General features: G+C 51.1%; 3 protein-coding genes across 38 annotated transcripts; 1 reads left to right on the forward strand and 2 right to left on the reverse strand.

Moving 5' to 3' along the window:
• Positions 1 to 3,018: 3,018 nt before the first annotated feature.
• Positions 3,019 to 30,637, reverse strand: Htra3 (HtrA serine peptidase 3). Of its 3 annotated transcripts, none has more exons than XM_076938356.1 (9): positions 30,101 to 30,637; positions 22,659 to 22,758; positions 19,378 to 19,600; positions 17,163 to 17,357; positions 16,567 to 16,599; positions 15,016 to 15,154; positions 6,444 to 6,492; positions 4,991 to 5,086; positions 3,019 to 4,089 (listed from the first exon to the last, which is right to left on the reverse strand). In XM_076938356.1, the coding sequence occupies exons 1-9, from the start codon at positions 30,501 to 30,503 to the stop codon at positions 3,924 to 3,926; spliced, it is 1,404 nt and encodes a 467-aa protein (XP_076794471.1). In that variant the 5' UTR covers positions 30,504 to 30,637; the 3' UTR covers positions 3,019 to 3,923. The 3 variants fall into 3 exon arrangements, with proteins under 3 accessions (XP_076794471.1, XP_034364794.1, XP_034364795.1); XM_034508903.2 differs by having other exon boundaries at positions 15,040 to 15,154; positions 30,101 to 30,635; XM_034508904.2 differs by lacking the exons at positions 3,019 to 4,089; positions 4,991 to 5,086; positions 6,444 to 6,492 and adding an exon at positions 12,387 to 13,074 and having other exon boundaries at positions 15,040 to 15,154.
• A 17,752-nt stretch (positions 30,638 to 48,389) lies between these two features.
• Positions 48,390 to 92,122, reverse strand: Sh3tc1 (SH3 domain and tetratricopeptide repeats 1). 4 transcript variants are annotated; one of them, XM_076938354.1, is made up of 19 exons: positions 80,798 to 81,626; positions 77,054 to 77,278; positions 74,884 to 74,958; positions 72,513 to 72,640; positions 71,814 to 71,919; positions 70,491 to 70,637; positions 69,677 to 69,884; positions 68,578 to 68,654; positions 67,610 to 67,805; positions 64,379 to 64,512; positions 63,074 to 63,115; positions 59,367 to 61,046; positions 56,025 to 56,205; positions 54,511 to 54,661; positions 52,816 to 52,938; positions 52,483 to 52,633; positions 51,349 to 51,545; positions 49,098 to 49,401; positions 48,390 to 48,698 (listed from the first exon to the last, which is right to left on the reverse strand). In XM_076938354.1, the coding sequence occupies exons 2-18, from the start codon at positions 77,229 to 77,231 to the stop codon at positions 49,144 to 49,146; spliced, it is 4,032 nt and encodes a 1,343-aa protein (XP_076794469.1). In that variant the 5' UTR covers positions 77,232 to 77,278; positions 80,798 to 81,626; the 3' UTR covers positions 48,390 to 48,698; positions 49,098 to 49,143. The 4 variants fall into 4 exon arrangements, with proteins under 4 accessions (XP_076794469.1, XP_034364763.1, XP_034364762.1 ...); XM_034508872.2 differs by lacking the exons at positions 48,390 to 48,698; positions 80,798 to 81,626 and adding an exon at positions 91,993 to 92,122 and having other exon boundaries at positions 49,007 to 49,401; XM_034508871.2 differs by lacking the exon at positions 48,390 to 48,698 and having other exon boundaries at positions 49,007 to 49,401; positions 80,798 to 81,625.
• Positions 92,123 to 107,671: 15,549 nt separating this feature from the next.
• On the forward strand, positions 107,672 to 232,005 carry Ablim2 (actin binding LIM protein family member 2). 31 transcript variants are annotated; one of them, XM_076938357.1, is made up of 23 exons: positions 107,709 to 107,906; positions 148,224 to 148,367; positions 151,965 to 152,148; positions 156,987 to 157,102; positions 159,443 to 159,569; positions 162,378 to 162,471; positions 174,370 to 174,457; positions 178,372 to 178,430; positions 181,878 to 181,934; positions 183,183 to 183,260; positions 186,663 to 186,812; positions 189,461 to 189,493; positions 190,969 to 191,089; positions 192,936 to 193,034; positions 198,457 to 198,558; positions 199,170 to 199,223; positions 205,902 to 206,021; positions 206,891 to 206,988; positions 207,581 to 207,719; positions 215,809 to 215,870; positions 221,822 to 221,876; positions 223,296 to 223,356; positions 223,495 to 223,575. In XM_076938357.1, the coding sequence occupies exons 1-22, from the start codon at positions 107,870 to 107,872 to the stop codon at positions 223,322 to 223,324; spliced, it is 2,046 nt and encodes a 681-aa protein (XP_076794472.1). In that variant the 5' UTR covers positions 107,709 to 107,869; the 3' UTR covers positions 223,325 to 223,356; positions 223,495 to 223,575. The 31 variants fall into 31 exon arrangements, 29 of the variants coding, with proteins under 29 accessions (XP_076794493.1, XP_076794481.1, XP_076794472.1 ...); XM_076938361.1 differs by having other exon boundaries at positions 206,891 to 206,943; XM_076938359.1 differs by having other exon boundaries at positions 107,709 to 107,879.
• The last annotated feature ends 7,896 nt before the right edge of the window (positions 232,006 to 239,901 follow it).

A 239,901-nucleotide genomic window follows, 5' to 3' on the forward strand; every position in this document is an offset into this window, starting at 1 on the left:
CCACCAATGGCTCCTTGCATACCTTTCCTAGGAAGGGGAGTTGGGAACCATCTAAGGCAGGGTTCTTGGACAGGTCAGGCTCTGAAGGCAGGCAGCCTGTCAGGGAAAATGCCTGAGCGAACAGGCTCATGGAGTTCAAGAGGAGCATCGGGTTTGGGGAGAAACATCTGCATCCCCCACATGCCTGATAAAGGCAGAGTGTCCAACAAGAACATCCTGGGCCCCTGCAGAAATGGAGGCGGGGACTGTCTTCACAGCTGTCACTGCTGGTGTTACTGAATGTGGGGACACAGCCTGTGTCTCAAACCAGGCTTAGCCTCTCATCACCAATTCATAGAATCAGAATAAGAGTGGAAACCAGAAAAAGGGAGAGTTATTCAATGTGGCCACATTGGAAGATGGACCTGTGAGGATTGTAGTTGTCCTACTCCTAGGGGCCTGGGAGAAGGTTCCAGCCAAGGGAGTTACTGGACAAAGGCCAGGCCTGGAAAAGAGCAACAGCTGGATCCAAGAATAAGACCAAGAGCCCTGTGGCTATGTGAGAAGGATGGTGGTGGGGTGGTAGGCTTGACAGCCTATGATTAGAGAGCAGGTGTGCACTGCCCAGGTGGCAGTGATTGCGGGGGTCGGGGGGAAGGGACACAGCCCAAAGCCCCTACTCCCCTCAGTTGGGTCTTATTCCAGAAGTTTCATGTTTGGTCACCCATGTGACATGAAGAACAGAATGAGTCCTGAGGGTCAGCTGCTGGTACACAGTCTCCCTGTGCTCCTTACTGGGTAGTAATTTGTCATGTAGCCTTATGCCATGCCTAAGCTACCCAAGGGATGAGCAGGACCTGGCCATGTCATCTGGTGATCAGGCACTAGTTCATGTATGACCTGGAACAACCCTCTTCCTCTCAGGGCCTCAGTTTCTCCCACATCCAGCAGGATATTAGAGGGCAGGGTCCTGTGCTGGGTAGAGGTTATTTGTGAATGCAGTTCTGAGTTGGAGTGGACTGGCCTTGTGAACTCTCCTGTTTACAGCCCCATGAGACACCCCATGGAGGGTGGGTAGGAACTTAGCTGTTGGGGCTTCGTGGGAACCCAAAAGAGTTGCACAACGCTCTGGCAGCAGCTGGCTGACTCTGAAAAAGTTGTTTTTCATGGACTGCAGCTGGCTGTGCAGCTGAGAGTCAGCCCACTTAGCTGGGAGTGGTTAGGGACCACTCTCCCAAGCCTGGGAGAGGATGGGACTGCTATGGCTACCCACACAGTGCCCTGGTGTGTGGGGATTGGTGCCTGCCATATGGTGAACTCTGTCTGAGATCCCCTGGCCATCTCTGGAGTTGTGTGACCACGACCTATCTGAACACCGTAGCTCAGAACCTAGACAGTCTGGCCCTCTGAGCTCAGAGACTCCACCTTCAGTCTTTATGTCATATAAAGTCAACCAGAGGCCAGAGAAGAGAGTGAAGTAGGAATGGGAAGAGAGGAAACAGTTGGGAGCACGTTGAAACCCCTGTGTGCCATTTCATTCAGGAAAATAATATTGACTTCACTTTACAGCTGGGGAAACTAAAGTAGCCACACCACCCTATACTGGGTCAGGCTGGTGGGGAGGCCTAGGGGGACTTGTGGAATCCCAGTGCTAGAGTCAGTGGGATCCAGACAGGTCCGGGACAGCACAGCTGGATGAACTGGTGATTGGGATGTCTGTGAACCCCTGTATTTCAACTGCTATGGGGTGGACAGGGGCCTAGGAAGGAGGCCTTCCCAGTAGGGGTGGGGTTGAACATTGAGTCAGTCAAGCTTCTCTCTACCACGTGTAAAGCACAGACATGTGGTATGAACAGTAGAGCAAAGATTTGCATCTGAAATGGTTGTGTGATGTGCTAATGTTAGGGTCTCCACAGAAGCAAGCAGGGTCTACTGGGTTTGGACCAGCCATGTGGGAACTGAGAGGCAGGCAGGCTGGGAAGGGCAAACATTGTGTGAACTGTACCAGACTGTAAAGACAGGTCTGGTCTTTCAGAAGATGCTAGTGGAGAGCATATGGGAACAAGGAATGGACAGAGGCAGGTAGCCATTGGATGACTACGGCAGAATGTTGGTATAGCCACACTGTGGTAACCTCTGCTTGTAGCTCAAAGCTGAGAGAGTGGCAAGTGGGTTACCACACACCTTACAAATTATCTGTTGATCCTTTCTAGTCCTTTCTGTCTGGGCAATGAAGCACACACTCATCTCCCCTTCTAGCCACCAAAATTAGGACACCGATCTCCAGAGGACTCTAGTAGAAGACTCTGATGCTGCCCTGAGTGTTTGAGTCTGGGGAACAGCAGCTCTAGAGTGGGTAGCTCAAAATGCTTGCAGTTTATTCTGGAGGAGTCTGGGTCATGGAGCTGTGTAGAGCCCGCCTTTGTGCACAGATTGTGCTAGAAGGTCCCAGATCCTTCTGAACTCTATAGTATAGAGAAGCGTGGATGTGGATCATCATCTCTAAAGCCCACACACACACACACATACACACACACACACCAAGCACTTCTTAGAATTTTTTCTTGGAAAATTTGGACTGTGTCGGCGTCCAGCCACTGTGGGTGGTGAGCAGTGTTTGTGAAAAGAAAAAAAGAGACATACAGACAGAAAGATTGATGGATGGATAGACAGACAGACAGAGAGAGGTAAGCAGAGACAGAGCTCAGCCACATGGCCATATGTGCATGGAGCTGCTCAGGTACTCACTGGGGGCCACATGCCCTTTTAACTGCTTAGCAGGAATGATCTTGCTTCACCTAGCAACCAGGAATTGGGTAGTGTCAAGAGGGAGAGGTAAGACCACAAGTTGGATGTGAAGGAACTATCCCCAGCAGCCTGACATAAGGCTGCCCATAGCAGCAGGCAGCCCTGGGATCTGGTGTATTTCAAACACATGACACTGTATCAACCTGGAAAGGCCACTTACAGGCCTCAGAATGACCCCAACGATGTACTACATGTGTAAAGACCCCAGCTGGTCGGGGACCGATACCTCTCTGGTTGACAGCTATGTGCTTGTAAACTTTAATTTCATACAGTAGAGAAACATACAGTACAAGCAACGTGGGAAGGGGGGGAACTTTACAGCAAAGCCCACAAATACACTTGAAACACTAGGGAGAACAAAGATGCCCTTGGGAGCCTACTGGCTGCTGGGTGGCCGTCTTCAGAGATGGCTGCTGCACCCAGAACTGCATTCGGAGGTGAAGTGGCTCAGTCCTTGCACCTCAGGCAGGTGCCCGCTCCCTCTTTGGCCACCATGGGAGAATGAGCTGTCAGGGTTGGAAACCACGTGATCATGAAACTGCTTTCTGCCCACCTGGGCCAGCACAGGGCTCAGCTCAGCAGTGAGGGATGTTAACCTGCTCCAGGTCAGGACCCTGGCTTCTCCAGGGGTCAGCCATACGGCCTGCCCTCCAGGGATACCAGGTGGCAGGGCAAGCAGCCCCTGTCTTATCATGGGGGGTGGGGAAGTGCTGAAGCAGATGGAAACCTGGTGGGGTCAGGAAAGTACCTGTGACAAGGAGAGGTCATGGCACTAGGATATAAGGGAGAGGAGGTGGGATGGGAGCCGGGTGGGCCTTTCCAAGGGCAGAGGGGGAAATCTGGGGGAAGGGTAGACTTCCAGGGAGGTTTCTAGGAGCTTCCAGGTCCAGAGAACTCAGACGGTAACATCAGGAACATCTGGTACAAGAGACACTGTGCTTCCTCTACTGGAACTGGAATTAAGGGTCAATGCTGAGATCCAGACCCTCGGTTATGTCCAGCCTCAGACTCAGCACTGGACTCAGAGAGGAGACTGCTGGTCCTGCTGAGGACCACAGCAGCCCTTCGTCCTGATTTCGTGAAGGCCGGAACCCCACCTTCTGTAGGCTTTGGCATGACACTGGAGGAGAGTGGCCTCACATCACCACCTCAGGTGTGATGCTGAAGAGCAGGTCATCATTCCCCCGCCGCACCTCCAGCAGGAGTGAGGACTCGTTCAGGACTGCCTCCTGCAGCTCACTGGAATCCACCAGGGGACGTCCATTGACTTTGACAATGATGTCGCCATCTTGGATGCCTCCTCTGTCAAGCAGGAGAAAGATGCTCAGCACACATGTACTTTCAGGGCTCGGGCTGGGCTCACCTGGGCTCAGAAGCAGCAGTTTAACAAAATGATTCTGAGAAAGAACATCAGTGGAAAGCCAGTGGTACATGATGGCCAGTGGTTTTCAGACTACAGAGGGAGGGGCAGGCCCACCTCCCACAGCAGAGGATATGGCAATGGGGCCCCTCCAGTTTCCAGAACCTCAGTTTACGCCCAATATTGTGACCTGGATGAGGTAGGGTGCCAGGACATGGTCACATGGGACACATGGCTTCAACACATGTTGTCCCACTACTTACCATTGCTTTGTTAGGGTTTTTGGTGTTTTGAAATAGTGTCTTAATATAGCTTTGGGCTTGATCCCTATCTAGCTGAGTCTGGCCTTAAATACCCAGTCCTTCCAATTCTATCTCCAAAATGTTGAGGGTTCAGGTTTGTGCCACCACACCAGGCCTGTACCTAACATTTCTGTAGCTCTTCATGTGTTAAAAAACAAACAAAGCCTTTATCTCATTTCACCGTGACAAAGTCTCTGGAATGGAGGGCCAGCAGAACCATGATGTTCTTTTTCAGAAAAGAAAACTGAAGCCCCAGTTCTTTCTGGAGAGAAGGAGGCTTGGAGTTCTTGTCTTGGCCGAGTCAAGGGACTCTTCAGCCTCTGCTTCTCAAAGGGAAGATCCCTCTGCGCCAAGGACAGGCGTGGCCAGTGCTCTGAGGGACAGTTCATCCAGTGGTTCAGAGGAGCGGCCAGACTCCACAGCTCCTTGCCAGGAGGCTTGGGGGTCACATAAGGTCAGTGAGGAGGCCCAGTCCAGGCCCCAGCACACCCTCCCCCCATGTCTGACAGCCAGTAGCCCTGCCTCTGCCTGCAGAACATACCTCTGAGAAGGTGAGTTGGGAACGACCTCTTGAACGTATATTCCACTGCTGACCGCTGGAAAGTCTGGGTTGGCAGCCTTCAGTTCCTCCACCAGACTGGAAAAGCAATTCTGTGTCAGCCTCTCTGCCTCTAGCCCTGCTCCCTGGCATGTGGCTGCCCCTTCCCACCACCACCCAAGCAGGACAAACAACCTCTTGTGAACACTCAGAGAACCCTGAGCCCCCTGAGATGGAACTGCTCAGTGGCCACAACTGGCTACAAGTGTGGAGAGGGGGCAGATATCTAGGAGGACAGGTTACAAAGGGTGGCCAAGGGACGACAGATGGGTGGGTGGATGGACAGAAGGTACTGGGTGGAGAAATGGAGAACAGTTAAGTCATGGAATGGACTGAGAAGACTGGACAGATAGTCCGTAGATAGATGGATGGTTGGGGAAGCACACAACTTAAAGACAAGTCGGCATACTGGTTCTAACTGCAAATTGTTTACATTTTGCTCCCTAGATTGATGGCTACAGAAGCAAGAAGATGGAGTCAGGGTGTTTGCTCAGTATCTTCGAGTTATTCCCAGAGTTTCACCATGTATTAGCTTCCTTCACAGCCCTGGGCTAAACTTTCCTTCCCTTCCTCCCTCCCTCCCTCCCTCCCTCCCTCCCTCCCTCCCTCCCTCCCTCCCTCCCTTCCTCCTGTCCATGCCTTCATTATCACTTTCATCCTGTATTTCCAGGCAGCTGCTCTGTTCGGAACCTCTACCAAGGCCAGAGCCAAGAGGTGAGTGGGAGCACAGCCATCTCCCTGGAGCGCATGGTCAAGGCAGCCGGCAGGGTGGAAGGACACCTAACAACCATTCCAACACTGCAGGTCACCACTGTGCTAAAGGGTGTGCAAGTAGGGGAGGCTCTCTCACATGAATGGCCTGTGGAGATGGGGAAATAGCCACTAGGATCTCAGAACATCACCATGTTTGAGAACAAGGTCTTTGCCACTCTAGTTGGTCAGGGATTTTGAGATGAAGTCACGGACTTGGGCAGCTCTCATATCCAGTGACTGGCAGTTTGGGGCTCAGACACAGGGCGAAGGAGGCCATGTTGGGGATGGGCAGCCTGCTGAGGGGTACCCACAGCCAGGAGGAATTGGGAGACACAGGAAGAACTAAGACTGGAACCTCAGTGGTACCTGTGGGCACTTGATTGAAGTCTCTGGCCTCCAGAACTCTCAAGTAGCACATTTTGGTTGTTCTAAACCACCTAGTTTTAATGACTTATTGTGGGAAAGCCAGGAAACAATTCTAGAGGCTTCCTGGAGGAGGGGCATCTGACTAGAGTTGGAAAGAGCAAAAGGAATCCATTAGGCAGTGGTGGTGGGTCTGACCTCCCTAGCAACCTGCCAGCAGCTGGGCATAGTGGTCAGCATGTGGAAGGGGTTCATGGGAGGACAGGGGAGTGTCATTCACCTTGGCGTGATGGTCCGCATCCGGATGCCAATGAAGCGCTTCTTCCAGTCTGGAAATGGAACACAGTGGCTCAGTTAGGCTACATGGTCACTGCCTTTGAGAAGGGAACCCAGAGGAGACTCAACAGGGCCTGGAACCAGCAGCCCACTCCTGACTGCCTTGGTGGTGAAACCATGGAGACAGATTCTCAGCAAAAAGCAAGGCCTGACATGTTTCAGTTTTTCATTTCACTAAAATTCCCTGAACATGGTGGGTTTAAACCAGCAATCAGTAATACCAAGAATCTCTGAAACCCAGATGCCCAGGAAGTGCACAATAATAAATCCTCAGAGAGGAAAGCAAAACAAGAAATGATTGTTTCAACTACATAAAAGAACATATTCCTAACCAAGACTCTCAGGGCACAGAGGCGGTTCTTAGAAGCAAAGAACATAAGTAAGCACCTGTGTCAGAGAAAAAAGGACTCAGGCAGGTGAGAGGGCTCGGCAGGTGAGGAGGCTTGTGGTACAAGCCTGGCGACTTGAGCCTGATCCCCAGAACCCACATGAAGGTGGAGAGAGATGCTACTCCACAAATCCGTCCTGTAAACCTCTACACGAATGACATGGCACACATCTCCCTCCCTCAGAAATAATAAAAAAAATTTAAAGAGATTTATTTATTTTTATTTTATGCACGCAAGTTTTTTTGTCTGTATGTGCATCACATACATGCAGTGCCTGTGGAGACCAGAAGAGGGCGTCAGGAACTGACCTGAGAGCCACCAGACAGATGCTGGGAACTGAACCCAGGTTCTCTGTAATATCAGTAACTGCTCTTTACTGCTGCGCCGTCTCTCCAGACCCAATAATAATTTTATTTTTTTAATTTAAGAGGAAAGTCTCAAACCAGTGGCCTCAGATTCCTCTTAAAAACAAGAAAAAGGTGGCCACATGAAACTCAAAGGAAGCAGAGGATGAGAATGTGAGTCAATGAGCCGTAAAATAACCCAGCAAAGAAATAAGTGAATCAAAAGCTGTTCTTCTGAAATTAATGAAATAGATAAATCATTAGCCAGTGTGATTGTGAGGAAAAGACAGATAATTGTCAATGTCGATGAACTGACATTGTTAACTGACATTGGCAATGTCGAGAATTAGAGAGGAGGTGTTGCTGCAGCCCTTCAGACACCACAGGCTTCTAGGAGAGCTAGCCACTGCTTGCAACCATGCACTTAGGGTCTGGAAAGCCCCAAACACTTATGTCCAGCCCTCCATCTAGTAAAGAGGCTGATGAGTGGTTAAAAGTCTTCCCAGAAAGAGCTCAGACCCAGAAGATGTCACTGTGGAAACCAGCAGTATAAGAAAGAAATAGCACACGTTCTACAGATGCCTCCATGGGACTGACTATGACCCTGGTGTCTCCTGACCATACCCAGAAACTAAACCAACAACCTCATGTCTTGGTAGAGACAAACATTCGCAGCAAATCAAATCCAATACACAAAATGTCCAGTACATCAAAGCTGAGATATTTAGTATAGGAATGCATGGGATGGTTTAACAGTAAAAAGTCAGCCTGACCTAGTGGCATAGGTCTATCATCCCAGCTACGCCAGAGGCTGAGCCAGGAGAGTGGCCAGTTCAAGGCCTACTTGAGATACAGAGTGAGTTCAGGGCCAACCTCAGTGATGTTCTGAAACCCTGACTCAAAACAAAAAGTTAAAAGAGGGCTGGAAATATGGCTCAATGGTAGAGCCCTTGCCTAGTATGCATGTGACCTGGGCTTAGTTGCCAATACTCTAAAAAATAAAAACAAAAATGAGCTAATGTTAGTTATAGACTAAAAAGGAAGAAATCATACTATGAGCTAAACAGACAAAAATCTCACATGTGTGCCTACAAGAAGCCAGAAACGGGATAGAAGCCTTCCAACTTAAAAAAAACAAACAACAACAAAAAACCTTTGGCCATCAGTATGCCTAATGGCAAAGGACTGGATGCATCTTCCTGCAAGACAGGAAAAGGAGCCCGTTCCCAAAACCTTTATTCAACATTTTATTCAATATTGGGAATGAGGGTGAGCCATTCAGATGGAAAAGGAGAGGACTGTTTTTATTTACAAAATCATCTACATAGAAAACCCAATGAAATCTACCAACAAACTATCAGAACCCATAATTTATCAAACATTCAACGTACCAAAGTCAAGTTTGCTTGTAGATTCTAGTAGCAGGCCATCAGAAATTGGCCTGTAGACTGTATACTCAGTATAACATAAGCTGAAGAAAGCCAGATGTTGTGATCCCGGATCTGAGGATGCAACACTGTTAAAATACCAACCCCTCACTCCGAATTCTTTGACAGATACACTGCAGACTTTTGATTTTCTTCCATAGAAATGGAACAGCTGATTCTCAACTGTGTCTAGAATAAAAGAGCTCGGAGAGCAGAGCTGATGAGGGCCAGCAGAGGGGAGGGCTCGGACCACTTGACCTTCCTAGGAGACCACAGACTTCCTAAGAGATCAGAAGGCAGAAGGCCATGTAGCACTGAACGTCATAGAAGAACTGAGTTACTCAATTTTGTGGTAAAGCTGGGAAACCACTGAGGTGGAGAAAGGAGCATCTTTTGATCAAACGATGCTAGAACAATCCATTATCCAAAGCAAATGATGACGGAGTAGCTGTAATGCCCAGAGGAGCTGGGTTGGCCAAAGGCGACTCTAGATGCTACTTGAATCACAAGCATATTTAGTCTGTCATTCTGAGGCTTGTAGGAGGTCTGTGGTGTGGCTGGCGTAGTACCATAGCGAGCTAGGACTCCGGCGGCTGCTGATGCTGGGTAATGGAGTAGTGGTGGAGCCAATGCAGATCTTTCCAAGAGGCAGAGCCTAAGGACTTTCAGATGGAAGGCAGAAGGACATAGGACTTGGAGAGAATGAGGGGGTGCTCTTAATGTAGTGCTGAGCAGGTGGGGTGCAGGTGTAGTGCCCTGGTATTTGTGTGATGTCCTATAAACATTGGTACATTCAGCTCATGCAAGGAGAGGCTAGGAGGTGAGGTGGAGAATCCAGGGCATCACTGCAGATGCCACCTAAATCCAGGAACCTGGATGAGGACAGGGTGAAGCCTGAGTCCTATGCTTGGTTGTCCAGGATACCCCTCCTTTGACACCCCCACTTGGCCTGTAGCCCGAGGCCATGTTTAAAAAGCACAGCTTCCCGTAGGTGTGGGGAGCAGGGCCTCATCCCTTTCCTGTGAAGGGTGCCTTCCTGGCAAAGGGCTGGGGCTACCTTTGAGTCCAGGGACATCTTTAGATGGGGGACTACCACTGCAGGTCACTTGGCAGTACCCCAGCCCCAGCCCCAGGAGCTGGATCCTTTAGACACACTGCTGAGGTGAGGTACAGAGCAGAAGTGCAGGTCTATGGACTCTCAAGGCTAGTGCAGTTGTAACTGTCAACTCTTCCATACTGTCCTGATCTCTATGGGAAAATCACCTCTGTAAGGCACATGCAACCCAGTGGGAAAGAGACTAGCACAGGTGAGAATCGTCACTTTGCCCCCAAGTATCCCCAGTGCCTCGGTGACAGAATGACAAGACAGGGGAGGGGTGAGTACCTTAAAGGAATGAGCAGCTGGGACCTGAGAATGTTCTAGACCTAGAGGGTAGTGGCTACGGTAAGGGCCACCAAACCATGCTTGCCAGCTTCACATACACCTCCAATGTCATGGGGAAAGCCCTGGCCAGGGCTTCACACATTTGGGGATTCATTCTGATGCAGGTCAGAGGGGTGCCTGCCTCTCAGGGTAAGCAGGGAACACTAGTGCATTCCTCCCATATAGCTTTCTTAGTTTAAGCAGATCTTAATGTTTCTGGGTGGGTTTCTTCTTTAAATAGGGTAAGGCCTATTTTTGGAGCAGGCCATTTGGTCCCCTGAATGACGTGACAGGCCCTACTGCCTCACAGCTTTGAGTAGGGATGGCGTGGGAGTAGGAGGAGAGTGTGTGAGCCAAGCACACCCTCCTTTGGCAACCAGTATGGCTGTTGTGCACACTCCACAGGCCTCGGGGGAGCTCCACTCCAGCTGCAAGAACCTCTGCAGCCACAGCTGCCGCTGGAGCCAGGAGGAGGTCTGTCTCACTCTATCCAGGCCAGCTCCAGACAGTTCTGGGACACCTCACTCTAGCCTTGAGAAGCCTTGGTGACCTCCAGACAACCCTATCCATCGATGCTTCAGCCCCGGGTGCAGCAATCTTCAACAAGTTGGGGTTTGGGAGGGGCACCTCCCCAGTGATTGTGGGAGCTATCAATCACAAACTGCTTGTGATGGGTGGAAAGTGGTTGCGCTCACGAGGGGTTTTCGATTGGTAGGCAGGAAGCCGTGCTGTAATTGGTAGAAGCCTATCACGCTCTTTCTAGCTATATAAGGACACATCCCTCCAGCCCCTATAAAGGCTTTTTCCTGACTGGTCTTTTTGCCTACTTCTGATCTATATCACAAGTAGAGTGAGTTGAACTGGTTGCACAAAAAGCAGACAAAAATATAAAATAAAAATTTAAAAAAACCCACAAAGTTCCAGCCTGGTTGGCAGAAGCAAGGAGGCAGCCAAGAGTTCCAGAGAACCACTGAAAGCCATAGACCTTAATGCCCAAAGCTCAGAGCTGTAGCCCCAAGACGTATTCCAGAGTATTCCAGAGAGGCACCGAGAGATACAGACTCTGACACCAGAAGCTCTGAAGAGTTCCAGAGATCAACAGAGGATAGATTCTGAAAGAAGATGGCTGAGAAACAATACCACAGACCGAAAGACCATGAAGAGTTCAAAGAGAGAGCGGAGACTCACAGCCTGTAGATGAAGAGAGCGGTGAGGAGAGGAGCAGAGGGTCCCTCAGCGCTCTGAAGCAGTAACTCTCGGATCTTTGGAGATGTCCTTTGATTTCTCTCAGGTCAAAGCAGAGGAACCCTAGCTGTCTGATAGCTCCTCAAGTCTCTGGTTGACTCCGTAAATCCTCCACCTTTTCAGTACATCACACCTCTCCCCCTCCCATACTGCTTCTAGCCTTTTGATAAACCCCAATGCCTCAGTCTCTGAACAAAGCCTGATTCAGCCATGAGAAGGTGGCTATGCCCTGACGTCTCCTTGCCTCCTCTCAGCCACTGACCCCGCCTAGCAGCCAACATGTCCTACTTACTACTACCCCCTCCTCAGTGTCTCACAATACCTTGCCCATGTAGGTCTTCTGTTCTGAGAGCCTCCTCAGTACCACCCCTCATTGGTCTTCTGTGATGTTGGGCTATCCTGCACTGCCCACAGTTGGGATAGGTACATCCCCATTTCCTAAGCTCCTCTGTTCCCCTTCTCTCCTGTCCAGGCTCATCATTCAGATGTCACATGACCCCAAGGTTCTCTGGGTTTCCCCCCCTCACCAGAGGGAAGGCCCTGGGAACAGCTTAGGAGAGGACAGGGCAGCTCAGCCAGTCATACACTTGCACAGTCTTGGGAAGGAACTGAGGCTAGTTCAGACCTCTGGTCCAAGGCTAGTCTAATCTTCAGTAGTCAAGGTTCCTAGAGATGTCCCCTGAAGGATGCGAAGAGGCACAGCTGAACTGCTGCTCGGCTCAGGGCCCAGCTCAAGCTCCTGCTCCAGACCCTGCTTCTGCAGCAGGCCCTGTGTACTCCTTAAGCCCACCGACCTCCTCATCTGGGACTCTACCAGGCATAGGAGTTCTTCAACGGGAATCTGAGACCTGAAGAAGCAAGCAGGGGTGTGCCCTGCCCACTGCCTGCCTCTTTTGTCATCCCAAAGCTCCTGGCTCAGGGCTAAGGGGACAGCTCCCCTGACCAGTACTGCTCCAGCTACTCCAGAATCTGCACCAAGCCCTGGATGAGAAAAGAAATGCTCTCAATGCCTCCCTGGCTTAATAAAAGGGATGTGTTAAAGAACTTAGATTAACAGGGTTCAGATCATCTGATGTTTTTATTTAAAAATGGAAGCGCATAAATAAGCACAAATTTCAGAAGGACTTTAAGTCAATGGACCCCACTTAGCTAAGCCTCGTCAGACCCTCTGGTAGAAAGTAGGCACTGTCCTTGGGTGGTAGCATAGCTCTGGGTCAGGAATGAGCATTTCCGCAGAGGACACCATGACTGGGACAGTTGCTCTGCAACAGAGGAGCAGATCCTGCCCCCTGGGGAGTTCTTGTCTGAGAATAGAAGAGGCAACTACGGGACAGGAGGCCACTGGCCCATTTTCAGCACAGCAATCACCCACTGGCCAGTCTTTGTGGGTGGAGTTCTGATCCCAAACAAGCTAAACTGGAAAGTGCTGGTTACTAGACAAAGGGCCAAGGCTACCAATGGTCTAGGAACCCAGGTCTACTTCTGAGCTTCCTACTGGCCAAGAGAAAAGGCGGCTAGTTCCCACTATTCACCAGAAGGTGCCTCAGATTCCTGGGAGGGACAGGCTCTGCCTGCTTCTGTCATCTTCATATAGGGCCACTTGGAACAGAACGAGGCTTCTCAGTTGCAGTTCTTCATGGGGCCAGTCTTGGCTGTACTGGGGTCCTTGTGTGTAGCTGGCAGGGCCGCAAAGGAGGGGGCAAGCAGGAGGAAGGCCCCTGCTCTCAGTGCAGTGCTGGTGAGAGGGCTGGGAGGAGACAGGGAGGCAGTGTGAGGGTATGAGCAGCCAGGTGGGGTGAGACCTGGGCACCGACCAGGATGTGGGTGTGGAAGGCACACGGTAATTGGCAGCTCAGTGGGCTGAAAATGGGAAGGGGGGAGGGGGCCAGGAGCCTGAGACCAGAAATGGGGCTCTTTTCTGGACAGTGGCCATGATTACCAACTGAAAAGATTAGCATGCTCTCATCTGAAGAGCAGACTTGTCCTTGGCAAGCTTTCTTCCTAGGGGGATGCAGATGGCCACCCATCGTGTGGAGTAGAGGCAAGAGGGACTGGAAATCTCTCTTTAGACTGGGGTGAGGGATAGGGTATGGCAGGAGGTGACTCCCAAGGATTAGATTCTTGAACTTTGCTCCCTTGGAACAGAGGATACCTTGCTGGGCTGACTGTATGACTCATAGGCTGAGAAGGGTACTTAGGAATGGGTAGATGGATGGGTGGGACATGAATGGATGGGAGGAAGATGGATAGGTGGATGAGTAAATGGATGAATCATGGATGGGTGGATAATTGAGATAGTGGATGAATGACTGGGTGTGTGTATAAGTAGATAGATGAAAGGGTAAGAGGGATGAATGGGCAGATGAACAGATGGGTAGATGTGTGGGCAGACTGAGGCAGAAATGGAGGAGTGAGTAGGTATGTGGATAGATGGGAGGATGGATAAATGGATGTACAGATGGATAGATGAATAGGTAGATTGGTGGATTAGTGAATCAGTGAATGGGGTAGATAGATGAATTAATAGATGGATTGATAAGTAAATGAAAGAGTGGATGGTAAATAGATAGATGGATGAATGGATGGATGATAAATAAATGAATGAATAGACAAATGTATAAATGGATGGATGGATGGATGGATGGATGGATGGATGGATGGATATATGGAAAGATGAATGGACAGGCGAGTAAATAAATGAGTGGGTAGACTGGTAGCTGGATTAATGGATGGATGGATGGATGGATGGATGGATGGATGGATGGATGATGGATGGGTGGATGGATGGATGGATAGATATATGGAAAGATGAATGGACAGGCGAGTAAATAGATGAGTGGGTAGACTGGTAGCTGGATTAATGGATGGATGGATGGATGGATGGATGGATGGATGATGGATGGATGGATGGATGGATGATGGATGGATGGATGGATGGATGGATGGATATATGGAAAGATGAATGGACAGGCGAGTAAATAGATGAGTGGGTAGACTGGTAGCTGGATTAATGGATGGATGGATGGATGGATGGATGGATAGATGATGGATGGATGGATGGATGATGGATGGATGGATGGATGGATGGATGATGGATGGATGATGGATGGATGAATGGATGGATGATGGATGGATAGATGGATGGATGGATGGATGGATGGATGGATGGATGGATGGATGAATGGGTGGTTGGATAAATTGGTGAGTGAATAGATGAGTGAGAACTTGAGTGGACAAGTAGGTAAAGGGATGAATAAATGGAATGGTAATAGAATGGATGGGTGGGTTGGCATACAGAGGAATGGTTAGATTAGGAGTAAATAAACAGATGAAAGCATAGATGAAGGATTGGGTGTGGAGGTAGATGAATGGTGGATGGAGGGTGGGTGGACAGGTGGATGGAAGGAAGGAAACACAATTTTCTGCCAACTAAGAGAAGTCCCAGGAATCCAAGCTTGGATGGTGAGTCCTGAGAAAAAACTGTCTGGAGGAGCAGGGGGTGATTGTGTTTATGAGCTGAGAGGCATGGAGGAAGGCCCTAAGAGAAGCTGGGAAGAGCCCTGGGCTCTCCTGGTTTGGGGAGGGTAAAGGACCTAGTTAGGAGCAAACATGGCATCTATAGTTCCTGAAGCTGGGCCCTGGCTAACTTGGGTGGGGCTGGGCCTCATCCTGGGGGACCCTGCCTTACCTGACCCTCTGGAGAGTTCTTTACCTTTCACATGCTTGTTTTGGAACTCAGAGAGGAAGCGTGTGATGCGATCCGACGGAATGGCAAAGGAGATGCCAGCTGCAACCTTGAGCGTGTTGATGCCGATGACCTCACCATCCTGGGCAAAGAGAGCAGAGTGCGGGGTTGGTGGGGTGCAAGCAAACCATAGACTGCTGCTGAGCCAGGTGTAAGAGCACTCTTTCCAGGCAGAGCTGGCTGTCAGTGCTCCACTGAGATGCCCCAAGCAGCCCCACCTATCCTCTAAACATGGCTCTCTGGGTCACATCAGGGTCAGTGACACTACCCCACCCTGCATACCACAAAATGCTGGGGATCTCTCTGCTCTACCCCTGGAAAGGGCTTCTAGGAAAGTTACTGGGTTGCTCCCTCTGCCCTAGGAGGTGGTGTCCACTGCACCCAGGACACCATCTATCCCCATCAGAGACTGGGACCCCTTCTATCCCTTTCTTATGAAAGCAGAGACCAGTGAGCCGGGCCAGGGCAGCAGCTCATAATCTGTTTTGAGCTCAGCTCCCACCCTGCTCAGCTTCATGGAGACAATGCCATCAGATCAGGAGCTTCCCCAGTCAATGGGACCCACTCCTGGGCAGGATCCCTCCCAAAAGCCTGGCCATGAGAGGGGTGCAGGATGCTTGCCCTAGACAGCAACCCAGCCAGGGCACTACCAGCTTGTCATGGAACTTCTTTGGGGCCTAGGGCAGAAAGTTAAGAATCTAGCACAGGCCCTACCACATGAGCCCCTCCATCAGCAGCCTTGCCTGGAGAATCGTGAGTGTGGAGATAGCCACCTGCGCAAGTCACCTAAGTGCCAGCTGGACACTGCCCCGGCCCATGGGCTGTCCCATGGCTGTCTTCTCCAACCCTGGAAGTGCTCCCATGTGCTTTTTCTGTCCTTGGCATATCCCTCTCCACCTATTCCTTCATCTCCACACCCTCACTAAGTGCTCCCGGCTCCTGGTCTATCTCAGTGGTGAGGCCCGTGTCTCTTCAGAGCCCCCTTGTGCAGGCTCATCAAGTGTGGGAACTACCTACTCTATGGCTAAGTTCCCTTGGGGCAACTTAAGTTCTCTTGAGTCCTCAGAGGCTAGGATCCCAGCTGAGTCTCCTGCCCTATTCTGGAAAAATCTCAGCCAGGATGATGCTGAACCTGCCTCTGGAAGGAGTGTGGGTTACAGAGCTCATGGGCGTGGTCTCTCCTCTCACCTTAGATCATAACAGAGGACAGCAAGGCCCAGGGCAGTAACAGCCTGATCTGTGTCCCCACTGCCCCAGTGCCATGCCATGGGGGAGCACATGGCCCCAGCATGGCAACTGTTCTCAGTTGTCCTTGAGGACTCCAGGCAGTGTGGACCTAGGGCTCAGGTCTTCCTGGGCCTCCAACACAGCCACTCTACTGACCTCTGGATATGCAGTTCGAAGGGCTGCATGGGGTTTGCCCCTATCTCTAGCCTGTGCCTCTGTGTAAGCAAAGCTTACAAAACCATACACTGCACTTTAGGGAACACTTACCAGGTTCACCAGGGGTCCTCCTGAGTTCCCATACTGCAAAGGAGAAAACCACTGTTAGCTGTGCTGTGAACACCACTACGGTCCCCAAGCTCTTTCCCCATCACTGACTACAGTCAGTGACAAGATGGGTCACGGGAACTGACTTCCACCTGTCTTAGTGCTCAGCCCAAAGAGCAGCAGACAGCTATCCCCCTGACCCTCCAGGTCTCTGCACAAATCTTGTGCTTACATGTTTCCACAACTCGCCAGTTGCTAGGTACTTGCAGGACAGACAGTGTCAGAGGTTTCAATCTCTACAGATATGAAAGGCTCCAGATACTAGTTGTGGAAGGTTGTGTGAATGTCGTAGTGCCATCCAATATAACCTTAATCCTAGTAAAGTGACAAGCTATGCAGGGCAGGCAAAGACCTTCCAGGGGTTTGACTAGACCACCTCATCTCTGTAGCTGTCCAAAGCAGCTCATCTCTGGGAGGCAGTCACAGGGTGAGTACTCTACATGAGATAACAAAGGCCTTTTAGATAGCTGTGTTGTATGATGGGATGGGGCACAAGCTGGTCAGAAGTTACTGAGGTCGGCCTTGCCCATAGCACTCACATTGATGATGGCATCTGTCTGGATATAGTCCATGTCTGAGTCCCGGAGGCCCAGCTCCTTGCCATCCCGTTGGGCAGTGCTGACAATGCCCGTTGTCACCGTGTTCTGCAGGGCAAAGGGGCTGCCGATGGCCACCACAAACTCGCCAGGCCGCAGGTCTGCAGAGTGACCCAGTAGCAACACAGGGAGCTTTTTCTGGAAGGAGAAAAAGGGTGTGAGAGATGACAGAGGCTCAGACCACAGAAAGGGATCCTGGCAGGCTGGTTTCTGGAGAGGAAGGAGGTTATTCACAGCCCTGAGGCTAGGCCAGCAGCTGGCTGAGACTGGAGCTGGAGTCCACAGAACCAAGGCTCATCTTAGGACGCCAGACATGTCTGCCATGGGGAAGTACAGAGTATCCAGGCTGGTCCTGGCCTCTGGTCTCCTTGAGCCCAAGGATTTGTTTTCCGACACATAGTCTCTCTAGGTAGCACTAGCTACCTTAGAACTCACTATATAAGACCAGGCTGGCCTCAAACTCACAGAGATCTACCTGCCTCTGCCTCCTGAGTGCTGGAATTAAAGGCCTGTGCTACTGTCCAGCTAAGCCTGAAATTTAGTGGTGACAGTTTGTTCTGCAAGGTGGGAGAAAGCTTCAGCTACCACCAGGCTTGGTGTGCTGCACCCAATAGAGTCACTCCATGGACAAATATGTCACTCACTGGAGCCCTGTCAAGGACCTGGGAACCCTAGTTTGGGATCCTTGATTCCTGCTATAGATACACAGGGAACCTGAGGCCACCTCTGGCACATGAGGTACCTGAACACTGTTTCACACAGGGCTGGCAGAGCCTATCTGTCTGTGGGCTCAGCTACCTGGTCCTCTGCTCCATGGTCTTGAAGAGTAAGCATATTTGCACATCTGCTTTAGGAGCAGCAGAGCACAGGTTCTGAGCTTCAGAGGCTCCAGGAGGTAGGTGTGTGTGTGTGTGTGTGTGTGTGTGTGTGTGTGTGTGTGTGGTATTGAGGCACACACACCATTCTTGTGTTGCCAATGCTCTTCCAGTCAGGTCAGGGCAATCTTCTTGGTCTGGCTCTGACGCAATGGCTTATGCTCTTAGCACCATGGAAGCTATGGAAGAGCTGTGGCATCCTTCACTGCCCTACAGCTTCCTGTATCTGCAGGTGGTTGAGCATAGAGCCTCTCCAAGCCTGGATCCCCTGAGCACAGCAGAACTGCAGGCTGCTCACGAAGAAGTTGGGCCTCCATAGTGTGAAGAGTTCCTGTCACTTCAGCCCTTCAGTCTGTCCCCCACTCCTACCCTCAGTTTCTGTGCTATTGTGAAGAAGGGATGCACCCAGACAAGGCTCCAAACTATAGAGGGACTACATTAGGATAGCCCATTTCAGATCCTTCACCTTGGGAGTGAACTCTGCAAACACCTGTCACCAAGGACATTGAGAAGCTGCATCCAGGAGAGATATGCGCCACTCAGCCACACCATATGACTCATAGACATCTAAAGGAAACCATGAGCCAGCTGAAGGCACAGTGGCATATTTGAGGGTGAGTGTAAGGGATACAGGAAACCCCCATAACCATCCCAGAGCCATGCAATGGTACCGCTGGATGCAGTAAAAGCCAGTTTGAGGAAGGCTTGCATCTAGGCTTGGCAGCCTGACCCTGCCCACTATTAGCTGGGATCTTAGGTATGTGATCAAACGTCATTGAGCTGCAGTTTCCCCTCAGATTACAAGTGAAGAGAATTCTAATCTCCCCAAGGCCCCATTTCTCCCTGTAAGATTCTAAGCGATGAGTGGATCCGGTCCTTCTTCCCAGGGCTCTGCCATAAACAGGAAGAAGCAATGCCAACTGGATTTCTAGAAGTTGCCAGTGACCATACTGGGTCCTGTGGCCCTGACAGAGGTCTGCCTTGGTGGCCAGAGTAAGTGTGGGCTCAGAGGTGAAAGGTAGGGACTGACCTCCCTGGTCTGTCAGCCCACAGGGACAGGCATGTGGATCTGACTAGAACAGCAGAGAGGTAGGGAGGTGTGGGACGCTGTTCCTCCCTTCTGTGTCCTGCTTGCTCTTGATGTTGGCATCCTGGGCAAGGCAGTTCAGGGACTGCTTATCTGATGTGGCCAGTGGCCCTAGGCCTCAGGTCCCTGCTATCCCCCAGGAAGGCTGGGCTAAGAGGCACTGCTGGGACAGGCAGGGGTGCGTCATCTCACTCACCTTGGGGTGGATTACAATAGTGGCAATGTCCGACTTCTTGTCGATGTCCTGGATGGTGGCCTCATAAGCATCCCCGTTCTGCAGCTGCACCTTCAGCTGCTGCCGGCCTGAGGCAGTGCTGGAGCTGGAGACCACGTGGGCATTGGTGATGATCAACCCAGCTTCTGACATGATGAAGCCCGAACCACTGGACAGTGGCACATTTCGGCCAAACAGAGGGTGTCTGCAGGAGAGCACGGGACATTCATTATGGGGGAGTCAACACAATAGAGGGAGCAGAACCACGTGGGGTGAAAGAACACAGGCTTGGGGGACCACTCCCTCCTCCATCTGGGTTTGAACTGAGACAGCCACATATGGGTGTGGCCTTACCAACACTGAAGCTGGGTCCAGTTAATGGCCATAAAGATGTGACCGTCATCTCTGATCTGCAGTTTGCTGCAGTGAGACAAAGTACCACTGGTATCAGGATATAACAGCCCACAGTGGCGCCAACCTAGCTGAGCTGCCCTCAGGCAGACTCTGTAAGCTCTCTAAGACTCAGTCTTCCCATCTGGGAAATGGGCTGTCTGCTTAAGGAGCCTTTACTTTCATGATGGGATGAGGTAGAAGGTTGGTACAGCTTGCGACCTTCCTCAGGGTGACATAGAAAAGGACATAGGCCTTGAGGACACTAAGCAAGTGAAGGCGTACAAAGTATCCAGCACTCTTGAGCATGGTGTCAGTTTTTTCGAAATGTCACCTCAGCCTAGCGATACCAGAGAAAACAACAAACATCCTAAGTACTCCCTGCAGCCAGGGACAAGTACATTCAAAGTTCATGGGAGACTTGTGGGCCAGTGTCCCCCAGACAGGTGTGATCAAGTCTTGACCACAGCTCCATGGTGTGACCTCATTTGGAAGTGGGTCTCTGCGGGTGTGACAGGGCTGTGACATTCTGATAGAGTGGGGACCTATGTCCAAGCATTGGTATTTTGAGAAGATGGGAAGCTGGAAGAGGCACAAGGGGGACCCTGGGAGGTAGGTGGAAAGGACACCCTCCAATCCGAGGACACCCAGAACAACTAGAAGTTAAGAGGGAGCCCAGAATCTGGGAGTGGTGTCCTGCTGACACCGACCTTGGATGTCAAACTCCTTGGATGTTAAACTGGGACAACATGTCCCACTGTTTAAGCTTCTGGTCTGTGGGACTCTGTGACTTAGGCCTAGGTAAAGACTGCTTGCTGTACACAGTACAGGGGAGATTGAGGCCCCACCGTGTGGGACTACATACTGGGCTCAAGCAAGAGGAGGCAGGGCAGAGCAGGGTTCCACCATGGCAGGCTGCTTAGCTTCCTGCATGAGAACTGCAGTGTCTGCGGGTCCTGTCTCTCAGCCATGTCTCTCTGAGAAGTACACCCAGCTCCTCTCGAAACTGCAGCCAGGACCCGAGAAAGCCCTGCACCTACACCCCACGGGTCAAGGGTAATGGCTGGGAGGTTCTGTGCTGTGTGCCCTATCTGGGCCTTACCTACCTACCCATGAGGTTTTGGCTTCTCCAGCCAGATGTCACTGCTGCCCAGCTGCTTTAGCCTGTGATTAACCAGCTCAGGGGTTGTGCCCCAGGCCCTTTGGAGACACACAGTTCCTCCTTAGACCCTTTCTGCTGAGAGAGCCTCTTAGTGAATCCACTGGTAATTTCCTCAATGCCAGTTTCAGATTTTACCCCAGGGTGTGTGTGTGTGTGTGTGTGTGTGTGTGTGTGTGTGTGTGTGGAGGGGGTTATGTGTGTGTTTGTGTGTGTGGTATAAGCGTGGTGTGTGTGTTTGTGTGTGTGGTATAAGTGTGGTGTGTGTGTTTGTGTGTGTGGTATATGTAGTGTGTGATGTGTGTGGTGTGTGTGGTATGTCTGTGTGTTTGTGTATGTGGTGTGTGTGTGTGAGTGGTGTGAGTGTGTGGTGTATGTAGTGTGTCTGTGGTGTGTGTAGTGTGTGTGTGGTATATGGTGGGGGTTGTGTGTGTGTGGTGTGTATATAGGATGTGAGGGCAGTAGGGTTAAGTGATATGTGTGCACGTGTGTGCGTGTGTGCGTGTGTGCGTGTGTGCGTGTGTGCGTGTGTGTGTGTGTGTGTGTGTGTTCAGTTTAGGCCTCTGTTCCTAGCTCCTGCCATCTGACTTCAGAACTGCCTTCTGGGCTCATGGGAGAATCCCATGAGCAGTTTTTCAGGAAAATCCTTGGGATGCCTAGGTTTAAAAACTGTCAATCACAGCAGGGATCCGACAAGCAGAAGGGTCTCACAGTCCCATGGGTGCTGAGTCTCCAAACATCTGTCTCGTTTCTCCTAGAGCAGGAGTCTCAGGATGACTTGAGAAAACAGACTCAGAGCCTACATGCTCTAGAGCTCAGGCTAAACCCTGGGTGAGTACTGCTCACCCTCCTTCCTGCTGCATACCTCACACCATCTTGCCACTGTGAGGCTGTGGCCACTGTTGGTGTGCAGGAGGTGAGTAGTCCGACACTTTGCCGACCTTAGAGCACAGAGGGAAAGATAGTGACTGACATCAGGCAGCTCCATACCAGAGTCAGACTAATGAGCTGGTCACCAGCTTCCCAGATCTCTATCAGGTGGGCTCCTGTCTGGCTCCACCGTCCCAGCTGCCCTCTCCACTCAGCTGCAGGGCGAGAAGGGTGGAGACTGTTGTGTCTGGAGATCTGAGACTCCTGCCATAACCGGCCTCTCTCTGGGGGGTCTAAATAGAGACCTAAGGACCGGATGTGAGTGACTGGGGCCTTGGCTGCTGCAAGAAGGCAGGCCTCCTCATCCAGCACAGACATCTCTGGGACAGAATCAAGGGGTGTGGGAGGAAGGAAGGAGTCTCCACCCCTGTCTGTAAAGACAGAGCTTTCCAGAAGGCTAGACCACACATCACACAGTGGGCTTCCTCTCCCATGGACAAACCTGCTTCACTATTCACCCGCGTCCACTCAGACCTCCCTCCCCTCCACCACGAATTGGCACATCCTCCCTCATGCCTGATCTAGACACAGTTGTCCTGTTGAGCCGGCACCTCAGTGGGACTGTCCCATTTCTAACTCCTAGACTCCTAGGTACTCATTTCAGGCTAAGTTTCAGCCCCCCCCCCCCAGGAACCCCACCTTCCAACAGTTGCTACTCATCCCACCCCATCCCTTACTCTGCTCCTGGCTGCTGTAATCAGATCTAGTTTGGATGGCAGCAGGCAACAGACAGCTGGGAATGACTGGGAAACTGCAGAGCAACTCAGGGGTAGGGGGCACGCACCTCAGAAAAAGCTCTATGTGGACCACGGCTGGTGCGATCTTCTCTACCACATCGGCGATGAAGTTGAACTTGTACCGCGGACTGGTCAGCTGGTGGAGACCTGCGCTGGCAGCAAGGACCAAGGGTGTCAGTGAGACATGCTGGTTTCCAGCAGTCCCTAGGTCTAGGGTGGAAGAGGCCCTGCTGGAGACCCATGTCTGGACTCAGAGCCAATGTCAACATACTCTGTACCCCATCACCCAGAAGTGCAGGGGTACCCAGACATTGGGGATAGTCGTCCCTGCCCTGGAGAATGGTTAACTAGGTCTGAGATTTGAGCCTCTGCACAGTTTCCCCCCACTGGACTCCTCAGGGCTGGGCAGGAATCTTAGAGAAGTTTAGATCTTTGCTCTGGGAAACACAGGACTGATGCTGGGGACCAGCGCCACTAGACCCATGTAACAGCAGAATGTTGGAGAGAGGACCGACCATCAGTCTCTCTGTGCCTAAGGGGCAGTGTACTGATAGATAAGGGCACAGTGAAAGGGCCAAGGCCTCCTCTCCTGAGCCATCCCATCTGGCCTCCATGAGGCCATTCTTCATTGGCTGGGTTAAAGATTCCTGAGTGGACAGAACACCCACCGCCCTTGTCCAACTTGGCCATAGCCCAGGCCTACTTGTAAGGCAGCACACAAATGCCTCAAAACCTTCATCACTGGCTCAGATTTCTGCCACCATCAGCAACAGAGCTGTGGCTTGCCAAGACCACAGGCCTGAGGCATGTGGGTGACATGAGCCTGTACTGAGACCAGGTCTCAGCCTCTGACATCACGCTGCTTGGTGGTGCTTATGAGAGGTCCCTGGAGTCTAAAATGAGCACAGGACTGGGAGCTTCACACAACTGGGTCCAGCTGGACCTGCTGTCTTTTAGCTGTGTGACCTGTAACAAGTCAGTTACCCTCTCTGGGCCTTGACTAACAAGTGGGACTGAAAGTGACCCCCTCGTAGGACCTGGGTAAACTGGCATGAATGTGAACAGTGACATTCCCTTTCCCAGGAAAACATGCCCACAACAGCAGTCATAAGAGGGGTACAGAGCACTGGGCTCTGAACCAATCGTGGGCTAGTGCTGTCCCCACACGTAGCCTGGCAATGTCCCTGACTCCTCCCCTGTGGGAAATGGAGCTACAGTAGTAAAGGTGGGGAAACAGAGGCTTATGAAACAATCCTAGCCCAGACTCTAGTGAAGTCTACACAGGCTTACCTGCCTACAGCCTTTGTGAGCCCAGCCATGGTGTCCACTGGCAGTAAGGGACAGCAAATGACCAGCCAGGGATGGAAACGTGTGAATGAGGATGAGACAGATGGAACCTGGGATATGATGGGCCATGAAGAGGACTTCTTTGCAGGCAAAGCCATCTGCTGCCCCTGACTGCTGATCAGAGACCTAGGCCCAGTGTGTCTGTGACCCAGGAGGAGGGAACTCTGTCCTCGAAGCATGGAGAACAGGTCACCCTGTCTGCTTTACTGCTGGATCCACCTTGGGGCTCAGGACTTCCAGGTCCCAAAGAACCCTCCCCAGGCTCTGCCCACCTGGCCTGCCAGGCCCACTATGGGTAGGGGTAGAACTGAGGCAGAAGCCAAGGCCTGATAGATAAATCTGTGTCCCCAGGCTGCTTGGGCTTTGACCTGGAGACTCTAGCCAGTCAGCAGATGTTAGTAGGCCACTTGTCATTCCAGAGGGAGGGCCTGACTTTTGAGGACCTTGTCAGCCAGGACTGTGTATGGTGGGCAACTGGGGAGATGTCAAGACCTGCAGGAAGGGCCCTGCTTTCAGCTGGCTCTCCATGCTCAGGACCACAGGGAAACCAAGGAGATGGCCCCATTCCCCAGAACTGACGACTAAGACCAGAGATATGCTTGGCTCATCCAAGCCCAGCAGTGGCCAGCACAAGCAGGCAGCACCCATGAGCTCCCTGGAAAGAGGGAAGAAGATGATACAGCCACCAGCCAGAACCTGCTCAGCCTGGCCATCAGCTTGCAACCCCTGCCCCAGAGCAGAAGCCATAGCCCAGAAAACTGAGTATGACCGCCATCCTAGAACGGCAGACCTAGCTGTGCTGCAGGTCAGAGAACCCGAAGAGTGACAGGCATGGCCCTTTAATCTGGCCCCAGTCTCAGATGAGTCACCATGAGTCACATAGAGGGCCCCAAGCCCCCACCACAGGCTTCCCACATGAACTGGCCTGGCTGGGCCAGGAAACGGCTCTGTTTATTTGGGGTTTCTTAACAGCCCCACCCCCATGCCAGGCCGAGCCAAGTTCTGAAGGCTGTAGTCTCAGCACACCCAGCTGTTGGCTCGGTTTTTTTGTTGTTGTTGTTTTTCAAAAATAAACGGAATCTGAAGGCCCGGAAGTTTTGTTCAGCAGCCTGACCCAGAGCACAGCCATCAGGGCCAGGTGTCTAGGGCCTGGAGAAGAAAGGCAGGCTGTAAGAAGTAGCCCTGGGAGGGAAGATGACCTCAGGGCTCCATCTCCAACATACATGCCCTGACAGTGGATGACCTTCAAACAGGGAGGTGTGCTAGCTCTGGACGGTCACAACTGCCAGGGAAGACATGGGGAAACAAAGGCACAGAACAGGAAAATGAATGACCAAGACACACCACGGGGGCACCTACACCGTTCCTGAGGCTGTTCACTGCAAAGTTCCATCATCGTGAGTAACAGAGATCCGAATCCATATGTCCCCGAGTCCACGAGCCCAGCCAGCACACTTGACACACATAGGAGCCTGGTTCTGATCCCCATGTCTGACTCTTCAATGGTGTCCCCCAGCTTGGCCATTTCTTAACAGAAAGACCCCACAAGTCTCCTGAGTTCACTGTGCCTGGGTTTTCTTCCTGGGGGACAATCGTGGCGTCTCTCCCTGGGTCATCAGCCAGCCGCGATTATGCATGTGCAGGCTTGGTGTTGTGTGAGGCCTAATGGGGGACATCAAGTAAATCTAGACACAGCAGGTGTTTCCTGTGCACATGGGACTGGGAGATTGAAGGCAGCATTGAGCATCCCTCAGTGGCCGGTTTATACTGCCCTTCCTCAGTCACAGGTGGAAAGGCGTATCACAAGGAGAGCTGGGAATCTCTGTGACCTGAGAATAGCCGCACAGCCCAGGCGTGAGCAGGCAGTACCTCCTCCAGGAGTTGGCTCAGCCAGCAGTGCCTGGAATTTCACAGCCAGAGGCACCGGCTGGCCCCAAGCCAACCATAGGTCAAGGCTGGGATATCCTGGAAGCTAACCAACTGTTATACACCCCCAAGGAGCAGCGCCGAGCTGGGATGTGCCCAGGTTGAAGCTGTGTGCCTTGGGCAGGCCACCTGATCTCTCTAAGCCTTGTTTTCCAACCTAGACAACAGCCACTGTATCAGCTGTGGAGAGCTCAGAGAGGCCGACTCGGGGCCTGGTGCCCTATGCCTGTGGTGCTGTGCGGGGTGCCTTGCACCGGGGCTGGTGCCCTGAGCTGTGGCCATGAAGAAGAGTGATGTGTGGTATGTATGCTCCCGGCTGGGCAACTGCCCTCCTCTATCTTCCATTCCCTAGGCAGGACCTGGGTCACAGACCACAACATGGTCCCCTGGGGGGTATGACAGATGGATCTTAAGGGGACATGGGTCACTTAGGGACAGGCAAGCTTTTAAAAGAAGGAAAAACAGTGAGCTGATCGGCCACCCAGGCAGGCAAGCTGCAGCAGAGCTGAAGCTTTAGGGGCTGTGTGCTCCACCCTGCTCACTTCCAGGGCCAGCCCATCCTCGGTACCCAAGTCCTGAGGACACTCTAGAGCAGCAGTTCTCAATCTATGGGTCGTAACCTCCTTGGGGTCACATATCAGATATTCACATTAGAATCCATAACAGTAGCAAAATTATGGTTATGAAGTAGCAACAGAAATAATTTTATGGTTGGGGGTCACCACAGCATAAGGAACTGTATTAAAGGGTCACAGCATTAGGAAAGGTGAGAACCACTGCTCTAGAGAGGCCCTCAGTGAGAGGGAACAAGTGTGACTTTTGGCCCAGGCCTTGAGGAATGGAGGATTGGCACATATGACAAAGGGACTGTGGGTGCAAAGGCAAGTGACACTGGGTACAAGAATCTGGGGCCAGAGCTGGGACACAAGAGGTGAGGACTCTGTGTACAGGATCTAGATATTCAGGTCCTAGAGCCTCAGATGGAGATGTATGTGCCCCACAGGCCACGCTGATACCATGAATATACAGGCACAGCTTGCAGTGCCCAGACCTGTCATGCATATAGTTAAGGCATACATGTCTGGACATGCTTCTGCAGCCCCAGGAACAGGGTCTTGTGACTGCACTGTTTCTCATAACTTATCCACCAGTGTCCTCCAGAGTGGCCACCATCTCATGGGGCTCAAGTATTATGATATATCAGACCAGCAATAGGGAGTCAGGGGGACCAGGGCTTGGGTCAAGCTCTCCCTTTCTTTGAGAGTCCTAGAGTGGCACACTATATATAGCATCAGAACCTGCCTTTATAAGGTACCCCAACATTATTCCCTATGATGAACTCCTAAAGGCTTTAGAGGTTGTGGGAAGTCTGAGACACCTGATCCTAGGAACTCTGGTGGCCACCTCCCTCAGAGCCCCAATCTGCTGTGACATCTGCATAGGTCTGGGATCTACAGTGAAGGCCAGAAAGACTGCCTGCCTGCCTCACTGTCTCCAGAGCTTCTACAGGCCAGTGAGCACACAGACTCTTGATGGTGTAGGACATGGGTGAATACTATTCTGCCTAGGTAGCACTGTCCTCACAGAGCCCCATGGCCACCTCTGCATGCCCTGCAGGTGGATGAAGGAAGGGATGTGGCTTGGACAGAGCTTCTGAACTCACAGGTCATGGAGTGGTTCCTTGTACCAGGTTATAACACACAATCCTATCCAACATCAAATAAACATAGGAAGCCACCGGAACCCTACCAGTCCCCACACACAGCCATACCACTGATCAGTTCTGCTGTCCTAGCAGGCAGAGAGACAGATACAGGACACTTCTTCTTGCCTGGTTAAACATGCTCAACTCCAAGGCCCTAGAAGCTGCTAAGAGGAGGGAACACAAAAGCTAACCAAAGTTCTTAAATGAACAGGCTGGGAGAGGCTGTCAGGGCCTTGCACATTAAAAGCTGCCTATTAAATCTTTGTGGGAATTTCCCAGGGCTCCCAGCTCTGAGCTCCAGTAGCATGTGGGTGTCTACCGCCACAGAGGGGCTGTGGGGTGTTGATTCCAGGGAGCCAGCAGGCAGCTAGCCACCTGTAAGCAGACCCTTGAATGCAGGTCATACTAGCAAAGGGACCCTTCTCTTGAGAATGCTTTTCTAACAAGCAGGTGGGACCACACAGCTTCCATCACTCACAATGGAACCATCTAACAAGGTCCAGGAGAGGTCCAGGGACCAATGGGCCCAGACGTTTATATAACATCACCTACCGTGTGCAACCAAGTGCTGCATCCACCCCTGCCATGAGGCCCAGAGTGAACAAAAAGCAGAGAGGACAGACAGGTCAATAGGCAGGGGTACAGATCTAGCAATGAGTCACAGTGGTTAGGGAAGCCAGCTCAGGATGGTAGGACACCTGACCCATCCTTCACCCTGCTAGGTAAAGGATGAAGGGGCAGCTGTGGCCAGTTGGCAGAGCACGTGCAAAGGCACTGAGGTAGGAGGGAGGGAAACCAGTAAGGCGGCCAGCGGATGAGAGGATGAGAAGGTTGCAGAAGACGGTAGAGGAATTATGTGTGGGGAGGGGCAGAAATAGGGCCTGAGAGTCCAGGTAAGGGTAGTAGGGGGGTTATGAAGGCAGTCTTGTTGGTAACATGCAGGACAGACTGACCAAGGACACCTGGCTGCCAGGTGAAGTGATGCAGGAGGATAAGAAAGGTAGAAGCCAGCAAAAGTGAGGGTTGGCTTGGCCTCCCTCTTGCCAGCACATACATGAGTTCAGAGCATCTGGGCGTTGTGGTTTGTACTCAGGCTGGTCGGTGAGTGTGCTCACAGTGGACAGGAGGCAATGACAGGTGTGTGGTGACAGAGGCTGAGACCTCAGTGTCCTGGGGCAGTGCTGTCAGCTGAACTGGGAGGAAGAGTTAGAGACAGCTAGGCTGCTACCGTCTCTGGGCAGTATTTAACAAGGATGGGTGGGAGCACTTGGTCAAGTGTACCTCCGTCCCTCTAGTTAAACCTAAATCCCATGTCAGGACCCCTAGACGGACTTGGGGGGGGCTGTCACTGGACCCTTTCACTCCTTTTCCCAATGTGGCCACACTGCTTTAATTGGCCCTTTAAGGATGGATGGCAGACCCTGGCTTGTTAACATCTCTGATCATGGGTCCTTCCTCTTTGGCTTCAGTACCAACCACTCCTTGGCAGCTTGAGTTTGATAGCAGCCAGTGCTCTAGATCAGATCTTGGTCACTGCTCCACCCAGACCTTCCCACTCTCTCCACACTTGCCAGGGAGCCTCATTTACTGTCCCAGCTCAACACCTCTGGGGCGGGGGGAGCTCATCCCCAAGCAGCAATAGTACACCCAGCACAGGAAGTAACACTGAGGCTCAGCATCTCTTCCAGGCCTGACATCAGACCACTCATGGATGAGTACCCAGAACACAATGAAGCAATCAACCAAGGACAGTGGGTCTATGAAGCCTAAGGTCCTGCCAACATCCACAGCAGTTCTGCCATTCTTAGTGATGGATGCCTGCCTGATCCTCAGGCTGACTTCCTCCTCTCTCTCCATGGCACCTCTGTGCCCTCCACAGTCTAGAAGTCTCAAGGGTACCAGGTCTGCTTCATACAATGCACTATTTCCAGTTAAGGGACAGCCAGGCGCAGAAAGGAATTTATTTTACAAATGGCTCAATCTGTGAAGAACAAAATCCATCTCCATCCCTGCCCATCTCTGCCCAGAGCCTGATGTTAATAGTATCTGCCACATGGGAGACCAGAGAAGGGTACACCAAACACAACCAAGATAGAAGCAGAGTAGCACAGGTGCCTGGCCACCCTGAACCCTCTGACTCTCAGACATAAGGCCCAAGATGGGTACACAGAACCAGCACCCAGCACAGCCTGACAGAAGAAAACAACAGAAATTGAAGGCAGAGACCTGGAAAGGTTGCTTGCCGCTCATTCCCTTGTAAGTCACTGGAGGACTCTAAGAAACAGGAGTGTGGCTGGGTCAGAGCCTCACAGCCCACCAGACAATACCAGGCTGCCACACTAGGCTTTAATTCTAACTTGTTTGTGACTGGGGACAACGTTTACCTCTTGGGGCCTAGGTTTCTCCATCTAGAAGGCCAGAGGGTTGTCTGAACAACCAGTGGAAGTGGGCAGATTCCCCCTGGGCCTCAGTTTCCACAGAGCAAGACTTTGGATTCCTGGTGGAGCTTACCAGAGGGGCAGGCACCCTTCTGCAGCTGGCGCACCGGAGTCCCGGAGATCTGCAATGCACGACGGCTGGCAGCCTGCAGCGCGCACACGTCGGCATAAGTGTGCCCGTCTGTGCCACACACTGTGTGTGTCCAACGGCAGCGGCACACGCCGCGCACGCACTCCAGACTGTCTCCGCAAGGCGAGTCCAGGGGGCGGCCGCAGGGTTCGCCCTCGCTGGCGGCGCACACCAGGCAGCAGTTGCAGAGGTCCGGTACATAGCCCCCAGGGCAGCGAGGGCTCGGACAGCGCGACACGTCGCAGCGTGCAGGACACGGCGCCGCCGGAGGCTCCCGGGCCAGTGCCAACACAGCCAGCGTGGCCAGCGTGGCCAGCGTGGCGGGGAGCAGCGCGCACGCCTGCATCACGGAGAGCCGGCGGCGCAAGACCCGTGGGGACACCGAGGCCCGGACGGCTCAGGCGCACTCTGGCCGGGAGCGCAAAAAGGGCATGGTGTGGGGACTGATGGGGGCCCTCTCTCAGCCAAGCGTCAGCGGGCGGGCGCTTAAAGGCCAAGGAAGTCCGCCCTCGCTGGAAGGGGCGGCCCTGCCCGCCGCCAGCCCCGCCCCTGCCCCACGGGACCCCGCCCCGGCTGGTGGGGACCCACCCAGCGCCTCCTGCTCCCCGCTTGCCTGGTGTGCACTTCGGGTGACCGGTCTGCCGGCCTAGGATGAGGGACTGGGGAACCGGAGCTGCTTTGAGATACCCCAGTTCCAGCCAGGGACCTGACCACAATCCTAAAGACATGAAAAAATCCAAATTCTGTCCCCAGCCCTCCTCCACAGAGGTACCCCTACTCTACTCTCCTGAGCAGCCAGGCTCAGCAAGGCCCCAAACCCAGACCCCTCCTGCTCCCTCATCACTCAACCTGGGGACACTGGAGCAGATACTTAGAGAGCAGCTGGGTGTCCCGGCTCCTCCCATCTTCAGCTGGAGGTTGTGCCCCCAGCTAGGGAGGGGGTCCACCTGCCTTGGATCAGGGGTCTATTCTGGGTTCTCACAGATCTAGAACTCTGGTTGCAGCCTATTGTTCTCAGTTTCTTCTACAAGGACTACTAAGCACCTCCTTCCTCAAAGTGTGTAGAAGTGCGAAGATACCAGGCAGTGCAGGAGCAGAAAGCACTTGCTCAACTCTCCCCAGCACCTCACCATGCCTCCTCATGCATTCACCAGGCTACTTCAGACCCAGGCCCGGTGCAGGTGCAGGATGTCAAGTTGCCAGCAGTTGGAGCTTCAGGAGTCAGAAGCCCCAAGAGCCTCCCCAGGAAGTGATCTTAGATTGAGTGAATACATAGCTCCAGGGGCTGGAGAACCTGGTGTGCAACACTGGAGGGAAAGGAAGCAAAACAGAGCATCCTGGCAAGAAGCTGTTACCTGCTGGAGTTTCCCAACAGCACTAGGAACAGGTAGCACTGGAGGGTATGGTGTGGTATGGCGACACCTCTGCTTCCAGGGGTTGATAAAGCCACATGGCCCTTGGATGACTATTAATGGAGGGCTGGGGAGGAAGGGCTGGGGAGCAGTCTGGTTCCTGTCTGTGCAATGACCAGTGGCCAGGCAGCAGACTGAGTTGTTTGGGAAGAGAGGAAGTGGGGCTCCAGGTGTGAGCACTCATCTGGAAGCCTTGGTGTGAGTGTGTATTATGTGTGGGGGAAGGTAGTGGTAGTGTGTGTGTGGTGGTGGGGGTAGTGATGGTGTGATGGGGAGGGTGGGGGGCATTACTATCTCTTCGAAGAAGTGTAGGCCAGCTCTCCCTCCAGACTTCTCTTATGCAGATGGGGAAATGATGCAAACAGGGGGTTGCACATTATTCTACAGTGTATAAATAGTCAAGGCAAGCTGTTCCATGGATTTAATTAGGTTCCCTGTGCCCTCTTGCCCCTGGGGTGGGTATGGGGACCTCAGAGTGAGGCTGGAAAAAGACAGTGGGCTACAGGCTGCACTCACACCCATTTTGTCTGAGGTCACGAGCCCAACTTTTTACCTCTGGGTCACATCATCCTCCTTGGTCACCTGACCCGATCCTTACAGTGCTGCAAGCAATGCTTTCAGTCATCTGCACAGAAGGGAAACTGAGGCTTGGAGTTAAAGGTGAAACATGACTTTAGCCTGTCTTCTAAGAGGGAGCCCATTCCAACCCTTGTCTTTGTTCTGGAAGCTTCCAGGGAGTCTTCTGCAAAGGCAGGGCAGTGGCTCCCCCTGCTGTCTTAGTCCTTTACAGTTTCTCAGTCACAGGGACACCTTGGATCTTTCTCTGGAGTCTGAGTGACCCCAGGGCCTCTGACCTCCAAGGGCTTGGCATCTCCTATATGGTTCACTAGGGGAGGGGCAGCTCTTCCTACTCTCAGGACAGATAGCGGCACCGGGCACCTGACAGCCTTTGTGATCCAACAGTGTGAGTGGGCTCTGGACTGGCTCTTCCCTGATACCCTCTCTCCAACTGTGGTGGGTGGCTGGCTTGACCCATCCAGCCCCATCAGCCTTTGTTTTCCCCCTTCCCATGTGCTGCAGTTCTTCACCATGGACCAGCATAGAGCTGGTTGCAGCCAGGGTGGACCAGGGTCTGCCTCCCTCCTGGGCACCCCAGACTGTCCCTCCTACTTGGCCATAGCAGAACAACAGAGCCAGACTTTGGCTTCCAGAACCTTATGCCTGACCCTTGCCGCAGCCTGAAATCATGTCAGATGAGATCATAGCTAACATGGCTTTGGGGACCTCAAAGATCATCCCTGGCCACACCTGGCATGTGATAAGTTTCCTCAGCCCATGTTAGTGGGTGACTCACAGGGTGGGCCCTGCTTGAGTGATGATATAAGACATTGTCTACGGCCCCTCCTTTAGGAATTCCCTCATAGGGGTGCTGAGAAGCCGCCAGCTGTTCCTAGGAGCTCTATGAAGGATGGGTGTGATCATCTTTGACCAGTTATTGTTAATCCCAAAGATGAAAGGACATAGACCATCGACTCAAATCCATATGGCCTAATTAAGTAAAGCAAACAATTCATTAGAACAGGCATTTTAACTCGTGGACATAAGATGTCTCTCCCTAAAGGTGGGGTTCAATAGGTCAGCATTGGACATGAAGAAGCTTAGGTTTTTATAGCCCAGGGGTAGGGATTTCCAAATAAGGGATTTTCCAGGCAAAACAGGCGGGCTTACAGAAGCAGGCTGTAACAAGGTGGTCATAAGAAGAGAGTCATAATAAAGTAGTCATAACAACCTTTTTGAAACAAAGGTAGGATTGCAAGATGATCTTTACAACATTTTGAAACAAAGACATGATTGCCATTCCTGGATCAAGCACTACGGAACCATTCATAGTTAAGATTACAGGCAGGACATAGCCCAATCCTTAAGAAACAGCAGTTTAATCATAAGCAGGAAGGAGTTTAGTTTGTCTTTACTATAAGATGGCTTTCAAGTCTAAGATGGAGTCAGGCTGGTTCATCATGATAAGTCTCTATATTAACTGCTGCCCACTGCAAAAAGAAGCTTCAGCGAGAGTTGCACTAATGTGTGGTTAGAAATATAAGTATTTAGAAGGCAGTTTTATAATACACCCATTCAACAGAACAATCTAGTGTCTATGAATGCTCCAGTCATAGGCTTTTGACCAAGTTCACAGTATCAGGCATGAATTCCCTCTTGTGGAACAGGCTCCGGATCCAATTAGAAACAGCTAGTAACCCCCATTACAGCCATGCCACTATCGTGAGCACACCTTGTCTGGCAGGTCAGTATTGAAGCATGCAGGGGTGGTTTCAGGGTAAGATCATCCATGTCTCTCCCTCCACCCCTCCAGCAACCTGAACGCTATCTTGTAGCATTCCTAAAGCTAGTCATCAGGGAGGAAGTTTTCTAGTCAGTTCCAGGTTGATGTCTCCATATCCTGTACTAAAAATGTATGGTGTCTCCAGCAATAGTGTCTTATCAGTCAATTATGGTAGGAACTCAAGAACAGTCTCAACAGCCTGTGCTGTGCTGAGAGCCTCTGGGGCCTTCCTGACTGACAACTTACAGGGAGATATCCCACACCTGGGACTGAAATCTTTAGTTGACATTCTGCATCTTCTAGGAGCAGCATTGTCCACCTGCTTAGGGTACATCCATTCAAAACTTTAAAACTATATTTAAAATGAGCTTTCAAAGTAGCAGGCTTCCATAATGATTTCTCTTATCTCCTTATTTCAATTAACTCTACCCACTCACCCTCTCTCTCATTTTTCTCATCCCATCCCTCCCTACCTCGTCTCATCCCTGGTTAAACATTTAACCCTTAGTACACAAATACCTATTTGCATACACAACTCCCCTTTTAAAGTGTGACTGGTCATTTTGGGCATCTTCATAGAAATAGACAACTACCCATTACAATTAATTTTAGAATATTTTCATTATGACAGGACCCCAGACCTGCAAGCCGACACTGGCCACCTCCTTCTCCCAGCCCCTGGTCTTATCTCCGTGAATTTGCTAGCTGCTCTGAGTTTTTCCCATGAATAGGATTGTATTACCTGTGGTCTTCTGTCTGTCTCCTCTCCCGGAGCCTCATGTGTCCAGGTTCATCAGCACCGTGGGATCAGGAGTCAGTACGTCTCCATTCCTCTGCATGGCTGAATAACATTCCATTGCCTGTCTAGACCACATATGTTTGTACATTCTTCTGCCAATGGATGGCTTTTTCCCCTCACTTTTCAGTTATCATGAGAAAATGCTGCCATGGACATTCCTGTGTGAGGTCTTACATGGGCTTACATTCTTGATTCTCTTGAGAGCGTACCTAGGAATAGAATGACTAAGCCATGTAGTAATGCCGTGCTTGACCATTTAAGGAACCACCAGGCTTTTCCACATCTGTACCACTTTCCACCCAAACCATGAGGCTCCATTTACCCCAAACTCTCAACAGCTCTTGGTATTTTCCATTCAAAAAGACAACAAAACAAAACAAAACAAAAAAAACCTTTGCTTGCCATTCTAGTAGCTATGACGTGAGGTCTCCTTGTGGTTTTGATTTACGTTTTCCAGGGAGCAAACAACACCACATGTCTTCTCTATGCCTTTGGCCACTTGTGTCTCTGGAAGAGATGTCTCTTCATAGTCATTGGTAAGTGTGGTGATACAGATGTTTAATCCCAGATTTCATGAGGGCTTTGAGTTATCTGTTCGTTCTTGTTGTTTGATCAGCCATGATCATGATTCCTTTGGTTTCTTTAGGGGATTCCCTGCTTTAGCTCTTGCTTTTGGGTTCACCATTGGTTTTGAGCGAGGGCTTATGGTGTGAGGTAAGAGAACCAGCTTCATTTGATTGTATGCAGGTATCTTGTTTTCCCAGCACCTTTGGGCCAACACTATTCTTTCCCACTGGGTGGTCTTGGCACCTTCTCTGCTCCCTGCCTCCTGCTCCCTGACCCTCTACAGCAGTTCTGATAGGTTCACTTCTAGGATGCTACAGGCCTGGGCCTTCACCACCTCAGCCATGGACCTACGTTCATCCTTCCTTGGGTGGCTCAGACTTAGTGCGTAGGCTTCCAGCATGTTCTTGTAGGTTCTCTGCCTTCCCCTCCCTCCTCTCTAAAGAACTCTGAACATCTGCTCTCCCCTGCCTTCCCAAATCCCAAGCTTAACAATTGCCAGGTGCTGCCAACCTGACAGACTGCCCTTCCTCTCTGCAGTGACTCTGTGGAGACTTCTCTGCTTCTTTAGCCCTCTAAGCCTGCCCTCTCCGGGATGCTCCACTGGGGCCCCAACATTGCTTTCTTCCTGGTCTATAGGTCCCTTAGCTGAAAAACATTATTTTCAGTGTTGATCTTGTTAGTTTTCTCCTTGTTAAATTTGCTCTCTGGCAAGTTCACACATTTATATAACGCATCCTGACGACTTCCAGCCCCATCTCTGTTATCCTTCGCCCACCCCTGTCAGCCTCCCTCCTCCTGCAGGTCCCACCCCTGTCAGCCTCCCTCCTCCTGTAGGTCCCACCCCTGCCAGCCTCCCTCCTCCTGCAGGTCCCACTCCTGCCAGCCTCCCTCCTCCTGCAGGTCCCACCCCTGCCAGCCTCCCTCCTCCTGTAGGTTCCACCCCTGCCAGCCTCCCTCCTCCTGCAAGTCCCTTTCTACTTTCATGTCTTGTTTTGTGATGCACTGAGTTTAACAAGGACCATCTGTATGACCATAGGGAAGTGTCTATTGGTGACTTTATCAGTGAGTACACAACTGAACCCTAATCCCCATTCCCAGATCTGTCAGAGCCAACAACTGAGCAGGGAGGATATTAGTTTAAAATAAATCTTTTTGGGTCCCAGGATGGCCTCAAACTTGACAATCCCGTGCCTCAGCCTCTCCAATGTTGAGGTTATTGGTGTGAGCCACCATATCTGGCCATTTTTGATCAACAAATCACGGTAGCGTATAGCAATGCTTTCCTCTGTGTAAGCAGTGTGTTAACACAGTCATTGCCTTACTTCCTGTTGCATTCTCATAAGATATTTGAAACCACAGATGGTCATTTGAAATCTACATTGCTGTTGACTGCAGTTCCCTGCTGGTGAAGGCCTCAGGATCCCCTACTTCTTCCTGTCTGTCTGTGGGTCCTTAAACCAGCAATGCTTTGTCCCCTGCCTCCCAATCCCCAGACTTTGTCACCACCTGCTGTTCTCTAGTGCAGTGACATCAGCCTTCTCAGAGCCCATGAGTGACATCACACCATCCCTGCCCTCCTGTGCCCAGATTTCCCTTCAGGTATCTAGTGTTCTTCTGTGTCGGTGCCTGTGACAGGATTCCCTCCTTTGTGGCTGAATAGTATTCTTCTGGGTGCTCACACCTCATTTGCTTTACTTGCCTGTTGATGGACACTGCAGTTGTCCCCATACCTGTAAATGGGCAGTGCTTCAAGAATATGGGACTGCAGATACCTTCAGGGAGGAAACAGAAGCCCAGAGAGCTTCTTGGACAGCACTATGGACTTCCTCTCTCCATTTTGAACATGCCCACGATTCGCATACACAGACACACAGACACACACACACAGACACACACACACACACACACACACACACACACACACACACACACACACACTGTCCTGATTCCTTGCTGTGCCTTAGCCTACCTCACCTGTTCTACGAAGCTCCAGAAGCTCCAGCCTTCATCCCACTGCCTCTTCTGTGATGTGGGATCTGGTCTATGCTCTGCCATGCTCACAGCCATTCTGTATGGCTGTCCCCTCTCCAGCCCAATTCACCTTCTCTGCCATATCCAAAGGCTGCATACCTTTGCAGCCTCCCACCTTGTACTTGCCCCAGTGATACCACTGTGTTCCAGACTCTTCATTCTGGATTAATTGTAGAATTTTTCAAAAGTTGAACCAATAACCCAAAGAAAGATGTCCCTCTGCTGAGTGTTCCGGGTCAGCCCATTGTACCTTTGCTTGGTCCTTTCACAGTGCCCTGACTGCTCTTTTAAACTTCATATATTGGAAACTTCATCCCTTAAGTCAGATTGGTAGGATGAGGAGGCTGTGCCTTTGAAAGGAGATTGGGAATTGATGCCCTAGTAAGCATGAGGCCCTTGGACAGCGTTAGTGACATTCCAAGTGGAGGGGAAGAGTCCTGAGCCAGTAGTTTGCTCTGTCTAGTCATGTCGCGCCCAGTGCCACATCACAGCATAGCATAAAGGCCTCAGCAGACACCAGCAAACACCACTGGTACACCTTTGAAGCTCTAGCCTCTGGAGCTGGAAACCAACCAGCCTCATTAATGTAGCCACTGTCATGTGTTCGGCCACAGTGCCTGAATGTCTGAATGTGGGTTAAGTCATCTCCCTCCAGCCCTCCCTCACCCTTTCCCTCCCTTACACCAGTCTCATGTGTCTCAGGAGAATTGCAGACCCATCCCTCTTCTGCCCTGTTGTCTTCCAGCTCTAGTCCTAAGAGCATGGCCTCTCACACTCCCAGTGACGACGGTCAAAAGCCAACTCAGGCCTGCTTCTGTGGAGCCAGGAGCTGAAATGAAGTGAGGGGGTCAGGCAGGCTTAATCTGTACCCCAGTCTGGACTGAGCACAGCCTGCTGTCACTGAGGCCTCTGCCACAGAGCTGTGTAATGCTTGTGTCAGCAGGGGCTCCTCTCTGGGGGAGAGGAGAGTAGAAAATGGGCCCTCTTCCCTACCCTGCATTCTTCGTCCTGCAGGCCAGATACACGGAGCCTGAACGGAGAGAATTGAGGATCAAGGAAATGGAACCTCCCAGGAGTCAGACTCCTGCTTAAGAGCCAAGAGCTAGGCTGGACTGTCTCAAGTGTCTCTAGGGTTCTCTTCCCAGACCCACTGAAGGGTTTGTAGGGGAGTAAGGTGGACAGCCCCATGCTCAACATGGACCATGGTAGAATGCCTACTTCTGAAAGAGGGTGACATGGGAATGCTCTGAGGGCCTGCCATCTGGCAATGCCCTCTACCACAGTCATCCCCAGGGATGCCTTGGTGGCATCTGGAGCTTCAGACCCAGTGCCCTGTTGACCTTATGTGCCCCAGCATGATGTGGTCAAGACAAACTCCATAGACTGTGACATGGAGGGGCAACTGTTTCCACCAGCAGAGTGTGCTGGCAGCAGCAGGGCTACGAGGCTCCCGTCAGCCTCAGCCTGTAATTTTCATGTTCAGTGGGCAGGAAGCTCCAGCCACACAGCTGCTGTGGCTGCCCTGTCAGAGAGGGCCCCTTGCCTGCAGGGCTCTGGCTGGGGTCACCACAGGCCCTCATGGTAACTATGTGCAGACACAGCACAGGCAGTGGGTGACTTTACCTCAAAGGCATCTCCTTCCCACAAGTCCTGACTGAGGTCCCCATGACTGGCTCATGCTGTAGATAAGCTCTGAAGCCTTCTGGGAACCTTAGCTCGGGTTCTTCCCTCCTGAAGTGTCTGCCATGGCTCCCCAGTGCCTAGCTCTCTACTTTCTGGTTCCGTGAGGGTCCTCCAGTGATCTCTTTTGTCCTTTGCTCCTGTGTGATACCCTTCACTGTCTTTACTTGGGACTCTTCTCCACCTTCATGATTTGATCTTGGCATGGCTTACTAACTCCCAGTGACAAACATTGCCTCTGGGCCCACATGGCCCTGGGCTCCCCTGAAGAAGTCCGATCAACTGTGACCTGCACTGTTATAGCCACCACAGCCCCACTGCCAGAGAACCTTTACCAGTACTTGCCTATATTTGTAGCCCTCCCTCCAACAGCATGTCCCCACTCCTGGTGAGTCTCAGAACTCAGGACATGTTGCCCTGTGGCTTGTCTGAACCACACAGAACAGTCGAGGCTGAGCCCCTTGTGTGGCATCAGGGTGGCCGTTCCTGAGAGGGGTGAAAGGGGTGAAGGTAAGGCAGCTGGGGCGTGAGTGTAGACATGCTAGTTCTTTTCACTGTGGCATCTGTGGCGTTGTGGAGAATGTTGACCTTACTTCCTGCTGCTCTGAGTGCTGTGGAGAGTAAGTAGGGGGGTGGGGGTAGTGGGGATGGCAGAGAGCTAAGGAGCCGGGCTTCTTATATGACACAAATGTGACTCCATCAAATTGGGAGGAATCTAACACTGACTTCAGGGGCTCTTAGCCTTCAGGACAGTAGGTAGGCAGGAGCTCTTCTGGCTGGGACATGGTGAGAAGGAAGGACAGCAGGGACCTCAGGCATCAGTCTGCCTCTTTGGACTTGCTTGCCCAATAGCTGAACTGAAGTTGACTGTGGTGGGCAGAGGTCTGGGCTATGATCCAGATCAGACCTTCAGCCAACCACTGGTGATCACCTCACCAAGCCCTAGGAGGGACAGCTTGGCCTGCAGCTCCACTGTGGCTCCTGGGATCTCCCTATAGCAAGCCCTTTCCTCACAGTCAGGGGGAGGATCACAGCACATACCAGTGGTGAGGAGACACCATGACCATGGCAACCCTTATAAAGGAAAAACACTTATTGGAGATGGCTTACAGGTTCTGAGGTTTAGTTTCTATCATCAGAATAGGAAGCATGGCAGCGTGCAAACAGACATGATACCGGAGACGCAGCTGAGAGTTCTACATCTTGATCCAAAGGCAGCCAAAAGAGATTGTCACACTGGGCCTACCTTGTACATATGAGACCTCAAAAAATCTGTCTCCACAGTGACACACTTACTCCAACAAGGCCACACCCACTCTAACAAGGCCACATGTCCTAATAGTGCCACTCCCTATGGGCCACCACTCAAACACAGGAGTCTATGGGGGCCATTCCTATTCAAATGAACACAGATAGCGACATGTTTTCTGGTTTGCATTAGGAACTGTCAACTTTGTAAAGTGTTCTACAGATGAGATCACACACCCTATCAATGTCACAACCATGTCATCCCCCCAACTGTAACCATCACAGCAAGTGATGCCACCATCCAAGCCAGTGTCACATCAGCTGTGTAGTAGGGTATTAAGCCATCCTTCCAAGAGTAGAAGACAGGCTAGGCCTTCTCATCTCTGTCCCTGTCATCTCAGGCACACTGGATCCCTCAGCTGTCCCCATGTGCTCAGGAAATGCCTTTGTGATGATGTCATTCTTCCTCAGGGACAGAGCTGCTCTCCTAGGCAATATCAGCAAAATGGGGAAGGAGGTTATACACGCAGCAGGGGACTAAGGAAGGGGACAATTGATCCTGGCAGGGTCTGAGGAGAGGGGCCTATAGGAGAAGTCAAGGAAAGGGTCCTACAGGAGGATGTGTGTGAATGTGTGTGTGTGTGTGTGTGTGTGTGTGTGTGTGTAGTGACTGACAGACCTACAATGTCTTAGTCTTTTAAGAAGCTTAATTCCCTGAGAATTTTTCATCTTATCACATACTTTTTAGAGAGTTGCTTCTTTCTGATAGTAAAAAAAAGAAACAGTACAAAATTCATACTTATTTCACAGAAACTGGAAGATTCAAAGCTAGAGACACAAAGAATAATTACTACATCTAATGTCACCCAAAAGCAAGGATCAGTTTTGTTTTTCTTCTCATTTTGAATTTTGTCAAAAATCCTCACAGGAGCATCGGGGAGATGATTCATGGGTAGAGGGCTTATCGTGTAAGTGTGAACACCAGAGTGTGGAGCCCCAGCACCCCAGTAAAAAGTCAGGGAAATAAAAAAGCATGATGGGTGCCTGGAATCCCTGTGCTCCTGATGTGGAGACAAGGTTTGCCTGGATCAAGCCGGCTGGAGAGATTTGCCCAATCAGTGAGCTCTGGGCCCAAGTAAAAGGCTCTGACTCAGTAAATAAAATGGGTGGCAAAAGAAGACACTGACAATCTTCTCTCTCTCTCTCTCTCTCTCTCTCTCTCTCTCTCTCTCTCTCTCTTTCTCTCTCTCTCTCTCCCTTTCTCTTTCTCCCTCTCTTTCTCTCTCTCTGTCACACACACACACACACACATGCACACATACCTACACACATGCAAACATGCATGTGCATTCCAATCACAAACACAATCCTTCCAGAGAATGCAAAATGGCAGGGACTGGTTCACACTTCTTAAAGGCTAACTATCACCTTGTGACTGGTGTGCTGAATCCCAGACATTCTCTGCAGCAACTTGTCCACATGACAGCTGGGACAGGATGGCCCACAGTACATTCATTCATAACCACTGAAAACTTGCTAACTTTGCCAAACTGTTCCCAGCAAGCCACAGACTACGGCTGTTGTGGACAGGAAGAGGAGCATCACTGGCCCCCACAAACATGGATGCAAAGGTTCAGTGAGGGAAGTGTGTGTGACATCCTGTTGCATTGCCTGAAATGGTGGCAACAGTCCCAGGGCTGCCAGGGATGGCTGGAGGTACATGGCTGCCAGACACATCTCTCTGCTGTGGCGGCCACAGGAATCTACTGCAACATGGTAACACAGGGCCACAGACACTAGTACAAGGCCAGCACCCTGGTAGCCCTACCGTACTAGGTTATGAAGCATGTGGTCTTGAGGTATGCTGGGAGAAGGGGACTCAGGACCTCTCTAAAGTGGTTCTGATTTGAAGACGAAAGCCACCCCAGAGATGGCAAAGACAGGCAATGAAGCCTGGGTGACTGACACCTGGGAGAAAGGACACAAACGCCTGAGCTGGGAGCTGTGTGCCCCAGGGCTAAGGGGCTCAGGGAAGTGGAGCCTGAGGCAGAGGTTCAGGGCTGGAGCTAGAACCCTGGGGGAGGAACAGGGGAAGCTTGCCTGGTGTTTGTTCTGCCTGGCCTAGGGCTCTCCCAGGCTGAGCCCAGCAAGAGAACAGAAGGGAGGAAGCTCCCTGGCTAGAGCAAATGGGGAGAGGGTGTCACCAGTCCGTGAACATAAAGTCTTTATGCCCCTCACTTCTCAGTCTAGTCACTTCCTGCAGGTGCCATCTCGATGTGTCCTTGACATATTGAATGTTATCTTGAAAGGAAATTTGACATTTCATTTCTCCATTCCTGTTCGTGGTGCTGGACAGACACATGCTAAGGCCATGGCCAAGGGTACAGAACAGAAAGCCAGGGAAACTCCTGCTACTCCACCAGCATGACTCTCACCCTCCCTCATGACACCTGGTCTGCGTGTGCTCGAGCTCCAAACCCTTCCATCTGATAGCTGCTTGCTTAATCAATCCCTTCTTGAAGCCCATTCTGCAGGCACACCCTAAGACTCACGGTCAGCCAGAAGTTACTGGCTCAGTCTGGAATCCTCTGCCTGCTTGCTCCTCTGTCCATTCACTCCCGATTCCCTCAAGCACATCCTGAGTCCTGGGGGATATGGGAACAGAACCAAGGAGCTGGGGTCTCCAGGGAGGTGGGAACATCTAAATAGCCAATGCATTTGAAGTCCTCACTGAGCTGCAGCTTCTGGGGCTCACCCCATGCCCCGTGCCCTGTTGTCTGTCTGCATGGAAGGCGTTATGTCTTCTGCACTGTGTCAGCATTTAGGTCACTGTGCATGACCCCAGACAGACACTCAGGCCTAAAACTGGGTTGTGTCAATAGACTGGGAACTGTTCCCTGAACTGCTACAAAGTGACAGACAATGACCTTAGGCTGGGCCCATCTGGAGTCCCCAGAGAATGCTGTACAGTTTTGGAACACACTTCTGTTCACAGACTGGGATCTTACAAGTGAGTAACCAAAGGCTCAGAGAGGAAGGCAGCCTGCCTAGACACAGGCGGAGTATCTGGTCATTCTACAAATTGTCAAGAGTGTCGGCCTGCCAGCCAGGAGAGCTTGTGCCTGTATGAAAAGCCTATGGAGGTTGGGAATTGCCTCCCTCTTGGGTGTCAGGTAGAGAGAATGGCTGGTGTTCATGTGGCTGCCATGACTGGTTGAAAGGAATCAATCCTGGTGTCATGGTTCAATATGGGGGAACCTGACCCCTTAAATCAAGGGTACCAAACAAGAGGGGAACTTGGGACTGGAATAGGTCTACAGGGAAAAGGGTGTGAGACACAGAAAGCCTTGCTCACTGCACCTTGTTCTGCAGACAGACAGACAGACAGACAGACAGACAGACAGAAGCCAGGGCCTGTTGTTATCAGCCATTCAGACCACAGAACCGGGCCACAGCAGCCACAACAGGCAAGATGGACTTCTCACACAGTAGAATATTGTGGGTATTCACACAGAGAAAAGAAGCAGGCCTAGGTGGGTGGGGTCAGCAGAGGGCCTAGACCATCAGGGGAGGGTCAGAGAGAAATTGAGAACTGCCCCCCTACACGTGCGTGTGCACCCCCCCACACACACACACATGCACGCACGCACACACGCGCACACACACACACATGTGGTCACCCACCCTGTTCCTAGCCGCAACCTTAGATAGATGGCAGGAAGTTGACCCAAGAGCCTGAGCAGCTCAGGTCAAACACTGGTGTGACCTGCCATATAGGAAGACATGCAGCGGTAGGAGGCAGCTGCATGGAGCCTGGGAATCAGAAGTTGAGAGGTCTGTAAGGGGCAGTTGGTAACTCCCTAGGGCTCCAGCCATGACCCGCTGCTGGTAAAGAGAGGCAGACTGGTCCCCTCTGGTGTGGGACCTCTACAGTCAGTCAGAGGCTGGGCAGCCACAGCTGTGTACTGACTATTGGGATTCCTCATTCTTATGTAGCCTCAGTGTTGTCTGTAGAAGGCGCTGATGAGGTTGACTGCACAGAGCTGAAGAGATCTGTACGTCGCTGAGAAGTAGGGAGCACTTTGACTATGTGTGCCAGGCAGAGGAGGCTTTGAAGAGAGAACATTAGAGCTGGGTTTAGGAGGACGTATAGGCGTCTGCCACACAGCTTTTCTGACAGCATTTACGTCATCCTTCCCTTTCAGTCCCATCATCTGAGCCTGTGATACACTGGGAAAGGACCTGAGAGGAAACTTTTGGGTTCCCTTGTCCAATCTATTTGGATCAACATGTACTCCGGTCATGCCCTTATCCCAGTTGGACTCGTCCCATCAGCCAAGGGGCTGGTGCCTTAGTGGGTGAGCTGGGAGCTGCTGATTGCAAGGGACCCTGTTTGGCCGGGTCCTCAGAACTGCCTGGTGAAGCATTGCTCCCTGGGTCTTTCTGAAGTCACAGAGGAGGGAGCTGAGGAATCCAGGTACCACACAGTCACCAAGAGGCTGCAACTGTACTCGGGACCAGAGGAGCCTCTCCACATAAATAACAGATGATCAGCTGATGACCCAAGACCCTGTATGACTCAGTGGATCCTGACCGTGTGTGATTGTGAACACACCGCAGCTCAAGGTACAGGGGTGAAGAGAGGGAGATGTCTTGAGGCATCTGTCAAAGGGAAATCTGTTTTCAGACACTGCCTGTGCCTGAGACCTACAGGACCCTATGAACTCTGCAAAGGGAATAACCCCTCCAATCCATGCCCCATCCCCCACTGTGAGCCCACCCCTTCACAGCATCTATGAGTCAACCATCACCTTGCCAACAAGCTTCCACCACCAGAGCTCCTTGGCCTCTACCCTGCCTCACTCCCCATCCCTGCTTTAACATCCTCCTTCTACCTCTCTGCTTGGAGTCACCCAGCCAGAGAGACAGAGCAGCCCTGGAGATGCCAAGGTACCAACTACCTTGTAAATGAGATCCTCACCAAGCCTGTCTTTTGGAGCAAGGTAGACTCCCAGGTGGGTGATGGTCTGGGTTATTCAAGTGGCCCCAGCGGCCTTCCTGTATCCTTGTTGGAGTGAGGAACAGGGAGACACCCCTCCACCCCACACATTGAATGTGGTGTGACTGGAAGGATGCAGGGACTGAGATGACCTGGCCAGTAGGGGTGGCTGGACCCCTTCAAGAGCTGGTATGCAGAGCATGGTCCCCTGGCCTCACAAGTGCTGCTGCTCAGGTTGCTGTGGGGATGGCATGGGAGCTTCCGCTGGGATGCTCTGCTCTTCCCAGCCCCCTCCCTCCTGACCTCCCAGGGCCTGTTCCCCGCCATATCTGGAATGAATGTCCCACATATCCTGCCTCTGGGAGCCTCCTGACCTCCTCACAGATTGCCTCTGCAAAGATTGGGCTCCTCTGAGCCAGCCTATGATGGCCATCATAGGGGTACTGGAGACCCACCTGAGGCCTAAGTGAGAAAAGATCCAGGAGAGCGGGGTGCAGACAACCTGCTGATTGCTGCTATGGGATGTTCAGGAACAATCTAAACAAGAGGGGTGGAAGCAGGGCAAGCTTGTGAAGGAGCTATTGGCATGAGGTCATGTGGGGTAAGTAGGGGCTCACAAGCCCAGGAGCACGAGCTGCTCATGGCGCCTGTGTGGTGGCATCTCCATTAAGCATTTGCAGTAAAATACATGTGACAGGAGTCGTCATCAGGGGCTCACACCCTCCTATGGTTCCCACGATCATGTCTGAGATGGGCGTCAGTGTTCCAGAGTTGGACCAGGACCCAGGGGAGGTTGACTTGTTCAAAGCCACGTGAATTGGATGTTACTGTACCCCAAAAGACCTGCATGCTGATACCACGGTTCACAAGGCTGAGAAGTGGGGTGAGGGCACCTGCTTTGGCTTATGTGGATTTTTCTGATGCCCCTGCCATCAATGGTAGAATTCTCAGCTCAGGTGGCTTCATTGCTTTTGATGATTGAGAACCAACATGGACCTGAGTCTTCTTTGGTTCTTGCTTGATCTGTGCTCCAAAGTCCCTGATTCCTATCCCCAAGGGAAAAGGAAATCCTCAACTGCTGAGGTCAGTGCTAGACTAGCCTCTCTTGGCCCCAACACAGGCCATGCCGGGAATGGGCGTGTCCACAGTCATCTCTGAATATGACTGCTTGGTGGGGCCTTTGTGCTGGGCTATGGTCTAGAAGTGGTCATCAAGAATGAGTTCATTGCTCAATGGTCCTTTTCCAGCCCCCAGAGGCAGGCATGATGGGAAAGTGAGAGGCACTATGGCAGTTCTGGGAATGGAGAAACATGGCTGAGGAGCCAATACTCACTAACCTCCTCTTGGGGCAAGCCTATCTCTGTCCTCAGACAGAAAAAGATCCCCCTCCCACTAAATCTGCCAGGCTGATAGGTCCCCACAGAGATGTCCTCACCCTGCTGACTGGGTCACAGAGGCATCTTTGACCTCCAGGAGCCATTGCCTCAGGTCTTTAGAGATATAAGCCCAGGATTTTTGCCTCCCTAAGACACAGGCTGTCAACCCAAGTCTGACCAAAAGGACTGGCTTGGTAGAGATGTCACAGTGGGCAGGGAAGGGCTGATTGGATGCCGTTTGCAAACTAAAGCAACCTAAAGCTCTGACACGGGTCACACAGAGTGTCCCTGTGATCCTGACCCCCAAGCTTCTCAGCTCTCTCAACACTTGCATCTATCTTCCTGGGACAGAGCTGGTGCAGAGTAACTATGCTCCCAAGAGAATAGATGCAGCCATACTGGGCTGGGGCTCATGGCCTCTAAATCAGGCCATGTATGAAGGAAGGTAGTTGCGTAGATTTGGGAGACGCTGGGCCTCCATCTTAAGCTTGGCTTCTGGGCAATGGGCCTGAAGGATGCTGCAGCCTTCAACAGGCCACAGAATATTCTAGACCCATGCTAATGGGGGAGCAGTAAGGGGTGCACCAGACCCCAGCTTCTACCACTCACTTCTACCTTGGCAGAGATACTACAGGCGGCTCTGTCCCCATGTTGTATTCCTGCTGTCATTCACAAAAACTCAAGGTTGAGCTTCTTTGGTTACAGACAATGGGACAGAGGGTCTGAGAGGTTAAGACAGTGTCCTTTGATACTTAACTTATGGCTGCTGGGATGCTCTGGGCTCACAAGCATCCTAACAGGAAACAGCACTGTGGCAGGGCCAGCCCAGGGTGCACCGTAAAGCTCTCGAGCACCCTGCTACCCAAGTCTCATCTCAGCTCTATGGCAGCCACTTTGTTTCAGGGCCAACCTACCTGGGCTCAGAGAGATCTACCCATAAAGGCCTTGCAACCTGAGGTAGCAGGCAACTGAGGACACCTAGTGGCTGACAACTTGCAGACTAGCAGGCAAGTGATGACCTCATCCAAGTGTCCTTAGTTACCATGACAACTCTGGCTGAACCCAGAGTAGGTCACCACTACCTTTTATCGTCAGCACCCTTTCCCCTGTGGCCCAACCCACCCAAGAATGAGACTGTCAGCAGCTGGCAAAGGGCTTGGGTTGGGGAAGGAACTGGTTCTGGAAAGTTCTCTGCTGATTCCTGGTGGGGAGACAGGGAGAAGCATCTGCTTTGGGAGGGCTTTGAAAGGTGAACAAAGGCCGGGCGGTGGTGGCGCATGCCTTTAATCCCAGCACTTGGGAAGCAGAGACAGGCGGATTTCTGAGTTCGAGGCCAGCCTGGTCTACAGAGTGAGCTCCAGGATAGCCAGGGCTACACAGAGAAACCCTGTCTCGAAAACCCAAAAAAAAAAAAAAAAAAAAAAAAAAAAAAAAAAAAAAAAAAAAAAAAAAGAAAAGAAAAAAGAAAGGTGAACAAGACTCCTTGGTGTTCAGTAAGGTTGTGTGGAGAGGATACCCCAGTTCCTGCCTAAAGTTTTAATTTTAAAGGGGGACTTGGGGAAAGTATAGTGTTTTGGGATACATGGGGGCTGTGGGACACCATGACACTCAGTGTCATCAGAAGTCATTAAAGTGAGAAATTTCACTTATTTAAACATAACTGAAAGAGGGGCTGGAGCACTGCCAGCCACCTACAGCCCAGCCTCCCCCATGCCATGGTGTCCCTGCTTAATAAAGAAATGATCTGAATCACATTTCCTGGGCTGGAGACTTGAGAGGTCTTGGTGACTAGGTGACAGCAGAGGCCAGAGGGAGCAGGCAATCACAGGGCTGGGGAAGGTGGCCACGAGGCCACCATATGTACCAGGCCTGTGGCTCTCCTGACACCATCAGGGATGAAGAGGTTCACAAGCTGCTATCAAGGCGTAAGGTGTCATGTCCTTCCAGGCAGGCTGACAGGGAGGTCATTGTGCTTGGTTGGCTCTGGGGCTCAGCTCCTCCCTGCTGTGTGGTAATGGATAATCCGGGTCCCCATATTTCCCACTACCAATGGAGGCCATCATGTCCTGAACTTCTCTCAGGCAGGTACTGTGAGGATGAATGATATAGGCTTGTGTCATATACATGAGAGAGCAGAGAGGAGAGGTCACCTTAGGTTGTGCTGAGGGACTCCCATCCTCTTACCTTTTGATAGACACGGGGAAAGGTAAGTGATTTGCCAAGGCCACACACCATGAAAGAGAGGAGGCCTTGCTAAAGCATGTTGGATTCAGTCCTCACTACAGACAAGGTGGGCTAGGCTGCAGTGTGGGCCCAGAAAAAAGGTGGGTCAGGGGCTGGGAATGGGGAAGAGCCTGGGCTCCTGTGGAGGCAAATCACCTAGAAGATACCACACGTGCTAAAAATTATTTACTACTGTTTGGTCCTTCAGTTCACCCCAACCCTCAGCAAAATAAAATAATAAAAATAATAATAAGTTGCCCATACCCCAAGAAGAGGAAGAGTCCCCTTGTATATGTCCCTTCTCAGGTTGTCAGGATGGGTGGCCAGGGGCTAGCCAGGGTGCCCGGCTACAGAAGCGTTGGGGCATCAGGTTGGTCCTGCGGAGGTTCAGTTCTGAGGCAAAGGTCCTTGCTTTTTGGTAGAAGAAGAGGGACATCTCACGGTCCATAAGGAAGTGGTGGTAGATGGTAGCCAGGCGTGTGTAGATCTTCAGCTGAGCCTTCTTGTGGCCCAGGTCCACAGCTGCTGCCAGTGCCAGCTGGTAATACCCAGCTGCATCAAAGGGGTCCTGTGGGTAGATGTGTTTCCCTGTGTCAAGCTGACTCACTGGAGTGGGGGGGGGGGGTACCTGGAGCATTCCCCCAAGGACTACACAATCCCAGGGTTACTTTGATATATCTACCCATAATGGGCAGGGGTGGGGAGTGGAAGTGTCTTGAGTGATCCCCAAAGGCTACATGATCACAGGATCCCTCTCATGCACAACCCACCATGATGGTTGACCAACAGGGCTGCAACAGGACACTATGGGGACATCCTTACTTGCTCTGTTACAGTCAGAGCTTAGCCTTTCCTCAACATGGACAGAGCTTCCTGGTCCTTGTGTTTGGACACCTTTTGTTGGTGGTAGTGGTTGTTGTTCTTTTTGGTTTTTGGAGACGGTATTTGTGTAGCGCTGGCTATCCTGGAACTCGCTCTGTAGAGCAGGATGGCCTTGAACTCAGAGATCTGCCTACTTCTGTCTCCTAAGTGCTAGGATTAAAGGTGTGCGCCACCACCACCCAGCTGAACTCCATTTTTTAAAAATCTGTAGCTGCTAAGGGTACCAGCTTGGGTGCTGGTGAGCCAGCTCCAAGCCCATCCCAAGTGTGATCCAGAGACCCAGGTGACCTGGAACAGCATTATGCTACTCCTCAGGTCCTTCCTGTGCACACATCTGTGTCCCTTACCTGAAGCTCCCTTCTTTCTCCCAGATTCCAGATCCTAAGGCCTTGACCTGCCATGGCCTCTGCTTCTTCTCTCCTGAGCCTCTCTGCTGTCTGTATCTGACTTTGCCTCACCTCTAGTCAGTGTATGATCCCAGGAGGTGGTGGGTCCGCTGGGACTGCAGGCTCTCACTAACTCTGGGGACTTCCTGGCCCCCTGTTGTTGAGTGATTGTACAAGTGTCCCACAGCATTGGGACCTAAGATGAGGTGTGACATACCCATCCCCAGCCACTCCCAGGTCAAGGGCCTCTTTGCCTCAAACTCAGCATCCCAGTAGGATGCAAACTGCCCCTGGACACACCCCACAGCAATCTCCCACCTTAGCTTCTTCAAAGGTCTTTCCCCACAGGAGTGACCTGAGGGGCTTCCTGAGACCCCATCCAGCCTGCCTTCCCCTGTTCCACATCTGGAACAGCTCCCTCAGCTGGCAACAAAGTCCAAGATCTAACAATGTCTTTTCTGTACCAGCTCCACAGAGCCAGGACCCAAGAACAGAGTGGGTCACTTGCAGCAGATGGTGGGTACTCTTCACCCTGGGCTCAAGGCCATCCCTCCCTGGCTAACTCTGTGACATGAGGAAACATGAGAGGTAGCCGGCACCTCAGGGGGGTAGAAGTTCTGGAGGAGAGGACACTCAGCTACATGGGAGGGACGGCCAAAGTGTGTGCGGATACACCTGTGTGGCAGCTTGGATTCACACATGTGCCTGAGTGTGACCAGCAAGGATTCAGAGAGGCAGCCTGGGATCAGTGCACCCCTTCCTGAACCTCAGTTTCCTTCACTGTGAGGCAGGATGGTATTATCTCCACTCATCCCTCCTAGGTGACCAGGAAAGGCAATGCCAGAATTCCAATAAGGAATTGTGGAGAAAGGATGACATCCTGGGTAGGCTTCCTGGAAGAGGCACCATGGTATGGGCTGGATTCTGCAATGTGAGTGGTCAATGTTCCTACATGTCCTTGTCCCTTTATGTCCTTTTGGGAGAATCACCACATTCAGGAAGCTCCCTAATGACTTTTCCACTGCTGGTATTTGGTATCCTGTGCCCTCTGTTTGTTACATGAGAGGACCAAATCTGACCAGCACAAGAGGCTTGCCCTGTCTGCTAACCTCGCTGGCTTCTCATAGCCAGCCCTCATTCCGGGAGAATGTGAGGCCATTGCTGTGAGGCAATGGCTACAGTGCAGCCCCCACATTCAGGCGGAGCAATGGCTCTAGCCCAGGCTAGCCCCCACCCTTTTTGCCTACCTTCAGGTCATAGAAGATGATGTCACCCAGCACCAGGTAGACCTTCACATAGTACAGGGTCTCCTCATCGAATTCCAGGGGCGAGCTGCAGAGTGACAGAGCCTTGAGGAAGAAGTGCTCAGCAAGTTCTCCGTGGCCCAGCTGGTGGTGCAGGGTGGCTAGCCTGTGGTAAGCCACTCGCTCATTCAGGCGGTCACCTGGGGGGTGCAGGTGGAAGGGGCGTGAGGACACTTCTCAGTAGGGCAGGCAGGCCATGAGCCAATCAGGAGCAAGCATGCAAATACAGCACCAGGCCATGCAGGTGTGGACATTCACAGCCTTAGCCTAGGTAGCTCTAGCCAGTCCTGTCCTGACCTGGACATACTTTCTCATCGGTAAAGTGTGCTAACGATGATAGTTCCCCTTCCTTCTACTTCCAGATCAGGCAAAGCTGCAGGCTCATACACTCCACTTCATGTCTGCATGGAGCTGCCTGGCGATGCCTTCCTTTAGCTAGGCCCATGATCTATGCATTCCCAGGCACATGGTCCACACAGGGGCTGACTGGCTGCTGCCTTGGAGGCTCAGCACAGTCTATTACCTTAGGTAGCCTTGTGCACCAGAGCTCCAGGCTTTCCCCTGCAAACTGGCAACCTGCAGGGGTGTCAGTTCAAGGAGCTGGTACAAAGCTCTTTGAATCCAGTTTCACACCTCCTGCAGGCCTGAGGCCCCAGCCAGCCTACTCAGGGCTCTCTCCCAGGAGGAACAGAGATACTCCCAGGCAGCAGTTCAGTGTTGAATAGAAGGTAGCCTAGCACCAAGAAACAGGCTGCAGACAGTGGGTGAGGACAGAGGAGGTGGAAAAGGGAGGTGGGTGAGGACAGCATACATAAGTCCACCTGTGTGGGAAGCAGGGCAAGTGAGTCAGCATGTGGTCCAGCAAGAGAAAGCCTCCAAGCTTTGCTCTCTCTCCTCAAGTCCTTGCCTGCTCTGTGTTCAGCCGTGGCTGGGCACAGCCGTCTCAACAGAGCTGCTGTGGGCCTCAGTCGGCCTCCACAGGAGATGGGAGAAGCCAAGCAATGTCTGCTCAGCAGACCTGGGACCGGAGGCCTAGTAGGATGGGGTGCAGAGCAGGGAACAGGGCTGAGAACTCACCTAGGGCGATGCTGAGTGCTAGGGCCTCATGGGCAAACTCTAGGCCTTCCTGGGGTGCCTCCAGTGCAGACAGAAGGGCCACCAGCTTGTTGCACAGGCGCAGCTCCACCTCCTGGTTTCCTACAGTGACAGCCAGGGGCAGCGCCCGGTCCTGTCCATACACTGAGGTTAGGCTTCTGCAGTACCCACCATCCAAAATACCTCCTGAGCCCACATGTGTGCAAGGAACTGTCCTCTCCCTTTGTATGGTCTTTCCATGGGACAGAGGTTGGTTCTGTCCTGACACCCCAGGCTAGGAGCTGGGGGTCACTCCTACATATAGTGGCCACTCACCCGGTAGAAGGACACAGCTTTCTCTCGCTCCCAGGTTCCATTGAAGAAAATGTCCCCAGCTGCCTCAAACAGTTCCAGCCCCAGCTTGGGGTCTCCAGTATACAGGGCTGCATTCTGCGCTACCTGTAAGAACCAGAAGTTTGGGCTGGAGAGATGACTCAGTGGTTAAGAGCACTGACTGCTCTTCCAGAGGACCTGAGTTCAGTTCCCACCAACCACATGGTGGCTCACAACCATCTGTAATGGGATCTGATGCCCTCTTCTGGTATGTCTGAAGAGAGCAGCAATGTACTCATAAAAATATAAACAGATCTTTAAAAACAAAAGGTTTTTATATATAGAAGAAGAAGAAGAAGAAGAAGGAGGAGGAGGAGGAGGAGGAGGAGGAGGAGGAGGAGGAAGAGGAAGAGGAGGAAGAAGAAGAGGAGGAGGAGGAGAAGCAGCGGCAGCGGCAGCGGCAGCAGCTCTTTGGAGACTGTACCTCCTAGAGAGGCTGTCTCTCTGAGATGTGTGGTTTCTCACTTGGAGACACCAACCTTCCTTCTGTCCCTGTGGGTTTGTGGCTCTGAGAAGAGGAGCTTTCAGGACCAGAGAGCTAGGAAGTGTCAGTCCATCTGCATCCCCAGAGCCCATCATGTGTGGAATGCCCAGGTGAGCATGGAAGAACTCTTCTGGAAGAGCTTCTGGCCTGCCCGCTATGTTCGAATCACAGCTGGCTGCCCCTCCTGTGGTTCCCACCACATCCTATTCTGTCCTGACCCATCCATTCCTACTTCTCTCCCATCAGTACCACAAGACAGGGCCTGATGCTGTGGCTTCTCTGCTGTGTCCAGGGATCCCTGCAGTGTCCGGTACATAGCAGATGCCCAACAAACATCTCAGTGAGGAGATAATAAATATACCCAAGCTCCAGCTTCTAGGCTGGACCTTGATATCTTCCAGCAGGTGGCGCTAGCTCCCCACCCTGACTCAAAGCTGCTTGATCTCAGGCTCAGCTGGCCCTCCCTATGCTCCTTGGATCCTGGATCCTGAGTTTGCCATGCTGCTCCTGTGCTCATCTCTCCAGATCACAGCTTCTGCGATAGTATCACAGCTTCTGAGATAAACATGTTTTGTTTAATAAACATACCCTGAGCTGCTGAAGCAAACTCTGCTGTGTGCAAACTGAGTGGACACAACATTCCCACATACACTGAGTACTTGCTACGTACTGACAAGAGGTGGGTACTGTGCAGGGGGGCCCACCTTCTGCCCAGGGAGCTCAGATGGTTATCAGAGAGGCTGGGCATGGAGGGAAATGGAGTCAGAGCGGGAAGGTACTCAGCGGTACTCAGCAGTGGTGGGTGGGTAAGAAGAACAAGTGGGTGGATATATGGGTGGATGGGGGGATGCACAGGTAGGCGGGTAGACAGATGAGTGGGTGGTGAAAAGGGAGATGTGATGAATGGATGAGTGGGTAGGTGGTTGAAAGGATGGATGGGTGGATGGATGGACTGGTGGGTCGATGGGTGAGTGAGTAGGCAGGTAGATAGGTGAGAGGGCAATTGAGTGGGTGAGTGGGGTAGATGGGTGGGTGGGGATAAGTGAGTGGACAGTTAGGTGGATGAGCAGGTGGGCACAGGGCAGTGAGTGGGTAGATAGGTAGGTTGGGTGCTGAGGGAGGGAGCCAGTGCACCCTGCCAGCACTGTACGCACCTGGATGTACAAGTCCACCAGTTCATTCTGGCGTAGGATATAGTAGATCTTCCCTGCCTGAAGCCAGGCGCGCGCCTCCTTCTCCTTCTGCTGCAGGTCAATGAAAATCCCCAGGCTCCGTTTAGTGTAATCCAGAGCTGACTTGTAGGCCCTGGGGTCAGACACAGGGCATCAGAATAGGATCTGCCTACAGAATGGTCTAGAAGGACAGGACCCGAAGGGATCCTCTGTGGGCAGCATCGTGTCCTGCACCAGGCACCCCGTCACAGAACGAAAAGACAAAGGTAATTCTTCGGAGGGAAGACAGGCAGCAATGTGTAAGGAGCCCTCTATGTTTGATCAACCCCAACATGTTAAATCCAGTCAGTTATGGCTAGTTGTATGTCAACTTGACATAAGCTAGAGCCATTCGAGGAAAGGGGATCTCATTTGAGAAAATGACCCCACCAGACTGGCATGTGGGCAAGCCCAGAATATGCTTTTTTGATTTATGTGTGAGGACCAGCTTACTGTAAGCAGAGTTACTCCTAGGCTAGTGGCCCTGGGCATCATAAGAAAGCAGGTTGAGCAAGCCAGCAAGCGGCACTCCTCCATGGCCTCTGCATCAGCCCCTGCTTCCAGCTTCCTGCTGTGTTTTGAGTTCCTGCCCTTACTTTTCTCAATGATGGGCTATGATACGGAAATGGAAATAAAAATAAACCCTCCCCTCCCAAGTTATTTTCAGTCTTGATATAGAAACCATAACTAATAATACACAGTCAGTCTTCTCTGGGAGACATTGGCATAAGGCAGAATTCGTACTGCAGGCCAGGGCTTCTCAACCTTTGTATATACTGCCTGCCATGTTACAGAGGATTGTTAGCAGCAGCAGTGTCCCCGAGGCCTGGGTGGGGCTGAGCACCTTCAACAACTTCCAGGGAGATGGATAGCAGCCCAGGGACATATCCAAGAAGCCTGGCTCCAGGCTGCTGTCCCTGCTGTGAGTTCTATGCTAGGACAGGGGTCTCTTCTGCTTCCTAACAGGGGTCTTCCCTGCTCCAGTGCCCTGCCTTAGGAGAGGTGTCATGTTGAGGATTTTACCAATTGGCAGGCTACTCAGAACTTCAGTGTGGATCACACCTGCAACATGACCCTGAACCCTGGCTCCAGGGTAGTTGACTCTGCCCTCTGTGGTGAGAAGCCTAGAGAACATGTGGCCACCATTGTACATCTGATAGGTGAAGGACACCCAACAGGCCCTAGGCTGACAACTAAAGACTCAGGGCCAGTAGGGGTCAGCTCACAGCAGCAGCCATGACATGGGTGGTTTGAAATGGCTATAGTAATGACCCTTGTTTAACTGAGAAAATGAGGGCAGGAGGGCTGGTCACCCATTGGAGCCGGGGCCATGCTGAGACTCCTATGTCATGAACAATGAATAGAATGATCCCCAGTCCTAGAGAATTAGGGCTTGGCTGGTTCCTGAGGAGAGGGGTTCCCCAGGATTTCTGTGTCCCCTACGCTGCTGCCCTTACCGCTCAGTGCCCAGCGACAGGTAGAGCTGGCTGATGGCCTCCAGGAGCTGCCCCTCCAACACCTTGTCAGCAGTCTTGCGTGCCAGTGCCAGCTGGAACTCATGGTAGATGACACATCGCACTTCGTTGGGCATCACCTTGCTGTAGAAGTGGCACAGCTTTTGCACAGCCTGTAACTGACCTGGGTGAGGACAGAGGGAGGATGTGTTACCCTCCTAATTCAATCACCTTTGAGGCACCCCAGTGCCTGTGTGTGGAAGGGTTGAAGGTCTCTCTGTATGACTCCCTCTTCTTCACTTCTGAGCTGGGTCCTCAAAAAATTGGGATCCCAAGCCCAGAGCCAGGCCATATGACCTGTAGAGTAGCTCACCATGAACTTTCCATCAGCTGACATCCAGGGAAGCCTGTTGACAGTGCTGATCCATCCAGGGGAGGGTCCTGCCCAGGCTTTTGCCCTGTCTACACCTCCGGTTTCTGTCTTACCACGATTTCCCCCCATCTCTACCCTGGCCTGATGTCCAGGGAAATGGCAGCTCAATATAGTTGGCCACACAGACAGTACACAGCCAGCATCTTTCCTGGCGCCTGCCACATCGGACAACGGATTCATCCTACATCAGGCTGTGCTCCACCCATAAGCCTGTGCTACACCCAGGAGGCAAGGCTCCAAACCATGTCTCACTGGACTATCCCAAAGCCAGGGGCTGGGAGCCATGAGGCATCCCCAACTGTGAAGACAACTTGGAAATCAACACAAGGGCAGAAGGCTTAGCCACACCATAAGCCATCCAGATCTTGAGGGTTCAGGTCTTCTCAAGGGCTCACAGGCCAGTCTCTAAAGACACACTCCAGGCCACTGACCAAGTCCCAGGAAATGCAAAAGGATGGAAGTCATAGGGAATGTGTTCTTTGGCTACACGGCAGCAAAACAGAACTACAGAGTGAGTTCAGGGCCAGGTGGTACAACTAGTAGGTCTTATCTCAAAGAAGACTGGGAATAGAGAAAGGTTACAGAGCGTTTGTCTAGCACCTGCTAACCAAACAGAAGGACGGAGAGAAATCAGTAACAGTAGAAAGCTTGGTGAGTTCATGGATGTATGAAAGTTAAGCTGCCCATTTCTGAATAGCCAGAGGCTAAAGGAATAGACACAAAGGAAACAGAAGCATAGAAGTTTAAGGGATGACTGCGTTGGAGGCATGGCTCAAATGTCAAGAGCACTGGCTTCTCTTGCAGAAGACCTGGGCTTGAGTCCTAACACTTGGCACCTCACAACCATCTGCAACTCCAGGCCTAGGGCATCTGAAGTGGGGATCTGATACCTCTGCCGGCACCAGGTGCACATGTGGTACACAGGTATACATAAAGGCAAAACACTCATGTACATAAGATGATGATGATGATGATGATGATGATGATGATGATGATGATGATGAAACTTAAGGGATGTTGAAAAGCAGAGCTGAGGGGGAAGCTGATAGCTTTGAGTGCTTTTGATGGACATGGGAGGAAGGGGGAAAGAGGAGAAGAGAAGGTGAGACTGGAGAAAGGGGATGTGAGGGAGGGTCTGGGGGAGACAGGTAGGAGATGGGAGGATAGTAAGGGAAGAAGTAAAAGCCCAAACCTCAACTTCCATCTTAATGAACTACAAAGAATCAACTGCAATGCTGGTGAGAGACAATAAGATAACAGCAGAGGAAATCCACAAAGCCCAAGTCTGGTGCTTTGACAAGTCTGATGGAATTATAAACCTTCCTCCAGCCTGACCAGGGAAAAGAGGTTGTGAGTTTCTAAAACTAGAAACAAGGGGGCGTGCTGCTGGCAGTCTCACGGGAGTGACCGTGAATACTGTGATCATCGTGAACAGCTGCCCATCAATATCAGAACGCTTTCCAGAAACACACTTTGTACCAACACTGATTCAACGGTGAGCTGGCCTGTGGCCCTGGGGTCGTCCCTCAGTCTCCCCAGCAGAGGACAGACACAAATGGCTGGGTCCTCAGATGAAGACTTGCATCTGGGGAGGCCTGGCAGGGATGGGCTGGTAGCTATGTGGTCAGGTTGCTGAGGCTGTGAAAGTCTGGGCTCCAGAGGCAAGGATGTAACCTGAGGCTTCCTGGGTTCCTTTCACACCAGTGTGTGTCCTGCCAAGGCCTTCCCTGCTGGACCCTGCACACAATCCTTGGGGGATTTCCTCCATGGCTCCCTCCACTCAGTCATGTCAGTGAAACCTCATGTGTGTGCTAGGTTCTCTGCCAGAGAACAGACTGCAGCAGACCCACCTCTTCTCCATCTCCGCAGCCACAGAGAGTGAGTGTCCTATAGACTTGATGGCTCTCCAGTCCTCTTGGGAAAGGGGGAAAACCATAGGCTAGGGTTCCTAATGATGCTTGGCCCCTAAGCTGAGGCTTAGCATTCAACAGCAGCCCTGTCCTCAGCCCTGTCCTCCAGCACTCCCTACTTGGCTAACCTTTCCTCAGACCTTTAGTCAGAGATATCCCCAAGCCACAGGCTGGAGTAGAGCTACCTATGAGCACAGTGACAACCCTCTATGGGGGCTGTTCTGACCTGGCCATCTGTTTCCTGTCCAGCTCCTGGTCCTAGAAAAAACATGGTCTCATTTGTGGATGGATCCTGGATTACACCTGTACAAGGTCCTTGTGGGTGAATTTGATCAGCTCTGAAGCCCTGGTAGCTTCTAATGAAGAGGCCATGTGTGGTGGTCAGGGCTGCAGAAGACAGAACTAGAGGTCCCTCTCACAGAACCCCAGGCTTGTGTTAGCTCAGTGGGCCCCCAAGTCTCAGTGTTATGTCTAGGATGACCTCCACCTCAGTATAGGGCAGTAGGGAGGGATTGTGGAGTCCTTAGTACAGTGGTTCTCACATTCCTAATGCTGCAACCTTTTAATATAGTGCCTCATGTCTTGGTGATCCCTAACCACAAAATTATCTTTGTTGCTATTTTCTAACTGTATTTTGCTACTGTTGTGAATTGTAATATAAATACCTGTTCTGCCAGGCAACCCCTGTGAAAAGGTCATTTGACACCCCCTCCCAGAGGTTGTGACCCACACAGGTTGAGAACCACTGTCCTACAGTAATCCACTCTTAGTATATCCCCCATGTCATACCTAGCCCGGCACAGGAAGAGGTGGAAGAAGTTTGCCTCAAAGGTAGTGGCAAACATCTCCAGGTTTCTACTACTCAGTGGGTGGTCTCTGTCCTGCATCTCCCACCCCACAGTGTCCGAGGAGGGAATGACATGCTTTCTCAGAAGCCGGCATGATTCATGCAGACTCCAGCCCCAGGAGGAGGCGTGGAGGGGGGACAAGGTCAGTACTTACTCTCCAGATGGTCCGTCTCCACAGCCACCAGAAAAGCCCACTCATAGTAGCACTTGGCCTGCTGGGGGAGGGCCCGGCGAGTGCACAGTTGGCCCAACCATAGGAGCACCTGGGTGAAGTCCCGGCCACACACGCTACTGGGCAGCTGAGAGAAGAGCCCCACAGCCTCGCGCAGGTAGTGCTGGGCCAAGCTGCGTGCACCAGCTTGCAGGCACAGGGCCCCAAAGTTAGCCAGGACCACTGCCTGGCTCTGTAGGTGGCCCAGGCTGTAGGCCATGTGCAGAGCTCGAAAGTAGCCTTCGGCAGCCTGCCGAGTCCTGCCCTTCCTCTTCAGGGCCATGGCCACCATGTTCATCATAACACATTCCTGGTCCTTGTTGGCCACAGCTGCGTCTGAGACACACTTTAGGATGTCCATGGCTACTAAGCTTTTCCCACAAAGCATGTGCAGCCAGGCAAGTGCCACCAAGCGGTCCACAACAGGGTGGACCCCGGCTGCAGTGTCAGCTTCTGCAGCCTGAGACATGAAGGCAATGGCCTGGCTGTACTGCCGGTGGTGACTATACAATTGAGCCAGGCTGGCATAGAGCGGCCCACGCAGTGCCTGCCCGATGCCCGGAGCCAGAGAGGCCAATGCCTGTCTGAGGTAGTAAGCAATCTGAGAAGGAAGGCTATGACCTGTGCTCCTTTGACTGTTTGGCCCAGGAGCATTCTGGAGTACCAGGTCCACACTCCTCAAGGAGCCAGCCAAAGAGCACCTCGTCCACAGTGAGGACACCCTGAGGCAGCTCAATGCCAGGTGGGGCAGGCATTTCCGGCCATAGATGTCTGCCAGAAGCAGGTAACAGTCTTCAGGCCATGAGGCCTGCGGGGTCCCCACATCTCTATTGAGGCGAAGCAGTCTCTCCAAGTATGGCAGTGCCTCCTCAGGCTGTTTGAGGTGGGCATAGTGCCTGGCCAGTAGGAAGCAGGCCCGGGCCTCAGCCTGTGGGCTGAGGCCACAGATGACCCTGCGCAGTGCATACTTCAGGGGCTCAGCATCTGTGTTGCAGGAGTGGTCAGGTGTCCCCAGGAGCAACGCTGCAGCTTTGGGTGCCACCTGCACACACTTCTCCCCGTTCTTCTGCTTCAGATACACAGTTGCCAGGCTGGTATACACTGCTGCCACCAGGGAGAGGTCCCCAAAACTTCCCTCCAGAGCCCCCAGTGCCTCTTCAAAGTACACCCGGGCCTGGGAGAGTTTGAGCTTTCGGGCACACAGCCGCCCCAGCAGGAGGCAGAGCCTTGCCAGGGCCATACCCAAATCGACTTTCTTAGCAACTCCTCGGGCCTGTGCCAAGCGGTCAGCCAACTCTTCTTCATCATCAAAGCCATAGAGTGCAGTGCTCAGCCAGGGAAGTGAGATATCGTACAGGCTCTGGAACTGGGCCCCATAACCAGGGGCATTCAGGACTTGCAGCAGTGAGCCCAGAGGCTCAGGGTCTGTCCAGTCATCCTCGGGATCCAGGCAGAAGAGGGGATCCTCAAGGTCTGGTGAACTCACTCTGCTGGACACCGCTCCAAGGCTCCAGGATGCTGGGTCTTCGGGGTGGTCAGGGCAGGCCTTGCACTTTTCCAAAATGTTCTTTACCATGTACAGAGTCTCATGTGGTTCTGGGTTCAGGTGAGAGGGAGACATTCCTAGAAGTCACAGAAGGCCAGGTTAGATCAGCTGTGGACCTGAGTCCCGACTTGACCTGTGTGATGTCCCCCACCCACTGTCCCACTAGCTGCATGTCCTTGCTGGCCCAATTTCTAGATGATACTTTCTCATTCCAGAACACTAGAGTCTGAATCAGTCACTCCTGGTTCCTCTTGTCAACCTCCCTGCCCAGAGTTTTCAGAGATGCCAAACGCCAGAGCAGAGGGGTGGTTTGCAGACGGTTTCTCTTTAGAAAGAACTGAAAGCCACTTAGCCATCTGGCCCACAGTCACAGTCCAGTCACAGATGTGTGTGACTCTGCAGGCCCCTCAGACTCTAGAAGCCAATCACTGACAGCCAATAGCGCAACTAGTCAGCAAAACAAAGCATCATGTCTATCTGCATGACCTGTGTGCCCGGGGTCCATGGAGGCCAGACATATGGGGAGTATAGCTCAGTGACAGAAAAGGTACCTAGCATGCACATGGTGTGGGTTCAGCAACACACATACACAAGCACACGCACACACACATGCACACCAAGTGAAGGCAGAAAGAAGGCAGATAGACGATGATGACAGGGATGTTGTCATTGGTCTCAGCAATATCATGGGAAAGAGATAGTAGTCTCCTTGGGGAATGATCCCAGGGACAGTTTATAGATTGGCCATTGAGCGCAGTCTACCACCACCACCTGCTTGTGGGCCTCAGACAGGTGCAGACCCAAAGCCACACTCCTCTATGGGGGCAGAGAAAACAGACACTTATTTCCTACTGGGACAACACAGGCCTAACATGGAGTTATTTGGAAGGAAATGAATGAACAAAGGCTCTGGGATTAATCCTTCACTGGGATTAAACACCCTCTTTGCTCTCAAGTGTGAATGTTAAAATATGCTCTTCCAGAGGACACAGGCTTGGTCCCCTGCACAGACGGCAGCCCACAACCAGTTCCACTGTGGACCCAATGTCCTTTTTGGGCCTCCATAGACAGTGGACACACAGGGCACATAGATACACACATGCAGACAAACACACACATAAAATAAAAATAAATCTTTAAAAATATATGCTTTGGACAATCTGAAGCCAGATGCTGGAGCACTCACTTATGGTCACGGCACGTGGGAAGCAGAAGGAAAATCGAGTGTTCAAGACTCTCCCTTACTACATGGCATGTTTGAGGCCAGCCAGAGACCATTTTTTTTTTTAATCTGTCTTTACTATTCTGTAAAGCCTTACAACAGACCTGAGCCTATTGGATTGGTCTAGAAATCCCCAGCCATGGAGGCCTTTCTGACAGAACAGATGGAGGATCCCTAGGGCCTCTGTCAGAACCTAGGCAGAGGATGGGCCGCCCAGGAGAAAACTGCTCCACCTCATCTGCCTCTGCTCACCACACCCAGAGCAGGAGGCTGGGACCCATCCCAGCAGCGCCAGCCTCCTCCTGGCCCTCTTCTTTGAATCCCAGTTAAAAGTAGATGGGTACATTCCTGGGGGTTATCCCAGGCCCCTCAGGGGCTCACATTTCTAGATCCCCTGTTTAGACCCTCTGGCAAAGGAGATAGCTGCAGAGGAAGATGGTCAGGGTATTCTGGGATGAACCCCAAGAAGAAGGGACCTCTAAGATTAAGTTAAGGGAAGGGGCTCTCTCTCCAACCCCTAAATCCAACTACTACGCTGTCCTAGTAGTGTAGTCAAGCCCATGTGGGAAATCTGGGTGGTTACATTTGTCTTGAAAAGGGGCCCACAGCAGTGTGGGCTGGAGCAGGGGAGGGGACTCTGCCTTCCTGGGAGGTCCTGCTGAGGAAGCGGTCTGGGTTCCCAAGGCTTCTAACAGTGGCAATAGGGGAGCTCCAGGCCACGCCCCACATCCTCCAACACCCTGCTGAGGTGTGGCATTTGATGGCCAGTGAGCACGGTCTCCAATGCTGCTGCCTCTGTCTTGTGTTCACACCTGGTGAACCTGAGTTCACACTGGAGACTCAGCCATGAGAAGAGGAGCTGAGCCGCAGGGCAGTACCTACCTCGTTGCTCCAGCTGTTCACCCTCAGCTTCTTCTAACCAGTCTAGGAAAGGGAAAAGGGAAACAGTCACTCCTCTGCCTGTGCCCCATGTCCTGCCTCATGTGGTCAGGTGAATGCATGATCTGTAGTGACCCGCATCCATGATGACCAGAGCCAGAGAACCCATGTTCTCAGATGTCTCCAGGCAAGGATGAAGCACATGTCTACCTCTGATGCCCCCCTACACTTCTACTAAGGGTGCCTGTTATCCTTGTTGGCTCCATGGCAAGCGCAGACACAGACAGCAAGCAGCAGAACAGACTGGGTTGAGCTTCTTTTGTGGCTTGCTCTCCACCCAGGGTGGCACTTGAACCTCATTCCCACTTTCTTGGGTGAGTATTAACTGCCTGCTGGATTTCCAAATGAGGAAAAGAGCTGAAGAAGACATGTAAAGAACAGGAAGTTACAACAGCAGGCAAAGCTTTGAGGTGTGTTGTTAGGAAAAGAATTGCACCATCTTTGGGAGTTCTGGGTCCTAGAATTCTAGAGACCAAGTGCTCCCGGCCAACCAACAGCCATGGAGCTGGTTCTGCTTGGGGCTGGGAGGAGTGAATCTGACCAGCACAGGTAGAAGGACCAGGCTCAGTTCTGGAAAGGTACTGTCAGATCCCAGGCTGGCCTCGAACTCGTGATCCTCCTGCCTCTGCCTCCTTCAGCAAATCCTACCGGCGTGCGCCACCACAACCGGCATGTACTGTCAGATCCCAATGGGACCCCACGTATCCCTGTCTATAGAAGCTGAGGGCCCAGTGTGTCTGTATCTGGTGCTTGGTGACAGGACATAGGCTCCTTCAACACCCAGGGCTGCTTTCTTGTGTCACCAACTCCTGATATCTTTGGATTCTGAGCCTGATTGTCTGCAACCTGAGGACACACTCTTGGTTTGCCTTTCCTGGTCCCTGGTGACTTGCACTGCTTCTTTGGGGGATGGTCTGAAGGAGGCTGCATAGTTGGAAAGGGAGGGAAAGAGAGGGTCCCTGGAGAGCTTGGAAAGAGCCAGAAGCATCCAACCAGTATCCAACTCTTTTGGGACTAAGGCAATAGTACATCAACCCAGTGCTGGCAGGGAGAGCGGAGTCTGAGAGTCATGTGTGGCCTTGACCAGACCACTGGGCTCCACCCAGTTGCAACACATTTGGCCCACACCCTTCATGCCACTTTCTGCTCTTCCAGGAATCTGCCCCAGGAAGACTCTAGGTTAAAATGACTCAGCCAGCACAGTCTTGTCTCCATAGCGGCCAGAGGTGCCACACTCCCTGTACCTACCCAGGCTGCATGTGGTACACACATCTGTACCAGATGTCCTGCTCAGGAGTCGCCGGGCAGCCTCGTCTGAGAAGTGACCCTCACTTCTGAAGAATGACCTTTCTTCCTCACTGAGGAAAATTGCACTTTCCAGGCTAGGAAGACAAAAACCAAAACACCTTATTTAGAAGAACTAATTCTCTCAAAGCCCAGGAGGCCCAGCGCGGGCCAGATGGAGTCTGGTCAACAAGGTCATCTTTAGGTTAACCAAGTTCAGTGTCATTCCAGGACTTTGAAACAGAGCCATGGGCCAGCTGAGTCTCCCTCCTGTGTGAGCAGTGTCTCATCCACTGCATTTCCTTGCTCTGAACTCACAGAGGACACACTCCTGGGAGCTGTGTTCTCTTTTGTTGGATGGAGCCATCCATTCAGGGGTCATGATCAGCAGCCAATTATCTTGACAGCTGAACTTGTGGTTTTGTCTTTTTTGACAAAATTTCACAGTAAGACCTGCTTCTTCTTCCTCATGAGGCTGCTGGCCCCACTCAGGCTCAATGGAGACACTAAATATAAACAAAACCTGACCTTGAGGAGACCTTTGCTGAGCCCAGGACTAAGAAAGCCTGTAAATGGGCTGGAGAAAGAGCTCAGAATGTAACAGTACTTGTTACTCTCGTAGACAATTGAGTATGTTTCCCAGATACAACCATTTACAACACCAGTTCCAGGGGATTTGATGCCCTCTTCTGTCCTCCACAGGCATCAAGCACCCATGTGTGTACAGACAGACATATATGCAGACAAAACACTCATATACATGAAATAAAATGATGGTTCTCTTGATAGATAGACAGATAGATAGATAGATAGATAGATAGATAGATAGATAGATAGAGAGATAGAATAGAGAGATAGAGATATTTAGATTATAAATGTCCTGGGAAGGTGAGTGCCAGGAAGATTCTCAAATGCCACTTGAACTGTCCCCTGTAAAAATTCCATCTTTCCCACAGTACAGGGCTCATGTGGCCATGAAGTCAGGAAGAGGAAACAGGGAAAGAACAGAGGCACAAAGGGAAGAAGATGGAGGGAGATGGCAATTTTGCCTGTAGGAGTAAGTCAGCAGGGCACCATGAAACTTTGACAGGTATCAAAGAAACCACAGCACAGTTTCTGGCTTCTACCCAGTGAGCCACTGCTTCAGAAATAGAAGAGAGGAAAAGGTGACTGAAGGCTGTTAGGGCAGAGCAGGTGACACCGTGAGTGTGACATGCATTCTGGAATCATCTTTGCTTGTGAAAAGCATGGTGGCAACATGAATTTCTTGTTTTTTGACACCTGCTCTGTGGTTGTACTTGAGATCCTGGCTTCAAGAGGCACTTCTACAATGGGACAAAGGGACTTAACTTATATAACTTATCCCCAAAGGCTCTGAGGACAAGCAGGAGAGAGAGAGAGAGAGAGAGAGAGAGAGAGAGAGAGAGAGAGAGAGAGAGAAGCAACCAAGGTGAAAAACTGTCTTCTGCCACCAGCAGGTAAGGGACAGGATGTGGCTATGTTCTCCTAGCTGCTCTGTAAGTCTGAGATCACATCAAGACAGAAGAAGAGAGAAACCACTGGGCTGTTGCCAAGCTGGGAGCTCCCAGGGTCAGGGCAGGAGAGATATCAGAAATACTGGAGTGACAGAGAAGTGGATACAGTCCCTTGATGTGAAAGATGATGTCAACACCCCAACACTCTGGGAAGACAGGGAAGAACGGACTGACGACCCAAACTCTTCCAACCCTGACTTCTGTTAAGTTCGGAACTGTTGAAGCCACAAGGTTCCCACATCTGTCAAAAGGCCCAGCAATAAAGGAAACATTCTCCATAGAGCTATGCCATCTCTGTAATGGGAGATCGTGAGACACAAACTACGAACCACACTGTTGTTTCAAGAAACAACTGAGTTAATGAGGTTATCATGACATGACACTGCCCAATACAGAAAGGGAGGGCCCAGAATTCTGTCACTGGAGCTGAGTGGAGAGTCTGTGGAGGTAGACAGACTGTGCCCCATCCTGTGTGCATGCTGACATTTTGATAGGGTACCAGGAAATGCTACTCTAAGTATGATCAGCACACAGGTCCTGCTAGTGTCTGCCTGTTCTGACTGATAGACGGGATGCTTTAAATCAGGGGAGGGGACAGAAGGGAGAGGACTCATAGTGATGGCAGCTGCCTTAGTGACTGCATCTGAGAGTTGTCTGTGGCATCCAGTCCCCAGCAAGCCCGCTGAAACATGTCCAGTTTGAGGAAGGTATGGCTATAGAAGAGACAGGAGCAGAGAACAGGGCTCTCTGCATATACCTCCTTGGCTGAGGTCTTATAGAAGGAAACCATAAGCTGACCAAGGGTAGCCTCAGCTAGACTCACTGGCCACTGCCCAGACACTCTCCACCCACCATTGCTCAAGGCTGTACAGAGTTAGCCCAGAAAGGACCAGAGCAGTCCCCTGGAAGTTCCCTCACCAAAAGCAGGCTCTCTCAGGGCCAGAACAGACCGACCCAGGGATTAGTGATTATAGATGTGATTATACGCTGGCAGGCCCCCAAAGAACCAGGTAACAGTGAACAGTCACCCACATCTGTTCAGAGCCAAGAAAAGGTGAGCTGCCTTGCAGCTAGCCTCAGGGGAGCTGATGGCAAGTGAGATCTGAGGCCATGAAGACCAGGTCCAGAAGCTTCGCAGGGCTTTATGTTGAGGGGTAGATACAATGCCTCTCTCCCTGGAACTGGAAGGCAACTGGTTTGGAAATTGGGTTTCTGTGGCTGTGACTCAGGTAAGCTGAGGCAGATAGGAGCTGGCCGGATGCACAGTAGGACAGCAAGTGTCTCACAGAAGACAGACAAGGGTGAGGAGCCAACAGGAACTTGAAGGATTCAGCAGAAGGCGGGGAGGAGGCGGCTAGTGGGAGTGAGGCTCAACAGGAAGGGGCGTTCTACAGTCACAGCGCCTCAGCTGCTCCACCTCAGCCTCAGGCTCCCACCGCAGAGCCTATACTGAGCATGTGGCAAAGTTCTTCACCAAAGCTGGAGAACTGATATGGCAGGTAGGCACACTGTACAGTCACACAGTGCCCTCTGGTGGCACCCTGGAAGGGCTGAGTCAGGCCCAGGACAGCATCCTGGAGGTTCCTGAGAGGCTAATAGAGGGTGGCAGGGTCCCCGCAGGAGCAGTGTGGGGTTCGGGAAAGGGGCCTCGGCCACTCACTCAGATGCCGGGCCCTGCATGCTGACGAGGCCAGTCCTCACAAAGCCCACCTGGCCAGAGGCCATGTGCCGGCCCAAACACCAGGGCAAGCCAGGCACCTGGGCACCGATGATCTCGATGACATCACCAACGCTGAAGGACATCTCTTCAGGGCCTGAGCCCTGGAAGTCAGCTATCGCGGAGGCCAGGCCAAACCCTGCAGAAAGAAGGCTATGTGGTCAGAGCTGAGGCCCTGTGGGCACAGAGGGTAGCTCTCAGACACATGCTGCTGTCTCTGACTGCATGACCAGAGGAATGTGAAATGAAGCCTGACTCTGGAGGTTGGTGGTCCTCAGAGGGGTAGTTTGGTCCTCACACCATATGGGCCACTGAGGCTGAGATATTGGTGAATACCACCCTCGGCCACCAGCCTCCAGGCACAGATCTCTGCCTCATGCAGCTTAGACCTTAGGCTCTCCCATCACCCACAGGGCCCTGTGTATACTTAGCAGACACAGGGATCATCCAAACACCAGCTGGCTCTAAAGGGGCAAAGAAATCTGCCTTTCCTTGTGCCCTCAGGAGCTGAAGGACAGGCTGCAGGACCAGCTCCTCACAGGGAAGGCCCAGGACAGGGCCAGATAGCCTATCCATCCTCCTTTCTGCCACAGAGATTCCACCAGAGGCCAGCCAGCCAGCCAAGCCAAGCGTCTCCCAATGAACCAGTCTCAATGAGGTATCTTGTGATGTCACATTCCTGGCTCTGTGGAGTGGAAGAAGAGTCCCAGCCTATTTTGCCAGGTGCTGGGTAATTTAGTTGGGTCCTGAACCTCTCTGAGCTTTAGGTAATCCTGAGTATTGTAGAAGGGCTTCTAGCTTCCTCTTCTGGCTTAGGGAACATTCGGGACAAATGTAGAAACTTCCAGAATACAAGTCTCGGCCACCTTCTTCAGCTGCCTCTCTCCCAAGGAGGAAAGTTTGATACTCACTCATGAGTTGGGCATCAGGCGTCCCAGGTCCACTCATGGATTCATCGATGGGATCCCATGGGACCCTGAGAGTCCACCTGGAGTAGGGAGAAGAGATCTATGCTATAGGGTCTCAGACGAGGGACAGGTATATCCTCTAGACTGCTTAGAAACAACAGCCCTTGGGGACACACATGAATCCCACCCCTCCTTCAACATACCTGCCCAGATGTGCAGTCCAGAGGCTGCAGTGTGTAGTGCTACCCCTAGCTGGGTGCCTCACCCTAAAGGATACTGCCACCTGTTACCATGGGCCTGTAGACCCCACCCCTCCAAAGCACCTGCCCTGCCACTCTCCTGGAGCAGGCAGGGCCAACAGAGTGTGAAGTCCTGTAGCCTAGGCAAAGGCCTGAATTTCAACTCTGGGTCTCCTGGATTCTCATCTGCTGTGGGGGCTGGTCAAACTGACCCTGCCTTTAAGCTCAGCTTCTCCAGAAATCTTGACTGACTGCTACGGGCCCTCTTCTGTTGAGAACCTGAAGAGCATGCTGTATCCCCTGATGGAACTGCCACTAACCCCAGTGCATAGGGAGTGTTCCAGGGAGAAACTCCTTCCTTTCCCCCAGGAGAGCCCTCCAGCCACAGCTGTTACTTCAAAGGTGTGGTTACCTAGGAGGTGGAGTGTCTCCTTTAGCTTTGGTGGCCAGGAAGCTCCTAGCAAGCTTGCACTCCCTGCACAGCAGTCAACAGGAGTTCCCATGTTCCCTCTCCTCAAGACCCCTGGCTTTACTTCCTTTGGTCTTTCTCCATGCAGATTCCTATGTCTGTGCCCTGAACGTGACCCTCCAGTGTGAGCATGGTAAGTAGCATGTGCTCCATTCAACTCTCCCCTCGCCTTCTGGGCAGTATAGCCTAGGAGATGCCACTGCTCCTCCAAGCAGACGGATGCCTGACTGTACTTCCAGCCATACTACAGGAAGCAGCAGGAAGGCCCTGAGGGCTCTGTCCTCTGCCTGTCTCACATGTGTCTTTGGACACCCAGCATCTACAGATGGAGTAGGCTCTATGAGGCCCCACACCACCCAGAGCCTCAGGATAAAGATTCCAGCTTGGTACCTACTGGTGAAACGGAGTCAAGGGCTCTGGCTCGGCCTCTGCTTCCACCCTGGAGGACATACTGGGTGTGGGGGACGAGGAGTCTGTTTCCAGGATTGCCACTCCCAGAGGAACCCCCGAAGCCCGTCTGAGGGTCTGGGTGCCCTTCCCTGCACCTTGGGGTCCCATTGTCCTTCTTACACGGTGGTCAGGACACAGGACAAAGAAGGGCCCTTTGAAAGGACAGAGAAGGTCATTAGGGTGAGTCATGGCTCTGTTAAACAGGAAAGCTGCCAGGCCCAGACCCAGACCCACAGCGAGGAGAACAGGGCCCCATGTAAGAGCCCACTCCACCCTCTTCTTCCCAGGATACCCACGTCTGGAAGCCCAAAGGAAGTTCCAGCCTCACCTCAACTGAGGCTATGAGGCCGACTAGGACTCACTCTGGGCCTTAGTCCCCACCTGCACTATTCAGAGATAGACATGGGATTTCCATGTTCCTTAATGCTTGGCGGGTTACCAAGGAACTGTGCCTCATCTGGGTGCCCACCCATGGCCAAGGAGGTAAAGCAGCCCTGAGGTTCCTTCCTGGGGATTCAAGGCCCTTCCTCTATGAGGCCAACAGCTCAAATCAGGGACAAAAGTGAACATAGCAGACAAACCCTTTCTTACCTTTCTCCTCACATCTCACCTTTTGGGGGAGCCATAAATATTTTTTTAACCAATGACAGTGTATAGGGCATCTTATGCTACATTGTGCCTCCTACCCAAGACACTCTTGTTCCCCCAGAGTGTCCCCAGCCCTGTGTGAGTTAACCAAGGTCACTGTTGCTGCCTACCTTCCTGTGTGAGGAGGCTCTTGTGTGTCTGCTTCAAGGCATCCTTGTTTACGTACATGAGGATGGCAGTCTCCTCCTCCTCACTGGGGGAAAGCAGCCAGAAGGTCTGGTCCACCAGCAGGTTCTCCAGGCAGTGGTGTGTGAAGCCTGAAAGGCCAGGCTTATCACTGACAGCCTCCAGGAGGGGCAGGGGACCCCAAGGCCTCAAACACCAGACCTGGAGAGGACTGGGATATACTATTCTTCCCTGGGAATCTCCCAGCACCTCCACACCCTATGGGTCCCTATCTCACTGTCCTGGCTGCTAGGGTTACACCTGCGTACCCATTATATCATCTGGCCTTGCTGTGCCTTGGGATTCAGAGATGTCAAGAGTGCAGGGCCTTACAGGCACTCTGTGATGCCCATGCCCCAGTGTCACGGTCAGTGCCCTTCAGGGCCATTTCCATCCATCCTGCACAGGCCTGTAGGATGCTGGGTGTCACCAAGGACCATCCCTTTATCAAGTACTGCTTAGCTGGGAGGCATAGCCACACTCCCGTAAGTCAAGGCAAACACAGAGAAAACTTTTCATTTTCAACAAATGTGGGTGGACACCAAGGACAGGAACTAAACAGGCATTGTCTTCTGGATGGCACAGTCCCTAGTGGTGCCTACAGGGTGGACAAAGGAAAGCTGACTCATGAGACGGAGCACCACACCAACTTCTGGTGACTCCTCCCCCTCTTGCCTGGAGTGCCAAGAAATGTGACTCAATGGCCTCCACAGAGTCACAGCCGCAGGTGTGAACACATCGTTGTCATCTACACATTACAAACCACACAGGAAAACATCGCACAATTGATTTCTTAAAAATCTCATGGCTTTTGGTTTGTTTTGATTTGATTTTTCCAATGTTTCTCTGTGTAACCTTGGCCATCCTGGAATTCACTGTTTAGACCAGGCTGGCCTTGAACTCAGGCACTCATCTGCCTCTCCCTCCGGAGTGCTGGGATCAAAGGGTGTACAACCACTGCTCAGCTAAAATCTCAAGGTTTAAGTAAACTTGAGTCTTTATTGGCCCACATTCCTGGACTGCACGTATCTTGCAGGCTGCAGGCCAAGGTCAAGACAGCAGGCATACCAGGGTGTGTCTGGGTGCGAGAGTCCAGCCTCCCTCTGAGAAATGCAGGGAGGGACCACAAGGCTCAGTTCCATATCCTGCAGCAAAGCCCTGATCTCCCACTTGGTTTTGTTTGTTTTTCCTGGAGCCTAGGGTGATGTGATGCCAGGGTCCTCCAAGAGGGGGCACCACACCCTCCTGTGAGAAGGTGGTTGTCTTACCAAGAGCATGATAGGTGGAAAACTTCCAGATTTCTTCAAAAGTCTTAAATGTCACCACAATCCGGTCCTGGTCACTGTGGATAGATAGCAGCCTGGCTGACAGTTCCTTAAAAGAAAGAGACACTGAGTGAATGAGAATATGCATCCAGCCATTAGAGAACAGGTGTGTGTTCTTGAAGAGAATTTATAGGACCTCTCTGGTTGGGGAGACAAGGGCAGGGGAGGGCTTGTTCCCTTACATTTCAAAAACTCGTTATGGTTATCTGCCTGACAAGAAAAAAAATAAAAATAAGGCTACTTCTTGTTTAAAACCCACTGTTTGTATGACTGTAAGTGGTCAGGTGGGATCCAAACCCTGGAGCCAGCAGCCCAGAGCAAAACACCCTTTGCAGAGCAGATATAGGGCCAGAGGCTGTACTAGCGGCTTAGTGTTTGTTGGCTATGATATAGCATCTCACTAAAGACAATAATCTAAGCGTTTCCAGTGAATAGCTAAGAAGCTGGTTTCATACAGGCCAGGACCTTCTGCCCCAAAGTCTACCATGGTGACACACAGCCCCTAAGCAGACTGGCACTGGGCCCTACCCTGTTCCTTGCTGACCTCTGAGTGACTCTTCGAGATCTACCACCTTCCTCTTCTGTCCTTGCTGTGAAGGGAGGTGTCCCCACTTGCTCCCCAGGCCCTAAGGGCTGACTCACTCCAAGCACACGGGCCACTTCCCGGCTGTCATTCTCCAGCAGTCGGAGTCGGCTGCGCAGGGCCTGCTGCAGGCTGGGGCTCCGCAGTCCACTCTTCCGCCTCACAGCCAACAGTTGCAGAGTCAGGTCTGAAGGAGCAGGAGGTGGGTGAGGCAGCTTGTCTGGCCTTGATGGGGCAAATGCTTCCCACTAGCTTCCAACCTTCAACAGAGGCCTATAATACCCCACTATGCCTGGAAAGGCATGAATAACTAGCTATTCCCTCACTGATTGTGTCATCCAACAGGGGACAGGACCCTAGGCTACTGTTTACCTCTCCAGCCTCAGTTTCCACAGCTGTGCCTGCCTTGCCCAGTAAGAAGGGGATTCATGCTCCATTCCTCTCATGGAGCAGCAGAGTACCCATTCAGCAGCTAACTGTAACCTTCAGCTTCCCATTTCCATGATCCAGCTTCAGATGTGGCTACAGCTCAGACTCTTTCCTATCTTCAGAAAGGCCCCACTCTCACACCTTATCAATCTACCACCAGTCCCCACCCTTGCCCCTGACCACTCTTAAGATAGATTCGTTGGCTGGGGAGGGGTGCCTGAGCTGTAGCTAGCTTGCCTGGGCTTCCCCTCAGGCAGTGTTTTGATCTCCAAGCAGCCAGAACCTTGTGCACGATGACCTGGCCTGGCTCTCAGCCCTGTTGGGTAGCACGGTCTAGTGGGTCTTTCTTCATGGTGGATAATATCCCATTTGTCTGCACCTCACATGCAGTGACCACCAGCCATTTGGGGATGCAGGGTTCTTGAGAGCTGCTCAGTGTGACTGAGATACCACTCTTTTCATATATTCCAGTAAATCTGAATACAAGTTGCCCCTGTGATCGTTGTCTCCACCCCCAGAAAAATAAAATCTGTTGGTCCTGTGTGGGCCACTCTGCTGCTTCAAGACATCAAGGTCCTGCCCCGCGTCCTCTTCTAGATCATGTCCCTGTTGGCTGGCTGCCACTTTGCCTGGCTCCTAATCTGGGATGGGTCTCCCTCCCCCACAACCATCTCCTCTAATGACTCTTGTCCCAGATTCCAGGCTCCTGAGCAGCCAATTCATCTGTCCCAGTGTTTGGAAATGCTGAGAAAATTGGTCCCCTGACTCTCAAGGTCCAAGTGAAACTGCCAGTCCCTGGCAGCAGCCTTCTGGGGTGGGGGTGGAGCTGTTCTCTCCAGGGAGGATTCCAAGTGTGAGGTGAGAGAAGGAAGAAGAAAGAGATGGGGAGAGGGAGAGGGGATGAGGAAGAGGAAGGGGAAGTGGGGGAAGAGGGAGAGGGAAAGGGAGAGGGAGACCATGGTTCGCATATCCTTGGGACACTCCCAGAGCCTGTATCATCTGGCCTAGGGATTCTGATATCAATGTTCCTACCCAAGGTTGGGAGGTTCAGAGGCTGAGAGCCCAAGGATGAACTTCACAGTGAAAGTGAAATTCGGTCACAGAGCTGAGTGCTCAGGCTCCCCAGCTGGAGACAACAGTGAGGCTCCAAGAACAAGGAGAACTTCCTTAGCCCAATTCTGTATGCAGTGCTCCCCAGAGTCCTCAGGAGACGCTAGAGGAAGGACTAAGGGGCAAGCACAGACTGGCCCCGGCCTTCCCACTTTTATGTGTGTGGAGACACTTGGAATCTGAGGCCTTTCCTCTCAGTACTCTGAAGCAGGAACCTACATTTGACAGGTTTCAGATAACGATAATGCAGGAAGCCTTGAGCCCCAAGGGGAAGCTTTTAGTGAAAGCTCTCAAGACTATGCTTGTTTATTGTATGACTTGGAGTGACCCCTCCCGAGACCCACGTATTGAAGCCTTGGTCCTTAGCTTGTGGTGTTGGGAAGTGGTGGGCCTTCAAGAGGTAGGTAGGGCCTAAGCTGGGTGTGGTGGCTCATGCCTATAATCCCAGAACACAGGAGGCTAAGGCAGGAGGATTGCCTTGAGTTTGAGGCCAGTCTGGTTTATAGAACAAGACCCTGTCTCAAAAATACGAAAACAAACAAAGCAGGTAGGGCTGAGAGGGAGAATGGAGGAAGACACCAAGACCTGCGTCTTCTCTTTCAGTTTCCAGCCACAGGCATGTGCTGTTTCCTGACACACTCTCCCACTGTGACATCTCAGGACAGTGCCCATGTCCCATGGTTCTGTCCATTCTCTGACTCTGTCCTCCTTACCAAATATCTTTCCAGATGCAAGGGTAGTGTGTCTAAAAATTGACCCCCACATCCAAAGCAAGGGGCCAGCCAGCCATGGTAAGCAGGAAGCCCATTCTACAAGCCTACCTCTGTTACCAGCCAGGGACACAGACACTGCAGGTTTGGCCTGCTATGAGACTCAGGCCCTGGTGCTCACCTGTCGGATACACTGTCATTTGACTGGAAGGGGGTTCAGCAGCCTGCCCAACCATGCTGCGGGGAGGAGCCACATCTGCAACACACCAGGTGATTACGATTAGCGGTTGAGCAATTCTCCAAACAACTCGGTCCCTCAAGTAGAGGGGTTGGAACTCACTGGACTCTTGTCTCATCAGCCACCCAGGATGCCTTCACAAACTTCCCCAAATGGGATGGGCTGTTGGCCTAACAGCACACTGCAAGAGACCAGCCCAAACCCTGCAACCCAGTTCTGGAACCCAACATGAACATCAGAGTCAATCAAGGTGCAGTCAGTCAGGGTATAAAGCTTCTGCTTCAGGATACTGCCTACATCCCATGGCTCTTCACACCCTCCAAGTTCAGATCTCTGACTCCTTCCCCTTTACCAGATGTCTTTGCAGATGCAAGGGTAGGATGTCTAAAATTTGCTCTCCAACAATTCAGAAAAATTAGCATGTCTATATATATATACACTCAGAGCGAGATGCAGTAAACATAGATTCAGTAACTGAAGGAGATGAGGTCATTCACTCTGTTTCTTGAGACTTCTGATGTGCCCCCACTCCATTCCATCCCCAAGACTCAGAGCTGAGAATGGTCTATCCATTGAACAGTCTTGCTGCTGGCAGCCATTTGAACCTCCCAAGGCAGAAGTCCATAGGCTGGATTGGCTTGGTTACAGTCATTCTGGTGCCAAGATATGCGTGGTGGTGGTAGGGGTAACTTTACAACCCAGCATTTCCAATTCCTAAGTATCTCAAAAGCAATGAAGAATAGAGTTTGTACAAAGACATACCTGAATGTTCATGACAGCTCTATTTACAGCATCCCAACCAGGGAAACAGGCAGGTGAGATGTCTCCCCTGGTAAAGGCACTTGCCACTGAGCCTGATAATTTGCATTCAATCTCTGGGACCCACAGCCCAGGCCCCTGAAGAGAAGTATCTGGCCACATGGTCCCCAATGCTTCCCAAGCTCTCTCCAACTCTGAGACTGGCAGTCCCTCCCTGGGTGGCTGATTCCGGTGCTGACTGTCAGGATTTCCCAGCTTATCTGCATGTTCCCTTCTGGTTTTCCTGCCCAGGCCTCTCTGGAAGGAGAGTTATAGGGAGCTATGGGTTCCTCAGGCTCCTGCCCCACCCAGCCCTCCCTTCCCAGGAGGACCATGTCCTGTTTGTGAGACAGTACTAGACCACCAGGTTCCTCCTCCTCTTCAGCCAGGGATAGAAGGACCAAATAATAGGTCTAAAATCTGCAGGTCCCTGCCTCCACACAGCAGGGTCTGACCCAGGCCTGCTTCTCCTTCTCCTAGCATGTCATTCACTCTGTGTCAAACAGGAGTGACTGAATATGTAGTACTTGGCTATCCCTGGAGTCCAGAGACAGGACAGCTGAGCACATGTCAGAGTCATACAATGTGAGGAAGCTTGAGGAGGGGAAGGGCTTATTGTCCTCTTCTCTCCTCTCTGTCAAGGCCCAAGGGTGGCAGGGACGGGGTTGTTAGAATTGCTAAGGTTTTCCAAGTAGGAGAAACTGAAGCCCAAGTCTAGCAGCAGCCTGTGGACAGCCATGAAGAGAACCAGGCCTCCAGGAGTGCAGCCCATCTGGCTTCCACATAATAGCTCTGCTGCTTGCCTGGATAGTCACATAGCAGGTGTCACCACCCAGACCTCAGGAAAAGACCCCAGTCCTGGCCTGGCCCCTGATCACTATAGAGCCTGGGCCTTGGTTTGCCTTGTAGGATGGCACTGCACCCTGAGAAATGGAGAAGTCCATGAGGACAAGGTGAGATAGCACTGTTCAGGCTCGGCCGTACGGAGGAGCAAGTTGCCTGGGGGCAACTTTGCTATCACTGAGGTTCCTAGAGAGGCCTCTGGTCAGTTGAGGACTCCCTAGGCCTAGCTGCAGGGCATCCAGCCTAGAAGCCTGGATTACTTCAGGATTGATCTTCTGTTGTCTTCAGGGAGGGGAGTATCTGAATGCCAGAGGATGGCCCTCTGTGCTTAGCCCACAGTGTGGCTAATCAGTGGGCCCAGTGAGCAGTGCCAGGGTACCCATGTCAGCCCTGTTGGCATGGGGGATTAGAATATGTACTGGATGGACAGGTGGATATGAGACTATGGTGGGTTTCAGTTTTCTGTACTCACCACCTCTGACTGTTGCCTCAGCCTCCTCAGGCCCTGTTCTCTCCTGGCCAGTGGGCAAGCCCATCGATACACTCTGGATCTGGTCTTCGGGGCTACAGCTTCCTGGAGGCTCCTCAAAGCCCCGCCCCATGGTGGACAGCTCCTCAGAAGTCACCTCCTCCTCCCTGAAGCTCCTCATGACGCACAGTGGCCTCAAGATCAAGAGCTTGCCATGTTGCTGGCCTTCTATGAAGAGAGAACAGTGGTCAGAAGAAAGTCCTCTTAGTGACAGACATAATGTTGCTGTTAGCCAGGTCAAGAGGAGCAGAGACTGACAATACAGGGTACCCAGCACCCCCAAGATCCATCAGTGGGCTACATTTGCCATAGGTGACCATAAGTCAGTCTGGTGACCAGACCCACAAGCTTCTGCACATCCTTTCCACACCTCAGGCCGTCTCACCCACATCTTCAGTCCCTCATGTCTGCCATGTTTTTACTATGACAGAGCCTCTATACAGAGGCTGCTATTTTTGCCCAGTGAATCCCCATGCAACTTTTCAGAGTCTGACCTGAGACAGCTGCTTAAACATCTTTGCAGATAATTCAACACCTGCACTGGATGCTGTGGGGACAGAAATGAGCCCGTGTGTCCATCAGACACCTGTAGATCCGGGTTTTCAGGCATATAACCACACACCTCAGCTAGGTAGGGCTGAGGGAATTTACTCAGAGTGGGAAGAAGGAAGAAAGAAAAGGGAATGAAGGAGAGGTAGGGGGTGGAAGGAAGAGAGAAAGAAGGGGAGGGGAGAGACTGCATCTCACCGTGAGCAGAGGAGGGGATCTTGGTTTTGTATGCTATGTGGTTTCAGTTCCATGACCCCAGCTTTACTGGTTGCTCCAGGACCAGTCATTGTACCTCTGGTATCAGGAGAGGAGGAGGATGTAACCCGACAGGCCATGTTCCTGGATTGTTCTGTCAGCCATCAGAGGGGCTCAGAACACCAAATGTAAGTAAATCAATGGCAGGGGCTATGGAGCTTAAGCTAGACTCTCAGCCTTGGTAACTGTGGAAGGCCTAGTGACAACACCCTCAGAGAGGACAAAAGGCCTCTGCAGAGGTTGGCTGAACATAGTTCTGAACACTCCAGCCTACAAGCCTGACTTGCCTCAGGCCAGATTATCTGCTGAAGATTGGGGGCTTTCATATCTGTTAACAGAGCATCCAGGGAGACACCTTCTGTACTGAGTCCATAGTCTGTCTCCCTGTCTTAAGGCACCATCCCAGCTGCTCACACCTGAGATCCTCCAGGGTATCCTTCAGGCTTTGGTCCTGTCAGCCTGACCTCAGCCTAAGTCCTGTCTGAGCCTGGACTTCTGTCCTTCCCTGCCTTGCTCTGCCAAACTATCACCCTGGTTCCTATCACTGCAGAGGCCCACTGTCTTGCCCAGGTCAGCGAGGAGCAGAAGGTACACACCCAAGGGGTAGGTGACCCCTCATTTTCTCTGGTATAACATCTAGGCCCTCAACCAAGCACTTGTTCCAGTCTCTTGATGAGTGAGGTCCTAGTTTGTAGAGTCTGTGGTTGCCAATCACTGACCCCCAAAAACTCACTATGTCTCCCCCATTGTCCTCACTCTTCTCTCTCTGCCACTTACAGCCTTCAGGTGTCCCTACCTGCAGACTGACCAGTGTCTCTACAAAAGCTGAGCAATGCCAGCTATACTTACCATGCCTGGGTTAGGGGGGGCACTTAGGGCCCTCCAGGGTCTCACAAAGACTTGGGGCTGGACTTAACCTGTTTCTGGAGAAATGGAAGTTCCCAGCTAAGGGAACTTCTCACCCGCTCATTGAGGGCCCAAACATTGCAATCACAGTGGAACTTAAGAGCCCCAGGGAGGAAGTAGGCACTGTCTTACTTACATGAAGCCACCTCCTCCCTGCACAGGCCTCCCTCCATGAGCTTGCTTGGCCTGTTCCAGTAGCAGCCCAGCCCCAGGTAGTGTCCAGAAGCCTCAAAGGTACACTTGCTGAGTTCCAGCAACTAAAAGTGGCCTGCAGAGTCTCTTTCCAGCCTTTGTCTTCTGTCCAGGTGGCAGAAGCATCAGATGTCCCCAGGTAAGCCACCCCAGGCTCTTACCTCCAACGCACATCTAGTTTATTGCAGGAACATGGAGACCCAGGGCCAATCTCAGTGGAGGGTGAAATGTTCTATGCCTCAGTTTACCCACCCATAAAATGAGAACAAAAACACCTACTCATAGGATGTTGGGAAGATCAAGCAGATAGACAGCATGCTGGCTTACGGTATGGTACGCTGGAAGGAGGAGCCTTTGTGGTTAGCCCTGCCTGTGTTCTGAAAAGTCTGGCCAGAGACCCACCAAGGTACATCCTGAGCCTCTGCTTTGACAGGGCTGTTGAGACTTTCCCTGGAGGTGGCAGTATTCTCCACAGTCACACTAACCAGGAACTTGAGAGTGGGGACTTGATTAGAAACAGGTGGTTTCAGATGAAGTTGACCTCAGTAGGGTGTGGTCCTGTTGGATGTTGGATTAGAATGGTCCCAACTGGACTAGGTGGTTGTGCCAGATTAAAGTGAGTTCTCTGCCTGGTGCCTGAGGGTTCTCCAGAGAACATGACACACAGAAGAGGAGGGCACATGACACAGAGGCAGGGGCCATCCAGGGACAAGCAGAGGCTGAAGACATGGAAGAGACCCTGCCTTGGCAACTCTGGAGGCAGCACCCTTGTCTCTTGACTCCTGGCCTTCAGACCATAAGAGAACAATTGTGTTGTAGTTTATTATGACAGCCATGGAGCATAGAGATACCCCAAAGGCTTCTCTCCAGGAAAATGGGCTTCACATACCCATAGCATGCCATTTGTAGTTCCATGAACTTAAAGACACAGGCACCGTGCCTGACACAAGAAGTTCCATGAAATCAACAACATGTTGTCAGTCACATAAAGGCGGCACTATTCAGCATCCTCCTCAGTCTTAACCTTTAACCTCATCCCAGAGGATGAACCCTACTCCACCCCTATCACCGGTGTGCAACTCAAGGTTTGGGTCACAGCAGCAGGGACTGTAAGTCAGATGGTGGGACTCTCATCCCTCAACCTGAACACAATCAACTTGGATCCTTGCCCCACCTGTAAGTGGCTATTCTTCATCTTAGGGTGAGGAGGGCAGAGAGGACAAGGAAAAGAAGCCTCTGGAACTCTGAACCCTGAAGCAGGCTGTTCCTGATGAGGGCTTCAGAGAGAGTTGTCCGTGACTCTAGTCAACTTATACACTTCATTGGTTAACATAAAGAAACCCAGAGTAACCTCAGAGAGGCCAGGTCACAGCCATGGGGGCACCAGGAAGCACCACACAAGTATAGGCATGCTTGTCGTGGCCTGGAATGAACCAAGGCTAGATAAAGTTCATCATTAGGGCCCAGTGACTTATGAATCCTATGTTGCCACTCAATTCCCATGATCTGGTTGAGACCTCAAGGACACATTTACAAAGGGTCAGTGTGAAGGCCAGATCACAAGTCACAATTAGCGGTTGGTCTCATCTGAGCAATCCCGGACAGTCTAACAGAGCCCCTGGGGTGCTGAATGCCAGTCTCCAACAGCTCTCCCCAAAGACCAAGCAAGCCAGAAGAAAGAGGAAGGTGGAACACTACTATTCTTAGATACAACTGTGGCAAAGGCAGGCTCTCCCGATTACAGTGCACTCACACAGCCCATACTCTCCGTCCATACCCCCTTACCTGGGCTCTGCTCTTCAGAGAACTTCCTCCCAGGCTCAGGAATGCAGGTGCCAGGTGGCTACTACTGGCTTGGCTCCTTGCTGACTGGCCTACAGGCTGTCTCCAGCTGGCCTGGACAGGCAGAGTCCGCCCACAGCCAGCTGACTGCTCAGTACTGCCACCGCCCCTGCTTCCTGCCCCACTTCCTCTCTGAGCCTAGGGGCCTGGAGACCCAAGGCAGGCTGGGGTGCTGTGGCAAGGATTCCAGTGGCCAGTTGATCATTAGCTCCTTGTGGACCAGAGCCAGGCCCTGTCCCTGCCTGCCCACTGCCAGCCCCGTGCTCTGTGGTAAAGGCTGGGGACACCCCGGTGCTGAGATTGGGGAAGTCCACGGGAGGCTGGCCCTCTGGCCCTGCTAACCCCAGCCCAGCTCTCTGTTCCCTTTTCCCTACTACACACGTGCATACACATGCAATATAGACATGTGGGTGGCCTTAGAAACATGTACACAGATCTAGCACACATGTCTGCATGCACATACACAAAATACACGTGTTTTGCGTCTCACTCTGCTGCTGGCTCTATCTCAGCCTACTGATGGCAACAGGGAGCATTCTGGAAGAAGAAAGGGCCCAGTCTCCTTCTCAGCTCGAAAGGACCACATCCTTGGAGCCAAGCCTGTGGGGGCACATATGCTATCTTCCCACAGGCTGTAGCCCGACCTGAGAATGTCCCTATAGCCCAGATTCAGGCCTGTCTCCTGTTTTTAGGCCCTTACAATGTCCACAGTAAAAGATGGGGCTGGTCTGCCCCTCTCCCCACTAGATGCTGCAAATATCTCCTGCCTGTCTCCATTTGTGAGGGGTTCTGGAGTTATAGGTGCACTGTTCTCTCTCCCCCTCTCTTCCTTTCCCTCTTTTCCTCCCTCCCCCCTCCATCTCTCCCCAGAGAATACAGGCTCCCAGGATGCTAAGCTTCCACCAGCCCTATTTTTCTGGAAGCTGTGTCAACAGGAGGGCCCTGCAAGCCCACACCCATACATGGGTCTGGAGGCATTTCCTCTCCCGGCTATTGTCCCCTCTGCGCGCCCAAACCAGTATCCTGTTTGTCTCAGAAGCTGCTCTCTTGGCTCATGGCCAGGGGGATTTTCTGAGAGCCTCCCCCAATATATGCAGGGCACTCCAGGGCTAACCAGCAGGGGTAAGTACATTTCTGGTCCAGGGCTCTTCAACAGGATCCTCCTAAAGTCTGTACAAAGCAGAGGCCACATAGCTCTGACGTTCAGAGGGCCACCCAGACCCCAGCCTGAAATCCCTCTGGAAAGACCTGTCACTGTCCTGAGCCTCAGTTTCCCCGCTGCAGAAGATAGAGTTAGGAGGTATTCAGCTCTCATAGTTTTGACCCCAGACGTGACTGTAGTATGTTCAAGTTGTCATTGCCACGACGCTAACTAATCCTTTGGGTAGATCATCCCATGGGGCTTCGGGACAGATCAATGAAACTGTCATCCTGGTGTCCTTATCAGGCTTGATATCAAACAGACTTACAGAGGTGTATTCCCAGGGTCCCACAACTCAGGCCAGCTCTGATACCAGAGTCCTCGCTCCCTTACCCTGCACGTCCTAATTCTTTGTGTCTAGATGGAGACAGCAGGCCCTATTCCTGGGAACCCCAAGAATCAAGTCCTACCCTGGGAGGTGAGGGCTCCAGATCATTTCTGGCTCATGTTTTGAGCACCAAGCAAAAAAGCAGTGTCCCCATTTCCTCTTGCCTGCCCCTCTTCATATAAGTGCAGGTACTACTGAGATGCATTAGGCACTCACGTGACCAATGGCTAGTTTCTCCTCACCCTGCCCTACCTCTCCTTATTCACCTGCTCCAGGAAAGGAAGCTACATGGAGGACTCCCTGACAGAAGCCAGCCTTCTGGGGCAGGTGTTCCTTGCCTGTCACTCAGGCTGCTCAAGGTCCAGGCCAAAGGGGCCAGAGACTCATAATGAATGAAGCTATGGGCCCAGCTACTATTGTATTGTAGCAGGATGCATCTAAGACATGGGGTAGGGCCACCCCTAGGAGGCTAAGACACCATTACACCACAACAGGAACAGAGAAAGGTTCCTGGCCTGGCTCCCTCAGTAGACTGTAGGCTTTGAGCTGGTACTCAGCACTCTAGTTCTCCCCAAACATACTCTGAAACTCTGATTCCATCCCTCTAGATAGCATCCCCTGTGTAGCACACTCAAAAGCCTCCTTGGAGACAAGTGTGCCATTGGAGCATCTGCTCCAGGTGAGAGAGCCTATATCCTGCCCATCAAGATCCTGCCATGGCTTGAAGCCCCAAAGCTGTGATAGCCCACTGTACCCACTGATACCAGGATGCTATGACTGACTTGGACAGTGATGGAAGGCCTCAGAGGGAAGGCCAGGAGGACAACAGAGGTAGAACTTCCTAAAAGTAGAAGATCCTAGGCCAAGTTCTGGAGGGAAACCAGACAATGGATTGTGAAGAATCCAAGGGGATAGATGAACTTAGGGGAAAAAAAAAAAAAAAAAAAACCACTTAAGCCAGGCATGGTGGCTCATGCTTATTTTAATCCCAGCACTCATGGGGAAGAGGTGGATCTCTGTGAGTTCAAAACCAGCTTGGTCTTCAAAGTGAGTGCAGGACAGCCAGGGATGGTAACACTGAGAAATCCTGTCTCCAAAAACAAAAGAAAAAGAAAAACTACTTAGGCCCAGCTATATCCCAAAGGGCTGACTGAGTCTCTTGCAGTCACTCCCTAACATAGGCAGCTAGGCGAGGCCAAGCACCCTGCCCTGCAGTTAATCTGCAACAGACTATAAATGTTGAGCTCACGAGAGCAGAGGCCTCCAGCAGAGCCTCGAGATCATTCTAGAACATGAAGACAAGCATACTTTAAGGCTCAGAGAAGAAATGTATTTAGCTTTGATGACCACCCGGATCTGACATCTGCCATCATAACTGGGCATCAGAGAAATAGCCAAGGTAGGCATGGGCACCATCCACCACTACTTTACAGCAGGGGACCAGGTCTGGCCTGTGAGTATGGTCTGTTGACTGCTCTACTGGGACCTAGAGGCAGCGTCGGTTACATTGGCCTGAATACCAGTGGCTCACTCAAGAGAGGTCCCTCTGACAGACTGAGCGTGCAAAGGCTCGACATGGGACAAATACCAGCTAAGATATGAGATGGCTGCCAAAGAGATGCTGGGAGCAGCTGACTTAAGTAGGATACAGGAATACAAACCCTCTCTGTTCCACCTGGGGCAGGAGAAAGACAAGTAACACCACGACACACCAAGGAGAAAGACAGTAAACCATTTGTTCTCTCACGGGCAGTGGGCTCCAAATGAAGATGGCTGGATGACAGGCAGCACATGGCTTGTGAAGAGGGCAACCTTTAGCCCCTCACACAGAAAGAAAGGCTTCCAATGTATTTTCATTTCAAGGGGAATTCTTAGAGATCAGCCCTGCCTATACACAGGTATAGCTTTTGAGATACTGCCTAGCCTGACCCTCTCCATGCCAAGACTGCCTAGACCTGAAACCAATTTGTACCTCAGCAGAATATCCTACCTCTCAACAGAATGGCAGACTCTAACCACACCTTTAAGGCAAGCTCATCCCGGATCCCACTCTTTACCCTGAAGAATGGCTTGTGGGTCTTGAGCGTCCTGGCTGGGTGGCATCCTCTGCACACCTATGCATCTGTTCCTGTGTCTGCTTACACGTCACGAGCTGGGACAGCACAAACTTGGTGCTGATGAGCAGCTGCTGTGTGCACACATGGGTAGGTCCAGAACCCTGTCTGCCCAACAGGCACTGATCTGTTTGTTATTGTTGGCTCTGGCCACTAGAGCTATCCCAGGATTGCAGGAGCTGCTCTTTGCAAAACAAGCAGGGGGGGTGGGGGGGGGGGGAAGGATTGGGCTCTCAGGAGGTTGAAAGCTACTCAGGCCAGATGACAAACTGGCAGGCCACCCAGACTGAGGTTCATGGGAAGCAGTTCCCTTGCCTCTGCCAGACCAAAGACACCTGCTCCCAGGAAAGGACAGCCTCTGCCTGGTTAGTGATACTGCATCCAAAACCTGGGATAGTGATACTGGCCAATGAGGTCCCGCACTATCAGAAGAAGCATCACCCTCTAGCCTGGAACTTAGCGAGTCCACAATCACTTCTCTCCCTTGAATGAGCAGCAGTAGGCTAAGCCCCACGTGTGTGACAATGACTCCCTTCAACAGTGATCTCCATCTTGGGGCAAGGTGAGGGTCCCCACACCCCAAAAAAGGAGATAAGTACACAGGAAAGAAGATGGCTACAGAGCTCTTCTCACTGTGTCCAGGTTGCCGTGCCAGAGCTATGCCCCCAACCAGCCTAGCAGCACAAGAAAACTCCAGCAGCCCATCATTCCACAGTAAAGAGTAGAGGTCTCACAGGATAAGGTCACAGAGCTGGGAGGGACTGGGTCTTTAGACAGTGTGACCTGTAGTTCCTGAGTACATAGAGGCGTATGAGTAGAGAGTTCTAGACTGGCCAGGCAGTGATGGCACAGCCTTTAGTTCCAGAACTCGAGAGGCAGAGGCAGATCTCGAGTTCGAGGCCAGCCTGGTCTACAGAGCTGAGTTCCAGGATAGCCAGGATTACACAGAACAATTTTGACTTGAAAAACAAAAAACCAGCCAAACAACAAAAACAAAAAGTTCTAGATTGGGACCATGTGGGTGTTTCACGGCTGCTGCTTTCCCAGAAAACTTAGGAAAGTCTTGTCTCAGCTAGTAGATACAGTGCCAGGACAGACACCAGGTTCCAAGCCCCACAGACTCTCACTTCCTAGAGTCCCTGTGCACCTGAATCATGCTGCAGGCCTTGTTTGGAATTCCTGGCATTTCCTAAAGCCCAGTCATCCCTGGGATGATTTTGACTATGGCTTATGCAAACATTAACCAGTCCAAGCACACATATCCCATGTACCTCTGTGAGGAACAAAGTTGTATCAACTAAGACCTCTTCCTGGAAACTGCCCACCCCCCCCCCCCCAGGCCACATCACTGCTCTCTAAGGTGGGCATTTCTGCAGCTCTGTTAATGGCAGCCTCAGGCTTAATGGGAGTATGGATGCAAGAGCCATGATGCTCTGATTGCTATGGAGGACAGCCCAACTTACTCTCAGCCACTTCCCATCTCTCCACTCCTAGCCAAACCTCAAGTGCTGTGCACACCGTCAATGTACCTGCCAGACACACACCTCAAGCTGCCTTTGCTTTAGTCATGAGCCCAGTGGCAGCTGTGGATGCCAGAGGCCCCTGCCTGGTCTCTCCAGCCAAGCAAACTTCATGTACCCTGTCCTCCTTTGGCCCTGCTCTGCTGACAGCTACGTGGGAGGAAATTATTTAGCTGAAGCCTGGAGTTAGGCGTGGCTCCTCTGTTCTCTCCTGCCTCCTGTAGGGCATCATAATGGATTCTGGTGCTAGAGAGACAGAGACTGGGCAGCATCTGCCAACAGGTTTCCGCTGCATGTTCTGAACCGCAAACCCCAATGTGAGAGGCACACCTGCACCCTTCACAACCTAGGAGCCCAGCTGTGATGTTTCCCAGGTGATGTAATGGGGGAGTGGTTAGAGGGATGACTGCTTGATGCCAGGCCAAGTGTGTACTGTGGGGTCTCCTCTCATCTGCCACAGGGAGGGGCATTACCTCTGTAAAGCACTATTGGTACACAAAAGACAACCTGGTGACTGACACACACCCATCTCCCACTATTCACCCCACACACAGCTCTCCTCAGAGGTGACTGGGGAAGAACAGGTTCTGGGGTCAACAGCTCAGGTTAGTCCTCTGGGTAGCTACTTCCGACTCAGCTTCCAGGTCTGCCTGGATCAGCACCTCTAGGCATGAAGGAGGGGACCACAAAGAATACTAATATGACTACTGTCATGATATTTCAGCAGGGGCAAGAGTGGAGAAGATGGACCAGAGCTGAGCATTGGAGATGCGACTGAGCCACATAGCCTGGACCACCCAGCGGAGCTCACAGTCAAGTGGCAGTGATAACCATGGAAGACAGACAGACAGGATAGCTCCATCCCCAAGGCTGGGACAGGGCAGGTAGTAGGCCAGGGCATCAAGTGACTAAATCTTGGCTGTAGATGGGTGGGAAGTGGCCTGGAGGTGGGGTGCCAGACTGCTGTGGCTCATGAAATGTGCCTGAGTGCATTTTTCTGGAAGGATAGGAAATATACAGATAGGGATGGAATGGCTGGTGGTGCCAGGAGTCAGAGGGTACAATTGCTGGAGTGATCAATCAGCCATGAATATGTAGATAAATGGATAGGCAGCTAGCTGGATAAAAAGATATATAGATGAATGGATAAACGGAAGGATGGACGGACAGACAGACAGACAGACAGACAGACAAGTGAATGAATGATTGGTGATTCAACAGGTCCCCACTGTGATATGACTATGCAGAGAGGACACAGGCCCTAATTGAAAGAGGACCCAATGGATTTGGCTGGAGCAATTTGAGTAAGAAAATGAAGCAGCACTGGATGATAACCCAAGGTTAACATCTGTTCTTGGTTGTTAGAGAGACTACATCTGGAATTAACTAAAGCCCAAGTAGCTAGGTACACCCATGAGAGAGTCTTTCTTTTCTTTTTTTAAGGCTTATTTATTTATTTTATATACATGAGTGTTCTGTCTTCAGACACACCACAAGATCCCATTACAGATGGTTATGAGCTGTCATGTGGTTGCTGGGAATTGAACTCAGGATCTCTGGAAGAACAGTCAGTGCTCTTATCCACTGAGCCATCTCTCCAGCTCTAGGATTTTTTTCCTTAATTAAAAATCATTTGAAACGGAAAGATCTACATTTAATCCAGATCTTTTGAGGTGGGAAGACCCACCTTTAATCTTGACCACACCTTCTGCTGGCAGCCACATAGGAAGGAAGCTTGCTCTCTTTGCCTGCTTGCTCTAGCTCTCTCTGGCAAGCTCATTCCTTCAAGGGCACTGGAACCTACTTTTTAGGGACTCCAGCTTATACTGAAGACAAATTGAAACATCCAGCCAATGTGGACTGGAGCACAGATTGTACACCATTCTAATAAACTCCCCTTATATATGTATATTATATATTTAAAATTTATATTCATTTATCAGTTCTGTTCCTCTAGGGAACCCTGATCAATACACAAGGTGTGAGATAATGACCCTAAGTCCAACCTGGTATAAATAAGGCTGGCTAGCTAAGTGTGGTGCTTTGAATGAGAATGGTTTCTATAGGCTTATACATTTGATTTTTTTTGTTGTTGTTGATTTTGTTTTGTTTGTTTGTTTTGTTGCTGTTGTTGTTGTTTTGAGACAGGATTTCTTGGTGTAACCTCCATTGTCCATTGTCTTCTGAACTTACACTGTGGACCAGACTGGCCTGAACTCCACCTGCCTCTGCCTCCCAGTGCTGGGATTGAGGGCCTGCTCCACTACCACTTTGCCACAGGCTTATATATTCAAATATTTAGTTCCTAGCTGGTAGACTTTTAGGAAGGGTTAGGAGGTGTGGCCTTGAAGGATGTTGGGAGCCGACTTTAGTAGAAAGCGGCTAGATCAACTTTGCAGCCATCTGGAACCATATACCCTGATGAAAGACTTGGTTGGCAAAAGCCTATAACAGCTGAAGCACACGCTGATAAATATCTTGTTTATCCCACATAGCTTGTTTTGCTGTTTAGTGACCTCAGCTGTATGGTGCACGTGGTAAAATGTTTTCACCTGTGTTCTCCTGCTTGTGTATATAAATACCTCAGACTTCCCTTCAATAGGGGAGACTTGAGAAAATAGAAGAGAGACTGAATCACACCCTGTGTTGTCTCCATTCTTCGCGTCTCTTGCCCCAAGAGCCACACTCTCTCTTGACCAGAGCACTTAGCCCCAAAAGCGTTGAGGCAAAGCATTGAGGCCGAGTGTGGGCCTCAACAGAAGGAGGTGTGTCAAGTGGGGTGGGCTTTGAGGTTTCAAGAGCCCATACCAAGCCCAGTGTCAAGCAATCTCTGCCTCCTGCCTGTGGATCAGGATATGAGCTCTCAGCTACTGCTCCAATGCCCTGCCTGCCTGCCTGCCCTCACAGACTCACCCTCTGACGTGGTAAGCAAGCCCCCAATTAAATGCTTTTATCTGTTACTTGCCCTGGTCATGATATCTCTTCGTAGCAATAGAGGAGTAACTCCAACACTAAGTAAATGGGGAAAGGGGAGGGGCTACCACCTATGGAATTCCACGTTAGCATTGTTGCTCCCCTACCCCCGGACAGCAAGGGACCAGACAGTTACTCCCTAAGTGCAGCACTCATGACGAGCTCTCCAGGACAGAGTAGAGGGGATCAGAGCAACCTTACCTCACAGACCCTTGGCCAGCAAGGGGCCAAAAGCAGAGTCCTGGGAACCCACTGTCCAATCCTGCAAACCCAGACAAATCCTGTTGTACATGGTACACTCATTCTGCCTGACAGTCAGGGAAGGCTCTTAGGACTCCATTCAGAGCAGGGTCTTGGAGGGTACTGGGTGGGTGTCAGCGTGCTGGGCCATGTGAGCCTCACAGTGGACAAGTACTGAGTCGACCTGACAGAGGAGTGAGGTGGAGGTGAGCAGAAGCCATGGTAAGAAGCATCTACAATGGCATCTCCAGTCTTCTGGATCCTGTGGCCCAAGGTGGAGACAAGAAACTAAGTGTGTAACAGACTTCCCCAGATACCTCCATCAGAGCAACTGTAGTCAAACGGGGACTGGTGTCCCCATTCCTGTCTATTACCTTAAAACATGTTGACTGAGCCCAAGACTTCCCTTGTTCTCTCCGAGGTTAGATCAGCAACACTGACATCTGCCACCACATCCTTGGCAGGCAGCCAAGATCAGAGTGTCGCCAGGTCGCCAACACTTGCAATCACAATTGCATTCACCTTTGGCCAGCAGCCCCATTCCTGGGTACTCATTTTCAGATTGCTCTGGTGTGGGGACAGGTGCCAACCCAGCTGTTGACAACACCAACACCTTGAATACAGCCTGGGTGTCAGATAAGTCTCATTCCCTCCCACACCGCACAGCAAGTGCAGTGATAAAGAACCAGGGCTTTCTCAGTGTGCTCACAAGCTATGCTGTGGAGACACACCAGTCAGGAAGACAAGAACAGTCTCGTGCCACCTGGACACTCAAGCATACTCCTCCTCTGTATGGGAGGAAAGCAACCTGGGCTGCAGAGCATGGGGCCACTAGATCCTGAATGGATGACCCCTTGGGTTGGTCAATTTTTTTTTTTTTTTTTTTTTTTTTTTTTTGTCAGTTTAACAGAAGCTGGGAAGGACTCAATTGAGACAATGCCTGCAATTGAGATAATACCTTAATTGAGACATTGGCCTGCAGGCAACTCTGTGGGGCGCTGTTCTGATCAGTGACCGATGTGGGTGGTACCAGGTTTCTCCTGGGATATTTAAGAGAGCAAACTGACGAGTCAGAGTAGTGCACACCATCACTCAGGAGGTAGAGGCAGGCAGAACTCTGTGAGTTCAAAGCCAACCTGGTCTCTACATAGTGAGTTCTAGGACAGCCAGGGCCACATAGTGAGACCCTGAAAGAAAGAAAAGAAAAAGCAGCATTCCCCATGGCCTCTGCTTCAGCTGCTGCTTCCCTGAATGATGGAGGACTACAAGCTGTAAGATGAAGTAATGTCTTTCCTCCAGGAGTGGCTTTTGGTCCTGGGGTTTATCACAACAATAGAAATGCTGACATCCCTGCTCCACCCTGCATGACACCAGACACCATCAACAGGACACAGAGGGCTGCTCAGGGACTCCCTGTCCTGCCTTCATCTGACATCTTCCAAATACTGACGTCTATAAAAGTCCTCAGGATAAGGCTAGACGGATTTGGAGGGCAAATGCCTGAGGCCTGGGGATGGTCACATCGGAAGGGATCCTGCTGAAGGATGGACTCAGGGCCACACCTTATGCTGTTAACCACAGACGCTTAGGGCAGAGCCTAGGACTCTCTTACTGTCCTGAAACATCAGGGAAACTGAGGCAGGCTTTTGAAATCACACGTTGTTCCAAACGTGTGCAATTGTGAGCCTCCATTCTGCTGTGCTCCCGGAGGACGGAGACCCACCCTTCACTATGAACAAAGTTCTGTTGAGGTCAGGCTGCTACTACAAAATGCACACAGACCACACATGCCCCAGTCCTCCAGGTTGGGAAGAAAGGAGACATACCTGGACTTAGGACACTCACAGACAGATTCTCAGGAGGCCTACCCCCTTTCTCAAGGGCCTGAACTGGCCTCCTCAGCTTCTGTACAAAGTCCACACACTCACCAGCCCTAGCCAGCTTTAAATTCCAAGGGCTAACAGATTCACTCAGCAGGAGTACACTTGTGTCCTGGCTGTGTCCTGGGGGAGGTGGGATGGGGGAAGGGCATCAGACCCTTTCTGATCACTGCCCTACCGTCCCAGGAGCTGGCAGTTGGCAGGAACTTCAGCCCCTGGGGAGGAGGGGGCTGTGCTGGATTGAGATACAGGAGTTTGAGAGCAAAGCACAAGATCCCCTGTCTTTGGTCCAGCAGGTGGGGGAAAGTATAAAGGTGGTCAGCATCCCGATCCCATACCTCAGACCCCAGCCCAAGACTCCTGCTTCATCCACAGGGCGCTACTGTACTGTAGCAATTGTGGTCACTAACCACATGCAGACGCTGCTGGGTAGCCAGCAGTACATCCCAGCATACAGAGGGGGTAAATGAACTTCAGAGGAGTAGAACTGCCCAAAGACACTCATTCAGCAAGTGTGAGATTGAGGACATCAGCCTAGGACTGAGGTCAGAAGACATCAGCAGCTTCCTCTAGGACTCCACCACTCCACAAGGCACCGGACCCAGTCGGTTCTTAAGGTAGTGGGGAGACCACACCCTCTACTTCATACCTCCTGTCAGCCCTAGCAGGACCCGGTTCCACTCCCTTTTCAGACTGAGAGACACCAGGGCCCCATTCCTTAACCACAGCCACCTGAAACCTGTCCTCTGTGCTGCTCCAGATCAGACCAGTTCAAGTGCTCACCATCCCAAGCTCAGCTTCTCTAGTCCTCACCTGCCCTCACAGGTAAGCAGATTGTAGGTCTCTCCTGGAGCAAACCCAGCAGAGATGTTCAGGACTTACCTTGCCAGTAGAGCAGCCGCTGCCAAGGGGGAAAGGAGGTAGGGGCCCTCTGGGCCTCCTTTACCTGCACTGGATAAATGTCTCAGGCCCCAGGAGGCAGCAGAACAGGCCCTGCCCAGGCCACTGGGCTCCAATCAGACAACCTGAGTCATCGGCAGGCTGGGCCCGCCCTGCTAGGAAGGGACCAGCCTCCTTCTGACCTTCCTCCTCCTTATCAGCCATCGGAAGAATGTCAACTCCTGGTCAGCATTCCCCTGGTGGGTGCGGAGAAACAGTTTAAGAACGCTTCCCAAGATTTTGGGATATGAGAGGGGCTCACACATCAGAGAGTAGACAGGCAGGCAGTTGGGACAGCCACCAGAGGAATGGCTGTGCTAGGCTGCAGACAGCTCAGCCACTCTCATGCCTAGTGATTAGAGCTGGAGCTGAGCCCTGATTGAGCACTGACGGAATGGCTCCAGGCCCCATGGAGCGCCAGCAAAGCAACAGCAAAGGAGGGCAGATCTCCCAAGTGGTGTCCAGAGAAACTATTCCCAAACATGGAAGTCCCTAAGGTTAGATCCTGGACTCTCCACTTGCTTGGTAAAAGTAACAAATTAAGTTTCTTTTTAAGAGTTGCTAAATGATTCTCATTGTCAGGTTGAGTCTTTGAATCACTGCTCTACACTCCTGCCATCGGAGAATCAGCAGGTGGCCCTCACCTGGGTATCCCTACCCCCGCAGGGTCCCTAGCCAGGGTGGGGCTGCTGCCTCCTGGCTGGCTGGGTCCCTCGCCCTCAGGATGTTTCTCAACCATTCTCTGCATCCCTTCCTGTATGGAACAGAAGAACCCAAGGGACCCCAGTATGGGGAGTAGATGCTTTAGTCAATGTGGAGGATTCGGACTCTCATGGGTGTGCACAGCTTTTTATCAGTCATCCCACCGGTTCTGACTCTCTACCTATTGTTGTTTGTATGGGGGGGCGGGGGGGGGGGGGGGCGGGTGGGAATGCACCAGGGAGACAGGAAACACCTGATGCAGCCGGCCACTCAGTCTTCCTCACCTGCATGAATGGACTAAGGAACCGATGCACTTCCAGCCGGGTGGCACTTCTCTTTGCTTGATTTAGGATTTACATGAGATTTGCCCCTCAGATCCACGTTGATACCGTGCACTCTGCGACCCCTTACATTGTCCCTCTGAACAGGGCTTGCCTTCCTCCCTGCTGCGCTCTGTGTGTACAGGTCGATGGTTCCAAGGCTGCTCCAGGAACTGGGATTCTGCCAACCCTAGCCATCAGCAATCCAACTCTGCAGAGACTGTTCTCACACTTAACCATCATCACCGAGGCTGATGTGCTGCTGGCGACACGCCGCGCAGACACATATGGCTGAACATGTGTGACTTAGAGATCATCCCCTCCCCCTAGTGGGGCTAATAGGAACCGGTGGCCCTGGAGTGCACACTATCATTAGCTCAGTGGCCTGGCGGGGGTGGGGGCTTAGAAAAACTTAATCCAACCTGCTCTCTCCCTCTCCAAAGCCTTGCATCACCAGGCACCTTGCTGGGTGCCTCCCTTGTGCCTTCAGTTTGGATGTCTCCTGACTGACAAGGGCTTCAAAGCTGTCCCCTTACCAGGCTCACAGATCGGCTGGAGCTCTGGAATTGCAGGAAGGAATGAATGCCTTCCTAGAAGGCCCAAAATGGGGGTGGGGACTGCAGCAGAGCAGTCCCCGTGGCTCCAACTTCGCTCCCCTCTGAAGGGTAGGACCACGAAGCACATTTCTGCTTGGAGGCCCAGTCCTCTGCCTCCCTGACCTGACCTGAACGGTCCCCTCACAGGGTCCAACCTCATCAGCAGTCCACACCTTTGCTCTCAGCTCCATGGCAGAGGACAGGCGCCTCTCTGAGTTTAGGTTCCTCTCTGTAGAGTGGGAGGGATTGGCCCTGAAGTTCCCTTCTGCCAGAGCCCTGTGGAACTTCTGGCACTAGAGCAGGTGCCCTCCTTGCCTTCCAGATTGTTACAGCATCCGGTATAGTGCCCCCTACCTTGTCCCTAGGCCACTGTGTGCTGAGGGGCACAGCACAGGGGACACACCATGACCCATGCCCCTTCTCATGTGCCAGAGTTCTGGCTCTGAGCTTCTTGCAGCAGCCTCACCCTAAAACCCTCATCCTTTAGGCTAGCTTGGCTGGGCTTAGCACTCACAGGGAAGAACCAGGACATGGAACATCTGCCTACGACGACTGGCTCTGTAGAGCTTGACTTCATTTAAAACATAGGTCTGTTGCACAAGTCCTAAAGCTGCTCTTAGCTTTTAAAGAACATATTAGACTCCTGACGTTTGAAATAAAGCCAAGAGCTAGGTGCGGTGGCGCATGTCTTTAATTCCAGCACTCCAGAGGCAGAGGCAGGTAGATGTCTGAGTTTAAGGCCAGCCTGGTCTACATAATAGATTCCAGTACAGCCAGAGAGAAACCTTGTTTCAAACAAACTAAACGAAAAACGAAAAAAGTTAAACCACTTTCACTTTTCTCTGTCCAGCCTTTGTCCCCAGAGTGCTGGTTCAGATGCCCTGATTGTGCTGCTCCTGAGGACAGCCTTTAAGATGTTGTTACCCACCTGAGGTGGACCCAGACCCCATCCGTGTTGTAAGCATCTGCGTTGCTGATCCAGAAAGCTACCGTGTCCTTCACAAGCTCCTCTCCCAGTCACCTCTGTTTCCTGTCTCCAGTCAGCTTGCTTCTCTGAGGGATATTTATGCTGCCCAGCGTCAGTATCCCAGTCTGAAGAGGGTGGCCTTGTCCTGCTTTGCCACGTCTTTCCAAGTGGAAACCTGGAAGACAAACAGGTGTCAAGCTGATAAGGACCAGGACAAGGCTCTGCTGAGAACTGACTCCTGTGAGGTGTCCTCTGACCTCACACCCTGTGCGCAGTCACACATATGTACAGAACTCACATATATTACAAAGCGGCCTTGAGAAAGGTCACTTGAGAAAGATGGAGACAAAATGCTTGATGAAGTAATAGAACTTTTGGCCAGTTCTCCTCTTGTATGTTTCTGGCGCGATGAGTTTGGACCACGTGACCTCAGGCAGTGCCTTAACCTTCTCTAAGTATCCCTGACTGAGATAGGTCAAGGCCTGTTTTCCTGTAACCTGCCTGTAGGCTGCTGGATTTCTGCTTTTCCAAGTCTAGCCTCTCAAGGAGTCCTACGCTGCCCTGATGCTACCTATCAATCACTCAAGCCCTCAGTTTGAAGGCTGCATCCCTCCCTCTAAGGGGTTTTCTGTCAAAGCCTAGCAGTTCCCCAACTCTGTTCTGTTACCTACCTCACCAGCCTCTGCCCTGAAAGGCCAAATCCTTCCAAGGAGTTGGGAAATAGGCCGTGAGGGATCAGGAGACTTTCTTGGGTCATGCAACCACTCCTGAATGCCACTTGTGTGACCCAGGAAGCCAAGTCACAGGCTAGGTGGGGCAAGACACAGGAGAGGGGCAGGGCTTATTGTAATTTGCAGTGTGAAACGTCGACTCCCTTCCCTTAGGCCTGGCCCTCCAGAGTCTCTGTGTTAGCTAGCTTGTGTCTCTGCTCCTGGCCTTGGCCTCAAGGGACTGTGTAGGCACCTCTGTCCTAGACAGGAGTGGTCTGAGTCACTACTGGATCTGAAGCAGAGCATTCCAGTTAGGCAGATGTAGAGAGCAGTTTCTTGGAAAGAAGCAGGTTCTCTGTAAAGTGGTTAGGCAGACCATAGCTTTGGCAAAAGGCATTGTGTCAGAACTACCCACATTTCAGAACAGATTCACCCTCAATCTGCCCTCAGTGACTCAGTGCCAGCAGCCACATCATCACCAGCCACCAAATTCTACACATTTCCACAAGTAGCGTACCCTTCATAAAGCCCTGCCACTACCTCCCACCTGTCTTCTTTTGTGTCCCCACCCAGAGGCAGCTTCCCCGAACCCTAATAAATCAGTTGCATGAGGTCTGTTGCATGATGTGATCTTTGAGGCGTTCCTAGGCCCTGATCTGCTGAGGTACTCTTCCCCCAAGAATTCTAGAATCCAGAATGGTCTAGCAAAGAGAATTCCATATGTACTGTGTATTTGCAGAACATGGTGGACAGACTGGACTATTGGGTCCCAGTGCTGTCACTCACAGTCATGTGACCCTGGAAGGTTGCCTCCCTTGGCCCAATTATTTATTCACCTATGCAAAGGGGACAGGAAACAGGGTCAGTAATGGGTTACAAGGAGTTTATGAGACTCCACAATCCAGTGTACATAGAGTCCTTCTCTGTTTTGCATTGTTGAGATGGGCTACACATTCCTGGCTGGCCTCTAGTGCAGTGTATACTTCAGCCTCCCGAGTACTAAGAGTAAGAGTGTACATGTCTGGTTTTGTTTTAGTTTCTTGAACGAGTTTTTAAATTTCCCCCTTTTAGAGACATAGTATCACTATGTTGCCCAGACTAGCCTTAAACTCAAGGAAGCCTCCTGCCTCTGCCTCCTGAACAGGTAGACTACAGATACTCTGGCAAGGCACCTAGCTTTTCTGTTCTCTACACACAGTCATTCAGCTATCCCTGCAACAATAAAATCCACCTGCCCCCTCTTCAACAGACCCTCATGACCAAAAAGCTCCTTGGCCGAGTCCTGACATCCTGAGATTAGAGCCCAGGAAGGGAAACCAGTTGGCTTCTCCCACCCAGTCCCAGCCTTTCCCCTTGAAGATATGTTGATCAAGTTCAGTTCCCTGTCCGTCCCTGCTCTTTCTGTCTCTGTGTCTCTCTCCCATCTGTCCTCTGGTGAAAACATTACCATACATCATCTGAGCCAGGGCCCAGCTATAGGGACAACATCACAGATTCTCTGAGCAGATCTCTTTAAGTGATGGTTGACAAGGACCCTGAGTTCAGGACCCTGAGCTCTACCTTCTGGCTCAGTACACATGCTACAGGTAAGTAAACAGGCTGTGGTCATCCAAGCAAGCCCCTTCATGTTATCTGCTGGGCCACACAGCTAACCATCTGATAGTTTGCTATGGGTGGCACCTCTGACTATGGGTCATGTTAGTAGTTGCTTTGGTGACTTTCTGGGGACCTGAAATGTCAGTTAGAAGTCAGTTTGCTGACTACTGAAGCTGATTATCCTTAAGCTTTTTTTAAGTCTTGAAAAAGGGTGAGCCACAAAGGCCTTGTGGTCTCTGCCACCTGGCCCTGAGCACCTAAAAACCCCAATGCCTAGACTATAGCAAAGAACATCCTGGTCCAGAGAGTAGCCTGATGAGTTCATGAAGACGGTCATGCCCTTTTGGTCTGCAGGCTGCAGCCTCCCAAAGCCTGTATCCTATCACACTTGGTACATTTCTGTTACATCCATCCATGCTTAAAGGCCCCAAAACTCCTGTCTCAGGAATGGCTTGATCATGGGGCTCTGAGATCATTCTTCCAAGACTCCTGAGTGTGACTTTCTGCTCAAGCTGACTTCCCATGAAGGGACAACTATGGCCATGACTGTTACAGGTATGCACCTCTTACTCCTAAAATATCCTTACCAGAAGGGGCACCATTAGAAACGTCTTGAAGGTAAGAGACACTTTTCCTCAGCAAGCTGGCCTCCCAGCTGCCTGGCTTGGGTCCTACAACCTCCTGGATAGAATCCCATGTGTCTAAGGGTGCCGGGTGCTGGTTGATGTGGCTGGGCACTCTCTTGACGGTCTGGGACCATCCTGTAACCATCCAGAGCCATCTGAGCTAGACATAGGGTTGGCATACTGCTGAGTCCCGAACTGCGTTTCAGGTGGGGCACCACCAGGAGAAATAGGGGAAGTGAGAGTCAGGAAACTACAAAACCAGTCAGGAGACAAGAAGACACTAAGGAAGTTCCCTGAGCCTACTCACATGGTGTTCACAAGCAAGCAACACCCAGGCACCAAGACCTCAGAACTGGGAAATAATCCAGCAGGAAAGTATTCCCTCCGTTCTGTTCCTCTGTAGCTGGAGAGCAGGGTCCTGAGTGCTGTTTGGCAGTGGAAGAAATACTGGCCTCTAGGCTGACTGGGCCAGGGTGGGAGACATAGATAGCAGGTTGCAGTGGAGCACTCTCCCACCAGGGGGCAGTACAGGAAATAAACATGCTGGTTTTGCTGAACAGAGAAATTTCAATTACTATCCCTGCAAATGGCTGACACCATGTATTTATCCCTGTGAAATTATGTGTAAATTCGGCTGTAAAGTATATATTTTTTATAGATATTAAGATGCTGTTTTCTGTACTGTATTCATGTTGTTAAAAACTGCATAGAAGAGAGACAGAGTGGCAGATAAGAGCACATACTGATCTAGAAAAGGATCTGAGTTTGGTTCCCAGAACCCATGCTGGTCAGCTCACAACCACCTGTAACTCCAGCTCCAGAGGGAATCCAGTGCCTCTGCCTCCTTGAGCACATGCATTTGCATGCAACACACACACACACATTTTTAAAATAATGATAACAAAACTATACATATATATACATGTATAGCACTTTGGGGGTCTGTAGTAAACTCATTCATCTGTGTCCAGCAACATAAAGGAAAGGAAGAATGGCTAACAGGAGCCCGTGAGACATGCATGAGCTGATCATGGCTGTTAGTGAAGCCAGGCTGGCTTTCCTGTCTGGACCTGCTGAAGCAGTTTCCACAAGTCTTAGGTGGGAAGTGTGAGCCCCAGAGCAATGGTCTTAATCCCATGGACACAATACTGGTGTGACCAAGAGTGAACCCCTCTGCCTGAGATTCATGCAGAGATGGGGATGGGGCTGTGCTCGGCTGCACCTCCACCCATGGTGCTGCACCCAAGGACCCAGAGCTTGGCCAGTCACCGAGCAAGGCTAGGAGCAGCAACCACTCTTCTTTCCACACTAATTCTTTTTTTTTTTTAAACTTATTTATTTATGTCATGTATGTGAGAATCAAAAGAGGGCATCAGACTTCATTCCAGATGGTTGTGAGCTGTCATGTGGTTGCTGGGAATTGAACTCAGGACTTCTGGAAGAACAGTCAGTGCTCTTAACCACTGAGCCATCTTTCCAGACCTCCACACTAATTCTTAACCTGAATGTCCTTCCTGTTGCTCTTAAGGTCTTTCTACAATAAGCTTTTCCTGAGAGGACTCACCAAGTACTCTTTAGAACAGGTTGGGGTATTAGCATTTTGTTCCTGGAGTTAAAAAGGCAAACGAGCCAGTTTCCTGCCTTGGTTCTCTGGCTCCATCCCTAACTCAGCTTCAGCTTTGTCAGAGAATGGAAGCATGACATACTTCCCACTTGTGAAAGGGGAACTCCAGGATATGTGGGAACCCAGGAGATCACCCAACTCTGCTACTCAGGTTGGGCTTCCAGGAGGAGGTGACAGCTGAGCTGACCCCTGAGCACCAAGCAGGAACCACCTGCATGGCAAGGAAGAGGCAGGTAGAGGCCTTCAGCAGGGTGGCTGTTATGTATTGTTAACAGATGCTTTTGGCTTTCTGGCAGAGGAACGGGAGGCCAGGAACAAAGAGACCAAGAGGACATGACTGTAGCCACCCAGAAGAAATAGGACTTGGGCCAGGCCTAATCAGGAGCAGGCCCAGAGAGAAGAGCCGGAAGTGGGACCTATGAATGTGCCAAAATAAATTCTCAGATATCAGAGTGGCAGCCAGTGCTAGGAGGAGGTGTGAGGAGCTGAGACAGGCCATGCTCAGCCCAGGTCTAAGCAGAGGCACCAGGAAGCTGAGGAGGTGTTAATCTGGGCTCTCCAAAGAAACCAACCAATATATACAGATGGATGGGTAGGTGGGTGGTGGAAAGGTGGCACAGTGGGTGTGTGGATGAGTAGATGGGTGTGTGGGAGAGTAATCAGATGGTAGATGGTGGGTAGATAGATGGTGGATGGGTAGCTGAGTGGTAGAAGTGTGGATGAACATCTGGATGGATGGATGATGGGTGAACAGTTAGGTAGCTGGGACAAATAGCTGGGAGGGTGGGTGGCAGAAGGATGAATGGGTTCAGTGTTTGCCCAAATGAAGGGGGCAGAATGAAGAGACGGGTAGGGGCTGGAGAACCCAGTGACAGGGATAAGAGAGGATCAGAACAGAGGGAGAACCAGGAGCCTAGTGGGGCCTGCTGAGACAGCAAGTCAGTTAAACGAAGAAACACATCCACTATGCAGAGCCACATGGGGTTCCCAGGGTGTGACAGCCCAGTGGGCTGGGCAGGGCAGATGAGTGGTCTCAGGCGAGTGAGGGCTGTACAGTACCACAGTGGGTGTGATGGCGTTTCAGAGCAGGACTGCAGCCAGTCTTTGCTACTTTGTGGATTCTTACTCATTATCTCCAGAAGCCCAGCTTTACCCACTATCACTAGATAGGAAAGAGGGAGGAGGAGGAGAGAGAGATTTCTGAATCTAATTTCTTTCTTTTTGTTTCCTCTTTGCTTGTAGCTGGTCTTTACTACTTTGTGGTTCCTACCCTTTATCTCCTCCCCCAACCTGGGTTTCATTCTCATTACTAGATAGGAGAGAAAGAAGGATAGAGGGGGGAAGAGAGAGATTTCTGAATCTAATTTCTTTCTTCTTGTTTCTTTTTTGAGCATACTACTAACAAACCCCATAACCAGACACCCTGAATGACTAACGACCACTTATTCTACCTATCAGGGCGCTTGCATTTATATACCTTCTGAAACATTCCCAGAATTCCAAATGTCATGCAATCACAGAAACTGTCTGCAGCTGGCAAAACCATGCCTCTTCGAGAGCACAGGGCAAATCACAGTCAGCTGCTGTGAACAGCAGGCGCAACCCCACATCCCCACACCTAGGATTAAAATGGAAACATATTCTTACAATATTTCTGTACTTTCTAAAGAAATCAGTATTCCAGAATTGTCACTACAGTGGAGACTCTGGGAGACAGACAGCCCACACTGTGGCCTTGGGTGGTTTTGGCTTTATTTCATATTTAGAGATCAGAACACTTCTCTTGACTTTTCCCTGGCAGGACATTTGGCATTATCATGGAGCCACATGACTCCTGCTCCCAGTGGCTTGGCTAGAATCTGTAAAAGAAACTCTGGTGGAGATGGCCCTGTGGTGTCACTAAGGGACACTGGGCCTTGTTCATAGCCTTGGTGAAACTATGGAGCAGGCACATTCCTCACCAGGACATCATGGTATAACAGGAGAGGGAACTGGGCCTGTAAAGCCTGGAGTAAAGCATGTAGAAAAGAACTTAGGGACAGCATTCCCATGTACTACAACACGCATCTCCTGAGACCTATTCTCTACATGAAAGAGGGGGCACTCTTGGCTCACCCAGGAAAGTCATTGGCTGTCAGCCTGTGATGGGTGGCAAGTGACCAGAGGCTTGGAGTTGCTCAGTGATGCCAAGTCCACGCTTAATTCAAACAGGTCCTTTTCATTTCCCAGGACAAGAGCTTTATCTTTCCACCAGGGACAGCTGTCTTCTAGATACCACCAAGCTGTGTGCCCTCATTGTCTTTGAATAGATATGCCACTGGACACTGGGACATGGGTTTGGGAGAGTCCAGAGGATTCTAACTTTGGGGACCTGGTTCTGGTGACTTAGTCTCTGTTCTCCCCTTTGTCCCTCCTGCCCCAGAAGCCGGTATGCCTGCCTATTCCTTCCTAGGGCAACAGCCACAGTTTTGGGGGGACCAGGGATCACAGAATCCCTTGTGGAGTCTGAGACTAGAGACCTCATATATTGAGTTGAATTATGCCTCTCCCAAAGACAAGTGCTGGACCCTGCCTCCCACACTGGCCTCTACTTTGCCTGCTTTGTAGAGGAGCAGCATTTTCTAGACAGAACTGGTCTGGGAAGCTTTAGAAGCTCTGCAGTGCCTAAGGGCAAGTGCTGTCCTTGTGGTAAGCTTGTGGTTCTATGGGGATTCAATGTAGACACCTCTAGTCTCCACCCTTATAGCCTGGTGTCTCTGCTCTGTCTCCATGATTTAGGTCATGACTGCCTTGGCTTCCCACACAGGATGGCCTGTATGTCCCATTCCACAATTCCCTGTCAACAGGAAGTGAGCTATGACAGGCTGACACTGCTGTGAACAGAATAGTGTCTGACTTGTGCTTCCCCAAAGTTCATACACTGAAAGTCTAGCAGTCAGAATTTCAATGTGTCATTAGTTATTTCTCTTGTTGTTGTGATAGGAATACGTGAGAGATGCAAGTTAGGGGCTGAAGAGATGGCTCCACCAAGGCTGAAGAGAAGATGGCTCCACCAGCAAAGCGCTTGCCTCACAAGATGAGGAGCTGAGTTCAAATCTCCAGAATCCATGTAAAAAGCTGGGTCTGGTGGTGTGTGCCTAGAATTCCAGCAATGGTCTCAGGACAGATGGTTACAGGAAAATCCCTGGGAGCTCATGGGCCAAGACTGTGTGGCAAGGTTCCAGGGCATTGGTTCCCAACCTGTGGGGGTCAAGTGACCCTTTCACAGGGGTCGCCTAAAACCATGGAAAACATAGATATCTGCATTACGATTCATAATAGCTTCTGCCGCACGAGTCCAGTTCCTCCAGTGGCTGGCAGGTTGGGGCCTTATGTGTGTACCATTTCTCTTTGTAGTTCTGGCTGTCCTGGAACTCACTCTGTAGACCAGGCTGGCCTCGAACTCAGAAATCCACCTGCCTCTGCCTCCCAAGTGCTGGAATTAAAGGCGTGTGCCACCACTGCCAGGCCGTGTGTACCATTTCTCAAATGGATCCTTATGCTCTGCTTCTTTCTGGCACTCAGATCAACTGTGTGTCATGATTACTTAGTGAAGGAAGATGCAACACTATTGTATATCTACATCACTATGAATCAAGCCGGAATTAGGAATAGTCTGGACGGATGGACGTCATCCCTGCGTCTCTCCTTTTTTTCCCTGCCCTGCAGGAAGAATTCATGTGAGCCAAGGCTGGCCTCGGCTGTCTGCCCAGTGTGGAGACTACTGTCCTTTTTCTCCTCTGCTCAAGACAGGGTTTCTCTGTGTAGACCAGGCTGACCTCGAATTCACAGAGACCCACCTGCTTCTGCTTCCTGAGTGCTGGGATTAAAGCTGTGTGCTGCCACTACCCAGCTGTGGTGACTATATTTTGAGAGAGCAATGCAGAGCAGTGAGTTGGCTGCTGTTCTTGCTCCTGGTTTCACATGGCATGGCTTTAAATTATTGAGTGGCTGGAGAGGCCCATAATGACATCCTATTTCATTTGGTTCTCTCCTGGGCTGTGAAGCAGATCAATACCTCAGCTAGATGTGAAGAGCACAGCTTAGGCTGGCCCTCCCTCTGCCACGGCTGCCTTAAAGGCAGGAACTCAGCTACATTTCCAGACCCATAACTTTCTAGGTCAGGTCCCCGGCGAGCCTCGCTGCCTTGTGGCACCTTCCCCAGAGTCATTTCCAGGGAAACCTCCACAGACCCAGGGAGAGGCCAGGAGGTGGGAGGGGTGCCACAGGTCTGGCCCCCTTCCTTTATGGAATGGAGGTGTCAATGGAGTGGCAATGTGTGGGGATACATCATCCCACAGTTCAGTGGCCTCCTTTCCTCTGTGCTAGAGAACACGAAGGTCTCTGGAGACCAGGATGTACGCCGTGGCCCCTAATAGGAGAAAGACTTAGTATCACCTGGCAGTTTTGATGCTGGAGACAGAGCCAGGCAGGAGATGGCTGAGCCCCTTGGAGTGACATGGCAGTGATTGGCAAGGCCTGGGGAGTGGAGGGCACTGACTTAACAGGGCTCAGGAGGGGCTGCTACAGGGAAGAAGTTCAACCAGAGCCCACAGTCTGAGCCTGTGCTTTCCAGAGTAAGCATTCCTGACAGCCAGGGACAGAGCCTGATAAGGTATGGTTCAGCAGGACAGGCCCCCTGCTTTGACCATTTATTTCATGTGTGGCTCTTAGATTCTGTGTCCTTTATAGGCAATGACAGATCTGGGAGGACAAAGCACTAATGGCACACGGCTCATTTTCTCCCAACATGTCTGGGTACATTCTACTGGCTGTACTTAGCAATAGTGAATGCCTCGGTTTCTCTGACTGTGAAATGGAGATGATAAGACCCTTGAAATAATGCATATAAACAGTAGGGCTTGGCACAGAAGTATCTTAGCTCTGCTGTGACTATCTTGCCTGGCTTGGTCCCTCCAGCACAGGTTCAAACCTATTCCCCCTTTCTCTATCCTGAGCCAAACCCTATGTGAGATCCATCCAACTCTGGCTGCCACTGAGGTCCCTCTGCCTTTTGAACAGCCTCAGCTCCCCCATCTCATTCTTCACACACCTGCCACACCCCACTTGCTGCCACACCCCACCTGCTGTCCCCATGAAGCTGATGTCTGATATCCTTCCATACTTCTGGGGATCTCGTATCCTCAAAAGGAAGTAAATACTTTCAAATGCTCTTCATTTTGAAGCAATGCAAAGGCCATGATGATGCATGGCAGGGACCCAGGCTTGTCCCTTGGGTGTTGATGGCAAAAGAAAGAGCCCTCATCCTAAGCACAGCACATGGGTCTCAGGGAGCCTCACGGGGCCCCAGCCACGAGGGAACTTCCTCTGAGACACGGCAGGATGGACTGAGCTTGTGAGCTGCACTGTCAGATTCAGATGTAAGCATCAGCTTCTTTTGTCTCCTTCATCTTGTATCTTCGTGTTTCTAGGAACACACTTAAGTTTATAACCTGAGAGTTTATACCTGAAAGCAGTGATTGGCTCGTGATTCTCAGAACTAACTAGGCCACAGGTCAGGAGCTGTCTACTTGTTCTGTGCCTCATCCCACAGTAACCTACATTCCATAGTCAACAGTTAGGATACTCTCCTAAGGGTAAGCATGACATAGCACCCTTCAATGTCCCTAAGGCCAGGTGGGGGTTCTGACAATCCTGTCCTGTCTTCTATGCACCCTGTCCCCTTCTTACTGGCTTTGGGCATCATTTTGAATGTTCTATCAGCTTCAACATCTTGATCTAATAATACAACAGATCTCTTCAGATACCAGTCTCCAAGCTAGGTAAATACTGGGTCAGAATGCAGGAGACATGTGGGTGCTGTTTGTTTGTTTGTTTGTTTTTGTTTTTCAAGACAGGGTTTCTCTGTGTAGCCCTGGCTGTCCTGGAACTCACTCTGTAGACCAGGCTGGCCTTGAACTCAGAAATCTGCCTGCCTCTGCCTCCCAAGTGCTGATGGGTGCTCTTGTCTTTAAATATTTCCTGATCACAAAGAATGCAGATCCCATGAAAGCCACCCCTGTACAGATAGATCCTCCCTGGAAGGGCAAGATCAATGATGAATCCTGAAGTTTCGAGCAGTCTCAGGGTGTTGGACCACACTCATCCCTTCCCTGGTGCCCTGGTGCCTAGGAAAGCTCCACCCCTTCCAGGATTTTTCAGAAAGAGAGACTAGTTGAATGCCCTATCTTAAGCCATATTCTGTTGCTGTGACAACATGCCTGAGCCAGGTAGGTTATTAGAAACAGAGGTCCTATGGCTCATGATTCTAGAGGCTAGATATTCAAAATTGTGTGTCTTCCACATCTTCCTCCACAAGCTTCTGCCTCTGAGTCTCAGTGGTCAGTGTGTGCTGCAGTCTGGCTGTTAAAGGTGCAGAGCCTCCTGTGCTCTCTTTGAAGCCTCTGGCTCCCTCTACAGGCAGGCTGCTCAAACAGCAGCAGTGGAACTCTGCAACACTTAATGGTTGGACTTGGTTTTCCTAAGTCATTGTTGACTGCAATCATGAATGGATCCGAGGGAGGCTGGGCCATGCTTTGAAGGGGGTGATGGTTCACATCTACCTCTTCGTCAACAATCACCGTCATCTTGACTATTGTTTATTCAGCATTGGCTTTAGGCTAGCAGCTTTGAACAGTTTTCCTTGTACTGCTAATTTAACCCAAGTGACTGGGAAAGTGTGGAAACGGAGGCATCAAGAGAAAGCAAGTGGCTGAGGTCACCCACAGGTCACAGCCCTGCAGACTCAGAGCAAAGGTCTGGCTTAATAGATTCAAATAGACTGATTTACTACAAGTCAGATCCAGCCCTGCAGGCTTCTGTGCATTGAAAAGCTGCAGCTGGATCAGCCCTACCTTGGTTATCTGCCTCCTGGGTGTTTGGGACCAGGACCTATGGGTCTTCATACCTTCCCTCTCAGAGGGACATGTCAATTCCTCTAGACGTCACAGGCCACTGCATGCTGAGGTCCAAGACTACAAGCACAGACGGCCTGACTTGTAGGGCCTCTGCCAAGAAGTGTGACAGTGGCCTCCACTAGAGGAGAAGGCATCACAGCCAACACCCCAAATGTCTTTACCAGACTGTGTGTGTGTGGGGGGGGGGGGTGGCATGCTGTTACTTTGGCCCCAGGTGAGAGACAGGAAACATGGAGAGCTTCTCAAAGGAGTCAACCTGTTGGACAGTATCCGTCCTGCCTTTTCCCACCCTGTTTCTTCAGTAAATATTTTTCCAGTGCCTGTTTCATGCCTGTGGAAGGCACTGGAATGGCATGAAATGGAAAGATAGGCACTGTTCTTAGGTCTAACAAACGGGAGGCAGGTGGAGTCAAAACACATTTCTGGAGCAAGTAGAGGCCAGTCTCCATCAGCAAGTATTCTGGGCAAGAGATCCCAGAAGCAGCCCTGTTCTGTTGTGGACACCTGGGGCTGCAAGTACAGCTGCCAGCAAAGTCTCTTGGTTTACAGGATGTAAAGGAATGGGCTGCTCCCTCGGGGCTTCTGCTCTTTACCAGAGCCTTTGGCTTCCTGGTCCCCTTCGAAATAGATGGACAATACTGATCACTGAGGAGGAATTTCTGCTTCTGCCTCAGTAGTACTTGGAACAGCCCTGACCCGGATCAAACGTCCCTGGCCTGTGTCTCTTCATGCAGTGCCAGATCCTGTATGTTCTAGTTCTGGGCCCTGCGCACCCGTGCTCTCTCATCTTTCTAGGCTGTCTCCTTCCAGTCTCTTGTGCCCACCTGTTGTCACCACCGACACGAGGCAGGATCCACCTGCGACTCCCTATGCCGACTTTCCTTTCAGTCTGTGTTTCCACGCCCTACGCTGGACGCCTGACGTCACAAGGGAATCGATTACAGTGTGGACAGGATGGCGAGAGGGCAGGATGTGCCAGTAACTCCTCAGCGTGCACCGCCTAGCGTCAGCCGAATCGTAAGAGCGACGTCTGGGGCATAAGGCGAGGTTGCCTACAGTATCGCTTGGAGTCTAGACACCCGAGTCTGGATCCCAACCCATTCAGACTTCGCCCGGTGTGTGTGTCATTAAATCCTGTTCCTGCTTCGCTCTCTCTCTTCTCCCCGTCCGCTTCAGTTTTCCTTTTTCTGTGAACTGGGAAGGAAGGGAAGGTCTGCTGCTGAGACCTTCCATCACTCTTGTAGAGTTGCTCCAAGATCGCTTTTTCTTGAGCCTGCTTCTTTGAGATTCCAGTGCTGAGATGAGCTACAGTCCTACACATCTTGCTTAGACCCTGGTGACAGGTTTGCAGAGCTCTCGAGCAGGTGCAGGAGGGTACCTGCGCTACTACCAGTCTGCGCCTGAGCGGAACATACAGCCTGCCGGGACTTGTAGTCCTCACATCCAACTGCGGTGGCGCGCAGGCGGGCGGCGGGGGCATGGCGCCTACACTTCCCAGGATGCGACCCACCCGCGGCTCGACAAGGGGAGGGGCCTAGCTAAGGGGCGGGGCAAAGGGGCGGGGCGGGAGCCCCGAGCTGCGGTGGCGCTGCGGGCAGCGGGTGCTGTGTGCGCTGAGCCGCTGGCCTCAAGCGTGTTGAGGATCGTGCCAGCGCCGCACCTGCCGGCCCTGTCCTCGGGCTGTCTCAGCGCGGGGACCACCCTACTGGGAGCTGCCGCTGACATGAGTGCAGGTGAGAGCTGCGACCGGGGATCCGCAGGTTCGTAGCTGCAACCCCAGTAGGGTCTCGAGAACTGGGTACACACCTGCAGTGCGTAGCCAATTCCTTTAGCAAATTCCTGAGCCCAGCGGCTCCACCCAACTTTTTTTCCCCCAGGGTGTGCAGCCCCGAAAGGCCGGCCTGCAGCCTCTGTCTCTGAACCGGGGGCGCAGAGCGGCATATGCCGGAATCCCTTCCCACCGTGCCAGCTAGGGTGTCTGCGCAGAGCTGTCTGCCGGGCGTCACTCCTTGCTTCTCATGGGGGGTCCCAGGTTGCTTCAGTAAAGGGATCCGGGTCCCGGTAAGGGGCCCTGGGTCACCGCAGTCCTAACCGTGGAGAGAGGTGTGATGACAGGCGGAGCTTTGCAGCAGGGGACTCCGCCCTTGCGCGGTTCCCGCAGAGTCTGGGTGGTGGCGTCTGGCAGACCCTGAGCTCCCCAGGTTTGCCGTTGCAGATCTGAGTGCCAGAGTCTGTATGTGTGTCAGTCCCGGGGCCGTCTGTGCGCTGTTGTCCTTCTAGCCCTTCAGTCGTCTCAGCCCTACCTCTCTCGCCGCACCCACTCACAGGGATCTGACCGCCTCTGTGTGATGCTGGAAAATCCCATGTCCCTGCAATCCAGCAGCGTCTGTGCTCAGAGGGAAACTGAGATCTAGAGCTGGAAGGCCTTGGCTCAGTGAGCATCTGTACATCACCTCAGAATGCACCCATCTGATAGCCTCAAGAGTTCGGCTTGCAGAAAGGGTTGATCCTTTCATTCCTTAGGAGAGAGGAGCTGGCCTCCATTTTCAGGAGCTGTGGGATGACCAGACTTCAATGACTTGAGCTCTGATAGAGATTTGAATCCAAGGTTCCCTGACTTCAGCATGCTTCCTCTCCAAGCTGAAGTTGCTACAGACAGCACACAGCCCTTGGCTACATTGCATAAACTAATGGGTACAGTAGCTTCCTGTAGGAGAAAGTGGACAGAGAGGGAATGAGCTTGGGGACAGCTCCCAGCCTGTCAGCTCCCAGCCTGGAGTACCTCCACCAAGGGGACTGTCCCCTCTCCTTCCTAGCCAAGGCGGGAGGGACTTCTACAGTGGATGTTGAGAGTAACTGAGAGCAAGTGGTATGGGAGGCGGAATCCCTCCTGAGATGGCCGACCTGTTACCTGTGGGTGTAAGGCGAGGGCATCCTCAGACTTGGCAGGACCTCCAGACATTTATCTGATGGCGGTGGGGATAATGGCTGGGTGTGTGGGGGTTAATTTCATGCTTTCAGACCATAATTGATACCTCTGGTTCTCCTGTAATCAGGAGCCCTCAGAGGGAGCACAGGTGCCCACTCCTTGCATTTGTAGTTTTTGTCCCCAGGGGAGGAGGGCTGGGATTGTCATGGCAAGAAGACTGGGTTTTGAACTATGGTGTGCATCTGATGGTCTTTGCACTGGGATACCTTCCCAGTCTTGGCCTGTTCACCTGGAACTTTGGTTCTCCTCTAAACAGGGAAACCCTGCACGCTGCAGCCCCTCAGGAGTGTGGATGGTCGTTGTTGCTGGGTGCTCTGGGCTCCATTTAGAAATAGAACACAAGTGTTGTCTGGCCCACCTGTGGATCATGTCTTAGCTTTGGTCAGCCTAGTATTTGCACAGCAGAGATTCACCCTCATCTACAGGAGGAGAGTGAGCAGAGGCACATGGGTCCCAGTGTGTGGCTGCTGTGTATATATGGCAGGCCAGGAGCTTTCATTGTCAACAGGGAAAGACTCCACTGTCCCACCCCAGGAATGGCTGGCATCATTCTGGAACCTGGCACAGACAAGTGTCAGGGAGTGATACTGGTTTTATCCATACCCAAATGGGCAAGTGATGGGAGCCCCTGACAACCTGTACTATGTCTTTGGCCAGAAGTTCCTTCCCGATTGTGAGGACAGAGTAGGTGCTGCTGGGGTATGACAGCACAGTGCTGCTCCATGCTAGGTCTGGTGTGGCGCTGAGGCCTGTGGATGCCACCATGGCTGTGGTGGCCTGTTGATTTCAAGTGACCATGGAAAGGCTTACAGAATGCCACAGCAAGGCAGAAGGAGATGCTTATCCATGGCATATGGTCTTGTTCTGAATCCAGAGTACTAGTCATGCTGTTCTCTGTGCCTCAGTTTCCCCAGATGTATGGAGGCAATCTCTATAGTTATATGTGCAGTGTAAAGTGAGATTGTAAGGTGGTGTTGGGAGTGAGTCTGCACTGCAGCTCTTGCGGCCACAGTGAGACAAGGGGGCTGGGAACCAGGAATGGATATGATGGACCCCATGCTGGCTCTGCCACTATGCACTGGGTCTCGAGTAAGGCCTGTGTACTTGCTAAGCCTAGGTGGCTATAAGCCTGACTGAACTGAGGTAGAGGGGTGTGTGTGTGTGTGTATTATTCTGTAACTAAGTTCCACAGACCAGGGGGCTTTATGAGAGAAATCTATTTTTGGATAATCCTGGAGCCAAAACAACCAAGATCAAGGCATCTCCAGACTGATTTCTTTCTCCTTGGCTTGTAGATAGCATCCCCTTCCTGTGTCCTCACAGAGTTGTCCCTCTGTGTGTCTGTGTCTTGCAATCCTCCTCTTCTAAGGATGCCATGCTGATTAGATGAGGGTACATAAGTGACCTCATTTCATCCTGATGACCTCTGTCAAAGCCCTGTCTAAGGTGCTGGGGTCAGGAGCGCACTGTGAGGATTCTGCTCATAACAGGTGAAGGACTGGGAACCTGGCTCAGCCACCTTTTACTCCCGTGGCTGCTGTGTAAGCAGCTGGAAGGGACCCGAGGATGCTCCGGATGTATCCACCCACACAGGACATCAGGGCCTGGAGAAGGACAGGCAGCCATCCAGGGTCAAGGGAAGTACTTTGTGCATCCAGAAGCAGCCTGGTATTCTAATACACTTGGAATGTGGCACTCACTCCTCCTAGCCCAGGAGTGGGCAGCATGTGACCACAAGCTGTCTGTCTGCTTGAGTACCAGTAACATAGCAGAGCAGGTCACCAGCCATGGTGGGAAACAAAGAATGCTGGTCATCATACTTGGAAATATTTACTAAGTGCCTACTGTGTGTCTGTGATGCTCTAGGCTCCGAGACTGCAGCAAATGAGAACTTGAGGAAATTATCAGTTTCTTGAAACATGCATCCTAGGTGGGTGTGGAAGGCATTAACAATCGATATACGATGGCCTCTCAGTGTTAGCAGAAAATGTTAAGGAAACCAATTTCACTAAGAAACAGCAGAGGGAAGGGAGCTGGAGAGATGGCTAAATGGTTAAGAACACTGGTGCTCTTCCCAAGGCTGAGGGTTTGATTCCCAGCAGCCACTCCGTGGCTTATAACTGTCTGTAACTTCAGTTCCAGGGGGATCTGATGCCCCCTTCTGGCCTCCTCAGACACCAGGCACATAAGTAGTACACAGGCATACATGCAGACAAAACACTTGTATACATAAAAAATAAAATAAAATAAATAAAAAGTAGCAGTGGAGTGTGAAATGGTGCATCCCCTTGTGATCTCAGCTCTGCCACACAAGGAAGAAAGCTTCAGCAGGAAAATGGCGGGCCGGCGTGGCTGAGGCAGCGTCTGAGATGGCCACTTACTGCCTGCTCTTCTCTGTAATGATATGCAGAGTTGTTTTGGTTCTGGGAATGGTGATGCAGGGAAAGGGGACGTTCCATACTGTAGGAATCACTGCCCTTCACACAGAGTGCATAGAGGCATCATTAGAATGTCAGGCTGCTTCTGGCTGCACAAAGTACTTTCCTTGACTCTGGATGGGTGCCTGTCCTTCTCTAGGCCTCCTTGTCCTGTGTTGGGGTGAGTACATCCTTAGCATCCTCGGATCCCTTCCAACTGCTTACACGGCTGGGTAGAACCAAGCAAGCACAGGAAGGCACAGTGTCCCATCTCCTCTAACAACCCCACTGTGGGTCAGGTGTAACAGAGAGGAAGTCCTCTAACAATGAAATGTGTCAGGAGTCACATCTGGCCAGGATTCTGAGGATCATAGACTGGCAGTCTTTGGTTCCGTATGCCCTGTATCCCCAGCCTGACCTTTTTTTCCTATGACCAATGTTAATTTCTAAGCTAGCTACCCCAAATTAAGTTTTTGATAATGAGGTAGCTTGGTATTTTCTAGAATCAGGTTTAAAGTTGATGAACTCTTGGGAAGTCCATTGATATCCCAGGAAAGAGAGTGTCCTGTGACCCCTTTAAGTGTTCCTAAACCACCTGCCCAACACACTGTAGAGCTCTGAGCAGGGGAGAGGGAGGAAGGTGAGTCCCAAGAAAGGCCCTGTCCTGTCACTGGCCCTTTAAAAGGGGCCACTGTCTATTCTCAGAGCCAGTCCGAGCCACAGTTGCTGACACTGGCAGCTGTTGGGAGACATGGATGCTGGCCCCATGCCCACCCTGATCTAGAGTCTGTGCTGTTCTCTGCATGGACGCCTTGAGCCCTTCCTTGTACTTTCCTGTGGGCTGTACGAGCCTCAGAGGAGGTGTGGGAAGACTGTCCCTGGGATCGGGGCTCCTGGGCTGGCTGGCTTCTTGCCTCTGCTGTCCTCTATATTTTCCTGACCATGTGTCAGAGTCTTGGGGGACCAAGGGTACTAGGCCCGCAGTACCACTGCCAGCTGCCTGGCAGAGCCTCAAAGAGCAGGTAAAAAAGCCACAGCAGGAAGATATTGTGACAGGCAGTGCCAGCTCCCGGATTTAGTCACTACCATGTGCTGTGATGGGGGCTTCTAGGCTGCTTCAAGCACACTGGGCTACAACCAAGTTGCTGCAGAGCCTTGAGGCTGCTGGTCCCTGGCAGGGTAACTCGAGTGCCTCATCTCTGTTTACTCCGGGAATATTTCCACCACCACACAGCTCAGGGCTTCTAGGGTATCCGCAGCACCCGGGTAGGACAGACAGGCTTATATGTCACCTCAGTAACTATGCTCACGGGCGCTTCCTCAGGGCCTCGGGCCAGACCAGGGATCTGCTTTCTCTCGTAGCCTCCTCATACCTTACATGTCTAGTGCTGGGGTTCTCCCGCACAGAGGGGAAACCGAGGCCTTGCAGGTACCAGCAGTTACCTGGTGTCACAAAATTGGTAAGTGGAGGAGCTGGCATTTGAACTCCGGAGAGGCTGGCACAGCCCCAGCTGCCCTGCTTCTTCCTGATGAAGTGGATTGTGTCTGGCCCTTCTCCACCTGGGTGCTCTGGCCAACTGCTGGGGAAGCTTCTGTTGCCTGGTGATGTGTGGATGCCTGTTTTGTGTGCATAGGTCTGACCCCGGAGCATTACCTCAGAGCTTCTCTGTCTTCTCACCTGAGCCAGAGAGCTTTGCTCCAACTTCCCAGCTTCAGGGCTTGCTGGCGCACACCTCCAGTGGCCTCCTCCGCCTTCTGTGAAGTCTCTCCCTGGAGTCACTGCTCCACACTTCGACAGCTCTGATCACAGGGAGGAATTCTTACAATGAGCAGCTCACATGCCTCCCTATAGGTAACCCTGACTCCAGGTTCAACATTGACCCCTGTCTCAGATACCCACAGCATGCATGCAGGCCTTTGGCCTCCAGAATCTGCAGTCATTATACCCAGGTCTCTTCTGGTTTCTAATGTCCTGCTCTGCCAGGGGCAAGTTATTGTTCCTTCTTGTGACTTAGCGTACTTGTGTGCAATAACAGGGTCACCTTGGAGCATGTGGTCCTGCCTAACCATGACATCTGTTTCTGTGGCTGATATCATTTCAGGTAAATGTGCTGCCAGCGTTTCTCATCTGACATCTTTACCATGTCACCTTCTGGGGAAGTGTTTTGGCTTTCATGCTTTTAGTTAGGATTAGGATCCAGAAGTGGAGGGACCCAAGAGTCTGACAGGGAGGAGACACCTGAATTGCATGCACAGTAACTGCCTTTCGGGGCAGGTGTGGGGTGGGCTTTCATTCTGAGACCCTCACTTCTGCTGTCTGGCTCAGCACGGTGACTGGTCCTAGACACTTTCCACCTGGGGGCTTTTGGCTGGTGGTGAACTGTGTCCCAAGCAGGTACTGTGTGGATGCTATATCAGGGGTCTCATGCCACCTGCTCCATGGCTACAGAGTTCCCAGTCTGTAAGGGCAGTCTTTACTCTGTGGAGAGCATAAGAGCCCCTTGGCACAGTGGGACTTCAGCCCCATTGTTAAATTGCTCTTGGCTACAGTTTGCCCACCTGTGAGACAGAGTTAGCAGCTAGCACCGGCTTCCGGGGGGTTGTCAAGACCTGGCAGGTTCTTGGAAGCAGGAGTGTAGGAACATCTGGAGCACCATGCACCACTCAGGACACCCAAACTTGTCCTCTGCGTGAAGTCAGCTTACCTTCTAAGCCATTTTGCCACATGCCTTTCTTTTTATTGCTTCTTGGCCCAGAACCACCCCACACATGTTTACATCTCTGATCTCTAGGGAGTTCCCAGTCAGTGCATCAGCTTATCCTCAGAGGCAAAGGCTGTGTTGAGTCACGTCTCCTGAGTTGAGCTTTCTAGGCCTTGGGGTCTTGATACACAGCAGCAGGGAGAGACAGTGAGGCAGCCTGCTGGCAGAGAGCTTGCAGGAGTCTGTCCTCAGGATGCAGCAGGCCTCAGAATCCTTCTCAGAGCTTCCAAGCCTCTTAGAGTGTTCCTGACAGGGGAGGTGGCTCCTTGACACCTGTTCTGGAAGAGTGAATGGGTAAACTAGTGTCCTGCCTCATACTTGGCACCTCTATCACTCAGAATACATATGCCACTCTGAGACTTTCAGGATCTGACATGGCAAATGACACCTTCGAGCCCTCTCTTCCATTGGTGCTTTTGTAGGCACAAGATGCCAGCAAAGCAGATCCCTAAGGACTGCCTTCATTGTCGCCAAGATGATGTGTGACATCCTAGTTCTTTGTCCTTAGTTGTCTTGGCTTCAGTTATAGGTGGGTACAGGAGGGAAGTGGTGCTTCTGGTTAACTAGGAGGGGACCCTAGAAAGCTGGAGGGAAAGAATGTTAGGGAAGAGGCAGAAAGGGCCTTGGGAAGGGGGGGCATCACATTACCACAGGTGATGGTGACAGGGTTGATTCTTCTACAGCACCCTAGGGACACATTGATATCTTCACGGTCCCAGGAGGAAGATGGGGTGTTTGTCCTAGCCCAGTGATTCTCACCCTTCCCAACACTGTGACCCTTTAATACAATTCCTCACACTGTGGTGACCCCAACCATAACACTACTCTTATTGCTATTTGTTACTGTAATTTTGCTCCTGTTATGAAGCATACTGTAAATATCTGTGTTTTCCAATGATCTTAGGTGACCCCTGTGAAAGGGTCATGACTGACAGGTTGAGAACCGTTGTCTGTCCTGGACTGTGACTGCTCTAGGAACAGGGCTGGTTTGGGGAGCTTAAATCCCACACTGTCCTGGGTTCAGGGAGCAAAACTCGCAGAGATGAAGGAAGGTATGGGTGTAGGTATGCAGGGCAGTGTGCTGGGAGAACGGGCAGGGGGAGGGGAAGGGAGAAGGGACAGGTGAAAGACTTACACTAGGGGGGAGGACATGGCAGAGGAGAGGAGAAGGAAGAGGAGGAAGGAGGAAGAAAGGAAGGAAGGAAGAAAGGAAGGAAGGAAGGAAGGAAGGAAGGAAGGAAGGAGGGGGAAATGGATGAAGAATAAAGAGAGAAGGAAGAGGGGAGGGGGATGAGTAAGGGGAAAAGTCACCTTGAGGGTGTTGCCACCTAGTATCTCTGGCAGAGCCTAAGTTTGGTCTAGCCTCATCCTGGTTGAAGCTTCCATTGTTCCAGGAATCAAACTCTGGCCCTACTTAAGCTCAGAGCTGTTCCAGGATGTTCTGGAAATCTTTAGTCACAACTCCTGTCTTCACTGCTGGCCCTGCTTGCCTTCTTCCTGCCCCCTACCCCACCCCAGTCTAGACTTTGCCTACTTTTCCATTGACGTTCTGGCCTGCTCCAGCTGCACATGACCACAAAGCCTCCCACTCTGTCATACCATTGCCTTCTTCCTTAGCTGTGAACCCATGGACTTCCCTGCTGAGAACTCAGGTCAGGTCCTGTCTGCTGTGCAACCCAGGGCTGCTACTGACCCTCTCTGATATGCTTCTTCGCAGATAATGTGAGGGCTGGATCCTGGCTCCCAGGGGCCTTCTGTCCTAATTTTTGGAACTTGTCACTGTGTCAGCTTTACATGGGCAGAGGGAGTGTTCAGATGTGAGTAAATGAGGGCCCTGCCGTGGGGACGTGATTCTAGGTTACCCAGGTGGGTCTTCATTGGTGAGAGGCAGGTCAGAAGAGATGGAAAAGGGACAACCAGAACAGAGCCAGGAGGGGACCTTCTGGGCTGCTGGCTCCAAATATGGAGGAAGGGTCATGAGCCACAGGATGTTGGATGCCCTCCCCCAGTCCTCCTTCACAGCCACCCCAAACTATTTCCCCCGGGGGGGGACAGGAATCAATCTTGTTTTAATAGAGTTCAACTACTCCACATCCATAGTGTCCATTTGAACATCATTCTTCCAGGAAGCTCTTTTGACACCCGTGTGGGGCTGAATGTGTCCCTGGCACCTCTGAGAATAGAAGCCACATGAAATTCTTCACTGCAGCTTTGTGTTGCCAGGGTGAGATGAGGCACAGCTGGAGCTGGGAACAATCTTGTTTCTCATCCAGGAGCCCCTTGGGTTTGAGGCTGTTTGTGTCCTCTCTTGAATGTGAGACCTGGCTGGCGCTAGATGCTGGTGGCATTGAGAGATGATCTGTAGTCAGGGCCTTCCTTGTCATCTGTAAAATGTAGCACAGAACCAAGGCCCAGGGGAGTGCTCTGGTTGTTGTCCCTGTAACCCTATGGAGGATTAGGATAGCATAGATGTGTCCTGGGAGACCAGTGGTCAAGCCTGGCTGATGTTGGTGCGTAGCTGTGCCTCTCACAGTCTCTAACATAGTTAATACATGCCTGGTCCTGCTTTGGTGGCTGTCTGCATTTCATGGCTTGTAGCTGCATCAGTTCAATCTCTAAAACCAGGCCTGCAACCATGTCTTCCATCTTCCCATGGTGACCTGCTTGTGTAAATCCCCTCTGCTTCTTTCTCATAAGGACAGCTGGCATGTCACCCAGACAATCCTGGGTGACATGGATTTTAACTTCATGGTACCTTAATCACACCACAAAACCCTACTACCCACATGAGTATCATATTTCCAGGTATTTTGAGGAGAAAAATGACATCTTCTGAAGATCCTTAATCAGTCAATACAGCTTCTGGAATATTCTGTGGTTGGGGGTGGACACTTATTTATACCTATAGTCTGAGAATGTAAGGATAACTTTTCATAGGGTAAAGACTGTTTCTCTAATTTCACTAAATGTAAACACTCTGAGCTTGCCATTTCGATAGCTGGGGGACAGGGCTGTCTCTTAGAAGCAGTTAGGGAAACATACTGAGCCTTAAGTACTCAGGACTCCTGAGATCAGGATGCTGCCTTGGGAGATGCTGCCAAGGTGTTGCTCTGAGTATGGCTGGAGGCTGGGCATCAGAAGCCACAATAGAGGGAGGGCTATGTCATCCACTGATTAATCTAGGCAGAGATCACAGGCCAGGAAAGCCCATGTCTGTTCCAGCAGGATCTCCCCAGCCTCCGGGCCTAGGAGCCAGCTTTAGGTGCTTTTATGTGGGCTGCACTTAAGGATATTTGCTAAGCTAGAAATTAAAATACAGAATTTTTTAAAGTTGTTAAATTAAAAGTGTAATAAACTGCTCTTGTGTGAACCCAGGAGCACAGTTAACGAGTGTGGAGCTGCTCTGCAAGTTTGTGAATCTTGTTAGCACCTGGATTCACAGTGACCAGACTCTGATGTCTGGATCCATGATCAGTTGATTATGAGATCACATGTGCGGTCTCTGCAACACAGTCTGGAGACAGTGAGGGTGGCTGTCAGCTCCTGTCACCAACCGAAAGGACCTGGGGCAATCACTTATAAACAGAAAATGTTTCTGTGATCTCTCCTCCACAGGGCTCCCAGGCCTCCCAGGCTCTCAGGCCTCCGCTGGGGGGTGGGAGTGAGGGACACATGGCAGAGTAATTCTGCTCAGCTCCTGGCAGAAAAGCAAAGGAGGATGAGAAAGAGGCTGGGGCCCCACTGTGTGCTTAGAGGACACACACCCAGTGGCCACACCTCCTAAAGATTATGCCACCACTTCCCAATAATGCTACCTGAGGACCTAGCCTTCCTTACTGGGGCCCTAGGGAAATTAAAAAAAAAAAAAACAAATTATTGTATTGTTCATGATGAAAAGCATCATATCCATCTCAGGGCACAGACTGCACCCCTCCATTCCCAAGACCCAACATGTCTCTCCTGCCCCACTGCTTCTTGGAAGTCCAAATTCAAAATAAAAACAACAAAACCAAACAAACAAAAAGTCTAAGTTCAAGGCTTCTGAGACTCAAAAAGTCTAAGCTGTGAGCCCCCGTTTAAAAAAAATTAAAGAAATTTATACTTTCTGAGATAATCATTCTTATTTGAAATTTAAGAATAGGAAACTGGGAGATATTGGCCAATGCAAGACCCAAGCACAGCAGGACAGACATGAAACCCTAAATCTTCATGGCCAGCACCTGAGGTAGACTGTAGAAGGATGCAGTCCCTCTCCCACTCCCAAGGGCTTAGGCAATTCTACCACTTCAGTCTTGTTGGCTGTAACCTACAGCCTCTCTCCAATGGTTTTATATGTTATCTGCAACTTTCCTCAGCATCTACTGGGGCTGTTTGCAAGAATTCTAGTTCTATAGTTTTGGCCTGGCCTTTTGGGCCTTCTTTTGTCATGCCAATGAAAGCCATCCTGACCCATAACCCCATATTCTGCACCTCTGCGAAGCCAGCATCCCATAGACAGTCCAAGATCTGTGAGCCGAAGGGGTTGTTTCAGGGCTGGCTTGGACCACAGCTGCTGCAATGGCTTCTGGGTGCCTTGTTGGCCCAACTTAGGTGGGCTGGGACACACAGGACACCCTGGTTCCCTTTCAAGAAAGCATTTTGTCCTGGAAGTTCTCTGAGACCGATTTGCCTTGTTTGTTTCTGGTCTCTATGCCTGTGGTATCTCTGCAGGCACTTGCCTGTCTCTCAGAAACCCTGAGCATCATGTGCCTGGGAGTTAGCAGCCACACTCTCTAGCTAAAATTTGACGCAGGCTCCTCTGCCCAAGCTGAACTTTCCAAATTTCTCTGCTTTGCTCCTCTTTGCTCCTCATTCTTATTGTAAATCTGGCTAAATGCAGCCAGCAGTGTCCACACTTCAGTAGTGATGCCCATGCCAAAGTCTGACCATTGTGTTGCCATGATATGGTTTCTGTCAGATAAACTAGCCTGCCCTCTCACATACTGTCAGACATTGAAAAATACAGCCATACTTCTTACTGGGATATAGCAAGAGAGACCACTTGTCCAGTTCTGGGTAGAATCCCCATTCTATCTGAATCGTCCTCAGCAGAGACTCCACTGTGCAATTTTCTGCAGCACCCTGATCTTCTGAGCTCCCCAGGATGTCTCTCTGAACTTCTCCAACAGCTTGCATGATCTCCTCTAGCCTGTTCCTTCAGATGCCCCCAAACCCCTTGCTCTGCTCATATGCTCTTTCCCTGCCTTAGCACAGTTATAGTCAGTAGCTTCGAATACAATCTTCTGTTAGCTTTCTGTTGCTGTCACAAAATACCCAAGGACGTTTAACTTATGAATAGAAGAAGGTACCTGTTGGATCTGGAGTTTCAGAAGTACCAGTCACTCATTGGGCAGATCCACTGTTTTTTGTCTCCTGATGTTCTTGATGGTTGGGCATGCGTGGCAGAGAAACTGCTCACCTCACAGGTGTGAAGCAAGAGGAAGCAGAGAGGTTGGGACCTCACTGTCTGCTTCAGAGGCTGGGATGGTTACTGTTAATTATCTAAAATCACCCAGGACGTGGGCCTGTGGGGGATCGTCTGTGCCACTGAAGGTGGGAAGACCCACCTTAGACAGGGATGACCTGGACTGTGTAAAATGGAGAAAGTGAGCTGAGCACTAACGTTTGCTCATCTCTCTGTTTCTTAATCGTGGTCAAGCTCCTGCTGCCTTGACCTCCTGCGGGGACGGACTGTGCCTTGAGCTGGGAACAAAAGTAAATTCTTAAGTTGCTTTTGTCAGAGTATTTCATCACATTGACAGGACATGAAATGAAGACAGGCGATCAACCCCAGTGATCCAAGGACCTCCCTCTAGGCTGCATCTCATGAGACTCCTCCTCCCCGTAGGGCCACCCTGGTGGTCAAACCTTCTACATATACTCCTTTTGAGAACAGTCAGTATCTGTCTTAGCTAAGGTTTTATTGCTGGACCACAGTAACTATTATAAAGGATGACATTTAATGGGTGCTAGCTTACAGTTTCAGAGGTTTAGTCCTTTATCACCATGGCAGGAAGCATGGCAGCCTGCGGACAGACATAGTGCTGGTGAAGTAGCTGAGAGTTATACATCTGGATCTCCAGGCAGTAGGAAGAGGTAGTGATTCACTAGGCCTGGCTTGAGCTTCTGAAACCTCAAAACCCACCTCTCGTGACACATTGCCTCCAACAAAGCTACACCTACTCCAGCAGGGCCACACACACCTTCCAATTGTGACTCCCTATAAACCTAAGGAGCCATTCCATTCAAACCACCATAGTATCTAAACCATAGCATCAAACGATGTCCAGAACATTCTAGTCTTAGTAGCAAAATGGTCTTGACCTCAATAAGCCCCAACAGCTTCTTGGGGACTACTAGGAATCTCTGGACCACTCTGAGAACTTCTGATTAAGGATGGAATATTATACACTTATTAAAATGATGCTGAAGGATTAATAGACTGAGCATCAGTGTCAGCAATAGGTGCAGAATTCAGGATGCATGTTTGTATACAGTGCTGTCTTAGAAAGGTGTTTACAACAAGCATGTCAGAGGGAAATTCATCAAGACGTAAAGGTATGATGAGAACGCGCCCTTTATTCCTATCTTGTTGCTTCTTGGGTTCTCAGAGCTGATTCATTTCAAGGCTGTGTGAGTGATGGCTTTGCTCAGGCTGGTCTCAAGGATGTTCGCCTAGAGAGCAGCCATTGGCTTCCCTACCAATGGCTGGTAGTCTGCACTCACTACAGAATGCACGCTCTGAGCGACACTTGGCAGGCTGCCCGTCCAGGGACCCACATGTTTGTGTGTTGTGATCTCTGGTTATGAGTTCATCTTCAGTTATAAATGAAAGAGGGGCTTCCATACAGGAGCAAATTTCACGTTGCTGATGAGAAATTACTGCTCTTCTGAAATTCTGTGTCCTTGGTCAGATGGAATGCTCACACCTGGCAGTGTCTCAGCAGAGAGCTAAATATACCCCGGGTGTGGCAGCCTCAGAAACCCTGGCTGCTGACCGGGCAGGTCCCCAGGGAGCCATTGTTTTATCTCATAGCAATCAATGCCTGTGTTTTATAGCATCCGAGGGCCCTGGGTACTCTGGGGACATGTGCAAGCATGACCTCCAACCCTTACAAATCCTACTGCTGTGATGTCATTGCTCCCATTGGCAAGCATTGTGCTCCAATTAGACATGAAGTGTGGCCTGCCTAAGGTCATGTGACGGGAGGGCTGGGCAGTGGGGTTCAGACCTGCAGGCCAGGAATGTGTGACTACCACAATGCTTTTCCAGTTCTGAGGCCAGTGAAGGTGTCGGCCCCGTGTCTGATAGAAACCATCTGTAATGGTTAATATTGGCCATCAACTTGATAGGGTCTAGAGTGACCCAGCGGATGCTCCTGGGACACATCTGAGGGGGAGTTTGTAGATCGGATTTACTGAGGAGGGGAGACCCATGGTGAACATGGACAGCACCATCCCGTGGGCTGGGGGGCTCTGATGGAATAAAACGGGGAATGTAGGCTGGGTACCTATTTGAAGTAATTAACAGTATCTCTCTCATGGATGGAGCAAACTGCCCTGTGAGCTGATGGCATAGGAACCATTGGTAGCAAAGCAACAGCCTCATCTCCCTAAGGGTTCACCCATTTTACAGGTGGGCATATTGAGTTTAGGAGGAACCTTCCTAATGACACTTAGCATTGAGCTATTTTTCTGTCCATAATCCTTCCCCTGCTCCAGCCACCCCTTTCCACAGACAGAGTCAGCACTCAGGGGCAGGGGTGCCTGTTCTTCAGCATTGTGAGATAAGGACATTGTGGTACTATTATACACTGAAAGGTACCTTCACTGTGGAAAGGTGTCCTTCTTTTTACCTGAAATGGGACCTATGGCTCACTCCATGGCTGGCCCCTTGGAAAGTGCATCTGACCATAAGTTGGAATCTTGGGGTGATTTTTGTCCCATACCAGGGGCTCTGGGGCCTCTTTCCCTCTGGTGGTCCGTTCTAAGCTAGGCCATCTCCTTTTCCTGACTCTAAGCCCCTGACACCCTGAGGCTCAGTGGGTCTCAGCAGGGCTCTGCTCAGATCTGGGACCAGGGACAGTTTGAGCTAGCAGGGCACTTCTCTAATGCGGGCACCCAGATAGGTATAACTTCCATCTGTGTGCCTAAGAAGGACATGACATTTGCTGATGTGACAGATGCCAGAAGACATGGCTCCCAGACCTTAGCCTTCTGCAAAAACCAGGAGAATGACTTCCAGAGCTTAGCCTTCTGCAGAGGCAGTCCCTACCCTGCCCTAGCATCCTTAAGACAACTGGCCCCTAACATACCAGGTAGAGTGGCTTGAGACATGCTGACAGAGTCACTTCTGTGTCAAACCCTGGCCAGGATGCCATTCCTCTCTCAGAAGTCTCCATCCTTTGAGGAAGACAGGGAAACTTTTAACTACACATGGTGAGAAAGAACTTCTCAAGGAGGCAGTGGGTAGTACCTGACCTCAGTGAAATCCTGGCATGTTGCCTAGAGGAGGTGGTATACCATCAAATTATAACCTGAGGAAGGAGTAGGAGAAGGGTCCCTTGCAGGAGGATGTCCTGAAGTAGCTTCATTTGTGCCGTCTGCCTCTTGTGCTCCCTGTCTTTTGTGTTTGTGGTACCACACTTGTATGTGATGCTATGAGACTTCTCAGTCCTGGGGTTCCTGTGAGGCTGTGTTTAGTGAGGACCCAACCCTGAAGCAGGGGTGGATGGGGAGGGAAACAAGAAGCCAAACACTCTGAGTACCAGCAATGCAGATTCCTGGGCCCCAGGCTGTGCTGATCCAGAGGGCCAGTCCAGGATCCACATTTTCCACAAGCCCCTCCCCCTTTGCATAGGAGCCTGCTGATCTGGCATTAAGGACTAACATGGCAACATCCTGTTTAAGATGTTCTGCCACGGAGGGAGGAGAGGACAGTACCAGGAGCTGGTGTGACTAAGGGAGGACCTGGGCATTTGTCATTACACATGGAAGGGGACAGGTGTCAAGGCCACATCCTATGTCTTCTCCCAATCCCCTCTCCCTACCCCACAGCAGGTCTTATTGGGTTCACTCAGGCTGACTCTCTATTGTAGGCAAGGGGCTCCACACAGCTCCAGCAAGGGATCATGCCAATCGAGGGGCATGCTGGGGCAAGAGATCATGAGCCTAGTGCTACATGACTGGTAATGGACAAGGCTTCTTGTTGGAAACTATGGATCCCTTCCCTGACCCTGTCATGACCACAGCCATGCCTCGGGGTTGCCAGGAGCCAACAGCTAGCCACAAGCATTGCAGCCTCTGCAAGCAGTCTGGGAACAGTGCCAAGCTTCCGAGGCTTAGGTAGAAACCATGGCCTCAACACTCGGTCCTTCAGGTTCAAGACTGATGGGTCCTGGGACACATGCCTTCCATACCGGTAGGTAGAAGGTCACTGTAAACACATCACCGGTGTTCTTCCTGGGCATGGAGGGTTTGGGGATGGGGCTTCTGTGTTGTCCCCAGCTAGGGTATATGGCAGTAGTCATACAATGCAGAGCCCTTGCCCCAAGGGAGTTCCTGGCTAGGGACAGGTGTCCATGGTGTACAGAGCCAGACAGATCATGAGAGCCAGAGATACAGGGAGGGGCCTGAACTACTTAGAGACTGATAACGCCAGCCCTTGTTTTCAGTTCTGTAAAAGGGAGTTAGTTAGAGAGGGACAGAACCTGCATCCTGAGGGGCCATCATGTTCCGGGGACTGCAGCAGTTCAAGGCTGAGGGGAGGGGCCAGTTACCTCTGCTTTTCCATTTTGTTGGCTAAGAGCCAGGGTCTGGCACTGAACAGAGCTTCTTCTCCCACTTAGGGAGACTGGATCGTTCAGAAGTCGGCCACCTGACCCACATCAACGCACTTGTGTGTATGTCTGGCAAGAGCCATTTCCCCAGGTACCCATGAACTCTGGTGGACAGAAATGAATTGCAGTGAGAGCTCTGAACTCTGCAGGGAGGCTGTGGTTTGCAGGGCAGGAAGAAGCCAGCAATTAGAGGAGGTCGAGTCTGGGGCCTGGGCCTGTGGGTTTATGCTCCATGATTACAGCTTCCGTTTGCACAGGGCTGTGCACAACTTAGAACACTCAGAGACTGGAGCTCCATTAGACTTTGCTGAACATCCTCAGAAACATGGAGGGCCCTAGGGGTTGAGGGAAGAGAGCCAAGGGCACAAGGCTAGAAAGAGTCCAAGCTGGGATCAGAGGCCCAAGTCCCCAGGCCTTCCCACCACCTTCTGATGTTTTGTGACATCTGGAGTCTTAGGACTTGAGTGGCTTGTGTGGACAGGACAAGGCCATGCAGCGGGAGACTAAGGGGAGATGCTGTTGTCTGAGGCGGGGCTCATGCCAAGTGAGCTCAGAGAGGAGCCCTCAGGGCTGCTGGCTCTGCTATCCATTGTGGAGTTTCTAAAGGCCCAGTTGCTCAGCCCTCCTCTGCTTCCAAAGCAACTCTTGGCTGCCTTGGCTACAACCTTGACCCTGGAGGGTGGGGAGTCTGGTGTCTTCTCTGCTGGCCCGAGTGGTGTTCTCTGAGGAGGCTGACTTCCACTGTTGCTGTGCCCATGCCCGAGTGTTCTCAAGGCTCTCCCCACCTCCATCTTTACTACAACCATAGGGCCAGGAAGGTGGACAAGGCACTCAAGAGGTAGGTTTGTTTTGGAAAGAGCATGTGGGTTCTTGTTACCCGAGGAGGACGGTTGCTACAGTGTGCCTCCTCCAGCCTTTCTTGGTGGTCCCTGATCCTCCCCTGGCTTGGGTACTGCACCTGCTCTCCTCACAGCCCCATTCCCTGGCCTTTCACCAGCATTAAACCTCCTTCCACAACAGGTCTGTCCCTGCTCCGTGCTACTCCACTGCCCGTGCCTTGCTGTGTGTAGCTCAGCCGTACTCTCGCCTGTCTTCAGGTGGGGGCAGCTTTTGTTTTGGTGTGTTACATTTGATTTTTTTAAATGTAAAATATGTACAACATAAAATTTACTATTTAAACCATGTTTAAGGGCTCAGTTGGGTGTCATTTGTAAGTCATCCGTCTCCAGATCTCCTTGATCTGAACTGTATCTTCACTGACCCCAGCCCTACTCCCTGCCTCTCCCAGCATTCTCTGTTCTGTCTCCGTGTATTTGGTGTGTGCCTTTAATATCTCATATGAAAGGATCCCCCTGTGTTTGTCTCTCAACAAGTAGCTTTTCCCACTAGTACAATGTCCTCAAGTTTCATTCATCTTGTGGCAGATAGAAAAATGTCCTTTCTCCTGAGACAGAGTCTTGCTGTATAGCTCAAACTGGTCTGAAAGATGTAATCTTCCTGCCTCAGTCCTCTAAGTGCTGATATTACAGAAGTGTGCCATCACGCCTGGCTGACCTTCCCTTTGAGGTCTGAGCTCATGGTTTGAACAAATATTGTGTTTGTTCATGGTGATGGATGCAGGGTAGCTTCTGCTGGGTGTAGTTACTACACAGGTACAGTGAACTTGGTATGGGATACCTATTTGATATTCCTGATTTTTGTGCATATCTCAGAAGTAGAATTGTTGTGTCTTATGATACTTAGGTATTCTGGGGACTGCCATGTTGTTTTCTGTGGTACCTGCACTGTTGGGCTCTAGATGGGATTGTTTCTGGGGATGGCAGCCTTACAGTAGCTTGGCTGAGGGCTGCCTTCCAGCTGCCCCTCCCTAACCCCTCCTATAACCGTCTCATATTCCTGGACCCCACCATGCTGAGTTTTGGAGATTTCCACTCAGGTCTCTCTTGCTTTTCGCAGCCACGCCTTTGCACAGGCTGTTCCCTGTCTTGGGTACCCTTCCCTCCCTGTCCCTTTCACCCACCCCCACATGATTCCCCATCTGGTGGCTCCCTGCTGTGCTCTTCTGGGAGGGTGCTGGAGTAGGGTAGGGAGGGCTCAGCTGTTGGCTGTCCCTTGCTCTTCTGTCTTGTCTGACACAATACTGTCTGTCTGTCTAGAGTCTGTCTCAAGTCCTCTCTGTCTATCCACTTAACCAGGCACTCTTGAAAAGGGGATGCTTCCACCAGCTGTGGATGCCCTGATCCTTCAGGTTCTGAGGCATGATGGGGCTCCAGTACCTTATGGGAACATAGCTGCACAGAACTGGGTCAAGTGTGCAAACATCTGCAGATGGCAGTACCAGGCTGCAGGAGGGCCTGGAGACCCAACATGGGTTCTCCCCACCCAGAGCTCCAAGGCCCAGGCAGACTGTCTGACAAGGACCCATGCTGGGTTCCTGGCTGATGCCCTCTTGCCAAGTTCTCTAGGTGTTTTGTTTGTTTGTTTGTTTGTTTGTTTTTAATAAGGGCATTGATTCCATCCTGAAGGCCTGGCTCCAACCTCTTACTACTCAAAGTCGTCCACCCAACAGTCACCTTGGGGACAGATCTCAAGATGTTCAGCCTATGATAGCCAACCCCAGCATGGCAGACTCGGGGATTCATATAAGCACTCTGCAGTATGGGTGGCTGAGGTCTGAGCTAAGAAACCAGCTGCTGGCTCTAGAGAGTCAAGTTGGGGCCATGACCATGCTGTTTGGTGCCATGTGGTGTGGCTCAGTGGTTTAGGAACAAGTGCCTTGTGCCATATCCTGCATGCCCTGTCTCTAGCACCTTCATGTCTTGAACAGTGGACATTGTTATCAGAGTCTGTAGCCACCATATTGTCTGGAAGCCCAGGCTCTCTGGGGGACGATGGATTGCTGACCCACAAACCTCAGAGTAGCACGGTGCATCTCTCTAGTTGTCTCTGTAGTGCCCCATCCACCACAGGTGTGCTTCACTACCCCAGGTACAAGAGTGGTTGCAGTTGGTTTTATGTTTGGTTTTAATCATGGAATTATAGGTACAGCACTGTGTCACCCACTGAACCATTTTAGGAGTATGGCTCAGGGGCACTGAGTGCACTGTCAGTAAAAGCATCATTGTCTTCCACCTTCAGAACTTTCCATCCTAAACAGTGGAAGACCATAATGCATGGTGGTGCATGCCTTAAATCCCAGCACCCGGGTGGATATCTGTGAGTTGCAGGCTAGTCTGGTCTACATAGTTAGCCCCAGGGGTGCATAGTGAGTGCTCATATAAAAACCAACTGGAACTGGTGCTCTTGAGACTAGACCTCTCTTTCCCACCTTGGCCTGGCCCTCACCATTCTTCTTCCTCTCAGCATGAGTTCTTTCCACTGGGGCCCTTAGGAGTGGAACCATACCATCTGTGTTCTTTGGTGACTTAGCTTAATGTCCTCAGGGGTTGACCATGGATGCTGCTCTACTATGGATGAAACATGTCTGCCTCTCCACAGCAGCCTGTGGGTTGCAGTGTTCCAGGGTGTCATTGATAAATCTGAAGCCAGGTGATGAGGCAGCTTGCCTAAGCACCAGCCTCTAGGGTGGGCACTGGGGCTCTGGCATACCTACTTCCTTTTGTCCTCGTTTGTGTTGCATTTCCTGTCCAGCAGCAGCCAGTGATGTGCTTCAGCCATACTCCGACCACATGCTAGTTCACCCAGCACAGACTGGTTCTGCTCTCCAGCCTGATCTTGGCTGAGCCAGTGACCTGTACCACTCAGTCCCAGCTCCAAAACTCACAAGTGGCCAGCACTGACACAGACGTGTGTGTGTGTGTGTGTGTGTGTGTGTGTGTGCGCGCGCGTGCGCGCCTGTCTGTGTGTGTCTGTGTATGTCTGCACCTGTCTCTCTGTGTGTGTGTGTCTACCTGTCTGTGTGTGTCTGTCCCTGTATGTCAGTGTGTCTGTATGTCTATATGTCTGTCTGCCTGTCTGTGTGTGTCTCTGTGAGTGCCTATTTCTCTTCTTTCTCTCTCTCTCTCTCCCTCTCTCTCTCTCTCCCCCCTCTCTCTCTCCTCTCTCTCCCTCTCTCTCCTTCTCTCTCTTTCCTCTCTCTCTCTCTCTTTGTGTGTGTGTGTATGTGTGTGTGTCTGCTTGTCTGTGTGTGTCTGTCCCTGTGTCAGTATGTCTATGTGTCTATGTCTGTCTGTCTGTCTGTCTGTGTCTCTGTGAGTGCCTATTTCTCTCTCTCTCTCTCTCTCTCTCTCTCTCTCTCTGTTTGTGTGTATGTGTGTGTGTCTGCTTGTCTGTGTGTCTGTCCCTGTGTCAGTATGTCTATGTGTCTATATGTCTGTCTGTCTGTCTGTCTGTGTCTGTGCACACACATATGTGTGTATGTGTCTGTGTGTGTGTGTCTACATGTGTGTCTGTCTATCTGTCTCTTTCTATGTGTTGAGAGTTGGTGGTCGCATTTGCCGAGGATCCTAGAGGTTATAGGACAAACGAAGAAGTCAAATTTCAAAGGATATTTTCCAAGTCTAGGACAGATGGGGAAACTGAGGCAAGGGGTAGGTTTGTACAGTTTTAAAGCCAGTTCTGAGCTCCAGTGCCATCTGTGTTCCTGGAGAGGCCTTTGAGGAGCAAGCAAGTGAGTTGGGCTCCATCTTATTCGTAGCAGAGCTAGCTTCTGCTCCATCAGCTTTCCACTAGCTTTGACAAAATAGGTATTTTTGGAAAAAGATTTTAAGCATGCAGAGAAATTATAAAAATAAATTATGGCAAATACCCTGTGACCTGTCTCATTGGACATACTGACTGCTGATGTATTTATTACAGTCTGCCCTTCTCTGTTGTGATCAGAAAGGCAACTTATTTGGTTCATGGTTCCCTCAGCAGGAAGGTCTGAGAGGCACTTTGCTGGCACCTGGTGAGGGCCCCAGCTGTGTGGCAGTGTGGTGGTGAAGCAGAAAGGAAGCTTAAAGCTGGTCAAATGCATTAGCATCTGGCCACACAGGATGGCCTGGTGTCATAGCAACCTGTGCTCCTGATAGCGTCTGTCTCCCGGGGTTCAGTCAGCCCATCCTATCAGGTGCACATCAATCCTTTCCAGGGTAGAGTCCCCATGATCCACCCATTTCCTGTGGGCCCCACTGCACGAATCTTCCACCACCTTGGTACTATTAACTGGGGAGTGAGCTTCCATCACAGGGCAGAATATTCACAGGTGTCCTTAGGTCTGTTTTCCTTTTATTCCCTGGAGATTCTGGCTAGGCTCACAACATGGCTGGCTGTCATATTTCTCCTTCGTCTGTCCTTTATTCTAGAACCTTCTGTCTTTTTGCTTTTGCTTCATGTCACCGATGTGCTTGAAGAGTCCAGACCTGTTTGCTTCTCATGTCCTGCACAGGTTGGTCTGAGTCTGGAGGCTTGCACTGGCTGAGCACCACAGGCTTCAGGTACACACACTTGTGTGCACCCTGCTACTGTGAAAATTTCCCTCAAATGGCTCAGCAGGCACCTGGAGATGGAAGGGGAAGGACACTCCTATAGGTAGGATGGCTATACAAGAATGTCTTCTGCCGAGCCACCCTTCCCAAGAGTAGTCCTGTCTATACCCATGCAGAAAAGGACACAAGGGTCCTTTTTCCATACCCAAGGGTCAGGAGTGGCTCCTTGGGCATTGGCTTCTAAGCTGGATGCCAGGGCTCTGGTGGTACCTGATCCCATTTGGAGCTTGCCTAATTATATTTCATGTGCAGCAGCCAGTGGCCTTCGGGCTTTATCCATGCCCTAACCAGGCAAGACAGCAGTCTGATGGGAGACGGGCCTGTTGTTGTCCCAGCCCTAGGCTCGAGTGCCCTTTACCTGCTCCTTTAGATTCCCCATCCTCTCCTCCTTTGTCTTTCATCCAGTTGCTTGTCATTTTCTTGTTGATTCAGGAGATAGCTGGAGTGTGGACTGCGTTGTCATGGCAGCTGCCGAGTGGACTGCATCTTGTCACACAGGGAGAGGAGTCACTTCTGGTTTTAGTCTGGCTCATGGAGCTGGGAAGGGTGTGTACTGAGGGGCAGCAGGGTGGTGGCTTCCTGCCTGAAGCGAGCTGTTGTTGGACTCAGGCAGGGTGTGGTAGGGAGAGGGCCTCTGAAGGGGGAGTAAAGACTCAAGCCCTTCAGATATGTTATTCATTCGATTACCTTGACCACCAGCGGACCTGAGACCCCTCTGTTCTGCATTCAAAGCTTGCCCTGGTTCCTCCTGCTTCTGTGTCTCCTGGCCTCTCGGCCCTTCCATCCCTTCTGTGGGGACCAGCTCTTGCTTTCTTCACCTTCTTGTTATCATCTGATGGTTAGTGTGACTCTCTTCATCACCTAGAGAGATCCTCTGCCCCTTTACCCTGTACCTTCAAGCAGCTGGGAGCTCACCTCCTACCCTTTCCATTCTATACTGACCAGAGTCAGCCTGGCAGGTTGCAAGCCTGTGAACGACTGTGTAGGATGAGACCATGCGTATCCTGCCTGTGGCATTATGCCTAGCTCCATAGGCCCTCCCAAGGTGCTGAAAGCAATAGTACATGTTCTGCGTAAGAAGAACATCTGCACAAGGAGCTCCGATGTCCAGCGTCAGGGTTGTACCACTAAGGCCAAGAGTTGTTGGTTTTAGGAGCCCTGGGCATTACTCTCTCGGGGGAGTTGTATGGTGCACTGCCCCATAGGTTGATGTGTAGATGAGCACAGGTGGGCTGGCCTCCAGGGTGGACACAACAAAGGAACATGAGGACAGGCAAGGGGATGGGACTGAAGGGAGGTTTATAGCTTATGCTGAGCTGTTTCAAATTGCAGAGCTGAGGGGTTTCCTCTTAATCTGAGAGGACTCATGAATGCCCCCCTCCACCCCCGCAAGATGGCCATTTGTACAGAGAGTTCCAGGCCAGGAAGGCAGGGATTGAGGTCTGTGGTGGCAGAGAGGATGGGATGCCCTGTAAGCTGTGAGGAGAGAGTGATGTGGATACTGATGTCAGCTCTGGTTGATCCAACCCTGATGGTCACCTTGATGAAAGTGGGAAAAAGGGTATTAGGAGGGAGGGACATGCTGCAGAGACACCCCCAATTTCTAGCCTTAGCCTGCTGCAGATATCTAGTCAATATGAGTTCCTGAAGCTGGACTGGAATAGGTTGGCCCTGTCTAGTCTGATTGTTGTCCTTAGAAGAGGGAAGACAGATGGTAGACAGAGCCAGGAGGCCAGGGATGGCCATGGGGGTGGTACAGCCACAGACCAATGACAATCTGATGGCCTGTGACCAACAAGGCAGGGAGGAGGTGGGGTCCTCCCTGAGTCCCAGGGGAAATATGGTCCTGGCGTTCATTGACATGGGGCCTCTGCTCTCTGTAACTGTGGAAAATCAATGCCTGTTATTCATGGGGCTTGGGGCCAGCTGGCCTGGATATTGTCAGGAACTGGCAGGGAAAGCCTGTCCTGAGGGCCAGCCCTGTCCTAGCACATCTTCTCAGCCTCCTGCAGCCTAGGTGGGCCACATCCCCAATTTACAAATGGACAGACAGGCCCTGAGGAAAGGTCTCTGGGCGAAGGTCACAGGGTGCTGGATAAGAGAGCTAAGGCAGCTGGGCGAGGACAAAGCTGTGGTGGCTGAGAAGACAGCAGTGAGCTGTTTCCTGGCTGTAACAGAGAGTTCGGGTCTCCCAGGGAGACATCCAGCACACAGCTGAGCTGGGGAACTTAGGAGTGACATTCCTTACCAGCAACTAGGCAAGGTCTCCTGCCCCTTCAGTCCCAAGTTTGCTTGTCCTTGGAGAGGCATGGATGTCTTGTTTACTTTAAAGTCACACTGAAAATCTCTGATATGTCGTACCTGTTTCTGGCACCTGAGTTTACTTGTTCAAAAGTGAAGATGTTAGTCTACTTAGAGAATCCCTCAGCTGAAAATATAAAATTCAAAATGCTCCGAACCCTGAACTTTTGGTGCTCCGGCACTGTGTCACAAATGGAAAATTCCACAGCCCGAGTCTTCATTTTCATGCACAGAATTATTTAAAATATGATGTCAAGTTACCTCCAGTCTACAGAAGAAAGACCTGAGGTTAATGAGTCTGAGGCTTAGGCCAGGGTCCTAGCAACCCCATTATGCATATGCAAATATCCTGAGATCTCGTTATGCATGTACAAACATCCTGAGCTCAGGCAAACTTCGGGAAGTCTGAGTACTTTGGGAAGTTAGAAATGGGAAACATTTGTGATCCTGAGCATCTTGGATCATGGATGCTCAGCTGTAATCTCAACCACTGATATTGCTATGATCAGTGGGTATCGGGACACTGGAGTGTCAGATCGTAGGGAACAGCATGAAGATGAGAATAAGGGCCCCCTGGGGTGGGGCACTTCCCAGTCCATCAGGAGAGCTCAGGAGAGAGATGCCCTAGCAGAACTGCACCATGACACAAACCTTTGCTTCCTCCTGCAAACGTCTCTCTCCCAGAAACATCAGGCTCACGTGGGTCTGAACTGGTACCTATGTGCTTCTCTGGTGCAGGCGGCAGCCTTGGGAGCTGGCACGAGGGAGAGAATAGAGAGTAGGTGAAGTGTCTGGGTGGGGTGGGTTGGAGGTTCTACTTTGGGTGTGTGTAAACAGCTCATCTCTTCCCTTTAAATGTTGTGTTTTAGCCTGTCCCCTCTGCCAGGACAGCTGTGGGGGTTGGGATAGGAAGTTCCGCACTGCAGGTGGCGACCTGTTCTCTGGTGTGAAATCAGTTTAGTGGGTCGCAGCAGCATGCTTTATGTAAGAAGTTGAACTGAATAGGAAGCGGCAGAATGCATCCCTCACAGCAAGGACAGGCCAGAGGGAGCGGCTCTGAGGAGGCCTGACAAGTACTTAATGTCACATTAGCCAAGACATCACTAATATGTATGGGAGACTGAGAAAACACAATAAAACAAAACAAAACAAAAACAAAAACAAACCAAACAAACAAAACCCAGCCCTCCCACCCGTAACCATCATCTTAGTTGGAAAACAGTATTGCAGGTGGGATTATGTTAAGAATGCTGACACAGGAGACTGCCCAGGATCATGAGATTGAACCCCCCTGCCCTCCATGCTGCCATAGACAGTTTTACAAGAAAGGGGAGAATGTAGAGGGGGTGTGTAGACAGTCCCACAGGGAAGGAGAATCATCCCAAAGGCAGAGGTGGGAGTCTCAGCAACAGGAGAGCAAGGATGAAATCTCTCCTTAGTCCCCAGAGAAGCCTGGCCCTGCCCATGCCTGAACTTCTCAGTGACCCCTCATTTGGACTCTAGTTCCAGTCTACCTAGTCTGTTAGTACCTAGTCTGTAAGTACCTAGTCTGTAAGTACCTAGTCTGTAAGTACCTAGTCTACAACGATTTGTCCCCAGTGAACAGGGGCACTAATATAGCCACAGCAGAACAGCCCAAGGTCACAGGAATTCATTGACAACAAATTCTGTTTTAAAAAAGAGTTATTTATTTACTTTATGCATATGAGTGTTTTGCCTGCATGTATGTATATATACCATGTATATGCCTGGTGTCCACAGAGGGCAGAAGAGGGTGCTAGATCCCCCGAAACTAGAGTTATAGATGGTTTTGAGCTACCATGTAGGTGTTGGGAACCCAACCCAGGTAAACTGTAAGAGCAGCCAGTCCTCTAAACTAACTGAGCCACTTCTCCAGCCCCAACAATGAATTCTTATCACTTAGTGAAGGTCTGCAGTAGGCTGGAGATGAACTGCCCTTGCTGGGTGCGGTAGGGCCTCTGCTCCTTTTCTCTCCTCTCCTGGGCACACAGGCTATCACATGAGCAGCCAGCCATTGGTCCAAGCCAACCTCATGAACTCGCCTGCACAGAGTCATGGGACAGGAGAGCACTCCTAATGGCGAGAAGCTGTGGGTTCTAGAGGGGTGAACTTCACCTGTGATAGTCTGAATAAAAATGGCCCCCTATTGACTCATGTGTTTGGACGCTTGGCCCACTGGGAGTGGCACAGTTAGGAGGTGTGGCTTTGTTGGAATAGGTGTGGCCTTGCCGGAGGAAGTGTATCACTGTGGGGATGGGCTTTGAGGTCCCATATGCTCAAGCTACACCTAGTGTGGCTTACAGTCTCCTTCTGCTGCCTTTGGGTCAAGACGTAGAACTCTCAGCTCCTTCTCCAGCACCATGTCTGCCTGTGTGCCGCCATGCTTCCCACCTTGATAATGGACTAAACCTCTGAACCTATAAGCCAGACCCAATTAAATGATGTCCTTTATAAGAGTTGCTACAGTCATGGTGTCTGTTCACAGCAATAAAACCCTAACTAAGATACTACCCACTACAGGTAAATACACCTGTGTGTCTAGGGTGCTGTTTGTGAGCCGCTCAGAAGCCATTAGGCAATGACAGTGGACATGGTACAAGAGGTTCTGGCCCCTTGCGTCACCCTCAGAGCTCAGAGGTTTTAGGACTGTAGTTCCTCTCTCTGAGACCTTCTGCATCAGCATGGAAGGGTCCATGTAGGGTAGGAATAGTGCCTCAGCACTTCCCCCTCAGATCCTTATCCCAAATCCTCAGGAAGAAAATGGGACACATGCTGCAGGATCTGGGGTGGGGGGAATACTCTTTCCCCAAGCCCAGGCCAAGGTTCCTTATTCCTCAAGCAAACATCCTTTGAGAAGGAATATGCAGATTGCATATTAGCTTAAACCAATTAGGTCTTAGCCTGGATCTGGAGGTGGGGCTTCTCTTGCATAGTCCTGTAACTGAAAGTGGACAGGTAGATTTTGAGATACAGTTGATAGGGAGGACTGAGGAGGCAGTTTCTGACAACTCCTGGCGCCCCATCACCCCTCTGGTGAGCAGAGGACCTCATGGGGACAGAGTGTGTCAGGACGTAAGTGGCTTGGATCTATGCCATTCCATCTGCTGTCCTGTTCAGAAAGCTGGGGCTAGGGAATCTCCCAGGAAGCTAGAGCTGGGGTCTATCTTCCAGAGAGATGCTAACCCACTGCCTGCCCCCCATTTTCCTTCAAGGTGCAAGGTGCATGTAGACACATAACTCTACCCACAGCCACGACTCAGCTCTAAAGCCAATTACTTCTCTCCCCTTCTCTTTCCTCACAGCCCCTCCTTCAAGGGCTCATCTCCACCACAGGTGTGGGCAACATTGATATCCCAGGGCCTGCGCTCCATAGGAATGTGACTCATGACAATCTTTGCTTCCCTTCCATCCCTGTGCCCTTGTTCCTGTCTCTGAGGCTGCCAGCCACTGGCAGTTATTCCTATGCTAGGAGAAGATGCAGACAGAGCATAGAAAGTGAACACTAGGTGCAGTGCTCTTCTTTCAGTGAGCACTGGGCATGTGCAGAGGATGGGTAGACCGAGTTTGCCCTGTAGCATCCCTGGGATAACCTGCCCACAGGGCACTGGCTTCACCATGCCCCAAGTGTCACTCTTTCCACTTGGCATTCCCTGCATACAGGGCACTGGTGGCCAGCCTCACTGTGCCTATGGTATCTGTCTTTTCACTTGGCACTCGCTATCTCTCAACAGTCTAATAGCTCTCGAAAGCAGGGCTATAACCATCCATGTACACCCCTTGATGGTGCTGTTAGGGCAGCTGGGAACCCTGAGGGGCTGTAAGCTCACTGCATCTGGCACAAACCTGAGGGCTAGCAGCTGCCCCACCCTGCCAGTGCCTTGTCAGAGTTCCCTTCCGGATGCTGGAAAACAGGTGCATCTCTGGAGCAGCAGTGTGGCAGGATGCTATTTCAGTGTTCCAGGAAGGGCTTGGCCTTGCCCTGCCTTGGCCTCGGGGGTGGTAGCTGCCATGTGACCCTCTGGCTTGTCCCTGGGAGATGTGTCAGCCACAGATGCCACGACTCTACTCCCCCAGCTGCCACCTGAAGCCTCTGCGGTGCTAGGCCCAGCCTTGGAAGGAGAGCTACTGGCACTTCAGGAGGAGGCCACTCCATGGGGCTGCCTGGAGGAGGGACAGGTAAAGCTCAGAATAGCTTTGTTTTTACACCAGCCAGCCGGGGAGGAGGCCTCAACTTCTAGCTAGAAGGAAAAATCTTGAGACCAATGGATGAGTGGAGGGTGGAGCCTGAGTGAAGATAGTGCTGTCTAGCCTGGTGTCTTGTGATTATGGTGAAAGCCAGCCCCTATAGGTGCCTATCATATACAGGCTATCATATACATACTAATGGAGTGGGGGTGAGGTAGGTGACCCCATATTATAGATGAAGAAACTGAGGCTCACAAAAAGGAAGGCCAGCAAGACTGGACTCTAGCACCTCTGTCCTATGTTCAGGGTGGAGTTGCTGGACTGTGGGCTCTTTGTGCCTGCCCCCTCCTTCCTCCACTTCCCTCCTCTCTCCTTCTTTCATTTCTTTAAAATGGTGGTTACCAAGGGGGTCTTGCTGTTCCCCAGGGGACACTGAGCAATGTCTGGAAGCATTTGTGATGGTCACAGCTGGTGAAGGGGTAGCTAGTATATGGGAGGAGGGGACAGGGCTCCAGTGACCATCCTATATACATGCCCCAACTGCATGGACAGTTCTGTCAAGGAAACCAGTCACTAAGGAATGTAATAGGAATGTCCCTTCCTCTGGTATGGACATGGAGAATGGGCCTTGGCATACCTCTGAGATAAAAGCATTAAGTCTAGGGGGTTGTGCGGTAGGAGGCCCTGCAGGGTAAGCATGGTGGGAAGAGACAGGTCTGAGGGTCAGAGAGAGGGGATGCTGGGAAGCAGCTGGACCCAGAATAGAAGACTGAGATGGCCTGGAGTTGTGCAGCCTTCAGGGTAGCCAGCTCTGGCCAGGCTCCTGCCTCCACTCACAATTCTCCCACACTCCTATGAGAACCTGGTACAGTGCCTAGCAGGTCTCTGGGGAGTATACTCCGGGCTCCCTCTCTGTCTTCCCTTCCTGACCTGCAGGGTCTTTCCAGCAGCAAGGACCCAAGCCCACATCCTTGCTCCCTGGATGTTGGTACAAACAGCGCGTGCTTGATACTTGTCTTGGTTAGGGCTTTTAGTGCTGCGGCGAAACACCATGACCAAAAAGCAACTTGGGGAGGGAAGGATTTATCTGGCTTGCACTTCCATATCGCTGTTCATCATGGAACTCAAGTTCAAAGTCAGGACAGGAACTCAAACAGCTCCTGGAGACGGGAACTATGCAAAAACCGTGGAGGAATGCTGCTTACTGGCTTGCTCCTATAGCTTATTCAGTCTTCTTTCTTATAAAACCCAGGACCCTTGCCCAAGGATGGCACCACCCACAGTGGGCTGGACCTTCCCCCATCAATCACTAATTAAGAAAATGCCCTATAGCCAGATATTATGGAGACATTTTCTCAATTGAGGGTCCTTCCTTTTAGATAATTCTTGTTGTGCCAAGTCGACATAAAACCATTCAGTATAATATTGCAAAAATATTGCCCAAAAGGAAGGGCAGTGGCTACCATACTAGATGGCCCAAAGAAGGAGGGTCCACTAAAGGGTCAGGGCTGGCTAGGACGGGGCTGGTGGCTGGATCCTCAACCCCTACTTCCCTACTATTGTGAAGGTGCTGTGGAAGCTGGGGCAGGGGACATGTGACCATCCATTTCCTCAGTGGCTGTCTCTTGTATGGGAGCGGATACGTTCAGCTCACTCATGGCAAGGAGCAGACAGCAATGGCAAGGAACACCTCACCACACCCCGCAACTGCAATCCACACTGCTGCTTCTCGGAGGAAGAAGCCAGGAGAAGACTATGGAGAGCTGGCATCTGCTGAAGCCGACAGTGGCAGGGTGGATGCTATTCTATTTATGGGAAGTTATAGAAAGAGCTGAAATGTAAAAGGCCAAGATAAAAAAACTGGATAAATATTCATTATCTTGGATTGGGCAACGGTTTCTTAGAAATGACTCCAAGAACACAAACTGTGGAAGAAAAACCGGAGAAATCAGGTTTTTTTTTCAAAGCCGAAACCGTTTGTACTGCAAAGAGCTCTGTGAAGAAGTGACGGTACAGTGAGGAGGGTGACAGGACCTGTCGGTAAGGGTGTGATGTGAAGCTTGTGGCACCCTCTCAAAAACATCAGAGATGACAGCCAGCCAGCTCAGTTGGGCAGAGGAACCCGAGTCTCCAAGGAAGACATCTAAATGTATTCAGCATCACAAACCAAGGACAGGCCAATCTAGATGAGGTAGCACCGCGTCTCCATCAGGATACTGAAGATAAGGGGTTGGGAGTGAAAGTGGAGCTTAGGACCCAGTTGAGAAAAGAACATGTCCCAAAGCAGTTAGAGTCGAATAAAGCCCTTCCTCAGAGATGTGCAGGCGCCCAGAACACTGGCTGTGAAGACAGGGCCTCCCAGGGCAGGTATGGCTTCTTCACCAGGCAAGAACACATGTGAATTCCATCTCACTGTGACTCCTAGAACTAGAATGTCCACCAACAGCATAAGGCACTGGGGACGTCATTTCCCCCAGTTCTCGGTGCTCTTTGGGTCTCTAACAATAATGAACTTCTCATGTAATTACAAGGTATTTTTATCGCTGTATCTCCGGAAACTGCCCTGGCCAGGACTGGTCACAGCAGGCTGGCAGGCCATGATGGGATGTTGGCTCACCCTATCCAACCTTTATCATCCTTGTTCTCTGTGACTGGATCCTGCTGGCACGAACAAGTTCCCCGGAAGCCTGCTTCTTGGGCATAGCCTGTCAGAACCTCAGCCTGGGAAGTGGTCAGCTTTCCAGGTTCTCAGCCAGCAGTTCCGATCTCAGCTTTCATTAGTTGATCAGGAAATGCCTTCCCAACACTAGTCTTGCTTGGACCCACTGAGGAGGACATGAGAAGAGACACGAGGTCAAGGGGAAGGAGCCTGAGGGACAGAGCCAGCTCCTTCAGAGAGATACCAAGGCCCACCCCTGCACTGCCTGTCTCATTCTGTATATCCTTGCTAGGTTACAGAGCCCTTCTGAGCCTTATATCCCTTAGATGGCTGACAGGTAAACAATGCTTCTTAACACTAGTTGGTGGCAAGTCAAGCTGAGTGCCAACTGTGAGCTCACACCCAGCAGGCACATTTGGAACTCCAGTGTCATCTGATGACCTAAAACAGCCTGCATTGGTGATGAACTGCTTGTTCCAATTCAGTGTATTTATTTGTTTATACGTTAGTTCTCATGTAGCCCAGGCTGGCCTTGAACTTGCCAGGTATTGGAAAATAACCTAGAGCTCCCGATCCCCCTGAGTGCTAGGATTACAGGTGCAAGCTACCACTCCCAATTTATGCAGTGCTGGGGGTCAAACCCGGGGCTCCACGCATACTAGGTAAGGATTCAACCAACTGAACTTCCTTTCCGGCCCTGAGCTACTAGTGCTACTGACTTGGGTGTATCCTGACTTGGGCCCCTGGTGACCCTACTGCTTTGTGTTGGCCTCAAAACCAAGGCTTCCAGGGCCATTTGGACTACATGAAGGCTCACATCTGGTCTAGTGCTCCCAGCAGGCTGGGTGTTGTCTCCTAGTCACCCACCCACCTACAGAGACCCATCTGAGGAAACTGAGAACTGGTGTAATCAGATGTCTAGCTGTACCCTCTGCAGCTCTGGGCTGGCTTGTGGTGGAATGGACCTGGCTGTCAGGATGCAATTGATTGCCCCAGATGGACTTCCTGTTTCCTATTAGATTTGAGGAGCATCTGTGGGCATCTGCTACTGCTGAAGCACGAGGTGGTGTGACATGGGGACACATGCTGGCCAGAAGCCACCACAGATCTTCTGCATGGCTTAGACACAGATGATCTGGCTGGGGGCAGATGCCCGCATAGCCCTGACCTTCCGCATGCTACTGTAAGAGCAGGTGCCCTGGGTCCTAAAAAGCTGAGTCTTCTGGCAATGAAATGCCATCCCGTAGAGATACGGGTGGCTGACAGTGCTGATAAAGCTGCTTGAGGGTGCAGGAGTCAGGGGCTTTCAGGAAGCCAAAGCCAGTGTTCACTGGAAGCCATAACCAGATAAAGCATCTGGCACTGGTTCTCAGCTGTTTTCTTCCCAGATTTTGCCTCTGAAAGAGACCATTTCATCGTTTCCTCCTCATCAGCCCCACTATGGGCCAGCCCTGTGTAGCCACCCCTCTCATATCGATATTCCATAATGAGTGACAATGGGTGGGTCACAAGGGTGCTTTTGTCTCTGCTGCTTCAGTGCTGTGCATCCCACAGGTGGTGTGTGAGATTCCCATGGCTCTGCCGCAAGGTACTACAGACAGGATGACTTAGGAAACATTGCTGTGCTGTCCCATAGTCCTGGAGTCTGAGATCTGGGTGTGGGCAGGTGGAAAGTGCATCTGCAATGGGGCTGCTGGGAGGGACTGAGTGGGTAGAGTCATTTGTGAGTGACCCCATGGTGTGCGAAGGCTCCGTGGGAGGATCTGCTGTGGGGGGCTGGCCTGGGTGTGGCGGCTGTGGACAGTGGATGGGGCTGCCATGAGCAGGGTACATGAGAGGTACCGTGTGGACTCTGGGCATTGTCGTGGAGCTCATCCGTGCTTGGCTGATTGGCAGGAACTCTCCTGATTGCTCTGAATTGCTTCTTTGGGGCAAGGCAGCCACAGGGTATGAATTCCAGCAACCCAAACCTTTTGGAGAATGGAAAGCCCTTTGCAATGAAGCAGCACCTAGGTCTTGTGTGTGCTCATCCATGTCTTAGGGATACATTCAGCCACAGATGTCCCCGGTGCAGAATCCTTGCACAGTTCCCAGTGACTTGACCCGAGTGGGGACAACGAAGGAATAAGGAGAAGACAAACACACACAACTACAAGACAGACATACTGGGCTTGGGCAGCCCGGGCTTTCTTGTAGAGAACCCTCAGCACCCCAGGAGCTCCATGGGTTTGTTATTTAGAGTCAAACAGAGAGGTAGCATTATTCCATATAGATGAACAAGGAGACAAGGTTATGAAGGAGGAGGCAGGGTTATTACACACAGATGTACAAGGAGGCAGGGTTATTATATACAGATAAATAAGCAGGCAGGGTTATTATACAGATGAACAAGGAGGTAGGGTTATTATATACAGAAAAATAAGGAGGCAGGATTATTACACAGATGAACAAGAGGCAGAGTTATTAGATACAGATAAATAGGGAGGCAGGGTTATTACACATGAACAAGGAAGCAGGGTTATTAGATACAGATAAATGAGGCAGGGTTATTACACAGATAAACAAGGAGGCAGGGTTATTATATACAGATAAATGAGCAGGCAGGGTTATTACATAGATAAACAAGGAGGCAGGGTTATTACATACAGATAAATAAGGAGGCAGGGTTATTACACAGACGAATAAGGAGGCAGGTATATGGTGTAGAGCTGAATCAAGGAGCTGGGGTTTAGCGAGTGTCGATAGGGGCAGTCTCTGTGGGGCATCAGTCTTCAGGCTGTGAGCATCTGGTGGGAGAGTCAGCTATGGTGGACATTTTCTGCCCTCCCACCCTATCAACACTTTCACTTGCAGGGAAGGCTTTTGCCACTGTTCTCTGGGGCTGGGGTTTTGGTAACTGACATGGCTGTACCTGTGTTAACAGCACACACTCACTCATGATTCCACACACTCAGGGTCTCCTCCACTGCCCACACCCTGGGGGATCTGCTACAATCCCTGGAGACACTGCACTCTTCCAACCCCATCATGGAGCATTCACACACATGGCAGCCTGCTGTCCATGCCCTGCAACACAGAGGAGGCTGCCTTCTGCCAGGTGTCATGGGTTTGGCTATGTTCAGGGCTCGTTCAGAGTCACTGAGACCCTGGAACACTCACTGGTTGACATCATATGCTCCTGAAAGGACACGGGTATAGTGGCAGAAATGGGGCACAGACAGGCAAGTGGTGGGCAGTTACTCACAGGGCCATGGGGTGACCCAGACCAGCACGGAAAATGTGCTTGCTTCTGTCCCAGACGGTACTGCCCAAACCCTCAGAGCCTCCATCTCGTGTCACTTTCAGTGGCCCTCCTGCCTGCTGCAGGTTCACCATGCTGCTGTGCCTGCCTTCAGCCCAGTGCCTCCGCCAAGCTCAATGTCACAGGACCACCTGAAAGGGGGAGACAGACTTAGACATCACCGTACCCGCTGTTGGTGAACCAGAGCTACAGGATGCTCACAAAACCTTACGTCATATCTTTAGAACATAGAAGATTCAGGAATCCCAAACCGGCTGTTCATGCAACATATGAGCTGCCTTGGCTGCTAGAATGTGATGGCCAGTAAGAACCCTAGCCTGGGCTAACCTTACTTCCCTTACCCGCTCCCCTTCTTTCTGCTCTGGAAAATAGAAAATGTAACCAACATGGGCTTCTGGCTTCTTGCTGAGCCACAGTCCCCATTCAGGAGGCCAGGGACCACTGGTGCTTAGACAAAGATGGAACTGGGTCTTTCTCTACCTCAGTGGGCCCTTCAGAACTCCCCAGACTAGCCCCAACTTGAAGGTGTACAAACAGAAACTTTCAGAGCCTGGCCATTTCTCTAGTATCATGCAGGTGCCGGGCAGGAGAGGTGTGGATTGCAGTGGATTCCTGTGGGTGTTGTCCCACAGAGGGAGTTAAAGGGCCCCACAACCTGTTTTCCTTACTCTGCTAAGGCTCCCTGGTGCTGGGGTTTTATTGTCCCAGGGCTTAAGTGTAAGTAGTCACAGCCCGGTGTGACTGATCCCTACCACTTGAGTTGAGCATTCTGTCATTATCACAGTGAGAGGTTGATAACCACCCATTAGAGCCCATCTAGAAATTATAGAGCAACAATCCTGCACACTTGTGTTTAGGTCTTGGGTGGAGCTGTTCCTTTTGATTGATAGAAAGGGCAGAGTTCCCAGCATGGCTTTGCCCTCTTGTCACATTCTACAATGCTATAATAAGTGCACTAGGACTGCTGGGACAGCATTGATAATCTGTCATTAACAAGTCTCTACCATTAGCCTGGCTCTAGGGGTCCACACTAGTGTCATGGGCTCTGTGTTTTTGGACAGATACAATGACATGCCTTCACCATTCCCATGCCATCAGACTGCTGCTACGGTTCCCCAGTTCATTCCTCTCTCCCAACCCTAAACTGACTATCTGGACCCGACTGGCCTTGAACTCACAGAGATCTGTCTGTGCCTCAAGTGCTTGCACTAAAGGTGTACACCATCTGACCCGGCAGCCACTCACCAACTGTCACTGTGTCTGCCTTTTCCAGAAAGCCATAGTAGAAAGCATGGGCTGCCACATTCCACCTTGGCTGCTTTCCCTTGGGGACATGTGTTTAAGGTCCCTCTGTAGCTCTTCAGGGACCAGCATCCAGTTCTGCTTAATGCTAAATCATCTTCCATGCCTGGGAACTTCTCGATGTCCTGAGGAGGCTGCTTCTGCCTCATCTCAATCCCTCAAATCCATCACGGCAGGCTTGAGCCAGGGCCTCAGAGGCTGTGATGAATCTCACTTGATTCCTTCCAAGGCATTCTCTGTCCAGGATAACTGACAGACAGGCAGCAGTGACTCTAGCGTGCAGACCTCATGCACAGGTGCCTCCAGCCAGGTGTGAAGGCTTGCCAGCCTGGAGGAAATCCCAGAAGATTCTCCAGAGGCAGAAGCACAGGGAAGTGGAGGTGGAGGAGACAAAGAGGTCACAGGTCCAAGGAGCCTGTGTCCAGAAATGACAAGAAAGCTCAGAAGTAGCCACCAGCTGTGACCCCGAGAACCAGAGCTGGAGGTGGCAGGGGGCACTGGAGATTGACAGGCACTAAAAAGTGAGCATAGATGCCCAGAAATGAAGTTTGCATCTGATGACTCTGGGAATGCTGATGAAGACACAGTGGATGCTCCATTTTGGACCAAGCAGCCCGAGGGTCCTACTTTGTGGCCCTGCTGAACCCAGGCTCTAGAACAGCCTCCCGGGAGCAGCCGTAAGCTCTGTGAAGCCCCTTCCTCCCAAATCAGACCCCAGTGGAGCAGGATGCAGGCTTCTAGGTCTTATGCGATGTCTTTTTTTCCCAGATGCAACCCAGAGAGTAGCCCTCTGGTAGGACAGCCATAGTTTGGTCCATGGCATGTACCTAGCCAAAGTTACTGGGATAAGCAGCTATGGGAATGATTCTGAATCACCAAAGACATTTTAAAAATAAAAAAATAATCCCTGGTGTAGGCCTTAGGGGTGCACCATGCAGGCTCCCTGCACCCCCTCCTGACTGGTGTTTCCAAGCCTTGGCATGGCTGGCCTGGGGCTGGCCTGGGTCTATTCAGCTGCTCTTGGCCTCGAGTGACTCTCTTGTGAGGTAGGCACCATGCTGGCTTCACGGGGGTGTCAGGAGGGTTGAACAGACATCTTTGCATCCAGTGGGTCTGGAGCTAAGCAGAATGTTAAAAAGAAGGCAGCGGGTCACACTGTTGTGTTCCCTGGTGACTTACTTCACAGAGTCTGAGCTGGAGCCAGGGAGGGGGATCTATGTCCAGCCCAGCCCAAGCCAAGCAAGGAGGATAGGAGACGCCTGCCTCAGAGGCGCCTGGGCCTTTGTTGGCTTTGTTTGGGTACTTTATTAGTTGGAAAGATTGCTTTTTCTTAACAGTTGTGTGCCCCTGGCTGCCAGACTGTCTTTGACCTTCAAGGACAGCTTGTTCAGCTTTGCTCTGGGCACTTCTATATTTGGAGTGGTTTTAGAGAGGCAGGGTCACTGGATGAGCCACACCAAACCCCTGCATCCCGAGCCCTCCTCCCTCTGCCTGTATTCAGCTCCCTGTTCCCCCATAGATGCCTTATGCAGTGTGCAGGACAGTTGGGGACTCTGTTTTCCCATGCCCTCCTGCTTGTCTGACTGTCCTGTTTCAGAGTCATCCACAAGCAGCTGGAGATGGCAGCACTTTCCTGCTGCTGTGAGAAACACGGTCCCCTCCAAGCACTGGCAGGAGATGGGGCGAGAAGGAAACAAGCAGGCTGAGCAGGCTTGCTGTTGCCTCTCCATGGCTATACTTGATCTTGCTATTCATCAACTGCCCCAGGTTCTAGGAATGAATCCCACCAGGGACAAAAGGCCCACATGTCGAATCTACAGCGAGTTTACCAGCTTGAAGGAAAGCTAGTAGACCTTTCTGGCATTCCTTTCTTGGGAGGCCCATTCGTGATGCAGATTTTCCTCTGACCACCAGAGGGCAGCACCACTACCGTGCCCACAGCTCCAGGCTGTTCTAGTGGGCAGGGTGGGGTCTGGCCTGCAAATCCACACTCTTAATATAGCTCTTCCCTCAAACCAAATGCATATCCAGTAGCTTGGGAACTGGTGCTAGGGATGAAACCCAGGACCTTTGCATGCTAGGCAAGCACCCTGCTACTGAGCTACACCCAGCCCCCATGTATTCCTAAAAAAAAAAACAAAAAAAAAACAAAAAGTGTTGGTCAGTGTTATGGAACACTTCAGTGTTTGCTGGGCTGGTTGCTAAGCAAATCACTTTGCCCTTGATCCAGTTTTCCCCAGGACCAGGGGATGTAAACAGAGGGTGGGTGGATGGAAAGGACAGATGGAAGGACAGATCGAAGGCAGAGGGTGGGTGGATGAAAAGGACAGATGGGAAGGCAGCTAGAAGATGGGGTGGTGGGATGGTGGAGTGGCATGGACAGGAACTCTCTCAAGGTCACAACCCCACAAGAGGCAGAGCTGAGAATGCATCCCGGGGTAGTGTAACCCCACAGCCCATGGGACCCCCAAATCTGAAAATGACTTCTTATTCCTCCTGGCCTTAAGCCAGATTCCCGTCATATAATCCCTGCCCTGCCTGATCATGAGAAGATGCTTCCCATTGTCCTTTGTGTCCCAAACTGGATGGACATAAAAGTTCTGGAGAGCCACCCCACCCTGCATCACAAGAGCTCCCAGTGACCCAGCTATGCACAGCTGTGAGGGACTCCAGCTGTGCTTCCTGAACATAGCTGAAAGGCCTGGCCTCACTGAACCTCTCAAAATCCAGCTGAGCCAGAGGCCCTGGCTCTCCGGCCTCTCGCCAGCTTTCTCTAGTATGAATTGGTGTTTCTGATGCAATTCAGTAGGGAAGGGACAGGGCGGGTGTGATAGAGGTCCCATCATGGCTTAGGTGCTGATTGGGGGGGGGGGGGGATGAAGGAGAAATGGCTGCACACAATAGCAAGGGATGTGGGCTGCATCATGTTGCTGCTTGGGGGACACCACTGTCACCGTGGTCATCAGAGTGACATAGATCACAGAAGGTGGGAAAAGTCCTGTAGAAGAGGGAACATGAAGTGAGGCCCATGGAGGATCACAGCCTGGGTAAGCTGAAACACCAACTGAAGGCAGGTGTCTGAGTGACAGGTTAGGGGTAGTTTGGCTTCTATGGCTTGTCCTAGGTAGGAGGCAGAGGCACAGATGAGCCAGCAGCTGTAGGTGAGCAGTCACATTCTGGCCTTGTTGGATCATGATGTAGAGCTATGGTTTAGCCCCTTGGCTGTTACTGGAGATAGCAACTGTCTTCTGCTTGGCTGGCTGTGACACAGTGGACTCTGGTCGCATGATAGATGGAGCTGGGTTCCTGGCATGTGGCTGTAGGTTGTGGGTCCCCACCCTGCATCTATGGTTCCTGGACATGACTCCACATTTGTTCTCAGTGTGATGCTTCAGACAGTGGTTGACTAAGAGTACCCTTGTGGGCTGCTGTGGCTAGTGGTGGGTCCTGCTGCTACTACAAGTGAGAGGGCCAGTGTGCTCCATCCTGTCCTGTCCCCTCCTGTGTCCTGTGGCTTCAATAATGAAGGTGAGCATCTCTGGATAACAGAGCCAGTGTTGAGCTGAGGCTGAGGATATTTTTTTCTTTAGCTGTGGATGGAACACTCACTTCACCTTTGCTGGCTTCTGGAGATGCCAGTTCTCATGGCTCATGGTCCTTCCTTGTCTAGACTAGCCATACTGTACCTCTCTGACCTGTTCCTTAATCACATCTCCAAGAAATGTCCTTCGATGTCATCGAGCCATGCTGAACAGCCAAGGACCTTTTCTTTGCCCCCTCAGCCCATGTCTAAGATCCAGAGACCCTAAGTCCCATTCATAGTCATAATGTCCCAACATACATCTAGGTACATTGCTGGGATAGCAAGGTCTGTGCACTGCCTTTTGTGTGGCCTATCTAGCCAACCTCTCTCTTCTGGCCATGCAGACCCATGTGATCCCTGTGTGGTACCCTGGGTCTTACAGCTCTTTAGTTCCTCCAGTCAACTGATTTTTTTCCTTTAGGCTAAAACTCAAGAGTCTCTGGACACTTCCAAGTTACAGGGCAATTGAGGGGTAGACCCAAGGCTTCTGCATCATGACCCAGTATCCTGTGAGCTGACATCTGCAGATGCATTTGCAGGCAGCAGGGAGGGGTGGATGGCCATGCCATCCTGGTCCTGGGACCACAGCATAACCGTGGCTCTTGAACTTGTGGTTTTAATGCCTCCTTAGCCTACCTGGCTGTGGCTGACTCTCAGGGGACACTAACGATGTTGACTCTCATGTTTTGGAACCCAAAGGAAATGTGAAACCAGCTCTCAGAGCATTGCAGCTGTTTTTGAAGAAGAGGCTAAGGGTCCCAAGGCTGAAAGGCTATGAGGTTTTCTGGAAGCGATGTCACTCTGAGACTCTGGGCATCAAAGTTGTACCAGGTGGATGCAACAAGGGTTAACTGTTCTTCAGGAGGGGACAGGAGTGGCCTTGCCACTCTAGAGGTACACAGAGACATGTTGGAATATCATAGATATGTATGCAGAGATAGGGGATAAGACAGCTCACTGGGCAGAGCAGTCACAGAGCCCACAATGGATTTACCAGATGGCCTTGGATCTCAGAACTGTCACCTGTCTTACAACCTGAGTGTCACTTGATCTCAGATGGAAGGAGGGGGTGGATCACTGCCTTATGCCCTATGGGACCAGCCCTGTGGGTGGGGGCATGCTAGAAGGCCTTCTGCTTGCTCTCCCTGCCCTGAGTGCCCCTCATTTTAACCTGGTTCCATTCTCCCCAGTGTCACAGCCTCAGGCTGCTCATGCCCCACTGGAGAAGCCAGCCAGCACTGCGATCCTGTGTAATACCTGTGGGAATGTGTGCAAGGGAGAGGTGCTGCGTGTACAGAACAAGTACTTCCACATCAGGTGCTTCGTGTGCAAAGGTGAGTGTGTAACTGACCCTGTGCTTGGCCACGGAGTGCCCCAAGCCAGGCTTCCCAGACACCCTTCTTACTCTTTTTCGGTCCAGAAAGCTCTCTGGACACACCTGAGCTTCTGTAGAGTTCTGAGCCATCTGGTGTGACAAAGGAATCCTCAGGGGTAGGGGGTAGGGAGACTCTGGGTCTGCAGATGCATGAGGCTGGCCCAGAATCAGAGAATCCAATCCTGGAGTCACTGGGGCACTACCCAGAGTGTCAGTGACCTTTGCCGGCTGTGCAAAATCAGTAGTTGGGGTTCAGGGGAGCTTGCTACACCAGATACTACTGTATCTCTCATGTAGTAGTGCTGAAAACATTCTAAATGAAAGTTATTCTTTTTTCTTTGCTTATTAAAAAGCCTAAAAATACAATGGTTTTTAAATCAAGGTGGGGACAAGAGGGGCTAAAGGTGAGCCAAGCTTCCCCAGTGGATGTGGCCAGCTTTGGAGCCTTCTCCTCTGCATTTCATGTGCATGCTGTGGACCAATGGTGACCAAACACATCTTCATCCAACACCCCAGAAATGTGAGAAAAACTACCAACAGGGTACAGTGGGTAGGACCCACCCACTGGACATGGCGTCCAGACTCACAGAGCTGGAAGTGTTAAAGGAGTGCTGTTCTACAGACCTGTGCACATGGCCCCTAGCTTGGCAGTGGTGATTGCCTGGACTGTATGGAGACTGGTGCTGCCTTCACCACAGGGACCCTCAGTGAAGGGAGGGGGTGTTAACTTTACTGTTTGGATACAAAGAATAGGAGCCAAATCGTTGGGATGTGGAGGTTCACAGGAGAGTCCAGAAGCTGTCAGAAAGGAGTCCACAGAGAAAATACATTTGGCTGCGACCTGAAGATAGACATTTGCCAGGCAAGAACAGGGCTGCCCTAGGTAGGAGGCAACACTACCAGTTCAAGTGGGGAGGGGCTGGTGACTGACTTCAGAGAGGGGAGATGGAGCTAGTAGCTTCTAGGGTTTTGATTCCAGGTCCCCTCATGGCCCCTGAACCTATAGAAGTGCCTGGCCATTTGTCTGTGGAGCCCCATCCCACCACTCTGGACCTTTGGCTCAGCTTCAATGTATAAAGTCCTGGTGCTTGAAAAGAGAATTTTCTGCAGAAGGGGCCACCCCAAAACACTCTTGGTATTGTCAGCTCTGTATGATCAACTTCCACAAGAGAAACACGGTCTGTGGGGTAGTCACAGGGATAGCCCGAGCTAGCTCTTACTTTATTCTTGGACCCTGAGAGATCTGCCTTCAGAGGCCCCATCTAGCACATGGGCAGTTGGCTTTCATTGTTGTCTCAAGAGCCACCAGGATTGAGGGGGGTCTAGGCATCCTAGACACCTTGGCCCTGATGCATTCTCACAATGACACCCCATCTTTCTAGTCCTTCCTCAGCTACCACACATGACAAAAGCAGCCAGAATCCTTTGCAGTAGCGATCCCAGGATGATGGCTAGAGCTGCTTGGAAAAAGAAATGGTGACATGGTACTTCACTCCCAACACAGCTAGGAAAACCCATGCCTCAGGATCCACAGAGTGGACATGAGTTGGTGGTTAGAGAGCCATCACACAGAGAGCCTGCCATTTCACACAGATCCAAACCATCAACCCCCACCCCACCCCAGGGGAAAGGACACAATAGTTCTGGGGAAGCTTTTCTCCAGAGAACAGCAGCCACTGTCTGCAGCCTGACCTCAGAACCCCAACACCTACAGAAAACGCTTGATGCAGGTGTGCATCTGCTTAACCCAGTGCTGGTGGGTAGGCAGAGATGGGAGGATCCCTAGACCTCACTGGGAAGCCAGCACAGCTGAATCCAAGAGTCACTGTCTCAAAAACAAAAATAAAGGACAGCTTGAAGAAGACAACTGGCATTGACCTCTGGCCTCTATACACACACAAACACGTACAAATTAAAAAAGAAAGGGAGAAATTAATTCCAGGAAGTGACCCTGACCCCGCCTTCTTACCTACTGCTGCCAACCCCTGTGTTCCCCAAACCCTCCAGGCCTCTGAACTTGATCCTTTTCAAACTGTAACATGATAGAGGCACATTGTCTCCATAAGGGACTTGAGTTACTGGTGAACTTGGACTTTTTATTTTTAGGAGCAGAGGACTGAGATGTCACTGTCTTGGGGTGACCTTGGAATCCTTAAGGCAGCCAGAAACAAGCAGGCAGCTGAGGTAGCAGGGCCAGGAGCTGGTGGAGTCTCTCAGCTGCCTGTGTCCCTCTCCCTGTACTACAGTGTGACTCATTGGAGTCTAATGTCTCTGCCCCCTGCACACATTTCTCCTTTAAAGACTGACCAGTGTTGTCACAGCTGTGACAGGCAGACACAGCCCAGAGTCAGCAACTTGAATATTTGTGACACTGCCTTGTCTCCAAGGCACTGAACTATAATCCCATGCAGTTCTGTCAGTCCCATGGCCTGTTCTTACAGAAGGGATATTTGTTTGATCTATGGTGGGATAAGATTAGACCTTGGGTTTCATTCCCAGACCGGGTGTGGAGAAGGAACCCAGCATGGCTCCAGGCTGGCATCGAGCCTTTTGTAGAAGTGATGGCAGTGGCAGCCATAGGCTGGGATAGTGGGCTATGAAGATGTAATAGTCTAAGTTTGACACTGGCATCTCTCTGTGCACACACAGGACATGGGGCAGGGTGGTGGCGTCCTCTTATTTTATATCGGTAGCCACATCTCTGAAAATGGCATTGTTGTGGAAACTTCTAGACTGTTCCATCTGAGACATTGAATGGCTCACTCACATGTGTTTCTGGGGCTAGAGGGTACAAGGAAGGAACATACTGTGTCCTCAGAAGTTGATTGGGGTCCAGCAGCTATTGGTGACCACAGCCTGCAAGTCCTCTCTGCTCCTCCACTAGGCTCAGCAATCTGGAGCTGTGTGTTAGGAAAAGGGACTAGTGACTCTCAGTGACCCTGTAGGTTCTTCTTCTGCTCTGGATCTGGCCTTGCCATATTACAGGAGTCAGGGGTTGAGGACTGTGGGAACCCAGAAAGAAGGGGTTGGGGAGTGAGAAGTTTCCCTGTGGATCTGGGGACCATATAGCAGCTCACGTGCCCTTCACTAGGCCCTTCAGTCCATAGCAGAGCATAGAGTGGAAAGCTACCCAGTGTCTGTCTGTCTGTCTGTCTCTGCCTCTCTGTCTGTCTGTCTCTCTCTCTGTCTCTCTGTCTCTCTGTCTCTCCCCCTCTCTCTCATGTACATGTGCACCCTGCTTAACCTCTTCTTCCACCACTGGAACAGCTTAGAGGGGCTCACAGGATCTTGGAGGCCAGAGAGCCTCATCATATCCTAGAAAAATTGGGAAGCTGGTTCTGTCCTCAGTTTCTCAGTGCTTTCTGGAAGCTTCTATATGGAAAAATACACTTGACTCTATGCCAGCAGGGGAGCTTGTGTCTGTCCCTAGAGCCCCATCCCAGGTATCCTTAGCCATTTGGATTTGTAGAAGCTTACATCAGGGGGGGCTGGGGTCAGATCTCCAGGAGATATGAGTTGGTCACTCCACTGACCCAGCCTTCAATCTTCTCCACAGCGTGTGGCTGTGACCTGGCCGAAGGTGGCTTCTTCGTGAGACAGGGTGAGCACATTTGCACACGTGACTACCAGCGGCTCTATGGCACTCGCTGCTTCAGCTGTGACCGCTTCATTGAAGGTGAAGTGGTGTCGGCACTTGGGAAGACCTACCACCCCGACTGCTTCGTATGCGCTGTCTGCAGGTAAGTGGTCCAGCCTCTGCTCTGCCAGCCTCTACCCCTCCTCCTTGCACATCTGCCCCCTGCCCTGGCTCCACCCCATCTCCACGCAGCTGCACCTCCTCCAAACCTTCTAGCCTTCCTAGCTCAGCCCCACCACAGTCCCTTACTCCTTACCTGGGCCCTGCCCTCCTACCCTTGACCATCTTTGGCTCCTAACAGATCCCAGCTGCCCCCACCCAAGCCCATAGCATACCCTGGCTACCTCTGGTCTCCAAGGCAACCATCCCTAGCCTGTCCTTGTTCTCAGCTCTACTCTTTTTTAACATTGCATCCTGCCATGCCTTCCCAGATGTTAGCCTGGCCATGCCCTCCCACTCCCACAGGCCCAGGCTCTACTCCCCATGTCCCAACCTGCAGATGCCACACCCCTACCACAGAAGCCTCACATATTATTGTCCTCAAATCTACCTAGCTACTGTCCTGGCTCAGGACTTCACATGTGACACTGCCCCCTGCCTCATCTTCATCCACCTCAGTCTGTCCCCAGTACCTCTGGAGCCTTCCCCAAGCTCCTTCCTCGAGGTGTCTCAGCCTCTTATATCCATGTATTTCTTCTTCCCTTCCTTCATTCAATCCATGGGTGCTGGCCCAGGGCTCCACCAGCATTGGTTCTGGACCTGTTATCTCAGCTTCTCAGATTCCTCCAGAAGGGGAAGACAGGCCCTGTGGAGCACTCATTGAATCACCCTTCCTCTTCCCTCTCTATTCTCCTTCCCTTCCACCCAGTAGGTTCCTCCCTCCTTCTCTCTTTGTGTCCTGTCCCTCTGGAACCTGACCCATCCTGGCCCATGGCTGTGTCCTTCCCATTACTGTGGTATGATCTCATAAGAGGCAGCTGGGAGAAGGCTGGGACTGGGAGGCCTGCTTCTGGTCCCTGGTGCCTGGCATAGCACAAATGAGCTCCCCGTGAAGAGTTGGATGCCAGCCTGGCAGCAACCTGTGTCATCTGAATGGTGGCAGCCTCTCTGAGGCCTCTGGGCAGCAAACACAGGCAAGAGTGAAGAGTAGAGCGAACGTCGGCATTTTCCAGCATCATAGCATCCAGCTTGTGATGTTACCCAGTATCATCATGTCTGGCTTGTGATGTCACCCACATCCTTTCCAAGCAGCTATCTATGGTCATAGCATGTACCCAAGGCTGGAGTTGAGCCTTTGACCAGAAGACATTAAGGGAAGGAAGCTCTATGGGGGACATTTTCCATGGAAGAGTTGCTGTGTGCTCTCTAGTGTGGATGGATCAGAGGTCCTCAGAAATACCTTAGCAATTTCCATATGGCATCAGTCATGGTTGGCCTGAGAGCCCACCTTGGGAAAACCACCATATTACAGTGACAACAGACAGTGCTGTTCAGGTTGTAGGTCAGACTGGGGCTCTGCTACCACACATACAGTCAGGCTAGACACTACACAGAGTTGGCTGCCAGCAGGCACACACTGGAGCTGGGGCCCAAGTTCAGGAGCAGCAAAGCAGAGGCCAGACTCCTGCTTCCTGCTGGAGGTTGAATCTGGAGTGGAGAATAGAGTGATGTGTTTCCTGGCCAGGGTGAGAGGGTAAGTGGAAGGGTGGTACTGACAGGATACGTGAGACAGGGGAAGAGAATGGGCCCTGCAAGATGCCATCAAGAGAACTCCACTCTGTGATGACAGTTGCCCAAGTGAAATGCTTTAAAGGAAGAACCCCACCCCCATGGCTTCAGAAGACTGCCCTCGATGAATGGATGCACAATGCTGCTGCTGCTGCCCACATCCAAGATGGGCTTCCCTTCTAGAAATGCTCTCAGATATACCCAGAGGTACACTGTAATGGTTGCCAGATCTTTCTCAATCCAGTCAAGCTGACAGTGAACATGAGTCATCAGTGGGTGAGGGCCAACAAAGCTGCTGTGAGTGCACAGTCTCCAGGGGACACAGAGTTCTGAGCCCTGAGGACCTTGTTGGTCATGCAGGGGTGGGCCTTATTGATAGGGTTCAGACAGCCCAGGAGCAGGGGCTGCTGTGCACCCACTGTGCAGGTGAGAGGTGAGCCTCCTTGGGATGTCCCTAGAAGCTGGCAACCTCCTGAGCCCAAGCTCCTTACAGGAGGAAGTGAGAGAGAGCCCTGCACTCAACTGCACAGAGTCTATGGCATCTGGGATTTACTTAGAAGTGGAGACCTCCAGATGAGACACCAACCAAAACCAGGAAAAAGTTAGCAGAGACCACCAGGGTGACATCAGCAGATACCACCAGGGTGACATCAGCAGAGACCACCAGGGTGACATCAGCAGATATGGACATAGGGACAGCCATGTCCATTCTGTTGCTGTTTCAAGTACAGGATTTCCAGAAGGCCATCTAGAAGCCAAGCATGTAACTTCTGAAAGTGATCAGGCACATGAGAGAAATGACTGGAAATTCAAGTGTAGCAGTAGACGCCTCCACATTGGTACACAGGGGAGTTGGTGTAGAGCCACTGCCTGCCTGTCCATTGGTCTGTAAGTCTGTCTGCCTGCTTGTGTAGGCAGGGGAGACCAAAAAAAAAAAAAAAGTCCTTTTAAAGTCATGGGTGAAGCTTGCCTAGATTTGCTAAAAGCTAGAAACCTATAGTCCCAAGATCTCAGTGACCCTAAAAAGAGATGTTCACAGTCAACCTTGTGTACAACATCCCAGTGAGAATGCCCCAGGTATGCACAGCCACACTGCAAAAAGATTTGCAAGCAAAAAAGAAAAGAAAGAATTCTTAAAAACAACAGGAAAAACACAACGACCACAACAGAAATCACCCAAAACCCACCATGACTACAGAGGAGCTCAGACCTCCAGGAGCTGTGCACACTGGGAAACAGTAAGAAGATGTCTGTAAGTGCCAAAAGGAGAATAAAACCCACCAAAAGCCTTCTGAAAAAGAAGACCAGACTCACAGCCCAAGGCTACTCTGAGGGATGAGTAATCGGATCCAGAGTTGACCTTGCTGATCAAGATGCCAGTTTAAACTGTGATTGAAATGTTCCAAAATTGACCGTGGTGATGGTATCACTGCTCTGGGTACGGCAACCTCGTTGGATTACACAGTGGGGCAGGAGAACAGTGAGCATCAGAAAACAGGCACTATAAAAAAAAAAGATGAAAACAAATCTTTATTGCACACACAAGAGCTGAGTGAGTTTGGCGGAGGGAAATAATGTCAAAAGGTATCAACAGAATCTCAGTGCAGCCAGGCATGTCAGCGCACAACCTGCAGTCCCAGCCCTGAGGAGCTTGAGGCAGGAGGATCCCAAGTTTAAGACTAGCCTCAGCTTTAGACTGAAGTTCTGCATCAGAACAGACAAACATAAAATCTAATTCAGGTAGAGAGCCAGGGCTCTGAGGATAGACCCTGCTGTGGCCTAGGTAAAAATCTCTCCCCCCTCCCCCAGAGGCTCATGTGTTTGGACATTTGGTCCCCAGCTGGTGGTACTGTTTGGGAAGGTTGTGGCACCTTTAGAAGGCAGAGCCTTGCTGGAGGAAGTGGGTCACAGGGGCATGTGGTTGGGCTCTATGGCCTGGCCCCATTTCCTAGTCACTCCCATCTCCCGACTCAGAACAGTGTGAACAGCACCTTCCACTCCTGTCTCCATGCCTTTCTCAATATGATGGGCTTCTACTCTTGAACTGTGAGCCAAGATAAGTTGCTTCTTGTTGGGCATTTTGTCATAGCAACAAGAAAATAACCAACAGAGATCAAATATGTAAAGAACTTTTACAATTCAATAAGAAACATCCAGGGTGAGCAAAATGGCTTATCACACATGTCACCTAAGAGCATACACAAATGACCAAAAGATACAGAAAACATACTTACATGAACATCATTAGCTGCCAGGGACATTGACCAAGGCAATTGTGAAATGCCGGCTGTGCCCAAGTGTGTAGATACAACATATGGTGGATAATGGCAAGGGATGACAATGCCATCCTTGGAGACAAAATCACACAGTAGGTGACCAGGAACTCCACTTTGGGAAGGAAGTTCTGTGATGCAGGTGTCACTGGTTTCAAGAAGGAACAGCCCAAGTGCCCTTCAACAGATGCAATGGAGTAGTTCTTAGCCCAGAAAAAGAACAGACTGGTGATGTGAGGAGCAGCCACAGGGGCAGATCTTGGCAGTGTGTTGCTGAACAAAACACTCACATATGGCTCTGTTGTCTACGGTGTGGGAAGTGTGGTTGGGGAGAGAGCCACGGGGACCTTTTGCGCTGGCCAGGTATTCCATGTCACATTGATGGTGATTATACTGCATGTCATTTTCTAGGATGTATCCCACTTATGCTTGTAGATTGGATGGCTGCTGGGCATTCACAGCCCTGGCATCTAAGCTAGCATGTTCCATAAGGGATGTCTGAAGGGGTAGCAAGCCTGTGATGCATGCCAACAGTCTTCCCTTGCATATGACATACAGGAACAGAGAGACTGAGTAACGTACTCTAGGTTGCACAGCTAGAGTAAGACTGAGAGCACATTAGAGATTGTCTGGGGTGCTCTCTCAATCCTAAAATCTAATTTCCTGGGGAGATGCATCATGTTAAGACATGGTGTATTTCAGACTATACCACTAGTAAGTAGGTGACAGGTGCAGGCACCTATGAGCTGCAGGGAACATGGGACAGCCAGGAAGGTTGCAGGACCAGCCAGCAAGGCCAGGACCTGGGCTGAGCCTAATCTGCCTAGGTTCTTCGTCCCCCAGAAAGAGTACTGTCTGCTGAGTTGGGAAGCCATACCTTGAAGTGACAGCAGTAGAGAAGAGCTGGAGGTGGCCAACAGGATGTCCACTCTCATTTCAGGCTGCCCTTTCCTCCTGGGGACCGTGTGACGTTCAACGGGAAGGATTGTATGTGCCAGAAGTGTTCCCCACCCACGTTGCTGGGCAACAGTGCTCACGTGGCCCAGGGCCTCCGGAGTAAGTGTGACCAGGCATCTGTAAGGATGTGTGCTGAGCTGGAAGCTGGAGTGGCCTCTACAGGACCTGGGATGGAGGCTGACACTGTAGGGCCTGCACAGTAATAGAACACTGAATTCTGGGAACCCAGTAAGAAACCCTCCTTCCCTTCCCCGGCCTCCTGCCGCTAAGCCTTTTGCACAGGTGGTGCCCATCATAACCACCTCAGCTTTTCCATCCTGTGTCCCTTCCATCATCACCCAGTTCTAGGTCTCCTCCCCCAGGAAGCCTTCCCAGTCTCCTCTCTGTCCTTCCCTTGTGGTGCTGGCAGGAGTTCGGGTCCACCTTGATGGTAGAGCCATATGCAGTGTGCAGGGCAGGGACAGCTGTCTCTGGGAATCCCTGTGGGTCTCTCCAGTTGCTGTCACAGAACTGCTCTGCCACTGGCAGAGCCATGCAAGGATGCCAGGGTGCCAGGGGCCTTCACAGTGAGCACTCCGTCCCTTGGCAACACTCCTTATACACCTTGCAGGAACACAGATAGAGGCTGTTGAAAGCAACTTCATGATGGCCCAGAGCCACAGAATCCCCCTGCAGGGCCTAGGCAGAAGAACCCAGACAGTTGTCCACTTACTACTCTAGAGTACCAGGCAGGCTGGTGGTGATGTTGCCAGCATCTCCCCCATGTCCCATTTGCATACACAGAGGTCTGCCCTCATTTGGAGGGATCAAAAAGGTCTCCAGATCTTGTTAATCCAGTCTGGGGACAAATCATCCCTGCCTGGGAGCTGCTGGCATAGAGCTCACAGAATGTGGCCCAGCACCACATAAAACCCTGCATGGTTGAGTGTTCCTGGAATCTATCACTTGGAGGGTAGAGGCAGGAAGATCATGAGTTCAAAGCCATCCTCAGTCGTAGTGAGTTTGAGCCCAGCATGTGCTACCCTGTGTCAACAAACAAAACCCCAAACTGTCTGTACTGAGCATGTGCAGACATCTTCCTTGCCCTTATTTTCAGAAGTACAGTGTGGTGACTGTTCACTTTGTGTCTGTGTGCTCCAGATAGCACTGGTCAAAGACACATTAAGCCTGTAGGAGGTGTGTACTGATTCGCAAAGACTATGCCTCTCCTTAGACAAGACTTCAGTGTTCAGGGGGTCCTGGAACCCAGCCCTGGATACTAAGAGGCAGTGTACCCACACATGCTGTATACACATATAATATACATATACATCTGGCACAGATACATGCACACATCCCCGTGATATGTGTCCCCACAGTTACCCCTGATTGCTTACCCTACACCCCCTGCCTGTTCCGATTTGTTGATAGCTCCCACACATCCCCCAGTGAATGACAAGGGCCTCAGTGTAGCAGCTCCCTGTGTGGAGGGATCAGCTGGCTTAGCAGAACAGGGCCAGACCAGAGGCCCAGACCCCCCAGGAGCATGGAGCAGGGCTGGGCACAGCTGGGAGGGAAGAGACTCTTGGGAGCCTGATCAGGGCTCAGACCAGGATACTACCACACAATGAGGAATGCTGGTCTTCATGGCTGGAATGGGGTTCAGAGAGAGAAAGCAGAAATGAGTGGAACAGATGCAGAAGGAGCTGTCTGGGACTGGGAGAGGCCCCAGCAGACTAGGGGTCAGAACAGAAAGCAGAGGGGAAGAGAATCCCAAACACAGTGGCCCCAGATAGCCAGAGGAGTTGGGATATATGGATCAAAGAGAATCCCCAGGAGGGGACTCTAGGCAGGTAAGTGTGGAGTGGAGGTGAAGGCTGGACTCAGCCCTCTCCAGGAAGGAAGTCCAGGCAGGTAGGGATGTAGGGCCAGGAGTAGGAGTAGCAAGAGAGAATGGGGCTCAGACCTCTCCAGGAAGGTCACGCCTTAGGTGAGATGCCGTGTTATGGTTAAGTTTATCATTCTGCCTCCAGCTAAGGATGGATTTGGGGTTGGTTTACCAGGTTTACAGCTGATCATGTATGCCACTCTCCAACCCCAGCCCAGCCTAGACCCCAGTACACCCTGGTGTGAATGGTTCTGTGCCAGATCCAATCTTTTAGAAAGCTAGTTCTCATTTCCTTCTTGGTTTTCCAGTCTCCAGCCCAGACTGTGTAGGGTCAATGCTCCTCACACGGGATCAAGCCCCACCATGGGCTACGCAGATGCTCCCTTCAACTGTGAGATGGGGTCCTTTTAGCATGCCACTGTGTCTGGTCCTCTCCTCTAGGGCTGCCCTGGGTGAGTCTGTGGGGCCTAAGATTCTGAGAGGTTGAGTCCAGGTCATACGGAGTGCTCCTGGGGCCCTGCAATATGAGTCCTCTGGGCCCACAGTGAAAGTAACTGTGTTCTCTGTTCTAGGTTGTGGAGGCTGTGGCTTAGAAATCAAGAATGGCCAGGCCCTGGTAGCTTTGGACAAGCACTGGCACCTAGGATGTTTCAAGTGCAAGACTTGTGGGAAACTCCTCAATGCAGAGTACATCAGCAAGTGAGTGTGGTGGGCAGAACCAGCCCAGGAAGGCCTTGCACAGTGCTGCAGGTGGGGCAGGGGTGTCCAGTCCTGGTGCACTGACTAGTCCTGCTGCTGGACCAAGAGAAAGGTCCAGGACTTGCTCTGGTCCCCAAAGCCTTCATCTTCTTTCCCAGCAGTTCTGCTGAAGTGGGTTGTGGTCTCCAGTTCTGACTTTACAGAACACCTGTCTCTCAGCCAGGTGTGGTGGCGCACACCTTTATTCCCAACATTTGGGAGGCAGAGGCAGGCAGATCTCTGAGTTCAAGGCCAGCCTGATCTAGAGTGAGTTCCAGAACAGCCAGGGCTACACAGAGAAACCCTGTCTCGAAAAGCAACAAACAAACAAACAAACACACAAAAGCACCAGCCTCTCTGTTGCAGGATGTTACAACCTGCTTGGTGCCTGGACATTCCTGGCACCAGATGTCCTGTGGAGCACATAACAGCTGATAGATACTAGTCACAAGGACTCACAGGGCTGGCTGATCCCATGGGAGCATGGGAGCCTACAAGCATGTGCTCGAATCTACAGTGGTCTCCCAGCATGTTGTTAAGGGGGTGACAGTGCCTGAGAAGAAGAGAGCATTTGCCAGAGGCTGTGGGACCACCATGAGCTGGGATATACTTTAGCTGTTGGATCAGAGAGGTGAGAAAGAAGGTTCCCACAGTGTAAATGAAGTGAGCTGGGGTTTGGTGGAGGTTGTTTCCCCAGCACAGGAAAGTTTTCCTCCATGCTCCAAAATTGGAATCCATATAGAGATTGATTGTGTGGAAAAGGTTCCCTATATGATTACATAGAGTGGAGTGCGTGTGCACAAATGTATACACAGACTTGCGCACACACATATGCACACACATATACACATGCACACACATACATGCACACATGCATACACACATGTGCCCATGCATCCCTCCATGCATGCATACAAACATGAACACATGTGTATGTATGCATGCACATGTACATACACACAAATGTCCAGGAGCACATGTGTAGAGGCTCAGTGGCCAAGATGTTCATGCTGGCACCCAGGTTGACAGTACATTCTGTCACCAGGGTCTGAATAGCAAGTAACAGGGGCCTTTCTGTGTTCCTGATTATAATACCATGTGGCCCATTGATCACAAAATGAAACATTGTCCCCAAACCAAAGTGAGCTTCCTTCCATTTAGACAGATGACTCTGTAAAGCCTGAGTCCCCTGGCCTCCAGCGCAGCCATACTGTGGAGAGTGACACAGGCAGGCAGAGCCTGGTGTGCAGGACTCTTTGAAGAAAATGGCAGTGTTACCCCCCATCAGGTGCCATCCTACACAGGGCGTTGGTGGCTCACCCACACCAGCATGTTACTTAGCAGCCTCCAGAGCCACCCCAGAACTCAGGGGAAGATCACATTGGTGTTGCCATGGAGATGGTATCTAAGAACTTCCTGGGTTTGCTGTAGCTACATGGGTTTGTGGGGTCTTCCAGTCTGCATCCTCCCTCCTTCTGGGAGGCCCCTCTGAGAGTTGAGATCAGTGGAGGACAGATGCAGAGGGGCACCCATCCCTGGAACATCCGTTCTGGGGCATTGTGAGGTTTCAGGCATTGAGGGAAGTAGTGTGGCACTCAGTTTAAGCCCTGACAGTCTTGAGGATGCTTGTCTTAGCCGTGGGAAACCTAAATAGAGTTCACAGTAGCTGCAGCCCACACAGTGAGCATGCTTTATAGTGGCAGGTGTCCATCTTCCTGAGACCTCTACACCAATTCCTGCTGGGTGGTGACCCGTGACTGAAGACAACTATAGCTAGCAACACTGGCAGTCTTGGGCACTGACAAGTGCTTTCCTTAAGCCAGTCCCCAGCATCGCCTTGCCTTATGACGACCTCACTCTCAGTGCTCCCCTTTTACTGTGGGAGGGGCTGATGTTCAGTGGTATTAAGTAACACACTTGAGACTTGGTATTTGGGTCCAAGGCTGTTTGCTTGTCTCCTCCCAGCAACCTCTTCCTGTCTTGAGTGTGGCCACCTACAACCTCCTTGCCTCCCCAAACCCTCCATTCCCTGTGCCCTCTCTCCCTACCTTTGTGGACCTTCATCTATTGCTAGGCTCACAGTGCTGAGGAAAAAGAATAGGTAAATTAGGAGATCTCCTGTCTGCACCATCTCTTCATGACACTGTGCTGATGGCTAGTTCATTTAATACAGAATGGAGTCAACCATTCTCCCGAGTGCAGCTTCCAGAGCAGTCTCCCTCCACACTGACCCCTGCTTCACTGGGTATTCAGTCATATTTGAAAACACAGGCAGAAGGCCGGCTTCACCCCAGGAGCCTCCACCTACAGCCAGAGGTGCCCTGTGACCTTCTGTTTTGTCGCACTTGCTTCTGACCTTCAAGTCACCCTTGCACCCTTGTACCCTTGTCCTTGGGAGGGTACCCTTGCACCCTCTCTGGCCCTTGGATGGAAGGACCTTGGGGGAGAGCCAGGTCTGTGACTTAGCCTTTCTCTTCCCAGGCTGCTTCTGTTCCTTATCCCAGTTTCTGGAGCCCCGCCTCTCTCCTCTCTCATCCAGTGGGCAGGTGGCCTGGCCCCTGCTCCTCTGTAAAACTACACGGGAAGTGGGTGCTTGTCATATGTCTCATGTGGTGGCAAACTAATGCTACCTGTCCAGGAACTGTCCCCTTAGAGTAGGAGGAAGCCCCCATGCCTCCATATTGTTGGGCAGTTCTCTTATGAGTTTTGTTGCATGTTGGGGGCCAAGTGGGTGACCCCATGCCCTCCTGACTGGCTGTCTCATTTCAGGGACGGGCTGCCCTACTGCGAGACTGATTATCACACCAAGTTTGGCATCCGCTGTGACGGCTGTGAGAAGTACATCACGGGCCGGGTGCTGGAGGTGAGAAGCCTGTGGGCGGGGCTGGCACTTTGAGGTCTTATCACAGAAAGAGCCCTGAATCCTGTAGCTGTCCCTCCCCTGTGCCCAGAACCCTCAGCATGCTCTCAGCCTGTTCTTGTCCAAACAGAGGTCCTGTTGATGCTTAGCTCACTCAGCTGCAAGTGCATGTCAACATGGGTCACACACCTCCTCACATGGGACCTGGGATGGGCGAGACTGGTCCTCTTGTTAGGCACAGCATGCTCTGATTTACTGTGGTAAATAAGGCAACAGTGAACATCTTTTTCCCAAGGCTCCTTCAGATAGATCCACAGAAACAGGGATGTGGGGCAAAACTGCAAACGCTTGTTCATCCTGTGGCAGTCACTGTAAATTGCTTGCTTTTAGGTTAGAGCCGTGGTTCTCAAGCTTCCCAATGCTGTGACTCTTTAATACAGTTCATGTTGTGGAGACCCCAGGCCATAACATTATTTTTGTTGCTACTTCATAACTGTAAGTTTGCTACTGTTAGGAATTTAAATATCTGATTTAATCCCCGTGAAAGGGCCGTTTGACCCCTTTCCAAAGAGGTTGAGAGGTTAAGAACCATTGGGTTAGCGTCTTCTGACCCTCTCCCACCCCAGCTTTTGATGTCCTGGCTCTGGGAAGGCTCTGCCTTTCCCCAGCCCTGAGGCAGGCTGGCAGTTCTGCCTCTCCTTCTCAAGCTTCCTTGCTTCTGCACTGGGATCTTCAAACTGTTGGAGTGAGTTGTGTAGTGAGATTGTGACTTTACTTTCCTGTGTGTCCCGTGAGTCTTGTCCTGGGTGGGGAGCACAGCTGGTATTCATACAGGCATATCCTGGTTTAGGAGAAAAGACCAACCTGTCCCATCCCACATAGGCCTGGTCCCACCCCTCACCTCCACCCCCGCCCTTCCCCTGCTTCTCCCTCTCCCTACGCTGGAGTTTTCCTCTGCCCAGGAGCCTTCCCTGATTCCCTCCCTGAACAAGAGCTCCTCGGTGGTTTTTGCTTTCATTATTTTTTTATTTTATTTTATTTTATTTTATTTTATTTTATTTTTAAATCAGGGTCTCATGAAGCCCAAGGCTGGCCTTGAACTTGCATAGTTGAGGCTGACCTCCAGTTTCTGATCCTCCTGCAATAGAAAGCCATGTGACCCCAGGAGCTTTTAAAACAGCTTAAGTGGTGTCTATCAAAAAGAGCATCTGCCAGGATCAGCCGGACAGAGGCCCCTGGGATGAGTGTGACTGTAACAACTATGTGGTCTCACCTCCCTAGACAGCTCACCTGGCCTCCCTGACTCTGTGTCCCTCCCCATAGCACACTGAGGCCTGCACTCTGCCTTTCCACCCATGGCCTCAAGCTCAAGAGACCATGTCTGTCTTCCCTTATGGACCCGGAGCTCCTGCCTCTCCCTTATACCTCAGCACCTGGGTACCTGGTCGACCCACACAGATGTCCCTCTTTCTTTGAAGTAACTCAGCCAGGTGTGGGGAATCCCCCAGCAGAGTCACACCGACTGTCCTAAGCCTCCCAACCTCAGCCAGATAGCACACCTTGGATGGCACGGCAACCTAATCTTATCTCACCAAGTTGACTCTGTGGGCTGAAGTGGGTGCATCTTGGATCTGTCTCTGCCATTGCTGCTGATACTAAAAGCACAGTTTGGCCCAGTTTACCATCGAGGCTGGCAGACCTTCACTAGAAAAGCTAGCCTGGGTGGGCGGACCGCGTCCAGTACTGAGAACTGGGCTATGAGAGAGTGAGTGAGGCTTGTATACATCCCATGTCCCAGCTCCGAGTTGCCCCAGGAAAAAGCATGGAAAGGGATGTCCTGTGAGGCCACTGGGGTTTTCCATGCATGAGGATAGTAAGGTAAGCACATGACCTCATCTATAGCATAAGCATCCTTATTGTGTGTCTCTGAGCCAAGTGCTGTGAAGTACCATTGGTGCACTCTCTAGACCGTGCAAAGGGGCTTTTCTAGCTGATAGGGCCTGGACAGTCCTGGTTTTCCTCTACATTCTACAGTGGAAAAGAAAGGGCTTCTCCAGGGGGTGCATGCTTTTGGTTTTGCCTTCTCTGGGGGCGAGTGTGCTGCAGCGGTGGTTAGCGGAGGTGGCGCAACTGAGTTGTCTTCTGCGGGCTCCACACAGCTCTGAGCATCCTCCTGGAGGGTGTGAGGTGGGAGCTGCGGGTGGAGACAGCCAGCTCTGCAGAAGAGAGCTCCACTGCAGTGGCAGTGGCACTGCCTGAAGCTGGCCCAGGCAGGCTGATGCCTGGCTGGTGATGCTGCACTCTCAGGGAGCTGCAGGGACAAGTGACTTATTGGAAGAAAGAAACAAGGACAAGAGTACGGAGGTTGGCTGGGGCAAGGGTGACACAGGCAGGCCGTCCAGTCTCCTGCGCTGAGAAGGGCTGGGGACAGACCCCGTGAAGGTAGGAAGTCTGGCAGAGCTGACAGAGCTGTGCTGAGCCAGGTGGGTGGGCTGCTGGCGGTCCCTACAGTCTCTCTTGCCCCCAAATGTCCTCTCTGTGAAGCCCAAGTAGGAGCTTCCTGCATTCCCCCACAGCAGCCTCATTTGTGCTGTTACTGTGAAGCAGGCATGGTGCCATCTTAAGCTGTTGGTGCCAGCAGCACTGCCCGGGAAATGTGTGTTCCTGGTGATGGAGGGTGCTACTCCCTCTTCTTGTCCTCCGTCACTCCTGTCGCAGTTCTGAGGAGTCTGCCCCGTGGGGACCTGTGTGGTCACAGGAGGGGACTAGCAGAGATGGACAGGTGAAGGCAGAGGTGCTGTGTGGGTGATGAGGCAGAGCTCACATCTGGCTATAAGGCTACAGCCCTGCAGTTTGCTGGAGGATTCATGAAGGGAGTCCTTTGGAACTGGGTATAGGAGAGAGGTGTGTGTGTGTGTGGGGGGGGGTGACCCTGGCAGTGCTCAGAGCCTAGTCCTTAGCTGCCACCCAATTTCCTCTCACTGCAAAGGTGGGGGTAAGCATGGTATGGGGTTGTAACTTGTCCACATTCTCTCAGCCCTGATGGCACCATGGTTTGAGGCTTACTTTCAGTACAGTTTTATACCTATGGCTATTGCCATGGTAACATGAGGCCCAGGGCTCCTTGGGACCACTAATTAATTCCTTCCTTACTTCTTTACTTCCTCCATTCCTCTTTTCTTTCCTTCTCCATTTCTGGTATTAACTCCTATGGGACTCACTGGGTCCCACTGTAAGCTGAGGTCCCCATTGTGAAGGATGTCTGCAGGAAAAGAGGCTGTCCGGGCTGCTCTGCCCTGGGTCAGGGACCCACACAGACATTTCTGTTTCCGAACACCATCCCCTGTCATGGTATTCGGACTTCCCCACTTCGTATTCCCATGGGCACATTCCTTGCCGCTCCATAAGCATGCGCTCTTTACTATCAGCAGAGAACAAACTGTTTTCAAATAGTTGGGAGCCTTTGAAAGCTCAATGATGACAGCATCTCAAGCCCCTAAAAACGGTGTGCTTGTTGTGAGAGTGTTTTCAGAGGACATGCTGGCTTATGTAAAACAAACGGAGAAATCGCTCCAATGAATGCTGACACCTATTCAGTATTTAGAAATTATATATTTGCATTTCAGCTACACACACACACACACAGCAACCCACAGACTTACACATGGATACAATACCTAGAGACACACAGAAAGGCACAGACACACAGCATGCCACATACAAACAGGTACACAGAGGCATAGGCATGTATTGCATAGACAACACATATAGGCAGAGAGAGGGAGAGAGAGAGAGAGAGAGAGAGAGAGAGAGAGAGAGAGAGAGAGAGAGAGGCATAAGTATATATACTGTTTAGGCTTGGGTCCTCAACTGTTTCCACATGTGTTTGGCCAGAACTCACTGTCCTCAGGGAGTACTTATGCTTGACCATGGACCTGTCTGAGGTGGCCCTCAGAGCACCTTTCAGGGATGCATCCCTGGGTGGACCCTAAGAGTGGATGTATAGATGACACAGCTTCTCAAGATGACTTCCTAAGTGAAGCTAATGGTGAGGATGAAGAGAGGAGGTAGAGACAGGAGCAGCCAGTAGGCCTCATATGTTAGTATCAGATCCTAAGAAGTGGGGAGCCAGTGGGGTGTTAAGGGGAGTGGGTATAGGGACAGAGCCAGAGTCTGGGAAGGGACTCCAAACCTCCAGGGCTTTGCTCAGTATGCACTAATTTGGTGGCTCTCCCTTTGAGAACAAGTGATTCCCACAGGGTCTCAGAAGAGCCCTGGGGACCCTGTGCTACCACAGCTACTGGTATCTCTGGGCTGCCTGACACCCACTCTGGCTCTTTGATTATTTGCTTGTGAATTACATTTCCTTACTGCACCATGGCAAATAGGACTTTTAGCATCTGGATTCAGTTTTTTAAATTCACAAGAAATTTGCAAATATGTCACGGTAGCACCCACCTGGAATTCCAGGTAGAGACAGGAGCTTTACAAGTTCAAGGCTAGCCTGCACTGCAAAGTGAGATTGTCTCTATGGACCAAAGGCTGGCCTATAGCTCAGTGGGAGAGCTGTTGCCCAGCCAAGGCAAGACTATAGATTCAAACCCAACACCGTATAAATAAAATAAGCAAGAATAACTTTCAACGGGAGGTGGTGGTGCATGCCTTTAATCCCAGCACTTGGGAGGCAGAGGCAAGTGGATTTCTGAGTTTGAGGCCAGCCTGGTCTACAGAGTGAGTTCCAGGACAGCCAGGGCTACACAGAGAAACCCTGTCTTGAAAAACAAACAAAAAAAAAAAAAAAAAAAAAAAAAAAAAAAAAAAAGAATAACTTTCAAGACTGGCCAGGAATGTCCCTGATGCAAGCAGCCACCAGCAGGCCCAGATCTACTTTCCAAAGGAGAACCTAGGGACAACAGGAGGCAAGTCCCGGTTTCTAGGTAACCTGTTTTATCACACTTAATCATTGGGTCTGAAAAAGAGGTTACTGGCCTCGGGTGTAGGAAGCTCAGTCAGGAAGGTCTGGATTTCTGCTGACCAACTGAGAAGAGGTTGCTTGTTCCAGCCTACAGAGGAGGAGAGGCAGTGTCTCAGGATATGAGGCTTCTGCCCTACCTTAGTACCACTGACTCTTTCTGCATGGATGCTGGGGACTATTCTCGGAGCACTGCCTGATAACCTGGCCCTGTGGGGCTGCAGGGGCTCCATGTCCTTATAGATCACTCACATCTGCATTGGAGGCTTTGATGTTTTGCTAAAGATGACAGTTGTTTGTTAGAAGGCATAAGATATTTTTCTGAAACAGTGCCAAAACCTCTTGGGCTCCTGATGCACTGTTCAGATCCCAGCCATCTTGAGCCTCAAGCAGGTGAGAGGCTAGGCCATCTGCCTGCTGGGGACCTAGGGTTGGTGACACAGATGTTCAGTGCTGAAGCAGCTTGCTGTTGATGCTTTAGGTCTTCCTGTAGGAAAACCCTGTTTGGGCAGATAACTGGAAGACGTCTCCCTGTGGTGGAGACACAGTGACAGTGGGCTATAACATCAGCAGTGGAGAGACTTACCTTTGGCTCTGTAGGCCTTGCTGGCTTCTTATGTTCCCTCTTGGGGGTTGGGAGGGAGAGAGGATTTGACGTGCCCTAGTGTACTCATGAGTCAAAGAGTTCTGTGGTCCTACTGCAACCTCTATTTTATAGTAGGGGACACGGAACCCCAAGACAGGTCACAAGGCCCAGGTCACACAAAGTAAGTAAGGGTCTCAGGTAGCAGTCATCCCCTGGCTTTTGCTGTGACCTAGGATGGATCAGGTGGCTTGAAGACTCATCCCCTCAGTGGGCTTCACAGTCAAATGGTGTTCTCTATGATACTTGGGTTACGGACCTTCCATTTTATCTTTCCATCACAGATGGATTGTTCCAGAACATAGAACATTTTTGAAACGTGGCTCAGCTGTTGTGTGCCGTGCTTTGCAGATGTGTGGTCTTCAGTAAGAGTAAGAACAGTTGTCTCTCCTAGCTGTGAGACTGAGAATGACTGTCTCATGTAGTCAAGATGTGTGGTCAGTGGGGGAGGGGCGGTGCCAGGAGCAATGCTTCACCTGTGGCTCTGACTTGGCTGTGGGGCTCTGTAGTAAGTTAGGCATGTGCTGTGACCATATGGGAAGACACCCACATAGAGTAGGCACTCCGTGACCACCTCCTCTTCACCATGTCCATTACTCTATAGTACCATCAGGTACAGGAACTGAGTTCATGGACAGTGGGTACAGGGAACCCATGCTATGAGTCACTGAACCAGTCTGTATGCTCTACGGCTGTGGCACTTTCTAGGAAGTAGTATCTGGTCCAGACTGGGAGCTTGTCAACCTGGTGAAAGCCCTGGCTCTGCCCTACTAGTCCTTAGGCCTTGGGTAGGTCTTCTGGCTTCTGTGAACCTCAGTTTCCTCATCTAAGCAGTGGGTGTGGTTTTGCCCACACATGGACATGGATGCACAGAAATCTCTGGATGTGTTGCTGATACATGCCTGACAGTGACAAGAGCACCACCAGGGCCAACCTCTTCCAGATGCAGAGGGATCCCAAACTGTGCAGTGAAGCACTGGGAATACACAAAAGCACACAAACTCCAAAGCACCCCAAGCTTCTCCAGTCAGTGTTCAAACCTTTGCTAACTAGTTCCGTAGCTTTTCCATCCCCCCCAAAGGTGCCCTCCACACACCTCTGGTCCCTGGCTGTCTCTGTGACTTGGCCTGTTCTGGGTGTTTCTGGGAGTCACACAGCTGGCCTTAAATGGCTGGCTCCTTTCCCTCAGTGTTCACACACTGTCGACACTGTCGCACCTATGGGTGCTTCCTCTGTTGTATAGCCATGCAGGATTCTATGGATGGACGTGCCACACTGTGTCCTTCATGGCCAGTGTGTGCCTTGGTGCTGAGAACTGGGCATAAGAGTCTTTGCTCTGTTTTGGACACCAAGGAGTGAATTTATAGTTTATATGGTGAATGGACATGATTCTCTACAGGCTTCCCATGTTCTTGGTTGTTCTTGTACAGTTACAGCTATTTTGATGGGTACAAGATATCTTGTCCTCAGATTAGGAGCTGGTTTGCAAGTTCCCACGACAGTGACATGTGACAGGGGCCATCTTTTCAGCTTCATCATTTTCTTACCATCTGTAGAGAAATATCTAAGTTGTCCCACCCCCACACCATGGTGTATGTAAACATGTGTGCAGTTGTGTGGGGGAGTGTGCACCTGGGTTCAGAGACGAGGCAGATGCCAGGTGTCCTCCTCTGTCACTCTCAGCTTATTCCTTTGAAACAGTCCCTCCACAAACCTCCCAGCTGATAAACCCTAACCCCACTCCTGTCTCTGTCAGGAGCACATGAGAGCATGCTCAGCTCGTTACCTGGGTGATGGCATCTGAACTCAGCTTCCTGTGGTTGCACAGCAAACCCTCTTAAGCTGAGAGATTTCTCCAGCCCATTTCTTTTGTTTTTTAATGACACACTTGTTTGGTCTTAAAACAACAACAGCAACAACCCAAACCAGTCAAACACCAAACAAACAAACAATAGTTTGTTGGAGAGCTGCACACTTCCCCAAAACAGAAACCAAACAACCTGTTACACAGACAGTCACAGGTTCTGTTCTAAGTTCACAGTCTGTTGTCACCTGTGGCTTCCCTGTCACCTCTGGCTCTCCTGTCCTGTGAGGCTTTGTTTCTTGCCAGTGCTGCTCTGGACCCACACAGCCACCTTGGCTTCACTGTTTGGCCAAGTGTTAGGAGCCTCCATATGATGAGGCCAGACTTCTGCCTCCAGATTCCTCCCTTCCTGGGTCTAAAATATGAAGGTTGACTTTTGTGATTTCCAACCTTTATAGACATCACCACCTATGCAGTTGCTGCTGCAGCCACAGCAGAGATTCCTTCCTGTCCCCATTGTTATAGCCACTCCTGCTATAGCCCCACCCACCACTATCACAGCCTCTGGCTTCTCCAGAGTAACCAGGACCACCTCCCCCATAGCCACTATCATTACCAAACTCATTAGAGCCATCAAGGCTGCCGCCATATCCACCAACACTTTGGTCCTGGAAGTTTCCCAATGACCAAGATTGTCATTGTCACCCAAGCCATCTATACAGCCACTGCCAAGGTTTCCATGTGGGCCCACATGAAGTCCTGGGCATCTCAGATGTTAACAGGGCTCTCCTCTCCACTTCTTAGTCAAGGTGACTATTGACAGTGAGGCATTTCTAAACAACCACCTTGTCCACAGAGTCGTGGTCCTCAGAGGTGATAAGCAAAGCTTTTCCTTTCTCCGATACCTGTCACGATTCCAACCACTTCACTTTCCCTCACCATGACTTTCCTCAGTGGTGGCCAGGGTGATGGCAGCCAGGTCAATGGCTACAACAGAACTGATGGCTGTAATGACAGAGGTGACCTTGATTGTGGTCATTGAAGGAAAGACCTTTTCCACAGTTAAGAGGTCACCTGGTCTTTGAGAATCTTCTCTCTGCCACAGTTGACTTGCTTTTTTATACACATTGTGTGGCTTTGCGTTCACAGCTTTGTCTCCCTCCAGCCCAGTGGTGTCAGTGTGTTCCCTGTGGTTTCTCATTCAGAGGTGGTTTTAAAGCCCCACCCTCTGATAACAGCTCACTTCCATACTTGTTCAGACTCTTTAGACCAGACAGCAGGTTGCTGAGAGCTTTCAGGGAGACCTGGGTCTCATCCACAGGCAAAAAGTGCTTTTCCCTTCTTATCTGGGTCATGTCTTATTGAATGGCAGCAGTTCTTTACATATTCTGGATCCCATGCCCTTACTAGGTATATGGCTTGCAAAGCCCCCCTCCCCTTCTTCCCTTCTTCAGCTTGTCTTCTTAGCCTTCTCCCAGGGCCATTTGCTGAGCAGATTTTGTGGGTTGCTCATGGTTTTGCTGTCCAGTCTAAGTCGCCATCCAGGTAAATGTGGGCTTTCTGTCAGGCTCTCATTGGCTGGTTTTGCTGTTTTGGATCCTGTAGTTAGGTCCTTCTGTGTGCTTATGGAGCTCTTACACCTGGGTGAGAGTGGCCAAGCGCATGTCAGGATAACAACTTTTTTTTTTTTAAACATTGTGTGAAGCTGTGTCTCTGTTTTCGATTGTTAATTCTGAACTGGTAGAGAGCAAAGTTCTGGCAGGATCTTAGTATTGTCATTTCTATGACCCACCACAGCCTTACATTTGTAAATACTTGTCCTTCCAAATCTGTTCAGATACTTAAAGGTCAAGCAGCACTCTATGCCTAAAGGCAATCTAGAATTTTATCTAAAGTTGTCTTGTTGCTGATTGGCTGTTATAAAGATCTGAAGGCCAATAGCTGGGCAGGAAGTAGGAGGAGGAACTTCCAGGCAGAGAGAATGCTGCAGGGTAAAAAAGCAGAAGCCAAAGATTCAGAGAGTGGACTTGGAAGGAAAGAAACATAGATTGCAGTGGAGGAGAGAGGTTTAGAGCTAGCCATATAGCTCACTCTATCTATCTATCTATCTATCTATCTATCTATCTATCTATCTATCTATCTATCTATCTATCGTATAGTATGGGTATGTTGTGGGCCAAGATAGACAGGCTAAGTTAGATGAGCTAGCTGGGAGATTGCCCAAGCAAAAGGCCTAAGCTTTAAACTGTATAGAAGACTCTATATCATTATACTGGTGGTGAATCTGAGAAAGTCCTGCTATATGTAACTGGATATACTTAAGTAACCACCACCCAAGCTAGGACCAAGACCACACTCAGCCCCTGCAGCTGTCTTCCTGTCACCGCAGGATAGCCACCACCTCTAACAGTCTCTCTCAATTGGACCCTGATAAACCCGTCCAGATCCTCTGTGCTGGCATCTCTCCTTACTGTTCAGACTGTCTGCATCCTCTGTTCTTTGTTCAGGGCATGAGGGTTGGGGGGATATGTGACTATATGATCTGCACCCTGGAGTCAAGGACTTTCAGGTAGGGTTGGGTGCCCACAGGCCCAGTCTGATATGTGTGTACTTAGGGGCCCACCTGGCATCTATCTCAGCTCCATTGTCTTTCCACAGGATGATCTGTGGAACTGAATAATGTGTGTGCAGTGTAGCAAGTCACACACATGGCAGCTACTGTTAAAGAGGGAAATCCAGTCTGTTACCTCTCTCTCTCTCTCGGTGTCTCTCTCTCTCTCTCTCTCTCTCTCTCTCTCTCTCTCTCTCTCTCTCTCTCTTTCTCTCTGTTTTTGTCTCTCTCTGCCTCTGTCTCTCTGTCTTTCTGTCTCTCCAGTGTGTTTATATCTCTGTGGATGCAGCTCGTATGGGATACCTGAAGAGAACAGGCTAGCCCGGAGCTGGAGTTACAGACAGCTGTGAGCTGCCTGACTTGGGTGCTGAGAACCGAACTCAGGTCCTCTGGAGATCAGCAAGCCCTCTTTACCAGAGAGCCATCTCTCCAGCCCTGAGCCTAGTGTTTCAGAAACTTCCCACCAGCGTCTCTGTCCCTCTCAATTCACACATGGACACAGGTGGACACGCAGGGCTTGTTAAGCCTGGGGCTGTCACAGACCCTGCTAGGAGGAGGTGTGGGGAGTGGGGTGGGGGGAAGGTCACAAATGGGGGAACATAAATTCTGGCAATAAGATGACTTTTCTAAAAATACAGAGCAGTTTTTTTGACCTTTGCTCAGAACCCCACAGTGCCTCCTGCCCACTCACAGTGCCGTCTGCTGCAGTCACCAAGTGACCCTGCCCCTTACCCTGTTATTCAGGCTGGCACTGGAGATGACCAATGTCCACGAAACACTTCAGTCCTGGAAGGGCCCAGGCACCCAGCCTTGCTAGCAAAGCTCAGTGTGTCCTGGGAGGAAGGAGTCTGGATGTTTGCCGGGCAGTGTGGAGCAGATCAGAAGGGACAGGAGTCTTCCCTATGCCTCCTATGAAGGAGGTGTCTTTGGGAGAAAACAACCAGGGCCGGGACTGGGGTCGGCTGCCATGGGTGGGGTTGGTCTTCTGTGCCTTGAGGATTCCTTTGCTCAAGACATGAGCATGGGCGTGGGCTGAGCTGATAGCTGGGAGGGAAGCTGCAGAGTAGCTGTCAAGGCCTACACAGGAGAGGAACACGCTCGGGAGCCTCCTCTCCCATATGCAGAGGCCTTGGCCTACTTTTTTCTAGGGAAAACACAGGCAGGGGAAGGGAGTGAGGTAAGGTGTTTTTAAGACCCTGCAACCCCTTCCTGTTCAGGAAGGTGACAATTAAGATTCAAGTTCAGGAGCGGGTGTGGTGCCTCTTCCCATTTTAGGATGCTGGGAGATGCGGGCGTCATTTCTCACACTTAGCAACAGGCCCACCTGCTGCAACCTAGGAACAGTGCTCACTCTTGAGAACAGTGGAAATAACATTTTAGGACTTTTTTTTTCTTGACACCATAAACAAGTAAGCTAGAGGCAAGAAGTTACAATTAGTATAATCTATTTATTGTTTCAGGATTAAAATGTGTAATCTAGTAGAATGTTTCTTAAGAATTACTAAGCTAGGAAGAGTCGGTTAAGCAAATTGAGGACTGCAGAGATCAAAACAAAACCAAAGCAAAAACCCCAAAGCTATCCTCCCGCTCCCATTACCAGAGAAATGAAGTTGTCTCCTCCTGCCCCTAGTCCTTGCTGCTACCTCTTGTCCCCCAGGACATGCGGAAGTGAAGGGACCAGGCCCTCCTTTGACCCCTCAGATGCCCTGGTGTCCCCTGTCTAGCCTGTGCAGCTCTGTAATCCCTGTGGCTCCTGTGCCTTTGATGTGCTCCCCAGATGTGTGCATGGACAGATGCACACCCTGCACACCAAGTCCTGCTGGGAACCCACTGCAGTGGCAACACACTTATGTGCTTTGTGATTTCCCCAGGCTGGAGAGAAGCACTACCACCCTTCATGTGCGCTATGCGTCAGGTGCGGCCAGATGTTCTCAGAGGGCGAGGAGATGTACCTGCAAGGTAAGTGTTCGGGTGTTGCCTGGCACACACTGTGCTGGAAGTGAAATTGGTCATGGTGCTGCTGGGAGCTGGCACTGTCACACATACACAGAGACTGTGATCTCTACTCAGTCACATCACCATTGAGGGCATGAGTAAGCCTGAGTGAGTGAGATCAGCCCACTGAAGAGCAGGCCACGAGATCCCACCACAGCCCTTCAGGCCTCATCTCCACTCCAGGACTCACAGACTTTTAGTCACGCCTCACCTGAGCCATGGATTGTGATGCCCCTGTAACGCTGCAGCAAGACCAGACTTCCTTCCTCAAGTGTGGGGAGAAAGCAGCTTTCATAACATGGAAAGCAGAGGGAAATTGGCAGACAGAAGCCTTCTAATGCATTCATGGGAAATCCACCCTCTCACCTTTAAAAATCATAGTGAGAGGACCAGTGAGGTTGGTAAGTGGTTAGAGACCCACTGCTGCACAAACCTTTATGACCTGAGTTTCATCCATGGAACTCAAGTAAAGGTGGAAGGAGAGAGCTGGGTCAATGGAGCTGTCCTCTGACCTTTACGTGTGCACTATGAGACACATGCCCCCACATAATACCAATAAAATAAAAATAAATCACAATAGTGGTGTCAAGATGGAAAATAATGGTGACACAGCTTAGCCACCTTCATGGCCAAGTCTCATTCTAAAGCCACGCGATGTTTCATTCCCAGAAATAGAACTAGTGTTCCACAGCCAAGTGAAGGCATGATGGTGTAGACCTAGTGAGACTGTAGATGGCAGGGGTGGCGGGTGATGGCATTGCCAGGTCACTTCCCGCCCGAGGCAGTATAGGAGACAGAGCAACCAACTGAAGCTGGCTGGTGGATTAGAGGCTGCTTAGGAGCATGCCGGCCTAGCAGGTCTGAGGCAGAGTTTATGGATATCCCTTTCTAGTCCTGTCTCTTGGAAAGTCAAAGAAACAACATGGTTTCATCTTAAAACTCTACTGGGTATGACGTCATTTGGAATGACATCATTTGGGTGAAAGTGTTCAGTATCGACCTGGTGCAAGCTTGGTCAGAAGTCATAGCCTCAGCAATGTCTACACTGGACATTACAGTGTAGTAAAGGAGAGGGGTCCTTGGGGTTCCTGGGCTGGAGAGCAGGCCAGGCCACACAGCCATCTCCTCCCAGATGAACCCTTTCAGACAGTGTCTTGTGGTTGCCATTAAACTCTGATCGGAGCATCCGGTGTTCCCTCAGGTCTTTCCTATTGGTTGACAGCAGAGTAGGGAAGGCAGTGAGCCTTGTAGGGGAGAAAATACAGTTTTCCCTTCACCCCTGGGGACCCCTGTAAGGGAAGGTAAGCAAAGAGTAAAGGGCAGACAGAAGCAGATGAATGAGTGTCCCTTGTGTATGGGCAGGAGAGTCAGGGTGACAGTACATCTCCAGGGTGGATCTCCGAGGGCAGCTTTGATTTTCTGGCTGAGATACCACATTCTTAGCCAAGAGAAAAGAAGGTCGGTAAGATGTCAAATAGAGGAAGGAGACCTAATCTCAGCTCCTCAGTGATGGGACCCTGCTGAGTCCCCATCTGCCAGTGAGGTGTACCCCCCCACAGCGACCAATATATAGATTTGCACTTCCCTCTGCAGTAGTCTCCTTTCTGTCATATCATTCTTGAGTTTTCCATGTCCCCAGGTAACCAGCTCAAAGTGGTCTTTCTGCCACAGAGGCCATGGCTGACACATGCCTCTGCTGGCCACATGTTGGGGTAGCATATTCTGAACCCCTTGATCTCAAGGGAGAAACTATAATATTCTAGTTCCATTTCTGCTGTTGTGATAAAAATATCCTGACCAGAGAGGAGGAAAGGGTTAATAGTTCATGACTCTAGGTTGGTCCATTATTATGGGGAAGTTGAGGCAGGAACTTAAAGTAGTCAGTCACGCCCACAGTCAGGATCAGAGAGAAACGAAAGTGCACGTGCTGCCTGCTTGTTTAGTACTCAGCTAGCCATCTCTGCTCTTACACAGCCCAGGACCCAAAGCCAGGGAATGACCCCCACCCCCATGATGGGCTGAGTCATTTTACATCAACTAAAATGTGAGGCCAACCTGATCTAGACAATTCCTCAGGTGAAACTATTCTCGATGATTCTAGGTTGTATCAAGTTGACAAGGAAAACTAACCAGCACGTACATCGAGGGTGGGTATCCTTACTGAAATCAGGGCAAGGCTGTCACCAGAGATGAACAAAGAATGTCACCCAACAGTAAAGGTGGCCAGGAGGGAAAGATTCTCAGTGACTTGCATTATTCTGGCTAAAACTGGGCTAAATAGGAGCAGAGGTCAAGGACTAGACAGAGGTCACAGCCTTGTCTAGATTGGAGGTTAACTGAAGAACAAGGAGCGGTGGCTCCCAGTTCCTGCTGAGTCTGGGAACAGATAGGTCGGTCAGGCCAGCCCACCTTTCACAGCAGCAGCCAGAGGGAGATGGTGTGAGGCCAAGGGACCAGATGCACCAGCAGCAAGGCTCAAAGTGCTGATTGGAGGAGGTGTGGTCAGGACTTGGCTTGCCCACAGATGAATGGGGGAATAGGAAGACAGAGCGCCAGTCAGGAACCTACATCTAAGCTGAGGGTGACAGAGAACTGGCTAAGCCTGGTGAGCTGGTCCTTACCAGACTAGATCCAGCAAGAGGAGAGAGCTCACCTCTCAATCCCTGCCCAGGGCTAGCAGGAGATATAGAAGTAGGTGGGCTGAGAGGTTTTGCTTTATCCCAGAGGTGACCAGGGGACACTGGCATGAGTGAGATGCCAGGGACCAGCAGTAGGGTGGGTATGATCTGTGGGCTGAGTGAGGATGGCTTGTGTTGATATTTCATCTCTTTTGGCCACTAGGGTCTTTCCTGGGGTCGCAGGGGCAGCGGAGCAGGGTTAGGCAGGGTACAGATCTGGTAGCAGGTTAGGTGCTGCCCACAGACCAGTGCTGACTAACGACAGAGAGGCATTCCGATCTGTGTGTCAGACAGGCCTCCCTTTTCTGAGGCAAGCCTTAGGATGATGTCAGATGCAACAGGCTCATCCCCACTGTCGCCTGTTGTCCCCAAGGCGAGATCCTGAGAATCAGGCCAGCCACTGTGGCTGCTCAGCTGGAGGCCTTCTGCAGAGGCTCCACTGTAACCATAAATGGAACCCTTAGACAGAGGGGTGGCCAATGCCAAGCACGGACAGTGGCTTTGGGACACGTGCTCACATGGAGGTGCCGTCATTTCAGAAAACAAAGATTCCCTTCACCAGTCTGGGCTGGTCCAATCATTGCATTGGGACCTGCCAGGGCTTTCTGTATTAAGGAATCCAGCCTGCTCTCTAAGGCATGGGTTTTCCCACACTGCAATGAGGGTCTGGCCAGGCTAGTGGCACTTATTTCAGCTCTGGGGAGCTGAAGCCTATGACCAGGGTCTTGTGTGGAAGGCCAGCATTCCTGACCACCCTGGGGCCCTCTGTTTGGCTGCCCATACCTGCTGTCTGTGAAGGTGATGTCTGATGTGTTACTGATGCTATGATCAAAGCTCTGGCACATGTGGGTGCTGTGACCCTCATGGTGTCCTGGCCATGAGAACTTCTTCCCCAGCCCCACCTCTGTACTTGATACTACCTCTGAGAATACCCCTCTGGCCATCTTAGGCTGAGCTGTGTGTCCACGCTCCCTGAAACCCCCGTGACCAACCTTAGGAGTGACTGGCCCACATTGGGAAGTTCTCCCCTTTCCCTCATGCCCTTCACATGAGCCAAGCTGCTCCAGCCAGGTGCTATGATCTCAGTGTCACAGAGGGGAGGCGTGGAGCCTGTGTAAAGGGCACTGAGCAGGTATTCATGCATGGATTGCATATCTAGAACTAGGCTCTGATCGCCTCCTCTTGGGAATCTATCTACAGGTTCCTCCATCTGGCACCCGGCATGTCGACAGGCAGCCAGGACTGAAGATAAGAGCAAGGTTGGTAAGATTTGTGGCTTCCCTGTGTGTCCTTCTTCACATGCAGGCTAGAGGAAGAGATACAAGCCAGCCCACCCATGATTCTCAGACGGTGTCATGGGACAGCCAGGCTCAGGGGACCGAGGGCTACAGGTGAGGGAGCAGGTAGGTCAGTGAGCCATCATGCAGGTCTAATAGGGCCCAAGGAAACCAAATGGTCCAGCCCTGCCAATCCTCTTGTCCAGTCAGTGAATAAAGATGGCCATGACCATTTGAGGGAACCCAGGTAGTCCCTATGGCCATCAGAAAATTTGCAAGTCCAAACTGCACCTTGCCTTGACAGTTCTCATACCCTCATTGATGGCTGGTCTGCCTGTCACAGGGCAAGTTCTTAAGGGCATGATGGTCAGAACACCCAGAAAGTCCCAATGCAAAGATTCCACTCTCTTCTCCCTATTGGCGTGGACATGTCACCCTTCTGCACATATGCAAGACAGGACACACAGAGCACTGCCAACCAGGCAAGCTCTGTGCCTGAGATTCCACTGGGGCTCTGACAAATCAGTTGTGTGACCCATTAAGCTCACATGTCAACTGCTTCTCTGTGGCCTAAGGCTCTTGCCCTAGGGCACAGGTTGGTCTTCCTAATATGGCCACTCATACCATGAGATGATCCCATGTGGCCAGCCCTCCCTGAATACAACTGCTGCTGCCGCGAGAGAAATGTGACCTCCTAGGAGCTGAGAGCAAAGGTCAGCTTCTAGGAAGGACCAGGTTCTGAACCCCACAGATGCCCTGCTATGTGCCAGGCAGCAGAGTTAAGGCTGAGAGATGGAGAGACAATGGCCATTCTGGATGTGAAGGAAGCACAGCATTTGGAGGAGGGTGTACCAGAGCCTGTACAGAGATCAAACCCAGGCCCTGGGAGCAGAGTTAGAGAGATTTCCAAGATGGTGCCTTCCTTCTTGGGTGGTTATGGTACAGAGCATGAGAGGGGATGAAGAGGAATGAGAGGAGGAGAAAGAGAAACAGAAGGAAGAGGAGGGATAAGAGGGGGAAGAAGAGGAAGAAGAGGAGAAAGAGGAGGGGGAAGAGGAAGAAGAGGGAGAAGGAGGAGGAGGAAGAGTAGGAAAAGGAAGAGGAGGAAGAGAAGGAGGAAAGAGGAAGCCTGTAACAGAAGCAGGATAGGCAGGCAGCAGGGAGGAGCACAGAGACCAGCAGGGAGCTCTCCAGAATGTTCTCAGCAGCTCTGCCTTTGGCTGTGAGGAGCTCTATACCACCCCACCCCACCCACCCATCCATCCCCTACCCACCCCCACCCCACCCACCAACCCCAGCCCAGTGACTCTGCCTCGCTGCACTATCATCCTATTAAGCCTTTGCTGTGGCTTTCCGGGTAGAAGGCCACTGAGCACCACATTGTCGCCGTGTTTCCCTAGTGGCTGGTTCTCTCTGCGCTGTGCATGTGCCACCCAGGGCATCCCTGCCCTCAGTCATGACCAGTGACGTTGTGCGTTGTGACCACAGAGTCTGACTCCATCTTGTCTGTAGGGTTCCCTGTGGAGCCCAAGAGTTCAGAAGGAGGAGGGAGCCTAGCATGCCCAGAGGCCCCAGACATACTCACACATGTGTGTGCTCAGGGAATCATCCTGACCTGTGACTGAACAGAGCTAGAAAAGAGCTGATATTCTGCTTGCCTCCCTTCCCCCAGCCAGGCTCAAGGACAGGGTAGGTGGCCCATGCCCTACACCAGCTGCAGGAGACAACAGCCTTCCTCATTTTCTCTGGTCTCTGGCCAAATGGAAGGCCCTGAGGAGTGGGTGCTGCCAGGCCAGGAAAGAAGGCAGCCTTGTTTTCCTGGGCCTGTGCAGGAGGGCTCTGCTTCCAGGGCTGTCTGGTCTGTACAGCTATTGAAATGAGTAGTTTAGGAATGAAGGTTGTCTCCTTCAGCCAACATTTGGGGCAGAGGCTGGCCATCCTGAGACCAGTTGGCTTCTTGGTGATGAGCCCAGGCTCTCCAGGGCTAGCTGCTTTTGGCCTGGCCTGGGGATAGAGGGGACAGACTCCTGCCCTCTGTTGCTCCCCATGTGAGCAACTCCTGAGTAAGCATAGTCAGGCAGGCCTGGTTGGCTTAAAAAGACTCCTGTCCCTGAGGAACAGGGCACCTGGAGGTGGCACCTGTGTTATTGACCCTTGAAACCTGTCAGTGCATGGAGGCCACACCTCCTTTCTACCCAGTGATGAGAAATAGCTTGCCTGCCCTGGATTTAGTAGTCACCTTAACAAGTGTCTCGATGCAGGCCCTTGGACATCTGTAGGATACTCAGGGGACTCATTCTCCAGTAAGACCCTGGCTCTTGGTTAGTCTGTCTGTACAGGGCCAGCCAGCGGGAAGAAACACAGGCCTTCCTTGTTGCCTGGAAAGCCACAGTAATTGCATAGCTGTCTCTCCTCCACACAGGCAGGGAGGATGTTGTGAACAAGAACCACAGGATGCAGGGTCCTGAGCATCTGGAGTATGTACAGTGGATATTAGGAGATCTAGTCATGACACTACAGCCCCATGGCATCCTTAGCACAGCACCCAGTGTCCACAGGCATCATGGCATCTTTAGAACAGCACCCATTCACCATGTATTTTCAGAAATTTTGTATCTGGAACTAAGGGGTGAACGAGGCCTGTGGAGTCCCTGCAAGTTCCAGGTCTTATTCTTGTCTCTGTGGCTGGGAGCAAGGCAATGTCACATGGCCCCTGGGAGTGAGGTGCTGAGGTTCACTGTGGGTCTTTGTGGGACAGATTTCAGGTCAGGGGTGGCAGGGACGGAATCAGGATAGTGGCCCGGTGACAGTCACCTCAGCTCTGACAGTGAATTAGGTTTTGTCCTCTGTCCTCCCCCATATAGCTGGGCACTGAGTACAGGAGGGCCAACGTTACCTCAGGGTGGCTGAAGCCCATGGCACAAAGAGAGATGAGAGTGGATATCTCTGCCCACTCTGTGGGGTTGGCAAGACCAGTGAGAGATTTTGCTCTGAATATCACACAGGTCTGCAGGTCTGGGCAGGACCGGCAGGGCCCTATTTGGTTATTTTGTCACTTTACAATGAAAGGAGTATTTTCAAAGCTGGAACTCCAGGCAGGTGTCACCTAGAGCTGGTAGAGCATAGTAGTCACTTGGTCTCTCACTGTAGTGCAGGCCCTGTCTCACAGGCATTGGTTACAGGTGTGAGGGAGCCACTTTTTCTGCATCAGCAAATGCTGTGAGGTGATCCCATCCCTGTCAGCCCCAGAAGCCTGTGGTCCCAGGGTCAGGAAGGCCCCCTGAGTTGGTACCTGTCAATGTAACCCCAAGATGAGGGTCTGAAGGCCACAGGAAAGACAGGGCTTGGGTCCAGAGCACAGGACCTACAGAGGGGATGGCAATGATCCTGAGAGCAAGCTTCACGCCGTCCCTCCTCTCTCCCTTCTAGATGCACAACTCTGTTTGCAGCCAGCCCTGCCCGGGCACCCTGCCCTGTGCCTTACAGGTTTGTGCCTCCTGCCCTGTGTGACACGTCTGGTGTCTGCCTGTTGCTGCTGGTGTTATGCTGTGTAGGAGGAGCTCAGGAGGGGAGGCCTCCACCAGTCTGACTTGGTTCTTCCAGCCTGGAGGCTTCAACCCTTTCCTGCCTTGCTGTGGCAGGAGTCAGGGCCTCACGTGATGGCAGGCTGGCTCCTCCTGAAGCCTCTCTGCTTGGACTTGGCAGCAACATCTTGTTTTCTCGTGTGTGTGTGTGTGTGTGTGTGTGTGTGTGTGTGTGTTCATGTTCTAAACTCTTTTTATGATGACCCCAAGCAGATTGGCTTAGATTCAGTGGCCCAAAGTCACACACTGAGGTCCTAGGGTAGGGCTTCTACTTAGGAAATCTGGGGAAACCACCTTGGCCCTTAAAACTGCAGCAAGAGCAGGAACATGGCAGATGCCAGGGGCAAGGAAAAGCCTCATGAGGAAAACAAGGCAGGATTGGTGGTGGTATGGGTCACTGAAGATGATACAAAATGGAGGACAAGAGGTTAAAGGTCAAGGGGTCAGAACTCCTGCCTTCTGTGAGGCAGTGACCCTGGTGGAAATTCACCTCTTAGATGAGGTGAAAAGGAGGCATGGAAGACCAGGCATGGGGCAGGACATTAGAGCTGAAGAGGGGCGTAGGTGTGAGGAATTCGGGTCTGTGTGCCCCAGGGGAAGGAGGGGCTAGAGCTAGTGAATGACAGAAGGCTTGAGGAGGGCTGTCTGAGGAGGGCTGAGCCACTGTCAGCAGCCGAGACTAGAAGGAGGCTGTATATGAAGTGAGTGACATCACACATCACTAGAGCAGAGCCTAGGTAAGAGGAAGGAGCAGCTGAGAGGGGCCTCAGAGTCAGCTCAGAGAAGCAGAGGACTGAAGCTCATGCAAGGAGAGGAGTAACAGAGGTTCCCTGTGCCGTGGAGGCCAAGGGTTGCTACACATGGCCACCTGCCTCCATCCCCAGAGACAGAGATCACCTCGCCCCAGCTGCCTTGGGATGCTGCAAGCTTTCAGCGAGCATCAGATTGTGGACACCTCACCCTCCCGTGGCCTGTTGTGTTTGTGGCAGCTTCAGTATGTGTTTGTTCTGAGACTTCCGTCAACCCACAAAAAGGGACACATTCTACCTGCTGAGCTCACTGGCATTCCTGCCTGCATCCTGGAGATACCTCCAGAAGGTTCCTGAGGGTGCCACTCCACTCCAGGTCAACCTGTACATCTCTGTTCTAGGAAACCAGGACTTCCTCGGAGAGCATTGTCTCTGTGCCTGCCTCCAGCACGTCAGGGTCCCCAAGCCGTGTGATCTACGTAAGTGAGGGTCATGGAGACTGCCATGGGTTGGCGGTGGGATCACCACTGGGCCAGTGCTGTGGGGACTACAGAGTCTGCTGACAGTGGTCATTCAGCACTCCCTTGGGGAAGAAATGGGTGCAGACTGGAGAGAGACTCAGAACCTGAGACCTAAACACATCTGTGTGGCCTGGCACACAGACCTGTTCCCTAACTGGATAGTGATGAGAGGAAGAGCATCGTGCATAGCTGTGGTCATAGCACTGCAGGAGGGCGTGGTTAGCCTGCACTTAGTGAGCCACGGGCACTTGAAGGAAGGATATTGTTTGCCTGAGCCACTGTGCAGGTCCTCGCTTGTGAACAAAGAAGGCTCCTACCCAGCTTCTCAAGAGAAGTGTACTGGAGATGCTTGTGCGTGCGTGCGTGCATGCGTACATGCATGAGACTATCCATATAAATATAAAAACGATTGGACCCATTTTAAGAAGTTGTTAACTTGCCTCAGAGGGCAGGTTAGAGACAGGAGGCCATTGGTGTTGCAGCACCATGTGTGAGTGTTGATGTTTGTCATTGAGAGTCCTGAGGCATAAGCTGAAGGACAGCATAGTGGCTCAAGAAGCCCCAGGACTGGAGGGAAGGCAGGAGACAAGGGGCAAGTCCCTTTTGCTATCTGCCCCTGGCTCTCCTGGCCCGGCCTTGGATCTTTAGTAGCATGGTAGGGAGATGAGGTTCTCTCTCCCCCACCTGTCTTCAGCCCACGTCCTCCTGTAACATTTAGCAGAGGGTCATTCTGATGGTTGGTAACACAAGCATCTTTCCTGGGATCACTATGACCACAGCGTGGAGGGAGTGGGTTCCAGAGCCCTCTGAGCCCATTTGCGCTGAGTCTCAGCCTGTGCCTGTGAGGTCTGGAGTCTGGCTGTGTACACTAGGCAAGGTGTTTCCCTCTGTGGGCCTCTGGAGGCTTATGGGGTGAATCCAACCTCACCGGTGGTCCAGGGCTTCCTAAGGCTTGGCGTGTGAGGCTCCCTGTACAGCTCCAAGCCCAGAGAAAGAACTGAGAGTATGCCTTCACCCTCCCGAGCACTGGGATTCACAGGTGTGTGGCACTATGGCTGGCATATGCTGTTGCCAGGGATGGGATCCAGGCCCTTGTACGTGCTAGGCAAGTCCTTAGCAACTGAGTCACACTCCAACCCCTGCCTCTTGTTGTTTATACAAAATAGCAGTGGCCAGCAGGAAGGGGAACTGATCCCCCTCATTATCCCTCCAGTGGGCTCTGCAGCTGGGGCTCTTGGGACTGTGACCTGTGGTTGCTTTTCTCACAGTAAGTGTGACTTATTGTTCAGCAATGGGAAGCCACAGTGAACAGTATCTTGGTGCCTTTTTCTGGTGGCAGCCATGGTCATGAAGTGAAAGCCCAGTTACCACACACTGCATTACTGTACACCCTGTGGGGTATATGCACTGTGGTGTCCTATATGGTCATATTTTTAATTTGCTTCATGGAGTAGTGTAAAGAAGAAAGCAAAAGGGGAAACCACTCACTCACACACACACACACACACACACACACACACACACACACACCCCAATCGCCTTCACCAGTTAGAAAGCTTAACCTGTTGTCAGGGCAACCATCCAGGGTTTTTGCACAGAGAAAGTAACTAATGCCACAAGCTATTTGCCAGCCACTGTTTGCAGCACATAGCTTCTAGTTTTGGGGGGCCCAGGTTGTATAGGAGCCTGAGGGAAGAGGGACCACCCAGGGCCAGGTCACCTCCTACCCCAAGTACTGGGCTAGATAGCCAGGGGGACAGGTGAGTTGTCTCCAGCATGGACACATTGTTCCTGGTTACCTTGGAAATGCAAGTCTCTGGGGTGTCGCACTGAAGCCTGCAGGACCCTCTACAGAGCGTTTGAGTGAGATGTTCCTAGCAGTCAGATAGTGCATGAAGCACGATGGCCCAGTATTATAGGAGGCAGAGGCCAGGGTGCCCAGCCAGTCTGTGCAGATGCCTAGCTCAGCATAAGATAGGGTAACAAAGCCAGTGGGGCCCTGGAAAACTCCAGCCCTGACCCTAAGATATGGGAGAGTACATATAAGTCCACAGAAGGTCAGCTCTCTCAAGAGAGAGAATCTGACCTGGATGAGTGGGAATAGCATGTGACAGCCCTCAGATGAAGGATGGAACTATGGGAGCTGAGGGGCAGGGAGTGTGGAACCAGAGCAGAGGAGACCAGGATAAACTGATGGTCAGGAAAGACCTCCTGCTCTCCCTTTATCCTGACAACTAAACAGTGCCAATGAGATGGTCCATAGTGATCACAAGGCTTAGCACACATGTGATCTGGCTTAGGATTTGACCTCAGATCTTTTGAGGCTAGCCTAGGTCCCCAGAAGGAACAGCTAGAGGTGTGAAGTGCTAGAGCTTCAGCCTTAGTGCACTACCCTCTGCCAGATGTCCCAAGGGAGTCCTGGAGTGAGCCTATTGGTCAGAAAGCCTTCCTAGAGGAGATGGGTGGGGCTGCTGGGCTCTGGAGAGCCAGATAGTTCTGAACAGACGATACAAAGATGCGGATGACCTGAGGTGGAAGTGGCCCTGAGGTGTCATCCGGAGAGTCACTTAATGATGTAGCTATAGCTAGGGTGGGTCCTACAGAAGGGAATACCAATTGGGGGAAGGGTTCTAGGGCCAGACAGCTACCATACCTTCCTAGGTGAGGGACTCTGGGCAAATTGCCCAACCTTTCTGAGCTCTGGACTCTTCATCTGTATAGATGGGAGCACTGTGAGCATCCCTGCCCTAGGCCGCTGTGAGTTTCTGTGTCTGACCCAGCTCAGTATCTGCTGCGAGTGTTGATGCTTTGTCTCAGAATCCCAGCAGGAGAGACCGCACAAAGGCTGATGTAGAAATTAGACTTGAGCAGGGAGGGATTAGCCCAGAGCTGGGCTGAAGGCTGGAAAGAGCTGAGGTACTCCTCGAGTCAGAGGGATAGGCGGGACTACAGAGTGAGTATGGGTGCAGGGGACACTGTCTGAGGAGGGTGGGCAGAATGAGCAAGAGCCGCAGCAGCCAGGTGGACCTCACCTGAGCCAGCATGGTGGCTCACAGCATCTCACAGTCAGTGAGTTCAGTGGGCCACATCCCAGCACTCCATCAAATGCTGAGCCGCCATCTTGCTGCTGTCCTGTACTTGCTCAAAACTGCTGAGGTGAGGGGAGAGAGGATGAGAGCGAGTGTGCAGATGTGGCCAGGTCCTCGAGTTTGTATCCCTGCCCCGCCTTCACTGGGGGCTCGGTGTGTTCACACCCTGCTGGATCCCTGCAAGCCCAGGCCATCCTCACTGCTGGCTGTGGAGTGGCTCTGGCCTGGCATGTGTCATCAGTGTCCCCTCCTCTGCTCTCTCCTCCATCAGGCAAAGCTTGGCGATGAGATCCTGGACTACAGGGACTTGGCTGCTCTTCCCAAAAACAAGGCAATCTATAACATCGACCGTCCCGACATGATCTCCTATTCACCCTACATCAGCCACTCGGCCGTGGGGGACAGGCAGAGCTATGGCGAGGTACGGACCTTCACCATGTGTTGCGTGCTTTCCCCAGTGCTGGCTCATGTGGACAGAGTCTAGTCCTTGCCGACATGCTCTGCTTCTTCGCCCCCAGATAACATGTCCATCTTACTTAAGATACCCCGGCTCAACCTCGCTCCTTCACAGAAGAAGTGAGTCTGAGGGTGAAGTGGAGGCAAGCAGAGCTTGAGAGAGGGATACACACTCTGCAAATGTCTGCATTTCCTTAGCCTCTGAGTGTTTTATGATGATGACGTGTGTCATCTTCTCTCGCTGGACCATATGGCCTTGAGCCCACATTCCCAGGCCAGCATCTCCTCTATAGGTCCATTTCTAGGCTGGTTGAAACAGTATGTGTCATGATTCCCCAGTGTTCCTGAAAATAGAAGCATCTGTCTAATTAGAGTCTTATTGCTATGGAGAGACACCATGACCACAGCAACTCTTAAAGGAAAACATTTAATTGGGTCTGAGTTACCGTTTCAGAGGTTTAGCCCATTGTCATCATGGTAGGAAGCATGGTGGCGTGCAGACAGGCATGATGCTGGAGAAGGAGCTGAGGGTTCTACATCTTGATCAGCAGGCAGCAGAAGCAGAAGTGCGCCACACTGGGCGTAGCTTGAGCATATATGACTTCAAAGCCCGCCTCCATAGTGACACACTTCCTCCAACAAGGCCACACCTCCTAATAGTGCCACTCCCTATGGTCAAACGTTCAAACACACGAGTGTCTGGGGCCATTCCTATTTAAACCACCACGGCATCTATTGGTGATGTTTTTATTCAAGCTGGCTGTTTCCACTGAACACAGTTCCTACTGAATCTCATTTCCTTCTGTTAGATTTTAGTGTGGCTTTGGCTGTGTGGAGCTCAGGACAAATGTTTAACTGGAGCAGGGAGATGGTCATTTCTAACACATTCTCTTTGACTCCCCTCTGTGGCTTCAGCAAGGCCTTGTGGGGCACGAGGGCCAAGACTCAGGGGATTGTATTTACATACTAATGTTGAGTTGCTCAGCTTGGCACCAACAAGCCTGTAGTTATAGTCCCCAGACAAGCCTGCAGGCTCTGAGGACCACTCAGGGACCAAGAAGAGCAAAAGGACCATCAGGTGGCCCTCCTGGTGTGGATGCCTGAGAAGGAAATGACACCAACCTTGTGACTACTGCACCACCTACCCGCTACCTGAGCTGGCTGTGGGCTTCACCAGCCCACATCTAGCCTTTGGGCAGCAGGCAACTGGAAAGGGTCAGAGGTCAAGCATCTTGACTGTATCCATCTGTATCCAAACCCTGGCTTTTCTCCCCTAAAGAACACGTACTGGCTATTCCATGGCTGATCCTCAGGGACATGGAATTCAGGCTTCAGAGTTGGGTTCAAGTCCCACTGTACTCAGCCTCAGGAGGCCAGCAAGGCCCTCTCTGAATGGAACGTTGACATTCCTTCAGTGGCCTCAGGAAGCCATGGTGGGTGGAGAAAGCTGCAGTGAGCAGTGTTGATATGCAAGCCCACAGACTGTTGACAGCGTTGTTCTATATCCAGGGCACACAATGTTACTGCTCAAGTGTGTGGCATAGAATTGTGGACACAGGGTCTGGAAACCTCTGGGTTTTTTTTTTTTTTTTTTTTTTTCTGAGACCACACCTTTGAAATATCAAGACTGTGTGACCCACAAATAGTCCTGACTTAGAGGTCTGTCCTTCAGAGACTAATGGGATAGCACAGGAATGTATGTATGTGACTCAGGTGTCACCCTCTCTAATAGCTGCCCTGCCACAAGCTTGTCCCTCTGTCATACTGCTTGTGAGACCTGCCTCAGCAGAGGTCAGTACCAGGCTGCCCTGGGGAAGGAGGAGTATTCCCACTAAAATGTTACTTCCTCCCGTGGTCCAGGATGGTGGGACAACACAATATACAAAACCTCAGGACTCTTGCTTGTCATGTACAACACATATAGAGTAGCTGATGGCTTCCTTACTGTCTCACTGCCTTATCACTCTGGACCATTCTCATGGACAGAGGCGGGTTGGTTTTTTGTTGTTTTTGTTTTATATTTCTGTCCCTATATCATAGCCCAGCCCCTGGGAGTGATTTTTCTCACTTGTACCTAAAAGAGCCAGGGCCAAATGAGATTCAGCTAGGACTCACATGGGCTCAGGTAAGCTGCCTCTGGACCCTGCTCTCTGGGTGTCAAGAACAAGATGGAAGAGCTACCCTTCTAGCAGAGAAGCCATAAGCTAGTAACGTAAGGACTGGAGCCACCTTTCTAAGCCATTATCTCCTGGCTCTCTCCCAGCCTGTGGCCACAGCTACCCTCTTTCCACTGAGCCACACCCCATCTATCCTCTCCAGAGAAAATGAAAGTGATGAGCCCAGAGGGTGTAGCTGCAGTGGTCCATGAGCTACCAACAGCTTTCTTTTTGAACTCATGTCTCTGAGGAGAGTGTGGATGAGGTCTGGTGGGGTGAGTGGAGGAAGGAGCTGGCTCAAACAGCACCAAGCCACCTCTTGTGCTGGGGCTCCTTGTTAGTTAGAGCCACAGGTCACGAACGTAAGTGCCTGTGTTCCCTGTGGTTACCCAACAGCCCTCTTACCCCAAAGCAACCCTGGCACAGCACACTAACAGCTGCTCTGTTGTGTCCACAGTCACCTCAGTTGCTCTCACCAACGCCGACTGAGGTAACCGCCACCTATGCCTGCGCCCTGTGTGCTCATGGTGCTGCCGTCTGCAGGGTTATAGAGATGACCAGCATGGCACCCTGAGGGCCACAGGGCCCTAGCCACTTCACTGGGGGTCTCTTCCTGCTGGCTGTTTTTATAATCATATCTCATTGCATGTTCCCCCATGTGTGTGCAGACAAGTCTTCACTGACACTGGGGATGTGGTATTGCCCAGCAGATCCTGGCCTGGGTCATGGCATCCTTGGGTGAGCTGGGGTTCACTTCTTGTCCCAAATAGTTATCCAGGAAGCTCTGGGCCCCTGAGGCTGAGCATTCTGAGAAATGAGCTATCAGAGAAGCTTGTCAATGCCAGCCCAAAGCTTCTCCTTTTTCTTAGAACCAGTGGTGGAAGTTGTGACCACCTCAGACTCTAATCTGTGCGGCAGAGCCCAGGGCTGGGAAGGGCATAGGAGCATGGCACACTTTTGAGCCCCTTCTCTGTGCCAGGCACTGTTGTAATCACTTTATATCTAATTCCTTTACCCAGAACAAACCCAGGGGTTGTTTCTAAGAGTTTCCCATTTACCAATGGAGAAACTGGGGCCCAGATGCCAAGTAACTGGGGCCATTTGCTTCCTACCCTCCTCATCTTTGGGGAGTGCTCCACTCCAGCCCACAGAAGGACCCAAGAGCGAGGATCTCCTCATCGTCTCAGACTGAGGAACACATTTCACTTCTTGTAGCCAAAGCACGATCTATGGCAACAGCTTCTGCCTGGTTCCTCTATCACCTCCTCAGTCCTTCTTCTGGGCAACAATGCCTGGGGGTCTGTGGGGACCTGATGCTGTGGGGCGCTTGGGGTTGACATGAAGCTAGGAGGGCTGGCATGACCCAGGCCACCAGGCTACATTACAGAGGGATGGGCAGTCTGATTCTGGAACCATGGTGTCGTGTCATCTCATGCTGCTGTTGCCCATTCTGGCTGCTCCCAGACACTCCTCTTCCTGCTAAGATAGGGGCTGTGTTATCAGTGCTTGTGGTCTCGTTGGCTGGCTTCTGAGCCCCAGAGGGTACATTCACGACTCAGAAGGTGCCACAGAGCACCTAGAGCTTCCCTCACATGTGAGGAGCATGTCAGTGTTCCTAAACTGTTCCAGGGGTTCAGAGTGCTGGGAAGGTTTAAGGGGGAGGGAAGTGAATAGGGCAGGGAGGATGCAGGTGTGGTCCTTCTACCAGATTCCAGAAGTCCTAGCACCAAGGAGGATCAGATGGACTGGAAGGATGGATATCTAATGGGCCCATACTCAGGCCAAGGGGCTTGCTACGACTCAGACCTGTCTCACTGTCCAGATGTGCTCTGTTTATGCTCGAAGACCCTGTTTTAGGGTTGTGTTGTTTCTGCCCCTGGGATCTAGAGGGCAAAATCAGTGGGGGTGGGTGAAGGGCAAGCTGTGCTCCTGATGGAGGTGTTCTCACACTGTCTTCCTACCCAGGGGGATCAGGACGATCGGTCCTACAAGCAGTGCAGGACCTCCAGCCCCAGCTCTGCGGGCTCGGTCAGCCTCGGACACTACACCCCAACCTCACGGTCACCCCAGCACTACAGTCGTCCAGGTATTCATCCCATCCACTTATCTTGACCCCTGATGAGGTTGTACTTCTGGATGAGTTTGCTGATATAAAGTAGCCTCTTTATTCATTGAGAACAGTGGCAAGGGGTTGGGACTGGTGGGGCCATGGAGAGTCTGGCCACTTAGACATACCGAAAGGACTGCCTCAAGCCTGGGAGCAGCCAGCCATAAGGCAGCCGGTCACCCTGGGTTAGAGGGGCTGTCTGAATCCACAGTGCACATCCTGAGACACACACAGCCCCAAGGCCTACACAGAACAACCAGAGTGGGCTTCTGGGGCAGTTACAGAGCTGTCAGATATGAAATAACACATGAGGTAGGAGAGCAAGCCACAGTCTGTTGTGAGCACATGGCAGTTTGGGAGGACCTGAGCTGAGGAACCAAAGTCATTGGCCACAATAGTCAGTCACAATGTCTAATGCTGTACCTATCACTCAGTAACCCTAACGACAACCATCTTTTAAAGAAATTGGCAAAGGCCCCTATGCCCTTCCAGCTGGGAGACAACCCTGTGCGGGGCCTCCCACCACCCTGTTGCCTCATCCCCCCAACCCTTCCCATTTGGCTCCCAGTTTGCATTGTGTTCCTCAGCTTTGAGCTGGCATGTGAAAGCCATGGGGACCATGCACAGACGTGCTGCCTTTTGGAGGGATTTTTCCAAGCTGCTTCTTTCCTTCCAGCTGTGCATGACCCATTTTCACACCTGTGGACCATAGCTCTTATTTTCAGAAACTTTGTAGAAAAAAAACTCAGCTTAGTTGTTTGCAATCATTTTCATTGATTCCTTGCAATATGCCTGGTCCATCCTGCTCAGTAAGTGCAAAGAAAGAGGGGGAGTGAGAGTGTGCATGAGAGAGTAAGTGAATGAGTGCAGGAATGAGAATGAGCCAATGAATGAGTGGATGAATAAGCAAATGAATGGGTTAGTGGATGATTGTGTTGAGTGAGTAAATTAGTGAGTGAGTGAGTGAGTGAATGAATGAGTGAATGAATGAATGGGCTAGTCAGAGAGTTAATGAGTAAGGAATGTGTTAGTGGATGATTGAGTGAATTAGTGAGTGAGTGATTAAGTGAGTGAGTGACCAACTGACTGAATGAATAAGTGAATGGGTTGGTCAGCAAGTGAATGAGTAAATAAATGAATGGGTTAATGGATGATTGAGTGAATGAGTAAATTAGTGAGTGAGTGAGTGAGTGAATGAATGAATGAAGTGGCTAGTCAGAGAGTTAATGAGTAAGTAACTGAATGTGTTAGTGGATGATTAAGTGAGTGAATTGAGAGAATGAGCGTGTGAATTAGTGAAAGGCTGAGTCGGTGAATGAAGATGTGCTAGTGAGTGAACTAGGTGAACAGGAGGATGAACAGGTGAGCAGGTGTGTGGATAGTGTGGCCTTCTTGAGCCCTTCCCTCAGACCCTGTGTGACTTGACCCATGACTTTGCATTACCAGGAGGGCCTGGCTACTGAGTGCTTGGTCAGGGGTAAAGCCCAGAGGCTTTGTATCTGGACTGGCAAGTGCCATGAGAATGCTGGTGACAGACCACTCTTTGACCTCTGGAAGCTTCCCTCCCACTGTCCTTGATCACAAGGACACCCCAAAGTGAGCCATGGGCAGGGCCAGAGATTTGTCCCAAGCTCTGGCAGCCACCCTGTGTCTCAGATCTCCTGATCCCACCTGAAGGAGATGGCCCACAGCCTTCTGGGTAATCCTCTTCAGGTGCCCCAGGAGAGAAGAAGGGCAATGTCCCTGGCCAAGTGGGGACTAGGGCAAGTTGGTGGCTCTGGGGTGGAGGAGCCCAGGGTTACTGACTGCTCTCTGTTGCCCGCAGCTGGTACTGTGAGTGTTGGTACCAGTAGCTGTCTGTCCCTGTCCCAACACCCAAGCCCTACATCCGTGTTCAGACATCATTACATCCCCTACTTCCGAGGTAAGGCGTGCAGTGCACAGCGGGGGGTGCTCGTCCCATGTCTCCGCATGGCTTCCAGAGCCCTGTGTCTCATGCCTGTGTACTTCCTGTGTTGTGTGTGTCTGGCTCTATTCTTGTCAGTGTGTCCATGGTCCTGGAAGGAAAATAGGGTGATTTGTCACTAAGAGTACAGCTGGAGGGGGCATCTCAATGAACACCTTGCTGAAGGTGGGGGAGTCACTGTATGCATCCCCCATCAACCCTACATGGTGGGGTGCTGTTAGTGTTAGCCTTCAGGAGTAGGAGCTGAGGTATAGAGAGGTGGTGATGTCCACAGCCTCAGACCCCTGGTGGCTGAGCCAAGACTCAAACCAGGTGGCTCCAACCCTTGGGTCTTTCCAAGCCATAATCCATGTCCTGTAGACCCATATACATAAATGAGGGAGTGGGTGCCCTTGTGATTTCTTCCATGTTAAGAACTGAATTATGTGTACCCAAGTTCACATATTGATGGCTGATCCTCCATACAGCAGTGTCTGAAGAAACATTAAGGCAGGTAGGGTGACGGAGGTAGAGCAAGGGGTCGCAAGGAGGGACTCTTATCCACTGGCCTTGTAAGGCAAAGAGGAGGCCCTGGGCATTGTCTGCACATTTAAGATCAGTGGAGAAACAGTCAGCAGGCCAGGGTGAAATACCACTAAAACAAAACAAAATAAAACAAAACAAACAAAAACAAAGCAACAATCTCCTGGGCTTTGAACATGACTCCAGACCTGTGAGAAATGAGAGGCTGTTGAGCTATGAGTTTTGTTACATAGCCCAGCTGATAAAGATACAACAAATAGGTTGGGGATTTAGCTCAGTGGTAGAATGCTTGCCTAGCAAGCACAAGGCCCTGGGTTTGGTCTTCAGCTCTGAAAAAAAAAAAAAAAAAAAAAGAGAGAGAGAGAGAGAGAGACAACAAATAACACTTAGGGATTTAGAGAACATATTGATGATTTTTTTCAAGGGTGGTACATCAAGTTCCCTGTCTCTTATAGCCATGCAATGGGTACCCAAGGAAAGGTCCTTCCCACGGGTACAGGCACAGCCAGCAGCTCCCATCACTAGCAGTCAGTAAATGGCCCGTTCTCCTCCATCTTTATTCTCATCGCTTACTGCACTCCTGGTCCACTGAGCAGAGCCCTTGGCACTGCCATGTCTTCCTTGCCTCTTCATGGGCTCTCCATACATCCCAGTCTCTAGCAGGGATTAAGTTCCCAGTGACAATGCACAGCCCTGAGTGCTATATCCCCAGAGTAGCAGAGTGGCTTCATGGTCCTTAATTCATGTATGTCATATGTCTGTGGGAGTCTCAGAGTGAGGGGTGCTCCCAGAACCTGAAGAGAACCGGATTACTTTGGGGAAGTCAGACAGATCTCCAAGTCCGATAGCTTTCTTCCCTTTGCCCAGTGGCCTGTGAGGCCCTGCCTTTGGTGGGTCTGCTATACCTCTGGGTCCATGGTCAGCCTGTGACCAAAGACGTGCTAGACACTGACCATTGCTGCTCCTGTTCTTAATGGGGGCTGCATAGAAACCCATAGTTCTGCCCTTCAATTGACTTCCATGGCAGACTGTGACCTTGGGCTCTCCAGCATCTTTCAGAACATGCCTTAAGGAGATAGAGACCCCGAGATGATGAGTGCCTGCTTGAGGTTCAGAGCAAAGCTCAGACACAGGTCCTTCCCTAGAGCCTCCTGAGGACATCCTGTCCCTAGTCTCTGGACACCCTGTCCATAGCACACAGCCACGGCTGTGGCTTCTGCCGAATCTCTGGAAAATTCCTTCTTACCCTCATGGATGCTTTGCTGTATTTGGAAGACACCTCACTGTCTGATGCTGGTTGAAGACTCCCAGGTAGACATGCTGTCCTGGTCCAGCGCTCTCCTGACATAGCTAGAGTGGCAGGGACTCTCCCATCTCCCCTCTTTCTCTCCTCCACCCAGCCTAGTCATCATACGCTCCCACTGAGTCTCAGAGCCTGGAGTCTCACTGTCCCCAACACCTACAGTCAGGTGAGGGGCTGGTGAAAGTCACTGGCACATTACTGTCAATTTCAGACCTTGGTTGGGGTAGTGTAAGGTATAAGCCTGACTCTGACTTGATAAAAACAGGCTGCAAAGATAGGAGACGTGGATTCATAAGAGGACTCTGTGCTGCTGATGTCACTTTTCTGGGGTCTGACTGGAAGATATGCCACAGTACTAGTGGCATGAGAAGAAAGAGTGTCAGAGGAATCGGAGGCAGAGCCTCAGGTCAAAGCCAAAACAGGCAGTGTACCCAGTAGGTGATTCTCATCTTGCCAAGTGTCCCCTCTCCAGCTCTAAAACAGGTCCCTAAGCCCTAGTCCCTCTGCTTCAGGAGCTGTGCTCAATGCTCAGAGGAAATTCTAGGTAGAAACTACACCTGCCTTGGCTGTGGTCCTCAAAAGGTTGTGACATGTGGTTGTGAGCCAGACGTGCTCTGGTAGGACTTTGGAAAAGTGCAGCCATAGCTAACCAAAGCATCTTCAAGGCCAGAGTCAACTGTAGCATCTTCAAGGCCAGGACCAAACAGCATCTTCAAGGCCAGGACCAACTACAGCATCTTCAACTGCCAGAGCCAACTGCAGCCATAGCAAACATAGTTGCAACAAGAAAATAGATGATGAGTCACCGGTTCATAGATAACACAATGTCCACAAATCTATACCAAAAAGACCAGCTGAATAAGAGCACAAGGGAACAACTTCTGCACAGAATGCCCCAGAATTTGTAGAGATAGTGGTTCACAGAGGTAAGCAGGACTCCCTCCTTCCTCTGCATAGCCAAGTGTCAGCTAAGATGTGGAGAGGTGCCATGTCCAGGCAAGGCATCGGGTCCGACCCCAGGTTGTGAATGCAGCAAGTGCCCCGGGGGTGATATGACAGGGATGAGATGTCACCTCTGAACCTTCCTCCTAAATCCATGATCCCTGTCTCTCACAGTCCCAGCTGAGGGTCATTCTATAGCTCCCCTCCCCCGTCAAGATTCTAGGAACTGTCAAGATCTTCAGTGACAAAGGATGCTGGTCACAGCTGCGAGAAGCAGGATGTGACAGTGGGTGTGGTGTGATGTCCTGAATGGGTCCTGAGACAGAAAATATCTCAAGTAAAAGTGGGCTAGACTCAAAGTGTAGTTAGCATGACAGAACGATTCCAGATCCTGGAGGCGTGTCAGAACTCAGAAGCAGGCACTGAGTGAGGGCACCTTCTGGAATCATCTAAAACCATTCTGAAACAAAATATTGACTTAAATAAAAGAAGCCATGGGTCACACCAGACCTGGAGCCACCCAGCCTTGTACAGGACCTTTCCCTGGGAAGTGTCAGAAGCACCCTGGATATGACGCCTTCAAAAAGAGCCATGTGCCTGGACAAAGGAGCCTCCATGCCTGTCCTTGGGTGACACTGGGGACCCAGGGGCCTTATCATTTAGGGTCAGTGAGGAAAGCTAGTTTCCAAGCAGTCAGTGTGCCCAGTTCACATGGCTTAGTGCCCTCCACCAGAAGTGAGATGGTGCCCACTGTGTCTGGCTGACATGAACATACCATGAAAGCATACAACACAGCTCCAGGCAGGTCTGTGGGGTCGAGATCAGCAGGGTGTTTTCTCAGCCACATCAGACAGGCAAGCATGTTTGCAGAAAAGGAAAAGGCCCCATGATGGCCTGGCCCTCCTGAGTGCTTTGTCAGCCAGGTGGATCCTGAGCCTAAACTCAGGAAAGTCTAGATGGTATGGACTCTGGGAATGGCCTTGCAGATCAAACAGGGAACTAGGAAGATTTGGTGGCAGTGTCTCAGGCAGGGACCAAGGTGGCCGGTGTTGAAGTCTTCTATAGTAAGTGCAACAGGGTCCTCATAAGTCATCAAGGCCACCACACTGTGTCTCGGCTCCCTTGGTATTGGCCCCTCTGAACAACTGAGAGCCTGTAGCCTCTCTAGCGAGTGCACATGGGTAGAAATTCCACTTGTCACTTCAGGAGACATCACACTGTAGGCCAAGCTCTGGAGAGGACAGGGATGTTGGACCATTTTAGAATCCTCATCCAACTGGGATGACAGAAATGATCATGAAGTCAGGATAGAGAAAGACAGGCTAAGCCACAGAGGCTCAGCTCAGGGGTGATACCCAGCAGGGACAGTCTCCAGCCCAGGTGAACAGCCTACAGTTGTGTTTTCAAAGCCACTGTGTCTGTCATGACTTATGCGTCACACAGAGTCATGGCGTCATGGCCTCATGTGTAGAAGGAGTTCGTGCTTCCCATATTGCTGAAGGGAGGTCCTGCTGCTGCTAGGAGGAGCAGAAGCTTAGCTGATGCAGCCAAAGTCAGAAGGGTCAGTATCACTCTAGAACAAAATCTTTAGTCTCCAAAGCTCCACCAATTTTTTACAGATGAAATCAGTGACCATGCTCAGGCAGAGACACCCAAAGTAGGAGTCATCAGTCTTCTTTGGTGGCCACTGGTTTGGCCCTTCTCCAGCCAGGCCCTCCTTGTCTGTGATGTCCCTTGCTAGCTCTTGCCCATTCAGGCCAGGTTTCTGTCCCATTGGCCTTAGGGTCCTGCTGCTTGGCCTTGCCATTCAAAGGCATACTTCTTAGATCCAGAGTGCCCATTCCTTGCCAATAGCTCTATCGGCTACTGCAGACTTCAGCAAGTCTAACGGAAGGAAACAGTTGTACCTTGGGGTGTCCTGCTGTGAGCTGTGCTCCTCATCCCATGTCCAGTACCACCGTGTTCTGTTCATCACATCCTGCATTGGTGGGAGGCGGGGCATCCACTCAGGTCACCAGGTTTGATGGGTGATTTGACCATCTAGCCTCCTTCCGGGAACACAGACCAGCTCTAGCCCAGAGAGGTTGGAGGCAGCAGAGCCTCCTCATTGTGCTTGCCAGAAGCAGCAGTATCTAGGGACTGTGGAAGTAGATAGATGCTGACCCCCACACACACCCCAGATTCCCACACAAGCAGAGCCTCCTCTGTGGTTGTGAGGGCTGCTTTTGAACCATTCCCACACCTTAGTCCTATTCTCACGGTTAATCAGTGGAAACTCTGAGCAAGCAGGACGTTTCTGCACGAGCTACATCAGGGAGGCAGGAATAATGAGCCTGCAGAGTGTGTTCACACTCCAGAGTCCTGGGCTCTGCCCACTGCCCATGCACTAACATGCTCTTGGCTCTCCAATCACTGCCCCTTTGTCCCTTCCACCCTCTAGAGCAAGGCACACTCCATATTGGAACAGAAGTCATAGGGCCCGGGCTGGAAGGCCAGCGCGGGTGTCCTTCAGGCAGTAGAGAGGGGATTCACTGCAGATCAGCTCTTTTTGCCTGAAACCTTCTACTTTGCTTTTCTGCCCTTCATATGCTGTCTCTGCTCTTCCATCTGGAGGCAGCGAAAGTGGCCGTAGCACCCCGAGTCTCTCAGTGCACTCCGACAGCAGGCCTCCTTCCTCTACCTATCAGCAGGCTCCAAGACACTTCCACGTCCCAGGTAGGTTCATGCATGCTTGTCAGCTGCTCGCGCACCATCTTGGCCACACCTGAATTGTCAGAGCATCCTCAAACACTGAGTTTCCGTAAAAGCTACTCCATGGAGTCAGGTGTAGTGGTGCATACCAGGTATCTCAGCACTGAGTTAGGAGTGGAGGCAGGAGGGTCACAAGTTCAAGGCCAATATGGAATAGAAAATTTTAATCTCCAAGTCAACAACACAGAACTCCTAATGCAATGTGTTTGCATGTTCCCCCAAATTGACATGCTTGGATTTTTCTCCAAGCCTCATAAATACTGAGAAAATGTCTTTGTCCTGGGTCAAAGGTGGAGAAGAGTCTGAGTTAGCTGCATCCCGGTGACCCGAGGTTCTTGCTTGCTGCCTTCCCTGTCTACCTCCCTTCCTGTCCCCTCTGATCTGTGGTGGTGTTTAAACTGGGGGATTCACAGAGGGATAGGGCTCAGCCTTGGCCACTTGCAGTTTTGGAACCTTTCTGGTAATTCCCGGCTGGGTGAGCCAGGAGCTGACAGAAGCCACTGGGTGGAGAGCATCACAGCCACTGTCCTGCTCCCCCTCACGTTCTTTCCTTCTCTTTCCTTCTTCTTTCCCAGACACTGGCGTAAAAGATAACATCTATAGGAAACCCCCTATCTACAAACAGCATGGTATGGTCGGTCTGATGGACTCCGCTGCCGTGTGTTGCCTGCATGTCTGTTGCACCCTCTTGCTTCTGAATGCTCGCTCCTTTTGCTGTGTCCTGATCTGAGGCTCCGGGAGGCCCTGCTGTCTGAACATTAAATGCACACTCACTCGTAGGCTCCTGGGAGGCCTCTCTTCACAAGAGAGGAGACAAGTGCAGAGGCCAGTGCATGGCAGCTGCAGCTGGGGCTGCGATGTGTATGCTAATTAAGAACTTTTATTTGGTGTTTTTGATGCTACTATGAGGGGCCCTGTGGAGATGGTGAGGGACTGGGGGCTTTTTACCCATTCCCTGACACAGGCCTGATCTTTGGAAAATAATGACTTGGAACCAGTCACAATTTAGGGAGACTTTAGGCCCCATCTTTTGAGAATATCTGTGATAGGATGGGAGGCCTTGTCCTCAGCTAATGGGGTTCCTTGCATTGTGTAGAAGCTAGAGGTGGTTTGCAGCAATGGTGTCCCCTATCCCTCTGACCCCCCATGTCTTCTCCACATAGACCTGCCTGGGACAGATGGACAAGGAGAAGATTGCTTTAGCCATGGAGCAAGGCTCTAAGGGAGTCAGAGTTTCGATTTCTGGGTGACCAGGAGGTCACTTCAGTGCCATGAGCCTCAGTTTCCTCATCTGCAAACCAGACTCCTCTGGCTCAGTCCTCCACCTCCTCCACTCCATTTCCTTCCTTTTATCCTTTCTGTCCCCTTTGCCCTCATTCCTCCAGGACTGGGCATGAAGTGCTCATAGAACAATGAGCGTGGACACAGTTCAGAACTGTAAATGGCTGTGCACAGTGGTGACTTAAGGAAGATTCCTGTATGGACAGTTCTTGTTCAGTTGTGCCCAAGGAAAGCACCTGCTTCCCACACTGACAAGTGCAAGCCAGCGTACGGGAGGTCTGCTGTGTCGGGTCTGGTCCTCAGTGGTGATGAGAGGCCCTGAGCTCTGTGTCTTTTCTTCTCCTTCTCCTCTCAGAAAGAACAAAAGGACTTGAAGTCCTGGTTTTTAGAATCTAAGCAGAGAGCACATGTATCCCCAAGGGGTGGGTGGGGGCAGTCAGATTATCACACCTCTTACCAAAAACAGAATTGCAGCACCCTAGTCTTACAGGTGGGAAAACTGAGGCCCAGCCAAAGGAAGGAGCATGCCATTAAGTGACCCCTGCAACACCATGCTGGACAGTCTTTGAGGAGGGCTATGATCTTTCCAGAGCCCAGAATAGAGCTTAGCTTATGGGGCCTTAACTGGCCACGGCTATCTCTCATCTCCACTTGGCAGCTTAACTGTGTGATTATTATCCATGGTCCAAGCAGAGTTGGCCTTGGCAAGGGGCAGGGTTAGAAAGTCACCTTAGGAAATTGACCACCAGTATCTGATAGGGCCACACTGAGGCAGTGTTTGTGTTCAAATCCTTTACTGAGCCCCCAGGGGAGGTCATGTTCACAGTTGCCAGCCACCAGACTTATAGTCTAGGCATAAGACAGTTGCCTGTCTGCAGGCGATCCTGACTTGAAGAAACCCTGAGCAGTTACCTGAACCCAGGATTCTGTCTGTTGATTCTGTAAAGAATCAGATCTTAGAGAGCACTGCCTCTGCCAGGCATTCAGCATTGCAAACCCAGGATAGGAACACAGTGAGCCATGCAAACTGTAAGTGATGAGAAGGCTTTAGCAGCATTAAAAAAAGCCCGTGGGAAATACAGATGTACATGGTGCCTTTGTTTTCCGGTTCTTGCATTCGAGACCTTTGGTATTCACAAGCCCTTCCCACCCCCAATTTTGGATGGGAATGTGTGCATGCATGCCTGTGTGCATGTGTATGTGCTTGAATCCCCCTCCTCCGGGTGCTTGCTCCATCAAGGCAACTTGACCACAGGCCTTCCCTGAGGAGCTCGGTAGCCTGATCTAGGCTCCAACAGCATTATAGTAATCCTTACTTCAGCTTGAAACAGGCCCTGGGGGCCCTCGTGAATCACAAGACTATTTCATTAGCTTAAGACCCTATATTTAGCATATTAAAAGCAGCCACGCCTTTCCCCTGATGCATTTGCTCGTTCCACTGTGAAGTCACTGGACTTGGATGCTTCTGGGTTCTGTTACTGTTATTCTTCTCGGAAGCCTGAGTCTCATTTTTGCTTTTGGGAGCCATGAGTATAGCCAGGCCTCTGTGCCCACTGAGTAGAAGTGACACTTGGTGTGGAAAGCAAGATACTTGTGAATCCATGGGGCAGTCATGAATGTGCAGCTGGCCTCTGTCCTTGTCCCCTGCAGCTGTCATTTTTTTTTTTTTTTGACATTTTGGGACCTTACTGCATTTTGATATCAGTTCCAGTTCTACTTGCTTGTTGTTTACTGGTTGTGTTAAAGAAGAAGAAGAAAAAAAAAGAGGAAGCAACGTAGAATGTGATGAAGGAGGAGCAGGCAGGGGTGAGAAAGATCAGGAACATTCCTGTCCCACCAGACATTGCAAGGAGAGGACCTGCAGCACCTGCCAGGGAAGAGGCACAGGGTGCTTGACAGCTGCTCAGGACAGAAACTTCAGGATGGTCTGCACCTCAGCAACAGCTGTGGGCTGTTGTGTTTCATGTGAGAGTAGAGTTGCATGCACACACCTGCAAGCACACTCACTTATACACACATACACCTGTGTGCCCACATACGCCTGCATTCATACATGGTGGCACATGCACACATATCTGCACATACACACACAACTACGTGCACACATACCTGCATACACACACATACACACACACACACACACACACACGACTGCATGCACACAGCTGCACATACACTCATACCTGCATACACAAGCAGTGTCCAGCCATGTCACCTTGGGGAGGCAGTTCTGGGGAGAAGCACAGCTATCCTCATCCAGAGACGGAGCAGGGAGAAATGCGTCCTTGCTCAGGTTCATTCTCTTCAGGGAGCCAGGGTTAAGCTTTGTGCCTCACAGTGTTTTCAGACAAGTTCTGAAAATGGCAGAGCTGCTCGAACAGAAGGGAGTCTCTGGATGCTGTCCCTCAAAGGAAGGGATTCTCTGGACTCTGTCTCTCAAAGGAAGGAAGACATCTGGTTTTAGACCATTGTCTAGTTTGTCTTCCTGTTGCTGTGATAAAACACCCTGAGAAAGTCAACTGAAGGGAGGAAAGGTTTATTCCAGCTCACGGTTCAAGAGTGTGGTCGATCTTAGCAGAGACGTCAAGGTGGCAGGAGCTTCAAGTACCTAGTCACACCACAGGCACAGTCAGGAAGCCAAGGGTGTCAAAGGACAGTGCTCAGCTTGATTTCTCCTTTTTATACAGCGTGGGGAAGGGTCACCCACTTTTACTGTGGGTCTTCCATCTTCAGTTAACCTAATTAACCCTTTCCTCATGGGCATTTCTGAGGAAATTAACCATTTCCTCAGAAGCTAATGATTCCTCAAAAGGCATGGCTGGAGGTTCACTTCCTAGATGAATCCAGATCTGGTGAGGTTGACTCTTTACAGTGGCCATCACAACCATCTAAGGCAAATAGTGCTTCCTCAAAGACTTCCTAGGAAGCTTGACTGTCCAGGTGCAGAACAGAGCCACAAGTTCACCATTTGATTTCTAAGCAAGTGTGAACTTGAGACAGAGTGAGTGAGTGGGGGCCTGGCAGTCAGGGGAGCTCATCTGGCCACATGTGTTCTCAGGGCCACCATCTGAGGGAGGGTCACCATCTGAGTAAGACTTATGTATTCCCAGCTCTTTGGTTCCTGATGGATATTAAAGCTTACTGCACATCTCAGGGGTTTCTTTCATAGAAGACTGAGTCTCACTTTGGTTTCAGATCTTCTTCTAGAATGCGGAGAAAGGCCAGGTGTCAGGCAGGCTCTGTGTCCACAAAGAACATTAGAAACTCGGTACTCCCATGGGGCATGTCTAGCAGAAGTCCTCAAGGGACATGGGACATGTGTGGTAGGAAGTGAGTCTTCCCAGAGAGGACTTTAGGCACAGGCCTGTGGGGCTAAGAGGAGCTTCTCTATGTCTTCTGAAGACATGATGAACCTCTATCTCTAGAAGAAGGACTGTGGGTGGAGAGAAGCCAGTGGGCAGAGGTGCTGGCTCCACATGCATTCCTCTGACGTCACTATCAGTTCTGGCAGCAGTCAGCAAACAGACGCTATTCACTCAACTTCACAGAAGGAAGCCAAGTGCCAAGGGATGCCAGGGGCTTTCACTAATTCATCCAAAAGGTAGTCTCTGAGCATCCACTGTGCATTTGGCTCTACTTCCAGGCTGGAGACGTAATGATGGCCAAGCACAGCCTACCCTGTGAAGCACAGAATTGACCCCAGAATCTATGGCCAAGTATATCCCTACCTTGTGAAGCAGAGAATCCACAGAATTGCTCCCATCATGTGCACACACACACACACACACACACACACACACACACACACAGAGAGAGAGAGAGAGAGAGAGAGAGAGAGACATACACAGACACACACACAGACACAGACACACACACAGACACATATACACACAGACACACACTTTCATTCTCAGTGTAATTCCAAAAACAATTTAAACTGTACAGGTTGAATCGTGCCAAGCAAGAGAAGTCCTGCCCATGGGTCTAGTTCTCAGAGACCCATCTGGACCTGAATCAAGACCCCCACCATTCTGGAACCCTAAGGTCTGAGGAGAGACTTCAAGTCCCTGAGCACCTTCCCATGTGTTCAGAAACTCCTTTCCTTAAGAGAGATAGCACCAACCAGGTGTGCTTAGGGCCCAGCTGTCAAACCCTTGCTTGGACACTCACAGGGTGACACTAGACACTGGCAGGGGTGACTCTATACCAATGGCAGGCAGAGCTTCAGTAGAGACCAGGGCTGAGGATACCCAGTGGCCATAGACTGCCCCTGAGCACCCTGTAACAGTGTCAGTGACCACCTGAAAGCCAGAGCTATGGAAGTGTAGGTACCACCAGTTGCATGGTGCTGGGCTCCCATGGGAACTCTGGGGCCACTGTGCTGTGGCCATCTACTCTCTGTGTCCACTTACCTGTTGGAAGTCAATGTTAGAGTCACTGGAAGAAGCACCAGGCACATCAGATGCTGCTGTGACCTTGAACATCTCCTATCAGTTGCTCCAGTGGGGAGGCAGATCTGTGCCCGGGTCCCTGTGAGCAAAGGTTAGACCTTGTAATTTATACTCCTTGCAGGGAGAACAGAGCCCATCAGCAGAGACAGAAAGGGATCATGTCTGTTTCTTGTGTTCCTGTGCTTAGGACAGGACAGGTGCACACTGTGCAGTGGGAAGGAGAGGATGAATACTGAAGGGCTGGGTGGCAGAAGCCCAGCATGATGGGAGACAGGTAGATAATGGATGAATGGATGCATCTGTGGACAAAGCAGTAGACTGAAGCAGACAAAGAGGGGTATGCATAGGTGAGTGGGTGGGTGGTTGAATAACTGGAAAATGGTGGATACAGGGATGGGTGAGTCAGTTAGTGGGTGCATGAATGAGTGGAAGGTAGGTAGGTAGACAGACAGACAGACAGGCTGACAGACAGATGTTGGATGGTTTAGTGGGTAGGTAGGTGGATAATGCATGGGTGGATGGATGGAGGAATTGATTGGTGGATACATAAATAAAAGACAGGCAGACAGCTTAGTGGGTGGGTGGATGGACAAATTGATGGGCAGGTTAGTGTATGGATACATGAGGAGATGCATGGGTTAGTGTCTGGGCGGGTAGGTGGATGAGAAGGCAGATGGGTTAGTGGGTGAGCGGAGTGTTAAAGAGAATAAGTAGATAGAAATGAAGAGATGGCATCCACAGATGCACATGAATGTGTTCATATTTAAGTGAACTAATTATAGGAGGGATTGAGGGAAGGAGGGAAGAGTCGCAAATTACCTTCAGGGCTGACCTCTTGCCTATTCCTACATTGCAGACCTGTAAGCTGCCCTTCATTTCTTCAGACATTATCTTGCCTTGTCCACATGAATTAGAGGGGTATGGTGGTATTTTTCCCATTTTACAGATCAGGAAACTGAGGCTCAGAGTTGGTATAGAAGCAGCCTACCAACAATGCAAAATACCTGGTGAATCTGCATACCTGCCACAGTTTGTAGTATTTGCAGAGGACACTTGTTAAGTGTCCACAGAACATTCCCCTCAGCAAGTGGAGGATTATTCTGGACCCCAGGGTGGCACTGTGCTAGAGCGTATCTGGCTAGTGTGTTATCCATAGCTATATGAAATCTTGAAAACCCATGGCCTGGGCTACCAGGGTGGGATTTCATATCCCGAAGAGCCCTTGGGATGGAGCCTCTGGTGGAGCAGAACTGTCAGAGTCCAGAGTGGACACAGCACGCTTTCCCCGTGCCCTTGATCAGAGCTGGTGAATTAACCACAGTCTGTGCTGCCCAGTGACAGCCATTGCCTGAGCACTGGGAGTCACACTGCCCACCTCTCTGAGTGCCTCCACTGAACCTTCCCAGCAGGTCTGTAGTTCATTGGCCTCTGGATGTGGAAAGAGCAGAGGGTTTATTTTCAACTAAAAGAAATCAGTCTCGTACTGGGAGATAGGGCAGCCACTGGGGGAGACACAGAGTCAGCATGTCTAGAATGGAAGTACTCAGTCTTCAATTTTGGCCCTATCTTGTCAAGGTCCTGTAGCCCAGTCCCCAATGTCCAAGCTCTCTGGCCTGGTGTCAGTTTTGTCCTTGGTGGTGCAGGAGGCAGGGCGCTCCAAGAGACGGGCAGGGCTGAGCCCACCGCAGGCTGCAGGTAAGAAGCCCGTCTGCTCTCCTCCCTGAGCTCAGCCCTAGCTGGTGAGGATCCCAGGGCTTCCAGAAATTGCTGTGTGCACGGGTTTAGGGTAGATCTTGGTAGGTCTCCCTGTACTGACTGGGTCCTGAAATAGGCCAGCATGCCTTGCATGGTTTCTTTGTTTACTCCTGGGAACAGGGTCAGCCCAGTGGGACAACAAAATGCTGCCAAGTGTCTTCTTGGTAAACACACTGCTGTGTCGTGAACTCTTGCTCCGAGTGAGCTCATCTCTGGGCATACTGTCATTCTTTGCTGATTCTCAGGGATTCCTCCAGTGGCATAGCTCAGGGCTGGGCAGGTAGCTCAATGGGGCAGGCAGGGGCGAGAGCCTGAGTTCATGTCACTCTCAGCCCCTCACTTCACTTCATGCTGATTTCAAAAGTGGGGCACCTCCCTGAGCCTCAGTCTCTCCATCTGTGAAATAGGGCAAATCCCAGTTTTGAAGAGTCTGTGATGGGAAAGAAACAGTGATGCCCAAGAAGCATGCACCTGTGTCTGACACCAAGGCCACTGAGGCTGAGACCTTCTGTCCTTTCAGGGTCCCCCTCCAAAGGTCAAAAGTCTGTCCATCAAATGCCGAGAGGCTGCACCTGAGAATGTGGCTCCATTTCTCCAGGTGTGGCTAAAACTAAAGTGTGGTACTTGGCTCAGGACACACCCACCTCCTGGGCCACAAGTTCCCGAGGCTGCTCTAGTGTGCCACTCTTCTCGCCTGTGAATGACATTCACTGCATTGTCCTTTTCCACTCTTGAGCATTATGTAAAGTAGGGCCCCAGGACAAACACAGGCCGACAGACTGCCCTGACAGACTGACTTTCCCTTCCAGCCGCCAGACGGTTGGACGTGGAGGACAGCGGCTTCGACCAGGATAGCAGGAAGGTAAGGTGGAGGACCACAGCCCTGCGGAGTGGGATGGCCACTTGCGTGAGTCTCTATTTCTTCTCTCACTCTGCCCCTGGAATCCCAGGAGGCCCAAAGTGGGAGCCTCACCCACCTGCCTCCTTTTACACTTAGTACGTTCTGCCAGTGTCCTGGCTCTGCCGTGTAGCCAGGCCATGGTTCTGGGACTGGGGAGATATGGACATTGAGAAAGAAATAACCCCAGTGCATTCTGGGGTATTTGGCACGAAGGTTCTAGAACAGCTTGGCAGATGGGTTTTCTGTTTATTTGTTTGTTTGTGTTTTGTTTTTTAAATGAATGGCCAGAGAGTCGAATGTAATAATAGACTTCACTGGCGTACCTCTTTGATGTGGCTGGTTGTAAAACGTGCCCTGGGAGGATGTGGGGGCCAGGCATCACAACAGCAGGCCGTAGGCAGCATTTAGCTGTTTCTCCAGCTGCTTCATGGACTTTCAGAATGAGACACCTTTAATGGTGAGACTGTATTAAAAGTTTGGCTTCTTGCTGTAGAGTTAGCTTGTGGGTTAGAAGTACAGACTACTAGAAGGTTCTGGTTTAATGTTTTCACCATTGCAGATGACCTCAGTGTTCCTATGACCTTCTTTTCCTCTGCAGAAGACAACCTGGCTGCTCCTCAAGGGGGATGCAGACACCAGAACTAACTCTCCGGACCTGGACAGTCAGTCGCTGTCCCTCAGCAGTGGGGCTGATCAAGAACCTCTCCAAAGGATGCCCGGGGACAGCCTCTACTCACGTGAGTGGCTCTTCTGAAGCACACCGGAGACTGCCAGCAAAGGGCCTCTACTGAGCGGGCCTCCAAATCTCAGCTTTACTCCCTCCAAAAAAAAAAAAAAAAAAAAAAAAAAAAAAAAAAAAAAAACAAAAAACAAAAAACAAAAAACAAAAAACCTAAAAGCAAGAGACAGCATGTAACCCCAGCATTTGGATGACAGAATTGGCAGAAAGATTGCTGTGAGTTTGAGGCCAGCCTGAGCTACATAGTGAGACTCTGTCTCAAAAATAAAATTAAAACAAACCCCAAACCTCCCAAAGAGCATGCAAATGTGAATCAAGCCAGGTAAAGATCTGAGTCCTGGCCTCACCCACCGGCTCTTGGCAGTGGCATAGCTAGCTAATGTGTGCACAGCGCCCCCTAGTGGCTCTCTCGAAGCAGGCAAGAAAGCAAAGAGAACCGCTCCCAGGGACTCTTTTCCCTGGGGACAGATGTGGTCATGGTCAGGAGGCTAGCACAGACCTGGAAACTGGTACAAGGCACTGTCCTGGTCCCTGTAACATCCTAAGAAAGCACTTGGAGATTCCCAGGAGATATGGCCCGATGTCACGGGTAACAAAGCCGACGTATGCCTAGCCTTGCGGGTGTTGTGAAGCCTGGCTTGGGGATGATTCTCAAGCATGGAGTAAACTCCCATCGCGCTGTTCACTAAAGATGCTGTAGGTTCCAGGCAGAGCCAGCACAGGCTGCAGGCAGGCTCCATCTCACCAGAAGCAGCCTCTGGTCTAAGCTGGGCAGGAGGTTGTTTTTCATGGCTGTGGCTGCAGTTAGAAGTGGAGGTCATGGGAACCTATGTTGTGAGACAGCAGAGGGAACCCCTGGCTGGCATCATGGTGGTACCGACTCTGTGTGAAATCAGGGCTCCCTGCTCACTGGCTTATGATAGAAGCCAGAGTAGCAATGCTGACTCTCGGGTCACTAGGCACTGGGCATACAAGAATGCTTTGCCTGGTCAGCAGTAGACAGCATGACTGTTCTTACGACCCTCACTCCTGACCATGCATGACACTATTTGACTGCTACACACAGGACGTGCTCTGCAGGGGAGGGATGAGCGGAGGTGCAGACAGCTGAACATTGTGACCAACTGGAAACTGGGATGTTGTTCTGTGGGGAGTCTTTGTAAGCAGATGATGTCCCTTGGGATATCAGAGCATGCATACAAGGCTGATGTCAACATGAGAAGGCACACCAAATGTCCCCACAGGTCTGGGTCTCCTGTAGGTTCTTTTGGGGAAGAGCTAACTGAAGGCAAGTGAGGGGAAGTAGTGAATCCCCTGTGCATGCATGCTTGTGTCTGCTAAGATGGCTACAGCATCACCCGTCAGCACTCTGTCCCAAGGATCCTTGCCCCAGGTGGTTGCCCCATGCTGAGTGTGCAAATGTGCTTTGTGGGACTTTGGTTTCAGCAATGGAGGCTCCTTCACAGAGCAGAACATAGTTGCCCATAACCCTTGCTGCCTTTTATAGTGTTCTGGCATCTGGGCATTACCTGGAGGCCAAAATATGATGTTGGTATTTCAGGATGGTAGTTTTTAGTGTTTTGTCCCCTGTTAGGGGAGTGCCTGGTTCCATTCCCATGACCTCAACCCGGACTCTCCCCATGGCATTCAGTCTGTGCCCCCAGTAATCGCCACTGGAACTTATGAATGCCTGAGACTCGGGACTGAGGGAAGCAGGACACAGTGTGGGAAGAAGCCGAGCTGTAGATGTTACCTCTTGGGGTCCTGCTTCGGGTGTCGCCATGCTGTGTGGCCTGTGCATGTACCCTATACCTTCCTATGGTACTTTCTCATCTGCAGGTGTTAGTACAAGGGTGTTCATCCCAGGCACTTTTGAGTGTGCTGATCCCTGTGAGGCAGGCTATATCAGGTGTCTTCACCGGTCATCCCCACTGTGATAAGGGCTTTTCTGTCTATTGCATCCCTCTATTGAATCCCCACAGCAAGCCAATGTGAGTGGTGCAAACAGGAAGCAGCTGTTGTGTGCACCTGGCCTGTGGGAATCCAGCCACCTGTGCTGCACCTGTGCCACAGCTGAGGCGCGGTCTGCACAGCAAGAACACCATTTGTGGGAAAGGTCATTGATAACTACCTGAGTTTGCACGAAAGGGGACTTTTGTTGTAAGAAGAGAGTCTTGAAGGCCTTAGAGTGAGACTTGATGCCCTGAGTTAAATTCCCTAGCTTGCACCCTGTGGACACATGTCCTTTGAACCCCACATTCCTGATCTTTCTTGTCCTATCCTCTCTTTTGGGGTCCCTTACTTACACATGTGAGTACAGATATGCACACAGACACAGGCCTGGTAGTCAGAGATCTGGTGGTGTAATTCAATCGTTTGGGTCACAAAAGACACTACCCAGGGGTCACAGTGGTTCCTAGCAAGGCCCCAAAGTTTTCCGAAGAGTAAACCCTTGCTTTCCACCACTAGGTTGAGAGGAAGGCGGAAGGAGTGGGTTCAGGGTAGCTTGGGGCTTAGAGATGAATGAGACTCTGACTTAGTGATTCAAGAAATACAAGGGAAACCTCTCAGGGGCCACTAACTCCAGACTGCCCTGTGCCATTGACACTGGTGCCACCTCCGTGTCCTTCAGCATGAGACCCCTGTGGAATATGGAATGCTGGATGTGCCAGTGTCTGCTGGTTAGGTTAGCTCATTGCCTTTCCTCTTGAGCCACTCAGCAGCAGCCAGCCACAGGACAGGTTTCTGTGGCTCTGTTCTTCTCCAATGGAAGGAAGAAAGGAAGGGAGGGAGGGAGGGAGAGAGGGAGGGCCACACTTTGCCCTTTATTCTTTGACCCCTGGAGAGTTCATGGTGAGAAGGAGTTGTCCCTCATTGCCTTGTCTGTGGTTATAAAGAGCAGGCTCCTCCTGGCCTGTCAGTCTCCTGGGAGTACTGAGAGTGGCAGCCAAGCAAGCACCCGGTGGTAGAGCTATGACTGAGAGCCCTAGGTGGTAGAATCCGCAGGTATCAGAACTGGAAGATCTTTGGCATTTCCTGTACCAAATCGGGATCCAGACAGGCAGGAACAGTCCAGTCATGTAGCACACAGACCTTGAGCACCTTCTATGTCCCATCCCTGTCCTAGGCATGGGACCAGAACTAAGCTTAGCTGCAGTGAGGTGGGGCCAGACAGGTGGTGTGTGACGATGGGTAGCTAGAGCATGCTGGGAAGGGTGCCATGGAAACAGAAGAAGTCCTCATGGAGGCCAGTGCCCAGAGGCCTCAGGATGAGGTCCTGGAAGCAAACGATTCTTGGGAAGGAAGGAACCAGCCGAGGGCAGATGCAGGACTAGCAAACTGTGTGACCAAGTTACTGTTACTTTCTCCCATGGGACCAAGTTGTCTGGAAAGTGACAGGATGTGGCTGCCAGCATCTGTGTTAGAGAGGTATTCGGGGCAATGCACAGTACACATGAGTGTCTGTAGATTGGCTTCTGCAGAGCCTCGGGGAGAGAGGCACAGTGGCATAGCGGGAGAGGGACTAGGCAGACATAAGATGGGAGCAGGCATGGCTTCCAGGAAAGATCTGAAGATCAGGAAAGGCTACAAATGTGTTCAGGAAACCATGAGAGGGAATAACACAGAGTATCACTTTAATCTGTGTTTGTCCAGCTAGTAGAGCCCCAGCTAGTCGCTGCTGTGTGAACTTGGGTCCTGCTTGTGAACAAGCCTGGGTGGTATGACATTCCCTCATCTACAACAACAAGAATGACTCAGGAACCTGTAGGATGAGGTTCCTGGATCCTCAGGCAGGATGCCTGGGCATGCAGTCTCGGGAGGACATCTAGGTGGAACATGCAACACACATGCCTGTAGCCACCTGTAAGCTTGGGCCTGTCCCGCTGGCTTCCCCAGCCTGAAGCTCACGATGATCAGGGACATTAAGTTCTGCTGTTCAGAGCTGAGAGGAAGTACCCTACACAGAGCAGGCACTGGCAGGCACGCACTGGACCCCAGTGAAGGTATGGTGACCTGCCGTGCCTTGCCAGTCAGTTGTCCGAAGAGGGTCCTGGGATACTGTGACAAGCTTGCACCTCCCACTGCATCATGAACTCTTTTCTCCTAGGCACCCTTCCTGAGTGTCCAATAGCTACCCTGACCTCTTACGAGCCATCCTGAAAAGAACAGAGCCAAGGACTAGGTGCTCAAAACTCCAAGAGAAGTCAGCAGCATGCTTCATAGTGGCTATGGATGGGCTCCTGAGAGCTGGCACACGGGTGTGTAGTTAGGTAAAGCCTAGGCCTAGCCCAGGAGTTGAGGGGTGGCCAGTGCCTGAAGGGCCTTATATAACCTAGGGTCATGAGCATACACCTGTGAACTTGCTTAGAGTCTTCTGTCTTCTATACTAGCCTCTTCCTGTGCATGCCCACCTCTCTCTCATGGTCCCACACTCTTGAAGGTCATCTGACCTTATCAGACATACAGGTCCCTAAAACACCTGCTTGGGCCATTTGATCTCATACAAGTCACTTGATCTTCCTAGGCCCCAGCTCCCTTGTGTTCAAGGCACAGAGGCCCCTGAGTGTAGGATTGAACCTTTGGATGTGTGAATGGGGCTTTAAATACAAAAGTTATCTGCTGTGGTGCACACAGGTCTCTGGAACCTTTAAAATCACACAATGGCAGGGTCCTCCCTAAGACAGATTAGCAACTCTGAGGGCAAGACCACTGTAGATACAACTGTCTGGCTCTCTTTGCTAAACACACCTAAAAGGAGGGGACTATAGCAAAGCAAACAGCCACAGGTGGGAGGGGGAAGGAGGCTGGCCACCTCTATAGGAACAGGGTATAGAGATGGAGCAAGAGGCCAGCAGAGAGGAGGCCCAGGAAAATGGTCTTTATGTATCACTAGCTTTTTCTGCCTCCCAGCTGGTGGGAAAAACACACAAGCAGCTGTGGCAGAGATTGGGGGGCAGGGTGGGGACACCAGCGACCCTAAGCAAGTCAAGAAGAATGGAGTAGCTTATTCGTCAGCACCCCGAAAACCAACAACCACGGGGTCATTCTGTGTGCCAGGCTCCGAACACTGGGTCCAACAGAACTGTGGCTTGCTAAAAGGGAAGACTACATAAGACCCCATTTTCTTTATTACAACATTTGGATATCCAGGATGCAATCAACAATGACTTGCAGCACCTGGAACTGTGACGGTAACATCCAAACGAGGGTGAGAGCCAGCAGACTCAAAGGACACTGGACAGAATCGGGGCTGACGTCATCTGAGGAGTAAGGAGTCTGAAATACATGACATCAAGATACTGCAGCGAGCAGTTGTGTCAAAACCAGAATAGAGAAAAAGTCTCACCAAAGAAACACAGATTACTTTAAAAAGGAATCAGCTGAAAACTGACGTTGAACTGAAAGGTAAAACGATGTAAAACCCTGTTGCGAAGGTTCAGGATGGAATGGCTGACTCTGACAGAGCAATTCGGGATCTTCATTCCACTCTGGACCATGGAGAGAAGAAAAACAAGCACCAGGGACCTGGAAAACTGTCTCTGTAGCTTTGAATTCCCAGAAGGGGAGAAAGAATAGGTCAGAAACCCTCAAAGGAACAATGGCTGAAATTCTCCCAGCCTAAGCTGAAGACGTAAGCCATAAGCCTGCAAGATCAAGAAACTGAGTGAATCCTAATCAACCAAAAAAGTCCACATCAAGATATCTACTAAACTTCTGAATGCTAAGGTTTAAAAAAACAAAACAAACAAACAACCCCCCCCCCCAACTTCGTGAAAGTATGCAGTGAGAAGAGCATCGGCATCTACAGGAAGTGATAGTTGATAGTATCAAACTCCTCATGGCAACTATGGAAAAGGCAGCAACTGGCATGTCTTCTGTGCTGAAAGGAAGGCCTGCCTGTGAGTTCTACATTCAGTGAGAATACGCTTCTGGCAGGGAGGGACAGGGACCTTCTCAGAGGAGGGAAAGTTGAGAGAAGTTGTCACCTTAAAGAGTGGTTAAGGTGGTTAAGGGACCGTTTCCAGAGAGAATGTGATAATTTCAGGCACTTAAAACCTCAGAGCCGGGCGATGGTGGCGCACACCTTTAATCCCAGCACTTGGGAGGCAGAGGCAGGCGGATTTCTGAGTTTGAGGCCAGCCTGGTCTACAGAGTGAGTCCGGGACAGCCAGGGCTACACAGAGAAACCCTGTCTCGAAAAACAAAACAAAACAAACAAACAAACAAACAAACAAAAAACCCTCAGAAAGGGAAGAGCCTAGGGATGGGAGATGGGTGGTGTACCATGGCCACCCATCCTTCCTTTCTCAAGATGCTTTCTTTCTTTCTTAAAAAAAAATTATTTTATGTGTAACACCTGCATGGGTATTACATCGTGTGTATGCTGGACCCACAGAGGCCAGAAGAGAGTGTTATATAGTTGTGAGCCATCGTGGGGTATCAGGAATCAAACCTGAGTTCTCTTAACTGCTTCAGTCCCATCTTCTTGAGTTTCTTATGGCCAGGGCCAGAGAGATGATTCAGTAGTTAAACACATTGCTTCTCTTGAAGAGGGCCAGAGCTCATGTGCCAGCACCCACACTGGGTAGCCCGCAACTGCCTATAACTCCAACTCCAGGAGATCTGACCTCTTCTTCTTGCCTACGGGCACCAGCACAGACCTTGCCCATTCCCACATAAACATAACTAAAAATACAATGAATCCTTTTTTTTTTTTTTTTTTGTAATTGACCAGTCTGGGATAGCTGTTAAGGAGTGGGGGACATTGTGTGGCCTATGGAAATAAGATTGCCACTGTGTGTGAGAGGTTGACCAAGCCTGGGGAGGCTGCATGTAGCCCCCTGACTAGCAGGCCAGAAATACAGTTGAGACATTTGCTGCTTGTGTTCATAAAAAGGCCTGGAAGGCTTGCAGAATTGTAGATTCTGAAGCAGTAGGGTCCGGGTGGAGCTGAGTGCCCAGCCATCAGGCAAGCTCTTTATTGTTGCTGGCCTCCTCTTTGAGAAGCGCTCACTGCAGCTAGCACCTTCAGCTAACAGAGGCTCCTGGGTTTCTACAGTGGATGCCTTGGGGTGCCAGAAGAGACTTTGTGTAAATTGGGAAGCAGGTGTTTTGGGGAGGGACCCCATGGCTTTGAGTGAGGGAGGTCTCAAGCCCTTTCTTTGTAAAAAGCAAAGAGCTAGCTGTGCATTGACCTAAGCCACAGAGAGGCAGGCAGGAAAAGCAAGGAGCAGCCCAGCAGGCTGGCCCAGCCTCCCATCTTCCAGCGATCTCCTGCTCTGTTCTTTGACTAGCATGTCATGATCCAACCAGGTTCCTCTGCTAAATGAAATCCGAGAATAGTGCCCTTGAAGTTAGACCCCTCCCAACCACATCTAGAACCATGGTAACCTGGTGTCAAATGAGTCTCTCCATGTCTGGTCCCCAGTTGAGGTCCTTCAGGCTCCCTGAGACTGCAAGAAATGCCTAGCCCAGCATGCTCAGCAGCTGTGCCGAACAGGGTGGGCGGGCAGCTCTGTACCTGCCTCATGTCAGTCCTTGGTGTGGATGGTGAGTGATGTGGCCCACGGCCCCTCTGAGCCTTTCACTGGCTGCCCAGCAGCTCCCATGGCATTTGGCCCCATGCTAATGCATCAAGGATCCCCATGTCTCTGACCAGCCCATTCCATTTCAAGAGATGCTAGTAATCCCTATTTGAATTTGAGATTCCCCCCAACCTCAAACATTCCCAATCCTATGTGGCTGGTGGTGACCTGTGGTGGCCATCACAGGATGGCACAGTCCAACCTGGCCTAGGAGGTTGCAAGTCTGGGAGAGGAGCTAGTGTGGGTGATGTGATACAGATGCTTATTCTGAACGTGGGTACCAGTGGGCTGGGCCCTCAAATAGGAATGGTGTGAATAACTGGCTCAGATGTCACTCTGGTCCTGGGGATAAAAGATCAAGAGCAAGGCAGGCAAATTATCTTTAGGGTCCTCTGTTTGTTGTCACCTGCCTAGTCCTGTCCCTCTGCTGGAAGTGTCACGGACCATGCCTTCCCTTGGCCATGCTGAGTGCGTGACGAGGCTGTGCTGTGTCTGTTACAGGCTTCCCTTATTCCAAACCCGACACTCTCCCAGGACCCAGGAAGGATGGCCTGGACCTCCGGGTAGGTACTTGGACTTTCCCTACCTGTGGGGCACTAACCATCAATTGCTGCCTACCTGCACTGATTCCCATAGCTTTGTGACCTCACAGCAAGGAGAGGCAGGGATCTTGCTTGCCTGCCTGCCTCTGCCCGATGTTCTGCTAATGATGCTGCCACTGTAGCCTTTTCCATGTCAAAAGTGACTAGGCCACACCCAGCTATACTCTGCTGTGCCCCAGAAGCCAAAGAGTCCCCAGTATGTAAGGCAGGGGAGCTGTAGGTCACCCAGTGTGACTAGGTCTGCTTTGAGATACTCTTCAGCCCCACACTATTTCCTGTGGCTAGAGCCAGCCCAGTCTGACATGTTCCTGTGTGTGTGGAGCCATGCCCATCCCATGTACTAGCATGTAGTCTGTGGTCACTGGGAGTGTGTTCTTATCCTCTTTTCAATCTCAAGATACATGGATGCAAGTGCAGGTGGCCTTTAGCCTGACTCCCCAAAGAGAGCCTGGCATGTGCCCTGGTCCAGTGCCCTTTATGAGGAGCTGATAGCCACGTTGGCTCTCAGTGAAGATCTCTAGGCTGGGGTGTCCTAATGGTCCAGAACCCCCCAAGCTTCAACCACAGGAGAATCTCTATCACCTAGAAAAAATTTTCCCAGTGTCAGGAAGTTGTATATAAATCAAGACAATCCACTTCTCAAGAGAATGAAATGAGGTAGGGTGTGTGTGTGTGTGTGTGTGTGTGTGTGTGTGTGTGTGTGTTTTGCTTGAGTGGTCTTATCCAATGTGAACTCAGAGCCAACTGTCTGGATTATGCTTCTCTGTATGGGACACTCCTGTGACTAGGGAGGCATCTCCAGGGGCCACAAGCATCCTTTAGGACTAGCCATTGTTTTCTTTACCTTCTCGGGCTCTGATGTACTGTGCTTCTGTTCAGGACCCAGATTGAGGGTGTTCCCTATGCAGGCGCCTCTGCATGGATGGATTCTAGGGGATCATGGGCCTTCCCTCCCACTGGCCTTCCTTCCTGCTCTGGAATGGACCTTGCATGTTGCATGCTTCTGAGTTTTCTCCAATGCAATCTGTCTTCCACGGGGAAAGCAAGGGGCCTGGAAACAGGACTCCTCTAACATCAGATGTAAGACCCCTCACCTAGAGTCAGGGATATAGGGGTATGGGAACTCTGTCTGTCTCTCTAGAAGGTTCTCTTTTTTCCTGGAACAGTTGCTCTTTAAGCAAGGGGCCCAGAGGTGCCAGTGTCTCAGCATGACCTAGTTAGTATGTCCACACATTCAAGTCAGGTCCTAGGTGTTTGCTTTGTGATTGAGAGGACAGTAAGGACTCTAGGATATCTGCATGCCCAGCCTGTGTCCAGTTAGCACTCTAGGAGGACACATAGAAGGCAACCACTTGGGAGATTCTCAGCTTTCCTGTCACATTGGGGAGCTTCTGTGTCTGCAGACATCATGGTTTCTACCAAGTCCTCTCAAGAATAGGTGCTCTGGACTCTAGTGGGTCCATCTTTCTCCTGGGACTATTGTGAACATCATCTTAACTCTCTGCAGGACCGAGGGGCAGATCTTATGTGAACGTGGGAGGGGAGAGTGAGCAGACCTATGTGCCCTGGGCTTGAATTCCCAAAGGTGGAGTCCATCCTCACAAGAGTTCTGACTTTCCACCTGGCTCTGGGATCCCTTACTTCCTGCACATGCTCCTTTCCGTCCTCACCCCTCCAATACCTGTACATCCCGCTATGCTTCCTCAGCAGAGGGCTAGCTATTTAGTCACCCGAACAGTCTTTTACAGCCATGCCTAGCAGTTCAAACCTGACTCTTCTCTCTAGGGTTCATGCAGTGCTCGCCCACAAACCTTTGCCGGTGACCTGCAGTGCCCCAGACTCAAATCATTCATTGGGTGCTTTGGTGTCAGAAAGGATTTGGGGGGAAGGGGATAACCTAAGTCAAAGCACATATCCAGTGAGAACAAGATCCGAAAGAGAGGGAGGCCTCAGGAGAGTGTCCCATCAAAAACAAACAAATTGCACTGCATGGGAAAAGCTACCAAAGCATCAGTCAGTTTCCTGATGGTGGAGGCTGGACAGTCATGATCATGAGCCTTTGATAGTGTCCCTTGTGTGAAGGGACAGAAGTTCTCCGGAGTTCTGCTCCAAGAGGGGTTTGTCACAAAGCCTTAGTGATCCCCACTGCTGTACACATCAAAGGTCATGAGAATGTCCTGACACCCAAACCTGCCACAGGAGGAAGATGGTCATGGTCCAGCAGACTAGCAGCCACCTGCTGCAGGTCTCCCTTTAATTAAGTCAGTAATGATTGATGAGGGCCACCTGGCCCGTCCGTAAGAGACCAGTGACTGGTCACCTGAAGTCCTTGTGGCTGCTCCTTGGAAGAAGTCTTGGTTGGAGAAACACTGATGTTACCTGTGAACAGACTAAATTCCAACATAAAAATAGCATTTTTATATTGTGTCATCACAAGATACACACTGAAGATGCATTCTTAAACAAATAGAAATGATAAGAAAAGGATTTGGGAGTCGTGACATTGTGACAGTGAAATTAAGTTTCACATAGATAATATACGAAGAGTAAGCAGGGCCAGAGAGCACCAGTGTCCCTGTGAAACAGTGACAGAACTCAGAAACTGAAAGGCACCAAACAACCCAGCAGTCACAGACAACTTATATATATGCCTTGCACAGACTTGAAACCAGACACAGACCTAGTAAACAAGAGTCACCAAGACTGCAGAGTGACTCACCCACAAGCTTAAACCTGTAGATAAATGCAAAAATGTATACCTTTTGAATCCAGTTTCCATATGTTCATAAAACTCCAAAAATGTTTATGTCAGCTAAGCATGGCGATGTACACCTTTAACCCCGGCACTTGGGAGGCAGAGGCAGGCAGGTGTCAGTGGGTTCAAGAACAGCCTGGTCTGTATAGAAAGTTCCAGAACGGCCTAGGCTACATAGTGAGACCCTATCTCAAAAAAAAAAAAAAGTAAATTTATATTTTTAAAGTGTTTAAAGAGACAAAGGGGCCAGGAGTTTAAGGCCAGCCTTAGTGATATAGTGAGTTTAAGACTAACCTGGGCTCTATAAGACCTGTCTCTGACAAAGGCACAGGACAAGGGTTGGGGGGTGGGGTGGTCTATTTGTGACTATAGATCTTCAGCTGAGATCCTGGAGAGAGTGTGTGTTTGAATTAGAGAGACCTGAACTCACAGCCATCTTGAAACAAGCAATGTAACTTTTATAGTCTTTCTTTCCTAGAACTATCGAGGGTGGGAAAAATGGTTCTTATATCTGAGTGATTATAAGAACACACATGACTATGAGATCTTTTCCTGAGCTCTGGATAATGGTTTCCACATGAGTCACGGCTTCAAAAGCAAGCCCCCAGCCCCTCTTCCACACCAGCGTCTGCTGAGTCAGGCCTCTCATTCCTGTGTGGCTTTAGACAATCATAGCAGCTGGTGTGGGCGGCCGTGATCTCATTCCTACTAGAAACCATAGTGTAACCTTGGGAAAGCAAAGCCCATGGGTTCAAACTCCTACAGTCCTGTGCATCTTCTGTGTGAACTCAGCAAGATGCCTGACCCCTCTGGGCCTTGGCTGTAAAGCTTGAGGATGCTTCTTGCCTCGTGGGGTGTAGCCAGATTAGAGAATGTGTCAGTGGAGCTGATAAGTTCCCAGATGGGCAAGGTAAATAACACATGACCTTTAAAAACCCTGGCACTCATTGGGAACTTGGAAGGAGTTAGGCAGGGCGGGGTCAGGCAGTGTAGCCTTGGGTTGGTTCTTGCCACTCAGCTCTGCTGCTGGACCTCACAAATGGTTAGCCTAAGACTTGCTTGCACTGAGTGGTCTGTAGAGCCACATGGGGCATAGACCTTTTTGCTCTAGACCTGTTCCTCCATTTGGAGGCTGGCCTCACTCCCCATCCTTCCTCTTTCCTCAGCCTAGATGGCTCCTTTGGCTTGGAGGTGATTGACTGCTTGTGACATGAGATTCCAAACACTAGGTGTCAGCATTTCTCCTTAGAGCGCCAATCTGTCTTAGCTGCCAAGGCAGACTGGCCTCAATTTGTACCAGAGGCTCCCTGGTGGACGGATGTGCCTGGGATTCTGGTCTGAGGCTGAGAAAATGTTCCCAAAGCTGTTTTTGAAAACTTCTAAGGAGAAATGGTGAAGGTGAGAGGTCATGGAGAGTTACTGACTGCTGAGAAGACCCCTGGGAAGGATGCAGGGCTTAGGACCCAGTGGGGCAAATTAGGGTGGAATCCTAAGATCAAGTCATTGTAGTCATGTTCGAAACCCAGGTCTTCTGGACTTGGTAGTGCATGCTTTTAATCCTGGCGCTGGGGAGGTGGAGACAGACAGATCTCTATGAGCTTGAGGCCAGCCTGGTCTACATAGCAACTTCTAGACAAGCCAAGACATCTCAAAACACAAACAAATCAAGAAATGAAGGAAGGAAGAAAAGAAGGGAGGGAAGGAGGAGGGACAAAGGAAGGAATAAAGGAGGGAAGGAAGGAGGGAAGGAAAAAAATAAACCTATGCCCAAAAGTCCATGGTAAGCCAAAATCAGAAGTTTTAAACAAAGGCCGGTTCCAACCTCCTGCTATATGCACTCACCCTCTCAGCCTGCTGGATCCAGCTCTGAGGCAGGAAGGAGATAGCAGTGTATCTCTGGGTCTCCATTTCCTTGTTTCAGATGAAGGGTTTTAATGTGTGGAGTGTCTGCTTCCACGTTCTCTGGGGTGTGTAGCCTGCTCACTGCTTGTGCCCCACTTTTCACCTGCTTTGAGGTCCATCAGAAGCAACTTCCATGTAACTGTATCTGTGGGTGGAGCGCACAGCCTCCACTGCAGAGCTCTGCTGAAGTGCGATCCGATCCCCGGGGCCTGTTTCAGAAACTCCGCCCAACAGCTCTGACCCCGTTTCAGTCCCTAGACTGTGCGGGGGGCACTGGGGTACTGTCAGACATCCTTCAGGGAGCTCAGCTTACCCCACAATTGGGGTGTAGACAACAGGCATGGCAGTGGCAGGAGTCAGACAGGACAGGGACGGTGCAGCCCTGTGGGGGCTCAGTGCACTATGCAGTGGCAGGGACCCCATAGAAGAGAAAGAAAAAAAAAAAACTTTAATGACCAAGATGGTTCTGAAATGACATTTTGTCAGTGGCAGCCATGGGCAGTTGAAAGCAGTGCCTGAGTTGGGTGACAGTTAGCTGCCCACATCCTGTCTAGAATGTTACTTTTTGAGTATTAAAATCAGAGCAAGGCCACTCTGTCCAGTATACGAGGGCCTTCTGGGCATCAGGATCCTTTAGTGAACCTGGAGCTGTGGGGGTACCTATGGTTTTTATGCCCCTCTTGTCTTAAAGCACTGACATTGGTGCCCTGGACTGCATAGCTGGGGACTCTGGGGATCCAGTGACAACAGTGCATTGCCCCAGAAGGCAGTAGTCAGTGAGTGCCCCTTTGTCATCTTATAGGCACAGTGAGACAGGGGTGACTCTCAGGTCTACCTAGAGTATGGGAACAGAAAATTGAAACCACTTTTCACAAGGAGGAGTGGAGACACCACAGGCTATCCCTATCACAACATATAGGAAAGGGCGCTGAAATGCCCTGTAGGCCATGCCAGCTACAGAGCAGGATCCAGGCACCAGAACTCATTTCTAAAGGTAGGGCAGAGTTGATCAGACGGGCAGGGTTCAAAGGCTTCTGAGGCAGGTGTGAAAGCTAGTAACCCACAGGGCAGGTATCCTGGATTTTCACCTTCCAACGTGCAGCTTTGCCATCTGTTTGTCACCTAAACCTGTCAAACACTCTCCTCTCCTAGCTGTATGAGGACCCAGGATGCACTGGGGGCTGTCTTCCAGCCCCCTACTGCCTGCCCAATGCAACCTGCCTCTTGCCGGTCTCTCTCTCTTTCTCTCTTCCAGAATGCCAACCTGGCCCCTTGTGGAGCAGACCCGGATGCCAGCTGGGGCACGCGAGGTACACACAATGGGGACCCCTGTGGGTCTCTGGCTAGGCCGGAATCACTAGCACATGTTTACCAGTCTCATTCTGAGACCACCCCTCGGGGACCTGCTGGCAGAAGGCTCTGCACCATGGATGAAGGGTCCCCTGGAGGGGTACCTGATGACCCTCAGCTCTGTCATCCTCTGCTGCAGGGACCTGTCAGGGCTTTTTAGTGCTGTGTATCTCCTGGAGTACAGCAGCTACAAGCAAACAGCTTCCAGGGTCTGAGCTGAACAGTGCAAGTCAAACCCCATGTTTCCCTTATCCACTCTGTGTCTGCTGACATGTGTGTGAGTGGCCAGCTGGTCACATGACAGGTACCACACTCAAGGCTGTTCTCCCAGCTCTGAATAGGGCTATGCACTTGGCCATGCTCACTGTGACCCTCTGGAATTCTGGGAGAATCTTGCTCTTGCATACCAGTTTGCACACAGATGGCAGCATCCAGCTTGCTCTTAAAATGATTGTCCCAATCTCCCACCACGGAGCTGGCACTCCAGAGTCCTAAGTTGCAAGTCCAAGGGCCTCAGACAGACATCTTCCTTTCAGAATGATTTTGAGGAGCAGATTCTCATGACCCTTCCTGTGTGTATGGAGGCCCTGCCATCCAAACCGTGTTAGCTTCTTTCTGATACCTTAAATCTAGAGAAAACCCTTGTCAGAAGGAGCAGTACAGAGCTTGGTAGCTTAAAACGGGAGGCAGAGCATGATGAAGAGGGCCTGGGATGTGGCTTGAGTGGCAGAGTGCTTGCCTCATATACCCTGCACTTGATTCCCAAGCACCACACAAACTACATGTGATGGTGCATACTGTAATCCCAGCACTTGGGATGGGAAGACAGGAGAATCAAGAGTTCAAGGTCACTCTTAGCTATATAGTAAGTTCAAGGCTAGTCTAAGCTCAGTGAGACCTTGTCAAAAAAAAAAAAAAAAAAAGAAGAAGAAAAAACACTAGAGGTAGGGGACTGTGGTAGAGAGGTGGAAGGGAGCATACTACTAAAGGCATCAGACTCCACAACACCCCTCAGAAAGTTTCCCTGGAGAACCCATTGCATGTCTGGGTAAACTGAGACTGATGTCTTTCTCAGAGTAGCCTTGAACACCACCAGGAAAGACATCTCCCAGCCTAGAAGCACAGTGCCGCTACACAGCTTCCAGTGTGGCCTGCAGCCTCCTGGCCACGCCTCCTGCTCTCTGTTTGCTGTGGGAGACCCGTGAAATCTCTTAAAATCCAAGTCCAAAGTCCCATGAAGGTTGCTCAGAGGCCCAGAGACCAAGCATGGCCCATCTGACTGGGGTGTGGGAGTTGCCCAGAAAGAGGATTGCTCTCTTCCTGGGCATGGATTCTTTTGTTCCTAAGCCAGCCCTGTGGTCTCTTCTCTTCTCTTACAGAGTATAAGGTAAGGGACCATCTTCACTAACTGACGTCTCCCACCTCGCTGCACCTGCCCAGGTTAAACAATCTTTTTTGTTGTGTTTTCTCTATGAAGTGTGCATGTCCACAGCTCACACAAGTATGTATCTGGGTTTGCGTTTTGGTCAGCTCAGCTTTCTTGCCTCTCAAGATAATCCTGTGGTGTCTTTCCTGCAGATATATCCCTATGATTCCCTCATCGTAACAAACCGAATTCGTGTGAAACTACCCAAAGATGTGGACCGGACACGGCTGGAGGTAAGGCAGGGTGGGGAGGTATCTGTTGAGACTCCACAAATCTCAGCCACAAGATCAGGTTCCCCACACACATACCAGGAAGGGGTGCTGCTGTGGTGTCAGCACAGGGCTCAGAACCCAGGACCCAGGAATCCCCAAAGGCAAAGGAACGTGGTCACAGACCCAACTCTGTTGGCTTTGCAGAGGGGTGGGAAGTCTGGCTTGCGTGGTACATCGAGGAGCCCACGGTGGTCCCATGCCACGTGCTGCTGTGAAAAGGGGGGCCGGCTTGGAGGAGAAACTTCCTGGTTCTGCTGATCCAGAACAGGGAGTTCATCCGAAGAAGACAAGTGTGCATCTGAAAAGTCCATGCAGCTGCAGCAGGGAAGTGTCTGGTGCTTGCTCTGGCCAGGGGAGCACTTTGTTGAGCTCTCACTCCATGTCAAGGATACAGTGCCCTGTGCCAAGGCCATCGGTTCCTTCAGAACCACCCAGCAATCAGTAACATCGGTGGTGGTGGGCAGGGATTCCCCTCTTGGACCTCACACAGAGGTGCTGTCTTTCCATGCCTCTTGCCGTGGTGAGGGCATTTTCATGCTCTTTTGGGCAGAGGCTACCTTCCGCCTATGCCTCAGGCAAGTACTGAACCCTGTATTACTGTCTCATGGGGCAGTAGCTTAATGTGTGGCCAGGAACAAGAGAAATAGGCATAGCCAAGGGGCCTCAGTAGGGCCAGGGCTTTGGAGGATTGGCAAAGCAGAGACCCAGTACATTCACAAAGAGGTGGCCTCTGAGAGAGGACAGATGGGCTATGGCAGGGGCCTGTGCTTGGATACAGAGAGCATGCTCAGGGTGGTCCAAAGGCCAGTCAGGGCTTTCACAGGCACAGAACAGTGTGAGTAAGGCATCCTTTCAGATCCTGTGGGATGTGACCCTGGCAGGGATGGTAGGATAGCAGAGTGATGACTTTCCCAGGCTGCCGAGTCACATGTACTTGAGACTTCATCTACTTAGGATGAGAACCCAGAGCTGCCTCAGAGAGCGGTTGTGCAGTCAGAGGTCATATGAAGTCCAGTCCCTCTGCACAGGGAAGTGACAACAAAAAGATGAGGTAACTGTGGCTGGTGCATGAGGAGATGTCACGTCTTAGACCCATAGTGACTTACATTGGAAATCAATGAATTCACATGACTGAAGTTCCCTTCAGGTATGGCTGGATCAAGGACTAAGCAGTATTTCACAAACCCAGTAGCTGAGTTTCCTCTATACTGGCTCTAGGGAGACACCTTCACCTCTCCTGAGCTCAAGGTCTCTGGGGGAGAAAGCCATCTCTCTTGTCTGTCTTTGTACAATCCACACTGAGCCTCTGGGTAGTCATTACCCCACCCCTACCCCTAAACCAACCAGTCCTACTCAGGGCAATCAATGTCCTGAGCAGCCAGTTTTACCTGGAGGTAAGTCAGCTGCTGGTGCCACCTGAGCTGGAGAGACCCAGGTCGTGCCTAGAAGAAACTGAGACCTGCCATCTGAGATGGAAAGAGACCTGGTGGCAAGTGTCCACGAAGGGAGGGTCAGGGAGGGGACAGTACAGCAGAGCAAAGCACAGCCGGATCGCAGACAAGTCGTCACTCAATGCAGCCAGTCCACATGGCACATACCTGTGGCACCAGACAAGGATCCACATAGTCAAAGCTATGGTTGGCAGGATGCTTGGAGCTCACTGCAAATGAGGAAAGGCCAATGGAGCATTTTTGTGTATTTTGATGTGTGTATCATTTGTGGGAAGGGCCAACAGCTGGATTGGCTAGAAGCTGTGTAAGACTGGCAGGGTAGGGAGAAACTGTAGGCCACTCAGGGATAGGGCTCTACCTGTGGTCTTAAAGAGACTGGGCCTCAGGAGTCCTTTGCCTGAGTGTCAAAGGTGACATTGGCCTCTGCAGGTGACAGCAGCATCAATGGCCCACAGTGGGATGTCTTGGCCTCTGGCTGAACCTGGGCTTGTAAATGGTGGGGTACAACCAAGCCCACTGCTGCTGTATAAAGGGGGGCACTGCTGACCATCGGCAGCTCATTGGTCCAGATGACCTAGAGAGCTCCAATTTGCTGTGACTTGGATCTTTAAAAAGTGTGGTGCCCTCATGAGTTACTGAGGATTCGTGGACTAAAGGGTTCACCCTGAGATGCTGCTCAGAGCTCAGATGACATCAGTAGAAGCTCCTGCAGCTCCTGCAGCCTGCTGGGGGCTCCCTGCTTCCCTTTGGAGCTGAGGTGTGTCTCAAGTGACTTTTGCTTTGCTTGTGAATGTGTCTGATGAAGCTAGAGTCTGGGGAGGGGGCTTCACATCCGGGTGACCACACCCAAGAGTGTGACTCTCACTATTCTGCAAGCTCGGCATCCCCAGGAGGTGGAACAGTTACCACAGGTTGGACATGTCCTTTCTTCCTTATCAGCTTGGGGACAGGGATTTGGTTCTGGAGGAGTGGGGTGAGGCTTTCTTGGAGGAGCGGACACCCACCCCGACTTCCCCAACCCTGTGTTTGTGTCATGGGAGAGAACTCTACTTTTATAGTGAAAATTTATAGCTTGTAAAAATCCAGAGAGCCACAAAGAGGAACGGGAAGGGGAAAAGCCTTCTGGAATTCCCCATGTTTTCAGGTGGACAACGTTCCACAAATCTCTCCGACAGCAACGGAGTTGTCTTTTGGAATAGGAGAGCTCACCGTATACTCAACACCACAGCCACTTTTCCCCTGAGCTATAACACAGACCCTTTCTGTGCCAAGTTATCGTATTCTGCCCCTATCTGGCCAAGTAGCCAGAGGCAGGCTGGCTTTCTGCAGGTCCTAAGGACAGGATTGCCAACCACAGGCTTATTGTCTGAGCCTGTCACACGGCATCACTTACCGCAAGGCAAGCTGGGAAGTGAAGTTAGTCACGGGCAGGAAGAGACTGCAGGTGTGGTGGCAGCTGATGGTGTCCTCTGTAGCTGGCACGGTTTGTCCCCTGGCTGCTGATTATCATCATCAAGACTCAATGTCAGAGTTCTCAGCCAGGTGCCCCATTTATAGACACAGGTACTGACTGGGACCCCAAGGAGGTCTTTGAGAAAAAAACAGACATGAGCTCTGCCCCCTGGTAGAATGAGTCTGAGAGGTGTCCATCAACTGATTATTCAAATGAGTATGTATAATCATGTGTCAGCATTAGTGTTTTGTTCTGAAGGACAGGAACCTGGGCTTCTTGTTTCAAATGAGTGGATGATAATGACGTAGGAAGCACACTTGTGTGTGTGTGCCTGAGTCTATGAGGGTCTGGTAGAAGACCACATGTGGCAAGGCCAGGGAGCAGAAGGGAACTTGGGCTATTTGAGGAAGGAGACCCAGAAGTAACTTACGAGACAGGACCTGAGTAGGTAGAGGGAGGGATAGCACATGGCCCTGGGCTGTGCTAAGCAGATTGGTGTTTAGCCTGGTGACAGTGACACCTAAGGTAAGTTTGCAGTTTACAACATGACCTGTGGCCCTACTTAGCAGCAGTTAAAGGTGCCACACAGGGCCCGGTTTGGCACCGTGTGTGATGAAGTTCAGTGACATGTGTTCTGCATGAAGATCCTCTCTGAGTGCACGGGAGGTTGGGTGCATCACACATTTCCATACATGGAGCAAAAAGGCCAGGTCTCCGTCCTCTGATGTGGAGTTCCATGTCCTGGAAGATCTAAATCTCTGTCCTTGGCCATAATACACCAGGTGTCTCCTTCTCAGAGAAACCCAGGGCCCTGTGCGTTCTGAGTGCTTGAATTCTGAGGGCCTGCTGGGCCCAGAGTTCCCAGTTCAAAGGATGGGAACTCTGTTGCCCCTGATGAAATGACATATCCTAACCTGAGCCATTCCTTGCCTGCCTTGCCCTGTGCCCATTGAAATTGGCATCGTGTTGCTTCCAAGATTGTCTTCTGCCATCCCTGATGGAGTCATGGGAGGGGCTAAGCACTGGAGTATCTGATGAGAGCTGATGTGAATCCAGACTCTGCAACGTCTACCCGTGAGGCTGTGGACAAGTAACCATTCTGGGCCTGGTCTCCTTCACCTGTCAGGTGACAAGGGCTGCACTTGTCCCCTGGACAGTTGCATGGATTTAAATAGAGTCTCAGGAATACTTAATTGAGCACCTATCATGTTAAGTAGTAGGTGGACACCTGTATACATCCCATCCACCAACCTGAGTGATAGCCCTTCAGATACTGAGCTTGCCGTGGAGAGGGGCCACGGATATGGCCCAAAATGATGATTGCTGGGAACAGGGACAATCAGTGTTACCGTTTACAAGGATGCAGAGCAGTGATGACAGCAGTGGGAGAAAAGTGCTTTCATAGTGCCCTGTGTAACAACACAGACCTAGACAGCCTGAGCATGGCTGAGAAGCACATAGTGCTGCTGTTCCTCCTGTGTGCCCAGCTCCAGTCTGAGCACGTGGGGCATTTAACACTTCTTCCACAACTCCATGAGGCATCCAAATAGCTTCCAAGGCCCGCATTTCCCAAGAGGCAGATATGGGATTCAGTACTCAGAGCCGCTCTGCTAACCTGCCTTCTAGATCAATTACAATATGGAGATGAATTACCAAAGGAACATGTCTTTTAAATTGCTTTTCTCATATATTCTCTTGCAACTATGAAGACTTGACACACAGACCTTAGAAACACACATTCATGTTTCTAACCCTGGGATTGGTGTGTCTGAAATGAGGTGGCTCAGGAGGCTAAGGTCTGAGACGGGCCTTCTCCTTTGGTTCTTACGGCCTTCGACCCCTTGACTGAGGCCCACCCAATTTTTTTAGGGTAATCATTTTCTCATAGACAGTTATTGATGATAACCATTCCCACAAAACACCTTTGTGGCAGCGTATAACCAGTGTTTGACCAAAGCCCCAGCCCCAGGGCTTAGAAGAATTAGTATTTCCAATGTAGATATCAAGAAAGGAGGGTGAGTTACTGGAGAGGCTCCTGTCTGCAGGAGGCTTTGGTGTGTCACTCAAAGGTGGTGGCTCCTGGGTTGGGAAGAAGCTCGGAGCTCTTGGCCTTGGCTAGCACCTGAGGAGCCAGAGGGCAGGGAGCAGCTGAGCTCAAACAGCTATGTGGGCCCCTGTGGTCAGCCACTCCCCAAAGGTCTTCCTGCTTGGGAGGATACCTGGGGATCCAGAGGCCCTTCCTACCAGAAGACACCAACAGATCCTCTGCCAACCAATGGCTCCTCTGACCCTTGCTCACTCTCTGGAACTTAACAGAACTTGGACAGTCAAGTCTTGTCCCCCTTCACGATGAACAAATCCATCAGGAGCTGGGATGGGGTGGGGCTGGAGTCGCTGGCCTCAGGTCTTTCCCTGTCAGAAGTTCTGCTACCCCACCACCTCAATCAATGGACCTTCTCAATACTAGCTGTTACTTGTGTGTTCCTTCCATGGTCTCATTCATAGCCAGCTCTGCTGGGCTGGACCAGGAGCATCACACAGAATAAAATGGGAATCTAGCCTGGGCTACATAGTAAGCTCAAGGCCTGCCTGGATTGCATAGTGAGAACTTGTGTCTCAAACAACTAACAAAATAGGGGACTGTGCCTCAAGTCACCTCCTCATCACTTTCATCTCTGGTGGTCCTATTAATCTAGTCTCATCCCACCCCACCAGGTACCATTCCTGGCTTCCTGTCTAGAGTCAGTCTTACAGGCATGGGGCCAGTATTGGTTGAGTAATGTCGCCAGTGGAAACTTTGTCTTGTTGCAACCCTTGGCTCACTGAAAGCATCATACAGTAAGTTGGAAGAGCGAGAGGCCTGAAAGGGTTATGGAGAGACAACACAGTATCTGCTAACTTTTGATGGGCTAGCAGTAGACTTCTTAACATGTAAGTCATCCTGATCTCACCATGGAGATGCTCATTTCTAGCCCAAGGTGCTTTCCTGTTTGAAAACACAAGACAGTCTATGTGCTGAGGGTCTCCACATAGGCAGGACTTGCTGGATGCTGTGAGCACCACTGTGTGATTGATTACAGGTGTGATTCCAGGTCCATCTCCCAGATCCCCCACTGCTGGGGCTCTAAAGCTCAGAGCACATAACAGATTCAATGACAAGATTTGTATTTATGCCCTTTGGGGATTACCACATTCTCTATTCTGAGACAAGCTCTCCTGTAGCCCAGGCTGGCCTTGAACTTGCTACATGGCCAAGGCTGACCTTGAATTCCTGGTCCTTCTGCCTCAGCTTACCAAATGCAGACATTGCCTGTGTGTGCCCCCACACCCAGCTCTTGTCCGCTTTTTATTTTTCTCAGCTGAGAGACAAGAATTAAACACAGTAGACCTTCTGAGCCGTTTCTGTCAGTTTGTGTAAGTGATAAACAAGGCAGCCTGAAGGAGTCTACAGAAGGCTTCATGAGGGCAGGAGTCCTGTCAAGGGACATGGTTATTGAACTCAACCATAGGGAAGTTTTGTCAGTGAGAGTCAGGAGTGGAGGGTGCTGAGGTAGCTCCATGGCTGTCCCTGTGTCCCCACCAAGGCTCTGCCCTCCAGGTTTGTCTCTCTCACTGCGAAGAGGCCCTGGGCATGCCAACGAGGTGGCTTATCCTCAGCGGCAGCCCTGAGTCAGTGGAGAGCCACACAGAGAAGACATGTTGCTGCAAAGCTGACATCAGATTTCTAGGGCAAAAGGCCCAGAGCCTGAAGTCACAGTAGACTAGGCTTGGCTACTGACCCTCGTACGACTGTTGAGTGGTGGAATGAGACAAAGGTCAATTTGCAGCTGCCTTGGGAAGATGGAAAGCAAGCATTCCAGCTGTCTCTGGCATTAACATGAGCTTTAGCTGCAGAGAGAGGAAGCGGCTGGGCCATGTTGAGAGGGGCGCGGAGTTACTCAGTCCCAGCCCGGCTTTCACCTGGTTGGTCACTATCTCACTTCTAGTTCTTTGAGGTGGTCAGAAATCCTTGTCACTCAAGACAAGAAGGTTCCCGTTCCCGTGAAGCGGCGTTGGGGGGTGGGGGAGAGTATGATTTCATGGGGTGTATCTGCAAGTCTCCTGGAATTCAAGGTGACTGCAGGTTGAGAAAAAGGACTGGGGACATTCAGGCTCCTCTTCTGTCTGGAGTGGGACACATTTAAATATTGACCAAGATGCCTCGCTTTCATCTTTGCACTGGTTATCCTCAAAGGGGCAGAGATATCCATTTGTGGTTAAGCCTATATACATAGTTAAGTAGGAATTGGACCCAAAGGACAGACACAAAGTGCAGGTTGAGGTGCCAGGCATTACGACGGGGACCCAGGTGAGGAGTCAGTGTTTCTCAGAGCAAAGACAGCTTCTCAGGCCCTGTTTCAAATGACACTAACTGTCTCTCATTTTTTTCCTTGTCTGAAGAGACACCTATCACCTGAGGAGTTCCAAGAAGTGTTTGGGATGAGCATCGAGGAATTTGACCGCCTGGCCCTGTGGAAGAGGAATGACCTCAAGAAGAAAGCCTTGCTGTTCTGACAGCTGCCAATATCTTACCAGGAGCCTGCTGGGGGGGCAGGGCTGAAGTACCCCCACTGCACCCCCTAAATCCCCTCCTGCACCTTGCTCTACTTCTCTGTGTCAGTGGGGCAGGCAGGGTGCCTGTAGGAGGCAGGGTGGGGCCAGGCCCTGAGGAGCATCCAGCAGGCATGGTCCCTTGTGTAGCAAGGATGCTCCCGCCTGTAGTTTAGGGCCAGGTGCCAGCTTGACCCGCTCCTTCCCGCCGCAACTGGGCATCAGGGCAGTGTTGCAGCCAGCTATCCTAGGAGATGGGGAAGAGCATTCAGCCAGCCCAGCACCTTCCCAGGGCACCTGGTGTGCCCACACCTGTGCTAGGCACTGGGGCACAGAGTGTCTGGGATGTGAGTGAAAGTCTTGTCAGTGGCAGACCCTGACACAGCAGTAATGGTAAGTGTGAGACTCCTCAGAGCATGAGGAGGCATCAGGCAGACTGGCAAGCTGAGGCAGGGGAGCCAATGTCTGAGAGGCAGTGGGACTGTGTTTTTTTTGCAGTTATTGTGATGGATCTTTTCTGGGGAATGGATGTCGACCTGACAGGGTGCCCCCCGCTAGTGCTCTGTGTATTGTGCCCTTCTTCCAGATCACCCCCTTAGTTGCCTAAATGATATCTTTCAAGTTACACAGAAGTTTTTATTTTATTAAAAAGTATCGCTTCCTTACACATAAGAAGACATATATGCAGAGTTTAGTTTTACGGTCCCTGAGAAGGGGAGCGCCTCCGCCTTACACCCCCACCATGCAGGCCTCTGTGCTTCCAGTCCTTGGTGTTCTTCACAGACAGGAACTGATCTGTTTCCCTTTGTCCTTCCTCCTTTGTATGTATCACACAGACAGCCTCAAAGACAGTCGCTCAGCAGTGCCGTTTGTAAATACATGTGAAATGTATCCTTCTCCTTTCCCCTCTCTGTCTTTTTTTCCCCCCAAAAAAATCACAAAGAGAAGAGCGCCCCCTAATGGCCAAAGCCCTAGAATAAAGGTTTCCCCACTGTGGCCTAGTCTCACATGAACCTGACCAATCTTCCTGGTAAAGACACTCACTGTAGCCCCCACCACACAAAACATGCATGTCCAGGAAGCATGCTGTCACGTGACACAGACACTGAATGCAGCGGCAGAAATAGATAGAGGTGGTGCCTCCTCCAATCTGGGTGTTCAGAAGTGGGGGCTAACTGGGGCCCTGGTAACAGGTATGGAAGAGCACCCCCGCTGCAGGATGGGTGGACACTGTGGTCCTGGGTGACTCTAGCTGTCCCCTCCTCTGGGTTGTCCTCACTCCCTCACATCCCGGGACATTCCGAGTCTCATTTTGTGCTGGGGTTCTCATCAGCCTGGCTGGGCCATGGAGGGGAACTTTTAGTACTGAATCTGCTTCCGGCCACTTAGCAGTCTGGACCTGCACAACTGGAAACCCCCACCTCCTCATTCACGAGGTGTCATGTCATATCTGATCCCTGGGACACCTGGGAAAATAAACGGTGACACACTGTAATTTGCAAAAGGACAAAATGTGTTCAAGCATGCTTGGTTTTGGAGGCACGGGCAGGGTGTGTGCATGGAGCAGGCCAAGCCACTGGGGAGAGACTCTTGCCCCATCCAGAGGTGGCCATGAGGGTTGGAGCCTTGGCTTGGTCAGCCTTAGGGAGCCAACAGCTAGCATCTGCCTACCTTAGGCAAGATGAAGGAACTAACTCCTGCTCTGTGGTAAAGGCTAAAGGGTCCCCCAATGCACCCCAGATGTTAGGGAATGCTTTCTAGAGGTGCCCAGGATTGGTCTTGAAATATGGTCTCAATACGGAAGGGCATCTCAGGCTGATGGAACAGTGGAGCTAAGAACAGCCTTATATGTTCCTGAAGATTTGCTGTCTGGAAATGGCAGAGTGTGGGGCTGGAGAAAGGGCTGAAAAGAAAGAAAAGGCCAGCAGGGGTCTTCAGGGAAGGACTGATGGCATCCTGGATTAAATGTGTGACACTCTCGAATCTTATCCCAATAACTGGCAATTCTGCTGAACTCAGCGTTTTCTCCCAAAGCTTACATGCTCTGTGCCTGCTGTCCTGGTACATTCTTGGTTCTTTCCCTCCCTGAGTCTTGGCAATTCCACCGTCTGCCTTCCAAGTAGCATCTCTCTTTCTTTAGGCACTGCTCTCGCCAGATAAGCACAGAAGGTGGCACTGTGACAAGGAACCCTGGGTGCAGGTGCAAGGTTTTCTGTCCTAAGCATTGTGGCTCAGGCCACACCCACTGCTCACAGCTCATTTCCCAAGTGCCCTGACAGCAATCCAAGTGTGTTAAACTGCTGGCAACCTTGAGCTATGGCTCCAGCCTCAGAATCCCTGATCATCCTGATCCCTACCGGGCAGCTGAATATCACAACCCCCTATTCTGTCTGTCCTGCATGCTCTGGGCAGCGTGACCTTGGCTTGCACACAGGTTTCCCTCCCAGGTGGGCCCTGCTCCCCAAGTGTTTTCATCATATTCCTGGTGTATTCCACAGTTGTGTGTGTGTCGGGGCGTGTGTTGGTGAATGCACACATACATTTGATTGTGTGGAGACCAGAGGTTGGCATCAGTGTCTTCCTTGATTACTCTCTACCTTATTTTTTTAAATTGTATTTATTATTATACCTCAGACAGACAGACAGACACACACACACACACACATATGCACACACATTTATATAATATTCTCCCTGTTGTCTTATTGTGTCCTTCCCTTCCTGCCAAATCTTTACTTTCTAAGTCCCCCCCTCCTACTTTCAAGTCTTTCTTAATAGAACATGTGTGTCTCTGTGTGTGTGTGTGTGTGTATTTACTTGAGAGAAACTTGCCAATGGCTATACCACTAAGGAAGATGACCCTCCCCTAGAAACCATTAGCTTCCTCTAGCTACTCATGGTGGGGTGGGGCATTAAGAACACCTCCCAATCCATTCTGGAATTACATGACTTCTCTAAAACAGCCCGTGCTGCCATGAGCCTGTGGGTACAGCAGCCATATGTTCAGAGGACAGTGTTTCTTACCACTCCTCCTTATCCTATGGCTCTTACATTCTTTCTGCTTTCTCCTCCATAATTACCCAGAGCCTTAGAAGAGGTGATATTGATGTCCCTTTATGGATAAGCACTCAACAATCACTTATTCTTAGTGCTTCAGACAGTTTTGAGTCTATGTGTTAATGGTAACCCACCATGAAGGTCTCTGATGCAGGCTGATAGCTGCACCAATCTATGGATATAAGTAAAACTATTTGGAAGGCAGCTTGAGGCTTTGCACAAAACAGCAGTAGCAGGTTCTCTTAGGGTCTGTGAACTCCCCAGGCAGGGGCTCCTGACCAGTTTTATAGTACCAGGCCTGAGTTCTCTACCTTATTTTTTTTGAGACAGGGCCTCTCCCTAAGATCTGGGGCTCACTGCTTAGGCTGGCTGGTGAGCACTGGGGTCTCTTCCTGTGTCTGCCTTCCAGTGCGGGGGTTACAGCATATTGCCGTTCCTGGATTTTTTGTGGGTGATGGGGATGACACATGGGTCTTCATTTTTGTAGAGCAATTACTTTTTGGAGCTCCCACCCTTCTGGAGGCTCTTCATTAGTTCACTGACTGTACCCCTCTATCTAGCTCTAAGCCGACAGGGTATCAGTAGCCCTACATGCACAACTGTCCTAGACTGTTTAATGACCGGGTTGGCACCCAATGGCATCCTGCACCCACTCCAAAATGTCACAAGGAGTGGTGCTCCTAGATTAGCATGGTCCCCAGTGCCCTGTGTGATGATAGGACTGTGCTAGAGCCATGCTATCTGCCCTGCTACCTACCAATATGGAATATGACCACTGTGGCTGAGTTTACATGTCAAACAGTATGAAGCTAAGTAGCCATGTGTGGCTGGTGGGTGGGCAGCCCCAGAGGATTTAGAATTGCTACTGCCCTCACTTGGGACAGGCTCCTGCCATTCCTGTTTAGCAGGAAGCATTTGTACTGCTGGTCCTTTGACAGGATCCATAGTGGACCCTGCTGAGCATCCTCATCTGGTCCAGGTGTGAGGATATGAGGTGAGGCCCTCATCCTTTAGTGACATCTGCCATCTGAACTCTGGGTTCCTGCATCCCAAGGATCCTCTTACAATGCAGCTAGACCTGTGATACCAGGCAGCAAGATCAGAAAGAAGTTCAAGACCAGCCTGGGCTCTATAAGACCCTATCTTCCACTAAAGACAAAGCAAAAGCATAGCAATACTTGCTCCACAACAGATGGCAGACTATAATCCCATGAACTCTGCTTATCAGGAAGCATAGAGGACTTCCTCCCCACTAGCAAAAATACATCACTGTCGCAGATACTATAGGAGATATTTACCGGGTGTCCCAGTAATTTAGTCCCAACATTGTTCCATGGACCAAGGGCTCTGTCTAATACCAATGGTAACTCCACGTGGTTTTTCTTTGTCATGTGGTTCCTTAAGTCCTGAGATGTCCCCAGACCCAAAGGACATCAAGCATCTCTGAGGCCTATAGCTGTGCCTCTGTCCAGTGGATAGCCTTCTGGTCTTGACCCTAGCTTCATCCTTCCCTGCCTCCTCCCAAGGCTGCTGACCCTACCTTCACTCAGAGCCTCTCCGGCAGTACTCCCATCCCTCTATTTTGGCCTCTCTAGGAGCTGCTCTGGGCCAGCCCTGCTCCCAGCTTGGGCCAGTTCTACTTCCCTTTCAGGCTCCCTGACTCCCTCTTCAGAGGGAAAGGAAGCCAGATCAAACTCCTTCAGGTTCAGGCAAATTACATCAGCTGTGGAGCCTTCCAGAAGCTAGGCCTCTCCTCCCAAAGCAGACAGAATTTGGGGGCTAGGCAGTCTATCCCCTTCTCCTGTTCAAGGACTAAATGGGGTTGTCTCGTTCAGTCACAGCTGGGAGGCCTGTTCCAAGCACAAGGCCACCTCTGACCAAAGGAGTGGGAGGTTGGTGCTTCCCTGAGCACTAATGGCTGAGCTGGGCTTCAGGAATGACAGTGGCTACTTTTTCTCCTTAAGCTGAAGTTCTGCTAATGCTCCTCAGAATGAGTATAACTGTGGGTGTGTGGAGGTCAGAGGTCAACTTTGGAAGTCATTATTTGATTTTTCTAAAAAAGGATTTACTTACTTTTTCTTGTGCCGGTGTTTTGCCTGCAGCATATGCCGGCCTGGAGCCTTTGGAGGTCAGAAGAGGCAAGGATCACATGGAACTAGAGTTACAGACAGTTGTGAGCTGCTGTGTGGGTTCTGGGAACCAAACCTGGGTCTTCTGCAAGAGCAAGCAACCAGTGTTCTTCACCACTGGACTATCTCTCTGCAGCTTTGTCATTTCCTGGTTGTTGTTGAGACAAGGTCTCTTATTTTCCTGTGGCTCACTGATTAAGCTAGGTTGGTTGGCCAGTGAACACTGGGAATCCTCCTGCTTTTGCTTTCTCTGTATTGGGATTACAAGTAAGATATATCTCATAAACATCTCTATAGACCATGTGGTATTAGCTATGCACTGTGGGGGAAACCTTTTTTAATATGTGCATCTATGCAGATACTCATGGAGGCCAGAAGGGGGCGTTGGATCCCTTGGAGCTGGAGCAGTGGTTCTCAACCCCTTTATGGGCCACATATTAGGAATTCTGCATATCAGATATATAATCATGATTCATAACCATACAAAAATTACAGTTATGAAATAACAATGAAATGATTTTATGGTTGGGGGTCACCACAACATAAGGAACTATATTAAAGGGTCGCAGTATTAGGAAGATTGAGAACCACTGAGCTGAAGTTACAGGTGTTTGTAAGCTGCCTCAACTGAACTCTGAACTCTGATCTTCTGATAGAACAGTAAGCATTCTTAACAACTGAGCCATCTCTTCAGCCCCTGGGGGGAATCATTAAACTCTAAAACATGGAAGTGGAATTGTATAAATGAACACAGCATACACATACTGCTTGAATTAGACAAATAACCATCTGTTGCATTGTTCCAGGGAGCAATGAAACATGATGTCATGGTTTTGCCAGCATTCACAGGAGTCCTGTTGGATTTGGGGGTGTATCGTGTGAAATGTAATTAGAGAAAGACAATATGCACATTGCATTGGAATTTGAAAAGAATCAGAATCTGCAATGCTATCTTCCAGCAACTAAGCTGGAAGGGCTCAGAAGTTAAAAACAGTGGCTGCTCTTCCAGAGGTTCTGAATTAAATTCTCAGCAACCACACACTGGCTCACAACCATCAGTAATGGAATCTGATGCCCTCTTCTGTCACGTAGATGTACATGCAAACATAGCACTCATATACATAAATTAACAAGTCTTAAGAACAAAAAAGAGAGAAACTGAGCTGTGCATGGTGGCTCACACCTCTGTCATCTCTAATCTTGGATTTGGGGAGGCTGGGGCAAAAGGGTTGGGAATTCAGGGTCATCCCTGGTGAATACAGAGTCCAAAGTCAGTTGGGAACCTATTTGAAACAAGGACAAAAACCAAAACCAAAACCAAAACCAAAACCAAAACCAAAACCAAAACCAAAACCAAAACAAAATTGTGTTGGCCAAACCCAGCATACAAGAGGCTGAGGCAGGAGGATAATGAGCCATTATTTACTTCCTTTCCTCTCTGGATAAACATGTGTGTGCTCGCGCAAACACACATGCACATGCATGCACACACATGCACACACTGGGCAGCAGATCTAATAGCATTGCAGCTTGGAGGAGTCATGGGCCTCCAACAGGGCCTGTGGAGTTCTAGGCAGTGCCCTCTGTTTCTGGCGCTCTCCTCTCTACCTTTCATACAAGGGTCAAAGTCACCAAACACAGACTGATGCGTGGTGTGGCTATCGTTTAGGGTGGGTGTTGAGGGAACAGCCACAAGCAAACTACTAGTTAGCACATGCATTTATCTATCTATTTTTTTTTGTCTATCCAGAAGCATAGCTCACCCACCAATGCAGATCAACCTTGGCCAAACAGGTGTGAGACAGAGGAAGGATGGAAGAGCTTAACTGAAAGAATCGTGGTCCTCAGAGAAGCCAACGCACATGCGTGGGATGGACCTTAGAGGTCTTCTGGTCCCTTGCTCAGGTTTTCAAGAAGGAAGCCTGAGTATGAAGGAGGAGGAGGTGACCTGACCTCAGAGCCAGGAAAGAGATTAATGTCCTCCCCTCTCAGTGCAGCAAAGCCCAGAGTCTGTGCAGAGGGCTCAAAGATAAGTAGAGGTAGTTTTTGTGAGTTGTGATTCATTTTAGAAAGAAATATCTGTAATTATGTTTGGAGCCTGGGGCACTGTCCACATCTACATTTGATTGCTGTGGGGCGAGCAGGCCAGAAATCTATGCAAGATGCCAAAAGGGTCTATCATCTTAGAAAAAAACAATTCTAAAACTTGGATTGAATTGCTTGAGCTTCAGATAAAATAGCGTATGATGCTCTGGAGGACTCCTTTATAGCCAACCCCCTTCAACTTCACCTGGAACCTGTCATCCCAAACCCTCCCTGGACCCCAGTCTGTTCATATGAAACGGGCCTGAGGCTACTGGAGGGACAGCTCTGGATGAGAGCATGACAGGGTAACACAGGCTGGAGTGACCGGCCTTTAGACACTTCTGTTCTTAAAATGTTCGCGGCCATAATAGCCACCTCTCCTGTCTTTATGCCACCTGCCCTCCCCACCCCCCCTTCCTGGACTCCCTTTATTTTCCTCATTCCCTGGCTTTTCCCAAACACAGCTGCTTTCATTTTTGAGCAAAGCAACTTCCCATTCTGCTTCTGTGCCCCAGCAATACCTCTTATAGCAGGATGGTTTCCTGGAGCGTCTTAGTTCTTTTTCTGTTGTACTGAGAAAAGACATGGACAAAAGCAATTTAGGAATGAAAGGATTATTTTGGGCCACAGCCCATGATTGTGAGGAAGTCACAGTGTCAGGAGCTGGAGGCCGCTGGTCACACCACACTCACCTTCAGGAAGCCTAGGCCAATGGACATCTGTTCTCAGCCAGCTCTCTCCTTTTTATTCAGACCAGGATCTGAGCCCAGTGACTGGTGCTACCCACCTCCAGTGTTAATCTTCCCACCTCAACCAAATCTAGGTAACTGCTCTGTACATGCATGCCCAGAGATGAGGTAATCCTTCACAGGCTGTCCCATCAAGTTGACAATTAACACTAACCACCACACCAATCAAACCCATCTCCAAGGATAGCTCTTCTCTCATAAGGGGCTGTACCAAGAGGTCCCAGTGTTCTTTGCAGTAGATCATCTGTTGGCTCCGGGTTTCAGACTGGAGGACTGAGGCTCTGCCTGGACTCCAGTGTGCACTGAGGCGGCTCACCGAGGAGGGACAGGCTGGCCTGTCTCTGGAAGTAAGCGGTTTGTAATTTTTGAGCAGTCCAACTGAGGTCTGGTGGAGGTCACTGCTGGCTGGATTGGATCCTGAAGTGATCATGTATGTGATCATGTATGTATGGTGAGGGTATCCATGCCAAGAGAAGAATGCTGTCTCTAGCCCTGATCACAAGGCCTCGTGTCAGAGGCAGAAGGGAAGTCTTGGAGAGGAGGGACAGGTTGTGAAGTAGAGGGAAATTCTCAAATATTGTAGAGATATCTTCCAGAACAGTCTTCTAAGGCTTGGGTGGGTTTTAAAGATAATTGAGATACAGATAAATGGGAATGGTAGGTAGATAGGAGTCATGCCTGGTGAGGGAATGGAAAAAACCAAGGCTCTGAGCAGGAAAGGGACGAGATTAATACTGGGCTCCTGAAGTGGGACAGAGAAACGGACCTGCTTG

The sequence above is a fragment of the Arvicanthis niloticus genome, chromosome 7, assembly GCF_011762505.2.
Source record: "Arvicanthis niloticus isolate mArvNil1 chromosome 7, mArvNil1.pat.X, whole genome shotgun sequence".
NCBI classification, from domain to species: domain Eukaryota; kingdom Metazoa; phylum Chordata; class Mammalia; order Rodentia; family Muridae; genus Arvicanthis; species Arvicanthis niloticus.

Bases quoted from the DNA above. Each gene is read 5' to 3' on its own strand.
- Ablim2 (XM_076938357.1), top strand. From the start codon at position 107,870: ATGAGTGCAGGTGAGAGCTGCGACCGGGGATCCGCAG. The intron at 174,458-178,371 runs GTAAGTGTTCGG...ATCTATCTACAG, and splicing joins CGAGGAGATGTACCTGCAAG to GTTCCTCCATCTGGCACCCG. The intron at 215,871-221,821 runs GTAGGTACTTGG...TCTCTCTTCCAG, and splicing joins AGGATGGCCTGGACCTCCGG to AATGCCAACCTGGCCCCTTG.
- Htra3 (XM_076938356.1), bottom strand. From the start codon at position 30,503: ATGCAGGCGTGCGCGCTGCTCCCCGCCACGCTGGCCACGCTGGCCACG. The intron at 6,493-15,015 runs GTAAGGCAGGGT...TTCCATTTCCAG, and splicing joins AGAACTCTCCAGAGGGTCAG to ACTGGAAGAAGCGCTTCATT. The intron at 5,087-6,443 runs GTGAATGACACT...TTGCTTTTCCAG, and splicing joins ATGCGGACCATCACGCCAAG to TCTGGTGGAGGAACTGAAGG.
- Sh3tc1 (XM_076938354.1), bottom strand. From the start codon at position 77,231: ATGAGGAGCTTCAGGGAGGAGGAGGTGACTTCTGAGGAGCTGTCCACC. The intron at 69,885-70,490 runs GTAGGCAGCAAC...GTCCTTTCAAAG, and splicing joins GAGCCTCCTCACACAGGAAG to GGCCCTTCTTTGTCCTGTGT. The intron at 49,402-51,348 runs GTAGGCAAAAAG...ATCTACCCACAG, and splicing joins TCATCTTCTATGACCTGAAG to GACCCCTTTGATGCAGCTGG.